The sequence below is a fragment of the Macaca fascicularis genome, chromosome 15, assembly GCF_037993035.2.
Source record: "Macaca fascicularis isolate 582-1 chromosome 15, T2T-MFA8v1.1".
Lineage (NCBI taxonomy): Eukaryota > Metazoa > Chordata > Mammalia > Primates > Cercopithecidae > Macaca > Macaca fascicularis.
The window spans coordinates 124,204,567-124,492,924 of NC_088389.1; the positions used below are offsets into that span (position 1 = coordinate 124,204,567).

At 43.3% G+C, this 288,358-nt stretch overlaps 3 protein-coding genes, 2 long non-coding RNA genes and 2 pseudogenes across 47 annotated transcripts; 5 read left to right on the top strand and 2 right to left on the bottom strand.

Moving 5' to 3' along the window:
* Positions 1-50,455: 50,455 nt before the first annotated feature.
* PTPDC1 (protein tyrosine phosphatase domain containing 1) lies at positions 50,456-187,029 on the top strand. 43 transcript variants are annotated; one of them, XR_012424928.1, is made up of 12 exons: positions 50,456-50,770; positions 95,754-95,841; positions 116,060-116,231; positions 118,583-118,663; positions 118,896-119,014; positions 119,980-120,117; positions 122,002-123,260; positions 126,247-126,432; positions 128,926-129,036; positions 170,472-170,608; positions 175,249-175,415; positions 185,477-187,029. XR_012424928.1 is itself a non-coding variant. In XM_065530829.2 (11 exons), exons 2-11 carry the CDS (start codon positions 95,760-95,762, stop codon positions 185,757-185,759), a joined length of 2,598 nt encoding a protein of 865 aa, XP_065386901.1. In that variant the 5' UTR covers positions 50,456-50,770; positions 95,754-95,759; the 3' UTR covers positions 185,760-186,235. The 43 variants fall into 43 exon arrangements, 39 of the variants coding, with proteins under 39 accessions (XP_065386901.1, XP_073874001.1, XP_073874008.1 ...); XR_012424926.1 differs by lacking the exons at positions 50,456-50,770; positions 95,754-95,841 and adding exons at positions 115,268-115,579; positions 166,838-166,951 and having other exon boundaries at positions 185,477-186,235; XR_012424925.1 differs by lacking the exons at positions 50,456-50,770; positions 95,754-95,841; positions 185,477-187,029 and adding exons at positions 115,268-115,579; positions 166,838-166,951; positions 179,217-180,333.
* On the top strand, positions 181,509-182,650 carry LOC102135232 (lysine--tRNA ligase pseudogene; annotated as a pseudogene).
* An 8,375-nt stretch (positions 187,030-195,404) lies between the features above and the next one.
* Positions 195,405-208,939, top strand: LOC135967493 (uncharacterized). Its single transcript, XM_065530837.2, has one exon. The coding sequence runs from the start codon at positions 195,535-195,537 to the stop codon at positions 196,057-196,059; it is 525 nt and encodes a 174-aa protein (XP_065386909.1). The 5' UTR covers positions 195,405-195,534; the 3' UTR covers positions 196,060-208,939.
* On the top strand, positions 195,405-208,939 carry LOC135967494 (uncharacterized). The gene is made up of 2 exons (XR_010581651.1): positions 195,405-195,528; positions 202,813-208,939. It is a non-coding gene; the product is annotated as an uncharacterized lncRNA (long non-coding RNA).
* A 41,805-nt stretch (positions 208,940-250,744) lies between these two features.
* Positions 250,745-261,250, bottom strand: NUTM2F (NUT family member 2F). Its single transcript, XM_045374262.2, has 8 exons — positions 261,186-261,250; positions 259,381-259,538; positions 257,204-257,900; positions 254,451-254,579; positions 253,361-253,500; positions 252,478-252,863; positions 251,883-251,999; positions 250,745-251,530 (listed from the first exon to the last, which is right to left on the bottom strand). Exons 1-8 carry the CDS (start codon positions 261,248-261,250, stop codon positions 250,745-250,747), a joined length of 2,478 nt encoding a protein of 825 aa, XP_045230197.2.
* Positions 261,251-264,845: 3,595 nt separating this feature from the next.
* Positions 264,846-271,317, top strand: LOC135967495 (uncharacterized). Its single transcript, XR_010581652.2, has 3 exons — positions 264,846-265,322; positions 267,139-267,274; positions 271,196-271,317. It is a non-coding gene; the product is annotated as an uncharacterized lncRNA (long non-coding RNA).
* On the bottom strand, positions 270,688-271,119 carry LOC135967579 (proline-rich nuclear receptor coactivator 2-like; annotated as a pseudogene).
* Positions 271,318-288,358: the final 17,041 nt, after the last annotated feature.

Below are 288,358 nucleotides of genomic sequence, written 5' to 3' on the forward strand. Positions count from 1 at the left end.
GGCTACCACTGCCACCAGCTCGCCCTCCCTCCACCAAGTACTAGGGGCCCTGCCAGAGGTGGCCTGACAGTCGTTCCTTCAGGGGATTATGTGACCAGTGTTGGCCGGGGCTGCCCCAGCACCGACCGAGACCCACAGCCTCAGCTTCCTTGACGCTTGCTTTTCTTGTCCCTCCAATGGAGGACTCAGCTTCTATAGGAAGAAGTGATTGGCACTGACAAGGCTTTCCTCAGTCAGTGGAGTGAGAACGAATGAAGTGAATGAATGAAGCACTCAGGAAAGCTCTGATGCTGCCATGCATGCTACCTTGATGCCCTCGATCTGAGCTAGGACGTGTCTGCTACATGTCCTGCAAGCCACAGAGAGAGCCCTGGGCCTCCAGCAGAGGTCCACATAATCCATCCTGTCTGAAAATGACCCCTGGGCAGAGGCCTCACCAAGAGATGGGGACAGCAGCTGCGGGGGCCACATGCCAAGGACGCCATCCACAGTTGGAGCACATTCAGCGTCCACTTGCTTCCCTGACCAGCAGCAAAGTGAACCAGAGTCTCTTTGGCGGGAACCAGATGGCCATGGCCACCGGGTGCGGCCTAACGTCTGAGGTGGGGGTGGGTGCGAGATGGGGGCTCCCGAGGCCTGCACCTCCCAGAGCGTCCATGCAGCCCGGTGAGGGGTGAAGTGTGGCTGGGGCTGGGGGAGGAGGCTGGTTGTTGTTTGTGTCAGTGTGCAATGCCTGGAGTGCTGCGAGCCCTCTCCTTGTCTGGAGATGACAGCCTAATCCCCTTTCCAAGTGGGGCCACCGCCCTCTCCAGTGCTGGGCCACCCATGTGAGGCCAGAGCATGCCTGGAGGTTGGGTGGGGGCTTTGTGCTGCATAAACCCTCCAGTGACATGGACATCTGGCCAGAATGTCCTTCCTGAAGGCCTTGGTCACTGGTTCCCATAAAGCTGCCATCTCGGGAAGTCGGGGCAGGATAGACTTGGTCTCCGTTTCTGTGTGGCCCTGTCGCGCACACTTGCTCATCTGCTGTACTCACCTCTCCTGCACAGGGATCCCCAGAGGCACTCGGGCTCAGACCCCTCTCCCCATGGCCCCCCCACATCTTCCCCTCCAGCCCTGCCTGTGACTGGTGAGTCCCTTCGCTCCTTCCTCTGGCTGAGGAGGCTCTGCCTGCCCCTCCCGGCCGCCCTCTGCGTCCTCAGAGCTCTAAGCTCCCTCTGGTGAAACGCCCACGGATCTGTGGGAAGAGCCTCCGGCACCGGCACTGTCCAGGACCGTTAGAGGTAGAATGCCTTCCTTGAAGGGCGGCTGAGGACACCAGGGGTCCCTGGTGTCCTGGGCACAGGGCCTGGCTATGGCAGGTGCTAAGTAAATAAAGAGGTTGATTTGCAGCCAGCTCATAGTCCATCGCCTCCAGAGCCCTCCCTAGAGGAGACTCTGTAAGGGCGCCTCTCTTCTGAGAAGCCTCTCCTTCCCCACAGGGCTCCTTTGTCCCTGGCCCCTCCTTCCATCTCCACCCCTGACTGCCCAGGCCCTGCTCATGGCTTCCAGAGCTTCCCCTTCTCATTCGCCTAAACTCCCTGGTCCTTGCCTCTGTCTAGAGCCTGCTCTCAGCACTCATCATTGGATGGGCAACAGTGGGCACAACTCTCTCACTTTCTGATGGGGAAACTGAGACCAGAGCAGGGAGGGACTCACTCCAGCCACACAAATAGTGGCAGAATTGGGACGACATGTCAGTCAAGACAGGCTGCTGTGATGAAAACCTCCAATGCCTGGAGGCTTGCAGGGCCGGGGTTTATTCTCTGTCCTGCAGCCGGCCCCTGACATCAGTGGGGAGCCAGGCTCAGCCTCTCCGTCCGCCAGCCCCTGGCCCACAGAGTGGTCCCTTCCTCTATTCAACAGGTGTTTGGTGCAGCTTACTTACTGTCAGTCAGACCTTATGACTTAGCTTGCTGTGGCACTTTGTCCAGCCAGCTCTTCTGGGGAAGAACAGAACTCTTCAGGGGAAAGAGAAGCTTGTTTATTTTTGTATTTTTAAAAAATCCCTGCCACTAGTTTCTGTTCCTTGGGAACAGAAAGGGCCACCAATCTCCACCTCCACCCAGTATTGATACATGTCTAGGAAGATGGAAAAGTTCTGATATTTTAAATGCTGAAGCGGGGGAATCCAGAACAGGGCCATCAGTGCCTGGTTAGTTTCCTGTGGTTGCTGAAAAAAAAAAAAAAAAGAAGCACCACAGCTGGGTGACTTAGAGCAGGGGACATTCACTCTCTACAGTTCTGGAGGCCAGAAGTCCAAAACCAAGGTGTTGGCAGGCGACGCTCTCTCTAAAGGCTGTAGGGGAGGAGCCTTCCTTGTGTCTTTTAGCTTCCAGTGAAGGCCAGCAATCCTTGGCTTGTGGCCACATAATTCCAGGCACTGCCTCTATCATCCCATGACCTTCCCCATGTGTCTATGTACGCAGACACATACATACATGTGTCTGTGGTCTCCTTATAAGACCACCAGTCATTGTGTTAGGGTCTGTCCTTATTCAGCCGGACCTCACCTTAACTACCTACATCTGCAAAGATCGTATTTCCAAAAACAGCTACATTCTTAGGTTCCAGGAGGTTAGGACTTCAACGTATCTTTTTGGAGGATATGATTCATCCCACAACACTGCCTATATGGCATCTTTGTACAAATCAGATAAAGACTTCCCCTCCTACAGATAGGCACAGCTGCAGCCAGCAGAGCACAGCTGGGTTGGAACCCCCAACTAGCACCCTTGTGCAGTGAACAACCCACACAACTGCAAGCAGCCACCCTATCCAGGAACCTGTCCATTTATAAGCTTAACATTCATCCCAGGTAGAGTCCAGGCCAGAATTTCAGCTTGAACCTGGGCCGGCACATGTCACAGAGCCCAGGGAAATGGCACCTCAGCAGCGCCTCAAAAGTAAGGCTGAGGCAAGGGGGCCTTAGTGCACCAAAGGGAGGATGGGATAGAGGTCCACACAGACTGTCAGATCTGCCAGCTGCTACTCTGGGTGCAATCGTCCATATTAGCCAGAATGATCTTCCCTGGCACCAGGGTCTGACCCTGGCTCTGCCCAGTGCCCCGCCCCCACGCCTCTGGACCTGAGTGGTAAAAATGCAGAGGCCCACACGGTCCTGAGTCATGAGGAAAATCTCGCTCTGCATTTGGTTCTTGGAAGGAAACACATGTTGGAAAGCTTTATTGTCAAAACTCAATAGTCCTCATGCCGACAGGGGTAACCTTAGATGATTTGGGACCCATAACCCATGGATGCCTGGGGAGAAGCCACCTGGGCCAGAAACCATCAGGCCTGGGCCATTGGGAGCCCCAGGAGCAGCCCTGGGTGCAATAGCTGGTGCCCGGCACACAGTGTTCCCTTGGTGGGCTCAGGCTCCTTGTGTGTGAATGGTGCCCAGCGATGCCTACCTCCACTGCCATGACGAGCTCAGTCCCCATGGCCCTGTGTTGTCATTGCCACAGGCTTTGTGGCATTAGCAAAGTTGCTTCACAGCAGAACCTCGGTTGCCCTGTCTGTGACAGGAAGGCTGGATTCAAGAGTTCTTAAGGCCCCTGCCAGCCCTGGCATTTTTGGGTGAGTCACCAGTAGCACCAGCCACATTCTCTGTAAGCTCAGGGTGCTCTGACAGCCCTGGGAAGGCACCAGTAGAGATCCCCTGGGTTCCTTTTAACTGGAAATCTTATCATCCTAGGATTAATGTCCTCTAGCAAAGACCTGACTCCAGGCCCAGAATCACCACTTTGTTCCTCAGCCTGTTACCATATTTCCTGGGCAGTGTCTTTCCCCTCTTGTGTCTGATCCTACATGCCCTGCTTAGTCAGCAGTTTATGTGCTTTAACAAACCCGATAGCAGTTTATGTTTCATTTATGTGCTCGTCTGATGTGGATGCTGCTGATCTGTGCAGGGTTTTCACCATGCAGTGACTCAGGGATCCAGGCTGGTTCTATCTTGCAGTGAGTACCTCCATCCTCTGGGGCCTCAGAGTCCTCTGTGTCTGGGTGGTAGGAGGCTGTGATGAGCTGAATATTTGAAGTGTCATCTTCTCTTATTCTATGCAACAACAATGAACCATTTCTCCATCAGATTGTGATGTATGACGAAAAGTGAATTTTATACAACCAACAATGATCAACTCAGTGATTGGACCCAGAAGAAGCTGCAAAGCACTTCCCGAAGCCAAACTTGCACCAAAAAACAGTCATGGTCACTGGTGGTCTGCTGCTGGTCTGATCTACTACAGCTTTCTGAATCTCTGCAAAACCACTAAATCTGAGAAGTGTGCTCAGCAAATCAGTAAAATGCACCAAAAACTGCAATGCCTAAAGCTGGCATTGGTCAACAGAAAGGCCCGAATTCTTCACGACAATGCCTGACCACACGTTATACAACCAATGCTTCAAAAGTTGAATGAATTGGGCTAGGACGTTTTGCCTCATCCGCCATACTCACCTGACCTCTCACCAACCGACTACCAGTTCTTCAAACATCTCAACAACTTTTTTCAGAGAAAATGCTTCCACAACTAGCAGGATGCAGAAAATACTTTCCAAGAGTTTGTTGAATCCTGAAGCACGGATTTTTACACTACAAGAATAAACAAACTTACTTCTCTTTGGCAAAAAAATGTGTTGATTCTAATGGTTCCTATTTTGATTAATAAAGATATGTTTGAGACTAGTTTTAATGATTTAATATTCATAGTCTAAAGCCGCAAATTGTGCACCAACCTAATATTTATTTTTAAGTGCCTCCCAGGGGCAGAAAGGAGATTGCTGGACTTAGGGGACAGGGCATAGATTTTGACTCAATTCAAGGAAGAGCTTTTGACAAGCAAACCTAAGAGAACAGGGGCATTAGGAGGCAGTGAGCCCCTGGCACTGGAGGCTTGCAGGTTGAGCTCACAGCTCCTATTGCTGTGGGAGGAGGGAGCAGTGCGGATCAGTGATGCAAATGTGAGTGTGCACACGAGGCACGAGGGGAGGGGATTGCAACACAGGTGGCTGAGTGTCAAGGGTGGGACTGAGAATCTGCATTTTTCATTGCATTGGCCATGCATGCAGATGCATTCTCAGTGCATCTGCATTGGCCCAGGGACCAAACTTTGAGAATCCCTGGTGTAAATAATCTTGAGATAAACATATTCCTCAGTGACCATGTACCGCTCAGGAAATTCAGTCTGAAACTGGGCTGCTTAATCTTTCAGCATTCCATATTTTCTATGGTGACACCAACTCTACGGTGGTATTTTCTTCTATGGTGCAACTCTGCTTAGTGAAAATGAATAGGCTAGTCTGGATTACTTGCATCCTTCACTGGTATCTAGACAGACGTGAGCAGGTCACATCCGTGTACCTAATACTACTGCAGATCTGACCCAGCTCTGCAGGCTTCGATGTGTCAGGCGGATGGCACCATCTCCTCCAGCCAAGTGTGCTCCTGGCAGGTTTTTGCTCACTTTCACATTGAGAAAAATGTTCACAGATGTGATCATCCACAGGCATGAAAACAGCTTTCTGAGGCATTTCTGAGGCAGGAGGAGTTATCTGGCCGTCATGCACTAGCACATATTTTGAACACTGGACATGTTGGCTATTGATTGAATTCAGCAGACACTGCATCGACCTTTCTAAAGACATCCAGTGCAGGGCTAACTACAGAAGAATGGGCAACTGCTCCGTTAGCCCACAGGGAAGGAGGATGCCAAGTCCTGTTCTGGCTGTGCACTTGCACACTCGTTTCCTAGTGCTGGTAACAGTTAAGTCACTTAGTGATTTAACACAAATGTATTATCTTACAGTTCTGAAGGTCAGCAGTACAAAATCAGTCTCTCTGGGCTACAGTCAAGGTGTCAGCAGGGCTGGTTCCTTCTGGAGGCTGCAGGGAGAATCCATTCCCAGCCTTTTCCAGCTTCTGGAAGAGGCCACTTGCATTCCTCTGCTCATAGCCCTGCACTGCACCAATTTTTGCTCCATAATCACATCTGCCTCCAAATTATAGGGAACCTTGTGATTACAAAGGGCCCACATGGATAATTCAGGATAATCTCCTGTCTTAAAATTCTAACTCAACCACATCTGCAAAGTACCTTTTGCCATATAAAGTAGCCTATTCACAGGTTCTAAAAATGTGAACGTAGATACCTTAGGGGGCCATTATTCTGCATACCAGGCCCTGGAAGAATGCTGACTTGGCCAGGCTGCAGGCCACAGAGCAGGTGACACCAAAGATGAGTGCTGAAAGCCAGGTGAGGATGCTGGATGAAACGGCACCATAGGTCCCAGGAACCCAGCTGGCCCTAGGACCAGCATCGAGAAGGGGCTTCAGCATCAGGAGCTGGGCTGGGGTCTCATGCCTCTTCCCGTTTTTATCCTTCAAGCAACTCTGTGAGTATCTCTTTTCAGAAGAGAAACATGCAGACCCAAGATGGTAAGTCACCTAGAACTGAATCCAGACCCACACAATTCAAAACTTGTGTTATTTTTACAATGCTACAGTGAGAAACGGCACTGTGGTAAGAATTTGGGGAGCAAGTAGGCTTAGGCTTAGGAATGGGTTATACACATATGAGAAGAAAGAGGGAAAGAAAAGGAAGCTGATGGTGTTGAGGGCCACCCTTAGCCTAGTGCTACACAGGGTGTCTTCAGTCCTCATGAAAATCTGATCAGTAAGTATCATCACAGCTGTTGGTAGAGATGAGAAGGCAGAAGCTCAGAGACATTGAGAGACTAGCTCACTCCTGGAAAGCAATGAATAGGGCCCAGGTTTGGGTCCACTCAGCTGGCTGAAGCCAGGCTTTAAAAAGTTCTTGTTCCATGTCAAGGATTTGGGACTTCATCCTGTGGCACAGTGACGAAGAGCCATTCCTGCCCTGATGCTCAGGGTGCACAGCACTCACATAAGAAGGGAATTCTGGTGGTGGTGGAGCCAGTCTGTGTGTGGGATAGGAAGGCTGGAGGGCCCCATGGGAGGCTGCAGAAACCGTTTGCACAGGAGTTGACATGCAGCTTCCAAGGAGTAATAATGGGACAGAAGAAGCGTCTGCCACCAAGTGGAACAGGCGAGGTGGGCATCAGGCACCAAGGAGGGCTCCAGGGCTCTCGCCTTAATGGCCGTGAGAGGGAACATGCAAGAGACAGCTTTGTTGCATATTAAGAGCGATGCCTGCTCCTGGTTTTAATTTTTTTTCAAGAGGGCAGAGGAGAAAAAGGTAAAAAGTAGAAACTGCTCATTCTTCTCCAATTCCAGTTAAACTCACCAGATGCAGCCCTAATTAACATAGTTTCATTTGTGTTCTTTCAGAAATTTCTCTGAAACATAGAGATTTGGAAGGAAGACAGTAAGGTTAACTGGAATCCATTGAATCCGAGGTCCCATCAAACATCAAGGCATGGAGAGGTGAGGGTGCAGAAGCGTGGCAGACAACTCAGAAGAGGGCTTTAAAGTTTAGTAGAGGGATCTGGGCTGAAGACGTTCATGACGCATCCTCAGAAAATCCAACTTCTGGGGTCTGAATATACCAGGAACTGTCATTACAATGATTTGTACCAGATATTATATTCTAACCACTGTTCCTAAGTGTGGTATCAGAGGTGAACAAGGCCTTTTCCAATAAGGTATTTGCATGTATCATGGTAGGAAATTTCTTCTGCCTGAAATCTTCTTAGTTCAGGGATTCTGAACTAAGGATTCAGATTTTCATCTGCTTTATTGAAGGGTGTGTATACTATAGTTATTTAGGCACAGGTCTCTTCCTTGTTTAAGATCTTGATGTTCAAAAATTTAAAGTTAGCCTTGAATACAGGGAAGATTTTGGTTGCATGTATTTCATTATGGGGTATACCTTTGCCCTCTCCGGTGCAAAAAAAATTACTAAAAGAAAATTGATAAATTCCTGGCAACATACAACCTCCCAAGATTAAATCAGGAAGAAACTGAAACCCTGAACATGAAACTCTGAACAGACCAATAATGAGTTCCAAGATGGAACCAGCAATAAAAGACCTTCCAACAAAAAGAGCCCTGCACCAGGTGAATTCACAGCCAAATTCTACTACATGTACAAAGAAGTACTAGTACACATCTGACCAAAATTATTCCAAAAAATCAAGAAGGAGGGTAATATGGTTTGGACCTATATCCCTACCCAAATTTCATGTTTCAATGTAATTCCCAGTGCTGGTGGTAGAGCCCGGTGGGAAGTGATTGGATCATGGGGGCAGTTTCTCATGGTTTAACATCATCCCCCCTTGGTGCTGTGGTCACAAGAGTGAGTGAGTTCTCATGATATGTGGTTGTTTAAAAGTGTGTGGCACCTCCCCTTTCTCTCTCTTCCTCCTGCTCTGGCCATGTGAAGTGCTTCATTCCCTCTTTGCCTTCTGCCATGATTGGAAGCTTTTCGAGGCCTCTCCAGAAGCAGAAGCCACTATACTTCCTGTACAAACTGTGAACCATGATCCAATTAAACCTCTTTTCTTTATAAATTACCCAGTCTCAGGTATTTCTTTACAGCAATGTGAGAACACATGAATACAGAGGGATTCCTCCCTAACTCATTCTATGAAACTGGCATCATCTTGATATTAAAACTTGGCAAAGACACAATAAAAAAAGCAACAGTCCAATATCCCTGATGAACATAGGCACAAAAATCCTCAACAAAATACTAGAAAACTGAATCCAGTAGCATAATAAAAAGTTAATTCACCATGACCAAGTAGGCTTTATTCCTGGGATGCAAGGTTAGTTCAACATACACAAATCAATAAATGTGATTCACCACATAAATAGAATTAAAAACAAAAACCACATGATCATCTCAATAGATGAAGAAAAAGCTTTCAATAAATCCCAGTATCCGCTCGTGATAAAACCCTCAATAAACCAGGCATTGAAGGAACATACCTCAAGATAATAAGAGCCATCTATGACAAACCCACAGCCAACATCATACTAAATGGGCTAAAGCTGGAAGCATTCCCCTTAAGAACTGGAACAAGACAAGAACTCCCAATCTCACCACCCCTATTCAATATAGCACTAGAAGTCCTAGCTAGAGAAATCAAGCAAAAGAAAGAAATAAGCGGCACCCAAATAGGAAAAGAAGTCAAATTATGTCTCTTCGCTGGTGAAATAATACTATGCCTAGAAAACTCTAAAGACTCCATCAGAATGCTCCAAGACCTAATAAATAACTTTAGTAAAGTTTCAGGATATAAAATCAATGTACAAAAATCAGCAGCATTTCAGTACACCAATACGTTCAAGCTGAGAGTCAAATCAAGAATGCAATTGCATTTACACTAGCCACAAAAAATACAATATCTAGTGATATGGTTTGGCTGTGTGCCCACCCAAATCTCAACTTGAACTGTATCTCCCAGAATTCCCACGTGTTGTGGGAGGAACCCAGGGGGAGGTAATTTAATCATGGGGGCTGGTCTTTCCCGTGTTATTCTCATGACAGTGAATAAGTCTCATGAGATCTAATGGGTTTATCAGGGATTTCCACTTTTGCTTCTGGCTCATTTTTATCTTGCCACTGCCATGTAAGAAGTGCCTTTCACCTCCCACCATGATTCTGAGGCCTCCCCAGCCATGTGGAACTCTAAATCCAATTAAACCTCTTTTTGTTCCCAGTTTCGGGGGTGTCTTTATCAGCAGCATGAAAATGAACTAATATATCTAGGAATATATCTCACCAAGGAGGTGAAAGACCTATACACGTAGAACTACAAAATGCTGCTAAAAGAAATCATAGGTGACACAAACAAATGAAAGAACACTCCATGCTCATGGATTGGGAGAATCAATATCACTAAAATGTCCATACAGCCAAAGCAATCTACAGATTCAGTGTTATTCCTATCAAACTACCAATGTCATTTTTTCCATTTTTTCACAGAATTATAAAAAAACTACTCTAAAATTCATATGGTACTAAAACAGAGCCTGAATAGCCAAAGCAATCCTAAGTCAAAAGAATGAAGTGAGAGGCATCATATTACCCAACTTCGAAGTATACTACAAGGCTACAGTAACCAAAACAGTATGGTACTGGTACAAAAAATCAGATACATAAACCAGCAGAACAGAATAGGAAACCAAGAAATGAAGTTGAACCCTTATAACCAACTGATCTTTGACAAAGTTGACAAAAATAAGCAATGAAGAAAGGACTCCCTATTCAATAAGTGTTGCTGGAATAACTGACTAACCATATGCAGAAGAATAAAAATAGACCCCCTATGTGCCACCATACACAAAAATTAATTCAAGATGGATAAAATGCCTAAATGTAATACATAAAAATATTAAAATCCTATAAGAAAACCTAGGAAATACGCTTCTAGACATTGACCTTGGGAAATAATTTATGACTAAGTTCTCAAAAGCATTTGCAACAGAAACAAAAATAGATAAATGGGACCTAATTAAATGAAAGAACCTCTACATGGCAAAAGAAACTATCAATTTAGTAAACTGACAACCTATAGCATGAGAGAAAATATTCACAAACTATGCATCTGATAACAGTCTCATATCAAGAATCTATAAGGAATATATACAAACAAGCAAAAAACAATAGCCCCATTAAAAAGTAAGCAAGGGACACAGATATTTCTCAAAAGAAGACATACAAGCAGCCAACAAACATAAGAAAAGAAAATGCTCAACATCACTAATCATCAGATAAATGCAAATCAAAACCATAGTGAGATATTATCTCACACCAGTCAGAATGGCTATTATTAAAAAGTCCAAAGATATTATGTTGACGAGGCTATGGAGAAAAGGGAATGCATATACATTGTTGAGGAAAATGTAAATTAGTTCAGCTACTGTGGAAAGCAGTTTGAAGATTACTCAAAAAAACTAAAAATAAAACTCTTATCTGACTTAGCAGTCCCATTACTGGGTATATACCCAAAGTAAAATAAATCATTCTACCAAAAAGACATATGTACTCATATGTTCATTGTAGCACTATTTATAATAATAACAAGGGCATGGAATTAACCTAGGTTGCCCATCAATGGCAGATTGGATAAAGAAAATGTGATACATATAATACTACACAGCCATAAGAAGGAATGAAATCATGCAGCAACATGGATGCAGCTGAAGGCCACTATCCTAAGCAAATTAATGCAGAAACAGAAAACCAAATACTGCATGTTCTCACTTATAAGTAGGAGCTAAATATTGGGTACACATGGACATAAAGATGAGAACAATAGACACAGGATTATAAGAAAGGGGAAGGTGGGAAGGGAGCAAGGATTGAAAAACTAGCTATTGGGTTCTATGTTCACTAACTGGGTGATGAATTCAATCATACCCCAAACCTCAGCCTCACACAATATACCCTGTAACAAATTTGCACATGTGCCCCCTGAATCTGAAATAAAAGTTGAAATTTTGAAAATATATATGACTAAAAAGATAGTAAGACTGAGCTTTATTTCCTGCAATGGTGGACTAGCTTGTTTCAAATTAACACCAAGAACAACTAGAAAAGCTGGACAAAATATAAATAAATATCTTTTTGACAGCATTGCAGAGAGACAGTAAGCCCAGAGAGGGGAGCTTGATAACTGATATATTTTCTCCTCAAGACATTTGCCAGTAACAAATGCTGTTGCAGCTGAGAGACCTAGAAGCTGAGCAAGATTGTAGGTGGTGGCATTGGCCTAGGGGACAATAATTGTCATGCAAAGTCAGCCAAAGAGAAAAGGCCCTGTCAAACACCTCAGGCTCTCAGGTAAGCAAACAGGAAGAATATTAGCTCTTACAAGGACCAAAGCCAGCTTTAAATCAGCTCGGCCTTTTGTTTGATTAAGGTGATCTGCCTCTCATTAACTTCTTGCCAGAAGCAAAGACAAATCCTCTCTGTATGAGACAGAATCCAACATCTCAAATTCCCTCAATGATTTTTAAACCACAGTCTGACACTCAATCAAAGGTAGGCTAGCATACAAAAAGACAAGAGCTGACCAAAATTGAGAGAAAAAAATAAGACCAAAGACAGACGCATAGAAGGGCCAGATATTGGAATTATCAGACATGTACTTTAAAATAATTATGTTTCATATATCATATCATCAATACATCAAATAAGAAACTGGTTAATTTTTTTAGAGAACTGGTAACTATTAAAAATAATCAAATGAAAATTCTAGAATTGAAAACTATAATAACTCAAATTAAGAACTCAATGGATTTCTCCATTTCTGTCCATAACGGAGTAAATGCTATGGGAATTGCTGTCAGGCTGTTAAAGAAAAGAAAAAAACAGAAAACCAGATAAAATATCCAAAACAAAAGTTTTCAGAAACTGCCAACACAAGTGCCAGCATACACTACCCTGAGGCACAAACAGTGTCAGTGTAAAGACACAAGAAATGTGAAAAAGCAAGGAAATATGACACCCCCCAAAAACCACAATAATTCTCCAGCAATAGATCTTAAACAAAAAGAAATTCTTGAAATCCCAGATAAAGAATTCAAAATATTGATTTTAAAGAAGCTCAATTAGATGCAAGAGAAAATTGAAAAACCAATACAAAGAATCCAGAACATCAATTTATTATATGAACAAGATATCTATTTACCAAGGAGATGGATTTTTTTAAAAACACCAGATATTCTGGAATTGGAGAATTCATTGCAGGAAATACAAAATACATTTGAAAGCTTCAACAATAGATTAGGTTAAATAGAAGAAATAATTTCAAAACTTAAAGAAAGTCTCTTGAAATAATCCATTCAGAGAAAAATAAAGAAAAAAGAATAAAAGAGAAAAACAAAGTCTTCAAAATATTTTGTACAATATAAAGCAATAGAATTTATGAATTACTGGTATCTCCAAAGGCAAATGTTAGATATAGTGAACTCCAAGTTTCTCTTCAAAGAATCAGTATATCAGTATGTTCGACTGTCTTATTCTTTGATTCTCCATTTTAAAGTTTAACTTCTTGGTTCTCTTTGCTCCCTGCCTCCAATTTCAGTAAACAACTTTCCCACCAGTTCTAATCAGTTCACATCTGTTCCCCTGGTCACATGCTTTGACCTGAGTCACCCCAGTCACCTGCTCCATCCTGAGTCACCCCTGGTCACCTCCTCTGACCTGAATCATCCTGAGTCACCTGTTCTGTAACCACCCTTCCTGCCAAATTACCCACCCCGCCACTCTGGCTTCTACCCCTGCTCTCTTTAAAATAGCCAATTGGAATTAGCTTAGACTGTGCGTTCCAACCCTAGCCAATAGGGGAATGACACAGCAGTAGGGGCTACCTGTGTCAGGAATAAGAACCCCTTCTCCTCCCTTGTCCAGGTGTGCTCTTGCCATTACTCCATCCGTGAGTTGCACCCTTCTATAGAAGTAAAAATTGCCTTGCTGAGAAAATTAAATTTATGTTCAAGTGCTATTTCTTTGCAGCACTGAGGAACAAGCATTTTGTTTCTAACACAAAGAGAAATCAAAAGGTTTAGAAAACATATTTAACAAAATAGTAGATTAAAACTTCCCAAATATGGCAAGAGATTTAGATATTCAGATATGTGAGGCTCAGTGACCCCCAAATAAATGCAACACGAAAATGTCTTCACCAGGGCACATTATAATCAGACAGTCTAAAACAAAGTGAAAGAGTGAATTCTAAAAACAGCAAGAGAAAAGCATCTAGTCATTATAAAGGAAAGCCCATCAAACTAACAGCAGACTTCTCAGCAGAAACCTTACAGGCCAGAAGAAAATGAGATAATATATTCTAAGTCCTAAAGAAAAAAAAAATCAGTTAAGAATACTATATCCAGCAAGATTAACCTTCATAAATGAAGAAGAAATAAAGTCTTTCCCAGACAAGCAAATGCTGAGCAAATTCATCACCAATAGACTGGACCTTCAAGAAATGCTCAAGGGAGCCCTAAACATGGAAGTGAAAAGATAATACTTACCATGATTAAAACACATGAAAGTATAAAACTGACTGGTAAAGCAATCACACAAAGGAGGAAGAGAAAATAATCAAATGGCACCATTACAGAATTCCCCCAAACCACAATGACAAACAGTAAGAGAAAAAGAAAAAAACAAAAATTTGGAAAACAATTAGCAACATGACAGAAACAAAACCTCACATAGCAACAATAACCTTGAATGTAAATGAATTAAAGTCTCCACATAAAAGACAGACTGGATGAATGAATTTTAAAAAGTGGCTCAACTATATGGTGCTTACAAGAAACTAAAAACTCACCTTATCTGTAAAGACACATATAGGTTGAAAGTAAAGGAGAAAAGATATTCCATGCAAACAGAAACCAAAAATGAGCAGCAGTAGCTATACTTACAACAGATGAAACAGCCCTTAAGTCAAAGGCAGCCAAAAAAAAAAAAAGACAACATTCTATAATGATAAAGAAATCAATTCAGCTAGGCACAGTGGCTCACACCTGTAATCCCAGCATTTTGCAAGGCTGAGGTGGGTGGATCACCTGAGGTCAGGAGTTTAAGACTAGCTTGGCCAACATGGTGAAACCCCATCTCTACTAAATACAAAAATTAGCCAGGTGTGGTGATGTACACCTGTAATCCTCAGGAGGCTGAGGCACAAGAATCACTTGAACCTGAGAAGCAGAGGCTGAAGTGAGCTGAGATCATGCCACTACACTCCAGCCTGGGTGACAAGAGCAAGACTCCGTCTCAAAAAAAAAAAAAAAAAATCAATTCAGCAAGAGGATATAACAATTCTAAATCTATATGTACCCAACACGGGAACACTAGATTAATAAAACAAATATTACTAGACTTAAAGAGAGAGAGATAGACCATACTACAGAAATAGTAGTGGACTTCAACACCCCAGCAGACAGATTACCTATGCAAGGAATCAACAAAAAACCATTGGACTAAACCTGAACTTTAGACTAAATGAACCTAACATATTTACGGAACATTCTAAGCCAACAACTGCAGAGTATACATTCTTTTCATCAGCACATGGAACATTCTCCAAGACAGACCATAGGTTAGGCCACAAAAAAACTCTCAATAAATTTTTAAAAATCAAAATCATATCAAGTATCTTCTCAGACCACAGTAGAATAAAACTAGAAATCAATACCAAGAGGAACTTTGGAAACTACAAATACATAAAAATTATATATAAAAAACATGCTTCTGAATGACCACGAGGTTAATGAAGAAATTAAGATTAAAATTAAAACATTTCTTGAAACAAATGAAAATGGAAACACAATATACCAAAACCTTTGAGATACAGCAAAACAGTGCTAGGAGGGAAATTTATAGCATTAAGTGCCTACATCAAAAAAGTAGAAAGATTACAAATTAACAATCTAATGATGCACCTCAAAGAACTAAAAAAGGAAGAACAAACAAAACCCTAAATTAGCAGAAGGAAAGAAAGAACAAAGCATAACTAAATGAAATAGAGACTAAAGAAAATACAAAGGATCAATGAAGCAAAAAGTCGGTTCTTTGAAAAGATAAACATAATTGATAAACCACTAGCTAAACTAGCCAAGAGAGAAGACCCAAACAAACAAGATCAGAAATGACAAAAAGAGATATTATAACTGGTAACACAAAAATATAAAAAAGATCATCAGATGACAACACTAACACCTTTATCATGCAAGCCTTGGAACCCCAGCCTGGCCTGCATGAGTATGCTCAGACAGTTGCAAAACAGTTCCACTCCTCTCAGCTTTGGGTCAACACCTATCCCTACTATACCCCTGGTCAGCAGGAAGAAGTTAGAGCAGATTTTGTCCTTTTTCCAACTTCTTTATCCAACACCTTAAGACTAAGGTGTTATAAAACCCAAATGGAGGGATTGAAACCTCCATTGCAAAATTGTAACTGAGGCAGTGAAAGAGATCTGACCTAACCAACTCCATCTTGCTTCTAACCTCCAAGTCATCCTTGTTTATTCCTGGGCATAGGCTGAACTAACTTTAGGAGGAATTGAGTTTATAGTTTAAAACAAAGATGATAACAGGCCTTTCCCAAGGCAAATCCCCTTTTTGCCTGGGGATTAGACTGCCTTTGCAGGACTAACAAATTAGCCACAAAATTAGAAATTATGGTTTAGGAGTCATGCAGCTGGAGGTTACAAGATTCTGACCTTCCCTAGACTGCTCCTAAGATCAGTGCTTAAAATATTTTGCAGACTCTGCAGTTAATGGATCAACTGGCACCACCCAGATCAATAAACTGGCTCATCTGATCTTGTGGCCCCCACCCAGGAACTGACTCTGCACAAGAAGAGTCAACTGTCTATGATTTCATCTCTGACCTGACCAATCAGGACTTCCAGCTCATTGACCTTCCCCACCCACTAAATTGTCCTTAAAAACTGATCCCCAAATAAATGCTCAGGGAGACTGATTTGAGATTTGAGTAATAATAAGACTCTGGTCTCCTGGAAAAAAAAAAGTCATCAGAGACTATTACAAACAACTATATGCTTACAAACTAGAGGAAATAAATAAATTCCTGGAAACATATAACCTCTCAAGATTGAACCAGAAAGAGATAGAAAACCTAGAAAACCTGAAAAGACCAATAACAAGTAGTGAGATTAAATCAGTAATAAAAAGTCTTTCAATAAAGAAAAGTACAGGACCAGATGGATTCACAGCCAAGTTCTACCAAATGTACAAAGAAGAACTAATATCAATCTCTTGAAATTATTTCAAAAGAATCCAGGAGGAGGGAATTCTCCATAACTCATTTGATGAGGGCAGTATCACCTTGATACTAAAACCAAACAAGGACACAACAAAAAAGAACGCTACAGAACTACAGACCAATATCCTTGATAAACACAGATGCAAAAGTCCTCAACAAAATATTAGCAAACTGAATTCAACACCACATCAAAAAGATAATACACCCTGATCAAGTGGGTTGTATACCAGGGATGCAAGGATGGTTTGACATATGCAAAACCAATAATTGTGATACATTGCATAAACAGAATAAAGACAAAAACCATATGATCATTTCAATAGGTGCAGGAAAAAAAATTGGTAAAATTCAACATCCCTTCATGATAAAAATCTTTAACAAGCTAGACTTAGAAGAAACATACCTCAAAATAATAAAGGACATATATAAACCCCAAGCTAACAACATACTGAGTGGGGAAAAGTTGAAAGCATTTCTTCTAAGAACTAGAACAAGACAAAGATGTCCACTTTCACCACTCCTATTCAACACAGTACTAGAAGTCCTAGCTAGAGCAATCAGGCAAGAAAAAGAAATAAAAAGCATCCAAGTTGGTAAAGAGGAAGTCAAATTATTCTTGTTTGCTGATGATATGATTTTATATCTAGAACCCAAGAAGTGGCAATGAAAGCACAGAATGTTAACTTAGGTCACAAGGCAGAGTGGCTTTTATTGCTAATCTTGCAGGGATTCTAAAGCAGGCAGTTTGAGTGTAGGATTTTTAACTTTGTTTTAAGTCAGATTTTTGTTCTTTAATTTAGTAAAGAGAATTTTTAAGGTTAGCCATGACACTATTACATGTCTTTTTAAAAAATTGATCTTCCCATCAATTGTTTACAATAAGAAATTTCTAAAATATATATTTTTAAAATTTAGGAGTCTAATTTAAAAGATCCATCTTCTGGTCACTAACAATTAGAATTTCCAATGGCATACTTATTCCCATAGCAGCTAAATCCAATAGCCTCTTCAGAGAAGGAACAATCTCAAAGATCTGCCTCCCTGGCGCCCCGCCACTCAAGGGAAGAGGCTAAGATAGACAAATTCTCCCAAGAGCTTGGCACATTTGGAACAAAAAGTCTCAGGTTTCCAGGTATTTTTATACTGGCTGCCTGACATGACCCAAAAATCATGCCCCCTCCCCCACTGGGTGGCAGAGACCGAGAGAGTGCTCCACTTGATCACAATTGAAACTCTTGAGGAAATAAGACAAGATGAGAGGGAAACCCCTCTGGTACCTCTCTTTAAGATACAACAACAAAGAAAGACAAAGACAAAGGGAAAAAGATGATTTGGAGGCATAAAGGGATCAAACAATATGACCCAAAGTACCAAAAAGTACACCAGAGTCAATACACCAAGATTAGTCACACACAAATCCTTTTATTCCATTAACGAAAAGTTTTGCAGAGGAAGCTGATTTTTACTATCCATTTGACCAGATTGTACAGAGAGAGAGGTCAGAGTCTGGCTGGTAAGAAAATCTTACTCTTCTGCCAGCTGCTCAGGTCCTGGATTCCCCTAACTGTGGCTTCCAGAAGAGCAGAGCTTTGATCATTCTGCTCACAGCATTAGACTTTCAGAGTCAAGAGAAAAGTTCCCTTTTTCCTTCCGAAGTTTCTCTGAAAAATTAATTCACAAAAGGCAGGTTAATTAGAGAAAAGGCATACACATTTATTTAGTGTGCATACACACGAATCTTTAGAATGAAGGCCCAAAGATGCAGGGGAAATTGTCCATTTTTGTGTTTAGGTTTAACAAAGTAGGGACAGTCATGTAAAATAGAATCGGACTAAAAGGGTATGATCTACTGCTAATAGACTGAGTGGGAAAACCCAGCGAGGCCTATCTGTCTAAATTCCTCTTGGCTTCTCTCAGTATGTATTTTTTTCTTTGGGGTGTGGGGCACGAACCTCTCTGGAATGGGGGTCTTATGACCTACAGTCAAACAAGGTCAGATTATTTCTTTATGGCCAATTTTTACACAGAAAGGCAGAAGGAATGTTAGAGCAATATTTTTATGTTTCATGGCTGGCTTTGGGGAAAAGGCATTCTGGTTTTCATGACCTGCCTTGGGGAAGAGAGATTCTAGTTTCTATAGTTAGCCTTGGGGGAGAATGGGAATGGGACTGAGAAATAGGAGGTCAGGACAGAGTTAGAGAAAACTTTTGCTTTTGAGGCTATTTTGAGGGCTTCATTTGGGGTAGTGTTTTCTGAGTTCCAATGCCAGCATTATTTTGATACCAAAATTAAACAGAGGCATTATAAGAAAGATATTACAAATACATGTTTATTGCCAAAAATTCCCTAATAAAATTTTAGCAGTTTGAATCCATCCATAGAGAAAAACTAAAACATATCATGACCATGTGAGGTTTATCCCATGAATGCAAGATTGTTTTAATATTTGAAAATCAGTGTAATTCACCATATTAATAAGTGAAAGGGGGAGGTGATTAAGTTATAAGGGCAGAGCCTCATGGGTGGAATTAGAAACCTCATCAAAGGACTTCAGAGAGTAGTTTGTTCTCTTCTGTCTTTCCATCGTGTGAAGACACAGGGGTTTGCCCTCCTGTCCCTTCCCCTCCAGAGGACACAGCATTCAATACTATATTGGAAGCAGGGACAGCAACCCTCACCAGACACCAAGCATGCTGGCACCTTGATCTGGACATTCAGCCTCCAGATCTGTGAGAAATAAATTTCTGGTTTTTTTTTTTAATTACCCAGTCGCAGGTTTTTTTTAATAGACATATTAATGGACTAAGACAAGAGTCAACACTGTCAAGTTGTCAATTTGTGCCAAATTGATCTATAGACTTCATATGTCCTCAGTAAAAGTCCAAACAGGCTTAATGTGGAAATTGCCAAGCTGATTCTAAAACATAATGAAAGGCAACAGACCTAGAATAACAAAAACCCTTTTGAAAAAAAAGAATATTATCTAAAATGAAGAGTCAGCATAAAGTTACAATAATAAAGACAGTGTGTTACTGGCACAGGGATAGACATACAGACCAATAGAACTGAAATGAGAATCCAGATGTATATATCAAGTCAATGGGGGAAAGGTATAGAATAAAAAGGTATTCATATAGGAAAAAGCAAATCTGAAATTTTACTTCACATCATATACAAAAAAATGACCGTAAATGGAGGGTAGTTCTAAATGTAAGAGCTAAAGCTATAGTACTTCTAGAACAGGGGTTACAATTTTTTTCTTTAAGGAAACAAATAGTAAATATTGTATGCTTTGCAGGCTGAAAGATTTCTATTGCAGCTACTCAACTCTGCCATTGTAGCACCAAACAGTCATAGATAATACACAAACAAATGGGTGCGGCTATGTTCCAGTAAAACTTTCTTTACAAAAATAGGTGGTGTTCCAGTAAAACTTTGTTTACCAAACTGAGGGCTGTAGTTGCAGGTCTTTGTTCTAGGAGAAAGCAAAAAATAAAATATTTTTGACCTTAGGTCAGGCAAATATTTTTTAGATTTAATACAAACGCATAAACCATGAAAGAAAATAAATTAACCTTCATCAAATTAACCTTCATCAAAATGAAAACTTCAACTTTTCAAAAGAAAATGAAAAGATAAGTCATAGACAGGGAGAAACTTTTGTGTGTGTGTATATATATATATATATATATTATATAATATATAAATTATATATATAATATAATATATAAATTATATATATATATAATTTTTGAGACCATGAAATTTGTGGAGGACGAAAAAGGAGAGCTTTACATCCTATAAAAGGTTATAACCTGCAGATTGAGAAACAAGCTCCTAGCCCAAACCAGAAGCATATGTTTCAAAGATGAAGGGAAGAGGCTGGGATTTATGCCTGTTGGGGTTAGTGATATTTCGCGGGTTATAGGAGAATCTATGAATATTTATGAGAGAAACTAAATGCATACTCAGTGAGTAAACATGTATGTTAAATACATTCCACTTTGGGGTAGAGATTTAACAATAAAATGAAGTAAAATTTGGCTGTTTATGTCAAGAGGTGAAAGACAGGACACAAAGTCATCTCATGCACAGCCTCTGTGGACTGGCCAGAACCAGGCTCTGGCTGGTGGTTGTCTACCAGGAAGGAATGCTTTGTAAGGCTGGTCAGTTGTCATGGCAAGACCATAATAAGAGAGGGGAGGTCAGCTACGATGTCAAGCGGTCTGTCAAGGTTGGTGGGGAAATCTTCCCAACATTGTTTCTCAGGAACTGGTTTCTGTTTAATTATGGGAAAGAAAATCTTGTGCCAGTTGGCAAGGTAGGGGAGTGTTGAGGGGTCACTGACCTCCTGCCTGGCCAAAGCTGTAGAATCTGGTTTTAACATGTTCTGGGTCTCTTTTTGCCACAGGGAGTCCATTTCAAGGGCCTGACCCAATATACAAAGAACTCTTACAAGTCATTATTAAGTTTAACAACGCAATTAAAAATATTGAAACAGATATTTGACAGAAGAGAATGTATACATATATAATATGTACATTAAAAGACACTCAATATCAGGGAAATTCAACTTGAAACTACAATGAAATGCCATTATATACCAAAATGGCTAAAACTGAAAATACTGGCAATGTGAAGTGTTGGAGAGGATGCAGAGTAACAAGAGTGCTCATACACTGCTAGTAGGAATGCAAAATAGGAGAGCCACTCTGGAAAACAATTTGGCTGCTTCTTAGAAAGATAAACACACATTAACATATGACCCATCCAATTCCACTTCTAGATAATTACCGAAGAGAAATGAAAACATATGTCCACACAAAGACTTTTACATGAATGTTCATAGCAGTGTTCTTCATAGTAGCCCTGTATCAGTTACGTGCAATCAAGAGACAGAAACCACACGGTAATTTTTATACAGAAGTTTACCATAAAGAATTACTAAAACATGATAAGAGAGTAACTTATCATATAGTTATTTGATCCTAGAGCTGAAGGAGAATACTCGAATAAGGATTAAACTTGGAAGCGGGGATTCTTCCCAAGTCTGGGATTTGGACCTTTGTTAGAGAAGGGGTGATCACAGCCTGCTGGAGGGGGAGGAATTTTGATTGGTTGCCTTGGCCAGAGCTGATCCATAGTTCCTGGGCAGCTGACAACAACCTTCTGGAGCACAGGCAAGCTGATGCTGGTGGGCAGATGTGCAGAGGGATCAGGGCACCACTGTGGGCACAACGCCTAGAACATGCTAGTGTCCATGTCAGGAAGGGCAAGCAGAGGTTTTCACTTGGCCTAGCCAGGGCTGTGAGGTTGCTAAGGGACTGAATACTCTGAGTCGATGGCTGAGACAAGCACCAGTGGATCCCCCCGCCCAAACACACACACATGCTGAGACCATATATCAAGAGCAAGAAAGAGCAAAACATAGCACACCAGCATCAGAAAGAGAAGCCCCCTTCCTCCTGCAATATCCTTCCAGCATCCTCTGCTCACGAAGTTTAATTAATGTCATGTTCACCGTAAAAAAGAAATGCTTATAGAATCTAGGCCATTATTGCACAGCAGATATCAGAGGGTGAATTTGAGCTGAGAAGTAATAAATTAGTCATTGCCACCATCCACATCTATGGCTACTTATTTTTCATATGTACTCTCCATATACATGTGAACTCCTGTACAACAACAAAAGAACTTCACACTTCTTAACAAAATACAGCCATCCTTCTTACAAGTGAAGTTCTCATCCTTACCCCAAATGAGAAGACTCATTCTCAAAAGTCATTGTATCCACTGCCAGTTATATTAATTACTCCTCAATTTCATTTAGTTTCCACTGGATATTCTACTACCTAAAGACTAAAATGCAAAGTTAACTTCCTGCAACTTGAATATTTAAAAAATAGAAGGAGAATGAAAAAATGATTAGTATGTATAAATAAACACATGCATTTAATAAGCAGAGAGAAAATACCCAAAGCTACCACAATTTCCATTTCTATAATTGGTCTTGAGGTGGTAGCTGATATCTATGGCTTCCTTCTTCAACTTCCCATTGCATATTTTCCTTTTCCTCAGCAGGAAGTGCAGCTTCTCTGCAATATTTACCTTGTGCAGTGACCCAGGCCTTTATTCCCAAAGGGCCTGAGTCCTCAATTGTCCTGCCCTCTCTTTTAGTTGCTGTTGTTTTCCATGAACTTCATGACTGGGCATGGATGTATGGAGAGACGCCCCCAGAAAATCTCCTGGGTTCCAGACCTAGTTCTCCTTGTCTTTATTGTGCAGGAGTAACCCCTTTTCCCCTTCATAACCACCGCTTTGTAAAATGATCAGAATCAATCATTCTTGTGAGTAGATTCACCCCTTTCTGCCTATTGATTCAGTGGCATAAAGAGATCAAAATGGCACAGTGGCGGTCTCATCTTCCAATTTAATGGAATCATTATTGTGGCCCCTAATGGAAGCATTCCCTTCTTGTGAACTAAGAGCTCCAACATAGCAACGTTGAAAATTAGACAGTAAGCAGACAATCTGTGAATGATTGTTTTATTTGGCCTGACAGTGGACAGAGTCACTCCCATTTCCACCTCTTGATACCCAGATCCATGTGTTCTGGCTATGGAGGGGACAGGACCATATAACAGTGTCTGATTTACTGCATCCTGCAAAACAGTACCCCTTCCTTTTGGGGTGCCGTTTTCAAACTGGCATCATAAGTGAGTCTTCAACAAGCCATCCCACATTTCAATTAGAAGAACTGCTTCTGGGTGATGGAGTATTGGCAAGACCAGTTAATTTCATGGGTATGTGCTCACTGCCACATTTTCTTTGCTGTGAAATTAGTTCGCTGATCAGATACAATGTTGTAAGGGAGGTCTTGATAGGGAATAAAGTATTCTGTGAGTTTATGGATGCTAGTGCTGACATTATGGATGAGGAAAGAAAATCTATTCCAGAATATGTGTATATTTCAGTGAGACCAAGCTCTGCCCCTTCATATTAGAGAGGCTCAATGTAATTAACCTAACACCAGGTGGCTATGGAGACTTACCAGGGCTCAATGTTGTTCCGTCCGTTGGCAAGTTAAACACTCATCAGTAGTAGTATCAGCCAGATCACCCTTGGCAGGGAGAGTTTGTGTTGTTGAGTCCATACATAATCTCCACCTGGCCACCATGACGACTTGTTTATGGGCCATTGGGCAAGCGCTGAAGTGGTTTGGGAAAGAGGCTGACTGACATCTACAGAACAAGTCATTTTTTTTCACTTGGTTAGAAGCCTCCTCTTCAGTGAATGTCCCTTTGGTGGTCATTCACATGGCACACAAATATATCTTCACATTCTGGGCCTGATCAAAGAAGTCTGTCCACATACCTTTTCCCTCGATTTCTTTATTGCCAATCCTCCAATCCTGTTCCTTGCAAGTGCCTGACCACTCAAGCAAACCATTACTTATCATGAATCAGTTTAGATTTGTACTTCCAGCCATCTCTTTCCCCCTCTCATAACCAAAATAACTGCTCAAAGTTCTGCCTACGGGGACAATTTCCTTTCACAATGTTGTGTTAGTCTGCTCTTCAATCACTATAAAGGACTACTTGAGGCTGGGTCATTTATAGATTAAAGAAATTTAACCAGCTCACAATTCTGTAGGCTGCTCAGGAAGCATGGTGCTGGCATCTGCTCTGGTGAGGGCCTCAGGAAGCTCATAATCATGGTGGAAGATGATGGGAAGCCAGAAAATCATATGGTGAGAGTGGAAGCAAGAGAGAGAAGGGAGAGGTCCTAGACTCTTTTAAACAACCAGATTTAGTGTGAACTAACTGAGCAAGAACTCACTTATCACCAAGGGAATGGTGCTAAACTATTCATGAGGTATCCCCCCCAATAATCTAATTACCACCCATCTCCAACACTGGGATTCACATTTTGACATGAGATTTGGAGGGACAAACTTTCAAAGCATATCAGCTGTCCTCCATGATCACCTTTTAGTGTGGTGCAAAAATTAATCTGTGGGCAGTAACCCAGGCTCGAATTCTTCTTTCTTGGTTAACTGGTTGTAAGAAACATTATGGGAAGCCAAAGACATGTGTTAAGGGACAGAAGACAATGCAACAGAAGAAAATGCATTTTGAGTCCCTAGCAGTTGAGATAGAAGGAGTCTGAGCCATCTGTTCATGTCACTTACTTGTACTTTCCAGAACTACCTGAGTTTGGTTTCTTATATGCCATTTCCATTCAATAATAGAATGCTGCTCTGTACACTAAGTCTTATGACTAGGTAGATCAGACAACATCAATTCATGATGGAAAGGTCAGGTTACATGGTTACCTTATGTTCCATGGTTAAGTATTCAGTCTCTATGGAGGCCCAGTAGCAAATCAGAAGCACTTTCTCAAAAACAGAATAATAGATTTACTCCAGAATTCTAGAGGTCTTCACTGACTCCAGAATCCTAGAAGTCTTCACCGTCTACTGTACTGTTCTACTGGTGCTTGTCAGAGGCTCCACAAAGCAATTCTATTTGGCACTGACACTTCAACTATCACAGTCTCTGCTGGATCACAGGACCAAGTGGTAGAGCAGCTTGCCCTGAACTTGCTGCAGAGCTTTCTCTTGTTCTGGGCCCCACTTGAAACTGAAAGATTTTCATGTGATTGCGTAGACAGGTCAAAATAGCACACTTAAATGTGATATCTATCACCTCCCAAAGTCCCCAAAGACCTAACAAATGCAGTGCCTATATTAGTCAAGGTTCTCCAGAGAAATAGAACCAATAAGATAGATATGGTAGAAATACAGATAGAGAGACAGATTTATTATAAGGAATTGGCTCACACTATTATAGAAGCTGAGAGGTCACAAGATTTTCCCTCTACAAGCTGGAGACCCAGGAGAGCTAGTGGTAGAGTTCCAGTTGAAGTCTGAACGCCTGAGAACCAGAAGAGTTGATGGTGTATGTTCTAGTTCAAGTCTGTCTGAAGGCAGGAGACCAATGTTCCAACTTAGACAGCCAGAGAGAACAAATTATTTTCTTGCCCAAGTTTTTGTTCTATTCAGGCCTTAAATGGATTGGATGTGGCCCACTCACGTTGGAAGGGCTATTTGCTTTACTTAATCTAACAATTCAAAGGGGAATCTCATCCAGAAACACTGTCACAGACACACTCAGAATAATGTTTAACCAAATATCTGGGTACCCCAATCAAGTTGACATAAAACTATCATGGTGCCTCATATTTGTGTGTGTCTAATAGCTTCAAGGTGCAGCAATTTGTCACATACCAGAGACAGGATATCCCAACATGCTTCAGACTATTGAATCCCCAGAAATTTATCTGAGGTGACAGGCCCTTCTCACCACCTGAATTTCTGTGGGGTGTATCTACTACCCTCTGGTTTACATACATCTTACTAAGACATCTAAAGAACTTGCCACTTCTTATTCGTTAGATCCATCAGCATAATGTCATCAGTAGATTGAGCCAGTGTGATATTTCGTGGAATGTCAAGACAATCAAGATCACTTAGACTATATTACGGCAGAGAGCAGCAGAACTAATGTAGCCTATGGCAACACCGTAAAGGCACACTATTGGCTCTGTTGGGTAACAGCAAACCACTTCTGGTGGTCCTCACAAACTGATGTGGAGAAAAATGCATTAGCCAGGTCAATAGTTGCATACCAACTGTCAGAGGCTGTGTTGACTTGCCCCAATAAAGACGTTACATCTGAGACAGCAGCTGAAATTGGAATTCCCATGGGTTACATTTATGACAGTCTGTGTCATCTGGCTTCTGCACAGGCTAAACTGGTAAGTTAAATGGGAGATATTATAGCTATCACCACCTCTGCTTGTTTCAAGGCTTTGATGGTGGCATTTACTTCTGCAGCTCTCCTAGGAATGCAGCACTTCTTCTGGTTTACTATCCTGATAGGGAAGTTCCAGGTGCTTCCACTTAGCCTTTCCTACCATAGTGATCTTCACTGCATGGGTCAGAGAACCAATGTGGGAATGTGCCAGTTGCCATGTGTGTCTGTTCCATGTATGTCTGTTCTGTAGTGTATGCCTATTTCCATAGATTGTGCTGAGATCTGTCCTGACTTACAGATCTCTCTACATTTGGGAGCTGGGAAACAACTGCAGGGTGGGTCTGTGGACTAATCTGGCCCACTGTTAGTGAAACGTCAGACTCCATTTATCATCTTACCATCATAAGCCTCTACTTTGACTTGCTGACCATAGTGGCATTTTGAATCCCTAGGAATTAGCCCTAATTCAGAGCCAGTTTCCAGCTTTCCCTAAAAGGTCTGGGCATTTCTTGTTCTCCAATGCACAGTCACTTTAGTAAATGGCCCACAGGTCTCTTTAGGGAAGGCTTGGAGGTAAAGGTATGGTACAAACCTGGAGCAACAGTGAAGGGCTGTCTTTTCTCAAGGGAATCAAGTCTCCCCTTCAATCAAGGACCTCAAGGTCTGTGAACTGACTTAGGAAACTAAGTTTGGAAACAAGTTTGGAAACTAGGTAAGAGGCCAGGACTCTCCACTGTGGCCCCTCAAGTCAGGTTTTTGGCTAAAGATCTAGAGTTTTTCCTTTCCTATAGATCAGGCCACACTGTAGTAGGTGACCCATCTATTTTATTCCTAGGCACACCAAGATCAATGAGCCACCACTAATGGGTTCTGCAAGCCAAAGCATTCTGATTATTAGTACATTTCTGCCGCCTTTTTTGATAAATATACCCATCTTGTTTTTGATGGCTAAGTGCTGTTACATGTCCTCCTCTACTCCGGAATCTCATAATTCCAGTTGAAATCAAGGAGCCCATCTCAATAAGAATTTGCTACAGTCATACCTGGCCCACCACAGTGCACTTTTCCCAACTCAGGTACTCCTCACTCTCATGTATTTCCCAATGTCTTAGTGAAGGGAATGTCTTCTGGGCCCTCCTGTGGAACAGTTTGGGAGCAGGTATGCAGGTCACACATGATAAGACCAGTCCAACATTTTTATCTCCCTAAGCCTTTGGATTCCCTCCTTCACATAATGCCAGGGAAGCACTAGCATCTCAACCTCACCTAATGTAAGCCAGTGTTAAGCCCACATTTCAGTCACTCAACCAGGTAAGCTGTTAGAGCCGCCTCCAGTAAGACAATAAATTCAAACTCTTTAGTAAGTGCACCCTTGTCAATGAATTCAGTTTATCTGGTGTTATATGCTATCTTCCTTAGTCTAACACCCTTAGAAACAATTTCCACACATGTTCTCCAAGTTTCTACTGATATGTATCAGTGAAGCCTAGAAAGTCTTTCAGTGTTTGAGCTCTGTCCTCCTGGGTCATAGTGTGTACCTATTCCCATAGATCATGCTGAGATCTGACCTGATTTATAGATCTAGTGGCAACAGGGAATGGCTGTGGTGAGTATGAGAAGGATGAGTATCCCTTTTTGAGGCAACTGTCCCAGGTGAAGTTGCCACCTTTAAGCAGAAGAAGCTGTCTCCTTGGACAGCAGAGGGCAAACCATTTTGAGGGAGGCTCAAAATGATTTGTGGGTTCAATATTGTCAGTTTCATCTGGGTCCAATCAGATTTCTCTAATCCACCTTTCAAGATCCCATTCTTTCCTGATCAATACCCTAACTTTCAAGTGACAAACATGGCAAGACTGTGAATTTACTGTCATTGTAATTCAGAAACGTGCATAACTAAATTTTGTGTTTGGTTTTCAGCAGTGTTGTGGCTATAAGAAATAGAGACTTTTGGGGGCTGTCATGGAAGCTCTCTGGTTATCAGAGATGACTTGAATTGAAAGTTAACAGGCCTGAGCTTCTCCTTTTCTCTCTGCAAGAGCTCAGTGTACCCAGAAGAATTCATCTTACACCACAGCCCTTACAGTTATCATTACTGTCATAATGGTCAAACACAGCAGCCACTTGGCTCACAATCAACCATGCGGATGCTGCTGAGTTACTAGCCTCCCATTTCCCAGTAGCAAGGAGCTCAGCACTGCATATGAGCACGAGGGCAGGACCCAACCCATCCTCAGACTCCATGTTCACAGGTCTCTTTCCTGAGATCAGTCTCAGAACCAATTCTGTATCAGTTTGGACCAAGCAAACTAACAGGCAAACCAGCAGTTGGCCGTGATTCAGGAGAGGAGTCACTGTACAGTAAGCAAGGGAAGTAGAGTATAAAGAATTATTAAACTGTGATTCAGCGAGTACTGTAAAGATGTAAAGAAAGCTCTAACCAGTATCTTAGGGCTGGATAAACAAACTGTGGTACAGGGAAAAAAAAAACGTGATATATATGATCTTGCATATGGTATGTACAGAAAGAACAGGGCCCCCTTTCCCCAAGAATGGGATTTAGACACTGTTGTTGAAGTGTGGTTGCAGCTTATTTACTTGATGGCACAGGATTTTGCTGGGCTGCATGGCCAGCACTGGTTGACTGTCCCAGGGCAGCACAAAATAGCCTTCTGAGCTTGCCTGCTCACTGACAGGACAGTACACAGCTTCTGGTGCACGGTGTTCATGTGGGGAGGCCCAAGGCAAAGTGGTCTCTAGGCTTGACCCAAGGCAGCAAGGTTGCCAAGGGACGACACACTCTGGGTGCATGGCTGGGTGCAGTGCCACTGGGTATCTGCAGTGCTAGAGGATGTGCAAAAACAAGAAAAGGCAGAACATAGCACACAGGAGTACCAAGAAGAGCCCCCTTTCTCTTGCAATGTTTCTCTAGCGCCCTCTGCTGACAATGTTTAACATTTTGCTCACTGTAAAAGGGAAATCCAGGCCATTAACAGGGAAAAGGCACTCTTAGGGCAAATCCACAGCCATGAGGCAATAAATTGATAACCGGTACATGCCCCAAAGTAGAAACCATACAAATGCCCAACAGCAGGTGGTACATCTTTACAATGGTATATTACTCAAAATAAAAAGGAATGAACTACTATATGCGTAACAACACAGATGCATCTCAAAAACATTTTGCTGAGTATAAGAAGCCAGGACCCAAATAGTACATCCTGTGTCATTCTATTTATATGAAAAACTTTAACAAGCAAACCAGCATTTGACTGTTACTCAGATGAGGCATCACTGCAAAAGGGCATGAGAGACTTTCTGGAGTGATGGAAGTGTTCTATATTTGATTTTACAGTGGTGGTTACTTGAGTTATGTTCATTTTTCAAATCTTATAGAGCTCTACACTAAATGAGTGCATATTATTTATATAAGTTATGCTTTAATAAAGTTAATGTTTGAATGTTAATGGAAAACTATGGCCTTTCAATAAAAGCAGGATCATTGAGAATTCAAACCCTTCAACATTGCAGGTTTGGGTTACCACTGTGTTAAGTAGAATCTCAACCAGCTGAAGTACTAGCCAATAGCAAAGAGAATGTAGGAGAGGGTAGTGAAGGAAGAAAATCAAAACTATTGACCATAGCTTCAAGACTAGTTGCATAAATGAAAACTGTAAAATAAAGCATCATTTTATGGTGTGTGCAAAGCAAGCATTTTCCTTCCTTTTTTCTTATTATTTATTAAGTAGTTTTGGTAATAATCTTCATTACTTTTGGGGCCATAGAATGTTCAGGTGGGATTTTAAGTGAATCAGAAAAGGAATTAATACCCAGACATCGTTATGGTGACTAATATGACTCTGTGTTTCCCCTTTGGGGGATGAGAATGACAGCAACTCCCCCACCAAGTATGGCTGCATCATACTGGAAGAAGTATGATGTTCTGTTATTTTTGTTGTATACAATTTTGCATATAGGTAGTAAGGTGTGTAGCAATGCTGAGCTGCTAAAGGAGTAGACTACATGAGCTATTTTTGTTGTAACCTAGCCCATATCCATTTTTTCCCTTTTCCTCTACTACTGGAACTGGGAGTCCAAAATCTATATTTCCTAGATTGACAGCTAGAATCATCAGGTTCTAACAATAAAAGGCATGAGCAGGAGATCAGAACTGAAGAAGACATATACTTCCTGCTCGTGGCTCAAATACCAGGTAGTTGCTTAGTGGCTGTGGGAAGGGCCCTCTGAATTCCTGTGGCCCATCCCAGCATCTGCAGCATAGGAGTGGGGAGCAGCTTCTGGATTCCTGGATATCACGCCTTCCTTTTGGCTCTTCCAGCACTTTCAACTCATTTATAACCAATTCCCCACATAAATTCCTCTCTGTTTAAATACCTAATATGGTCTCTGTAATAATAAAAAGCTACAGTATCAAAAATTGTGGTTTGGTAAAGAGGGCAGGTGGAAAACTATGTTCAACTTCCTTATCTCCCAGAATCCAACTAAAATAAAGGTGTAAATATTTACAAAACTTATCAACCCAAATAGCAAAAGGAACAAGAGGCAAAAATATCAACAGATGAGAGTTCAATCCATTTACTGCAAATTAAATGTGGATAGATATCTGCCAGTGTTTGAAACGAGAGAGAGCCACAGTCCAGACACAATGGTTATAAGTAGGTGCTTGTCTTAGTCGGCTCAGGCTGGCATAATACAATACCATAGACTGGGTAGCTCCAACAACAGAAGTTAATTCCTCACAGTTCAGGAGGCTGGAAGTCTAAGATCAAGGTGCCAGCCCATTTGCTTTCTGGAGAGGACTCTCTTCCTGGTTTATAGACAGTTGCCTTCTTGCTGTGTCCTCACAAGGTAGACAGACAGTAATTTTTCCAGCATTTCCTTTTATAAGGACACTAATCATATTGGATCAGGGTCCCACCCTTATGATATCACTTACTTCCTTACTCCAAATACAGTCACATTTGGAGTTAGGGCTTCAGCATATGAATGTGGAGTTGGAGGAGACACTATTCAACTATTCAGTCCATAGCAGTGGATCACATAAAATATACCCCGTAATTCCGGCTTCTTGAACTTCTTAGATTCCTTCTAATGTAGATTCTGCCAGGGAGGTCTTCGCATCTCAATTTTATTGACTGTAGTTCACTGTTGGACCCAGGTTTTAGCTGGCCAGGCAAATAAATGTTAGAGCCACCCCCCATTGATGCAGCTAGGCATTTAATTCAGAATCTCAGGTACTGGCATAATACTGGTAGAATTTTCCCAATTTAACATTATATTCCATCCTAATTGAACTATCATATTTAGAATCCTTTCTCACATGTATCATTCTGTTGTTGCTGATATTAATTGGCCAAGCTGTTCTGTTCTTTTTATGGATAAGCTATGTCTATCTGGGTCAGACTGATCACTTATCCACACTGGGTTCTGACTCTAGTTATGAATCCAGAAGCAAAGAGGGTGGTGGGGCGGGTGTTGAGGATAAGAAGCATCACCCTCAGGTGGGGTTAGTACGAGGCCTTCAGGCAAAGGAAGGATAATCTTCTCTGGCCAGGTTAGGTCAAGTAAGTGTAAAGTACTTAGCAAAATGCCAGACAAATAGTAAACATTACATAAGTCTTTATACTCTGTTTACAGTTGTTACTATCAGCTGAGTCAGTCCTGGTGAGCAAGGACTTGGAAATTTCCCAGTCTGTCCTCCCATCCAGCCTAGCATGGGCACAGATGAAGGAGGAGCTGTGAGGTCCTCAAGGCCGAGGAAGGAGCCCTGAGGAGTTGGATGCAGCAACGAAGTCCAAGCCTGCTATGCATCAGAATCACCTTAGGAGATTAAAGTAGATTCGGACTTCTACCTCAGCCCTCTATATCAGAATCAACAGGTGAGGTCACAATGTGGGCGTTTTTAGAAACTCCCCACCTGAGTCTGATAGAGTAGGTACCTAGACGAAGGAAGAAGACCCTTAGCCTGAGGCCTGGATGCAGGTCACTTGTCCTCACAGAGAGCATTTGGCATGGCTGTGGGACCAGGAGCCGGCATGACACGGCAGCGTGCTGAGATGCAAGAGGTAGAAGGTGGAGACACTGACTGTGTTTGCCAAATGATTCAGCAGACAGGCAGAAGGCGGTGGCACTCGGGCTTACAGGAAGGAAGGGTCAGAGAACAATGTTTTGGGGATGGTAGGGTCCTCATCATTTTTGTAGCATAAGGGGAAAAATCAAGAGGAAGAGATTAAAGACATGAGAGGGGTAAAAGGTTTGAAAGTGAGGTCCTAGAGGGGGAATGAGATTTGGAGCAAGTAGAGACATTTTGGGAGAGAAAGACTGGCACCTCTTTCTCTAGTAGTGAAGCAAAGAGAGGTGCAAGTAAACTGGAAAGGAAGCTGAGGAAAACCCAAGCATGACAGCTTACTTTGCTCAGTGAAGTGCAAAGATGGTGGCTTTCAGAGAGTGGAAAAGATGGTGGTAAGGAAGTTTATCTTTTGGCTTTATTATGTACTGCAAAGGACCCACTCTCCTCCCTTTACCTTAACCTCAGTTTTCGTTTATGTTAAATGAGTATAATAATCCCTGCCTCAAAAGGTTGCTGTAAGGATTTAACAATATCAAACCTATAATGAGCTCGCTTCTAACCACTTCAGAAGTGCTACTGCAACTGTCCACTCCATGAAGACTTTGTCAGGGTGATGGGAATGTATCTTCTAAGATCTTCTTCAAAAGTTGACAAAAAGGACTTCTGGTTCTGGACAAGATACAATAGACTCACTTCTTCCTATTCCTCCACCAAGTAAAACTAAAATCCCTGGAGATATATAACAAAACAATAATCTGAAAGGTGGAGAAAAGGGGAGACTGGCTAGGGACCTTGAGACCTGAGGAACAACACAGGGATGGGCTCCCTGGGTTTTTTTATTTTTATATTTTTTTATTTTTGTTTTGTTTTTGCCTCCTATATCCCAGACTTGGAGCTGAACAGGCGGGCAGCCCACAAACACTAATGGGCATAGACAAAAAGAGGTCCCCTAAAAGCCTCTTCTCTCTAGCCAAAGGAACAGGAAAGGGGCAGCCTAGAAAGACAGAAAATATTTAGACTCTAACTTTTAAAGAAGAACCAAGTAGAAATTTTAGAACTAAAATACAAATTAAAACACCAATCAAACCCCACAGAAAACACTGCAGCTCCACCTCCACTGGCCGAGAGCTAGTGCAAAGCCTAGACTTCCAATTTTAGCAATGTGGCTGTAACAAGGTGACCCCTCTCACCCACTGGGATGGTGTCAGAGAAGGCGATGCAGGGAGCATGAACTTCCACACCTGTTCTGAAGTAACGAGGAACTGCCTCCCTGGGGTGTCAACAGAAGCCAAGGGGGAAGCTGGACTTCCATCCCCACTTGGCAGTACCAAGACAGCGTCCTCCTTCTCCCACTAGTGCAGTGCCAGAGAGGGCCTGCTGAAACAAAGGATTTCAAAAAGAATCTGGGTCTCACAACACAATACTCAATATGTTTAGAACACACTAGAAAATCACTAAACAATGAATCAGGAAAATCTCAACTTGAATAAGAAAAGACCATCAACAGAAGCCAACACTGAGAGGACACAAATGTTGGAATTATCTGGTGAGGATTTTAAAGCAGCTATCATAAAAATGTTTCAGTGAGCAAACATGGATGCATGTAAAACAAAACAAAAGTATAGAAAATCTCAGCAAAGTAATATAAGACGTAAAGAAGAATCAAGTGAACATTTTAGAACTAAAAGATACAAATGAAAAACTCAATGGATGAGCTCAATGGAAAATGGGAAGAACAGAGTAAAGAATCAGTGAAGTTGAAGTTAGGATAATAAAAATAACCCAATCTGAGAAATTACCCAATCTCTGGGAAATGGAGAAAAAACAGACTGGATAAAAATAACTGCAGCCTCAGAGTCCTATGTAACTATAACCCAAAAAATCTAATACTATGCCATTGGAGTTGCAGAAAGAGAAAAGACACAAGGTAAGGCTTAAAAAAGTATTCAACAAAATAATGGCCAAAAACTTCCCAAATTCAGCAAAAGACATAAAAATAGATTCAAGAAGCTAACTCTGAACAGTATAAACCTAATGGAAATATGCCAAGACATATCAGTCAAACTCCTGAAAACTAAAGACAAAGAAAAAAAATCTCAAAAATAATGAGAAACACCACTTTATCCACAGGAGAAAAAAAAAAAATGGCAGCAGATTGCCCCTCAGACACCGGGATGGTCAGAAGGGAGTAGCACAGCATTGTTTCAAGGAACTGCAAGGAACTGCACGGAACTGTAAACCCAGAATTCTACATCCAGTGAAAATATCCTTTAGAAATTAAGGGGAAATCAAGACATTATCATATGAAAGAAAACTAAGAGAATTTGTCAATAGTAAATCTACCCTTAAAGATGCTCTTGAGATAGAAAGGAAATGATAAAAAGAAGAATTTTGGAACATCAGGGAGGAAAAGTAAAAAATTGAAAGAGCAAAAGTATGGGTAAATGAAATAGACTTTCCCTTTTTTTTTTTTTTTTTTTGAGACAGAGCTTGGAGTGCAGTGGCGCGATTTAACCTCACTGCAACCTCCACCACCCGGGTTCAAGTGATTCTCCTGCCTCAGCCTCCCAAGTAGCTGGGACTACAGGCGTGTGCCACCATGCCCGGCTAATTTTTGTATTTTTAGTAGAGACAGGGTTTCACCATGTTGGCCAGGCTGGTCTCGAACTCCTGACCTCAAGCAATACACCCGCCTTGGCTTCCCATTACAGGTGTGAGCCACTGCACCTGGCCTCCTTCTCTTGAGTTTTCTAAATAATGTTTGGCAGTCAAAGCAAATGAATGTTACCTTGAGTCTACTATGTAACATGGAGCATCAGTGTTAGGCATGCCCTGTAATTGAGGTTTCAAGCTAAATGGAATAGTTTATATGTGTAAAATGTTTAGAACAAGCTAGGCGCAGTGGCTCATGCCTGTAATCCCAGAACTTTGGGAGGCCGAGGCAGGCAGATCACTTGAGACCAGGAGTGCCTGTAATCCCAGTTACTTGGGAGGCTGAGGCAGGAGAATCGCTTGAACCAGGGAGACCCAGGTTGCAGTGAGTCGAGATCACACCACTGCACTCCAGCCTGGGCAACAGAACAAGACTCAGTCTCAAAAAAAAAAAAAAAAAAATTAGAAACCTGACACATTAAGGAATAAATAATTAGTTATCTAAATGCAATAAATGTAAAAAGACAGAAGTCAAGAGAAGGACACCCACTAGCAAATAAGGCACTGAAACCTTCTGTCTTCTCCCCTAAATGTGGGCACAAAGCAAGGGTGGGCAGAAATCCATCTAGCTTTTCCATTTGAGTCCTATACTGAACTATCTGTTCTTAGTGTACCAGGGTTGAGGTGGTCATAGCAACTATTTTAGTGGGCTTGGGCTACCATAACAAAGTACCGTGCAGTAGGTGGCTTAAACAACAGAAATTTATTGTTTTCACAGCTCTGGAGTCTGGAAGTTGAAGATCAAGGCCCAGCTGCTTGGGTTCCTGGTAAGAGCTCTCTTCCTGGCTTGCAGAGGACACCTCACCGTGTGCTGACCTGGTCTTTCCTTGGTGCATGGGAGAGGCAGTGAGCAATCTCTCTCTTCCTCTTCTTTTTTTTTTTTTTTTTTTTGAGACAGAGTCTCACCCTGCCCCCAGGCTGGAGTGCAGTGGCACAATCTTGGCTCACTGTAACCTCTGCCTCCTGGGTTCAAGCAATTCTCCTGCCTCAGCCTTCTGAGTAGCTGGGATTACAGGCACCCGCCACCACACCCAGCTGATTTTTGTATTTTTAGTAGAGACGGGGTTTTGCCATTTTTGCCAGGCTGGTCTCGATCTCCTGACCTCAGGTGATCCAACCACCTTGGCCTCCCAAAGTTCTGGGATTACAGGCGTGAGCCACCACGCCCGGCCACCGGGATACGGGAGTGAGCAATCTCTCTCTTCCTCTTCTTATAAAGCCATCAATCCTGTCATATTAGGACTCCACCCTTATGACCTCATTTAATTACCTCCTAAAAGCCCCAACTCTAATACAGTCCCATAGGGGGTTAGGTCTTCAACATATGGATTGGGTAGGGAGAGGGCACAATTTAGTCCACAGGGCAAATCTTGGAAGCAGATGTGAGTTCTTCTTAGTCTTTATCCGCCCACAGGCTTTCATGTTGCCAACTCAATCAGACCACTAAAATCTGTTCTCAGAGAAAAGTCTCCCCCTTCATTTTCTGTCCTGAATATACACTTTTCCCCAGGCCCCAAGCCACAGAGCCTGGAACATCAAGAAACCATTCTGTTCTTACTGCTCTTATCCAACCTCTTTCATCTATTTCAAAATGTCCTCACAGCCCTAATTAGGTAATGAATTAATCAACAAAGTTGCTGGTTAATTGGCTTTCATTTTTGGAAGTACTTCCAGAAATGTCAGGAGAAATGACATTTTTCAGAGTTTAAAAATGCATTGCTCAGCCTGAAATGCTGTGCTACATGAAAAGGTTTCCTGCTAGGCTAGATCAGAGTGAACAGGGGGAGGTGGAAGGGGGCAGGATGATTTCTCTGTTTCCGTGGCGGCCTGCTGCACTCTGGAGTGTGCGTCCTCTACTTTCTCCTCTGACTCTGTTTCAGTGGGCTAGACAGAAAAGGGCACTGCATTCGAAGTCAGAAGACCAACGCCACAGTCTCGGACCATAACCCAGCTCTGTCACTAACCAGCCACCTGGCCTTGGATGTCAGTGCCCCGAGCCTTGCCTATAAAGTGGATGTTAACCTGCCCCATCTAGCCTTCAGAAAAGAATTAAATGATTATGTGTGTCATCTATAAAAGGGATATAAGTCTACTCAATCTAGCCTTTTGCAATAATTAAATAATTATATATGTAAAAGAACTTTGTAAACTGCAAAATACGATTACACAGTCCTTTTCAAAGTATGGGCACCTAACTCAGGCTAGGGTAGAGAAGCTGGGGGAAGGCTTCTTGGAAGAACTAATAACTGAGTTCAATCATGAAGGTGAGGAAAGGAAAGCAGGGACATTCTGGGCCAAGAGAGCAGCATGGCAACAGTGAGAGAGGACCTGGCACATCTGACAAAGTGCCTGAAGTTTGCATAGCTAGGTTTAAAAATTAAGGGAAATGGAGTGGGAGGAAGGATGCTAGAGAGAGAGGGTGAAGCATTTTGCACACCATCCTAAGGAGTGTGGACTTTTCACGAACTTGGGAAACAATGAAAGCATTTAAAGAGGGAGTGCCATGATCAGAATTGTATTTGGAAAGCTCACTTGGTGGAGAGCAATACAGAAGACGGATTGGAAGCAGTCTACACTAGACAGAGCAGTCACTCAGGAAGCAGGTGCAGTAACCCTGTTGAGGATCTAGGGTGGGCAACTGTAACAGAAGTGGACGAGAAGAGTTAATTAATTAGTTAATTAATTCAAGTGGTTCTGAGGAGGTAGAATCCATAAGATAGATGGCCGGTAAGCATGGAGATAAAGGAAAAGATCAAAATTGACTCCCCAGTTTCTAGTTTGGGCTAACAGATAAATGGTGGTGGTTACATTCACTCGGCTAGAAGGAGCAGTTAGAAGGAAAAAGACTAAATCAAGTTTTAGAATGTAAAGTCTGTGGGATAAGAAGTAGAGGTGTCTAATGACTGTTAAATACAGGGTTCTGGAGCACAAGAGAGAGATCTGAAAAGGACAAATATAAGATAAATATAAGACAAAATTATGTTTTAGAATCACACCACTGACTTATAGCTCGTATGGAAGATACTCTACATCCAGCTGTTTTCAAACTCTGTACCCATTTTCCCCAGAATTTTTTAAAAAGGAAATCAAACTGGAACTCCAATATCTAAAATATGTTTTAAAAGTTCTTTAGATGGTTTAAATCTTCATCTTGCATGGACCATGGTTTTAAAGCCCTCAGATTCATAACGATCCGAGAATATTGCTGCCTAGATACGCTTTTCCGGGATAGAAAAGCCTCAGTAACATGGCCAGTATCACATAACATTTAGTTAAGAATTGCCCTCCATATCCAATGTAAATTTCTTTTGTCTACTTAAGCCCATTGTTTTAGATTCTGGTCTTCACTGGAAACAGATTAATTTCTTGTTGTCAGCTTGCACAATAAGAGTTTACAACTTTAAACCTGTGATTTGACTATTACAAACATATGGATGAAAAATTTTAAATGCAGTTGTTAGATGTTTCCAAATTTTAACTGATAACATTGACATTATTTATGCTCATGCCCATAGAACACGGACTAAAAAAATAGTTAAAATTGCCCAGAGGGCGCTGTGTGGTCTGAGCCTGGCCTACCTGTTCAACCTAATTGCACGGCCTTCTCCCTCTTGCTCACTCTTCTGCCACAGTGGGCTTCTTTTTATTTCTGGGAGGCACTGGCCTTTATTTTCACTGTTTTTTTGTTTGTTTGTTTGTTTTTGTTTTTAATAATGACTGCAAATAAGCTGATACACAAATTAAGCCCTTATTTTCACTGTTTTTTTCTTTATATAATGACTGTAAGTAAGCTGATATACAAATTAAGATGAAGGGCAGAAATGAGGTCACTTCCTTCCTCTTAGCTGTTAGTTTCTTCATGTGTAAAATAAGAAGGTTGAAGTAGATTAGGGTTAAACTCGGGGGTGGGGAGCTCAGCGATATGAATGGGGGTTAGTAAGCTTACTAAAACCAAACTTTTGCCCATGAGAAGGCTAGAAAAGGAATAAACATTTACTAAGTACCCTCTTAACAGCTCATTTTTCCTCAGAGTTACTTAAAAGTAGGTGCTGTTATATCTACTTTATCATTTCCATTTTCAGATGAGGAAATGGTCCCACAGAGAGGCAAGACAGCTTTATTAAGGCAGAGCTAGAGTTTTCAAGGCCAAATAAAACACAAAAACAAATTTATTTGCTTTTATATAGAATTATATCAACTTAATAATGTAACCAAGATAATCCAGTTAGAGGAAAAAAAAAAAAAAGGAAAAGGAAGTGTATCGGACATGGCCCGGTGGTTCATGCCTGTAATCCCAGCACTTTGGCAGACAGAGGTGGGAGGCCTGCTGGAGCTCAGGAGTTCAAGACCAGCTGGGCAATATAGCAAGACTCCATCTCTACAAAAGATTTTTTAAAAATTAGCCAGGCACGGTGACATGCGCTGCAGTCCCAGCTACTCAGGAGGCTGAAGTGAGAGGATCATCTGAGCTTGGAAAGTTGAGGCTGCAGCGAGCCATGATCATGCCACTGCACTCCAGCCTGGTGACAGAGTGAGACCATCTCTCAAAAAACAAACAAACAACAACAAAAAAAAACAGTGTATTTTTGTTTGACAGAACCCTTTCAAAATACGGGCACATGTGGGAAGCAGATAATCAATGGTGTGCCTCTGAACAAAACTTGGAAACCAATGTAATAGTCCTTTTCTAAAGCAAAGACCTCCAGTTCAAAAAGTAGTACCAGGAATCTAAGGAAACCTGTTGACAAAGTATGTTCATTGACAGCTAACTGCCACAAGAGGGCAAAATTCGCAGGAAAAGGAATGAGGTTGATCAAGTCTGAAATCTCACTTTTGCCTTCTCCACTTAGAATATCCTTTTTCTTTTAGATATTGTCTTGATTTTTCAATTTAGTAAGAGCTAACTTATAAGAATTGGTTATTTCTTTGGCCTGAAATCTCTCCCACACTTTCCTCTCTCCCTCCCTCTGTTAACTCACATTAATATTCAGTTGTCACCTAACTTATTATTTCCTTAGAGAACCTAAGGAACCTTAGAGAACCTGCCTGGACTAGGTTTGTTCCCTGCACATACACTCACTCCAAGAGCATCTTGCCCTTAGCCATCAAAATACTTTACATTTTTGAAGTTTCAAACTTCTAAATTTTAAGCTTCATATAAGGGCAAGGGACAAGGTTGATCTTTTTTGCAGTTCAAACCTAGAGGCCAGCCCAGCATTTGAGTCATAGTGGGTATAAACATTTAGCCAATGAATAAATTAATGGTAGATTTTAGGGGGAAAAAATCTTCCCACCAAAAATAAGCAGATAAACCTGCAGCTACCAACTGTCTATCTTATCTGGTCTTTTACTCTGTATAATGGTGGGAGATTAGCAATGCATATGAACTATTTAATAATTCTTTAGTGTTACACTATTTTCCATAATTGTTAATGTAATTTGACCATCAACTCATGGAGCAGTCAACTACAGTAATAATAACTGAGTCTCTGGTGGCTCATAGAACAGCTTGGACATAGTGTGAAGAGGGGATCTCCTCCTGGCAGCTGAATGGCTTCTCTCCAGTATCAGGGGTGTGAACTGTGGAATTCTCCTGAAGTGTGCTGCAGCTGCTCCATGCTTTCCAGCCACTCAGGTTTGTTGTGTGCAAAAAGCCTGAGCACAATCCATCAGGAAGCTCTGAATAGGATCCCTGCTCCTTTTTGATTTGTGTGCTGATTTCAATTTATCTCAAATTAAATTTAATTAGACGCTGAGCTCCTGCTGTGTGTAGGAAACTGTGCTGACTGCTTTAGGTGATACTGAGCAGTGAAAAGAAGTTTGCAGTCCAGTAATTCTTATTTCAGTCCTGTGATTCTGTCATTCACATTAAAGTTATATTTTGGACAAGTAAGTCTTCAAGAGAGCCTAATAGGATCCTGTGTTAGGTGGCAGGTAGGAGCAGGGTTAAGTTGTGAAGTCAATGGGAAGAATATATTCAGTATGTTCTTATTGATTTTATCATTCTAACTACAGAAAGTAAAGCTCAACAAAACTATCTTTTAGAGGGGATAAGCACTAGATTAAAGGATTAGTAAATATTGATTACATGGATTTAAAATTAGTGGGGGCCAGGTGCAGTAGCTCATGCCTGTAATCCCAGCACTTTGGGAGGCCGAGGTGGGCAGATCGCTTGAGGTCAGGAGTTAGAGACCAACCTGGCCAATATGGTAAAATCCCGTCTCTACTAAAAATACAAAAAATAGCTGGCCGTGGTGGTGGGCACCTGTAGTCCCAGCTACTTGGGAGGCTAATGCAGGAGAATCGCTTGAACCCAGGAGGCGGAAGTGGCAGTGAGCTGAGATGGCGCCACTACACTCCAGCCTGGGTGACAGCCTAGGTGACAGCCTGGGTGAGACTCAGTCCCCCCAAAAAACTACATAAATACATAAAATAAAATAAGCAAGGTTATATCACAGTGATGCTCAACGTGTTCAGCATAGAGGTATCCTGTTTACAAAATCCTCTCTCCAGCTTCTCCACTCCAAATACTCCAGCAATAATCTATTTGCTACCAGTTTCCATTTACTCAATGCCTGCCCCGGGCTTTAGAATCGGCAGGTATAAACTGCACGGTCAGTCTCACTCACTCCCATGCCTTCCTTTATGCCGCTACCTCTATTCAGGCTGCTCCAGCACCAAAAGCCTGGCAAACCACTTAGCTTTAAAATCCAGTCCAAGCTTTACATCCTCCAACTAAGACTCCCTCTTTCCTCTGGGACTCTACTTTGTAGTCACTGCTTATTCATATGGACACCAACGCTCGGCCCCCCTACCCAGGGTGTAAGGGCAGGCACCTTGTCTTACTCCTGTGGTACTTCCGAGCTAGCAAAGGGCCTCAGGACATTGAAGAGCCTCATTCCCTCCATGTGTTCCCTAAGTTTTCCACAGATGAACTGATGGCCTTCGAATCAGGAGCCACAAACTCTATCTTCCCAACATATCCATAGCCATGGCCCTAAAATACAGGGTACTTTTCATAAGAAACTGTTTTAAGAATCTTAGAGTCATTTGAGCTGGAAAGAATCTCAAAGATCACATCTAATCCTCTTTCAAGTGAAAATTAAGACCAGAAAAGTTCAAAGATCTTGTCTCAAGTCCCAAGTTCTCGCAAGAAAAGCAGGGTGCGGTAGTTTTCTATTGCTTCATAACACATCACTACAAACTTAGAGGTGAACAACTATATTCATTCATTAGCTCACAGTTCTGTAGCTTCCGAGTCCAGCATGGCCTAGTTGGGTTTTCTGTTCAGGCTCTCTTCAAAGCTGAAGCAAGGTGTCAGCCAGGCTGAGTTCCAGTCTGGAGGCTCTGGGAAAGACCTGCCTAAGCCCATTCTTGTGGGCAGGTTCAGTTCCTTCCAGTTGCAGGACAAAGGTCCCATTTCCTTGCTGGCCATTGGCTGTGAACTGCTCTCAGCTCCTCATGGTCTCCTCCATCAAAGTAAAAACATTGCAGCAAGCCCTGTCCACTCTTCGAATCTCTCTGACTTCTGCCACTGCTACTGGCCATAATGAACTCTCTGCTTTTAAAAGTCTCATGTGATTAGACCAGGCCCCCTTGTATACTCTCTTAACATCAGCTGTGCTATATAATATTTACTGCCATGTAATCATGGCAGTAAAAGCAATCAAATTAACAGTCCTAAAGATTATATAGAATGTGTACATGGGGATGGCAAGGAGAAAAATCTTAGAAGACATAGAATCCTGCCTACCATGTAAGGATTTGGGAATCACATAGACATGGATTTGATAGCAACATTGCCACTTAACATCTCTGCAACTGGGCAAATCATTAAATTTCACTGAGCCTATGTCTTTTCCTCTGCAAGATGAGAATAATAAATACCCCACATGCCTATACATGCCTTTTGTAAGGGTTAAAGAGAAAATGGATACGAAAGTGACTTTTTTGTGTGTGATATGCAGCCTCGCTCTGTCACCCAGGTTGGAGTGCAGTAGCACAATCTTGCCTCACTGTAACCTCTGCCTCCTGGGTTCAAGTGATTCTCCTGCCTCAGTCTCCTGAGTAGCTAGGATTACAGGCGCACACCACCATGCTCAGCTAATTTTTGTATTTTTAGTAGAGACGGGGTTTTACCATGTTGGCCAGGCTAGTCTTGAACTCCTGACCTCAGGTGATCTGCCTGCCTCGGCCTCCCGAAGTGCTGGGATTACAGGCATGAGCCACCACACCCAGTCTGAAAGTACTTTTAAGGTATAAGTCACTACCTGGCAGGGGCTAATTGAAGTATTATGAGCAAGTATATGGCACCCCCTAGATAAAAAGATCCTTAAGGTTAGAGGCTTAACGACGTGACAAAATCAGGGGCTGAGTGAGCCTTACTATCTTTTAGTGACAATAAGATGGAAGTTTACAGCACCAAGAAACAGAAGGTAGATAAAGAGTTTCACATGGCCATTTATTACCTATCTAAGGCAATGCCAAGCCCCATTCAGATATATCTGGACTGCTTCTGGCCCTCCACTGAAGGTGGGATTCTTCTTCAATCTGTGGGACAGTCCTGGACCTCCATGCTGGCATGGTTCATCTAGTACAGTTGGGACCTAACTCAGATCACTGTCCTACAGATGAAAGCAAGGCACTGCAGAGGTGAACAGGCAAGTGTTTCGGCAAGGAACACAGCCTGTCTACCCCTCCCTGCTTCTGAACATTAGGGCAGAAATTGTGAGTTATGATAACTCTAAATTTAGAACACTGAAGGGCAAGATTCTCTGTTGTCTGAAAAAAACCACTGAAAGCAAGCCAACATAAGCATCTGTAGGAGCTCCATTTTTCTCTTCCTTCAGTGTGGCTTAGTTTCTGAGAGAGGAGCACACAGACCTTGGTGCAACTTGCTTAAGAATGATGATTATAGTACATGAACTGTTTCCTTCTTAAGTAGAACAAATAATTATGTGATAGTCTCCTTCAATCCTTCCTTGCTAAATACACAAAAAGCATCTGCAGAATGAATAATGAAATAAACCAACCAACCAGTGAGCTGGAACCCAGTTCTCTTCACTTCCCATCCAACACTTTCTAGTACACAATTCTGTTTCCCACTATGCTGGCCTGGTGTCTGCCTTCTGAACAGAATAAGCAAGTAGTGAGGCTCTAGCTAAACTTAAATGTGCTAGCTCCAACAGCCCCTAGAAATTCCAAGCCAGGCTGTCAAATTGAAACTGTCTCTAGACAATAGCCGTGCAGCTGAGGAAGTGAGCAGCACGCTGACCATCTGCTCCCTTTCTTCTCTGGGGAGCTGAGCTGAAGGAATTCACGGAGGTTAATGAGCCCTCTCTGGCTCGTATAGTCTTGCACAATCTGTGGGTCTGGGTCTCGTCCATTTAGAAGATAAACACACACTTGAAATGCCTTGGGTGTGCACATGCCTATACAGTGATTAGAGCTCTCTTGCCAAAGTGATATGCGAACTTTTTAGAGGCTATAAAGGAATACTGGAAAACTACTCGGCCTTTGTAGTCAGAAAGCCTTTGTAGTTCAGGGTTACAACCCTTGATTTCTCCACTTATTAACTGGGTAACTTTGGTTCCTTTTACCTCTCTGAGCTCTGTTTCTTCATATATAAAATGGGAATAATGCAAAGAGTTATGCCTTGCAGGGCTATCATGAAAATTAAATTAATTAAGTGTGCAAAGTGCTTGGTACAGAACATTCAACACATGGGCTACTATGGTTACTGGTATGTAACTAAACTCCTTCTCAAATACATTTCTATACATTTACTTCTTCAAACCACCCATGGTATTGAAACCAAATGTTTGAAACTATTCCATAAAGATTCACTAAGTGACTAATACACACCAGTACCTGCACTGGGTGATAAATATTGAGACAAATAAGAGAATGGCATAAGAGAAAGGGGAAAGAAAATAATATTTATTGAGAACCCATACTGAGCTAGGCACTGCACTAAGTGCTGGGAATCCCAGGCAAGTAAGTCACAGCACTGGAATTTAATGAATTTAATGCTTGATTTTTCATTTCACACATTCATTCCTTAAGAGAAATCAAGCTCATGAAAGTTCCTATGGCTTTCTGGTTACCAGAATCTCTACTCTGAATTTCACTAGAGCAGAAGAATGTACCTCAGAGACTTGCTTCACACTTCAGCCAGGCCTGAGCTCCTTCTTTCTCAGCTTGCCACTCTTCTCTATCTTCAGTTGCCCATTTGCAGTGATGAATGACTAGTTTCTCAACCAATGCCTTGGTGCCCTTGGCCTCAATATTATTGTTTTTGAAAGTAATTGTGGTGTGGCAGGATCATGCTGCCCTCTTAATTAGGGGCATTTGTGGTTTGGTCTTTGTCCCATGTCCTCCTGGTCAATTATGCTTATTTATTCCCTGTTGTCAATTTGTCACTAATAAGTCCTCTCATATAATGTTATTACAGCACAAGTGATACACTTCTATATAATTTCACGAAAAAGTAGACATTACTGGAACAAAAAGTGCTTAGAGAACATGATGAAGAAAACATTTCACAGTGTTGGTTTGTTCTCTATTTCCCACAAATCTACAGTAACAAGTTACAGATTTCAAAAATAACTCTAGAGTTACCCCTCTCAATTGAATAACTCAATTTTTTAAAAAACTCATCACAGGACAATAGCAATCAATCTATTTTGCGACACAATAATTCTAAAACTATTAAAATGTAAATGTTAAAAGAAACCATAAACATTCTAGAACAAAAATAAGTGAAAGGTTTTATGCCCTTAGGTGGGAAAGACATTTCTAAGCATGCCATCAAAGGCAGAAAGCATTAGGAAAATCAATAGAATTGATTTCAAAAAACATTAAAAACTTTTCTATGGCCAAAAATTCCCCATGAACAAAATTATCTCCTAGAAACAAAATAACTAAAATATTAACAAACATAAATAAATAAGGAAACATATTTGCAATCCACAAACAAAGAGCACAACATACGAAGTGCTTTCACAATTGCAAAATGGGCAAAAGTCATGAAAAGACAATTCAAAAAACACAATGTCCAGTAAACATATAAAAAATATGTTTGAGTTCACTAATTTAACAAATACAAATTAAAACAATAAGAAATATTTTTTTCAGTCATTAGATTGGCAACTAATAAACTTATGAGTAATGCTAGTGTCGGCAAGTTATGCATACAAACCAGCATTCTCATACATTCTTAGAAATACAAATGGGCTTAGTTTTCTGGATAGCTATGTTACAATACGCAAACAAAAAAAGATTTAAAAAGTATACCATCTGACTCAGCAATTCACTCTGGGTATTATCCTAAGGAAATAATCAGAGAAGTCACAAAGGTATGTGCATGAGAACATTTGCTGTAACACTGTTTATAATGAAAAATTCAAAACATCCTAGTATCCATAGAGGACAGTTAAATAAATTATGTTACAGTCCTATAGTAGAATACTATGTTACTATTAAAAATTATAATGATTCTCTCTCCCTTGTTGGCTTTGAAAAAGCAAGCTGCCATTTCTGAGGTCTATGTAGAGGACCACACCACAAAGAACTGAGGGTGGCCTTTAGAAACCGACAGCAGTCCATTGCTGATGGTCAGCAAGAAAATGGTGACCTGTCTATAGCTGCAAGGAGATGAATTCTGTCAGTAACCTGAGGGCACATGGAAGTGGATCTTTTCGCAGTTGAGCCTCTGATAAGATTGTAGTCCTGGCCAATACCTGGATTGCAATCTGTTGACAGAAACTGTGACAGGACTAATGATGCACAGAAACAGATAATAAATGTGTGGTGTTTTAAGTCGTTAAGTCTGTGGTACTTTGCTCAGCAAAGCTAACATGTTATGTAAAAAATAGTTATGAAACAGTATGTATGACATGATCTTAAAGTATACTTATATTTGAATAAATGTTCATAGAAAAATGTCTTGGACAATGTAAACCACCACGTGTATTCCTCATACTTTTCTGCCTTTCTTGAAACTTTTCAATGAACATGTATATTATCAAGATAGATGTATTCTCATTTTTAAAGAAAAAACTATATTCAAAACTTTAGGAAGAGAGTTTATCTGTGATGGTGTAAATTTTGTGTCACAATTATTCTACAGTTTTAAGCCCTTAGAAATTTAGAAAACTAAAGAATTTATGTAAAACTAAATAATTTATGTATAAATAATACAGTGATCTTTTTTTCCACTGGGGAATCCTGTTGTTATTGAGTTGGAACTCCAAGAAGGTTGTTAGGTAAACATAGAATGAAAGTAAAACCCACATATTACTCAAATTTGTGGAATAACCATCCAAGTTACAGTAGAGAAATGATATCTACATAGTCCAGATTTCCCATACAGTGCTTATTTAAAATACTAAACTTATTTTTGTTTATAAAATATAATCCTAATAACTATAGAATATACCTTTCGAATGGCTGGAATACAGTATTTATATCCACTTGTAAGATGTGAAAATCAGCTAGAGACTCTGCGCTATAGAGTTTGCTGAAGCAAACATCACACACGTGACCTCTGTCCATGATTGTGCTCTCTATCCAATTTAATAATCTTTTCATGATCCAAAGGAAATCTCATCCCCTCCCTAGGGGGGCGTGTTTAAACACTCTCAACTTCCTATCCCACTACTTTCCTTCTCACAATTGGCAGACAATCTGGTTGGCCTAACTAGGGTTATCCATCTATCCACTAGTTGGGGGAACACAGGGCATCTTAATAATGCCACCAAGACTACACACAAGGTGGAGAAATAATTTCCCCAAAGCAAGGGAAGGAGTGGATGCTATGGCCAAAGGATGCAAACTCCCTGGCATGGTACACATGATCCATCACGACAGGACACTAACTCCTCAATAGGTTCTTCTACCCCCTCTTTCTTCATAGCCAGTGTCACATACGCTGGCTTCTCTCACATCAACATACTTTTACACTACCTGATCCCTCTGCTTGCACTGCCATTCCACTTACTTGGCTTGATCTGCTCAAGCTTGATTTTCAAGACTCAGGTCAATCATCATTTCTTTAGAAAGTCTTCTCTAACGAAAATCCCTCTTTTTCCCTCTCTCCAGCCAGGTTGGATACTCTTCTCATGTGCTCCCATACCGCCCAAATACCGTTATCATGATGTGTTCCAATTGTTTGTATACTTGTCTGTGTCCCCATAGACTGTGGGCAGGGCAACGTCTAATTCACCTTAGAATTGTTAATGCTTAGTTCAGCACAAGTATATACAAGACATTGTTTTTTAAATGTATGAAACCAATCTTTTTTTTTTTTTTTTTTTTTTTTTTTTTGAGATGGAGTCTCACTCTGTGGCCTAGGCTGGAGTGCAGTGGTGCGATCTTCCCTGCAACCTCCACCCCCTAGGTTCAAGCAATTCTCCTGCCTCAACCTCCCTAGTAGCTGGGATTACAGGTGTGCACTACCACGCCTGGCTAATTTTTGTATTTTTAGTAGAGACAAGGTTTCTCCATGTTGGCCAGGCTGGCCTCAAATTCCTGACTTCAGGTGATTCGCCACCTCGGCCTCCCAAAGTGCTGGAATTACAGGTGTGAGCCACTGTGCCTGGCCTCCATTACTTACTATTAAGTCCAAGTATGTGCACAGTTCTCTGTAGGCCAGTGCTGAGAAATACCAAGTCAACGTTTTCAAATCTCTTTTCATCTGTTGCTTACTAAAACAAATTTTTTACATCATTACCATACTGGTGTTTAGATGTCACACTATTTTTGCATTGGTGTATTATGTGGGGCCTGCTTCCTGAGCCACAGGGCAGTATCGTATCTCCATCTTCTTTGTTGATTCCTGTCAGCTTTAGGCAGAGTGGCCTTTGTAGACTTGGTACAGAAAATAACATTCTCAGGTCCATGTGCTTGCACTCTGCAGCCAACTGGTATCAGACCATCTGGTCAATCTAACAGCCTCTCTGCATTCAGTTTGTCACCATTTCTATCTTCTAGTGTCATCTGCAACATGCGGCTAGTAATGCCTACCTAGAATTAAATGTGAAAATAGACATAAAGTATCCAGTATAGGGTCTGCCACAGAGTATGTATTTGCCTAGAGAGTTGTTCTGCACATGCAGGGGAAGGACTTATTTCTACTGAGCCGTGAGACACAGGAACACTTACGAGGGTGAAAAAACAAGATGCAGCAGATTGCAGTTGCTTAATTAAATTCATTCCTCCCTTCATTTTGGAAAGAAGATTTTTAAGGGCATCAATGTGCCAAGTTAAGATTATAGTTCCCAGCTCTGCGAGGTCATGATGCTACATTCGAGTCTGTAAGATGTAGTTAGAAGGTTCTGTGTGGGGCTTCCAGAAAGGCTCTTTCTAAAATAAGGATGTGATGGCTGGAGCTCCAACTACTATTTTGGCCCATAAGGCAGATTTGTGGACGGAAGCGAGGCTGTGCGGATGACAGAGCCGAACGAGTTTGGCTACCTTCCTCCCACTTTCTTCTATGACAGAGGGGAAAAGTCCCTCGTGGGTTTAGGATACTGGAATCTGGGGGTTTCTGTTACACGCAGGCAAACCCCGTCAGCCACTCTGTAAACTGCTGGGCCTTGCCCTCACCCAGATTCTGCTCCTCGGATTTCTCTGAATCACCTGGGGCCGCGATGCCGTAAGAGTTGGGCCGCCAGAACCAGGAGAAGCAGGGGGAACAACACAGGAAGCAGGCCGGGAGAGAGGCGGCCAGACGTCTGGTTCAGTCCGCGCTGCTCCAGGGCTCTCCTGGCTCTTCCTCCTTCACTGGTCTCGACCCAGCGGCCGGGGAGCGCGAGGAGCCAGCTCCGCCGCCGTCCTTCTTGGCCCGCGCCGTCCCCTAGCCGTCCTCGCGCCGTTCGCTTCCCCAGGGTCCCCTTTCCGCACCCGCACCATCCCCTCAGCCTCCCTCACGGTTCCCTCACCGCCCGCGCTTGTTCGAAAAAGCCCAGAGCCGCCGCTCTCGTCACGGTCCGCTTCAGGCCGCCATTGGCCGGCACACGTCACGTGCGGCGTCTGGCGGCTGACATTGGCTGGCGAGCGGGCGCGCTGAGGGCAGCGCAGGGGACGCGGCCTCAGCAGGGGCGCCCCGTCGCGGGGAGCAGCCTAGGCGCTCGCCGGAGGACGCTGTCCGGCGGGCGGGGCCGGGATCCCTCTGCCTCCTGGGCGCGTCGGGAGCAGCGGGGATCGGTGCCGCGCCGTGAGGGTGCGCAGAGGCTGCCCTAGAGCCCGCTACCCACAGACCCTCCGCGGGGCAGCGTCTCCGGGCCGGCCGCGCCCTGGTCTGCCGGCCGCAGACGACGTGCGACACGGACGGCGCGTCCTGCTGACCCCAGCCGGCGCCGAGGGCTTGGAATCCCGAGCGGGAAAAGGTTCGGAATTTGCAGCTAGTTTAGCCGCACACTCAGTATGGCTGTTTCAGATTTGTTTTTTTAAACGTCTAGTTATTAAGTGATACGTGGTTGGAGGCAAATCATTGAGGGTCGTGAGCTTGAAACTAAAGTGTAAAGGTCTTGGATTTGAGGATCTCACATTCAGATGTCTGCAGGGACCAGGCTGGGAGATGCTGGGAGAACCCCCACGTTCTGGGATGGCGAGCGCCTCTCAACTGCCGCTCAGAGCGATCTCAGATTTTTCATGAGAAAGTTGAATGTCGGGTTTTTTATGTGAAATCTCTTAATTTGTAAATGTTGGCAATCAATTAAAAAAAGAAAGAGAGAAACACTGGAAGCCAAACAAAAGACATTTATAAGCTGGTTCTAGTCTGCCAGTTTGTGCCCTCTAATTTAAATCTAATTCTGCCACTAAATTAGTCACGTGACCTTGACCAAGTCACTTATCTCTCGGACATGCATTCTCAATATGGCTGATATTGCTTATGTTCTTAGGGGGGCAAAAAGATCGTAGATATTACCGTTCTTTGTGGCCTTCCAAAGAGCCTCAAAACAAGCAGATATACATTATACCTATGGCATTGAAATTGTATGGGGTTGGCAGATTCGGAAATAAAATGTCTAAAACGTCTCCTGGGAGGAGAGGGGGGAAATCAAGAAAAGGTTGAGAAACACTGCTTTAGGGAGGTGGATAAGCAGATGATCCTGCGATAGTTGTGTATGTGGAAGGATTAAAATATACTGGCATTCATAGACTGAGAGCTGGAAAACTCCGAGAGGTCATCTTATAAAAGTTCCTTGCCAGGCACTGTTAACACACACACATACAGGTACATACATGTATACACACATACATATGCCCACACAGTTTTATTTGATCTCCACAACAAAGTGTCATTTCATTTACTGTATGGGAAAACAAGCTCAGAGCGTTTGGGTGACTTGCCACAGTCAGAACTATTAATATTAAATGGAAGAACTGGGATTTAAATCCAAGTCTATATGGCTCCAAAACCACCCACTCATCCTGTTGGTTCCCAGCTTGTCCAGTTGTGTCTAAACCTCTTAGTGCACAAGAATTCCACCTTGTGGCTTTTTAAAAATGCAAAAATCTCCGCTCCCACTCCAGAAATGAGGATTCAGTATCAGGGACAGGACTGGAGGATCTGCATTTTCACACCCTTCTAGGATGATTCCCATATTGGTGACCCAGGGACCATTTTAAGAATGATTGTTCTAGTCTAATTTCCCACCCAACCCCAAAGGCTTCGTGGGGTTGTACCCAAGGGGCTCAAATTTCTCTTCCCAAACAGAGATTCCGTCTCCTTTTGCAGACAAGTGACCATTCAAGCTTTGGAAGGAAATCTTTTGTTGGAGAAAACCAAGGTTCAGGAGACAGCACCCTATGCTGTGGAACAGCTTTCATTTTGAGACAGTCTTGACAGTTTTGCTGTGCTTTTGTAAATAGGAGCTTCCTTCTGTGCTATTCTGATCCTCCTTGAAAACTAGGTTCAAGGCATTTATTTGAAAGTTACTATTAAACTTTTATTATTTATTTATTTTGAGACAGGGTCTCACTCTGTCACCCAGTCTGGTCTCATACTCCTGGGCTTAAATTAATCCTTGACCTCCTGTAGTGCTGGGATTACAGGTACAAACCACCACACCCGACCTCACAATGCTCTTAAAAGCACATCCTTTTTCTATTTTTTTTTTTTTAATTATACTTTAAGTTCTAGGGTACATGTGCACAACGTGAAGGTTTGTTACATATGTATACATGTGCCATATCGGTGTGCCGTACCCATTGACTCGTCATTTACATTAGGTATATCTCCTAATGCTATCCCTCCCCGTCCCCCCACGCCACGACAGGCCCCCGTGTGTGATGTTCCCCTTCCCGAGAAGCACATCCTTTTTCTTTCTCTCTCTCTCTCTTTTTATTTATTTATTTGTTTATTTTAAGTTTGAAACAGGGTCTCGCTCTGGTGCCCAGGCTGGAGTGCAGTGGTGCAATCTCAGCTCACTGCATCCTCAACCTGCCAGGCTCAAGCAATCCTCCCACCTCGGCTTCTCAAGTAGGTGGGATTACTGCTGTGTGCCACCACGCCCAGCTGCTCTTTTGTGTTTTTTATAGACATGGGGTTTCGCCATGTTCCCCAAGCTGGTCTTGAACTCCTGGGCTCAAGTAATCTCCCGCCTCGGACTCCTGAAGTGCTGGGATTACAACTGTGAGCCACCGTCCCCAGCCTGGACATCCTTTTTCAAAACCAACAACTGCCTCAAAGTCCAGACATTTTCTTTGTTCTAAATTAAGCAGTATAGAGGATGTGAAAATGTATACATTGAAATGTTTCTTCAGAATCATGTTTTATGTAATTTACTTATATATTTCTTTTTCTAAAAATGATGTAAGTTGAGTAATCAAAATATTTCTTTGCAGTTACTATCTGGATCGTTTCGTGTACCTAATGTGGTGTTACTGAAAAAGTTGTATTTCATTTTTCTGGTTTCTGTGGTGGCAACGTGGGATACAGGAAATAAAGTGGGTTTAAGGAAGAACTGGTGTTCTAATCCCAATTCTAGTACTTTCTAGTTATATGACTTTGGGCCGGTGACATCCTCTCCGATTCTCAGTTCTTCCTCTCTGATTCTCACTTTACTAATCTTTAAAATGGGGACCGTGCCTCCAGGGTTGTGACATTTATATGAGACAGCATGTGTAAAGCCCTAGTAGAGTGCTAAGCACAGCTATATTCTGTTAATATTAGTTTTTTTCCTCTCTCACTCTCTTCAGAGCAAACTTATGAGTTCCTATCCTGCTGTAATATTTAAGATCATTTTCATTTCCAAAAAGATGCATTTTCTGGAGCACTTAACTATATGTGAGACATTTAAAATTTCATAAAAATATAGCGGGCCATCTTTTTAAAAAACTTTGCTGAGAAAACTAAGGGCAAATTGACTATCTAGTTTCTTACCAGGTTTTGCTCTCTATGACCAAAATCATCCATTTGTTAATTCAGCAGATATTTATTAACACTTATTATGTGCCAGGCAGTATGGTACATGTAGACAATATAACTGTAAAGAAGACAGACAAGGTCCCTAACCTAAAAGAAATTATATAAGAAAAAGATAGTAAGCAAATAAAGTAATTACAGATTTTAATAAATGCTTAAACAGTAAAACTGAATAATGGCAATGAATTTAACATGGTGAAAAAATACGTTCCTCACTGAGTTTAAATTTGTGAAAAAATATTAGGAGATTATTTTAAATTCTTAAGTCTCAATTAAGATTTTGAAATGTGTCTTCAGTGAAAGGTATTAGTAAAAACTAATTTTTAAAGTTTATTTTAGTCATTTGAGTAGTAACAATAACAAAATAATAATAATAGAATAAATAACATAAAGGAAAAAAGTCAGCCATATTCCCTTCATTAGTATTTTGGTCAATCTGCTTCAGTTTGTGTATATTTATTTTTACATACTTGTACACAGTTTTGTATTTTACTTCCTTTAAACTGTAAAAATTTTTACCATTTTTACCATTAAAAAGTTGATTTTTAATACATTGCCAAGATAATGTTCTGCAGCTAATCCCAACACATATCTTTTCTAACTCCTTTTACCTGAAGACTCCTAGGTGCTGACCATCCTGACTTGGGTAATTTATAATATTCACTGTCATCATTACTATTATTTCTTGAACACTTCTTATGTTTCTGATACTTTATATCAGTGGTCTACCTGAACAAGGTCTCCTTCACCATGTCCATTGAACATTGTTATTGGATGGCTATCTCTTTCTTTCTACCTCATAGTTGAGTTAGTATTTTCAGCCCCCGTGCTGACTGATCTCTACATCTTCCTTCATTCTATATGCCTATTTTGTAAAAGTTCTGTCATGCCTCCAGCATAATCAGCCTTATCATGTACGAATCAACTGACTCTAGTTCAGTGTTTTCTTTCCTTTGAGCAAAAGCTCTTTGGAAACAGAGATAATAAGCAAGGACCACAGGGGAGGTTTTCTTCTCTCTGTGATTAGTTGCATTTGTTGCCTGGTGCACATGGGGAAAGTATTGTCATTAGATCATTTTCTTCTGTTCCATGTGATGCTGCTGTTTAGATAGTTCAAAACAGGGAAAACAGAGCCCTGCTAATTGCTTGTGGATTTTTAAAGTGTGAATGCCCTTAATAGCTTAAATTCTTTTTTTTTTTTTTTTTTGAGATGGAGTCTCGCTGTGTCACCCAGGCTGGAGTGCAGTGGTGCGATCTCGGCTCACTGCAAGCTCCGCCTTCTGTGCTCATGCCATTCTCCTGCCCCAGCCTCCCGAGTAACTGGGATTACAGGCGCCTGCCACCACGCCCGGCTGATTTTTTGTATTTTTAGTAGAGATGAGATTTCAACATGTTAGCCAGGATAGTGTTAATCTCCTGACCTCGTGATCCACCCGCCTCGGCCTCCCAAAGTGCTGGGATTACAGGCATGAGCCGCCGTACCCGGCCTAATAGCTTAAATTCTTATAAAGAGATTGTAGAATAATTGTACTTTTAGCCTACACCTTCTAAATTCTGTTTTCTAAGTGATTATTACTTGGATCCGTGGTAGACCTCCTATGTAGACAAACCAACTTAAAAATCCCTCAAATTTGTAAAGATGTAGATAAAACTGAACTGTCTTTATTAAATTCTAGGTCTTCTGTTGCCAGCCAGTTTTAACTTAATACTACATTGTTTATTTTGTTACTCAAATTGTTTCTACTTTTGCCATTGGGAGCTCTTTCAGTTGCTTCTGCATCTTTTTGACATTCTCATCCATCCCTGTGTTTTGAGTACTTCCCTACTTTTCTGGCACTACGTGATGCTCCAGACTCATCTTGTATATTCCCTGCTCTAGCCCTAAAATTAATCATTTCAACCAAGGATCCCTGGTTCCTTTTATTGGAAAATAGTATTAGAAACCAGATTTGCTCTGATATGCTCATCACTCTTGGAGTGCCATTGCTTTTAGGCCGTTGTCAGTGACCATAGGTAGGAACTATATGTATGTATATTAACTTGTGTATGCATATACATTTTTATTTCTATTTTTACTTATCAGTGTCTATATTAAGCCAAAGAGAATTTCACCCTGATGTCTTAGAATCTAACTGAGAACTACACAGTTTATTCTAACCTTTCCTCCTTATTTATCCATAACCTCCCAGTCCATAGTGAGAAATCTGGCTCCTACCATTCACCATGCTTTTACTTATTTTTTCAGTTCCAGTATACAGGTACAGCAGTATCAGAACTGTTAACCCATACTTCCATAAAAACCAATTATAGAATGGTGCTTATGTACAAGGCTTTTTGTTGTTGTTGATTTCTCTTACAGTTTCCATTCATTTCCAAAGTTTCTTACACTCCATCCTCCCCATCCCCTTCAGTGAGATTATGTCATGTCATGCATTTATTATACAAGCATGCCTCAGAAATACTGCTGGTTGGTTCCAGACCACCACAATAAAGTGAATATCACAATGAGGCAAGTCACACAAATTTTCTGGCTCCCCAGTGCCTATAATAGTTATGTTTTCACTAGACTGTAATTTATTAAATGTGCAGTAGCATTAGGTGTAAAAAATGTATATATGTTAATTTTAAAATATTGCCAAAAAATACTAAGGATCAACTGAGCCTCCAGTGAGTCGTAATCTTTTTTGGTTTAGGGTCTTGCCTCAGTGGTGATGGCTGCTGACTGATCAGGATAGACTTCTGCTGAAAGCTGGGTTGGCTGTGACCGTTTCTTAAAATAACAATGACGTTTACTGCATCAGTTGACTCTTCTTTCATGAAAGATTTTTCGGTAGCATGTGATGCTCTTTGATAGCACTTTGCCCACAGTGGAACTTCTTTCAAAACTGGAGTCAGTCCTCTTAAACCCTGCCACTGCTTTATCAACCAAGTTCAAGGAATATTCTAAATCCTTTGTTTTCAGTTCATCAGAGTGCAGCATCTTCACTAGATGTAGATTCTCTATCAAGAAATCACTTTCTTTACTCATCCGTAAAAAGCAGTCCCCCGGGGCCGGGCGCGGTGGCTCAAGCCTGTAATCCCAGCACTTTGGGAGGCCGAGACGGGCGGATCACGAGGTCAGGAGATCGAGACCATCCTGGCTAACACGGTGAAACCCCGTCTCTACTAAAAAATACAAAAAAACTAGCCGGGCGAGGTGGCGGGCGCCTGTAGTCCCAGCTACTTGGGAGGCTGAGGCAGGAGAATGGCGTGAACCCGGGAGGCGGAGCTTGCAGTGAGCTGAGATCCGGCCATTGCGCCCCTGCCTGCGCGACAGAGCGAGACACTGCCTCAAAAAAAAAAAAAAAAAAAAAAAGCAGTCCCTCATTCATTTAAGTTTTATCATGAAATTGCAGCAATTTAGTCATATTTTCAGCTCGACTTCTAATTCTACTTCTCTTGCTGTTTACACTACATGTACAGATACTTCCTCCACTGAAGTCTTGAACCTCTCCAAATCATCCATGAGTGCTGGAATCAGCTTCTTCCTAACTCCTGTTAATGTTGGTATTTTGACCTCCTCCCATGAACTGCAAATGTCCTTCATTTGTGATTCATAAAGGAAAGTTCCTGTTACTATCCATCCTTGCCAGTACTTTGATATTGCTAGTTAGATGTGTAATGGTACATACTATGGTTTTAGTTTGCACATCCCCTATACTGAGCATCTTTTCACATACTTATTTGCCATCTATATGTTTTCAGCAAGGTATCTGTTCAGATCCTGTGCCCATGTTTTTTAGTAGAAAATTTAAAATATAGTATCAAAGTTTTATTTATAATCTTAAAATAATTATACATTTCGAACAATACAGAGATGTATAAAGGGAATAAAATAGGGTATACTCTTCCTCTTTGCTCCACACCTAAATCTCTGAAAATGACTCCCCCCATCTCTACAAAAAATACAATAAATTAGCTGGATGTAGTGGTGTGCGCCTGTAGTCCCAGCTGCTCAGGAGGCTGGGGTGGGAAAAACACCTGAGCCCACGAGGTCAAGGCTGCAGTGAGCCGTGATCGCACCACTGCACAGCAGCTTGAGTGACAGAGTGAGACCCTGTCTCAAAAAAATAAAAACTCATCAGCAAACCAAAGATCATGTAGCTTTTCTCCTATTTTTTTTCTAGAAATTTAATAGTTTCTGCATTTACATTTAGGTCCAAGATACATTTTGAGTTAATTTTTATGTAAGGTGTGAGTGAGGTTGAAATCACTTCATATAAACATCCAGATGTCTTACATCATTTGTTGAAAAAACTTTTCTTTCTCCATTGGATTGTCTTTGCACCTTTTTCAAAAATTAGTCGACTATATTTTTCTGCGTCTATTTCCAATCTCTCTATTCTGTTCCATTAATTGAGGTGTCTAATGTTTTGCCCCTCTATATTTATTGTTGTAGCTTTATATTAAGTCTTGAAATCAAGTCATGTAAATCCTGCAACTTTGTTCTTCTTTTCCTGAATGGAATTGGCTATTCTAGCACCTTTCCCTTTTTATATAAATTTTAGAACAAGCTTGTTTATGTCTACAAAATACCTGGCTGGGATTTCAATATGAATTTTATTACACCTATAGATCAACTTGGAGAGAATTCGCATCTTTACTATGTTATCTTTCAATCAAGAACACAAAGTATTTCTTCATTTATTTAGATTTACTTTAAGTTCCAGGGTTATGTGCAGGATGTGCAAGTTTTTTACATAGGTAAATGTGTGCTATGGTAGTTTGCTGCACAGATCAACCCATCACCCAGGTATTAAGCCCAGCATTAGCTGTTCTTCCTGATGCTCTTCCTCCCCCGACCCCCGACAGGTCCCAGTATATGTTGTTCCCCTCTATGTGTCCATGTTTTCTCATCGTTCAGTTCCCACTTACAAGTGAGAACACGTGGCCTGAGTCAGTTTACTGAGGATGACTTTGTATCTTGCAACCTTGTGAAACTTACCTATGCAGGAGTTATTCAGTAGAGTCTTTGGGGTTTTCTGCATCCATAGACAACCATGAAAGACAATTATGTTGTCTATCAATAAAGAGAGCTTTTTTCTTTCCAATCTGTATACCTTTCTCTTTTTTTCTTATTACACTTAGCTAGGACTTTTAATATGAAGTTGAATATAAGTGGTGAGAGAGCACATCTTGCCTTGTTCCTGATTTAAGGGAGAAACATCAAGTCTCTCACTGTTAAAGTATGATATTAACTGTGACTTTTTAAATATAGTCTCTATTAGGTTGAGGAAATTCTTTACCTAGTTTTGGTATTAGGTTAATGCTAGCCTTACAGAATGAATTGGGAGGTGATCCCTACTCTTCTACTTTCTGGGAGAGATGATAGAATTGGTATTATTTCTTCCTTAAATGTTTGGTAGAATTCACCAGGGAAACCATCTGAGTCTGTTATTTTCCTTTTTGGGGAAGTTTCTTTTCTAATTTCACTACTAATTTTATGACTTTTTCAGATGTAGGACTATTCATTATCTATATCCCCTTGAGGGAGTTTTTGTAGTTTGTGCACTTGAAGGAATTGGTCCATTTTATATAAATAATCACATTTATTGGCACAGATTTACTAATAGTATTCCTTTATTATCTTTTTGCTGTGCATGGGATTAATAGTGCTAACCTCTCTTTTATTCTTGATACTGGCAATTTGTGTCTTCACCCTTTTTTTTTTTTTTTTTTTTTCTTGGTTAGTGGTCTGTCATTTTCTTCCTTCTTGCTTTAGGTTTAAATTAGTTTTCTTTAGTTTCCCAAGGAGGAAGCATAGGTTATTGATTTTAGGTCTTTCTTCTTTTCTAAAATACGCTTTTACTGCTATAAGTGTCTCTCTAAACATTACTTTAGCAGCATCCCATAAATTTTGATGTTGTGTTTTTAAAAATTACTTTTATTGTAAAATACACATAACAAAATTTATTATCTTAACCATTTTAAGTGTACATTTCAGTGCTATTAAGTACATTCACACTGTTGTGCAATATATATATGTATACACTTTAACTTTTACTTAGTTCAAAATATTTTTAAATTTCTCTTGAGACTTCTTAACCTATGTGTTATTTAGAATTAGAAGTGTGTTGGGTATTTTTCAAATATTTCCAATTACCCAACTGTCTTTCAGCTATTGATTTCAGTTTAATTCTGGTGTGGTCTAAAAATATACTTTGTATTATTTCTCTTCTTTTACATTTGTTCAGGTGTGTTTTATGTCCCAGATTGTGTTCTATCTTGGTGACTGTTCCATGTGCTCTTCTGTTGTTGGATGGAATGTTCTATATATATAAATTAGATCAACTTAGTTGATAGTGCTGTTCAAGTCATCTCTATCCTTACTGATTTTTCTGCCTGCTTAATCAGTTACTGAGAGAAGGATGTTGAAGCCTCAACTATAAATACAAATATATAGTGGGTTTGTCTATTTCTCCTTTAGTTTTTGCCTTGAATTAATGAAGTTAATATTTTCAGTTCTTGCAATTGGATGTATGATCAATTTTGAGTTAATTTTTATATGTGATAATAAGAGATTAAGGCTCATGTTTTTGCCATATGGATTTTCAGTTGTTCCAGCACCCTTTGTTGGAAAGACTATACTTTGTCTACCTCATTATCTTTACATTTTTGTCAAAAATTATTTGTCCAGTAGATGTAGGTATATTGTTTTTCATTCTGTTGTTCCTTTACTCTGTTTTTAAGCTGCTACCTCACTCGTTTTATTATTGTAGCTTGAAATCAGGTGGTGGTGTTCTGACAACTTTTTCTTCTTTTTCAAAGTTCTTTTGGCTAATGTGCTCCTTTGCACTTCCATATAAGTTTTATTTTATTTTTTATTTTTCATAGAGACATGGTCTCACTCTGTTGCCCAGGCTGGAGTGCAGTGGCAGAATCATAACTCATTGCATCTTCGAACTCCTGGACACAAACGTCAGCCTCCTGGCTTAACCTCCCAAGTACCTGGACCACAGGTGCACACCACCACAATCTGCTAATTTTTATTTGTATTTTTTCGTAGAGGTGGAGTCTTGCTGTGTTGCACAGGCAGAGTGCAGTGGTGCAGTCATAACTCACTTCAGCTTCAAACTCCTGGGCTCAAGAAGTCTTCCCGCCTCAGCCTCCCAAGTAGCTGGGAGTACAGGCACACACCACCACACCCTACTAATTTTTATTTGTATTTTTTGTAACGATGGGGCTCTCACTATGTTGGCCAAGCTTGTCTTGGACTCCTGGCCTCAAGAAATCCTTCTACCTTGGCCTCCCAAAGCTCTTGGATTACAGGTGTGAGCCACCACTCCTGGCCCATATAAGTTTTAGAATTGGCTTGTCCGTTTCTACAAAAAGCCTTATGGGATTTTTGGTGGGATTGTGATCTACAAATTATGATGGAGAGAACTGATGTCTTAACATGTAGTCTTCTGAACTGTGAACACAGTAGATCTTGCTATTTATTTAGGTCCTCTTCAATTTTTCTTAGTAGTATTTTATAGTTTTCAGTGTACAAGCCTTTCATATCTTTTGTCAGATGTATGCCTAAATATTTCATACTTTTTGATGTTGTTGCAAATGTGTTTTAAATTTCAATTGCATTATTCATCTCTATTACATAAAGTGATTAATTTTTATATATTGATCATATTTACCACAACCTTGCTAAATTAGCTTACTATTTTTGTAGATTTTTTGCAGATTTCACTGGATGTTCTGCATAGTTGAGCATGACATCTCTGGGTAAACATAAGTTTACATCTTTGTTTTCAATATGGAAGCCTTAGATTTATTTTTCTTGCATTATTGCTCTGGCTAGAACTTAATACTATGTTGAACACAAGTAGTAAGAGTGGGCCAGGCGCGGTGGCTCAAGCCTGTAATCCCAGCACTTTGGGAGGCCGAGACGGGTGGATCACGAGGTCAGGAGATCGAGACCATCCTGGCTAACACGGTGAAACCCCATCTCTACTAAAAAATACAAAAAACTAGCTGGGCAAGGCGGCGGGCGCCTGTTGTCCCGGCTACTCGGGAGGCTGAGGGAGGAGAATGGTGTAAACCCAGGAGGCGGAGCTTGCAGTAAGCTGAGATCCGGCCATTGCACTCCAGCCGGGGCAACAGAGCGAGACTCCGTCTCAAAAAAAAAAAAAAAAAAAAGTAGTAAGAGTGGACATATGTGTCTGCAGAGGGAAAAACAATACTTTGAATGAAAACCCAACCTATCAAAATTTGTGAGCCACACCTTGAGCCTTGTTGAGAGGGAATGCAAAACTGGTCCAGTATTTGAAGTTTAGGCAGTATAATCACATCATAAGCTAAAGAAAAACATTACAGGATTTTATCAATTGGTGCTGAAAAAAAAATTGGCATACCTTGACACCCATTCATTATTTTTTAAAAACTCTCAGAAAATGAAAGAATAAAATAGAACTGCCTCAACTTGAAAAAGACATCTTTTTCTTACAGAACTTACAGAAATACAGTCAAAATTTAGTTTAAATTCATAGAAGTATTATTGTTTTTATATATCAATCTTGTATTCTGTCACCTTCCTGAACTTACTAGTTCTAATAGTTTTTTAAGTAGATTCCTTAGAATTTTCTATATACAGATTCACATCATTTGCAAAAATAGTTTTACTTCTTCCTTTTCAATATGGAAACATTTTATTTCATTTTCTTACATTATTACACTGGCTGGAACCTCCATTACAGTGTTGAATAATGCTAATGAGAGTATATATTCTTATTTCTGATCTTAGGCAGGAAGCCCTAAGTTTTTCACCATCAGGTGTGATGTTAATTGTGGGTTTTTCAAAGATGCTCTTTATCAGGCTGAGGAAATTTGTTTATAAACTTAGTTTACTGAGTATTTTTATCCTGAGAAGACAGATTTTCGCAGATGCTTTTTCTCTATTGAGATGGTCATGTGGTTTTTGACATTTATTCTGTTAATATGAGGTATTACATTAATTGATTTTTGAATGTTAAACCAACCTTGCATTCCTGAAATAAATACAAGTTGGTCATGGTGAATATTCTTTTTTTATGTTGTTGGATTCAGTTTGCTAATTTTTTTTTAGGATATTTGCATCTATATTCATATATATATTGGTCTTTGGTTTTCTTGTGATGTCTTTTTCTCATTTTGGTATCAGTGTAATACTGTGCTCACTGATTGCATTCTAACATGTTTGCTCCTCCTCTTTTTTTGAAAGAGTTTGAGAAGGATCGGTGTTAATTCTTTTCTAAATGTTTGATGGAACTCATCAGTGAAGCCTGGCTTTTCTTTGTGGAAAGGTTTTGAAATAGTAGCTCAATTTCTTTACTTGTTAGGGGTTTATTCAGATTTTCTATTTCTTCTTGAGGCATTTTTTGATATTTTGTACCTTTACGGGAATTTATTTTACCTTCATTACCTGTTTATCTGCATACTTTTTGTCACAGTATTTTCTTATAATTCTTTTCATTACTGTATTTGGTTATAACATTCCCTTTTTCATTTCTGATTTAGTAATTTGAGTCTTCTCTCTTCATTGGTCAGTCTAACTAAAAAGTTGTCCATTTTGTTTCTCTTTTCAAAGAAACAACTTTTGGTTTCATTGCTGTTCTCTATTGTTTTACATTTTACTATTTTATTTATTGCCACCTTAATCTTTTTTATTTCCCACTTTCTTAGTCTGTGTTGTGTTGCAATAACAATACCATGCACTGGGAAATTTCTAACGAAAAGTCTTATGTTTTACATTTCTGGAGGCTGAGAAGTTCAAGGTTAAGAGGCCCATATGTGATGAGGGCCTTCTTGCTGCATCACCAATGGCAGAAGGCAGAAGGGCATAAAAGCATGTGTATTAGAAAAGAAAGGGGTCGAACTCATCCTTTTATTAGGAACTCACTCTTCTGATAACAGCACTAATCCATTTACGAGGGCAGAGCCTCGTAAAGGTCCTCTTAGAGACCTATTAAAGGTCCCGTCTCTCAATACTGTTGCATTAGAGATTAAGTTTCCAACACAGGAACTTTGGGGTATACATTCAAGCATACCTCCTACCTTTTGCTTGTTTGAGGGTTTATTTTGCTCTTCTTTTTCCAGTTACTTAAGGTGGAAGGTTGGGTTATTGACTGAGATCTCTCTTCTTTTCTAGTATGCACTTGTAGCTATAAGTTTCCCTCTGTGTACTGCCATAACTTCATTCCCTAAGTTTTGGTATTGTGTATGTTTGTTTTCAGGCAACTCAAAATATTTTAGATTTTTCCACTGTATGTTTTTCTTTGACCTTCACCCGTTAGTTATTTAAAGATGTGTTTAAATATTGTTTAACTGGTATATATTTATGACTTTTCCACATTTTCTCTATGTTGTTGAATTTTAAGTTAATTTCATTATGATCAGAGAGCATATGTTGTGATTTCATTCTTTTTTAATGTATTGAGGCTTGTTTTATGGCCTGGCATATGGGCATATGGTCTACCTTGGAGAGTGTTCCATGTGCACTGAGTGTATATTCTGCTGTTGTTGGGTCTGGAATTTTCTTTAGATGTCTGTTCTGCAAAAGGAGTAATTACGCAAAATGATCCCCAAATGCTGAAAGAGCTGAGAAACCAGAGAAGGAGGCAGACAGATCTGGTTTGTTGGTATTGGTGGATTTATTGAGGGCACTTACAGAAGTGTGGTCTTTGGTGGCCACAAGACAGGTGGATATCTGTACTGTTGCTCTCCAGACCCAAGGCTTATATACCATAGGGAAAGGGTATGCATACTCTAGCAAAACAAAAGCAACCCTCCAGAATAGTCAAGAATGCTAAATGCATTATAGCCTATAATTTATGTGATAACATCAAGGTCGCTTTGATCTAAAAGCAGGAGTAGATGTTCTTACACTAGGGATAGTAAATAAAGTGGGAATTAGGAGACATTTACAGGACTGGGGAGAGTCAGAAGTCAATATGGTGGACTAGCATCCAAGATGGAATTACTTTTGTCTCCATAGCATCACTTAGGATTATATAATTCATTGTGTTCTTCTGTTTTCTTGTTGATCTTCTGTTTTGTTTTTCCATCCATTATTGAAAATAAGGTATTGAAGTCTCCAACTATTGTTGAATTGTCTATTTCTCCCATCAATTTTGTACGTTTTTATTTTATGTCTTTTGGAACTCTGTTCTTAGGTGCACAATGTTTGTAATTATTATATCTTCCTTATTAATTGACTGTCAGCATGATAAAGTGTCCTGTTGTCTCAAAACAATTTTTGTCTTAAACAGTATTTTGTGTGATATTAATATTGCAATATCAGCACAATTTTGATTACTTCTTGCATGGTATATCTATCTCCATCTTTTTACTTTGAGTCTATTCCTGTCTTTAAATATAAAATGTGTCTCTTGTCAATAACATATAGTTGGATCATTTTTTTAATCCATTCTGCCGGGCTCTGCTTTTTGATTGGGATGTGTAATCCATTTTCATTTAATGTAATTACTGATAAATTAGGATTTATTTGCCTACCTTTTTTTTATAGCTTATGTCTTTTGTGTTCCTTTATTTCTCAATTCCTGCCTTCTTTTATCTTAGGTATTTTTTATTATGCCTTTTCAAATCCCTTGTTTCTTTTCTGTATTTTTTGAGTTACATTTTTAGTGTTTCCTCTGGGGATTACAATTGGCATCTTAATTTAAAACAGTCTATTTCAGATTGATACTTAATTTCAATAGTATGCAAAAACTTTTCCTTTAGTGTGTTTTCATTCACTTCTACCTCTTTTGTACCATTGTCATAAAATACAAATTACATCTTTATATATTATAAGCTCATTGACTCATTTTTATAATTATTGCTCTATGCAGGTATTTTTTAAAACAGGTCAAGAAAAAAGCTACATATATGTATTTTTATAATATCTATTTAGTTATCTTTATTGATGTTCTTTATCTCTTTGGATCTGAGAATCACAATGTACTGTTTTTTTTTTCATTTCAGCCTGAGGGATTCCCTTTACTATTTCTTCTAGGACAGGTCTGCTAGCAACAAATTCTCTCAGGTTTTGTTTTGTTTTGATCTTGAGATGTTTTAATTTCTCCTTTTTGGGGAAAGGGGCAGATTTTCTCTCTTGTCGCCCAGGCTGGAGTGCAATGGCACGATCTCAACTCACTGCAACCTCCACCTCCCAGGTTCAAGCAATTCTCCTGCCTCAGCCTCCCAAGTAGCTGGGACTACAGGCATGTGCCGCCACACCTGGCTAATTTTTTTGGATTTTTAGTAGAGACGGGGTTTCACCATGTCGGTCATGCTGGTCTCGAACTCCTGACCTCAGGTGATCCACCTGTCTCACCCTCCCAAAGTGCTGGGATTACAGGTATAAGCCACTGCACCCGGCTCTCCTTCATTTTTGAAGGAGAGTTTAACTGGTTATAGAATTATTGACTGACCATTGCTTTCTTTCAAAATTGAAGAAATAGTCATCTCACTCTCTCTGGCTTCCATCTTTTCTGATGAGATGCAATCATCTATACTAGGGCCATAACTTCCCCCCTTGGTTTTAGTTGCCCCTTCACTTTCATGTGCTTTCTGTCTTCCAAAAGCTTACTGAGAGCGCAGGTTCTTGGATAACCAACTCCTGTTGTTCCTTGCTCTATGGGCTTATTCTTTATAAAATTTCTCTAACAGTCTTTTCTCCAGAGTCTCAGGAGGAAGGGAAGGCTAATCTATGAGTTAAATCACTGCCTAAATGAGATGTCCTATATATCTTGCTATGGATGATCTGATCTAAGCCTGTGAATTCCCAAGAGCTACACACCTGCCTGTGTTTTTAGACACCCAGGCTTGCCTCCCAGATACACGAAATAGGTTTTACAGAATAACTGTTAGAAAAATAGAGAAATAGTTCACGAATTGAAGAGGTAGAAAATCTTGTTATTCTTCCTAGTCTGTATATAAATAGGGATGAAGTGAATAACAAACTCTGCTATACTCAGTATTTTGAGATTTTTCTATTGAACTAGCTGAAATTATTATTATTCTTTTTTAAGACAGGGTCTCACTCTGTAGCCCAGGCTGGAGTGCAGTAGTGTGATCATGGCTGACTGCAACCTCTACTTCCCAGACTCAAGCGATCCTCCTGCCTCAGCCTCGCGAGTAGTAGCTTTCACTACTACTATAGGGACTATAGGTGCTCACCATCACACCTGGCTAATTTTTTATATTTTTTGTAGAGATGGGGGTCTCACTATGTTGCTCAGGCAGGTGTCAAATTCCTGGGCTCAAGCGATCCTCCCATGTCAGCCTCCCAAATATTGGGATTACAGGCATGAGCCACTGCAACTAGCCTGAAATTATCAATTGAAAAAAATTTCAAGCAGTGTCACAAAAGATGTATTTAAAGGTAAACATAATTATGTATCTACAATATTTATATATTTGTTAATAGGGATATTCAGATAATGAACATGTATTGATCATAAAGTCACATTATGGTGTCCAAATTGTGGTATCTGGTACTTCACTAAAAAGTGTCTGATATTTGGAGAGTCTTTGATCTTGTTGATACCACCTGTATAGCAATGCTCAGATTTCAAGTGATGTGTTTGTCTTAAAACAGAATTTTGGTAGCCAGGTCTCATCCAGGAATATGAGCTTGTTTCTACATCTGCTTGATGATGTAGGTCTTCCTGCTGTATTTCATGATTTTGTGAAGGTTGGCTCAGGAACTATAAAAAGAAAGTTTATAATGTTTGACAACTAAATAGAACCCAGGAAACAGACCTTCACAGGAACCTATATGAATATGAATACTTGCTGTTAGGTAAATGCAAACTGCTTACCTAGTGCAGTGGTTCTAAAAGCATCAGCATCACATGGAAACGAGTTAGAAATGCAGACTTCTCAGTTCCACTCTAAAACTACTGAGTGCAAACTCTAGAGGGGAGTGCCCAGCAGTTTGGGATTTTAAGAAAGTCATCCAGGTGATCTGATGGGTTTAATTAGGAATTGTTGGCCTTTCGATGAGCTTAGAAGCATCTTTGGAGTATCTTTGATTTGAGGTTGATTGAACCTATGGGAATAAGTTTCAATCAAATAAGCCACCTGTGGCTGCTTGTGGGAAAAAGGATGGGAAATATAGAAACCTTGGTTGTAAAAACCAGCTTCATCTATAGTTAACATCTTACCCATTCTTTATTATAATGTGTTTTCTGAAGAATCCAAATCAAATAGCCTATTTCTTTAAACGATGAAATAGCAGGGTTCCTGCTGAAGTGTTGTTTTCCCCCAATCTGTGATTGGTCTCCTGAGAGCCTTGGAGATTTCTCTAGGGTGTATCTGAGGTGTGAAATCACAAAGCCCGTGAAGGTAATAGTGTAGTAAACTCTGCCAGAGACAACACGTTTCTAGGTGGCTCTCACTCCTTTCCCCAGGACTAACCGTATCAGAAATGTTGAGGGGTCTGAAAAAAGAAAAGGGTTTTTTTTTTAAAATGTTGCCTAGCTTCCTCTGGGGTGATTTGAAAAGAAAAGGAATTTTATATAGTCATGTCATTTTTTTAGGTTATAAATTCAGAGGTGAGGACATTTCAGTTTAAAAGAAATCTATTTTTGTTTAATTTTACTACATAAGGAATCATAAGCAGTGCTTTAATTCCTCAAGAAGAAAATACTACAGTGGTATTAGGAGGCTGTTTTTATAGCATTTGAGCCACATAAACCTACATACAATAAATCTTTACTCACCCCTACATGATGAGGGATGTGGGTAAAATATGTAATTGATACTAGGGAAGGCATCCTAAAGGAGAGAAAATGTGGGCTGAGGGTAGAAGTTACTGCTATCGTGCATCTGTATCAAGCCTCTGTACCTTCTGCTGAGAAGAAAACAAATCCAACCCTCAGGGAACTGGAACACAAATCTGTCACATAGAAAATGGGCAGGAAGTTAGAGATATAAATGTGATCAGGAAGACTAAATAAGAATAACGCTATTCCTTGTGTTTGCGTAGTGCTGCCACATAATTATATATGTTCTTTTTTTTTTTTTTTTTTTTTTTTGAGACGGAGTCTCGCTCTGTCACCCAGGCTGGAGTGCTGTGGCCGGATCTCAGCTCACTGCAAGCTCCGCCTCCCGGGTTCCCGCCATTCTCCTGCCTCAGCCTCCCGAGTAGCCGGGACTACGGGCGCCCGCCACCTCGCCCGGCTAGTTTTTTTTTGTATTTTTTAGTAGAGACGGGGTTTCACCGTGTTAGCCAGGATGGTCTCGATCTCCTGACCTCGTGATCCGCCCGTCTCGGCCTCCCAAAGTGCTGGGATTACAGGCTTGAGCCACCGCGCCCGGCAATTATATATGTTCTTAGCAATAACCCTGAGATGGGTAAGGCAAGATTACTGTTCCTACCTTACAGATGAAAAAGCTGACATTCAGAGAGATTAAGTGATAAAAGTGTTGGTGGTGGTGGTGGCAGCTGCCTTTTATTGAATGTTTATTCATGTATATATCCAACAAATCTATTCCTTCATGGAGCTTACATTCCAGTAGGAGAAGGCAGACAATAGACAGGACAAATAAATAAAGTATATAATGTGTTAGATGTCATAAGTCTTGTGGAGAAAAATGAAATGGGGGAGTGATTTAAATTTTAATTAGGGTGATGTGGAGGGTTTTGAAGAGAGGGGTGACATGACTGACTGAAGTTCACAGGATTACTGTAGCTGCTGTATTGAGAATAGATTGACTTACATGTTGGGGACGGAATTAGGTCTGCATATACATTCTCGGGTCATCTTTACAGTGATCCAGTAGGGTAGGTAGTAAGTCTCAGAGATATTAACAAATGTGCCTAAGATCACCAAGCTAATACGTGCCAACTCCTCTATTGAAATGTGTTTGGATTTTATAATCTTACATTTAGACTAGCATTCCTGTTTCTGTTAGGAGATAGGAGGCTAAAATGTATAAAGGGGCCATGTTCCTGATATTTGTCTTTGAGATAACAGTGAATGAAAATTTTGATTAAAAAATCAGTAAATTATTAATATCTACACAAAGGAAAACAGATTGAGTAAATAAAATTTATGTGAGCCCATTGATTTGGACCGAGTTTCTACACTAGACCCTAATAGACCAAATCAAAATGGAGTCAGTCGTGCTACGTGCCACATAATTAAACTAAAACTTAAAACACAAACCAACAGGAAATCCACAAATGGGCCAGTTTTCTAGGAAAAAGCAAAACAAAACAGGAGATTTGCAGCATCCGGTCGGAAGGGGCCCAGTCAACCTGGCCAGCATAAGGAAGTCACTGCTTAAACTCATACAAGGAGAGTAACCAGAGGATAACCAGTCTGCTCTTTGTACTGGGCTGTTTCCCTGTTCCTGCTGCAGCTGCCTTATAAAAAGCCAATTGTCCTGCCATACCCAGTGGAGCTCCTTTCTATTTTGTAGAGTGAATATTATGTTGCCTAGTTCATGAATCATGAATAAAAGCCAATTAAATATTTAAAACTCTATGTGTTTAAATTTTATTATTTAATAGGTCTTTATTGTTCAGAAACTATACGTGTAGTCCTTAAGAGCACAAACTCTGGAGCTGAACTGTGGGAATTCAAATTCCAGTTCTCATGCTTAGTAACTGTGTAACTTTAGGCAAATTATTTGACTTCTCTTTGTCTTAGTTTCCTCATCTATAAACAGAAATAATATACAGAACTGAATACATGCTTACTATACAATCAGCAGTTGTGCTACTTGGTATTTACTCAGATGAACAGAAAACTTAGGTCTACACAGAAATCTGCGCATGAATGTGTATTCATCCTTGCTTAAACTTGGAAGCAACCAAGATGTGCTTCAATAGGTGAATGGATAAACTGTGATATATCCAAACTATGGAATATTATTCAGTGCTATAAAGAAACAAGCTATTAAGCCATGAAAAGATATGGAGGGACCTTAAATGAACATTATCCAATGAAAGAAGCCAGTCTGAAAAGGCTACCTACTCTGTGATTTCAACCTTGTGACATTCTGGAAAAGACAAAACCATGGAGACAGTAAAAAGATCAGTGGTTCCAACATAGCACATGTATACCTATGTATCAAACCTGCAGGTTGTGCACGTGAACCCTAGAACTTAAAGTATAAAAACAAAAAAAAGCAGTGGTTCCCAGGGTTTCAAGGAGAGGGACAGATTAATAGTTGGAGCACAGAGGATTTTTAGAGCAGTGAAACCACTCTGCGTGATACTATAGTGTCATTATACCTTTTCTAAACCTACAGAATGCACAACACAGAGTGAGCCCTAATGTTAACTATGGACTTTGGGTGATAATTGTGTGTCAATGTAAGCTGATTGTAACAAACTTACCACTCTATGGGGGAGTCTGTTGGGGGATGGGTATATGGGAAGCTTTTGTACCTTCTGCCCAGTTTTGCTGTGATTCCAAAACTGCTCTAACAAACAAAGTCTATTTTAAAAACAAATGGGAATGTAGCAGGACGAGCCACAGACAAAACTCCTCAGACACCGAGTTAAAAAAGGAAGGGGTTTATTTGGCCAGGGGGCATCGGCAAGACTTCTGTTTAAAGAGCCGAGCTCCTCAAGTGAGCAATTCCTGTCTCTTTTAAGGGCTCACAACTCTAAGGGGGTGCATGTGAGAGGGTTGTGATTGATTAAGCAAGCAGGGGGTATGTGACTGGGGGCTGCATGCCCCGGTAATTAGATCAGAACAAAACAAGATAGAGATTTTCACAGTGCATTTCTATACAACGTCTGTAATCTACAGGTAACAGAACCAATTAGGTCAGGGGTCGATCTTTAACTACCAGGCCCAGGGTGCTGTGCTGGGCTGTCTGCCTGTGGATTTCATTTCTGCCTTTTAGTTTTTACTTTTTCTTTCTTTGGAGACAGAAATTGGGCATAAGATGATATGAGAGGTGGTCTCCTCCCTTATTCCCCCCTTTTGAGACTCTCACTCATTTTATTAGTGGGAGTTCTCACTTTCATTTTCACTACCCATGTCTTCTTGCAAGACAGATCAATAGTGATTCATATAGTACACTTGTGCTGAAGCATTTTGGTGAACTAAGGTAGCGATGAAGCTTTTTATCATTCGAAGAAGTGCAGGTAGCAAACAAGGGAGCAGTAAGTAGGTTCCTATTAGTATTATAACTCTTATTATAAGAGTTTTAAATCCTCCTAGCACTGGGAGCCATTTTCTAAACATGGCCCTAGGATCAGATCTATGCCACACTTGCATGGGCACATGTGCTAGTTTTGTCATATCTCTAACCGTGTCTTCAACTACTTGCCCTTGATTATCTATGTGTAGGCAGCAATTAGTAAGGTTAAATTTCCTACTGATCTCTCCTTCAGCTGCTAGCAAGTAGTCAAGAGCTAATCTATTTTGATAGATAGCATTTCTCATCTGAGTTTCTTGCCGGGCCAGAATAGTCAAGGCTCTGCTGGTTTTATTAGTGATTATTTTGAAGACAGCTTGTAACTATATGATTCGGTTGATCAGGTAAATGGGGGTCCAGTATCCCCATGAGCCGTCTTGTGCCTAAGTAGCAGGCCTATAATATTGTATGATTCTCTCGGGGCCATTTATCATTTTTTCAATTTCTTATAGCTATGCTTCTCTTTTCGTGGGAAGCATAGACAGGGAAGCCCAGGAGTTCGCCTGTTTTTATGGGCAGTAGGAAGAAAGATGGTTTAATAGTGCCAATAACACAACTGCCTGCCCACTGATCAGGTAATTTGGCATAAGCTCTATGCCCACATATCCAGTATAATCCAGTGGGGACTGTCCAGTCCCGGTGGGACTCCAGGTGGGTTCACACAGTTTGCAACTTTGGGAATTTATTAAATGGATTCCTCTCTGTGTGATTTGAACTCCACCAAGTGACTGTTTCTGTGGTACCATTATACGGTTTCTGTCTCAGACAACTAAGTCATCCTACGGAGTGAGTGAATTCTTTTTCTTCTCTAGCTATGCAATATTGTCCTACAATTGAGGCTTTTAGGACCCAGAAATTATCAGGGTGATTCTTTTGAGCCGGGAATTCATCAGGAACTGGGTCTGTAGGTACTAATTCCCAGGCTTCCTATGGCCACTGATCTCTTATTACAGTTCCTCCACATACATAACATGAAGTGACATTGAGAGACTGTGCTACATGCTTGGCTAATTGCAAAAACAAATTTCTTGTTTTTCCTGGAATTTCTGATACTGGCACATTTAGTTCATCATAGAGAGTTTGGAACACTGGCTTAGGAGAGTGTTTGTAAACTTCTCCTCAAACCAAGATATTTACTCAAGGATCCAGTCTGGCCCCATCGATTCCTAAGGTCACACACTCCTCTTTTTTCCAGCGAAGATCAAAAGGATTGGTTATTACCAGCTCTAAGGGGTTACATTGACCCTTAGTACAGGAAGGGCCATTTTTTCCTTTCCAAAGGCGGACTGGATCCTTCTCATCATTTGTTTTTTCCAAGTGGCCTAAATGACACAAGACCAGTATTTACATTTATTTCCACACAGTCCTAATTTATGACAGATGTACTTATTTTCTGCCATATAGCCTCTTTTCTAGTTAAGAGAACTACACCTTATTCCTAACTTATTACTATTAATGACAGCACAGACATCAAATTTTAAGGTGACTTGTTTGGGCACCCTTTTTTTTTTTTCTATTTTAGCTAACACTTTACTCGTATCATTTATGAGCCCCTATCAGTCTTCAGTTCTTAATCTTGTTTTAAAAAACTGTGGTCATGGGAGACTCAGATGTGTCATAACACACATCAGGTTGGTCATTTCCTGGGCTACATACCTTGTATAGAATAACATTATACAAACATTCTTTTTAGAGTTCCAGTACACTTACAATAACTGTAAAATAATAGGACCTTAGCAACCTTTGGTCCTACCTCAGTGACTTGATGTATACACTGGGAACAATCCTCAGTCTGAGGAAGGTCAGTTGAAGTCCTTACTGTACAAGTCCAAATTGTCTGAGGAAGGTCAGTTGAAGTCCTTACTGTACAAGTCCAAATTTTAAGGAAAATGAGTCCCGCGATGAGTTTCCTCATGCTTTGGCCATGTGTGAACCAGTCAGCTTCCGGGTGTGACTGGAGCAGGGCTTGTTGTCTTCTTCAGAGTCACTTTGCAGGGGCTGGCGAAGCTGCTCCCGTCCACGTACCACTCAGTCTACTGATGTTTAAGGATGATCTCGGAGGTCGGGCCTGCTAGAATAAACTGAATCCAACACCTCTACACAGTTACGTTCAACTGGGTTCTCTGATACTGGGAGCAAGTGGTGAGGTTTAGGGTGTTGCAAACTTCAATGGTTATATGGGAATTTTCACATAGCAAGGTTTGGTACTTGGTTAATCTAGCATTTGTTAACCAATGATGTCCTTTGGTATTTATTAAAGTTACCACAGCATGGGGGGCGCTTTATATTCAGGTTTTGCCTAAGGGTTAGTTTATCTGCTTCTTGCGCTAACAGGGCCTTTGCTGCTAGGGCCCTTAGACCTGGGGGCCAGCCTTTGGAAATCTTGTCTAGTTGTTTTGAGAGATAGGCCACTGGCATTGGCCAGGACCCCACAGTCTAGGTTAAAACTCCAACTGCCATTTTTTCTCTTTCTGACACACAGAGTGTAAAGAGTTTTGCCAGGTCAGGTAGCCTCAGGGCTGGGGCTGACGTGAGTTTTTCTTTTAACTCATGAAAAGCTCGTTGCTGTTGGTTGTAATAGATGTAGTTTATCTAATCTACATTTTTATTAACTGTCACCTACTAAAATATTGACTCCAATCCTGCAGCTATTTGATTTGACGCTTTAAATTGATCTGGTATTCCTCGTGGGACTCCAATTGCAGCTAAATAGACATGAGAGTCGAAAGACCCATAAGGGGCTTCTCTCACTTTATGATGTCTTATTATTATTTTTTCCTTCTGGTTGATGAAATGCCAGGGTGAAAGGGATAGCCAATTGGACATAAAGCACAAGTGCCACTCCAGTTATTCGGCAGAGTGCCCAGTAAAGGTCCACCACAATACCACCACACATCCGCTCGGGGTTGAACAAGGGCTGACTAATTGATAAGCTCTTGAAAATTCCTAAGCTCACTGCATCCTTTCAGGTCTCCAAGGAATGCTAAGTTTCCTCTCTGTCGTGAGAGACACGAAGTGAACTTAGTGTTGGGAGACAGAATCTGGATGGCCCTCGGGCTGAACCACAGGGTGCCGGACTTTGGGGTATAGCAGAGAGAGAGTTTGGCATGACTTATTACTCCAGGCTGTAGAATCCTGGAAAAGAGCTACCATGCAGCCTATGCCTGGTCGACTGGAGGACCACCTTAGTAGAAGGGGGAAAATCTGGGCCTCTGGCCTGCCGTGTGCACAAGCATAACAATTGCTTTTGTTTAATGTGCAGATGGAATATTTGATCCATTTTAACCAGGCATTTGCATCCTGGTATCCTGTCTTAATTGCTAAAGTTTTTTTTAAGTCATTAACTTCTATGATCCTCTAGTAAAATGAATGTATGGTTTTAGGGAAATTACAAACACTGGCTGGGGCAGCCCATCGTTGCTCTTTAGTAGTCCACGGAATGTTGGACCAGTGAAAGCTCTATATCGGTGGGGGGGGGCAACACTCCTGGTTGGCACTGGGATCTTTATCAAAATCTTGCTGGATTAAATGGTCCTAGTTTACTAATGCCTCGTCTGAGGAGAGTCAGGAGGGACAGAAGTACTTTTCTGAAGTAGAAAGCTGTCTTTGACTTGGCAAGTCCTCACAGGGTATAACAAGGCAAGCATTAAATGCAATAGTTTGAGGTGAAATTGACTTGGTTATATTAATAACTAGATGGTCAGCAATAGAATGAGGAAAGAAGAAAGAGTAATAGAATAGATTAAAAGAGTTAAATTTTTCCTAGCTTTAGTTTGGTAGGGTTTTCCCCTGGGACTATGGCCCACGACTCTGGAGGGAGTGGCACTTTCTTGACTCGGGTGTGATGAGTCCATTCTTTTTTGCCGTACGAACAGCAGTCTTGGTGGTTAGCAGCACAAGGTAGGATCCTTCCCAGGCTGGCTCGAGTTTTTCTTCTTTCCACCTTTCGATGAGAACGTGATCTTCAGACTGGTGCTGGTTTACTGGAAATTCTAGGGGTGGTACTTAGACTTTCAGTTTTTTTGTTTGTTTGTTTTTTGTTGTTGTTGTTTTTGCGAGAAAGGAAAGTGGAAGATAAACCAAGTATATAATTTTTAAGAAATTGACCTTTTGTTTTAAATGTGGGAACCTTGGCAGTGGACTTTATAGTCCTTAAGTGCCTTTTTACTGAGAAATTTCCTTTAGCACCTATTTTTATTAGTTTTTAAACCAAAGAAAGCCAAATACCATTTTACATTTAACAATGCTTCTCGTAAGATTTTTATACCAGATAAGCTAAATGTTATCTTTATATTAGTGTGTTATTAATATTAAACCTTATTTTAATAAAACCTTGTAGACATATTTATTTAATTTTTAATGTTTGACCATAAGGTACGATTTTATAGACTCTTTTTAACCTTCTATAATTTTTGCTAAAGAGCAGGTTGGTGCTTTAAGAAAAACCTGTTATGCTTTTACTTTAATATCCAGTTCACAGAAAAACTGGATGATACTTCTTTAACTTTAGCTGATATGTTGACACACAGAATGTTCTTTACAATTAACATTTTAAAACTTGCTTAAACCTTCAAAACAATAATTTTTTTAACTTTTTAATGTAGGTAAAAATGTACATTCTTATGCCTTCTTATAATCCTTTTACCAAAGGTATATGTTGCTTTTCTTATACACCTTGCACATAAACTGATTTTTTTTTTTCAGTAGTTTTACATTCAGGAGGCCAGTTACATTTAAATTATACAACATTTTTTGCATAAATTCTTTTTTTAACACACTTTTTTTATAACCTTTTTTTTTCTTTCACGACTTTTACAGGCAATTTTTCGACATGCCTTAACTTTCTGACTTATTACAAACATTTGCTTTCTTTAAACAACCAGTTAATTTATTTCAGGACAAGAATTTACCATATAACACTCTTTTTGTATAAATTCAGCCCCCCCCCCTTTTTTTTGCCTTTTTCTTTCAAAGATGATAACCATTCTTTTCCAAAGTGAACTTTTTTTTATGTCTGTGAACTAGACTAAGGCCACAAGAATAGAAGTTACTATAATACACGTTACACTGTTAACTTTTAGCAAACTTTAGTTTTGTTGAAAACCTTGTAAGTATGGGATTTTAATTATCCTTTGCTATTAATAAGACCTTGTTTTGTCCAAATTAGAATTGGTATGATGGCTTTTAAAGGAATAGGGTACACTTTTTTTTTCTTAACTACTTGTATATTTCTCTTTCTTTCTTTCTCTCTTTGACGTTGTCTCTCTCTCTTAGACTTTCCTTTTGCCTCTGTCTCTTCCTGTCTCTCTCTGCCTCTGTCTTTCCTTGCTTCTGCCAGCCGCTTATGCTGCTGTTCTTTCAACCACTGTGTGTTGGGGGTGGGGGGTATAGAACCAGCTGTAACCAAGTGTCTATGTACAGGAACTGGTCTGGGTTCCCTGGCTCACATGTTACCTTGTGCTATACCTTTCAAACAAGGGACCCGTTTGGAGTGGGCAAGTTCCAAAGACTAGTCTTACCAAGTTTTAGATGTCCAGACTCCAAGTGCCCGTTCCTTCCCAGTGTTCAGCCACTGCGTTGATCCTCCATGGGGGCCTACCACACACTGCTTTGGCAAGGCATCCCACTGGGACAAATGCCTACCTGGGAGCGCTCTCAGAATCCGCGTCCCTGGGGCTGGTCGGAGTCCCCGCAGGGATATTCCACAGGGCAGGCTTCCTTCTAATGGCCAACCTACCTCTAATGCTGGCCAGTCTATCTTACACAAAGTTTTAAGTTTTCCTGGTGTCATAGTACTCCATAGTCTCCCTTAAATCCTTTTTTTGAAATTTTTCAACATAGTTCCTAGTGGGGTGGGCTTGCTTTTGTGCCTCACCCATGTTTCCTCTAGACAAAACACCACACTAACACCACACGCACACCACAAAACAAAGAACGGGTAAAAAGGGGACACACACACTTTTGTAGTTTACACCAAACCAAAATCAAAACCAAAATCAGAGTATCCAGAAATCCAAGCTAAGTCAAAACCAACCACAAAACAAAGAACAGGTAAAAAGGGGACACACACACTTTTATAGTTTACACCAAACCAAAATCAAAACCAAAATCAGAGTATCCAGAAATCCAAGCTAAGTCAAAACCAACCACAAAACAAAGAACAGGTAAAAAGGGGACACACACACTTTTATAGTTTACACCAAACCAAAATCAAAACCAAAATCAGAGTATCCAGAAATCCAAGCTAAGTCAAAACCAAAACCAAAGTATCAAGCAATCCAAGTCAAGTCAAAAACAAAAACCAAAGTGCCGGTACAGGCACACCATGGGTGATCAGGCCATGCTTCCACTCAAATGGAGTGGGCAAGTTCCCAAGACTAGTCTTACCAAGTTTTAGATGTCCAGACTCCAAGTGCGCGTTCCTTCCCAGTGTTCAGCCACTGCGTTGATCCTCCATGGGGGCCTGCCACACACTGCTTTGGCAAGGCGTCCCACTGGGACAAATGCCTACCCGGGAGCGCTCTCAGAATCCGCGTCGCTGGGGCTGGTCGGAGTCCCCGCAGGGATATTCCACAGGGCAGGCTTGAGCCGCCTTGACCATCCACCATTCACCTCGCTTCCCGGTCAGGGAACCAAGAAATGTAGCAGGACAAGCCACAGACAAAACTCCTCAGAAACCGAGTTAAAGAAGGAAGGGGTTTATTCGACCGGGGGCATCAGCAAGACTTCTGTCTCAAGAGCCGAGCTCCTCAAGTGAGCAATTCCTGTCCCATTTAAGGGCTCACAGCTCTAAGGGGGTGCATGTGAGAGGGTAGTGATTGATTGAGCAAGCAGTGGGTACGTGACTGGAAGCTGCATGCACGGGTAATTAGATCGGAACAAAACAAGATAGGGATTTTCACAGTGCATTTCTATACAATGCCTGTAATCTATAGATAACAGAACCAGTTAGGTCAGGGGTCGATCTTTACCAGGCCCAGGGTGTGGCACTGGGCTATCTGCCTGTGGATTTCATTTCTGCCTTTTAGTTTTTACTTCTTTCTTTGGAGGCAGAAATTGGGCATAAGACGATATGAGGGGTGGTCTCCTACCTTAAGAGTACTAGTGGTAGTCAGTAATGTGTAGTGAGGATTAGATGAGCTAAGATTATATAAAGCACTTGGAACAGTACCTGGCATGGCGTAAGCTTATGTGATTTAGTTATTATATTATTAATGAGCATAAAAATATTTATATGGCTTTTATACGTTCCCTCATGTAGTTGGGCTTCCACTCCTATTTTTTGCCACGTAAGCTTAAGTTTTTCAACCTCAAATTCTTCTGCTACGATTGCTGTCTAGAATCTAATCACATTGACAGTATTTATTTAAGTGTGGGCAGAAGGCCTCCTACATCAGAATGACCTGGGGTGTGAATTGATAATACAGATTATTACACTCCTCCAGATCTGCATTTCCACAAGCACCCTGTGTAATCCTGGTGCATTCCAGAGTTACAGAGCTAGTGCTGTGAAAGTCTGGGAAGGATTATACCACTTCTGACTTCCCAGGCACTGCTTAATGTATTTCCCCACAAATTTGTCCAAAAAATACACATGTAGATTTTGGCAGAGCACCATGTGTCTGAGAAATAGAAAGGAAAGTAGTGACCTAAGAATTCTTCAGTCCATCTCAGAACCTAGTCTCTTGTGAAATGACTTCTATGAAGTAGAACATTCTTTGTGTTCTACTTTTCTTAACAGTGTGAGTAATAGTCCGTTCCTGCACTTACGTTTTAAGTATTCGGTACTAATTAGTGAGTGTGTGGCTAATTCTAAACAGGTGAGTCATTTGGGTGCTTTTAGGAATAAAACGAAACTGTAGGACTGAGAAGAATATCTGTCATTGACAACAGGAAATAGAAATAAATAATATGTGATTTTGCAGTGAAATGACAGGGTTATTATTCAAACCCTTCTCTCCTGAGTCTACAGCCAGGCATATAATATAAGTTCAGTTGTGAGTGAAAATAATGTTTTTTAAGTCACAGGAGCTTGGCCATTACTGACATTTTGTTTCTTTTTTGTTTTTGAGGCTAGAGTGCAGAGACGCGATCACAGCTCACCGAGGTTGCAACCTCAACTTCCTGGGTTCAGGTGATCCTCCCACCTCAGCCTCCCAAGTAGCCAGGACTACAGACATGTGCTACCATGCCTGGCTAATTTTTTTTTTTTTTTTTTTAATTTTTTTGTAGAGACAGGGTTTTGCGGTCTTCCCCAGGCTAGTTTTAAACTCCTGGGCTCAACTGATCTGCCCATCTCAGCTTCCCAAAGTGCTGGGATTACAGGTATGAACCACTGCACGCAGCCCATTACTATTAACAGGACTGTTGGACAGGTGTTAATAGAATGCTTTACACATTCTTGTAAAGATAGGAGAGAAATGAAGTGAGTACAGACTAAGAAGGGAAAAAGCAAAAAGATATTGCGGATACTGGTTTGCAAATTAAGATAACAAATATTTATTGAATACTTAAAAACCAGGTGTTGTGGTAGGAACACACACACACACCTCTTTCTTCATCCTCACAACAACCAAGAAGAGTAAATATTATAGTCCTCATTTTATAGAAGAAATTGAAGCTCAGAATGGTTCATATAACTGACAGTGAACAGAGTCAAGACTTAAACACAGAACTTCTGATTCTAAAATATAGTTTAACATACTTGACATATAATTTTTGATCAGCAATTATATACAGTTGGACTATAAATGAATGTTTTTGTGCATAGGTAATGCATATTGGACACTATTTCACAGTTCCCCTGAATTTGTTATTTGAAAATGGCCAGAGGGGATTTTCACTTCCAACCAAGATGAAACAAGAGAAATTAGATATTTATTAATACCCTTCTGCCTAAAACAATGAGAAAACTGGACAGCATATATAAAAAATGTCTTTTGGATTTTGGAAAGAAAGCACCTGAAGACCTGGATCTCTGAGAGAAGAGAAAGAAGCACAGTGAGTTTACGATTGCACCAACTGTCTCCCTGGGGACAGTTTCCAAGGCTTCAGTGCAGACTAAGACAGAGCTTTCCCAGAGGTGTGCAGAGAGCAGAGTTCAGTGTGGCCAAGGTGGCTAGAATTTACAGAGTCAGGTCCTGGAGACGTGAGAGCAGCACAGGAAGGTGCAGAGGGCCCTCAAGGCTTTGCTGACCCAAGGTGTTTGGTTGAGTACCGATCTGCACAAACTCCTCTTTGGAGCAGGAATCCAAAGATCTTGGAAGAACAATATCTTCAAAAAGCAAGTAGGTAGTATGATTATGATAGTATGATTAAGAAAGAAGCTGAAAGATTGTAGGGCTGTGGTGAAGATATATATTACTTTAGTCAGTAAGAAAAAAACTATTGGGCCAGACGTGGTAGCTCATGCCTGTAATCTCAACACTTTGGGAGGCTGAGGCGGGCGGATGACTTAAAGTCAGGAGTTTGCGACCAGTCTGGCCAACATGGTGAAATCCCATCTTTACTGAAAAAAAAAAAAATACAAAAATTAGCTGGGTGTAGTGTCAGGCACCTGTAATCCCAGCTACTCGGAGGGCTGAGGTAGGAGAATTGCTTGAACCTGGAGGCGGAAGTTGCAGTGAGCCAAGATTGTGCCACTGTACTCCACCCTGGGGGACAGAGCAAGACTCCATCTCAAAAAACAAACAAGCTATTAAAAACCCGGGACATTTTGGGAGGCCAAGGCTGATGAATCACCTGAGGTCAGGAGTTCGAGACCAGCCTGGCCAACATGGCAAAGCCCCATCTCTACAAAAATCCAAAAAAAAAAAAATTAGCTGGTCATGTTATCACATGCCTGTAGTCCCAGCTACTCAGGAGGCTGAGGTAGGAGAATCACTTGAACCCAGGAGGTAGAAGTTGCAGTGAGCCAAGACTGTGCTATTGCACTCCAGCCTGGTCAATAGAATGAGACTCTGTCTCATAAACAAACAAAAACCCCAGGGAAATCTATATAAGAAACATACCGTCCAAATTTACAACAAAACCGAATATGCTTTTATTTTAAGCAACTGATGGAGTGAAAGAAAAGATAATCCATTTGACATTTATGCTTGCAATGTCTTTCTTTAAGCATCATATAATTTGGTGATACAAGATGGTTAAAAAAACAAAAGTATGTGTGCAGAGATTATATGTGTATATGTATTATATATGATAGCGTGTCCGGAATTGGTGGGCTGTTGGTCTCGCTGAGCTCAAGAATGAAGACGCGGACCCTCGCAGTGAGTGTTACAGTTCTTAAAGATGGTGTGTCCAGAGTTTGTTGCTTCTGATGTTCAAATGTGTCCGGAGTTTCTTCCTTCTGGTGGGTTTGTGGTCTCGCTGGCTTCAGGAGTGAAGCTGCAGACCTTCACAGTGAGTGTTACAGCTCTTAAAGGCGGTGCGTCTGGAGTTGTTTGTTCCTCCCATCTGGAGTTGTTCATCCCTCCTGGTGGGTTCATGGTCTTGCTGGCTTCAGGAGTGAAGCTGCAGACCTTCGCGGTGAGTGTTACAGCTTATAAAGGCAGCGCGGACCCAAAGACTGAGCAGCAGCAGCAAGATTTATTTCAAAGAGTGAAAGAACAAAGCTTCCACAGCGTGGAAGGGGACCCGAGCAGGTTGCCACTGCTAGCTGGAGCAGCCTGCTTTTATTTCGTTATGTGACCCCACCCACATCCTGCTGATTGATCCTTTTTACGGAGAGCTGATTGGTCCATTTTGCAGAGAGCTGATTGGTCCGTTTTGACAGAGTGCTGATTGGTGCGTTTACAGTCCCTGAGCTAGACACAAGAGTGCTGATTGGTGTATTTACAATCTTTTAGCTAGACACAAAAGTTCTCCAAGTCCCAACTAGATTAACTAGACACAGAGCACTGATTGGTGCATTTACGAACCTTGAGCTAGGCACAGGGTGCTGATTGGTGCATTCACAATCCTTGAGCTAGACACAAAGTGCTGATTGGTGCATTTACAATTCTCCAGCTAGACATAAAAGTTCTCTAAGTCCCCACCAGATTAGCTAGGTACAGAGTGCTGATTGGTGCATCCACAAACCCCAAGCTAGACACAGAGTGCTGATTGGTGCATATACAATCCTCCAGGTAGACATAAAAGTTCTCCAAGTCCCCACCCAACTCAGGAGCCCAGCTGGCTTCCCCTAGTGGATGCCACACGGGGACTGCGGGTGGAGCTGCCCGTCAGTCCCGCACCACGTGCCACCACTCCTCAGCCCTTGGGCAGTGGATGAGACCAGGTGCTGGGGAGCAGGGGGCAGTGCCCATCAGGGAGGCTCGGCATGGGAGCCCACCGCAGGGGAGCTCGGGCATAACAGGCTGCAGGTCCTGAGCCCTGCCCCACAGGTAGGTGGCTGAGGCCTAGCAAGAATTCGAGCATGGCGTGGGTGGGCTGGCAGTGCTGGGGGACCCGGCAGACACCCTCCAGAGCTGCTGGCCCAGGTGCTAAGCCCCTCACCGCCCAGGGCCGGCAGTGCTGGCGGGCTGCTCCAAGTGCAGGACCTGCCGAGCCTGCGCCCACCCGGAACTCACGCTGGTCCACGAGCTCAGCATGCAGCCCCAGTTCCCACCCGTGCCTCTCCCTCCACACCTCCCTGCAAGCAGAGGGAGCCAGCTTTGGCCTCGGCCAGCCCAGAGAGGGGCTCCCACAGTGTAGTGGTGGACTGAAGGGCTCCTCAAGCATGGTCAGAGCAGACGCTGAGACCGAGGTGGCACTGAGAGCGAGCGAGGGCCACGAACACATTGTCACCTCTCAATCCTCCCTCTAAACAGGACACCCCAACTGCTGTTGGGAATTTGGCCAATGACCGCTCTAGCTACTTCCTGCTGGATAGGGGAGCTGAAGGGACCCTGCAGTTATAGTGACCTCCAGAGGGGAGCTCTCTAAGCCAGTGAAAGTGCCAGCAGGTGGGTCCAGGGGTCCTCGGTAGAAGTTGTTAGTTGAACTCATTTGGGATTCTATTTGTAAGACCACCTGTAGCTTGATGGCCTCAATTCTAGAGGAAACAAATTTGACAAGAAGGTTAAAAATACAGGGCCCAAAGGCGAGTAACAGCAAGATGGCTGCCATGGGACCTAGAAAGGGGAGAAGCCATGTTGCCCAACTCCAGAGGTTGGTATAAGAGTTTGAAAGGTGTTGTCTGATTTCAGAAGCCTTTTCCTGTAAATGCCAGGCAGCATCTTGTACTATCCCTGACTGGTTAGTGTAAAAACAACACTCTTCCACTAAGAAGGTACAGAGTCCTCCTTTCTCAGCAGTGAGGAGGTCTAGGCCTTGGTGGTCTTGGAGAGTCACTGCTGCCAAAGAGTATATTTGGGATTGTAGAGCAAGGATAGATTCTGTTATTTCTTGCAAACTGTCTGAGAAATCCTTTGAGAGCGTGTGGTAGTAGGACAGTGAAGTAGATAAACTGGCTATTCTGGTTCCTGTGGCAGTAGCAATTCCTAACCCTATAAGTAGGGATATTAGTTGTATGGCTCTGTGCTGATGGACCTGAGCTTTGAGGGGTACTGATAAGGTCTGATTTCCTGGGGCAATGTTAATGTTGGGACTTAGAAAGACTAAGGTGCAGGTGCCTGTCCATTTAGTGGGGAGGCAGATGTAGGTCGACATTCCACATAAAAAGAATATACCTTAGCTGGGTAGACAGAAATTTACCCTGGCTTTTAAAGGAATAGGGTACACTGTTTTTTCTTTACTACTTCCATCTCTCTTTCTTTCTCTTCAACTTCTCCTTTGTTTGTCTCTTTCTCTCTGACTCCCTCTTTGTCTCTTCCTCTCTTTCTTTATTTGACTTTCTCTCTGTCTCTTCCTCTTTCTCTCTTTTCCTTTCTGCTGATCTTTCCCTGCCTCTGCTAGCAGCTTATGCTCTTGTTCTCCCCTCTCCTTCCTATTTTGTTGGTTTTAGCAGTGTAAGACTGCCACCTTCTTGTGTGCTATAACTCCATAATTTCCCTGTGGTATTCATTGGGGTTTCCCCCAGAGATTAGGAACTCCCCTTTTTCCATATTGCAGCATGGCCATGTAGGATCAGACAAGCATACCTGCTATCTGTTTACACATTTACTCTTCTTCCCTTTTCCCAGTTCTAAGGCTTGGGTAAGTGCCACTAGTTCTGCTAACTGGGCACTGGTCCCTGGGGAAAGAGGCTTACTTTCAAGTAGTTACATCACTAACTATAGCATAACCTGCCCTTCATATCCCATTCTCCACAAATGAACTTCCATCAGTATATAGGTTAAGGTCAGGATTAGCTAAGGGGACTTCTAAGAGATCTTCTTGGGTGGCATAAGTCTGGAGTATAATTTGTTGGCAGTCATGCTCGATTGGTTCCCCATCCTCTGGGAGAAAAGTGGCAGGGTTGAGGGCCACGCATGTGCGTATTTGAAGCACCGGTCCCTCAAGGAGTAGTGCCTGGTATTTAAGTAGGTGGTTGTCTGATAACCATAAACTTCCTTTGGCACCTGGTGTGCCATTTACATCATGAATAGTCCAGACAGTGAGGTCCTTTCCTTGTGTTATCTTGACAGCTTCTGACACTAAGATGGCCATCGCCTCAACTACCTGTAAACAGTGAGGCCAGCCTTTTGCTACTACATCAGTTTCATTACTTAGGTATGCCATTGGTTGTGGGGTTGTCCCATGAGTCTGAGTAAGGACTCCAAGAGCTATCCCTGCTCTCTGTGATGTATAAAGAGAAGTTTTGTCCTGTTGGAAGGATTAAAGTTGGAGTTTGTACTAGGACCTGCTTTAAGGTTTTGAAGGCTATTTCTGCCTCTGGTTTCCATTTTACTAGATGAGTATAGAGTGGCCTGGCTAGCTTGCTGTATCCGGGGATCCACAGTCAGCAAAAGGAACACCCACAACTGTTTTAATGTCTTAGGGTGAGGATAAGCCAGTATAGGCTGTATTCGTTCCTTGCTGAGGGCGCTGGTCCCTCTGGCTAAGATTAGGCCTAGATATTTAACCTGCTATAGGCAAAGCTGGGCCTTCAACTTAGACACCTTGTACCCTTGATTAGCTAGAAAGTTCAAGAGATCTAGAGTAGCCTGCTGGCACAAGGCTTCTGAACTGGTAGCCAAAAGTAAATCATCCACATACTGAAGTACCAGAGTGCCTGGACTTGAGAAGTGGCCTAGATCTTGGGTCAGTGCCTGAACAAACAGATGAGGGCTGTCCCTAAACCCTTGGGGCAAGACTGTCTATGTAAGTTGGGATGTGTGGTCTGTGGGATCCTCAAAGGCAAAGAGAAACTGGGAGTCAGAGTGCAGGGGAATACAGAAGGCACCCTTGAGGTCCAGAACCATGAACCATTCTGCTTCCTCTGGTATATGAGAGAGCAGGGCATAGGGGTTGGGTACAACCAGATATAGAGGAATTACTGCCTCACCGATGAGTCCAAGATCCTGCACTAGTCTCCACTGACTGTTCAGTTCCCACACTCCTAGAATTGGAGTTTTGCAGGGACTGTTTCATTTCCTTACTAAGCCTTGAGCTTTTAAATGTTCAACAATATCCTGAAATCCCCCATGAGCTTCAGGCCTCAAGGGACATTGCCTTCGATAAGGAAAAGGGGTGGGATCCCCTAACCTGATTTGGATCGGGCGAGCATCCCTTGCCCCTCCAAACTGTCCCTCCAATGCCCAGACTCCAGGGTTGATTCCTCTCTCAAGGAGGGGACAACAAATGGGTAACTTGTTCCCCATATTCATGTAGATAGTAGCTCCAGCCTTGGCTAATATATCCCTCCCTAGTAAGGGTGTGGAGATCCATACTGGGGACGGCTTGCTGACCAGTAGGGAATTTGTCCCTTTCTTCGGCTGTCATTCTATCATTTACTTGACTAAGATACCAAGTATCTCCAAACTCTCGGGCTGCAGCTAAAGCCACATTATTTTCATTAAAGGCCAGGGTTTGATCTAACAGTAGCATGACATCTCTCCAAGCAAGGTCGAAGGTTTGCCCTAGACCCTGTAGGACATCCATGTACCTATCAGGGTTGTCTGAAAACTTCCCCAGGTCTGCCTTAATCTGCTTTAAGTCAGAGAGGGAGAAGGGAACATATACCCAGGTTGGGCCAAATTCCCCTCCCCCTACAGTTTGAAGGGGACATAACCGATAGCTTGGGGGTTTTTGTGGTCGTTTTGAGATTTATTTGCTTATTTCCTTCTGGGCAAGGGAGATTAGAGAAGGATTATCATTAATAGGAAGGGGAGCTATAGGGAGGCTAGAATATGGGGTAAGCTGAGAGGTCCTCTTGTGAAATATAAATTGTAAGCTTTGCATAGTTGTGTATTTTCCCTCAATGAAAAGAAAGCTTGGTCATAAGGTATTTCACTCCATTTGCCTTCCCTCTTACAGAAAAGGTCAAGCTGCAGGATAGTATTGTAATTTGTACTTCCCTCAGGTGGCCATTTTTCCCCATCAGAGAGATAATATTGGGGCCAAGCCATAGTGCAGGAAAAAATGAGCCACCTCTTTTTTCAGGGTTTGTGGGTCAAATTCGTCCCAATGGCTTAGGATGCATTTCACAGGTGAGCCTGTTGATGCCTGAGTGTTTCCCATCTGAAAGACAAAACCGCCCACAGTTTTGGTTTGTGTTGTTTCTCCACCTGCCCAAGAACCCACAACGGTCCCTGGACCCTGCTGTTAGGAATAGTTGCGCTCACTGATGCAGCAGCAGAAACACTAGTTCTCCTCCCAGACCACAAGGAGGATCGAGGAAGGTCAGATTTAGTGGCCCTTACTGACGCATTCTCGAAAACCCACACACTTGCCTGTCCTCCTAGACCACAAGGAGAACCGAGAAAAATCTGATTCAGTGGCCCTTACCAACACATTCTCGAAAACCTGTTAGAGTCCTAAGCAGTCTCCTGTTAGTATTGGGACTTTACCCCCATCCTATAAAGATGTTATGCCCCAAAAATGAAGTGGAGGACCATGCCCTGAGGGAGGGAAGGGATCTCCAGAGTTGGAAGAGTGATGCCTTTTGTCCCCACTTATATGAATAGGAAGGATACAATTTCTGAGGCTCCCCAGATCCTAGCTTCAGGAATAGCTTTTGTTAGGCCTGTTTGTCTGAGGAGGTATCCTAAAATTCCAGGTAATCCCCCCTACAACAGGGCTTTGGGCAAAAATTATGTCTTTCTGATTGGTGAGCCCGGGTGCCTAAAGAAGGTAACAGAGTCTTCGAGTTTATACTAGAAGTCATTTTTATTGGCGAAACTAGAAAAGCACCAGAGACAGGGAGTGATTTTTAAAAGCGGGACTAGCCTCAGAGAAGAGAGGTGAGAGGAACTTTGTCTGGCAGACATTAGGACCCAGGTGGCAAGAGTCAGGATAGATAGGATAGATGGGCGAGTCTCGCTTGGATGACATGCCTTTGAGACCTCTGCTCATGGCCGCAGGGTCAACTAACTTGTTGTCGGGACCCCGGAGCTCAATGGCTTTCCTCTCTGTCAACCTTCGGCTCAGCCCAGAGGTATAGGAAAAGTGGAAGCTGGTTCCAGGCAAACCAACGCTCCCAACTCCAAAGACTCGGGGGTTGTTAGAGAGCCCTTTCCCAGAAAGCTTAACATCTGTGTCTTTAGTCCAGCGGCCACACTAGTCACTTTTAACTGGCCGACAGGTGCGTGGTATTTAGTCCCTGAATTCTAAGGAAAAATAGGACAGAATAGCAAGCGAAAGGGGTCCGATGGTACTCACTGCTTGGTGATAGGTGATAGTCTCACCGCTTGGCGATAGGCAATGGTCCCTTCGTGGTTGCCAAAATGTATCTGGAATTGATGGGCTCTTAGTCTCTCTGACTTCAAGAATGAAGCCGCGGCCACTTGCGGTGAATGTTACAGTTCTTAAAGATGGTGTGTCCAGAGTTTATTCCTTCTGATGTTCAGATGTGTCCGGAGTTTCTTCCTTCTGGTGGGTTCGTGGTCTCGCTGGCTTCAGGAGTAAAGCTGCAGACCTTCACGGTGAATGTTACAGCTCATAAAGACAGCGCGGACTCAAAGAGTGAGCAGCAGCAAGATTTATTGTGAAGAGCAAAAGAACAAAGCTTCCATAGCGTGGAAGGGGACCTGAGCGGGTTGCCACTGCTGGCTCAGGCAGCCTGCTTTTATTCCTTTATCTGACCCCACCCACATCCTGCTGATTGGTCCATTTTACAGGTAGCTGATTGGTCTATTTTACAGAGAACTGATTGGTCCATTTTACAGAGAGCTGATTGGTTCATTTTGACAGTGCTGATTGGTGCATTTACATCCCTGAGCTAGACACAGAGTGCTGATTGGTGTATTTACAATCGTTTAGCTAGACACAGACGTTCTCCAAGTCCCAACTAGATTAGCTAGACACAGAGCACTGATTGGTGCATTTACGAACCTTGTGCTAGGCACAGGGTGCAGCTTGGTGCATTCACAATCCTTGAGCTAGACACAAGGTGCTGATTGGTACATTTACAATTCTCCAGCTAGACATAAAAGTTCCCCAACTCCCCACCAGATTAGCTAGATACAGAGTGCTGATTGGTGCATCCACAAACCCCGAGCTAGACAGAGTGCTGGTTGGTGCATATACAATCCTCCAGCTAGACATAAAAGTTCTCCAAGTCCCCACCCAACTCAGGAGCCCAGCTGGCTTCCCCTAGTTGATGCCACGCTGGGACCACGGGCAGAGCTGCCTGTCAGTCCCGCACCACCCACCGGCACTGCTCAGCCCTTGGGCAGTGGATGGGACTGGGCGCTGGGGAGCAGGGGGCAGCACCCGTCCAGGAGGCTCGGACAGCGCGGGAGCCCACGGGGAGGGGGGTGGGGGCGGTGCTCGGGCATGGCGGGCTGCAGGTCCTGAGCCCTGCCCCACAGGGAGGTGACTGAGGCCCAGTGAGAATTCGAGCAGGGCCCAGCCAGCAGTGCTGGGGGATCTGGTGCACCCTCTGCAGCTGCTGGCCTGGGTGCTAAGCCCCTCACTGCCCGTGCAGGTGGCGCCAGTGGGCCACTCTGAGTACAGGTCCTGTGGAGCCCGCATCCACCTGGAACTCACGCTGGCCCGCGAGCGTGGTGCATAGCCCTGGTTCCTTCCCACGCCTCTCCCTCTACACCTCCCTGCAAGCAGAGGGAGCCAACTGTGGCCTTGGCAAGCCCAGAGAGGGGCTCCCACAGTGCAGCAGCGGGCTGAAGGGCTCCTCAAGTATGGCCATAGCAGATGCTGAGGCCGAGGAGATGCTGAGAGCCAGTGAGGGCCGCCAGCATGTTGTCACCTCTCAATAGTGATAACAATTGTATTTTGTCTCACATTTAGAATAAGTCTACAGACAAAGCTTGAGAAAATTATAGATTAACTGAAATTTAAAAGTTAAAAATCTTCATATAAAAATGGTATGGTTGGCAGAACTTGAAAGTGGAGGGGAAAAGCAAGTGGACAGTAGTGTAAGTTAACTAATTTACATCGAAAGAATCAAGATACTGTTTAAAAATGATAGAATAAGAGACGGTTAAAGGATATTCACCTTTAAAATTTACAAAGATAATCAGAATTTTAAATTACAGAAATAATCAGAAGACAAATATTTTGATGTATTATATAGGAGAAGGTCTGGCATGATAGAAGGTAGGGTAAATGAGCCAGTTTCTTCATCTTTAAATCAGGAATTCAGTAGTATGGTTTAAAGATGGTAGCATAAGAACCAGAGGTCTAAGTATAGTGATTATTACCCCCAGCCCCAGAATAACTAAAGTGAGAGTTTAAATGGTTTACCTCTGTGGGATAAAACTTGGCTTGGGGGGATAGAAGGTAGAGACTTTCATTTTTCATTCTGTTACCATTTATTCACTTTAAACTTTCATATATGTTTAATTATCCCTAGTGAATATCTTTTTTAGCCTCAAAATATATGGACCAGCTTTATTCTTTGACTGTTGTTGTATCCTGATGTGTCTTGAGATTGCTGAAAATGCTAAAGTGATAACAAGCCACATAAACTTTTCAGATAAGGAAGGTGACTGGTTTTGTTCTTATTTTTGATGATCATTTCACATCTGGGAACTAGGCTTCAGTTCTGGGCACTAGAATATTGATGACTATAGAGTGTGTATATAGAAAAGAGCATCCAAGCTGGTGAGGAGGTCTAGAAACATTACTTATGACAAAAGGTAAAGGGAACTGCTAATGTATCATCTGGGAAGCTATACATCAGAAGTGAGGGGAGCATGATCACTAGCTTTAGATATATGGAAGAAGGGGTGTATTGTTCTGTGTGAGCAGAAATAGGACCAGTGGGTAGAAATTACAGAGTGGTAATATTATAAAAAGCTTTCTAGCTACCAGAGCTGTGTAATGATGTCACTGTTACTGTTTAGACAAAGATATTGTGGAGAGTATGCTCACATTTGGTTAGGATTCTCCTAAAGGAACTTCTGAAGTTCCTTACAACTTAGAGTTTCTGAAGGATTAGTTAGAAATAAGTCTTTAAAGTAGTCCATAATTGTAACCCATAAGAGTACAATTAACTCAACATACACTTTTTTAATAAACATTGTGTTAGTCCATTCTCCTGTTGCTATAAAGAAATACCAGAGACTGAGTAATTTATAAAGAGGTTTAATTGGCTCACGGTTCTGCAGGTGTACAGGAAGCATGGCAGCATTGGCTTCTGGGGAGGCCTCAGGGAACTTTTACTCATGGCAGAAGGCAAAGCAAGAGCAGGCATCTTACATGACAGAAGCAGGAGGAAGGCAGAGGGAAGTGCTGCACCCTTTTAAACAACTGAATCCAATGAGAACTCACTATACAGTACCAAAGGGGGACCATGCTAAACCATTCATGAGAACTCTGCCCCCACCCATGATCCAGTCACCTCCCAGCAGGCCCCACCTTCACCTTCAACATGGGGATTACAGTTCCACATGAGAGTTCAGTGGGGACACAGATCCAAACCATACAGTTTCACCTCTGGCCCCTCCAAATCTCGTGTCCTTCTCACATTGTAAAATACACTTATGCCTTTCCAACAGTACTCCAAAGTCTTTACTCATTCCAGCACTACCTCAAAAGTCCAAAGTCTCATCAGAGACAAGGCTAGTACCTTCCACCTATGAGCCTGTAAAATCAAAAACAGATTAGTTACTTCTAAGATAAAATGGGGATATAGGCATTGGGTAAATACTCCCGTTCCAAAAAAGAGAAATCAGCCAAAAGAAAGGGGCTACAAGCTCCATGCAAGTCTGAGACCTAGCAGGGCAGTCATTCATCCTTAAAGCTCCAAAATACTCCATGGGCACACTGATGCACAGGGTGGGTTCCCAAGTCCTTGGGCAGCTCAGCTCCTGTAGCTTTGCAGGGTTCATCTCCTAAGGCTGCTGTCATGGGCTGGCATTGAGTGCCTATGGCTTTTCCAGACACAAGGTGCAAGCTGCTGGTGACACTGTCATTCCAGGATCTGGAGGAGAGTGGCCCTCTTCTCGCAGCTGCACTAGGCAGTGCCCCAATGGGGGCTCTGTGTTGGGGATCCGACCCCACATTTCCCCTCTGTGCTGCCCTGGTAAAGGTTCTCTGCTCCTGTAGCAGGCTTCTGCCTGGACATTCAGGTTTTTCCATATATCCTCTGAAATCCAGGTGGAAGTTCCCAAGCTTCAACTCTTGCATTCTGTGCACCTGCACGCTAAACACCACATAGGAGACACCAAGGCTTATGGCCTGCACCCTCTTAAGCAGTATCCTGAACTGTACTTGGGCCAATTTTAGCTACAGCTGGAGCTGCTAGGGTGCAGGGAGCAGTGTCCTGGGGCTGCACAGGGCAGCAGGGCCCTGGGCATAGCCCACAAAACCACCCTTTCCTCCTAGGCCTCTGAGCCTGTATTGGGAGGGGCTACCTGGAAGGTCTCTGAAATGCCTTCAAGGCATTTTTCCCATTGTCTTGAATATCAGCACTTGCCTTCCTTTTCGGTGTGCAAATTTCTCCAGCCTGCTTGAATTGCTCTCTTGTAAATGGACTTTTCTTTTCTACCACATGGCCAGGCTGCAAATTTTCCAAACTTCTATGCTCTGCTTCCCTTTTAAATATAAGTTCTACTTTCAGGTCATGTCTTTGCTCATGCATATGAGATAGGCTTTTAGAAGCAGCCAGGTGACTTCTTAAACATTTTACTTCCACTAGATACCCTAAATTCTCTGTCAAGTTCAGAGTTCCACAGATACCTAGGGCAGGGGCACAATCCAGCCAAGCTCTTTGCCAAGGTTTAACAAAAGTGACTTTTGCTCCAGTTCCTGGTAAGTTCCTCATTTCTATCTGAGACCTCCTCAGCCTGGCCTTCACTCTCCATATCACTATGAGCATTTTAGTTACAACCATTCAACAAGTCTCTAGGAAGTTCCAAATTTTCCCTCATCTTCTAGTCTTCTGAGCCCTTCCCACTCTTCCAACCTCTGCCCATTAGCCAGTTCCAAAGCTGCCTCCATATTTTCAAGTATCCTTCTTATTCCATTCTCGTATTACTATAAAGAAATACATGAAACTTGGTAATTTCTAAAGAAAAGAGGTCTGATTGTCTCATGGTTCTGCAGGCTGTACAGGAAGCATGGCAACATCTGCTTTGGGGGAGGCCTCATGGTGGAAGGCAAAGGGAGTGGGAGCAGGAGGAAGGGCGGGGGGGGGGGTGTTGCTACACACTTTTAAACAACCAGATCTCATGAGAACTCTACCACAAGACAACATCAAGGAGATGATGCTAAATCATTCATGAAGGATCCACCCCCATGACCCAGTCATCTCCCACAGACTCTACCTCCAACATTGGTGAACACAATTTGACATGAGATTTGGGTGGGGACAGATCCAAACCATATTAGACATGTTTTCAATAGGCTTTAGAATACAAAGATAAATAAGATATGAATAGACTCAACTCAGTCAAGTATGGTCCATTTCAGTTTTTCTGGCTTTTCCATTCTCTAGATACATAAAGGTAAACCAGTCATACCTCCTCCTCGTGACCCCATGGTCTACAGGGGATACTGTCAGGTATACATGTTTCATTACATTACAGCTGAAGAGCAAAGAGTGAGGACAGGGAAAGCTTCACAAAAAAAGTGATGACTGGTCCAAGTTTGTCACCAACATGCTCTGTGACTTTCCATGCTGGATCATGTGGGACAAGGCAGGACCTTCTCTGGGACATGGTTCATAACATCTTATATACAAAATAGCCAGGGCTAGAGTCCCAGCTGCTCCAAAATTCCATGATTCTAATATGGTGATACTTGTTTTTCCCATCAAAATGTTTTAAGAAAATAGTCCAAATTTTAAAATATGGTAAAAAAAAAAAAAAAAAGTTTTATCTAAGTCTAATCTTAATGGCTATCCTTTCAAATTAAGTTTTTGCTAATGAATTTCATGGAACAACTTGTTCCATTAGTCTGTTTACTTAATGTCTTTATGTAATGTTTATTTGAAATATTATGCACATTATAAACTTTTGCATTAATTAGTATGATACCCAGTGTATGACATTATTATTATTTCAGAAAGCATTCTTTTTAATTTCACTTTAGATCACCCCTGTGATTTTAATTCCTGTATTTCTTTTGAAGGGAAATAGCTTTATCAAATAGGATTTTAGATTTTTAATTTTGTACTTCTTGCGCATATAAAGATTGCTTTTAGAAGTAAAATTTTAGTGAACTTGAAATTCTCAAAGAATCACTGAGATTTGAGAAGTGACTTTTTCTTAGAGGAATGATCCAGTGCACCAGAGAAAAATATTAATTAGGGCTGGATTTAATTACCACTGTAGATTTATTGGTGCAAGAATTTTGACAAGTTTTTATTGACTTTAAATAAAATTCATAGCCATTTAATAAGCTAAAAAAAGTATAATATTTGACCCCCCAATAATAGATGTTCAAACCATAAACATGGTTTTGCAAAGAAAATTATTAAAATCATTATTTAGAAAAAACTTTAGAATTGTGTTATTTTCTCTTGTATCATAGTCAACTCCATAAACTTTTCTGGGTTATGTGCTTGCATTTTATGGAAATAGTTTTATCATTTGTAAAATTTCACAACTGAGTTTTGTTTTCATCAATATTTACATTGAGGTACTGTTAGGAGCTACAAAGTGGAATTACACTGTTGTTTATCTGGAAGCTCAAAAATGTTGAGATCATCTTTATTAGAATTTCTTTCATCTGCAGCTGTGTACTAGTTGAAAAAAACTGATGGAAGCTGAAAGATGGGATTAACTACCACCCTACTACTTAGTGTGTGTTAATCCTACTGACACGACTTCTACCCCTTTAAAATAGGGGATGAGAGCTACTTCGTAGAGCTCTTGTTAGAAAAAAGTGATTTAATATTGGTGTCTGGCATATAGAAAGAACTTAATAAAGATGATAGTTTTTGTTTTTTTGACATCTAAGATTTAATTAACTTTCCTAAGTGGAAACTGTATCATTTTAGCAATACAATAATGTCTTAGCCATGAAATTTAGCATGTGTAATTAATGTAAAAATTATTGAGGTATTTTACATTGTATTTTTTGTGTTAAATTTTCAGCATCTTGTGTGTATTTTACACTTACAGCACATCTCAACCTGACTAGCCATATTTCAACTATCCGCCACTTGACCAATGACTGCAGCATTGGATAACAAAGTTCTAGCCATATTTTGGGTAATTAATAAATGACTATCCCAAGGCAAACTTTCAAAAAATAATTTTTCTTTCCAACAGACTACCATGGCTGCAGGAGTCTTGCCTCAGAATGAACAGCCATACTCTACCTTCATGAATAACAGCAAGTGTGTTGCAAACATGAAAGGTAATACCTCTTTAATACACTTTTTGTCTCTCTGTGCAAGCTAGCATTTAATAAAAGTAGCTATATGAATGGACACAAAAGAAAAGGCTCTCTTCTTCATCTTGGCCAAGATGATAAAGCAGTAAGTAATACATGTAACTTGGGATTCTAATATGAAGAAGAGAGCCCTACTTCTCCCAGTGTTTTTTCTCTGATGCTGTTTTGCTTTTTAATGATACCCCAGGCAAGGACAAGTGTCATGACTTGAACTCTTACTACCACATTTGCCCTTTACTCTTCCTGACCATCACAAGCTCTGAGCTGGGAGCCTTCCTGCTTCTACTTTCATGTTGCTGGTCTTGCTGCCCACCACCGGCAGTTAACCAAGAGAGATGTTAAGTAATTTCTCTTGGCAGTACCACTTGCAGTATTTTCTAACTGCCCCCTTGGGGCTTTGCCGACATTCACTTTAGTCCTACTGTATAGAGAACTTTGAAGGATTTCTCCCCCAAGTATAGATTTGATGATAGGAAGAAGAGTAAAGGAGTAAGGGTCTAACTAAAGGTATTGAGTTCAACACTTGCTAGAACAAGTCAGTTCTGTTGTGTTCTTGTTGGAATCTGACCACTCCACCAGGAGGCGTTCTCTCTCATCAAGAAAATCATTGTTTCCCACTTCTCATCTTGTCCAAACTCCATATCCTTGTAGATCCTCCTTCATCCGTCTTTGCTGTGTTTCGCCCTAGAGGCACTAATACTACTGGTAACTACCATTTGTGGACAGCTTCTAGGTGCCAGACTTAATGTGTTAGTTTCCCTGGTCTTAGAAAGAAGTATTGTCTAAAACAAACGCAAGAATGATGTCTACTGGCTGCTTCCCTTCTAGAATAATGTTTCCTTCCCCCTGAGTAACTCTTCATCCAACAAGTCTGAGTCAGATGAACCTTTTTCCCTTTTCTTTCTTCTGTTGTAAATGTTACCTCTTAGTTGGTGTTTCTCAATGGCAATTCTGTTGTCTTTGGGGGTGGACAACTCTTTGCTGTACTGGAGAACTCTGAGCAAGCATCTCTGCCCCCTCCCACTAAATCCAGTAGCATCCCCAGGTTCCAGTGACAATGAAAAAACCCGGCATGTTTCCAAACACCCCCAGGAAGGTCGCACCACCTCTATTGCGATCCACTAGGTATGCTGACTTTTACTTTTCCAAAAAACATCTTTTTAATTAAAATTTTCCTCTTAGTATAAATGCAGCTAATTTTTAGTTAGGAAAAAATCTAGACAAATAACATTTGCTTTATAGCTAATTTTAGTAAAGCATATCTCATCTATAAAGATAGTTATACTTTATTATGTTTGTGGATGGGAAGTATTTTTTTAAATGTTATATAGTGAATCATGGGAAAATGTAATTGGGGGATACATAAATAAAGTATTTATTTTTAAAGGAAAATAGAAAACTTACCAAGAAGTAGCTGTGGAGTGAGACAGACCTAGAGTTAAATCTTGATTCTACTAGTTAAAAAAAAAATTTTTTTTTTTTTTTTTTGTCTTTTTGAGATGGAGTCTCACTCTGTTGCCTAGGCTGGAGGGCAGTGACACGATCTTGGCTCACTGCAGCCTCTGCCTCTCAGGTTCAAGAGATTCTCCTGTCAGCCTCCCGAGTAGCTGGGACCACAGGTGTGTGCCACCACACCCAGCTGGTTTTTGTATTTTTAGTAGCGATGGGGTTTCACATGTTGGCCAGGCTGGTCTCAAACTCCTGACCTCAAATGACCTGCCTGCCTCAGCCTCCCAAAGAGATTACAGGAGTGAGCCACTATGCCTGGCCATTAAAAAAACAAAACAAAAAACTTTTATTATGGAAAATTTCAAACACAAAAGTATACAGAATAAAATAAAGATACCCATATTTGTATCATCCCCCATGTATGCATCATCCCTCAAATATGTACCATAACCCAGTTTTAACAATCTCAGCCACTCACTTCTCTCACAGTTCCCTGCACTTTGAAGCAAACTGAGGCATCGCATCATTTTATTTGTTAAATAACCACATCATTGGCCCGGCCCGGTAGCTCACACCTGTAATCTCAGCACTTTGGGAGGCTGAATTGGGTGGATCATAAGGTCAGGAGTTCGAGACCAGCCTGGCCAATATGGTGAAACCTCATCTCTACTAAAAATACAAAAAAATTAGCTGAGTGTGTGTGGTGGCGTGTGCCTGTAATCTCAGCTACTCGAGAGGCTGAGGCGGGAGAATTGCTTGAACCCAGGAGGTGGAGGTTGCAGGGAGCCAAGATCATGTAGTACCCCTGCACTCTAGCCTTGGTGACAGAGTGAGACTCCATCTCAAAAATAATAATAATAACAATAAGCCACATCAATACTACCATACCTCAAATAATCAACAGTATTTGCTTGATATCATCAAATATCTAAACAGTGTTCAATTTCTAATTGTCTTATAGATATACCATAGATATATTTATATATATATCGTGTGTGTATAATTTGTTTGAATTGGGATTCAAAAAAAGTCAATACATTGTAATTGGTTGCTATTTAGCTTCAATCTCTTTGCTTTTTTCTCTCCCAGGCTGGAGTGCAGTGGCATGATCTTGGCTCCCTGTAACCTCTGCCTCCCAAGTTCAAGCAATTCTCATGTTTCAGCCTCCCGAGTAGCTGGGATTACAGGCACGCGCCACCATACCTGGCTAATTTTTGTTTTCTTAGTAGAGACAGGGTTTAGCCATGTTGGCCAGGCTGGTCTCAAACTCCTGGCCTCAAGTGGTCCACCCACCATAGCCTCTGAAAGTGTTAGGATTACAGGCATGACCTACCTTGCCCAGCTTTCAATCTCTTTTAAACTTGGGCTTCCCTCTGTCTCTTTTTCCTTACAGTTTATTTGTTGAAGAAAACAGGTTTTTTTGCCTTGTGCAGTTTGCCACAGTCTGTATTTTGCTGATTATATCGACATGGTATTTTCTATAAATTGGTAGATGGATGTAGAGTCTAGTCAGATTTTTTTTTAGTTGGCAAGACTGTTTCATGGGCAGTGCTATATTCCTGCCTCAGGATGCCCAGGCTGTATGATTGTCTTGCTTTTTGTGATGTTAATTTTTTTATTTTGAAATAATTTCAAACTTACAGTAATCGTACAAGAAAAGCACACAAAAGAACTCCTACATTCTATTCACCCAGAGACCCCCATTCAAATTTTGTCAGCAGTCCCAATAATATCCTTTAATAGGAAAATGATTCTGGTAATGTTTTTTAAATCCCTTTCAAAGGCCTTAGTCACTCCTTTCTTGACCTTTATGACCTTAACATTTTTTAAGATTACAGACTTTTTTTTTGGTAACATGTTCCTCAGTTTGGGTTTGTCTCCTGTTTCCTCATGATAAGACTGAGATTATGCATTTTTGGTAGAAGGATCACAGATAGCACAAGATGTCGTTTTGCCCCATCACTGTTTAGTTTGATCACATCAGTAAAGCGGTGTCTGCCAAAGTTTATCCATTATAAATTATTCTTTCTCCCCTCATAATTAATATTTTAAGGAGAGATGCTTTCAGACTACGTAAATATCCTGTTCCACATCCAACTTTTACCTAACAGCTTTAGCATCTATTACTGTTTCTTGCCTGAATTAATTATTACTGTGATAGATAACTGGAGATTTTCTTCCCCTGCCCAACGCTCCAATAACTGGAGATTTTCTAATTTCATTATTCCTTCTGTCTTTATTAGTTGGCATTCTAGTGTAAGGAAGAATTTCCTGTTCTTATTTGTTCAATTGTTTATTTATTTAGCATGGATTCCTGTTTTGCTCAGTGGATTGTGATCCTTTACTATGATTTATTTGGATGTTCCAGTTTCCCCATATTTGGACAGTAAGAACCCCTTCAAGCTGTTTACAATGTCCATTTTACGTGTCCCCGCCATTCCTGTATTCCTCACTCTCTGGCACAGCAAGATCTTCCAGCTCATCTTATTCTTTTCTTGCCCTGGCCCAGAAATCAGCCATTTATTCAAGGAACCTTGGTTCTTTTTAGTAGGAAATGGTACTTAGAAACCAAGATCTGGTATGCTCACTACTACTGGAATATCATGATTCCCAACCCCTTTTAGGGGACAGAGCTAGGAAATACGTGTTCATACATATACATAAGTATCTGTCCATTTTTACGGGTACAGTCATCCCTCCTTGTACACAGGGGATTGGTTCCAGGACCCTCCCACCCCCGGTATACCAAATCCATGCATACTCAAGTCTCACAGTCTCCTCTGTGCTACCCACCCGTGCTAAAGGGTTTTGCATCTTGCATATACTGTATTTTCAGTCCCTTTTGGTTGATAAAAATCTGCATATAAGTGGACTAGCTCAGTTAAAACTTGTATTCAAGAGTCAACTGTATATTTATTTCTGTTTCTGTCTATATATATTGAAAACCACAAGTTCACTTTGGTACTTCCAATTCTTTTTTTTTTTTTTTTTTTAAGATGGAGTCTCCCTGTTGCCCAGGCTGGAGTCAGTGGCTCAATCTCTACTCACTGCAACCTCCGCCTCCTGTGTTTAAGCAATTCTCCTGCCTCAGCCTCCCAAGTAGCAGGGATTACAGGCACCCACCACTGTGCCCTACTAATTTTTTTAGTAGAGACAGGGTTTCACCATGTTGGCCAGGCTGGTCTTGAACTCCTGACCTCAAGTGATCTGCCTACTTCGACCTCCCAAAGTGCTGGGATTATCGGCCTGAGCCACCATGCCCGGCCAGTACTTTCAATTCTAATCCAATATTACACCATCTTTATAGCTGTTCCCATTTATAATTATGTAAGAATGAGAAACCTGGCTCTTATTATCCCCAGTATGTTTGCTTGTTTACTCAGTCCTCCTCTTCCTAACCAGTCTCTCAACCCTGCCAGGCCATCACGCAACTCAGCTGTATTTTCCATACAGGGCCCGTACCCTGCCAGGCCCCACAGCATATGCCATGCACCTTACTAGTTGCCTTCCTTGTGTTGCCCTGACCTCTGCTAGATGACCCTTGCTTAGGCTTTATGTACAATCTTTCTCTTTGATTATATATACATGTTTAATTAAAATATTGAGATAATTGTACATTTACATGCAAATATAAGAAATAATACAGAGGGATCGTATTTACCCTTTATATAATTTCCACCAATAGTAGCAGCTTGAAAAACTATTGTGTAATAATAGTATCACAGCCAGGATATTGACATTGTTATGGTGAAAATACAGAACAGTTCCATCAACACAGGATGCTTCCTATTTCCTTTATAGTCAAACCCATCTACATTCATAACTCTGGCCTGTGGCAACCACTATCTGTTCTCCAGTTCTATAATTTTGTCTTTGCAAGAACGTTATGTGTATAAAATCACACAGTATGTAACCTTTTAGGAGTGATGTTTTTCAGTCAGCCGAATTCCTTGGAGTTTCATCCAGGTTGTTGTGTGTACCAATAGTTGATTCCTTTTTATTGTTGAGTAGTATTCCGTGGTATGGATGTACCACAGTGTGTTTATCAGTTCATTCACTGAAGGGTATCTGGATTCTTTCTAGTTTGGGGCTATTATTAATAAAGCTGCTGTAAACATTCGTGTACAGATTTTTGTGTGTAGATGGATTTTTATTACTTTGGGATAAATACCCAAGAATTTCCTTTCTAGGTCATATGATAGTTGCATGTTTGACTTTATATGAAACTGCCAAACTGTTTTCCAGAGTAGTTGTACCATTTTACATTCCTACCAGCAATGTATGAGTGATCAAGCTTCTCTACATCCTCACCAGCATTAGGTTTTATCAGTATTTATTTTAGCCATTAGAGCTATATAGTGGTGTCTTTTGTGGTTTTAATTTGCATTTCCTTAATGGCTAATAATGATAACCTCTTTTCATGTGCTTATCTGCCATCTGTATATTCTCTTTTTACATATCAGTGCGTGTCTTTTATCCACTAATTTTTTTTTTTAACTCTTGAGTTTTAAGAGTTCTTTATATACTCTAGATATTAGATCTTGCTCTGATATGTGGTTTGCAGATACATTCTCCCACTCTATAACTTACCTTTCTATCTCTTCATATGATCCTTCTCTGAGAAAAAGTTTTTAATTTTCATGAGGTCCAATTATTCTTTTATGGATTACACTTTTGCTGTCAAGTCTTCAGAACTTTTCCTCTATCCTAGTGCCCTGAAGCTATGTGAATGTGTTTGTAGATTCATTGTTGGGTTTCACTGATCTAATATATCTGTCCATCCACCAATACTACCCTGTCATGAATACTGTAGTTATATAATAGGCCTTAGTATTGGATAGAGTGATTCTTCCCACTTATTCTCTTTTTCAAGATCATTTTAGATAGGACCTGTGACTTTAAATATGCTTATTTATGTCAACAAAAAATATTACTGGGATTTTGATAAGAATTAAATTTGTAAATCAATTTGAGGAGATTGCCATCTTTGTTGCATCTTCTAATTTATAATCACAATATGTTTCTCTGTTTTTTATATCTTTGATTTCTTTCAGCAGAATTTTATAATTTTCAGCATATAGATTTATATATTTTTTTAATTATTTATTTATTTATTTATTTTGAGACGGAGTCTTGCTCTGTTACCCAGGCTGGAGTGCAGTGGCACGATCTCGGCTCACTGCAAGCTCTGCCTCTCGGGTTCATGCCATTCTCCTGCCTCAGCCTCCCAAGTAGCTGGGACTACAGGCACCCACCACCACACCTGGCTAATTTTTTGTATTATTTAGTAGAGATGGGGTTTCACCATGTTAGCCAGGATGGTCTCGATCTCCTGACAGCATGATCCACCCGCCTCGGCCTCCCAAACTGCTGGCATTACAGCCGTGAGCCACTGCGCCTGGCCAGATTCATACATGTTTTAAGTTTATACTTAAGTATTTCATTTTCTTTGGGGCGATTTTAACTGGTATTGTGGTTTGTTTGTTTGTTTGTTTGTTTGTTTTGAGATGGAGTCTCACTCTGTTGCCTAGGATGGGAGTGCAGTGGCATGAACTCAGCTCACTGTAACCTCTGCCTCCCAGGTTCAAGCAATTCTCCTGCCTCAGCCTCCTGAGTAGCTGAGATTACAGGCACTTGCCACCATGCCCAGCTAATTTTTGTATTTTTAGCAGAGACACAGTTTTGCCATGTTGCCCAGGCTGGTCTCAAACTCCTGACTTTAGGTGATCCGCCTGCCTTGGCCTCCCAAAGTGCTGGGATTACAGTCATGAGCCACCACACGTGGCCTAGGTATTGTGTTTTTAAATGCAGTTTCCACATGTTTTTTGTTTGTGTATAGAAATGCAATTGATTTTGGTGTGTTGATTTTATGCCTTACTACTTTGCTGAGCTCACTTTCCATTCTGGGAAGTTTTTGGTGATTCCTTGGGATTTTCTTACATAAACAATCATGTCTGCAAATAAGGACAGTTCTGTTTGCTCTTTTCCAATTCATATGCTGTTATTTTTTTTCTTGCCTTATCATAGTAGCCTAAAGCTTCTACCAAGCAGAAGTCACAAGAGCAGAATCTTTGCCTTCTTCCTGATCGTGGGGCGAAGGCATTCAGTCTTTTCCTTTTCAGTATGATGTTAGCAGTAAGTTTTCCATAACAAGTTGAATTAGTTCTCCTCCATTCTTAACTTGCTGAGAGTTTTTATCATGAGTCAGTGTTGAATTTTTTTTTGTCTAATGCTTTTTCTGTGTTAATTGATATGATCATATGATTTTTCTTCTTTAGCCTGTTGGTGTGGTGGATTATATTGATTGATTTTTTTAATGTTAAACCAGCCTGTACCTGTAATAAATTTCATTTGGTAGTAGTGTATAATTATTTTTATGCATTGCTGGATTTTATTTGCTCATATTTTGTTGAGGATTTTTTTCCTAAGTTCAGGATTGATGTTGGACTATAGTTTTCTCTTTTTGTACTCTATCTTCTTTTGGTATCAGGGTAATGTTAGCCTCATAAAAGGAAGTGGGAAATGTTCCTTCCTCTTCTATTTTCTGGAAGGCATTGTGGAAAATTGGTGCCCATTCTTCTCTAAATGTTTGGTAGCATTCTCCAGTGAGGTCGTTTAATCCAGGAGATTTCTTTTGGGGAACTTTTTGTTTATTAATTCAATTTCTTTAATTTTTATAGAACTGTTCAGGTTGTCTCATTCATCTTGGTTGAGTCTTGGTAGTTGGCAGTGTTCAAGGAGTTGATCCATTTCTTCTCAGTTGTCAAGTTTATATCAATGATTTCTGATTTGTGTTAGTTCCTTGTTATTCTTTAAATGGATGCCAGATCTGCAGTGATAGCTCCTGTTTCATTCCTGAAATGGGTGATTTGTGTCTTTGTTTTATTTTTGTCAGTCTTGCCAGATCTGTAGTGATAGCTGTGTTTCATTCCTGATATGGGTGATTTGTGTCTTTTTAAAATTTTTGTCAGTCTTGCTAGAGGTTTATCAATTTTATTTCTTTTTTCACAGAGCCAGCTTCTTATATCACTGATTTTCACTGTTGTTTTCCTGTTTTTAATCTTACTGATTTATGTTCTTATTTTTGTCTGTCCAATGCTTGTTTTGTGTGTGTTTTGCTCTCATTTTTCTAGTTTACTTTAGGTTGAAATCTGGATTGCTGATTTGAGACCTTTCCTCTCCTCTAACATAAGCATTAAGTGATAGAAATTTCTTACAAATCTCTGCTTTACCAGCGTCTTACATATATTTTGATATATTTTCATTTCGATTCAGTTCTGTGTGTTTTGTTAATTTCCTTCGAGACTTCCCATTTGACTTATGATTTATTTGTAAGTTTGACGTTTAATTTCCAAGTCTTTGGAGTTTTTCCTGTTGTCTTTCTGTTATCGATTTCTAGTTTGATTTCATTGTGGGTAGAGAACATTCTCTGTATGATTCCAGTTATTCTAGGAATCAGTGCCAAGACACATTATAATTAAAGTCCTTATTGGAAATTTTCAGCATATCATTTATCTCCATTTTAATGTCTGTTGATTGTTTCTTCTGATTCAAGTTGTGATTTTCCTAATTATTGGTATGACAAGTGATTTTCAGCTGTATTCTGTACATTTTGGGTCCTTTTTTTTCTTGCTTGTCAGGCAGTCTTCCTGTTGAAGCATTGCCCAGGAGCCAGGTGAGTGTGTATGCCCAGCTCCCTGTTCAGCCTTACTGACACCACCCCAACAAAAGTTGGGTGATTAGAAACACTGCCTCAGTCCAGATGACGAGGTGGAATTTCACGTCTCTCACCAGTTCTCTTTGACATCTTTTTAGTGAAAGTGGGGCATTGCCTTGCACTGTCATTTAGCCTTTGAGTCGGGGGGATAAGATCAGCAACATGTGAAAAAAAAAAATCTGGACCCCACTGCCACCTAGGAAGAAGTGGAAGCAACTCACACTGCTTTGTTTCTGCGAGGTGTGACTGAAGCTCATTCCTGGCTGGGCCCTGTGGTCCTCAGGGGAGGACAAGGTGGGAAGTGTAATGCCAACCCTCCCACCTCCCACCACCTCTTTCCTCCTCATACCAGGTGGAGTTGGGGGTTCACCTCCCCACTGGACCCCATTGACACCAGGGGATTGGGAAATGGGAGTGTTGACTATCCTGCTTCACACCCCATCATTCTGCTTCATTGATGGCAAATGAGTGAGGAGGCTCCACTCCTCTTGAAGCTCCCCTGTTGCTTGGGGAAGCGGCAGCAGATACATGAATACAAACTAGCCTTTGCTCCCACTGCGCTGTTCAGTCTTGTTGACACCAATTGAATGTGGAGGTTTGTCTCCCTACTGGGCCTCGCTAAGATTGAAGTTTGGGGGAAAGTAGAGTGTTTACAGGCCCCCACTTGCACAGCTTTGTTCAGTGTCCTTGATGATGGATGAGAACGAAGGTTCAAGTCCCCACTGGGTCCCACTGGCGTAGAGGCAGGTGGTGAGCCTGGTGTTGACTAATCCCACTTCAAACCACCCTGTTAAGACTGGTTGTTGCTGGGTGAGGCGCAGCTCACAGATAGACCCCAGTGACACCAGCCTGGCGGGGGAACTGAAGCACTGCCCATTTCTACTTGATGGGGGGAAATCATCTTTCTGCTCAGGTCACCACCGCCACCCAGCAGGGGAATCAGAGTGCCACCTGCTTTTTCCAGTTGGGATATGGAAAATTAGCTCCCTGATCAGCCCCAAAACCACCCACTGGGGGAATCAGGGCACCACATGGTCCTTCTAGACACAGTAGAAGATGAGATCCATGTTTATCCCTCTGACACCACCTGATGGGAGAAGTAGATTGATCCCACTTCTGCAGAGCAGGAGTGTTTGATAGATGATCAGCTCCCTCTCCATCCTCTCTGAAACTGGGGGTTGGAAGACGATATGGCATTTTTAACTGGAGTAGTATGGGTATTGCCAAAAATATATTCAGTTGTTAGGTCACATTTTCCACAGACCTTTGGCAAAGGGGGACAGGCTTTTCTTATAGCTTGTTCTGAGTTGAAGGCTTCTGCAGCGCCCTGTTGGGGATATACGGGAGGCAATAAAGAATCCCAGGTAGCTCACAGCCATATTGTTCCTCAAGTCCTGAGGTCCTTAGACAGTCTCTCCCTCTCAGAATCTTCCTATGCTTATCTGTTCTATTGTGTCCAGAGTTTCTAAGTCGTAAGGATGAGGAATGGGTCAACTCTACCTGGACAGAACCAGAAGTCTGCCTAGTAGCTTTTTGTTTTATTGAGGAAAGGAGAGCAGGAAGGAGGGAGAAAGGGAGAATTTCCTTTAACTTCTTTGAGGTGTAATTATCAATAATTCACCCGTTTAAAGTACCAATCCAGTGTTTTTAGAACATTCAAAGAGCTATGTAACCAGCACCACAGTCAGTTTTGGAATATCATCTTTGGATGTCATCCCAAAAAGAAACCATGTGCTTTTTTGTTTTGTTTTGTTTTGTGGGTTTTTTTTTGTTTTTGTTTTTTTGTTTTGTTTTGTTTTGTTTTGTTTTGGGACGGAATTTCGCTCTTGTTGCCCAGGCTGCAGTGCAGTGGCACGATCTCGGCTCCTGCAACCTCCGCCTCCCAGGTTCAAGCAGTTCTTCTGCCTCAGCCTCTCAAGTAGCTGGGATTACAGACTCATGCTACCGCACCCAGCTAATTTTGTATTTTTAGTAGAGACAGGGTTTCACCATGTTGGTCAGGTTGGCTGGTCTCGAACTTCCGATCTCAGGTGATCCACCTGCCTCAGCCTCCCAAAGTGCTAGGATTATAGGCGTGAGCCACTACACCCGGCCTCTTTGTACTCTTTAGCAAGCCCCGGCTGCCATTCTTTCCCTCCTCCCTAGCCCCAGGAGCCATCAGACTACTTTCTGTCTCTATAGATTTCATTTTTTCTGGGCATTTCCTATAAATGGAACCATATAAATATGTGGTCTTTTGTGATTGGCTTTTTTCACTTAGCATAATGTTTTCAAGGTTCATCCATGTTGTAGCATGTGTCAGTGCTGCTTCCTTTTTATGGCTGAATAATTGTTCATTGTGTAGATATACCACATTCTATTTATCCATTCTCCTGATGGGCATTTGGACTCTTCACTTTTTGGCTATTATGAGTAATAATAAAACCTGAGTTTTTATGTGGACATATTTCATTTTTCTTGGGTATTTACCTAGGAGGAAAGAACTGGGTCATTTGGTAGCTCTGTTTAATCATTTGAGGAACTGCCAGATCATTTTCCAAAGTGTTTGCTTCATTTTATATACCCACCAGCAGTAGATAAGGGCTCTCATTTTTTTTTTTTACATCCTCATTGATGCTTGCTATTATCAGACATTTGATTCTAGCCATCCTAGTAGGTATGAAGTGGTATTTCATTGTAATTTTAATATGCATTTCCCTGATGACTAGTGATGTTGAGCATCTTTTCAAGTATTTATTGAAACTTTTTACATCTTTTTTGGAGAAATGCCCACTCAAATTATTTGCCCTTTTTAAATTATTGAGATATAAGTCACATACCATAAAATTGACCCTTTTAAAGTGGTCATTGGTTTTTAGTACATACTTAAGGCTGTGCAGTCATCAACACTATTTAAATCCAGAATATTTTCATCAGACCAAAAAGAAATGTTCTACCAATTAGCACTTCTGAATACAGAGGAATAAGCAAACTCAGTTTCTCCTGCTACACTCTCATAACACGTTTCTGACACCAGATGTGTGGGATTTTTTTCCACACACCAAACAAGCAATAAATTATGCAGGGGACTCCAGATGAGTGTCCTCCAATTTAATTCTGACATTATCTTCCTAGAGATAGCGTCAGATCCCACAGGTTGAGGGCTCAGTCTTATAAGATTGCCTCCTACTTCTGATGCCTGTCACAAGCCCCAGTTTGTTTAACCTGTGCTTCTGACTGGCTGGCTATAAACTGGGGTTCCCACACTCCTCTCTTTGGATTTCATTAATTTGCTATAGTGGCTCACAGTACTCTAGGAAACACATTTACCAATTTATTATAAAGGCTGTTACCAAGGATGGAGATGAAGAGATACATAAGGGTGAGGTATGGTGGAAGAGGCACAGAGCATCCATGCTGACCCCAAGTGTGCCACCCTCTGGCAACCTCCATGTTTTCAGCTCTTTGAACCCTGTCCTTCTGAGCTTTTATTAAGGCTTCATCACATGGCATGATTGACTAAACCACTGGCCATTGTTGATCAAGTTAACCTTCAACCCTCTCCCCTCCCCAGAAGCTGGATTTGGTGCTGAAAGTCCCAACACTGTAATCCTACCTTGGTCTTTCCAATGGCCAGCCGCCATCCTGAAGCTGCATAGGGACTGACAGCTACTAGTCAACTCATTAACATATAAAAAGATATCACCTTGGAGATTCCAGGGATTTCAGGAATTGTATGCCAAGAAAGAGGGACCAAGACCAAACGTGTATTTCACAATATCCCAACAGTCAGTTCCCATTCCACTTTCACCCTAGTCCCCCTGGGAAACACTGTATCTACTTTCTGTCCCTGTCAATTTGCCTCCTTGGGACATTTCATATAAATACATACTGTCTGTTGTAATTTGCCGGTGTCCTTTCTTTCACATTGATTCACATTAGTCTTGGATAACTTGCTTTTAATCTGAAGAACCTCCTTTATATTTCTTACAAGCTGAGTCTGCTAGCAACAAATTCTCTGCTTTTTGTTTACCTGGGAATTCCTTTATTTCCCCTTCATTTTTGACAGATAATCTTGCTGCGTGTAAGATTCTTGATTGGCAGTTTAATATTTAGCACTTTGAATATGTCATTCATCTACTTTCTGGTCTCCATGGTTTCTGATGAGAAGTAAACTATTAATCTTTTTGAGGTTTCTTTGTACACAAGGAATCATTTTTCTATTTGAGCATTTTTACTGTGATGTGTTTTAACGTGGATCTATTTGTGTATATCCTACTTAGAGTTTGTTGAACTTCTTGGATGTGTGGATTAATGTTTTTCATCAGATTTGGGAAGCTTTGAGCCATTATTTCTAAAAGTTTTTTCTACTCCTCTCTAAACTCTCTTTCTGTTCACTTATGAGGTATATGTTGGTTCACTTCATGGTATTCCACATTTCTGTGAGGCTCTGTTGATTTTTTCATTTTTTATTTTCTGTGTTTTTCAGAGTGCATAATCTCTATCAGTCTATCTTCAGGTTCTCTAATTCTTCCTTCTGCCACTTCAAATCTTCTGTTGAGCTCCTCAAGTGAATTTTTCATTGTTTTTGTACTTTTTAACTTCTGAATTTCCATTTGCTTCCTTTTTATAATTCCCATCTCTTTATTGGTGTTCTCTGTCTGATGAAACAGTGTCATCATAGCTTCTCTTACTTCTTTAAACATGGGTTCCTTTAGGACTTTGAGCATATTTGTAATGGCTGCTTTGAAGGCTTTGGTATATCAGATGCCTAGCCTCTCTACCAGAGAGTGTCTATTGACTGTGTTTTTCTCTGTGTATGGGTCATACTTTTTTCTTTCTTTCCATGTCTCATACTTTTTGTTGAAAACTGGACATTTCAGATAATATTTTTTAGCACCTCTAGATACTCTTCCCTCCCCGGGCTTGTTTTTGTTGTTATTTGCTTGTCTGTTTGGTCAGAGACTTGACTAGACTATCTTAGTGATGGACTAGTCTTTTTTTCTTCATAGTTTGAAGCCTCTGATGTGACTCCTAAGAGGGCATGGCCTTGGCCGAGCAAACCCAGTCACCCTGAGAAGACAATGTTTTTTTTCAGCAGGGCACCCTTTCTCTCTTCCACGCATCTCTCTGTTATGCTGTCTCCCTCAGTTGTTAGCACACCAGCTGTTGGGTTCCACTAATTACCTGCTGATCACTCTGTTGTTTTTGACAAAGCCCTGGGTCATCTGTTGCCCTACCATCTGATTTAATTAAGTTTGGGTGGTGGCCATTTTTGAGGTCAGTCTTGAGGTTTGCTTATACTCCATGAGAGGGCTTAGTCTCTTTCCTTGGTTCTCTCTGGCAAGCTTGTGTGACTACAGTTCAGCTTATTGCTCTCATGAAGCTATGAGGCTACTCATTAATAACTGCTTAACCAAAGCCTCCATTGTTTTTGAAAGCATCCTAGGCTTGAGCTTCCCCATGCTGTGTTTCAGGTAAAGATAGTTTTGTAGGGGGAAAGCTTCAGAATTCTCTGTTTTTAAGGCCTGCTTCTCCTTCTGGATGAAGTCTACTAGCCATGTCTCTGGAGCTTGAGGCAGGGACAACAGCCCAGTTCTCTGAGTGATCCCCCTGCTTTGCAAGGTGAGCAGGAATAATAGCTTCTGGTCTTCTTGGCTTGCCTAAGTGTGGAATCTTTGACCTACAGATGGGGTGGAGCAGGGGCACTTGGGAGAAGCCAGCCAGGGTGAGGAGGAAATCCATATGGGAGGGCAGACCAGCAGTGATGAAGCCTGAGCCAGATAACACCTGTGTGGGAGAGTGACCTGGCCCGGGGTGTTAGAACATTCCCAGGCATCAGAACATGGGTCAGGTTGGGAGGGCTCCGTGTGGGGCAGGGTGACCCTACATGGAATATTGGAACATAGGCAGGGTGAGGAGAGCATCTACCCAGGTGGCTGGCAGCAGCAGCTTGGCATATGTGTTAAAGTCCAGATGGGACGAGAGAGGCATCCACATGGAGGAGGGAGCAGAGGCAGTGATGGGAGACTGGTTACATGTAGGGGGCTTGGTCACTTAGGTAAATATATTAAAGATTATGGTACCCAGGCTTCTCACAGAGTTATAATTATAGGTACAGTTGTGGAAAGGGTGGAAATTAGAGGAACTCTGTGGTGTTGGCTTGGAATTGGTAGTGTCAGGGTAAACTCTTGGTTTTTCCATATGTATATATGCCTACATACGGAAGTAAATAGAGATGTAAAGTGTGGTAATGTGTGTGCTTGTGCATAATATCCATATGCTTTAGCTCTGTCCACTGAGAGGGCCTGGCAGCAGTAACACTAATGGCAATGAGCATACCTGACACACAGCCATCGGTTTCTAGATATCATTCTTTACTAATAAATGCGAGGGCTTCTGAGTCTAATCCCGAAGAAACAGCTTGCCCAAATTGAGAGAGACTGCTACAAAGTAACTGGCCTATACTCTTCGAAAGTGTCAAGGTCATCAAAGTCGAGGAAAGACTGAGGAACTTGTTCTAGTGTGAAATAGGTGAAAAACAGGACAACTACATACAACATGTCCTTTTACTGTAAGGAACATTTTTGGAGTAATCAGTGAAGCTGAGGTCTGAGGAACAGAGGGCAAGTAGTAATATCTCAACCATAATTTTCTGATTTGGGGTAATTTTCAAGAATATCTTTGTGGGAAATACACACTAAATTATTTGGCGTAATGGGGCAGTATTTCTGCAAGTTATTCTAAAAAATTCAAGGAAAAATATTCTTTCTTTTTTTTTTTGAGACAGTCTCACTCTGTTGCCCAGACTAGAATGCAGTGGTGCAATCTCAGCTCACTGCAGCCTCTGCCTTCCGGGTGCAAGCAATTCTCCTGCCTCAGCCTCCCGAGTAGCTGGGACTACAGGCACACACCACCACACCTAGCTCATTTTTGTATTTGTAGTAGAGGCTGGGTTTCACCATGTTGACCAGGTGGGTCTCTAACTCCTGACCTCAGGTGATCTGCCCTCCTCGGCCTCCCAAAGTGCTGGGATTACAGGCATGAGCCACCATGCCCAGCCAAGGAAAAATATTATTTGTGCTCTTTTGTACCTTTTCTGTAAGTTTGGCATTGATTCAAAGTAAAAAAATAAAATACTCTAAAAAATATATGGGCCAGGCATGGTGGCAGGCACCTGTCTTACTGACTACCAAAGAGGCTGAGGCAGGAGGATTGTTTGAGCCCAGGAATTCAAGGCTGCAGTGAGCTATGATCATGTAACTGCTCACTAGCCTGTGTGACAGAGCAAGGTGCTGTCTTAAAAAATTTTTTTTATTAAAACTAAAGTGTTCAATTGTGTTGTATGCTGCTGCACAGTCAAATAGAGGCTCTAAAGAATCCACCTTAAGATAGAACATCAGAGACCATAGCAAGAGCAGTTTGATTTGAGAGTGGAGGCAGAGACCAGAGCTGAGTAGGCTGAGGATGAAACTTGTGACACGTGGAGATGGCAGGTGTAGTCACCTTGGTTTGGAGGTTTAGCTATGAAGGGGAGAGAAGAAGGGCCCGCAGAAGAAGGGAAATTATAGTGAAAGATCTGGAAACAATTACATATACCTGGGAATGTTTGAAAAACAGAAATAGGGAAAGTCTTGGATAAGTTCTGTCTTCGGATATTTGAAAAGTTCTGTCTTTGAATATTTGAAAATCTTTCAAGACAAAGAGATGCTTTATTCTTTATTTTTAGTGGGAAGAACCAGAACCAATGTTTATAGAATGGATTTTAACTCAACACTAAAGAACATTTGAAGCCCAGTGTGGTGGCAGGCATCTGTAGTCCCAGCTACTCAAGAGGCTGAGGCAGGAGGAGCCCCTGGGCCCAGAAGTTTAAGTCCAGCCTAGACAACAAAGTGAGACCCCCATCTCTAAAGACGGAAAGAAAGAAAATATTTGAGCTGTCTAACAGTGGAATCGTCAGTTCCCTTGTGAAAAGTGAGCCTCTTGTCACAAAAAAGTGGAGAACACAAGGCTGGAAATTCAGCTGTACAGCAAATTCCTGGAAGTGACTCCTCCGTGGACTTAAGAATGCGGATAGGTGGGCCTCCCGCACCCACCAGGCACCCACTGCATTCTCAGCCTATTGTTCTATGACTTTAGGAAGTAATGAGCCCTTTCGAGTATAGAAGGAAATTACCAGTTCTTGGTGTTCTAGATCTCACTTTTCAGTGTTTTGCCTGCCCACTTGTAGAAATTAAGGAAGAAAAGACTCAGTACTCACTGGTACATTTTAGTAGGTTTCTTTGTTGTGTTTATTGTGACTGATTTCATATTTGTCATGATCAGTATCTCATTTAGTTCCTTAAATACTGTTCTAAGTTTGGTTCTCGTGTCCGGAGGTGGGTACATTTCTCTTCGTCTACCACATCAATGCAAGGTATATTCACAACACCTCATTATTGGGAACACTGAGCAAGCATGCAGAAAGGGCTGCTTTCACCTTGCAGAATCCTGTTTGCATTAGGCTTGACTTCCTTAGACATTGACACAGGGTCACTGACTGTACAGTAACTGGGGTCAGCTCAGTCATTTTGCGTTTACTTGAGGTCAACCCAGGTCTCAAGATTTCACCACAGAGATTATTCTTGAGGTGATCTATAAACCATCCCTTCCTTAGCTTGGTCTAAATAAGTCCTACCCCTACCCCTTATCTAATGAAATTAGTGTTCATTTTTAGTGTAGTTGAAAGCAATTATTTTAACTCTTCTCTGTAGATGTCCTCAGATACTGGTTCTCCAGGCCATGGACTTATCTCTGCAAAGCTCACCACTCTTGTCTCTCAAGAGCTAAGTTAACATTCTGGAGTGCCACATACTCAGAAGCACAGACTTGCCCAGAAATATTCATAGACTCCCTCTTACTCAGATAACAAATACACAACTCCTTAGTTTGAGCATTTAGGGCCTCCTGCCAATAAGTTCATGTTCCTGTCTTGCAGAGCTCTGTGCAACTGCTGTTTCTGTGTTGCCCTTAGGGTCCTGAGGGCCTTGCCTAGAATAATCCTCATGTAATTCCTCTGACAGGAAAGCTGTGCTTTCTTCCATGGCTGTATTCTAAATAACAAAGGCATGATACTACACATAGAGTAGGAATTTGAACACCAAACTGGAATTCTGTGTCCCTGTCTTATTTGACAAAAGTGCACATTATTGGGGAGATGGGGGCGGCATTTTAAAAGGAGCTTGGTATAGCATTAGTAATCGTTAAAAGAAAAGAAAATAGCCTCATCTGTGGCAGTACAGTAGTTTGTTTCTGTGCACACACATCTGAAATACCATTTGTGTAGAGAGAGAGCGAGCAAGCGAGGGCGCAGCCTGACATTAACAAGGGAGGAGGCGGACAATGAGTACATTAGCGGTTGTTGCACTTTCTGTTTTCTTTATATCCTTTATCTTCAAGTTGCAACCTCCCCCTCATCTAGTTCCTTTAAAAATGTGATACTTAGTGAGTTTTCTTTATATGCCTCTGCCAAGACATTATTGAAGCTTCTTTTTTCCCTCACTGCAACAAAAGGCAGAGAATGATGTTTTGAGTTTTTGAGAGGCACGGCTACTATAACTGTCCAGCAGAGGCATAACTAAGAATTGGGTTTTCATATTCTGAAAATGAACACTTGAAGTTAAACGTCTTCTGATAATATATCATCTCTAAAAATATATTTTTTAAATCCAAGTATTTCTTTAATAGTTTTACCAAGAAAAAATAGAAGTGGTTTTGGTTATGAAAAACTGAATGATATTTTGATGATGTTGTAAAACATCCAGTATATCCCACTTTATTACAATTAACTTTTTTCTACACTATTCAAATGAGGAGTAGAAAGGTAATTTTTTTCAAAATATCCAGAGACAGGTTGTGAAAGGAATAACAGAATTTAAGCCTTTTAACATGTATGTAAAAGACAGTTTTTGCATCATGAAGACAGTTTTCTAAATTCACTACAATATTTTGGGGAGTAATTCTTTGAGTGGTTAGATATTTTAAGTGCATTTGAGAAACAAAATTTAGTAATCAATATATTTAAAATTTATATTATTCTTCCCTATATTTGAATAATTTGCCCAAAATGCAATCTATTCATATTGGATTTTGCCTGTTCAGATCTAAGTGGGAATCAGTAGTTTCTTTGTTCGTCGCCATGGAAACCAGTCAGCCAATCTGAATGGCTCTTAGATCATACAGAACGATGCAATGCTCCCTGCTCTCAGTGAAAGTTCCTCACTGAGTAAGTGGGGCTGACTCTTCCCTGCCTCTGGCTCTTGCCTCCCAGTGCCATGCAGGTGCAGGATGCAACTAGGCGGCCCTCAGCCGTGCACTTCCTCAGCTCCTTTCTCCAGGGCCGCCGGCACTCCACCTCAGACCCAATACTGCGGCTGCAGCAGGCCCGGCGGGGCTCTGGCTTGGGCTCCGGCTCTGCCACGAAGCTTCTGTCCTCGTCCTCTCTCCAGGTGATGGTAGCTGTTTCCTCAGTCAACCATGCAGAGGGAAACCCAACTTTCCCCGAAAGAAAAAGTAAAGGTCTCTTTCTTCTTATAGATTGCCATACCTTTGTATGTAAGTTTGAGGAATGGGAATCGGCTGTGTTGTGCTTATACCTTTTTAAATATTGGCAGTTTATTCTATACTATACTTTTTGCTGTCTGTTATGCTAAGTATTTTAGTGAATATATAAGAGGATATAAAATGATCAAATGTTTTGTGTTTTTTAATTTAAAATATAGGTTTGAACAAAACTCATTCTCTTGTAAAACATCTGCTTTTACAGTTTCTTCCTCCTAATTGCCAGTATGTATGGAGATTATTACATGTGAAAGCTGTTTTACGTTAAGAGATACACGTCACTTTGATGGGGAAACAGTTTTGTTTTCTTGACAAGATGAAGGCGATTTTGCACTGGCTTGTCATCTGCCATCCTGAGATAAAACGGAGGCTGTTTCCCATGTTACAATTTCATTTGGAGAGTGCAATTTTGAATTTTCCTTTCCTTACATGTTCTAGGAAATTTAGAACGTCCAACACCAAAGTACACAAAAGTAGGAGAGCGTTTACGGCATGTCATTCCTGGACACATGGCGTGTTCCATGGCGTGTGGTGGTAGAGCTTGCAAGTATGAGAATCCAGCCCGCTGGAGTGAGCAGGAACAAGCCATTAAAGGGGTTTACTCATCCTGGTGAGTGATCCTGTTGGTCTTTCATAGCTCTGTTGGATACAGGAAAGACGCTCTGTGTGAGCCAGGAGCCCTGAAGTGTGGGAGGAGCAGTGTGGGACTTTGAAGTCAGGACTTCACTTTGCCAGTCAAGTCTGGCTTTGCCCTAGCTGTGTGTTCTTGGCCTATTGACCCTTGGTTTCTTTATCTGTAAGGTGGAAATAATAAAACCAAAACCATAGGGATTTTCTTAAGTAGGTGAAATGATATATATAAAGTGTATTAAGAAATGGATAATCAGATAGCGCTTAAATTTCAGAAATGTTTAGAAATAATAAAACTGTTCAGCTATAAATTTGAGAAAATTATGAGATACATGTGGAATTTTTCAGTTTCATGCAAGTAAGCTTTAGCTTTTATGTTATTCCTATATTCTATATGAAAAGTCACATTTTCATACAAATACCCTTCAGTCTACCCTAATAAAAGTGGTACAAGTTGTCAGCTCGGTAGAAAACAGAAGATATTTGCTTTTTTTATGGTGTGTAAGTGCAATTAATATTGTTCTTTAATCATACTGCTTTTTAATAAACAGTAAACTAGTCAAATACACCTTTTTGATGTAACATCTGAAAAATTCTGATAAATCACATTTGAAGCATACTTAGAAGAATTCACTGTTAATTCTAATAGTGAATTATTTTATTTATCAAGAACCCATTTTTAAATTAGATATTTGTCAAGTGGCTTATCCAGCTTACAACCTGTACTTTTTCATATTGGATTTGCTCAGTACATCTGTAGTGATATAGTCTGGGGTCCACTGTCATTATTGTTCACTACAGGTCATATTCTGGTCCATCACTATCATACTAATAGTATGAAGAAGGAAACATTCATAGTCCGACAAGAAAATTTCTAATAATGTAGCTTAGGTCATTTGTGTATTTTTGCTTTATTGCTGCCTAAATCCTGTGAGTCTTTTTCATCTGGGTCCCATGTTAAACCACATGTCTTCTTTCAGAGGGAAAGGTGTCATTTTGGATCCTGTCCTGCCAGTCTGTGTTATTCCCCTGAGATTCATATGACCCACAACTTCCAACGCACTTACCTTATATATCTCATTAGGCCACTGATGAGAAATTTGAACAGAACAGAGTGAAGCCAGAGCCCAGAGGCCTGACAAGAGTAATAGTCATTTATTGAGCGTCTGCCCATTCATTCATTCAGTAAATATCCATTTGGCTGTAGGCCAGTCAGTGTGCTAGATGCTTTCATACTAATATCTTTTATCGTCGTAAAACTCTTGTGAGCTGTTAATGCCATTTTATCGATGAAAGAATTGAGTTCCAGAGAGACCAAGTAATTTGCCACCAAGCTAGAAAGTAGAAAAGCCAGCATTTGAAACCAAGCCCGACTGACTCTGGAACCCATAATTGTCACCAAATTACAGTAACTCAGTATTTATTCATAACTGCATGTCAGGATTTGTGCCAAAGGCTTTACATCCACATCATACTGAATTCTCACACCAACCCTGTGAGACAGGCATTATTATCCCCATTTAACACCTTAGGTAACTAAGATTCAAATAGTTGAATAACTAAAAATATCTCCCAGTTGTCCCTTCTCATATAAGTCACTACCCATTGAGTGACAATCCAGACTGTTACCTTCGCCACCAGCTGGGTTTTCTCCATCGTGTCCACTAGAATCTCTTGAGAGTCCTTGAAAATACTTTGCTGGAATCCACAAATAATTTATGTCCTGGAATTTTTTCCAGGGATTTAAGAAGCTAGAGTTTCTTAGAGCTCTAATCAGCCAAAATTGAAGCCGGATTTGTATAAGAATATTCTTACATGGGTACACCAAAATCTCAGAATTCACCACTAAAGAACTCATCTATGTAACTTGAAATCATCTGTACCCCAAAAACTATCAAAATTTTAAAAATTAACCTAAAGAGAAAAAAAGCAAAGTATCTAACAGTGCCTTTACTACACTACCTTTTGTACAAAAAAAAAGCAGAGAAATAAGAATAAATGCTCATATTTGCTTGTATTTGCAAAAAGAAACACTAAGATGATAAACATGAAGTTAATACAAATGACTACATATGGGGAACAAACTGAATGGAGTGGATGAAAACAGGTAAGAGCAAACATTTTAGTGCATATTTTTGTGTATTGTTTTGATTTTATTGAACCATGAAACTGTATTACCTGTTCAAATAAAATTTATACACAAAAAAAAGAATATTCTAACAGAGTTGTTGAAATCATAGAAAAAAATCATCGCTCAGGGCTGGAACATCTCTTTGGGCTGGAACCTCCTAGGTTGCAGCACATCTCACCAGTCCCTCCACCCATTTGCAGGGTCACTGATAATATACTGGCCATGGCCCGCCCATCCTCTGAGCTCCTGGAGAAGTACCACATCATTGATCAGTTCCTCAGGTAAATGCTGTATTGTTCACACACGAGTGAGGAAACTCATGTGTTTGTTCTTTCATTGCCTTTGTTTTCAAGTGAAAAAGTGCTTTCATTTTAACCATAGGCAGTGAAGGGTGTATTTCAAATGAGAAATTAAGATTTTGAGGGTAATTAATAATGTTGATTAATGCCAAAAAAGGTTATTTTTTTTTAAATGCTGGTTCCCAACATGACTGACTGCCCTTTTTCCTTTAAGCCATGGCATAAAAACAATAATCAACCTCCAGCGCCCTGGTGAGCATGCTAGCTGTGGGAACCCTCTGGAACAAGAAAGTGGCTTCACATACCTTCCTGAGGCTTTCATGGAGGCTGGCAGTAAGTTCCTCCCACCCTCCTCTCATGAATTATCAAGGGCAGCACTCAGAGGCTTTTCTCTGCTGGGGTCTTAAATTGAAAAGGTGATGGAAATAAATACCTCCTGCATAGTAGTAAGGATCAGAAAAAAATGAGCTACCATTCTCTTTGGTATTGCTGTTGGAAGTATAGGATTTCTTTGTTCCTGTAAGAGGGATGTTGGGAGGAGACCCCATAGTAATAATGATTAACATTTAATTAATGCCAGCCACTGTTATCTCATTTAACCCCTAAAGCAGTTGTGTAACAAAGTTGTTGTTATTTCTATTTTACACATGAAGCCACATGGGGCTTAGAGAATTACCTACTTGCCTAAGATCACACAGCTTAGAAATGGTAGTCAGGTTTGGAACCTGGACATGCTCCAGGTTTACTGCTGTCCAGCCCTGCTCCCAAAATGACGCCCAGGAATTCTACTTCTAACAATTTCAAAGCCACCTCAATCACAGGAGCTTTGGGATGAAATACATTCAACATGTGTCCTTCAAACCAGGCTGGAAAGGATAAACAATCTTGGAACTTGTTTTAAAGACGCTTATTTACACTGGATAGAAAACCTATATATACTGTCTTAAGCTATTTATCAGTCATTAAGACACATTTCCCTGCTTAAACAAGAGTGTATGCTTTCCCTCCATAGCTGAGTAACTAGAGCATGAATCACTGACTTTATTAATTTGTAATTCTAATTCACCATAATTCTTTCTGGCTGAGTTTCTGCAGGAAATGTCTTCAGTAATATAAAATATGCTTTGTGAGTAAATGTGAACAGTAAAGTTACTGGGAATGTAAAATCCCTCTTATTTTATGCAGTGTATGCACTGAGATCTACATGCCTCAGTGTAGATCTGTGTACTTTTCATTAGTGTATGTAATTTCGTTAATTTCCTGTATGTTGATTTTCTTTTCCTTTTCTTTTTTCTTAGTTTATTTCTACAATTTCGGGTGGAAGGATTATGGTGTAGCATCTCTTACTACTATCCTAGATATGGTGAAGGTGATGACATTTGCCTTACAGGAAGGAAAAGTAGCTATCCATTGTCATGCAGGGCTTGGTCGAACAGGTAAGTCCTAAGAGGTGGTTTATTGCCTTGTAGGCGTATTTAAACATAAAAGGAATAAGATTTCCTAATTTGAGGAAAAATGTTTCTCAGAATCTTGTCAAAGCTTTGGAGTCAGGTGGAAGAAGGGAATAAGTTCTGGTGTTCTGTACCACTGTAGGGTGTCTATAGTTAAAAATCATATATAGTTTCAAATAGCTAGAAGGAGGATATTGAATGTTCCCAGCACAAATACATGATAAATGTTGGGGATTATGCATATACTAAATACACTGATCTGGTCGCTATACATCATATGTATTAAAACATCACTATATACCCCATAGATATGTATAATTATTATGTCAACTTTAAAAACTAAATCAAAAATAATTTTAAGGTATTTGAAATACCATAAACAGATAGTTACAATGACCATATGTATGTCATTTTAAAGTCTTTAGCAACAATGTGAGTTGGAGAAACTGCAATTTGAGAGAAGTAATTGGCTACATTTAGTAAGTGCCAGGGCCAAGCTTTAAATCCGTGGTTGTCTGACTCCAGAGTTCATGTGCTTTCCATTTTTGGAGGTATAAGGGTTTTGTTTGTGAAGAAGAGTCTATCTGTGCCTAGAATTCTATTAAAAAGTCAGTGATTTGACTTAAAACATTCAGCTCAATTTCATTACAGTGCTGATATTAGGGCAAAAATAAAGGCTGTAGGGCTGAAATTTTCATCGTCATCTGATCCAACCACATGCAGCTCAACTCTGTCCACAGTATACCCAGTGTACCTGTGCTCCTGCCAGGGGTCTGCCGCATACCTGGAAGCGTGCTCAGGGGAGGAGACTCAGCTCTGCTTGAGATTGGTAGCTCTTAGGATCAAGCCAAAATCTCACTGTTTGTAGACATTGACATGATAGCTCTGCAGACATTTTACATTTATACTAAGATCTTCTGTGTCCTAGTGAGAAAGATATGTTATTCCCGACTGTGAACTGGAGAGCATGCAGTTTTCAGAGGTTCTGATTTTCATATGTAACAAGATGTTCACAAACTTGGGGATCACACAGGTGTATTTGATTTGCCTTTTACTTTAATATTGACTGTTACATTTGAATTAATTTATTATTACCTTTTCACTAGTAATTATTACCTTTTAACTAGTAATAATCTTACTAGTTATTCCTTTTAATTAGATGTTAATGAGAGTACATAATGTTTATACCATTAAGGCTGGCTTCCTTAAGATTGCTTAATTTTCCATAATTGCTTATGGAAAAATAGACTTATATCATGGTCTGAAGAAAAACACATATTAATATAGGCACAAATCTGGAAAAAGAATTGCCAGGAGGAAAAGTAGGCTGTGAATATGAATAATCCCCAAAGAAGAAACTGCCATGGTAGGGAGAGTGCCAAGCTGGGATGTGCCAGCAGTTGATGGCAAAGATGGCAGGGTGAGAGGTTCCAAGCACAAAGTGTATGGATTGACTGGATGGAAATTCTCAAGAGCTGTTCAGAGTGGAAAATAGAAACAGGATTTGCTTTCTTCTGTTGGAGTTGAGTAGAACAAGAATAGATGGGCCAGATGATCAGTTTCCCTTCCCTCCTGCACACTTACTCACCTGCATTGTGCTTGTGCTGGCACAGCTCTGGGCTACTGAGATGACTCAGTCATGGGGAGGGGGTGCCACGTAGACATTTAATAAAGTTCTGCGCAGTAAGGAACATGCAATAATAACACCTCTACAAAAAGTCACAAAGTTATCATCATAATTGTCCTTAAAATGTGTCTCTATGTATTTGATTTCTTAATGCATATTCAAATTGTAAATCATCAAAGAGCGATAAATAAAATAAAAATGTAAATTTTTCTCATATCAGTCTTCTCTTCTTCACTATTTAGGTGTCTTAATAGCCTGTTACTTAGTTTTTGCAACAAGAATGACTGCTGACCAAGCAATTATATTTGTGCGGGCAAAGCGACCCAATTCCATACAAACCAGAGGGCAGCTCCTCTGTGTAAGGGAATTTACTCAGTTTCTAACTCCTCTCCGCAATATATTCTCTTGCTGTGATCCCAAAGCACATGCTGTCACCTTAGCTCAATATCTAATTCGCCAGCGTCATCTGCTTCATGGTTATGAGGCACGACTTCTGAAACATGTGCCAAAAATTATCCACCTAGTTTGCAAATTGCTTCTGGACTTAGCGGAAAACAGGCCAGTGATGATGAAGGACGAGTCCGAAGGACCTGGTCTCTCTGCTGAAATAGAAAAGACCATGTCTGAGATGGTCACCATGCAGCTGGATAAAGAATTACTGAGGAATGACAGTGATGTGTCCAACCCGCCTAACCCCACTGCAGTGGCAGCAGATTTTGACAATCGAGGCATGATTTTCTCCAATGAGCAAGAGTTTGACCCTCTTTGGAAAAGGCGGAATGTTGAGTGCCTTCAACCCCTTTCTCATCTGAAAAGGCGGCTCAGCTACAGTGACTCAGATTTAAAGAGGGCCGAGAACCTCCTGGAGGAAGGGGAGCCTCCACAGACAGTGCCTGTCCAGGTCTTGGTTGGCCACAACCCCAGGCAGCAGAAGCGCATAAGCCATTGTTACATCCCACAGTCTCCAGAACCAGACTTACATAAGGAAGCCTTGGTTCGCAGCACACTTTCTTTCTGGAGTCAGTCTAAGTTTGGAGGGCTGGAAGGGCTCAAAGATAATGGCTCACCAATTTTCCATGGACGGATCATTCCAAAGGAAGCACAGCAGAGTAGAGCTTTCTCTGCAGATGTTTCAGGCCCACACAGCCCTGGGGAACCAGTTTCACCCAACTTTGCAAATGTCCGTAAGGATCCAAACCCTACTCACCAGCAAGTGTCTCACTGTCAGTGTAAAACTCATGGTGTTGGGAGCCCTGGGTCTGTCAGGCAGAACAGCAGGACACCCCAAAGACCTCTGGACTGTGGCTGCAGTCTGAAAGCACAGTTCTTGGTTGAACATGAAACCCAGGACAGTAAAGATCTGGCTGAAGCAGCTTCACACTCTACATTACAGTCTGAATTGAGTGCTGAGGCAAGAAGAATACTGGCGGCCAAAGCTCTAGCAAATTTAAATGAATCTGTAGAAAAGGAGGAACTAAAAAGGAAGGTAGAAATGTGGCAGGTATTATTAGTACTTTATTTAATTATAGATATGTTGGAAATATGTCAGGGCAAAAGTGTAATACATTTTCCCAAACTTATTTATTATAGAAATGTGAAGATACGTTTGCATAATACTTAACTTTCAAACTTCAGGTTTCTCATCTCTGATGCAAACCTGATGTTTTAGAAAAAACACAGGATGTTTGTGTGGTTTCATTTAAATCTGCATATGCAAGAAAGCACTTGGTACGATGCTTGACCCACACAAGGCATTGATATTAGTAGCTTCTTTCTTTCTTCCTGGGTCTATGGGGGCAACTGGCCCACAGCAGACAGCATTCGAAACTGACTTGAAGCATCTTTAACCTGAGATCTGGCAGAGGGAACCATACTTTGAGAACCACTGACCTACAGACATAAATAAAATAGTTATTTTCCAAAGCTCATCAATACTAGTGCTGAGCAAGGTCAGAAAAGTGAGGCTGTCTCCTTGGCATCCCCTCCTTCAGACTTGCCAATCCCGCTCCAATAGGGCAACTATGGGAAATCAGGAGAGCAAGTGGGTGGAACCACAGATTCCTACGTGCCATTCACTTTGGCTGAGATGAGGTCTTTGGGGTCCATTTCTTAGCTTTTACTTCAATTAGAATGTAAATTTTTAACCCTTTTTTGTGTTGTGCTTTTACTAGGATACAGTCATAAGTCAGCCATACTTTCTTTGCCCTGAATGAGCGAGCACCTGTTCTCGAGAAAAGATAGGCCTTATAAACCTAGCTATCAGAAACAGCTAAACTAACCCAAAAGGAGGCTGACTTGGACTGTCGTGAATCACCAAAATCTTGACTTTTGAGACCATAACCTACTGTGAATTATTTTAATAGCTCGCTTTCATAGTCTGCCATTGATTAAACAAGGCATATACAATTTCTGAGTGCCAGTATCTCTTCAGGTGCAGAGGCATGAAAAATAAGTTTGGAGCTTCACACTAACTTACAACTATATAATGGGAGGAGAGAACTTTTGGTAAAAATTTTATTCTTCAGAATTGTGTTTTGCCTATCCAATAGTTAAATGTATTGCTTTCTTCCAAAATGACTTGTTTTCTTTATTTTCTGCTCCAAACTGAAAAAGTCTTTCATTCAGTCAGCAAATGTTTCCTGGGCATTACTGTGTGTTAAGAGTTAGCAAGCAAGAGAGTCTTCTATTTTAGATGAAAATCTCGCACCCTCACTCCTGGGTCAGCCCCAGTGGCTGTGCGAGCTCTGCCTGTGGTGATGAAGTGTTCAGGACTTGGTTTGGGCCAGACTGTACGTAGAGTATATGAAAGCATTTTCTGGAGGTGAACACAGACCTTTAATGAGGATAGTTTTGTGTTTTTTTTTCCTTTCTAGATTTTATTTTAGGACTTTTAGTCATCAAAAAATCAGCTGAATTCTGGAAAAGAATAAAATGAACATTATTTGAATAGTATAATGCCATCCATGCCTGTACTAGACCATTTCACATATATTATTTCATGTGATTTTTCACAGTTATCATAGAACATATCTGTGAGGCAGATGATACTATTTCTACAGTCTTTGTTAATCTTATGAATTCAGTGTCACAGATGAGGATGCTAAAGGTCACGAAGGTTAGAGGGTAAGTGACTTGCTCAGGGTCACATGGCGTGCATGTGGCAGAGTCAGGGTACAGCTCATGTATTTAATACTTTCCATTATCCCAGGATTCTTGGCTAACCTCACTGGAAAGCCTCAGGAAACATCATGATAAGATAGTCACTTTACTAAGAGGGTTTTTGAGTAGTGTCAGTTCTGCCCAGATTGTCTGCTTCATAAGATTGAATCAAGAGCTACTTTGTTTTATACATGATCTATGGAATAGGAAGGACTGTCAATAACAATGTATTGGCGTATTCATAAGCTAATAAAAACAAACCCAGTACCAGAGGGCCCTTGTGGTGTAACAGAAACAGCACAGACTCTGGAGTAAGACAGAACTGGGTATGAACACCCCCTTTGCCATTTTCTAGCTTTTGGCTCGTAGGTGAGTTATTTCATCTTTCTTGAGCCCCAATGCATTTACCGGTGAGGAAGCTCCCTGCTGGGTGCCATTTGAGAGTTAGAGATAAGACAGGCATTACAGTTTCAGTCCCACTGTGTGCATGTAGTAAATATTGGATAGGTGAATGAACGAGTGAATGGTAGCAATTATTACACTTACTTCTATTGTAAAAATGTATTTGACTCACTGAAACATAAATCTGAACCCTATCAGAAATTCATTAAAATCCTTATCTCACTTTTCCTTTGCTCTCTGTGAGGTAAAGTTTTAAAATCTCATGCTTAAATTTTCTCTAAGCAATTGGAGTATCAGAAAAACTTTCCAGTTATTTTCCCTATGTCAGATTTCAGGCTTATTGTTAAATCCTACATAGGATTCTAAAAAGATATTTCAAAGAAGTACATATGCCCCATTTACCAACTTTCAAGCACCTTCATTTTATTTTTGCAGACTTCGAAGCTCAGTCAAAGCCTTTCCTTAGACCCCAGGTTAATGTATAAATGTTCCCTTATTTCTACTTTTTTGTCTACCATCTACTTTATTGCAAAAAATAGTTCTGTTTTGTTCACCAGAAGCCTGAAAAGGAAGGCTCTTCTGAACTGTTTCTGTGGTTTCTGAATAAAGTAGAGAACTTGGATTAACTAAGCCCTTTCTCTGTGCTATAAGCTTTAACCGACCTTATCTCAGTCAGTCAGCCCAACAACTTGTGAGGCAAGGGATGAGTTTCATAGAGAGAAACTGAGGCTCACAGAATTCAATGTCTTAGTCCAGTGTCCATCCTGGAAGTAGAGAGGCTGGGAGGGGTCCCCGTTCTGCACCCGAGAGCCTGAGTCTTTCACTCTCGTGGGCAGTGCGAGAATCATGCAGTGTCAACTGGTGTACCTCTCTCTCCTCTCCCTGTCTCTATCTCTGTTTGTCTGTCTCTTTCTCTTCCTTTTTAGAAAGAGCTTAATTCCCGAGATGGAGCTTGGGAAAGAATATGTGGCGAGAGGGACCCTTTCATCCTATGCAGCTTGATGTGGTCTTGGGTGGAGCAACTGAAGGAGCCTGTAATCACCAAAGAGGATGTGGACATGTTGGTTGACAGGCGAGCAGATGCCGCAGAAGCACTGTTTTTATTAGAGAAGGTAAAGTGGCTGTAGGACCAGTTAATGACTGTAACTGAAGCCCTTAGTTTTTCACGCAGAAAAAAAAATCCATTATAAAAAAGGGAATTCATACAGAACCCCAAATCTAAGTCTAATTTAATAGTTTTTCTAAGAGAAGAGAAGAAACTGATACCCAGTGTAAACGCTTAGAAAATACAAAAATAAAAAATAAAAAGGAGAACTATCCATAGTCCTGGGAGAGGCACTGCAAACATTTTCAAATCTTTTAAACTTATCAATATGTATATTAACTTGTTAAAAATCATTTTAACATGTAAGTTTGTTTCATTTTTGCTTAAAGTTATAGCTGTTTTCCCACAAATAACACAAGCTTTTCATAAATATTGACTGTAACAGATATGATGCTATAACACGAGACTGTGCCATAATTAACCACTTTTTCATTGTTGGGTGTTTGTTTCTACTTATTTGCTGTGAGCATGCATATGAGAAAAATTATGAAGTAGGTTGGGATATGCACTCATTCGTATTTTTAAAAAGGGGTAGGTGTCACACATACATGTATATGTAATTTGTATGTGTAAAATACAGATGTTTTCTATATTTTATGTATAAAATATATATGTTTAAAATGGAGAAAATATGTATATATGTATAAAATATAGAAGGAGAAATAAGAAACTGGTAATAGTGATTACCTTTAGGAAAAGATATTAGAAGACAATGGATCTAGGAAACAGGAGAAATTGTATGAATCTTTTTATACAATTTATCATTTTTATCCATACAGTGATACTAAATTTTCAGTTTAAAATAGGCTTTGTTTTTGTTTTGGTTTGGTTTTTTTTGAGACAGTTTCGCTCTTGTTGCCCAGGCTGGAGTGCAATGGCACGATCTCAGCTCACCGCAACCTCTGCCCCCTCGGTTCAAGCGATTCTCCCGCCTAGCCTCCCAAGTAGCTGGGATTACAGGCATGTGCCACCATGCCCGGCTAATTTTGTAATTTTAGTAGACAGGATTTCTCCATGTTGGTCAGACTGGTCTCAAACTCCCAACCTCATGTGATCCGCCCACCTCGGCCTCCCAAAGTGCTGAGATTACAGGCGTGAGCCACCGTACCAGGCCTGTTTTTGTTTTAAGAAACAATGTTATCGAATAACCAACCTTGAGTTACCTACTATGCTGCATGTAAACATCTCCTCAGTTTCTAAATTTCACTAAAAATCTTCTGCTGTTACTACACAGACACACACACACACGGACACATATGGATGGATGCACACACAGACATACAGATACATGCGCTCACACACATGTACACAGATACAATACACAATACACAGACATGTGCGTGCCTGCACACACAGACACTCACACACCACAGTTACCCAATACACATCTTTTAAGAAATAATTTTTCCTGTATCTGAAGTCCTTTTCTTAGGATATTTTCTCAGCAATTAAATCACAAACATAAAACAGGAGATGATGAGAAGGGAGATTAATGTTTGGTAGGTGACTGGGCCAAGCCCTTCAGGACATAATTTGCATTTTCTCTTCTGTTTATCTCAATACCCCTTAGAGGTAGAGGCCCATATCACAGACAAAGAAAGCTGAGGTTGCATGCCCAAGGTTGGCACCACATGTCAGAGCAGAATTCAAGCTCAGACCACTCTGGCACAAAGCCCATGTGCTTTCTATTACATAAGGCTGCCTGTTTTATACTATTTCACCCTCACCCCATGTATAGGGCATTTATATTGCTTCACGTTTTTTACTTTCATAGGCATCATTGTAATGATAATTTGTGCTTGCAGGTGTTTCTTTATTATAGATTATGCTCTTGTAGGTTTTCAGAATTGAAATTAGTGGGTCTCTGTACATTACATCTTGGATATGTATTGCTGAAGGTGATGGAATTTCTCCTTTGCTAAGGTGAACAGCCCCCAGGAGTGAAGTCAGTGGGCGCATTTTTAAGTATCTTACCCCCTTAGGTTGGAGGCTAAGCACTTAAGCACTGCATTGCTCCTGGGGGACTGGGGTTGCCCTTGTCCTTTTCTTTGTCTACCCCCTCCCTCCATATCATCTGCAGTGGCTGGGTACCCAGATCCTGACCACTCAGTGCCCAGTTAGTTAGTCCATGTATCTCTATGACATGTCGCCATCTACTAGACAACTGACATGATTATATCCAGAAACAACAAGAATGGGAAAATCTGTTCAATTCACGGCAAGAGAAACACTTGGTTTAAAATTGCACTGATCTTCAAATTTAGTTTTACTTTGTGAAATAGCTAGCCAGCTTTGATATTATCTCCTGAAAACTTTTCAAATTATATTAACACATAATAATAAACATTTGTTGATGTTTAGATATTTTGTTAGATATTTTGGCATTTGACATTACGAGTACTTGGTCACAAACCAATTCTTGACTCTAAGATAGTTTTGAATCGATTTATTGAGGCGTTTTTTGAACACATTTTTAAAATTTTGATTTCTACAAAAACAGGGACAGCACCAGACTATTCTCTGCGTGTTGCACTGCATAGTGAACCTGCAGACAATTCCCGTGGATGTGGAGGAAGCTTTCCTTGCCCATGCCATTAAGGCGTTCACTAAGGTGGGTCACACTCTTCTTTCCCCTCTCTGAACCACAGATCAGCATCATTTTTGTAAATCAGAATCCAGAGGTCACCATCCTCCTCTAAAATAAAACATGTATGTGTACGTTTTCCCTTCATGGAAATCTGTTTGACATTTCTTCTAAGTAGTTGCAGAGTTTTAACCAAAAAAAAAAAAGTTTCCAAACAATGATCTTAGGAAAAACTGAACTGTGGGTTTTTTGAAGGAGAATGTTGGAACAAAGAGCTTTTATATAAAAGAAAGAGAGAAATAACTGAGTATTGAATACATATTTTTAGATCATGTGCCTAATCAGAGTCAGAGAATCTTTGCTTGTCGAGCCAGTTCTACCTTGGGTTTAAGTAAGAAACCATTTATTGAAAAGTAAACATCCTGGCCGGGCGCGGTGGCTCAAGCCTGTAATCCCAGCACTTTGGGAGGCCGAGACGGACGGATCATGAGGTCAGGAGATCGAGACCATCCTGGCTAACACGGTGAAACCCCGTCTCTACTAAGAAATACAAAAAAACTAGCCGGGCGAGGTGGCGGGCGCCTGTGGTCCCAGCTACTCGGGAGGCTGAGGCAGGAGAATGGCGAGAACCCGGGAGGCGGAGCTTGCAGTGAGCTGAGGTCCGGCCACTGCACTCCAGCCTGGGTGACAGAGCGAGACTCCGTCTCAAAAAAAAAAAAAAAAAAAAAAAAGAAAAGTAAACATCCCACATTGCTGATTCAGTACTGAGTCCTGGTTGGCAAATCCTAAGGAAAGAGTTAAAAAAAAAACAAACAGGTTTTATTTCTAAAAGCCCATCCTTTTGGATGCAGCAGTTTTTCCTGGCTGAAGAAAGAAGAAGCCAGGTTCTTACCGAGAGAAAAGTTTCCCCTTACCCCATCAACTATAATTTGTTTATTACTTCTCATTGATATGAAAGTATCTATAATTTGTTTGTTACGTCTCATTGATATGAAAGTGTCGTTAAAGAACCCAGCTTTTGAATGACAACATCTGTGGTAACATTAATAAGTTATTAATTATACTCATTCACAAGTTGTGAAGATTCTTCCTTTTTAATATTTGTCCAGTCTGCTTCCCCTCCACTCTTTCCAGAGTGATGTTCTTACTTCAGGCCTTCCTTTTTCCTCATCTGGATTCTATGGCACTAACCACTGACATCTTTTCAATCTGTTCTCAACTGTTTCCAGAGTCAGTAGTCTCAAATCCAAACCACGTGGTCCTTTACATCTGTATTTACATTTTCATAGACTGAAAGGCTACCCTCCATGTGAAGAAGGTTGTAGTTTGGTGTTTAAGAAAGTAAACAGAGCCGGGAATGGTGGCTCATGCCTGTAATCCCAGAACTTTGGGAGGCTGAGGTGAGCAGATTATGAGATCAGGAGATCGAGACCATCCTGGCCAACATGGTGAAACCCCATCTCTACTAAAATACAACAATTTAGCTGGGCGTGGTGGAGGGCGCCTGTAGAATGTTCAAGAATGGCTTGAACCCGAGAGGCGGAGGTTGCAGTGAGCCAAAATCGCGCCACTGCACTCCAGCCTGGCAACAGAGTGAGACTCCATCTCAAAAAAAAAAAAAGGTAAACAATTCAGACCATTGTTAATATTAATAAGGAGTTTTTTTGCAAATAGGATATACAGTGTAGTTATAGATAAAATTAAATTCTGAGCTTGACTGAAAAAAAATCTTAAGATTGGTCTCTCTGAAAGCAGTAGGAATTCTTTACAACTTCTGTTGGCCTTTTAAGGGGATATGAAGGAAAAGTTAGAGATAGCAATTGTTCAAAATCCGTCTATAGAAAATGTTAGGAGACAGTTTTCCTTGGGTCTCTCAGGTCTCCTCATAGTCTGATGAGCAGATGCCCTGACCACTGTCTTTGGGGATCAACTCTTCACTAGTGTCTGGAGAGCTCTGCCTGGAGAACAGAAGGCACGTGTTCTGACTTCCCGGATAATAAAAATGTTTCCCTTCGGGGCAAAGGTTGGCAGAATTTTTTGCAGCCCCCTTGTGAAACATTAGAGTTTCCTAAGCTTGGGGCTCCTCAGCTATGAGGCAAACCCCGTGCTTGTGCAGCCTTCACCTAGGCCCCTCTGCATTGCCCCCATGAGACTTGGGAGACAAAGAGAACCCATGTGAACATGAAGCACGTGCAGCTGTGAGAAATAAAAGTTGTCTGTCTCTGACCCAGAAATCTCGTATCTTCTACCAGTGTCCGTAACACTGGCAAGCTAACAGGTCAAAGTCAGATCCTTTACAGTTGTTGACAGAGGGAACAACCTTCCATTTTCAAAATTTATCAGAGGAGAAATTCCAGAAGGAGAGAAGCAGTGATTGTGTGACCCTGATTCTTTCCCAGGGAGTCACACACTATTCTGGGAAGGGGGCTGAGGGTGGGTACTTGCTCTGGTTCTCAGTTCTGCCATCACTCCTAACCCAGAGTATGGTAAACTTGGGTGAAAAAATGCAAATATGTGTAAATAGTGCTCTCCCATCAAGGGGAAAGGAAATTTACCTTTATCAAGGTGGGGTTTGTTTGTTTGTTTGTTTTTTGAGACAGGGTCTCACTCTGTCGCCCAGTCTGGAGTGCAATGGCACAATCTCAGCTCCCTGCATCCTCTGCCTCCTGGGCTCATGCATTTCTCCCACCTCAGCCTCCCAAGTAGCTGGACAACAGGCACGTGCCACCATGCCTGGCTAATTTTTTTTAATTTTTTGTAGAGATGAGGTTTTGCTCTATTGCCCAGGCTGGTCTCGAACTCCTGGGCTCAAGCGACCCTCCCACCTCCGCCTCCCAAAGTGCTGGGATTACAGGCATGAGCCACCACGCCTGACCAGTTGAGGTTTGTATATATGTGCCAAACATATGTTAGACTCACAGATACGCTATCCTACGAAGGTGGGTATTATTATCTCTGTTTTACAAAGGAGGAGATCGAGGTCCAGAGAGGTTGGGTATGAGATGAGGGCACATAGCTAGCAGGTGGGGAGCTGGGCTTCTATTCACGTCACTCTGATTCTGTCCAGAGTGGCCACAGGGCCTCTTAGCAGGACGTATACAGCTGATGTGCTGTTTTAATACAGGAAACTTTTCCCTTATACCATCAATAATAGTCTCAAAAAATTCACTTCACACCCACTGTTGACTTGCTTCATGTCTGGGTGTGTATAATTAGACTAAATATCCAGGCACTAGATTTAATTTTGGGGTTTTCATTCATAAGTTTGGTATTGACATGGTTGGCAGTTCTAATATAGTCTTTCAACTAAAATGTGTGAAACTTATTATGTGTATTTTATATAGAGTTTTGTTCGTAAGTCTGTTTTTTTCTCCACCCCCTCCTTCTCTCAAAATAGGAACTAGTTAAAATTCTTGTTACAGTGTCCTGAATATAAATTTCTTTATCACCAGGTTAATTTTGATTCTGAAAATGGACCAATAGTTTACAACACCCTGAAGAAAATATTTAAGCACACGCTGGAAGAAAAAAGAAAAATGACAAAAGATGGCCCTAAGCCTGGCCTCTAGCTTTCCCTCGTGGTGAATATTTCAGACCTAAAGATCCAGATAGTATCTCTGTTCATATGTGAATAAGTCGAAGTTTGTGGGGCTACTTTTTCTCATAGCACTTTATTTTGAATGTCGTTGATTTGTGCTGAGAATGGTTGTCCCTATTTGAACCAATTATTTATTTTTAAATATCCTTGAGCTACATTTTTGTTTTGAAAAATTGCCATAAATTTGGTGCCACTTTCTTTATTTGACTGAGTTAATATTATTGCATTAACATTTTAAGTATATAGTGTTTACATTCTTATTCCTTTTGACGTTTTGGAAATAATCATAACTTGTCTTTCCAAAATAACCATTTTCTTGATGGAACTCTTCCTAGAGTTTTTACCAAATAGCTAACTTCAGTAGTAAAACCTCATTGTGTGTCCATTCCCCCACAAATGAACTAAGAAAGTCACCAAGTGTCTTAAGCTGTTTTATATTTGTTACGAAGAAGGCTATTGCTATAATATTTTTAAAGGGTCTTTTTTAACTTTGAAATTTTTTGTTTTTCCTTTTCTTTTTATAAATGTAACAGAGGGTTTCAAAGCATATTATTTTTCAGAGAGATTTAGTTTTACTTTAATGGCGTGACCGTGAAGTGGTTGGGATTTTTTACTTGTAGAAAGTAGACTTGCTGTTTGTCAGATTTCCAAACAACCTTGCCAGCCTTGGCTGTCAAAAGGAGGCAGGAGCAGTTCTCAACACACCAAGCCTTATTCCCACTCCCTTGGGTTGCTGCTAAGCCAAATAGCATCTTTACAGAGAGGAAGTGGGATCAGAGGCAGGAAGTGTGGGAAGTTGCTAAGAAGCAGGGCTTGCCTCTGTCCTCCCAGGGACTCCACAGGGACATTAGTGCAGGGCAGGGGCTCTGTGCCAGCCCTACTCTGTGAGGTGCCACAGCCACTCTGCAGAGGTGACTCTTGGAGCTGGAGGAAGTCAAGACTGGGCCACTGTTTGTGCTGATGGTGAATTAGCATGAGCAGTGTGGCCCTGGCCCCACACTCCCAAATCTGCCACTCTATAAACCCACTTGCCTCAAGGTTCGATACTTGGCTGCTTTCTTACAATGAGAATTAAGATTTTTAAACTGAAGTTGACCATACAGGTTGCATTAGCCCTAACTGGCTTCATGTAAGAAGGGTGGCTGCCTACACTAGTTCCTTGTAAGCTGAACCATCAATTAGCAGTTGAAGCCATACTTTTATTTAAATTAATATGTGGAGATACCAGAGGCCAAGCCACAGAGAGGATAATAGTTTTTCCCAGCAAAGGTGATATTAATCAGACTAATTTCAAACTAAAGAAGTTACTACCTAAAGACAGAATTCAGGGGAAGCAAGACTCATTTAGAACAAATGAAATTTCTCCAGTCCTACATTTCTGAATTAACCTCTAGCACATCAAAAATATTTCAGTCATTATCAGTCTCACTAACTCTAATGCCAAATGCTAAATGCAGTGTTCTTTCACACTGTTTTAATTTTCTTGGGAAATCAAGTCCAATGGATGTTAATTAAGTGGGTTGCCCATCCTCTTTATGACGGCATTAAGAGAGCACTGTGCTGTCAAGTGCCTGGCCTGGGAAAGAAGGGGAAGAAACAATTGCATTTTATCCAAAGGTACACTATAAAAATACAGTTTTTACCAAAAAAAAAAAGATGTTTGTTCTCATCTCAGTTGGCCTCATTCAGGTCTTTTGGCGAGTTCGCTATTTGCCTGTTGAAATCCTTGTTTCAACTTAGAGAACAGTTATGATGTGACCTTAGCATTGCACGACTAAAATTCTAAGCCTGAAACCTGAAAAAAGAGATATGACAAGGGAAATTAATCAGGCTATATATAAGTATTGTATTTATTTGAATAAAAGCAAAAAGAACAACCCATAATCCTAGTCTTGTACTTCTTTACCTTGATGCTCTAGGACATCTGATGATAAAGACAAGGTTTTGCTCTTAGATTTTCCTGACAGACAGATTGAGTTGTCGGCTGAGTCACTGAGCCAAGCTCTAGTTAGTTCAGACTCCTTCTGTCAGTTCAGCATGACCAAACACTGGGGGGTTGGGATAGGTGAGTTCTAAGAGGAATAGCTGAGGAAAATCTCCAAGCTGACAAGATTCCTACCTTCCCATATTTGGATGAGGAGTTCTTTGTAGCCCAGAGGACAGAAATCTCACCTATTGGGAGAAGTGATAAGGTTGAAAAATTCAGTTCAACAGAAATAGGAAGGTTAAGGGCACACACATATTAAGAACTTACCATGGGCCAGCCATATCCGTTACCTCGCTGAATTATCTTGACAGAGAGAAGTCTTTTTTATTTCATTTATTTATATATATATATATATTTTTTTTCGAGATGGAGGTCTCACTCTGTAGCCCAAGCTGGAATGCAGTGGCATGATCTTAGCTCACTGCAACCTCCGCTCCCAGCCTCAAGCCATCCTCCCACCTCAGCTTCCTGAGTAGCTGGGACTACAGGCACACGCCATCACATCCGGCTATTTTTTTTTGTAGAGATAGGGTTTTGCCATGTTACCCAGGCTTGTCTTGAACTCCTGAGCTCAAGTGATCCTCCCACCTCGGCCTCCCAGAGTCCTGGGATTACAGGTGTGAGCCACTGCACCTGGCCTGAGAAGTCTTAATCATAACTGTATGACGTGAGATGTGGAGTCTGATGGACCCTGTGCTATGCCCTCCTCTCTGCTCATGTTAACTGCCTCTGGGACTCTTAACCTGGCAAAGCTGCCCAGTCAAAGTGCCTTCTCACGGACCTTGAGGTCTCTTTAGCACTAAATGTTATGATGGCATTAAGAGAGCACTGTGCTGTCCATAACTTAGTAAAAATATTACACATCTGTCCTCTGGAAAAGGCTGAACCAGCTCTATTACTATCATATGATGCTCTCTAGTATATCACACTTAGAGGAAGTACATGATTTCTTGCCACTATTGCCTTTTCTTACTTCAGAGAGCTTAATAATGCCCTTTGAGACAAATTGCTGCTGGTAGTAGAGCTCGCTTCATTTATTTATGTAACTCAGAAAATCTGTGCTGAGTTACTTAGTCATATCTTCAACCAGCTTCCCAGCGTCATCACTCTGGATTCCATGAAAACCACCATATATCATAATTCAATAGAGATAAAGTTTCTCTATTTTCTCTTAAATGGAGAATGCTTGCTGATATGATTGGGTGCTATTTCAGGCCAGTCTCCAGATGTCTGAAAAAATATCCAGGGACAATATAATGTAGATTGAGTGCAAGCCACAAGTTCTTGACATCTAACAGCTCCCATGTAATTGGGAGGTCCATTTAAAAATGACAGCTTACTCATAGGATCTTTATTATTGTTCCAAATTAACAAGCATTAGTATATTTTCAGTGCAGGTAAATCAAGAACAACATTCTCTTTGATGCTTTTTATGAATGGCACAAGATTAGCATGTTACCTAAGAGAGCTTTTCTCAATGCTAGATGGCTGCAAATTGTTTATAGATAAAGTAGCAGGAGAAAAATTCAACAAAATCCTGTTTCTCAGTGATGCATTATTTTTTTAGTTATGCTTTTAGGCATGAGCTAATCTCTGATTACCTCAACACTGACAATAAAACTGATTTATAAGTAATCACAATGGAACCATTCAGTGTTGGAGCTTGACAAGCCTTTGTTCAAAGCTTGTCACTAAAAATAATGTCCCAATAAGACTTAAATGTCATAAAACCTTTTGCAATGAAAATAAAAGTTTCATACATCCACTGAAACTTATACAGTAAGAGAAGCCTGCTAAGCCCTTGCCTCTCGGCTTTCTTCATTAAAATGAAAAGATATTTTACTCTTGAGATTGCCTATTTTAGAGAAAAATTATATTTTGAAGATGGGTTCCTACTTACCTGATCTTTAGAAAGCAGTCTGACATTAGCCTCTGGTTTTGATTTAATGAGTTGCTTTATCATTTTTTTTTTCTCGTCTTAAAAATTAAAACAGACCAGGCATGGTGGCTATAATCTTAGCACTTTGGGAGCCGAGCCAGGCAGATCACAAGGTCAGGAGTTTGAGACCAGCCTGGCTAATAGGGTGAAACCCTGTCTGTACTAAAAATACCAATTTAGCCAGGCGTGGTGGTGGGCGCCTGTAGTCCCAGCTACTTGGGAGGCTGAGGCAGGAGAATCGCTTGAACCTGGGAGGCGGAGGTTGCAGTGAGCCGAGATCACGCCACTGCACCCCAGCCTGGGCAACAAAGCGAGACTCTGTCTCCAAAAAAAAAAAAAGAAAAGAAAACAAACTACTGAGACTTTTGATTTAGGCTGAACCACAGGGAGTGGCCAATTTTTGGTAAAAAATGATCAAGTACTGGCCATTTCATGTGGTTCAACCTAATATCAAACTCAGTATTTCCAGGACTAATAGGTGACATTTCCTGAATTAATTTTGGTAGGTTTAGATTAGGTGGTCAATTATTTTCTCAGACTCTCCTGTGTGCCCACAGCAGAGTTCCAGCACAACTGTAAGCAACAAATACGACACATATTCTTTCAGCAACATGTCTGTGCCTCTTCTGCTTGGCCCTCTGCTAGTTCTGGGGACACACAGGAATTATGTATTCAGTCATTCATCCCTCTAGGAGTCATGTTGCCTATCCCTCAAAATTCATGTGTTGGAAACTTAATTCCCAATGCAACAGAGTAGGAAGGTGCAGCCTTTTAGGAGGTGTGTAGGTCATGAGCGCTCCACCCTCATGAATGAGCTAATATTCTTAGTAAAAGACCTGATGGAGGGAATTCTTTTTTTGCTCTTCCACTTTGTCATGTGAGGACACAGCATGCTCCCCTTCAGATGGCGCAGCATGTAAGGCACCATGTTGGAAGCAGAGAGCAGCCCTCACCAGATGGCAGTGCCCTGATCTTGGCCTATCCAGCCTCCAGAACTGTGAGAATAAATGTCTGTTTAAGTTGCCCAGCCTGTGGACTAAGACCACGATTGGTACCAGGGGAGTGGGGTGTTGCTAAAACAAATACCTAAAAATGTGGAAGCGGCTTTGGAACTGGGTAATGGGTTGAGGCTAGAAGGGTTGTGAAATGAAAGCAGGAAAAAGCTTGTATTGCCATGAGTGGAGCATTAAGGGTGATTCTGGTGAGGGCTCAGAAGAAGAGGAGAGCTGTGGGGAAATTCTCACTCATTCTCCTGAGAAACTGCGTAAGTGGTTTTGAACCGAATGCTGATAAAAATATGGACTGTAAAGACCATTCTGATTAGGTCATAGACAGAAATGAAGAATATCACTGGAAACTGGGGAAAAGGAAACTTGTTACAAAGTGGCAAAGAACGTGACTGAATTATGTCCATGTCTGTGTTCTAGGACCTTGTAAGGGGCAGAACTTAGGAGCAATGAACTAGAATATTTGGCAGAAGAAATTTCTAAGCAGGGAAGTGTGCAGGATGCTGTGTGGTTTCTCTTAACTGCTTATGTTAAAATGTTAAAATGGGAGAAGAGAAATTATTTAAAGACAGAATTTATAATTCAAAGGGAAGCAGAACACCAAGATTTGGACAATTCTTAGTCCAGCCATGTAAAGAAAAAGATTTAGACAATTCTCAGCCCAGCCACATAAAGAATAAAAAAGTATGTGTGATGGCTCATGCCTGTAATCCCAGCATTTTGGGAGGTTGAAGCAAGTGGATCACTTGAGGTCAGGAGTTCTAGACCAGACTGGCCAACATGGTGAAACACCGTCTCTACTAAAAATACAAGTTAGCTGGGCGTGGTGGCAGGCGCCTGTAATCCCAGCTATTTGGGAGCCTGAGGTAGGAGAATCACTTGAACCCGGGAGGCAGAGGTTGCAGTGAGCTGGGTTGGCACCACTGCACTCCAGCCTGAGTGACAGAGTGAGACTCCGTCTCAAAAAAAAAAAGAAAAAAAAAGGAGTTTTAGGCCGGGCATGGTAGCTCATGCCTGTAATTTCAGCACTTTGGAAGGCCGAGGTGGGTAAATCACTTGAGATCAGGAGTTCGAGACCAACCTGGCCAACATGGTGAAACCCCATCTCTACTAAAACTATAAAAAAAAAAAAAATTAGCCAGACATTGTGGCAAGCACCTGTAATCCTAGCTACTCGGGAAGCTGAGGCAGGAGAATCACTTGAACCCAGGAGGTGGCGTCTGCAGTGAGCCAAGATCGCATCACTGCACTCCAGCCTGGACAACAGAACGAGACTTTGTCTCGAAAAAAAAAAGTGTGTTTAGAAGATAGCACACAGGGTGTGGCCAGGCCACCATTTGATGAGATTAGTATGGATACAAGAAAGCCATGTGCCATTTGTCAAGACAATGGGAGAATGACCCCAAAGGTATTATGGACATCTCGGGACAAGGGGAGGGGGCAACCATGCCCATCAAAAGCCCAGAGTGCTAGGGTCTTGGGGACAGATGGATTTTGAGGAGGGGCCCAGGGTGCCCATGGGACCTGTGTGCTCATTGCTGAGGGCCACCTTGGATCTCTGCACCCTGCACTCTGGCACAGTGCTCCTTGGCCACCCCACCTCTGATTCAAGCAGGCCCAGGTCCAGGTAGGACCACTGCTTTGGAGGGTGCAAGCAGTGAGCCTTGGTACATCCACGTGGTGCTTAATTCCGCAGGTGTGCAGAGTGCAAGAGCTGTGGAGGCATGGCTTCCTTCACCTAGATTTCCAGGAATGCCTCAGTGGGCCCAGGCAAAGAACTGCTGCAAAGACCAAGTCTCTGCGGAGAGCCCCCACTAGGGCAGTGCCTAGTGGAGTCATAAGAGTGGGGCTGCCCCAGAAACCCCAGAAGTGTAGAAGCACCAGCATAGAGTGCCAGTCTGGGAAAGCTGCGGGCAGGTTATTTCAGTGCATGGGAGCTGCAGCATGGGCTATACCCAGCAAAGCCATGTGGGTGGGCCTGCCTGAGGCCATGGGGACCTAACTTCCACCCCAGTGTACCTGGAAGGTGGGATATGGAGTCAAAGATTATTCTCATGCTTCAAGATTTAATGTTGGGCTGGGCACAGTGGCTTGTGCCTGTAATCCCAACCCACTGGGAAGCCCAGGAGGGAGGATTGCTTGAGGCAGAAGTTTGAAACCAGCCTGGGCAATGTAGTGAGACCCCATCGCTACAAAAATAAAAAAAAATTAGCTCAGCAGAATGGCACAGACATGTAGTCCTAGCTACGGGAGAGGCTAAGGCAGGAAGATTGTTTGAGCCCAGAAGTTCATGGTTGCAGCAAGCTATGATCGTACACGGTCTGCTCTCCGGCCTGGGTGACAGAGCAAGACACTGTCTCAAAAAAAATTGAAATTAAAAAAAAAAAGATTTAATGTTTGTCTTGTTAGGTTTTGGACTTACGTGGGACCTCTTACTCCCTTCTTTTCTATTGCTCCCTTTTGGAATGCGAATGTCTGTCCTGTGACTGTTCCACCATTGTATTTTAGAAGTATATAACTTGTTTGATTTCACAGGCTCACAGCGGGAGAGCAATTTGCCTCAGAATGACTCTTACTTTGAGTCTCATCCATATCTGATTTAGATGGGACCCTGTACTTTAGCTTTGAATTGTTACTGGAACAAATTAAGACTTTAGGCAATGGGATGGAATGAATGTATTTTACATACAAGAAAGACACAAATTTGGGAGGTCAGAGGTGGAATGTTACAATCTGAATATGTACCCCAAAATTTGTAGTGTTAAGGAGGTGTGGCCTTTCGGGAAGTGTTTAGTTCATGGGGCCTGTAGCCTCATATATTGATTAATGCTATTATAAAAGGGCTTGACGGAGAAAGTGTGGTCTTTTTTCGTCCTTCCATTTTCTGTCATGTAAGGACACAGCATTCCTCCCCTCTGGAGGATGCCGCATTCAAGGCACCATTTTGGAAGCAGCTAGCAAACTTCATTAAATGCTGGCATCTTGGATCTTGGCCTTCACACCCTCTAGAACTGTGAGAAATGAATTTCTGTTGTTTATAAGCTACCCAGTCTAAGATATTCTGTTATAGCAGCACAGGCAGACTAAGACACAAGTATGGTGCACATCCATACCTACAGCAGCGCTTGTCCATGACATTTTCTGTATCTCTGTTGTCACCCTAATTAGTTTGGCATTACCTACCATCTAGATACCTCCTTCAGTCCACACTTTCATTCTTTATATACAATGCTGGATGATTAATACTCAACATGTCCTTCAAAACTCAGCTCTTTTTCCTTGGAACAAAATATATGCTAATTAACTTTTTGTTAAATGTAATTAAATTTATCTACCTGACTACCACACAGCCCAAAGAGATGGGGAGGTGTTATAGACTGAATGTGTCCCCCATAAAATTCATGTGTAGAAGTCCTAACCCCAGTAACTCAGAATGTGATTGTCTTTGGAGGTAGGGTCTTTAAAGACGTAATTAAAGTGAAATGAAGTCATTGAGGTGGCCCCAATTCTAATCTGACTGATGTTCTTATAAGACGAGGAGACTGAGTCCAGACCCAGTGGCTCATGCCTGTAATCCCACTACGTTGGGAAACCAAAGCATGCAGATAACTGGAGGCCAGGAGTTCAAAACCAGCCTGGGCAACATGGTGAAACTCTGTCTCTACCAAAAAAAAAAAAAAAAAAAAAAAATTTCCGGACATGGTGGCTCATGCCTGTGGTCCTAGCTCCTTGGGAGGCTAAAGTGGGAAGATCACTTGAGCCTGGGAGGTGGAGGTTGCAGTAAGCAGAGATTGCGCAACTGTACTGCAGCCTGGGTGACAGAGGGCAACCCTATCTCGAAAAAAAAAGTAAAAAAAAAAAAGAGAGGAGACTGAGACACAAACATGGACAAAGGGAAGACTATGTGGAGACACAGAGAGAAAATTGTCATCTACAAGCCAAGGAGTGAGGCCTCAGAAAGAACCAACCCTGGTGACACATTGATCTCAGACTTCTGGCCTCCAGAGCCATGAGACAATACATTTCTGTTGTTTAAGCCACCTAGTCTGTGGTACTTTGTTATGGAGCCCATAGTAAACTAATACAGAAGACAAAATTCCCTGCTGTTCCTTAATTCTTCCACTATAACTTGTGTGTATTTCTTTATATCTTATTTCTTGTATATCTTATTTCTTGATTTTGCCTGTTTATAAACTTTACATAAATTGAATAATGCTGTGTGTATTCTCCTGTGACTTGCCTTTTCTGTTCAACATGCTATTCACATTTCTCCATATTAATGTGTAAGCTGTAGCTTATTTGTATTCACTGCTATATGGCATTCCATTGTGTGGATATTCCACAAATTACCTCTTTTAAAACTTGTGATGGACATTTGGGTTGTTTGTATTTTCACATGTCTCTGGGTATACATGTGCAAGAGTTTCTGTAGGCTATGTAGCTAAGAGTAAAATTTGTGAACTTTAGGGTATATACAATTTCAATTTCCTAGGTAATGACAAATTATTTCTCAAAATGATTGTACCAGTTCATATTCCCAATAGCAGTAAATGAGAGTTCCCACTGCACTGCTCTGCATCCTTGTCAACACTTAGTATTGACTGACTTTTTGATTTTTGCCAGATTCAGTTGGTATGAGATAGTACCTCAAATGTGTTACCTTGTTACATGTTTTGAGCCATTTGTGTTTCTTTTCTCTAGTGCTTGTTCATGTATTTTTCAATTTTTTTACTGTAGTAAAATATATATAATGAAATTTATCATTTTACTCATGTTTAAATATATAGTCCAGTGTTATTAAATACATTCATAAATGTTGTACAGCCATTACCACTATTCATCTATTTAACTCATCATTTTGTAAAACTGAAATGTTATACCTATTAAGAACTCCCCCATCCTCCAACATGCCAGCCCCTGGTGACACCATTCTTTTTGTGTCTCTCATTTTAACTACTCTAAATAGTGGAATAACACAGTATTTGTCTTTTGTGACTGGTTTATTTCACTTAGCAAAATATCTTCAAGGTGCATCCATGTTGTCGTATAATGCAAAGTTTCCTTCCCCTTTAAAGTGGAATAACATTCCATTGTATGTATATACCACATTTTGCTTATCCATTCATCTGTCAGTAGACACTTGGGTTGCTTATGTTTGAGCTATTGTGAATTATGCTGCTGTGAACATAGGTATACAAGTATCTCTTCAAGACTCTACTTTTAATTCCTTTGGGTACACAGCCGTAAGTGGAATTGCTGGATCATATGGTAATCCTGTGTTTAAATTTTTGAGGAACCACCACACTGTCTTCCACAGTGATTGTACCATTGTATATTCCCACCAACAGTGCCCTAGGGTTTCAGTTTCTCCACATCCTTATTTTCTGGGTATTTTTGATAATAGCCTTCTTCATGGATATGAAGTGGTATCTCACTGTAGTTTTGATTTGCATTCCTTTAATAACTAGTGATATTGAGCATCTTTTCATGTGCCTATTGCCTTTTCATGTGCCTATTGCCTTTTCATGTATCTTCTTTGGAGAAATGTCTATTCAAGTCCTTTGCTCATTTTTCAGTTGGTTTGTATTTTGTTGTTGAGTTTTAGTTCTCTATATATTCTGGATATTAAGTCCTTATTAAAGATATGATTTGCAAATATTTTCTCCCATGCTATGGGTTGCTTTTTTACTCTATTGACTGTGTCTTTTGAGGCACAAAATTTTTTAATTTTCATGAAGTCTAATTTTCTATTTCTGTTTTGTTGCCATTTCCAAGAAATCACTGCCAAATCCAATGTTGTGAAATTTTTGCTGTTTTTTTTCCCTAATAGTTTTATTGCTTTAGGTTTTACATTTAGGTCTTTCATCCATTTTGAGTTCATATTTTTTACATGACATTAGATAAGGGTCCAATCACATTATTCTGCATGTGGATATCCAGTTTTCCCAGCACTACTTGTTGTTGAAAAGGACTGTAAGGTCTTGGCACCCTTATCAAAAGCTATTTGAAACTAGATGTGGTGGTATGGGCATGTAATCCCAGCTACTAGGGAAGCTGAGGCAGGAAGATTGCTAGAGCCCAGGAGTTCAAAACCAACCTGGACAACATAAGGAGACCGTCTCTCAAAAAAAAAAAAAAAATGGTGACTGGGCACAGTGGCTCATGCCCGTGTGATCCCAGCACTTTGGGAGGCTGAGGCAGGTGGATCACTTGAGGCCAGGAGTTCAAGACCAGCCTGGCCAACATAGCCAAATCCCATCTCTACTAAAAATACAAAAATTAGCTGGGTGTGGTGGCATGCACCTGTATTCCCAGCTACTTGGGAGACTGAGGCACGAGAATTACTTGAACCTGGGAGGCAGAGGTTGCAGTGAGCCAAGATCGGGCCACTGTACTCCAGCCTGGGCAACAGAGCGAGACTCCATCTCAAAAAAAAAAAAAAAGAAAAAAAGAAAAAGAAAGTAATTAGACCATATATGCAAGAGCTATTTCTGGGCTCTCTATTTCATCTCATTGGTTTATATGTCTGTCTTTTTGCCAGTGCCATACTGTTTGGATTAGTATAGCTTTGTAGTAAGTTTTGAAATCAGGAAGTGTGAGTTATCCAGCTTTGTTCCTTTTCAATGTTGTTTTGGCTATTATTAAAGGTCCCTTGAGATTCCACATGAATTTTAGAGTGAACTTTTTTATTTCTACAAAAAAAAAAATCATTGGGTTTTTGATAGAGATTTCACTGAATCTGTAGATCACATTGGGTAGTTTTGACATTTTAACAGTAATCTTCAGTCCAGGCACTGTGGCTCACACCTGTAATCCCAGCACTTTGAGAGGCCAAGGCAGGTGGATCACCTGAGGTCAGGAGTTTGAGACCAGCCTGACCAACATGGCAAAGCTCCATCTCTCCTAAAATTACCAAATTAGGCCGGGTGCAGTGGCTCACGCCTGTAATCCCGGCACTTTGGGAGGCCGAGGCAAGCAGATCATGTCAGGAGATCGAGACTATCCTGGCTAACACAGTGAAACCCCATCTCTACTAAAAATTTAAAAATTAGCTGGGCCTGGTGGCAGGAGCCTATAGTCCCAGCTACTTGGGAGGCTGAGGCAGGAGAATGGCGTGAACCCAAGAGGCGGAGCTTGCAGTGAGCTGAGATCATGCCACTGCACTCCAGCCTGGGCAACAGAGCGAGACTTTGTCTCAAAAAAAAAAAAAAAAAAATGAAATTAGCCACGCATGGTGGCACATGCCTGCCTGTAATCTCATCTACTCAGTAGGCTGAGGCAGGTGAATTGCTTGAACCTGGGAGGCTGAGGTTGTCATGAGCCGAGATCGTGCCACTGCACTCCAGCTTGGGCAACAAGAATGAAACTCGGTCTCAAAAAAACAAAACAAAACCAAAAAAAAGCAACACTAAACAATATTCTTCCAATCCGTGAACACGGGATATGTTTCTATTTATGTTCTTTTTTAATTTATTTCAGCAATGTGTTTTTAGTTTTTATTGTAGGAGTTTTTCACTTCTTTGGTTAATTGTATTTTACTCTTTTTGATGTTGCTTTAAATGGAATTGTTTTTGTAATTTCTTTTAGATTGTTCATTGTTAGTGTATACAAATGCAACTGATTTTTATGTGTTTATTTTGTAGCCTGCTATTTTGCTGAACTTACTAGTTTTAGTAGGTTTTTGGTGAAATCTTTAGGATTTTCTTTATAAGATTATTGCATTTACAAACAGATAATTTTACTTCTTCCTTTCCAATTTGGATGCCTTTTATTTATTTATTTTGCATAGTTACTGCAGCTAAAACTTCTAGTACTATTTTGAATAGAAGTGGCAAAAGCAGGCATTCCTGTCTTGTTCCTGATCTTACAGGAAGAGCTTTCAGTCTTTCACCATGATGTTTATGATGTTTGCCGTAGGTTTTTGATATATGGCCTTTATTTTGTTGAGATAGTTTCTTTCTGTTCCTAGTTTGTTTCGTGTTTTTATCATGAAAGAGTGTTGAATTTTGTCAAATGCTTTTTCTGCATCAATTGAGATGATCGTGTGGGTTTTTTTCTTCTTTCTGTAATGTGGTGTATTACATTGATTGATTTTCATATGTGGTACCATCTTTGCATTCCTGGAATAAATTATATTTGGTCATGGTATACAATCCTTTTAAAATGCTGCTGAATTTGTAGAACTTTGTGGAGAATTTTTGCATAAATGTTCATAAGGGACTACCTGATCAGAAAATGGGTAAAGGGAGTTCTATAAACAAAAGCAAATAATAATAGAAGATGGCTTGGAACTTCAGAAAGGAAAAAGAACATTGGAATGAGTAAATATAATGGAGTAGCCTCATGATTCTATTAAATTACATTTAATGGTTGAAGTAAAAATTATACCCTTTGATGTTGTGTTTAATGTATATGGAATAAATACCTAAGGCAATTATATTTAAGAACTAGGGAGGGTATGAGGACATTATGGAAGTAAAATTTCTCTACTTCAATTAAAGTAATAAAGCATCAATAGATGTTAGACTGTGCTAAGTTACATTTGGATATATGTACTACCTAGAGTAATCACTAAAGAAACTGTACAAAAGTGATTTTTAGAAAATGTTCAAATAGGCCCGGCGCTGTGGCTCGTGCCTGGAATCTCAGCACTTTGGAAGGCCGAGGCAGGCAGATTGCCTGAGGTCAGGAGTTCGAGACCAGCCTGACCAACATGGTGAAACCCCATCTCTACTAAAAATACAAAAATTAGCTGGGCATGGGGGCGGGCACCTGTAATCCCAGCTACCTGGAAGGCTGAGGTAGGAGAATTTCTAGAACCAAGGAGGCGGAGGTTGCAGTGAGCTGAGACAGGGCCATTGCACTTCAGCCTGGGCAACAAGAGTGAAACTCTGTCTAAAAAAAAAAAAAAAAAAAAAAAAAAATTCAAGTAACCCACAGGAAAGTAAGAAAAGAAACAGAGGAGAAGCACAGAAAGCAAGCAGAACACAAATAATAAAAAGGCTGATTTAAGCTCTGACATATCAGTAAATAATTTAAATTCAAACGGTCTCAATATACCAATTAAATAATTGACAGAGTTGATTTAAAAACCATGATTAATAATATGCTGTCTATAAGAAACTCACTAATGTCACAAGTTGTTAAAAGTTAAAGGATAGAAAAAGATATATCATGCAAACATTACTTTTTAAAAAACATATTAGATACAGAGTTTAGAGCAAAGCAAATTACTACTATTATACATAAGTATAATAGGAGTATCTAAACAAGAAAAACAAAGTAATGGAAAAAAGTAAGTGTTAAAAAGCTATAATGCAACAAAAGCGTTGTTCAATAAAAGAAGACTTAAAACTATATACTGAAAAGTTACTCCATTTACATGGGAAAATCAACCCAGCTGGCCAACAATGAGAAATGTTCTGGTAAAATTGTTGAATTTTAAAGGGAAGAAGAAGAAAAACAAACAAACAAAAAACCTTTGGACAATCAGAGAGAAAAAGACCAAGTCATTTATAAGGGAAATGATACCAGATTGACATCAGACTTTTCAAAAGCAACACTATGCCAGAGGACAATGAGTTCAGATGCTCAAGTGTTAATATAGTTTGAATGTTCTCCCTGCCCAAATCTCATGTTGAGATGTAATCCCTAGTGTTGGAGGTAGAGCCTGATGGGAGGTGATTGGATCATGGTGGGCAGAGTTCTCATCAATGGTTTAGCACCATCCCCTCTTGGTACCATATAGTGAGTGAGTTCTCACAAGATCTGGTTGTTTATAAGCACTGCCTCCCTCTCTCTCTCCCTCGTGCTCTGGCCATGTGAAGATACCTGCTGTAGCTTTGCCTTCCACCATGAATAAAAGCTCCCTGAGGCCTCTCCAGAAGCAGATGTTGCCATGCTTTCTATATAGCCTGTGGAACTGTAAACCAATTAAACCTCTTTTCTCATAAATTACCCAGTCTCATGTATTTCGTTATAGCAATGCAAGAACAGGCTGATACAGAAAATTAGTATTGAAAAGTGTGGCATTGGCCAGGCGCGGTGGCTCAAGCCTGTAATCCCAGCACTTTGGGAGGCCAAGACGGGCAGATCACGAGGTCAGGAGATCGAGACCATCCTGGCTAACACGGTGAAACCCCGTCTCTACTAAAAAATACAAAAGGCCGGGCGCGGTGGCTCACGCCTGTAATCCCAGCACTTTGGGAGGCCGAGGCGGGCGGATCACAAGGTCAGGAGATCGAGACCACGGTGAAACCCCGTCTCTACTAAAAATACAAAAAATTAGCCGGGCGCGGTTGTGGGCGCCTGTAGTCCCAGCTACTCGGGAGGCTGAGGCAGGAGAATGGCGTGAACCCCAGAGGCGGAGCTTGCAGTGAGCCGAGATCGCGCCACTGCACTCCAGCCTGGGCGACAGAGCGAGACTCCGTCTCAAAAAAAAAAAAAAAAATACAAAAAACTAGCCGGACGACGTGGCGGGCGCCTGTAGTCCCAGCTACTAGGGAGGCTGAGGCAGGAGAATGGCGTGAACCCAGGAGGCGGAGCTTGCAGTGAGCTGAGATCCGGCCACTGCACTCCAGCCTGGGTGACAGAGCGAGACTCCGTCTCAAAAAAAAAAAAGAAAAGAAAAGCGTGGCATTGGTATAAAGGTACCTGAAAACATGGAAGCAGCTTAGGAATTGGGTAACAGGCAGAGGTTGGAGGAATGTGGAAGGCCCAGAAGAAGACAGGAAGATGAGGGAAAATTTGTAACATCCTAGAGACTTGTGAAATTGTTGCAACCACAATGCTGATAGTGATATGGAAAATGAATTCCAGGCAGAGGAGGTCTCATACAGGAATAAGAAAGTTATTGGGAACTGGAGTAAAGGTCACTTTTCCTGTGCTTTAGCAAAGAACTTGGCTGTACTGTGCTCCTGCTCTAGGGATCTGTGGAACTTTAAACTTGAGAGTGATGATTTCGGTTATCTGGTGGAAGAAATTTCTTTTTTGTTTGTTTGTTTTTTTTGAGACAGAGTCTCAGTCTGTCACCCAGGCTGGAGTAGATCTCGGCTCACTGCAGCCTCCGCCTCCCAGGTTCAAGCAATTCTTATGCCTCAGCCTCCCAAGTAGCTGGGATTACAGGCATGCACCACCATACCCAGCTAATTTTTGTATTTTTAGTAGAGACAGGGTTTCACCATGTTAGCCAGGCTGGTCTCGAATTGACCTCAAGTGATCCACCTGCCTTGGCCTCCCAAAGTGCTGGGATTACAGACATGAGCCACAATGCCCAGCCTTGGAAGAAATTTCTAAGCAGCAAAGCATTCAAGATGTTACCTGGGTGCTTCCAAGAACCTGTGTTCATATGTGTGAGCAAGGAAATGACCTGAAACTGGAACTCGTATTTAAAAGGGAAGCAAAGCAAAATTTGCGGCCTGGCCATGTGGTAGAAAAGAAAGGCTCATTTTCAGGGGAGGAATTCAAGCAGGCTACAGAAATTTGCATAAAAAGGAGCCAAATGCTAATAACAGAGATAATGGGGAAGAGCCCTTGAAGGTACTTCAGAGAACTTTGTGGCAGCCCCACCCATCCCAGGCTAGGAGGACTAAATGGTTTTGTGGGCCAGTCCCAGGGTCCCACTGTCCTGCACAGCCTCAGGACACTGCTCCCTGCATCCCAGCCACTCCACCTCCAACCATGGCTCAAAGGAGCCCAGGTCCAGCTCTGGCTGCTGCTTCAGGGGGTGAAAACCATAAGCCATGGTGGCTTCTACTTGATGTTAAGCATGTGGGTTCACAGAGTGCAAGAGTTGAGTCTTGGGAGTCTCCACCTAGATTTCAGAGGATGTATGGAAAAGCCTGGATGGTCAGGCAGAAGCCTGCTGCAGGGGCATAGCACTCATGGAGAACCTCTACTAGGGAAGTGCAGAGGAGAAATGTGGAGTTGGGGCCCCCACACAGAATCCTTACTGGGGCACTGCCTAGTGGAGCTGTAGGAAGAGGGCCACTATCCCCCAAACCCAGAATGGTAGAGCCACTGATAGCTTGCACCATACGCCTGGAAAAGCTGCAAGCACTCAACACCAGCCTGTGAGAGTAGCCATGGGGGCTGACCCCCACAAAGGCACAGAGGCGGAGCTTCCCAAGGCATTGGGAGCCCACCCTTATACCAGTCTGCCCTGGATTTGAGACATGGAGTCAAAATACCTGGCCAATTTCTCCCTTTTGGAACATGAGTATTTACCCAATTTCTTTTGGCCAATTTCTCCCTTTTGGAACATGAGTATTTACCCAATGCCTGTACCCCCATTGTATCTTGGAAGAAACTCATTTGGTCTTTATTTTACAGGCTTATAGGTGGAAGGGACTAGCCTTGTCTCAGATGAGATTTTGGACTTTGACTTTTGAGTTAATGCTGGAATAAGTTTAGACTCTCGGGGACTGTTGGTAGGGCATGATTGTATTTTCCAATGTGAGTAGGACATGAGATTTGGAGGGGCCAGGGGTGAAATGATATAGTTTGGATGTTGTCCTCACCCAAATCTCATCTGGAATTGTAATCCCCAATGTTGGAAGTGGGGCGTAGTGGGAGGTGATTGGATCATGAGGGGCAGAGTTCTCATGAATGGTTTAGCACCATCCCAGCCTCAGTACTCTATAGTGAGTGAGTTCTCACAAGATCTGGTTGTTTAAAAGTGTATAGTACCTCCCTCTTCTCTCTCTTCCTCCTGCTCCAGCTTTGTCTTCTGCCATAAGTAAAAGCTCCCCAAGGCCTCCTCAGAAGCAAATGCTGACATGATTTCTGTACAACCTGTGGAACTGGGAGCCACTTAAACTTCTTTTATTATAAATTATCGAGTCTCAGGTATTTATTTATTTATAGCAATGGGAGAACGGACTGATACAAATATCTTGTTAAGATGTAAATATTATCCAAAGTAATCTACAGAATAAATAAAGTTTCTGTAAAAATTCCAACATTCTTTTTTTTTTTTTTTTTTTTTTTTGAGACAGAGCCTTGCTCTGTCACCCAGGCTGGAGTGCAATGGCACCTCACTGCAAACTCCACCTCCTGGGTTCATGCCATTCTCTTGCCTCAGCCTCCCGAGTAGCTGGGACTACAGGTGCCCGCCACCAGGCCTGGCTAATTTTTTTTTTTTTTTTTTTTGTATTTTTAATAGAGACAAGGTTTCACCGTGTTAGCCAGGATGGTCTCGATCTCCTGACCTCATGATCCACCCGCCTCGGCCCCAATAGCCTTTCTTTACAGAAATGGAAAAGAGATTTTCTAATCAGCCAATGCAACCTTTGTATATGTAAAGACCACAAACTTACATGAACATAGATGATATAGTTTGGCTCTGTGTCTGCACACAAATCTCATGTCAAATTGTAATCCCTATGTGTTGGAGGAGGGGCCTGATGGGAGGTGACTGAATCATGGGGGCGGATGTTCCACTTGCTATGTTCATTATAGTGAGTTCTCACGAGATTTGGTTGTTTGGAACTGTGTAGCACCTCCCCCTTGGCTCTCTCTCTCTCCTGCTCTGACACGTAAAGACATGCTCTCTTCCCCTTTGCCTTTGGCCATGACTGTAAGTTTCCTGAGGCCTCCCAAGCATGCTTCCTATAGAGCCTGCAGAACTATGAGTCAATTAAACCTCTTTTTTTCATAAATTACCTAGTCTCAGGTAGTTCTTTATAGCAGTGTGAGAATGGACTCATACAGTATAATAACTTATTTGAATATTGTTCAAATGAGTCCTTCCTGAGGAGTCTTCTAGACTAGGGATCAGAAAACAATGGTCTGCAGGCCAGTCTGGCTCACTACTTGTTTTTGTGTGGTGCATGAGCCATACAAAAAGTGTAACGTAAATATCGATGGGTCCATATAGATATAAATAAATGTTTCAACTTGAAATAAGTGGGGGAGATTAGATAAATTGCCTGTACAGAATAATTCCAGATTAATTTATGTAGCTAATTCCCTCTCCCCGCCACCAAAATGGGGGATGCACTTAGTAACTTGCTTCCAAAAAGTAGAGTATTGAAGTGAGGTTGTGGGGGCAGAGAATAAGTTTACAGTGAAAAAAACCTGACAAACCCTACCTCAGCCATGTGATCAAGGTTAACTTCCTCAGTAATGTTGGAAGCATGTTGATAGCATGTATCCATGATATATTGTGATGAGAATGCCACTTTACTTCTGCAGCCTCCCTCTCCATAGTTAGTCCCTAATCCCAGACTAACTATGAGAAAAACATCAGGCAACCCCAAATTGAAGGACATTCTGCAAAAAGTCTGGGAAGTTCTTCTCAAAACTACCAAGGTGATCAAAGACAAGGGAAGTCTGAGAAACTGTCATAGACCAGAGAACGCTAAGGAGACAGAATGAATAAATGTAATGTGGCATCTTGAATTGGATCCTGGAACAGAAAAAAGACATTGAGGAAAAATTAATGAAATCCAAACAAAGCATCACGTGTAGTTAATAACGATGTGCCAATGTTGGTTTCTTAGTTGTGATACAGGTACCATGGGAAACTGGGTCAGGAGTATATAGCGATTCTCTGTACAATCTTTGCAACTTTTCTTAACCTGCAAATATTATTTTTTTAAAGTTTATTTTTAAGAAAGTTTTAAGGTATATATTAGACTGAATATTTGTGTCTCCACAAAATATATATGTGTTGAAGTCCCAAACTCCATGTGACTATATTTGGAGATGGGGCCTGTGAAGAAGTGATTATGGTTAAATGAGCTCATAGTGGCGGTGTGCTCGTAATCTGATAGGGCTGGTGCCTTTATAAGAAGAGAAAGATACCAGAGGTCTTTCTCCACCATGTGAGGACACAAGAAAGTGGACATTTACAAGACAAGAAGACGGCCCTCCCCAGGAATTCACCCTGCCAGATAGTGCTCTGGGACTTTTATCCTCTAGAACTGTGAGAATAAAATTTCTGTTGTTTAAGCCACTCAGTCTGTGGTATTTTGCTGTGGCAGCCTGAGCTGACAAATATGAGGTGCATGACTGTACTATGGCGGGGGTGTGCACAGGATGCTACTAGAACACTACGAAAGAAATACAATAATACATTATAAACTTCTGATGGTACTATACACGACAGCCTCTGAAATATTCACCCAAAACTGGAACCTGAATCACATCTAACTATAAGTTTAACAGAGGACCGAGAATCACTTTGAAGACAACATGGAGATGCAACCAGAATAATCATTCTCTAAGAAGCTATACAGGACAAATAACCTGCATTCTTCAATAAATAAATTACAAGGGAGAGACTAGGAAGGAATCAATACACTGAAAAGGACCTATCTGCCAAATACAATGTGTAGACCTAGTTAGGATCCTGATATGAATAAACTATTGTAAAACAGCAATGACAACAGCCAGATATTTTATTATATTAAAGAATGATAATCATTTGCTGTTTGTTTTGAGATGAAATCTCACTCTGTGCTGGAATACAGTGGCGTGATCTTGGTCCTTACTGGGGCACTACTTGGCTCACTGCAACCTCCGCTTCCCAAGTTCAAGCAATTCTCTTGCCTCAGCCTCCTGAGTAGCTGGGATTACAGGTGCACACCACCATGCCCAGCTAATTTTTGTATTTTTAGTTGAGATGGTGTTTCACCATGTTGGCCAGGCTGGTTTCAAACTCTTGACCTCAAGTGATCCATCCGCCTCGGCCTCCCAAAGTGCTGGGATTACAAGCATGAGCCATCGCACCCAGCCTATCATTTGTTTTTAAAATTCATAAATTTTAAAGACACAAACAGAGTTATTGGCAAATAAAATAATGCAGTGTGGGCAATTTGTTTCAAAATTGGTAGAGGGAAGTGTCCTCATAAGATCAGGACATAGGCAGAGAAGTGAACTGAGTTATAGATGAAACAAAGTTGGCCATTGATTTATCCTTGTAAAAGCTGTGTGGTGAATTCGTTATTCTATTTTCTCTATGTTTTAATACCTTTGAAATTTTCCATGATACAAAGCTAGAAAACAGCAATATTTTTTCATCATTTTGAAAAAACTTATATAAACTATATATGACCTCCCCTTCCAGCCAAGATGGAGTAACAGAAACTGGACTTACCTCCCTTCTGAAACAAGCAAGCACACACAGTGACAAAAACAATAGTATATAAGACACTGGACCTCAGGCAATGAAAGACAGTGATCCCTGAGAGATGAGAAAAAACACTGTGAACTGCACAATCGCCACAGCCTACCACCCTGAGAAAGCTTCCAGACTGTGGCAAAGAGAGAACAGAGGCAGAGCCTGGAAGATTCCTGGACTTGAGAAGATGGAGCTGAGGGCCTGGGAGACCAAGGCAGCTTGAGTTGATGGAGCAGAGTCCAGAGAGGAGAGAGACACACTAGCAAAAACTCCCAAGGATCTGCAGTGAGTGAGACACCCTGGCGTGTTCAGATGAGTACTGATCACTTCATTCATGAGGAAATTACCATGTTAACAAACTGAGAAAAGAAAAATGTGATAATCTTAAGACATAGAAAAAGCATTTGATGAAATCCAACAAGATTCTTGATAAAAATTCTTGGCAAGTTGGTAATACGAACTTTCTCAACCTGGTAAAGGACAGCTACAGAAAACCTACAGGCACCATCGTACCTAGTAATGATGAAAGACTGGAGGCTGATCCAATAGGATCAGGAGCAATTCCAAAATGCATGCTCTTGCCACTCCTATCCAGCATTGCACTGGAGGTTCTCACCAGTGCAATTGTTACAGTGGGTAGCCAGTCAGACATGAGCAGGGCAGGGGAGGCACCCCCACCAGGAATGTCAGGCCACCATCAGGTGATGGCCAGGCAGTTATTAAACTGTCTCTCTGAAATAATTATTGGTTGCAGGCAGTGCCAGGGAAAGGCAGTTTCCCAACAGATAGAAACACCTAAAACTGGTGATCAGCAGCTTCCCAATAAGGTCTCAAGAGTTGGATGAGTGGGCTCAAGCATGTGCACTAAGAGGCAAAATGGTGGAGTTTAACTGGCATATGACCTTCCTCTAGGAATGCTAGACTGGTAGAGGAAAAACACCTGAAGTGAGCATGCATATGACTCCAGTAAACACACTGCACATGTGGCCTCTCCCAAGCGCTAGCAGGCCACTGCACATGCAGTCAGCCTACCCCAAGGGAAGAATCAGGGGAGAAGTAGTGCATGACCCCGGAAGTATGCCAGTGTATAAAACCCTAAGTCAAAGGTCAAACTGTGCACTTGAATCTCTCAAGTCGCCCGCCTGGCCCTCTTCCAAGTGTACTTCTTTTCATTCCTGCTCTAAAGCTTTTTAATAAACATTCTCTCCTGCTCTAAAACTTGCCTCTGTCTCTCATTCTGCTTTATGCCCCTCACTCAAATTCTTTTGAGGAGGCAAGAATTGAGGTTGCTGCAGACCTGTACACATTTGCCGCTGTTAACACAATCAGGCAAGAAAAGAAATAAAAGACATGGAGAATAGAAAGTAAAACCAGCCGGGCACGGTGGCTCAAGCCTGTAATCCCAGCGCTTTGGGAGGCCGAGACGGGCGGATCACGAGGTCAGGAGATCGAGACCATCCTGGCTAACACGGTGAAACCCCGTCTCTACTAAAAAAATACAATAAAACTAGCCAGGCGTGGTGGCGGGCGCCTTGTAGTCCCAGCTACTCAGGAGGCTGAGGCAGGAGAATGGCGTAAACCCGGGAGGTGGAGCTTGCAGTGAGCTGAGATCCGGCCACTGTACTCCAGCCTGGGCGACAGAGCGAGACTCCGTCTCAAAAAAAAAAAAAAAAAAAAAAGAAAGTAAAACCATTTTTATTCCCAAACATGATTGTCTATATAGAAAAGCTGATGGGATCTAGAAAAATAAAGCTACCAAATCAAATGAGTGAGCTTAGCAAAGCAGAGGGATACAAGGTCAACATACAAAAAAATCAACTGTGTTTCTATAAAGTGGCAAGGAATAATCCAAAATTGAAATTGAAAAAACAATGTCCTTTACCATAGCATCAAGAAGATAAAATACTAGGGATAAATCTGCCAGAAAATGTGAAAGACCTGTTGTATTCATTTCCTAGGGCAGTCATAACAAATTACCACCAACTTGGTGGCTTAAAACAGCAGTGTATTTTCTCACAGTGCTGGAGTCCAGAAGTCTGTCTGACATCAAGGTGCTGGTAGGGCTGCAGTACTTGCAAAAGCTCCGAGGAACAGTCTGTTCTTTGCCTCTTTCTGCTTCTGTTGGCTTCAGATGTTCCTTGGTATTTCTTGGCTTGTAGCCCCATCATTCCAATCTCTGCCTCCATCTTCACGTCACCTTCTCCTCCCTCTCTCTTTCTCCTCTGTATCTCTCTTACAAAAACATGTCTTTGGATTTAGAGCCCATCTGGAGAATTCCGGGTGATCTCTGCATCTTGAGACATTAAATTGTATCTGCAGAGTTCTTTTTCCAAATAAAATCACATTCTCAGACCCTGGGTATTAAGACATGGGCATATGTTGGGGGCAGGGGCTATGATTCAACTCACTACACCCATACACTGAAAACTACAAAATACTGCCGAGAGAAATTAAACTGACCTAAAATAATGGAGACGTGCACCTTGTCCATGAGTCAGAGGATTCAAGATTGTTAGAATGTCAACTTCCCCCCATCATTGACCTATATATTCATTGCTAATCAAAATTCAAGCTGGCTTTTCTTGTAGAAATTGACAAGCTGATTCTCAAGTTCATGTGGAAAGGCAAAGGATCTAGAACGACCAAGACAACTTTGAAAAAGAACAAAATTGGGGGGCTAACACTAACTGATTTCAAGAACTACTATAAAACTACAGTAATCAATACTGAGTGGTTTTGGTATATAGATAGATTACTGGAACAGAATAATAATTCTAGAAAAAGACCCATGCATATATGGACATATGATTTTTGACAAAGGTACAAAGGCAATGGAGCAGAGAAAGGATAATCTTTTTTGTTTTGTTTTCTTTGTTTTGTTGTTTTTTTGTAGAGATGAGGGTCTTACTGTGTTGACTGGACTGGGCTTGAACTCCTGCCCTCAACCATCCTCCCACATTGGCCTCCCAAAGTGCTGGTATTACAGACGTGAGTCACCTCACCTGTCTGAGAAAAGATAGTCTTTCAACAAATGGTGCCGGGACAATTGGACATTTATATACATACATAAAAGAACTTGGATGTATATCGTTCACCGTATTAAAACATCAACTCAAAAAGGATTGTAAACCTAAATGTAAAATCTAAAATTATAAAATTTTTAGAAGAAAACATGAGAGAAACATGTGTGGCCTTGGGTTAGCTCAAGATTTGTGAGATACAACACCAAAAGTACAATCCATAAGAACAGGTCGGTAAAGTGAACTACATCAAAATTTAAAATGTGTTCCTCAAAAGACTCTGAGAGAGAATGAAAACAAAAACAAAAAGAAAATCTTAACTGCTCCATGAGAAGAATGAGAAGACAATCCACAGACTAGGAAAGAGTCTTTGCAAAGCATATATCTGTTAAAGGACTTGCATCCGGACTATATGAAACCTCTCAAAATTTGACAATAAGAAAAAAAGAGCAGCCCAAACTTTTAAATGTGCAAAAGATTTGAATAGAACAACAAAGATAAACGGTTGATAAATAAACACATGAAAATATGCACTATTAGTCATTAGAGAAATGCAAATTAAAACATCATTAGCTTTAGAGAAATACACACTTTAGAATGGTTAAAATTTAAAAGACCGACCATACCAAGTGTTGATGAGGATATAATGAAATGGAAACTCTTATCCACTTCCAGTGTGAATATAAAATGGCCCAACCCATTTGGAAAATGGTTTGGCAATACCGTATATGATCCAGCCATTCTGTCAAGGCATTTGAACCACAGCCAACTCCATCTTGAATAGGAGCTGGGTAAAATGAGGCTGAGACCTACTGGGCTGCATTCCCAGGAGGTTAGGCATTCTAAGTCACAGGATGAGATAGGAGGTTGGCGCAAAATACAGGTCATAAAGACCTTGCTGATAAAACAGCCTGCAGTAAAGAATCCGGCTAAAACACCAAATCAAGATGGCAACAAGAGTGACCTCTGGTCATCCTCACTGCTACACTCCCACCAACGCCGTGACAGTTTACAAATGCCATGGCAACGTCAGAAAGTTACCCTATATGGTCTAAAAAGGGGAGGCATGAATAATCCACCCCTTGTTTAGCATATCATCAAGAAATAATCATAAAAATGGGCAACCAGCAGCCCTCGGGGCCGCTCTGCCTATAACATAGTCATTCTTTTATTCCTTTACTTTCTTAATAAACTTGCTTTCACTTTACTCTATGGACTTGCCTCAAATTCTTTCTTGCTCGAGATCTAAGGACCCTCTCTTGGGGTCTGGATCAGGACCGCTTTTCTTTTTTTTTTTTTTTTTTTTTTTTTTTTTTGAGACAGAGTCTTGCTCTGTCGCCCAGGCTGGGGTGCAGTGGCCAGATCTCAGCTCACTGCAAGCTCCGCCTCCCAGGTTTAGACCATTCTCCTGCCTCAGCCTCCCGAGTAGCTGGGACTACAGGCGCCCGCCACCTCGCCCGGCTAGTTTTTTGTATTTTTTAGTAGAGACGGGGTTTCACCGTGTTAGCCAGGATGGTCTCGATCTCCTGACCTCGTGATCCGCCCGTCTCGGCCTCCCAAAGTGCTGGGATTACAGGCTTGAGCCACCGCGCCCGGCCAGGACCGCTTTTCTATAACAATTCCACTCCTAGGCATTTAGCCAAAAGAAAAAAAAATACATATGTCCCTACAAAGACTTATACATGAGTGTTCACAGCAGCTTTATGTGGAATAGCCAAAAACTGTAAATAACACAAACATCCATGAACAGGTGAACAGATAAACTAATTGTGGTTATAAAAATAGGTGAAATACTAGTTATCTATTTTAAAAGAATGAACTATTGATACATACAACAGGAATGAATTTCAACCTAATTATGCTGAGTGAAAGACTCTAGACAAAAAAAGAATTCTATACTGTGTGATTTCATGTATATGAAACGCTGGAAAATACAAAGTAATCTGTAGTGACAGATAGCTGATCTGTGGTTTCCTGGAGGTGGGGAAGGGAGAGGAAGGAGGCATGGCCATAACTTAAAAAGCAGGTTAGTTGCTTGCCACACACGGTGTCCAGTTAACAAAGTGAGATCTGGTACAAAAAAGGTCAGTTTATTCCGGAGCTGGCTTATGGAAAGAGGCACAAAGCGCCATGACTTTAAATGTACTGCTTCACTTTTGGAGCAGAAAAGTTTTATAAGGTAGGAGGTGGGCCCCGCGCGGTGGCTAACGCCTGTAATCCCAACACTTTGGGAGGCCAAGGTGGGCGGATCACAAAGTCGGGAATTCAAGACCAGCCTGGCCAACATGGTGAAACCCCATCTCTACTAAAAATACAAAAATTAGCTGGGCATGGTGGTGTGTTCCTGTAGTCCCAGCGGAGGCTAAGGCAGGAGAATTGCTTGAACCGGGACCCAGGAGGCGAAGGCTGCAGTGAGCTGAGATCGCACCACTGCACTCCAGCCTGGGTGACAGAGCGAGACTCTGTCTCAAAACAAAAAGGCAGGGGGTGAAGTGTGCATGGGCAGGGGGACCCACTGCTAGTTTGGTGCCTTATCTATCCAACAGTTGAGCTGGCGCCTTCCTGGACAGAAATAAGTTGTAAAGGTGGCCACACCAGTATGCTTTTGACATGCCCTCCACATGGGTACAAGTTCCAAGGCAACCCCTGGAGGTGAGAGTTCCATGGGGTATGTTGCAGTCTGCAAATCAACTGTCAACTGTCAAGGAGAGATCCTCTTGGAGCATTGCCCTGTAGGGAGTGTCTGGTGAGGGGAGGTGAAGATTATATTTGCATTTCTGAAGGCCAAAGTAGGAAGTGGGAAGCAGAGAGGGAAAGAAAAAGAAAGAAATAAGAGAAAAAAAATTTTTTTAATTTAAACTATCTCTTGACTGGGCAAGGTGGCTTATGCCTGTAATCCCAGCACTTTGGGAGGCCAAGGCAGGCAGATCACTTGAGACCAGGAGTTCAAGACTACCCTGGCCAACATGGTGAAACCCCTATTCTCAACTAAAAATACAAAAATTAGCCAGGCGAAGTGGCATATGCCTGTAGTCTCAGCTACTCGGGAAGCTGAGGCAGGAGAATCACTTGAGCCCAGGAGGCGGAGGTTGCGGTGAGCCAAGATCACGCCACTGCACTCCAGCCTTGGCAACAGGGTGAAACTCTGTCTCAAATAAATAAATAAATAAATAACCTCCTGACCATCACCTGATGGTTGCCTGACATTCCCTCCCACCCCTGTAGGCCCTCTCCTGCCCTGCTCATGTCTGCCTACCTGCTGTAACATAATGGTGGTGGTTTTCTCTGGGGAGGGCCCTGGGAAGGGTTGTTATAAACAAGGGGAACTTGAGCTTTAACTATCATTTGAGTTTTTGTGGCACAAATGTGCCGATGTATTAACTGTGTTATTTTTTAAAGTTAGAAAAACATTTTCCAGCTCACAACTGAGCTCTGATGTTTGTTGATTCTGAATCTTCAGCAAACCTCTATGAGTTGTAATATTTTTACAGTAGGAGCTTTGTTTTTACAATCTAAAATATCTTTAAATGAACTGAAATTTATTTTTATTTAAAATGTTTTTCCTAAGAATTTCTAAAGGACTGTGTTTGGAAAAATCTGCTTTTTAACAGATGTCTTACATTCCCTCCTCAGTCCTGCCTCTAAATATTACTTGGTAAAAGTAACACACTATTTTTCTAGACTCTGACTAATGTTTTTTTGGGTGTTTTTTTTTTTTTTTTTTGGCCACCGCCCATTCAGAACTCAACCTCCATTACCAGATGTTTGTCTTCCTGCTTTCTATATTTAAAAGTCACAGATGAGATTTAGCTGGTATAGCCACATAATTATTTTTTGTCAACAATTTAAGGTTTTGATAATCGGCATGGGCAAACTAATTTGAAGACCAAAACAAAACCAAAAAATCTTGATTTAATTAAAGAGCTTAGGAAAGATTTCAGCCTGTCTGACTTCCGCAGGGCAGGCCAGGAGGTCAGAATGGCGCTCAGAAGTCCTCCTCCGCAGGAATTCTAACCGGGAGCGCCTGCTGGCCGCTGCCCAGACACTGAGTCATGAAGAAACCCCGCGTGTAAAATAATCCTTCAGGCAAATGGGAAACAGTACCTTAGAATGGACTGTATCAGAGCCATGGACTCGAGATTTGAATGAAATATGGAGCCAGCTAAGTTCCTTCCCACTGGCTCCATTCATTCAGCACTTCACTAAGGAGCATATTCGGAGTCCTTCCTGGGCTTAGGGACACAAATGGACCGTGGACGGCGTCCGCTCCTCAGCAGTCCAACTAGGGAGGGAGGCAAGCTGTGGGAACAGACTGCAGCCCCAGTGGCTTCTTACCGGGAACACACCGGGTCATGTGAGGCCAGGAGCCCTCTGGGAAGAAGGAGAAGGCTCCACAGAGGAGGGGACATGCCTTGTGGATTTGTGTGCAGGGAATTCTGGACAAGGAAACTATAGATCCTAGCACTCCCGGCCTTTCATTCTGAAAAGCCAAATCATTCTTTGTCCGTGGACTGTAGGGAGAGATTGGGGTAGAAATAAAGTCAGTGGGTCATTCTGGTGTCAAATGTCAAAGAGCCCCAACCCCCACTTTTTAAAACAGTCCACAAACAAGTGAGCAAGAAGTAGCACATTTCTTCTCTTTCTTTAAACCAACTCGGTGTAGACTTCAAGCCCCCATCTCTCCCCAGGCAGGTGAAAGACCTGATCTCAGTCATGCCAGGCCTCCGAGAATGTGCCACGGTCCCGAGACCATCCACAGCCCTACAGGTTGGGCCAGGTCCTCTGCTCCCCATCCCAGGGCCTGGGCTGTTGAGATGTGGAGCCTCTGGGTAGGGACCACCAGCAAAGCTGGAACACGTGTGTATTCTCTCTTTAAAGGATAGAAATGTACCTAGAGGCCAGCCTTTCCAAGCATGCAGAGGACCCCTCTCCAGCTGGGCTGGGGAGTGAGAGCAACCCTGGCATTAAGCCTGTTCCCATTCCACCATCTGCAGTGGATGGCTCTGTCCAAGGTTTTCAACCACAGACATCCTGGTAATCAGTTTCTGGGAATTCAGAGACCTAGCTTCTAATGTGGCATCCTCTCTTGACCCCAAGAAAATCACTTTTGTCTTTCTCTTTGTATGAAATCGGCTGGCCACACCCCCAGTCATTCAATTTGTCTACAGATTCTTGGGCAAATGTCGGGGTTTCAGCTCCAGCTCCCTGTCTCCACCCCCGGGTCAGTCTCTGGGTCTCTTTCCGCTTCCCCCCACACCCCTCATGGCCTGTCTGAAGACGCATCCTCCACATTCTTTCCCTACTTCCAAGTCTCGTGGTTTCCCTGGCTTTGTCTGACAGGTACCAAAATGGGTCCCAGCTGGAGTGCAGCTTGTCCCACACAGTGGGGGCCGGTGTCACATCATCCCACGCAGCACAGCCCCCTCTCCTCTGAGACCCCACTCCTGCTGTGTTTCCACCCTTCCCCCAGGGACATCTGTCCTCCTGGCCCACTTCAGAGGACCTTCTCCATGCACTTCCCCGCACCTCAGGCCAGTGACCTTCTCTTAGTCTTTGGAGAACTTGGCAAATTCTTCTCCTCAGAGAGCACTCACTTCCTGCAGTGAGTGTGCTGCCCCAGCCGATTTCGGGCTCCTGGGAGGCAAGGGTGGCTCAGGACAAAGATTTCCTCAAACCCACAGAGCCCGCTGGTGTCCAAGCGGAGCAGAGGAGGAGGAGAATCTGCTACAGGGAGCAAGAGTGTGGAGAAAATTGCAACGAGACAAAACCACATCAGCATCATGAACTACAGGCGGGAATGGGACAGGTTCCACAGAGTCAGGAAAGGGTCCACCTCCATTTAAGTCGGGTGGCCTCTGGACAGGGGCGCGGGGGTGTGGGGCAGACCTCCCCTTCTCTGTCCCCCCATTTGTCCCCCCGCCAGCCTGTGTGTCCCCTCCCTGGGTTGCACTCCCACCGCCTTTGCCCTCATCCCTGAGTCCCCAGGCATCTGGCCTCTCTGGAACCAGTCACTGGTCATGTCTGAGGTTCCAAATCCTCTGCCCCGTCTGTCCTCAGAAGCAGTGTAGACTTACTGCCCACTCTCCTGCCTTGGCCCCTCTGACTGTCCGAGCCCTTTTCTGGGCCCTACTCCTCCTCCTGGCCCAAGAGTCAGTGCTGCCCACACCCCTCACTGCCTCCTGGGGAGGGGTCACCCCACTCACTGCGCCCATCCTTCCCAGCCGCTGTGGCCTGGGAGCTGGCATTTGCCACCCAGAGCCAAGCACAGGGCCCTGGAGCTTGTCCTGCCCCACGGCCACCAGGATGAGGGCTGGCTGTCCTGCCGCCTCCTGTACCCTCTCTGTTTCATTTCCATCTGTAAAAGGCAGTGCCAAGAATGGTGGTTGTCAGAAGCTAAGGGGAGGGGAATGGGGAGTTGTTTTTCAGTGGGGACAGAGTTTCAGTCTGGACTGAGCCAAGAAAAACATTCTGGAGATGAATGGTGGTGTTGGTTGCACAATCATGTGAACGCATTTAATGCCACTGATCTGGACACTTAAAAATGGTTAGGATGGTAAATTTTATGTTATGCATATTTTGCTAAAAGTTTTTGTTTTTTTCGAGACGGAGTCTTACTCTGTCGCCCAGGCTGGAATGCAGTGGCACCATCTTGGCTCACTGCAACCTCCTCCTCCCAAATTTAAGCAGTTCTCCTGCCTCAGCCTCTGCAGTAGCTGGGATTACAGGTGCTCACCACCACCCCTGGCTAACTTTTGTATTTTTAGTAGAGACGAGGTTTCACCCTGTTGGCCAGGCTGGTCTCAAACTCCTGACCTCATGATCCACCCGCCTTGGCCTCCCAAAGTGCTGGGATTACAGGCATGAGCCACTGCACCCGGCCTACTACAGTATTTTTAAATGAGAAGAAAAGGCATTGCCCAATTGTTTTGCACTGTTGCTTACTGATTAAATGGGATGATGTTTGCAGAATACTAAATGCAATGCCCGCATCCAATAACAGTTCCATAAATGACCTCTAAATTATCTCTAGATCTTCAGTCACAGTCTCCAGTTGCCTGCTAGACACTCCCACGTACCCTTCATACCTCACCTTGGGGCAAATGAAGTGCCCACTGGGGCTGACGCACCCAAGAGCAGAGCCCAGACTGAATCCCACTCTCAGCCTGTTCTCCACTCTCAGCCTGTTACTCTCAGCTCCACTCAGCCTGTTCTCCACTCTCAGCCTGTTCTCCACTCTCAGCCTGTTACCCCTCAGCCTGTTCTCCACGCACAGGCACCTGACGGAGGGAACCAGAGCCCAGACTGAATCCCACTCTCAGCCTGTTCTCCACTCTCAGCCTGTTCTCCACTCTCAGCCTGTTCTCCACTCTCAGCCTGTTACCCCTCAGCCTGTTCTCCACTCTCAGCCTGTTCTCCACTCTCAGCCTGTTACTCTCAGCTCCACTCAGCCTGTTACCCCTCAGCCTGTTCTCCACTCTCAGCCTGTTACCCCTCAGCCTGTTCTCCACGCACAGGCGCCTGACGGAGGGAACCAGAGCCCAGACTGAATCCCACTCTCGTTACCCCTCAGCCTGTTCTCCACACACAGACGCCTGACGGAGGGAATGGGTGGAACGAGACAGGCCTGGCCAGTGCAGCTCCCAGAGTGGTCCCCACTTGGAAAGTGGGGTGCAGAATATGAGAGTCAGGATTTAGAAACTCTATGCCAATCTGTCAGTGTCTGATGAATAGAATAAATAAAGTTGGGTTTGTATTCTGGATGTCTTTCAAAAACATTTTTCCAGTAGTTTATCTTTACTTTATGACAGTGTTGATCGGTGTTACATTAGAAATTTTTAAAACGAGACCAGGCACCATGGTTCACGCCTGTGATCCCAGCACTTTGAGAGGCCAAGGTGGATGGATCACTTGAGGCCAGAAGTTCAAGACCAGCCTGGCCAACACGGTGAAACCCCGTCTCTACTAAAAATACAAAAATCAGCCGGGTGTGGTAGCAGGTGCCTGTAATCCCAGCTACTAGGGAAGCTGAGGCAGGAGAATCGCTTGAACCCAGTGGGTAGAGGTTGTAGTAAGCCAAGATTGCGCCATTGCACTCCGGCCTGGGTGACAAGAGCAAAACTGTCTCAAGAAAAAAAAAAAAAAGAAGAAGAAGAAGAAGAAAGAAAGGAAAAGAAATTTTAAAAAAGAACTAGCCCTTTACCATAGATAGTTTGAGAAGCCCCAAGCTAGGCTGTGCCAGGATAACAGATCGATTCCTAAATCTCAGTGGCTTAACCAACAATAGCCTGCTTCTTGTTTGAATTCGCACGGGGCGGGCGAGGTGGCTCTCCCCAGATCCAGAACCCAAGGCCCGGGGTTGCTGTGCAGGGGACAGTGGACAGAGGAGGCTGGAGCTTAACTGCCCGCCTGCTGCTGTGTGTCCTAGGACCAGAAGGACTGTACAGCCTGGGGGAGGCTGAGAAACACAGCATAGCCAGTGGATAGTGGGTGACACGAGGGTCTGCCACCATGCCATGTAGATCTGAACCTGGGCCCTGCTCCTGGGATCTAGGTTTCTGTAAAGGGGCTGGTCTTCGCTGTCATTAAGTGCCTGAGTCTTAAAGGCAAAGGGCCATCTTTGGCCCCTGTCTGTCTGTGTTTGCAGGACCTGCCCTCAGGCAGCCCCCAGCCCAGCCCCATAGCTTCCCATCTCCTGCAAACTATCAAACACATACTGCATTTCTTCAGTGCTCAATAAACTGTGAACACTCTTGTTAAACCAGACTACTCACTATCTTCACATTTTTCAGCTCCTCGCCTTGGCTCTAAACAGTTCCTTTCCTGGAATCCACCTCTCCTCAGTCCTCTCCTTCATACTTGCATGTCCAAGCACGACCCATCCTTCAAGCCTCAGCTCAAATGCCAAGTCTTCCAGGAAGGCTTGTGCACAAGCCAAGAATGAGCATTAGAACACCCAACTGATAGTGGCTTAAGTAACAAAGACATTTATCTTACCAGAAGTCCCCAGCAAGGTGGTTCCAGGTTCTTTCAGCAGCTCACTGATGTCAAGGTCAATGGTCTGGATCAGCATCTGTGCCGACCTTCAGGGCTTTACTTCTTGGTCACAAGACAGCTGCTGTAGTGCCATGATCACATCGTTGCACAACTGCAGTCAAGGCAGAAAGGAGGAGAGACAGCAGGAAAAAAAAAAAAAAAAAGTAGTCAGTTTTCCTTTTTTATTATAGAGGGAAGCATTTCCTAGTAAACCTTCTAGCAAAATTCCCCTGACATCTCATTGGTGAGTACTAGTCCATGTAGCCAAACCTGCCCTAAATGTTGGGGTGACTGGGATAGTATCTGGCCTGGGGGATGACCTTTACGTAATAGTCTCGTCCATCATGGACCTGTCTCAGGAGTTAAGAGCAGCCAGGGTTCTCCTAGAAAGACAAAAGGCAGCCGGGTGCAGTGGCTTATGCCTGTAATCCCAGCACTTGGGGAGGCTGAGGTGGGCAGATCACTTGAGGTCAGGAGTTCGAGACTAGCCTGGCCAACATGGTGAAACCCCATCTCTACTAAAAATACAAAAATTAGCCGGGCGTGGTGGCGGGCACCTGTAATCCCAGCTACTCAGGAGGCTGAGGCAAAAGAATTATTTGAACCCAGAGGCGGAGCTTGCAGTGAGCCAAGATTGCACCACTGTACTCCAGTCTGGGCGACAGAGCAAGACTCAGTATCAAAAAAAAAAAAAAAAAGAAGGCAATGGCTCTAGTAGAGTCAGCAACAGACAGAGGCTGCCACGCCTTCCCCATCCTTTGTTTCCATTTGCAAGTAGTCTTGTATTCTCCAAATGTTTACAGCTACTTATCTCTCATGGCTCATAATATTTCCTACCTTATCGTTATCAGTTAGGATTGCAAACCTGGCTTTTAGTGGCTTTGTTGTTCTCACATAACAATAGGTTGGAGAGAAGTGAGCATTAACATAGGTCCAGCAGTTCACTGATGTCAGCATCTGTATTGTGATTCTCTTGGTGGTTTCCCTCATGGTTACAAAACGGCTGCTGCAACTCCAGCTTTTGAGTCTTCACACGAGGTGGAAAGATATGGGGAGGTGTGGTGAAATTTGCATGTTTCTTTTTTCAGGAGTGCAAAAAATTTGCATGTTTGTTTTTTCAGGCATGTGGACTTCAACACGTTTCACTAGACAAAAGCATATCACATGACCACCCCTCGACGTTAGGCTGATGAGGGGAGTGGTCAGTGTTTCTGGCCTTGATGGAAGATGGTCAGGTATGCCATGACTGGTGGGCCAGCTGGGATGCCTGCAACTCTCCTTCTGTATCTGTCTTCTCCATTGGACTGAGAGCTCTGTGAGAGCAGGGATAATTGCCATATTTCTTTTTTTTAATTATTATTTTATTTTGTGTAGAGACAGGGTCTTGCTATGTTGCCCAGGCTAGTCTTGAACTTCTGGGCCCAAGCAATCCTCCTGCCTTAGCCTCCCAAAGTGCTGGGAGTGCAGGCATGAGCTACTGTGCCCAGCCGATTTCTTATTTATGACTTGGACCTGATTATACAGGAGTGTTGTGGTAAGTAACTGGGACAGCACATGCTGAGAACTCATATGTGCTGAGCCCTCCAAGAGTGGCTGTCACCACCATGAACAAGGAACAGTCACAGCACCTTCAGCCCCCCAGGGCCCATCTTGTGTCTTGAACACATTTGATGCTGGGTGCCTGCGTGCTGAATAGGGGCTGATTGTTGGGTGTAGGTTTTTACTCCTTCCTCCCTGCTCCCCATGGTCTCATGAGCATGTCTAGCAGTGTAACACACCCATCCTTTTTTGTGTGTTTGATATGGAGTCTCACTCTTTCACCCAGGCTGGAGTGCAGTGGCGTGATCTCGGCCCACTGCAACCCCAATCTCCCAGGTTCAAGCGATTCTCCTGCCTCAGCCTCCTGAGTAGCTGGGATTACAGATGCGTGCCACCATGCCTGGCTAATTTTTGTATTTTTAGTAGAGACAGGGTTTTACCATGTTGGCCAGGCTGGTCCCAAACTCCTGACCTCAGGTGATCCACCCGCCTCGGCCCCCCAAAGTGCTGGGATTACAGGCATGAGCCACTGTACCTGGCCACACCCATACATTTTACCATGAACCTTCACATCTGTAGGACAACCTCATCTATGAGGCAACATGGCCTGCCAGGAAAAGAGAAAGAGTCATATGGAATGTGACACATTGCAGCCTTGGAAAGGTTATCCTACCTCTCTGTGCCTCAGTTTTTCTGACTTAATGAAAGCTAATTTCTTGAGCCTCTTGGGGCTGTGGAGATAAGAGATAACACATGACAATGCCGGCCCAACAGAGGTGCTCAACTGGTGCTCCTTGTTCAGACTGGCTGATCCTCCAGGAGCCCCCAGACAGGCAGGTGAGACAGGCACTGGGACTGGGAAAGGGCAAGTCACAATCCAGAGACTGGAGATGCCCAGGGTCAGAGAACTGGAAGGGCTGAGAGATGGCCTCGTTCAACACGCATGAATGAATGAACAGGAGAGGCCAGGAGCTACCTGCCTCAGATGGTCCAGCTATGGTGAGGGGTGGCCCTATCCCCCAACTTCTCCCTGTTAACCGGAGGCTGGGATGCTGTGCCTAGGGGTAGCTGGATTTTAGTAGGTTCATCTTCTCAATTACACAGGACCACAGACTCTTTCAGTAAAGAGCCAAAAAGTAAATACTTAAGACTTTGCAGGTCATGCATGGACTCTGTTGCATATCTTTGTTTTTGTTGTTTTGTTTTTTGCTTTTTGTTTTATACAATGTCTAAAAAATGGCCAGGCGTGGTGGCTTACGCCTGTAATCCCAGCACTTTGAGTGGCCAAGGTGGGTGGATCACCTGAGGTCAGGAGTTTGAGACCAGCCTGACCAACATGGTGAAGCCTCATCTCTCCTAAAAATACAAAATTAGCCAGGCATGGTGGCACATGCCTGTAATCCCAGCTACTCAGGAGGCTGAGGCAGGAGAATCGCTTGAACCCAGGAGGCAGAGGTTGCAGTGAGCCGAGATCACGCCATTGCACTCCAGCCTGGACAACAAGAGTGAAACTCCGTCTCAAAAAAAAAAAAAAAAAAAAAGTCTGAAAAATCTGAAAACCATCTTGGCACACGAGCTGCACAGAAAGGAGCCGCAGCTGGATTTGGCCTCCTGGCTCCCTGACATGTCCTGGCACCCCTGAAGCACTCAAGGAGCTTCCTTTCTTCATCCCCTGGAGGAAAGCCAGGCCTGGCCATGGCGCTATTGTGACGTGGCTCCCAGAGCAGTTCCGGGCCTGTTCTAGCATCTGGCCAGGGCAGCAGCCTGAAAGCCGTGGACTTGCTGGGTGCAGCAGTGTCCTGCCCGTGCGCATGGAGCTGCTTTCGTCGCCCGCACTGCTGCTCTCCTGCTCCCACACAACTTCTGCAAACAGTGGCTGGAGCTGATCTTGCTTTGCCAGAATTGCACCCAGGTCCAGGGACGGTTCTGCTGTCCAGTGTGTAGGAAAATAAGAGGAAGATCAGGGCCCTTGCACTCCACGAGGAAGCAGACTTCTTTCTGGGCTGCACTCTTCGGACCCCGGCCCACGGGAAAACTGGGGATGCTGGGCCCCAAAATGAAGACTAGACAGGCAGACCCACATCTCTGAAGGGCTGCGGGCGGGCGTCGGGGGAGGGGAGGACAGGCTTTTCCTTTAGGCTTAGAAGACCCACCGGGACCCGCAGGGAGGAGCTACAGCAGGATGTACATTGTGGCCTGAGGTTGGAGAGAACGTTCCCACAGAGCAGCTTGTTCAGTATGTGCTGGGGTAGGTAGAGCCATTTATTAGCACTTGCTAGGTGCCTTGTCACTGTGGTGGAAGACCAGAGAAGCAGAGCTGATGAGGGTTCAGACTTCGTCCTTCAAGGAGAGATGGACCACGCATATAATGGGAGACCCCACAGTGCAGGTCTGCAATGCACCGCAGGGGACAGGAAGGCCACAGGGGAGGCGCTGCTGAGTAGAATCTACAGTGGGACTGACGCTGATGGAGAGGGCAATCCAGGAAGAGAGAGTGGCAGATACCAAGGCCCGAGAAAGAGGACCTAAGAAAGGAGGTGTTCAAGGGTCTGGCCCGGAGATCAGGGAGGCTTGAGTATAAGGTGCTGTGGGAGACACCTGGGGCTTTGGGGTACCCGCCCGAAGGGTAGGTAGGACATATTCCAGGAGGCCCTACACATCATGCAAATGGCTTTGCATTTGATCCTGTAAGCAGAGGGGAGCTAGTGACACATTTTAACCTGGAAAGGGTCATCATAACGTTGACATCTGAAAGCACAACGTCACACGGTCTCATGGAAACGCTTTGTGTAACAGTTCCCCAGCTGGACTGTAGGAACCATGATTGGTGTTGCTCCGGGCCCTTTGGATATTCGTGGAAGGAAGGAAGAAAGTCTAGAAGGAATAGGTTGCAGGCAGAGGAATCCTGAGGGGCTGGAGGGCAGGTAGAGAGACAGGCACTGATCTCCCAGGCAGTCATCACCTGGCTCTTGGGGGAGGGGTGCCGTTAGGTGACTGCAGAGACAGGGGCAGCAGCTCAGAAGCACCACACATTTGGATGGGTCATTTTATTTCTCAACCTGGAATTTTCACTTATTTGTATATTTATTTTTAAATCATGTCAAAGAAATAGTGTAGAAAAGAGTTTATAATGAAAAGCAATGCTGCCATCCCACCCCTAGTCCCACTTTCCACAGGCAATCTCTCCTCACTTTTTCTACATCATTCTTCCTGCAGTCGCCACCACAGCTCTGAGTGTGTGCTCATCTCGCCATTCTTCGTCCACTGGTTTTAGACGCTACTGGCATTTGCTGCCTCTCCGACGACCGAGCTTCTTGTGCACAGCTCCTTCCTCATCTTCCGTCCCTGAGCAGGTCCGTGGCAGCCTTAATTTCTCTATTGTGATTTTAAGTTATGCACCAAGCAACTAGAGGTAATGGCACCCTCTGAAGCTCCCCTTTGTAAGGGAGGCGGTCCTTGTCCCCTGCCCTGCTCTCTGGCTTCCCTCCTCCCAGGTGACAGACACACAGGCTCCTCAGACTCCGGGAGCCCTTAAGGAACCCGCAAAGGGCACAGGAAGTATGCTGGAGGTCTTCGCAGAAATTTTGTTGAGACTGGATTTGGGGTTTGGGCAGGTCATGCAGGTGCCATCCCAAGAAGGTTGAGCACGTGTAGCCAGGCGTCCTCACCCTGACGGGACACAGAGGATCGAGCGGAGGGACAGTGCTGACTGGGATACCAGCTGTACCTGCAGCCTAGAGAGGGTGGGAAAGAGCTTGGGATTGATTGAGTGGAGGCAGAGATTTGAGAGAGGAGGGCGGGAGAGGACTGGTGTGCCCAGCTCTGAAGGCAGGACCTCTGGGACATTTTCAATGCTCTTCAGTTTTCTTTGAAAAGAAAAAAGGCCCAGATCCCAGGTGCTGGCCCATTCATCTTCCCTGAAGTATTCATTCTGCTGAATTCTGGAAAAGATTTATACACCAGTGGCATTCTGTAGTGAGTGCTAGGCTGGAATTCAAACCCAGGTCCACCTCTTTTCAAGACAAGTTCTTTTCTCATTTCTGAGGGGCCAGGGAAATTCTGAGTGGGGTAGAAAAGAAATCACTTCCCTGCACTGGTTCTGTGGGGGCCAAAAGATCAGGAGATGATTGCCATTGAAAAGGTAGCTTGTTACTCACAGTTCCCAAGAGGAGGGAGCCCCCCACCATGCAGGGCCGCATGGGGAAGCCCCAGGGTTGATCAGGAGGCAGAGGGAATGGCAGGGAACTGTGGTCTAGGGCCTTTGCTGTGGTTTCCACGGGAAGAAATGGCGAAGGGAAGCAGGCTAAAGACTGGCTAGTGTGAATCATTTCAGTGGGCTCTGAGGCATAGGAGCTGCACCTTGGGTCTGGTAATTAGGGCAGGTGGACAGTGGCCTGCGGGTGAGAAGGCTGGATGGTTGGGGGTATGGAATCTGGGTTGGTTGGTTTGCATCTGAAACGCACAGTCCCAGGTGAGATCCTTTACTCTGTCTAAGAGTTGGCTAACCCTGGGAGGGCAGGCCCCAGGTGTCAAAGCATCACAATACAGACAATAAAAGACACAGTGAGACCTGGTCCTTCATTCTCTGCACTCCACTGGCATATCCAACTGTACAGTCATTGACTGTGAGCATTTGTCTTACCACTGGGCTGAGTTTCTGTGGAAGACAGAGTAGGTCCTAACCAAAACTCAATGGACTGAAGGAACGCAGGCTCCAGTTTCACCTGATGGAGCTTGTAGTGACTTGCATGACAGATGCTGGTAACAGGTCCACAGCAGGGCCAGCCTGGAAGTGCTATCTTGCAGGGTTCTCACAGTCACTTCCTTCTCTAGGTCTTGTCAGCCTTCCCCAGGGTGTAATGTGAGTTCTTTCCTCCTCCCAGATGGTGTTTTGGTGACCAGGAAGGGACGTATTTCAACCTTCCCCAGAGATGAGGTGGCCTTTGGCCTCAGGCATTTGCCACAAACTCATGTCATCTCTGTGTCTTAGGACATTTATTTGAGGGGCAGGGGAACAAATGGATTGCAGAGAAACATCCTGGCTGAAAATATCCTGGCAAAGCTTAAGGAAGTGCTTGAGACACTTCACACCGAGGAGCACAACCAGCTCGCTCAGCTGTGTGAAAAGCGTGGAGAAGTCATTAATCTGGTATTAAATTATACTTTTTAAAATTTTCTTTTTGCCTAGCTGCCCATGCTGTCAAATTACTCAGCAACCCTACGTAGTTGAAACCAGATGTTTACTCAGGAGTATAGGAGAGGATTACTTTCCAAATCCACAACGCAATGCTAACTTTATTCTTGATTCGTAACGTGAAGCCCAGGGACGAATATGTGTGTGTGTGCGCGCGTGTGGGTGTGTGGGTGCACGTGTGGGTGCATATGTGTGTGTGTGGATGTGTGTGTCCGTGTGTGTGTGTGTGGGCAGGTGTGTATGTGTGTGCGTTTATGTGGGTGCATGTGTGCATGTGTGTGTATGCATGTGGGGGGGTGCGTGTGTGTGCGTGCACGTGTGTGCATGTGTGTGCATGTGTGGGTGCGTGTGTGGGTGCGTGTGTGTGTGTGTGTGTGCATGTGTGTGTGTGCACGGGTGCGTTTGTGCATGTGTGTGAGTGCGTGTGTGCGTTGCGTGTGTGTGCGTGCGTGTGTGGGTGCATGTGTGCATGTGCATGTGTGTGGGTGCCTGTGTCTGTGCGTGTGTGGGTGCCCTGCAGCCCACAGTGGGGTTGAAGGGGTCACATGTAGAAGGGGCTCAAACAGCTACAGTGATTTAGGAGATTTATGAGACTCCAGCCACCCTCAGTCATCTCAGAGAGGGGGTGGGATAGGATGAGACTGGCGAACTATTCCTTCTGCTGCCTCCTGAATGGCTGGTGAGGAGTGACTCCTTTGGAGAGCCGAGTGAAATTCTGGCGTTTGGATGCTCAGCACATGTTTTCCGCACAGTGTGTCATATGAACACTTGGTTGTTTCTGTGCAATGCTCTGTACATTGTACATTTCTACACACATATCTACAGTGTGCCTTGTTACAAAACTATATGTGTCCTACAAGACACTCCACATTCCCTTGCTAAGGGATCTTCAAAGGGAATTTTGAGGTAATTTTCCCCTTTGGCACTGAGTTTAGGATGGATCCTTGTGTCAGATGGGATACCCCTTAAAAAGTCTTTAATTCTTTGCTGTTGACAAAGCACATTTACAACCTTTAGCCTACTTGACTCCCCAAGCAATCCCAGAGGGGTAGGAGAAGGCAGAGTTTCCATGTTACATAGATTAGGTAGCATCAGCCACCGGCCTTAGGGGCCTCATCTAGGTTGCTTGTCTTTGCTAATTATCAAGTGTAAAATAAGTTGACAATTTTTTTTTTTTTAAGATGGAGTCTCACTCTGTCGCCCAGGCTGGAGTGCAGTGGTGTGATCTCGGCTCACTGCAAACTCCGCCTCCCAGGTTCATGCCATTCTCCTGCCTCAGCCTCCCGAGTAGCTGGGACTACAGGCGCCCGCCACCACACCTGGCTAATTTTTTTGTAATTTTAGTAGGGACGGGTTTCACCGTGTTAGCCAGGATGGTCTCCATCTCCTGACCTCGTGATCCACCCGCCTCGGCCTCCCAAAGTGCTGGGATTACAGGCGTGAGGCACCACATCCAGTGTCCTAAGTTGACAATTTATTTGGAAGAAGTCAAAAGTATTCATGAGACTTCATAATTCTGCTGTTAACTTGAAACTCTGAAGCCAACTCCCAAAGCAGAGATGTGGCTCTGAAAGAGGCTCTGGAAGAGGGTCTCCTAGCTCTGAATCAGGTCCCCCACGGTGGGGCAGGGTCACTCTGAGATCCTCTACCCTCAGCCAGCCGCCTGGGCCACTCTTCTCTTCCTTGCAGCTTGCACTTCTGCTGAGATCAATGACATTGCTTGGGACAGGCTAGGTCAAGCCCCTGAAGTGCAATTACGTATTCCTCTTTAGACTATGCCTTTAAGAATTGGTTTAGTTTTTCACAAATTTGCTACGGTTCTGCCTCATCTTCAGCAGTCACCTCCAGGGTATTCATTTAGAGCCTGCCCCTGAGCTGAGTAAGGAAGGGGAGGAAGCAGAAGCAGCAGGCAGGGGGCATGGCACCTCTTTGATCCCCTCCGTCTAGAAATGTTCTCAGCTCTGAGTCCCGTAGTGGGGCTTACTTTGTTTGTGGAGGTCCTTGTAATATTATCAATAGCTACCAGTGGTTTAATGTCATCCAGGTGTCAGGCACTACTCCAGGCATCTTATGTGCATCACCCTATTTAATTCTCACGGCAGTCCTATGAGGCAGGCGGTGTGGCAACATGGGAAAAGCTCTGACCTTAGACTCAGAAGGACCTTGTCTTCTAATCACAGTGCTGTTCCTTCCTGGCAAGTTACTTATCGCCTTCTGAGCTTCCTTACCCATAAAACCGCACTATGTAGGCTGGGTGTGGTAGCTCACACCTGTAATCCCAGCACTTTGGGAGGCTGAGGCGGGCAAATCACTTGAGGCCAGGAGTTAGAGACCAGCCTGGCCAGTATGGCGAAACCTGTCTCTACTAAAAATACAAAAAATTAGCCAGGCATGGTGGCATGTGCCTGTAGTCCCAGCTGCTTGGGAGGCTGAGGCAGGAGAATCACTTGAACCCGGGAGGCAGAGGTTGCAGTGAGCTGAGATTGTACCACTGCACTCCAGCCTGGGTGACAAAGCAAGACCCTGTCTGGAAAAAAAAAAAAATACTATCTAAGGCAAAGGGTGGTGGTTGTGTGAGGATTCCATGAAATAACAACATGCATTTACTAAATCACGACCAGACCATCCTAGTACTACCATCACTTCTGTTTTACACACACCAAGGTGTCTGTGCAACTGACTTTTAATACTTGCTTCACACATTCACAATGTCATCAGCCTGGGTAGGGCAGGTCTCTAGTGCATAGGGCTAGAAAAGGAAGGAAAGAAAGTTTCACTGACTTTTCTTTTCTCAATCAGATGTGCCTAAGTGATGAAGAGCCAATGTGCAGGATATTCAAGCTCTTTGGGGACCACAGTTCTCGCCAGGTAGCCAAGATTGCTGATGCGTACACAGAGAGAAAAGCTTTGCTGAGGACATTCAGCAGGTGCTGCAGAGATCTGAGAGCACAGCCCAGGAAACTGAGGTATGGCTTGAATGGTTCCTCTCTTGTCCCTGCATTAACAGGAAGACAATGTTTGGTTCTGGATTCAACAGTTTTCTCTTCAGAGCACTAGGCCAACAAAGGTCGTGTATAAATGCAAGGGAGAAATCATACATTGCATTCTCTAGAGACAGGTTCCCCTTGAGTCTGTCCTGAAACATGCCAAGTTTTGAAATGTGCACCTTAAGAACTGGGTCAGTCCTGATTACTTTCAGGACTTCAAAAAGTAAACAGTTAATAGCCAATTAATTTGCCTTCCCTGAGTTCAGGAGATGGAGCTAAGAGTCGAGGGAGACCACAGCAGTTAGAGTACATAGGACAGAGTTCAGAGAGGAGATGGTTACACAAAGAGAGATCCTGCAGACCTGTTGAGGGTCTTCCTTGACTACTTAGCAGTGAACTGATCAGCATATGTCTGTGAAGACACTACCCAAGGTTAGACAAGGAAACAAAAATACTGAGGGAAGAGCACCTGATGCTTGCACAGGACAAGGAACAATGCCTATTTCCACAAGACCGGAAAAACTCATACATCGTGGAACAATGGGAAGAGTACTCAGAAGGTCTTGCCTCCGAGTAGTCGGGAATAATTAGCCCTAGATGAACCACTGCTGTGGATCCACCTAAAAAACAATGAAAGCAAGACCTGAAAGGATCAAACTCTTTCCGAGTAGCTCCACTGCATCCCATAACAAAATTGACCATTTATAGGAATACAAAAATATCCAGCTCCCAACCAAGTAAAATTCACAATGTCTGGCATCCAATCAAAGATTACCAGGCAGGCAAAGAAGCAGGAAAACATCGTCTATAATGAGGACAATAATCACACAATCAAAATCAAATCAGAACTGAGACAGATGTTAGAATTAATAGATGAAGACACTAAAAGTTATAATAATTATATTCCATATTTCAGAACGTTACAGACAGAAAATATAAAAATAGGCTGGAGTGCAGTGGCAGGATCTCGGCTCACTGCAAGCTCAGCCTCCTGGGTTCACACCATTCTCCTGCCTCAGCCTCCTGAGTAGCTGGGACTACAGGCCCCCACCACCACACCCGGCTAATTTTTTGTATTTTTAGTAGAGATGGGGTTTCACCGTGTTAGCCAGGATGGTCTCTATCTCCTGACCTCACGATCCACGCACCTCTGCCTCCCAAAGTGCTGGGATTATAGGCGTGAGCCACTGGCCTGGTCAAAAATTTTTTTAATTTAAAAAGAATTTCCTTATGGGAAAATTATGAGGGAGGAGGTGTGTAGCTGTTTTATCTTTGTAGCTATCTTATTTATGAATAAAATGGGAGGCAGGTTGCCTGACACAGCTCACTGCTTGACTTTTCCCTTTGGCTTAGTGATTTTGTGCCCCAAGATTTATCTTCCTTTCACAAGAGGTATACATTGTTCATGTGCAGGAAGACTCAACATTGTTGAGCTGTCGGTGCTCCCCAAATTGTTCTATAGCTTTAATCCAATTATTAATCCAATTGTTATTAATCTCAGCAAACTTTTTTTTTAGTTAACAAGGCGATTCCAAAGCTTAGATGGAAAGGCAAGGATTCTAGAGTAGCCAAAACAATTTTGAAAAAGAACAAAGTTGAAGCGCTAACACTACCTGATTTGAAGAACTATTATAGCTGGGTATGGTGGCTCTCGCCTATAATCCCAGCACTTTGGGAGGCTGAGACTAGAGGATCGCTTAAAGCCAGGAGTTCAAGACCAGCCTGGGCAACAAAGCAAGACCCTGTCTCTACAAAAAATTAAAATAAAATTAGCCAGGTGAGGTGGCATGTACCTGTAGTCCCAGCCATCCATTTGGGAGGCTAAGGCAGGAGGGCTGCTTGACCCTAGGAGTATGAGGCTGCAGCAAGCTATGATTGTACCACTGCTCTCCAGCCTGAGCCACAGAGTGAGACCTCTCTGAAAAAAAGATTTTTAATAAAAAACAAAAATCAGAAAGTATTATTATAAAGCTATAACCATCAAAACAAAATAATATTGGCATAAGGATACACAAATGGAACAGTGGAAAATAATAAAGAGTTGGGAAATAAACCCACAAATCTGAGCTCTTACAAGGCTACAGAAGCAATGCAGTGGAGGAAGGATGGCCTTTTCAGTGAATATCCATATACCAAAACATTTTTTTAAAAAAAAAAAAAAAAGGAAAGAAAGGTAGAAAGGAAGGAAGAAAACAAAGAAAAAAGGAACCGGCATTGATCCTTAACACTATATGTAATAGATCTCTTAATAGATCATAAACTTACATACAACATCTAAAACTATAAAACTTACAGAAAAAAAAGGAGAAAAATATTTGCAAAGCACATACCTGATAAAAGGTAAAGAATATAAAGAACTCTCAAAACTCGACAATAAGAAAACAAACAACTGAAAAAAATTGAGCAAAGTATTTGCATACTTCACCAAAGAAGCTACACAGATGAAAAAAATAAACATATGCAAAGGTTGTCTTAAGGAAATGCAAATAAAACCAGGAGATAGCACTACACCCCTCTTACAAAGGATAAAGCATACCAAGTGTTGATGAGGATGCGGAGGAACTGGAACTCATACACTGCTGTCAGAAATGGTATAGACACTTTGAGACAGTCTGGCAAATTTTTAAAAAGTTAAATATGTGATCCAGTCATTCCATTCCTAGGTTTCAAAGCATGTGAGAATAGGAAATGGACATGCATACAGAGACTTGTGCACAAATGTTCAAAGTAACTTTTTAAACTAATAGGCCTGAACTGGAGACAACCCAGATGTACAGATGAATGGAGAAACAAATTGATATACACAAGAACCCATGAATGGAACTGAAAATTGCTGAGTGAAAGAAGCCAGACAAAAAAGAGCAAGATTCTGTTCATATAAAATTTTAGAAAATGCAAACTCATATACAATTAGAGAAAGAAGGTCAGTGATTGCTTGGAGAGGCAAGGTCAGGAGTGGGTAGAAGGAAGGCGTGAGGAAACTTTTGGGAGTGATAGATATGTTCGTGATCTTGCTTGTGATGATGGTTTCCAAATACCAAAGAAGTTTCAAAACTTATCAAATTATACACTTCTTGGTACATAAATTACACTCAATAAAGCTATTTTATTTTATTTATTTATTTATGTATATATTTGTTTGTTTATTTTTCCCCGAGATGGAGACTTGCTCTGTCGCCCAGGCTGGAGTACAGTGGCGCAATCTCGGCTCACTGCAACCTCTGCCTCCTGGGTTCGAACGATTCTCCTGCCTCGGCCTCTGACTGGCTGGGATTACAGGCATGTGCCACCATGCCAGGCTAACTTTTGTATTCTTAGTAGAGATGGGATTTCCCCATGTTGGCCAGGTTGGTCTCGAACTCTTGACCTCGTGATCCACCTGCCTCTGCCTCCCAAAGTGCTGAGATTACAGGCATGAGCCACCGTACCCGACAATAAAGCTATTTTAAAGATTTAAAGGATATTGAAAAACTGAGCTTACTGAACTCTAGTATGCATATGGCATTATCAGAAAACAAAATGCATACTTTCCTCATTCATTTATTTATTTGTCTGCATCTCTTGGATGTCTGTCAGGTGCTAGGCCCTGTGATGGTGACTGGGTGTACAAGAGAAAGCAAGACAAAGTTCCAGCTCAGTGAATTTTATTTCCCCAGTTGTTTACAAATGCTTTGATTTGACCTTTAGATAAATTTGTCAACCATTAGTATCTTGGTTCTACTGAAGGAGTAAGAACACTTTAAACTGAAATTCTTTTTTCTTTCTTTTTTTTTTTTTTAGTTGAGATGGAGTCTCGCTCTGTCACCCAGGCTGGAGTGCTGTGGCACGATGTTGGCTCACTGCAACCTCCGCCTCCTGGGTTCAAGCAGTCCTCTCGCCTCGACCTGCCAAGGAGCTGGGATTACAGTCGCACATCACCACATCCAGCTAATTTTTGTATTTTTAGTAGAGACGGGGTTTCACTGTGTTGGTCAGGCTGGTCTTGAACTCCTGACCTCAAGTGATCTGCCCACCTCAGCCTCCCAAAGTACTGGCATTACAGGCGTGAGCCACCCCACCTGGCCCCATTTTAAGCTGAAATTCAGTGGCGGTGAAGAGCTAAATTAATACTTTTGAGAAATGCCCCTGCAATGGTACACTCTGAATTGGAGGGCTCTGTTCTGGACCCTAACGATCCAGCTTAATGGTACACTCTGAATTGGAGGGCTCTGTTCTGGACCCTAACGATCCAGCTTAATGGTACACTCTGAATTGGAGGGCTCTGTTCTGGACCCTAACGATCCAGCTTAATGGTACACTCTGAATTGGAGGGCTCTGTTCTGGACTCTAACGATGCAGCTTAATGGTACACTCTGAATTGGAGGGCTCTGTTCTGGACCCTAACGATCCAGCTTAATGGCTCACTGGGGGGTACTGAGGAAAACCATAACTCTATGTGCTGGGAATCCAAGTGTATTTTAAATGAGAAGCAGGGCTGGGGGAGATAAACAAGCTTATTCTTGTGTGAACTTCTCCATGGGAGTTGTCCTATTTGAAAACAAGTGTACTGTACCATTTATTCCTTATCATAAAAACCGAAATTTGAATGACTCATTCAAGCTAACAAATAAGGTGGAATCTATGTTAAATCTTTTTCATATTTGTGGCTCTGTTCTCAATAGAAAGCCCTAAAATATTTATCAGAAAATAGATCATTTCACTTATCAGAAAATAGACCCTTTTACAAGTATAAAATAATCCACAACTTGTAGCATTTTAATATTCCTATATAGAACAGAACTGTAAGTTTTCTTGGAAGCTGAAGTACAACCAAACTAGTGTTAAAAATTCAAAAGAAATGTTTTAAATCTTAAAGGACCCAGTGAAGGATACAAATAAATCAAGAGTCTTCTCTTTATTAACTTCTTTCCTTTCTTGACCCCATGTGCCAACATCTCAGGAAACACTCACTTCCAGTTACTCTGCATAGAGTAGTCTGTGTTTAGTAACTATTTTCTGGACTCGAGGGAAATAAAATGGCCACAACCTCCGGGAGATCTACCCTTCCTGTCTTTCCCAACTTCTACAGCTCACTTGGCCACTTCTTAATGTTCATCTTCCTCTATCACATCTACAAATCTTGGTGTGCCCCACTGCTCAGCCCTCAGGCCTGTGTCTACATTCTCTCCAAAAATAATCTCATCTCAAGTCCCTTCCTTTAAAAATCCTCTGTGCTGATGACTCCCACAGCTAGATCTCCAACTCAGATCCCTGTCTTGATCCCAGTCCCACAAAACTGCCTCCTTGGAGTCCCCATAGGGGCCAGGCATGGTAGCTCATGCCTGTAATCTCAGCCCTTTGGCAGGTAGATGCAGGCGGATCGCTTGGGCCTAAGAGTTCCAGACCAGCCTGGGCAACATGGCAAAACCCCATCACTACAAAAAACACAAAAATTATCCAGTCTTAGTGGTGTGAGCCTGTAGTCCCAGCTACTCGGGATGCTGAGGTGGGAGGATCATTTGATCTAGAAAGGTCGAGGCTGCAGTAAGCTGTGATGGCACCTGCACTCTAGCCTGGGTGACAAAGTGAGACAGAGAAAAGAAAGGAAAGGAAAAGAAAGGAAAGAGAAGGAAAGGAGAGGAGAGGAGAGGAAAGGAAAGGAAGAGAAGAAAAGAAAGGAGAGAGAGAGAGAGAGAGAGAAATCTTGACGGGATGCCCTCAAGCATCTCAACCATAACATGCACAAAAGAGAATTCTCAATTCCTTGCTACCCACCCCAAAATTCCTCCTCCTAACCTGCTGGACTCCAGGTACCATGGCTCCCCAGGGATGGGAATGACTGGGGCTATCACCGCAGCACCCCTCCTTATGAATTGCATCTGTTACCGGCAGCAAATCCGAGTGGGTCTGCAGCAACCTGAATTCTTGCCTCCTCAGCAAACAGAATTTGACGGAGGGGAATAAGGTAGAGGGAGAGACTGAGGCAAGTTTTAGAGCAGGAGTGACAGTTTATTAAAAAGCTTTAGAGCAGGACTGAAAGAAATAAAGTATATTTGGACCTGGAAATTAACGTACTATCCTCATCACTTCTGGGTCGGGCCCTCTGGGAAGATGGCAGCAGTGCAGGGAGCCGAGGTGAAAGTGGATGGTAGCGAGCCAAAACTGAGCAACAAAGTCTCTGTTGCCCCAGCTGGAGTGCAGTGGTGGTGGTAACCATTAGTTCCAGGGTGTTCTGCCATGTTGACACAAGCTGCTGTAAGGCTTGTTAGGGGGTCCCTGCGCAAAACCTCCTGGGTAGAGTTGGGTCGCAGGGAACTGCGACTGGGTCAACTTGCTCCTTTCACAGCGCCTCACAAGGATAAGCCATTTTCTGATCAAAGAAGTGAGCTGAAGAGACGCCTGAAAGCCAATAAGAAAGTAGCAGAGAAGGAAGCCAAGCGGAAAGAGCTCAGTGAGAAACAGCTAAGCCAAGCCACCACTGCTGCCACCAAGCACACCACTGACAATGGTGTGGGTCCTGAGGAAGAGAGCCTGGACCCAAATCAATACAACAAAATTCACCGTCAAGCAATTCATCAACTGAAGGTCAATGGGGAAGATCCATCCCCACACAAGTTCCATGTAGACATCTCACTGACTTCATCCCAGAATATAGTCACCTACAGCCTGGGGATCACCTGACTGACATCACCTTAAAGGTGGCAGGTAGGATCCATACCAAAAGAGCTTCTGGAGGAAAGCTCATCTTCTATGAGAGGGGGTGAAACTGCACGTCATGGCCAATTCCAGAAATTATAAATCAGAAGAAGAATTTATTCATAATAACAAACTGTGTCAGGGAGACATAACTGGAGTTCAAGGAGTCCTGCGAAAACCAAGAAAGGTGAGCTGAGCATCATTCCGCATGAGATCACACTGCTGTTTCCCTGTTTGCAGATGTTACCACATCTTCACTTTGGCCTCAAAGATAAGGAAACAAGGTATCACCAGAGATATGTGGACTTGATCCTGAATATTTTGTGAGGCAGAAATTTATCATCTACTCTAAGAGCATCATATATATAAGAAGTTTCTTGGCCGGGCGCAGTGGCTCAAGCCTGTAATCCCAGCACTTTGGGAGGCCGAGACGGGCGGATCACGAGGTCAGGAGATCGAGACCATCCTGGCTAACATGGTGAAACCCCGTCTCTACTAAAATACAAAAAAAATTAGCCGGGTGAGGTGGCGGGCGTGTGTACTCCCAGCTACTCAGGAGGCTGAGGCAGGAGTATGGTGTGAACCCGGGAGGCGGGGCTTGCAGTGAGCTGAGATCCGGCCACTGCACTCCAGCCTGGGCAACAGAGCCAGACTCCGTCTCAAAAAAAAAAAAGAAGTTTCTTGAATGAGCTGGGATTCCTAGAGATTGAAACTCCCATGATGAACATCATCCCAGAGGGAGTTGTGGCCCAGCCTTTCATCACTTATCACAACAAACTGGACATGAATTTATATATGAGAATTGCTCCAGAACTCTACCATGCTTTTGGTTGGTGGCATCGACCAGGTTTATGAAATTGGACGCCAGTTCCGGAATGAGGGGATTGATTGATTTGACACACAATCCTGAGTTCACCACCTGTGAGTTCTACATGGCCCATGCAGACTATCACCATCTCATGGAAGTCATGGAGAAGATGGTTTCAGGGATGGTGAAGCATATTACAGGCAGTTACAAGGTCACCTACCCCCAGGTGGCCCAGAGGGCCAAGTCTATGATATTGACTTCACCCCATCCTTCCAGAGAATCAACATGTTCATAGATGAAAACTTCTGTACTGCCCTGGAATACGGGCTGCCCCCCACAGCTGGCTGGGACATGGGCATTGACCAAGTCGCCATGTTTCTCATGGACTCCAACAACATCAAGGAAGTACTTCTGTTTCCTGCCATGAAACCCGAAGACAAGAAGGAGAATGTAGCAACCACTGATATGCTGGAAAGCACAACAGTTGGCACTTCTGTCTAGAAAATAATAATTGCAAGTTGTATAACTCAGGCGTCTTTGCATTTCTGCAAAAGATCAAGGTCTGCAAGGGAATTCTTGTGTGTCGCTTTCCATTTGACTACCGCGGTTCAGTTCAGTCATCAGAAGAGAGACAAAGAATTAAACATTTCTTTTTAATCCTTGTTACCAAATAAACCATTTGTCTCTTCTCAAAAAAAAAAAAAAAGAAAGAAAGTACATTTGGAAGAGGGCCAGCGGGAAACTTCAGAGTGCATTGTTTGACCTTTGACTGGGGGTTTTCTACATTGGCATGCTTCCGGGCAGTTGCGTCCCTTCTCCCCTGATTCTTCCAGTGGGGTGGGCTGTCCCCATGTGCAGTGGCCCGCCAGCACTTAAGAGGAGCTGCATGCACAGTGCGTTTACTGGAGTTGTATGCATACTCACTTGAGGCGTTCTCCCTGTCCTGGTCAAGTGTTCCTAGACAGTCATATAACAGTTACACTCCACCATTTTACCCCTTAGTGCGCATGCTTGAGCCCACTCCCCCAACTCCTGAGTTTTTGTTTGTTTGTTTGTTTTTTTCTCTTTTTTTTGACACGGAGTCTCACCCTGTCACCCAGGCTGGAATGCAATGACACCATCTTGGCTCACTGCAACCTCCGCCTTTCAGGTTCAAACAATTCTCCTGCCTCAGCCTCCCCAGTAGCTGGGATTATAGGTGCCTGCCACCACACCCAGCTAATTTTTGTATTTTCAGTAGAGACAGGGTTTCACCATGTTGGCCAGGCTGGTCTCAAACTCCTGACCTCAGGTGATCCGCCTGCCTCAGCCTCCCAAAGTGCTGGGATTACAGGCATAAGCCACTGTGCCTGGCCAGGATCCCTTTCTTAGAAGGCAGAAAACTGAGATCCAAGTCTACCCAGCTAGCAAGAACCAAGGTTCTCCTGGGTCTGTGTGGCTCCACTGGTGTGCTTTCCTCTACTTTTTGCTGCCCCATCTGGAAAGACCTGATCACCGGGTGATACTGGTACTGCGTTTTATTTTACTTATTTTTGAGAGAGGGTCCTGCTGTGTCACCCAGGCTGAAGTGCAGTGGCACAATCACGGCTTACTGCAGCCTTGACCTCCTGGGCTCAAGGGATCCTCCCATCTCAGCCTCCAGAATAGCTGGGACTACAGGCATGTACCACCATGCCCAGCTAATTTTTGCATATTTTGCAGAGATGGGGTTGTGCCATGTTGCCCAGGCTGGCCTCAAACCCCTGACCTCAAGCAATCCACCTGCCTTGGGTCTCAAAGTATTGGGATTACAGGTGTGAGCCGCTGTGCCCAGCTTGGTGCTGGGCTTCAGGGGTGAACTGAAGACCACCAGTTCTAGAGTATGAGATCTTGACTTTTTCTAGAAATGTTAGAATGGTTGTATTTTAGATTTCATTTATTCCCCTCTAAATTATTCAGGTGATTTCTTCCATGTGGCTATTCTTTCAACAATGGTCTGCATTTGGCTGTAGCAGAAGTCCATGAGCAGTGGCTTTAAATAATTAGGGGTTCTATTTTTTTACTTTAATGAAATGTCTCAAGGTAGGAAGTCAAGGCTGGCTGGCTTGGGAGCCATGATGCTCCAGCCCTTTTCTCTCAGCTATTTGGTATGTGCTCTTGTCAGCCAGTAGTCACAGGATGACTGTTGCATATAGGCATCCTGTCCGTGATCCCGGCAAGGAGAAAGGGAAGGATCAAGACTGGTCCCAGGGGCACCTACCCACTTTTAAGCAGCTTCCCAGAAGCCCACCTGACTGGATTCTACTTCTACTTCCATTGCACACCTGGTTACTCCCAATGTCAAGGGAAGCAGGAAATGAATGTCGTATTTTTAGCTGCCCACATTGGTTTCTCCAAAAAATCAGAGTTCTTTGGGTAGGAAAGAGGTGAAAAACGGGTAGTGGTCTGGCAACCAGCAGTGTCTGCCAGGTCTGGGGCCTCCCTGACTCAGGGTGGAAGCCCGGGCAGAGCAGAGCCTGTGGGCTGGAGGGCCTCCCTGCAGGGCTTGCCTAAGTGTGTGTTAGTGCTCCCTTGGCAGGACACACAGAGGCTCATCAGACCTGCCCACCAGTGCCACCAGCAGAAGGACCATGATCGAAACCATCGGAAACTGCCTGATCAGCGGCATCCACAGCTGCAGCTGCATGGTTACCTTGAAGCAGGAGCTGGAGCTGGAGCATGGCTCCGAGTTGGAGAGGATGCAATGGGTGGCCCGGGACCTCACAGCCCCCCACCAGCTCTGCCATCAGATGCTGAGGCTCCTGCAGCAGCACCCGAATGCGGTACAGTTTCTGCAAGCAAGCACAAAAAGCTCAGGATAGAGATGAAGAGGCTCATGCATGACGGCATGGTCCCCCAGGTCCCTGAAAAGGACAACGTGTCTATCGGGCACTATTTTCAAGAGCTCATTAAAGGAATAGATACTGCTGGCTTGGTCCTGCCTGAGTTGGCCCAGGCGTTGGCCACCGCGACCAGGCTGCCCCAGGCCTGCAGGATGGGCGGGGCCGTGCAGAGCGAACTGTTGGAACAAACGCTCCAGGAGATTTTATGCAAGTCAGAGTTGGGCTTGCTGCCAAAACCGAACAAAGAGGCAAAGCTTCGTGGGGACCCATGTTATTCCTCCTCCACTTCCTCCACTGGTGTGTTCTCCACACAAGGAAGTGGGTTTAGGTCTAGGGAATCAACAGTGTAAAGTCGTATTTTGGCCTCAAAATGTCAAAAACTTTCATCATTTTGTCTGTAATTTGAAAGTTGCTAGACTTCACTTCTTAAAAAGAAAAAAAAAACTTTCCACATTGTGATCTCTCTCTTGATTTGGGTTATTCTGCTGCTAATTAATCATCCAGAGTTTTTTTTTTGTTTTGTTTTGTTTTTGTTTTTTTCATTTTTAATGGAAACCTGCTTTAAAAGCTTGTTGCTGAAAGCTAACATAGGAGGACTTTAACTAGTGGGAGATGCTGGGCTTAGCTGGGCTGGAGGTGGTGCAGGAGGTAAGTTCTTGGCACAACTGAACAGAACAGCATTGTGCTCTGATGACTTACTATGCAATTCCAGCTCAATTGAGCTTCAAATACTAGACATTACAATGGCAATGACTCCACAGAAATGAAGCCTTTGGTTAGCCCTTGTCCATGGATTTTGTTCTTTTTCCATCACAACAGTCCTAACTGCAGTTTATTCAATGCTTACCATAGACTACTATGCACCCTTCGTATTAACGCGTTAATTTAATTCTCAAAATAACTAAAAGAGCTGAGAATTATTATCTCCACCTTATAGGTAGACACTCAGGGTCAAAAAATGTAAATAACTGATTTAGGATCACACATTTACTTAAACAGTGAGCCGTAAAACAAATCCAAGTCCATCTGGGTGACGCCTAGTTTCTTGTGGGATATTCCCAAGTTTCTGAAAGCAGTACTGATTTGGAAATATCACCTTAAAGAACACTGCTGGCCTGGGGCGGTGGCTCACACCTGTATAATCTCAGCACTTTGGGAGGCCAACGCAGGAGGATCACTTGAGGCCAGGAGTTTGAGATCAGTCTGGGCAACATAGGGAGACCTTGTCTCTACCAAAAAAAAAAAAAAATTCTTTTTTTAAATGGTCAAACGTGGTGTCCCCCACCTGTAGTTCCAGCTACTTGGGATGTTGAGGTGAGAGGATCGCTTTAGCCTAGGAGTTCGAAGCTGCAGTGAGCTATGATCGTGCCACTGCACTCCAGCCTGAGTGATAGAGTGACATCCTATCTTTAAAAAGAAACCACTATTACAATTCTCCAGGACTTCACTCACTCCTCTTTCCAGTCCACTAGTTTTTATTAAACATTTATCTTAAAATTCAGTGTTGATGAAATACTTTCTGCATACCTATTTATGCACAAGCACCGAGTTGAATGCTTTATGTACGTTACATTATGAGAACTCCATTCCACCTGCGGAGGCAAGCATTTGCCTCGTGCCCCGTGCCCACCGAACAGACAGATGAACTGAGGTGAAAGAAGATCAGCAGTTTGTCCAAAATCGCAAATAGCATGGTAGAAATGCGGATTGCAGATGTCACTCTCAAGCCAGTCCTCCTCCTAACCACTTCATTAGTAGCATCTCTGGTTGCAAGTGACAGAAATTCCTTCCAGCTCCGGGGAGAAAAGAGGGAAATGTACAGCTTCTGATGCTCAGTGGGGAAGCGGGGGAGTGGCCTTGAGGATGCCTGGATGTGGGGACTCAGCTGCTATCATGACCTCTTTCTCTGCTTTTTGTCTCTTTTCCTTTCTGAGACAGAGTCTTGCTCTGTCACCCAGGCTGGAGTGCAGTGGCGTGATCTCAACTCACTGCAACCTCCGCCTCCCGGGTTCAAGTGATTCATTCTCCTGCCTCAGCCTGCCGAGTAGCTGGGACTACAGGCGTGTGTCACCACAATCAGCTAATTTTTGTATTTTTAGTAGAGATGGAGTTTCGCCATATTGGCCAGGCTGGTCTCGAACTCCTGACCTTGTGATCTGCCCGCCTCGGCCTCTAAAATGCTGGAATTACAGGCGTGAGCCACCATGCCCGGCCTTGTCTCTGTTTCTTTACTCTTGCTTTGCTTTTTCTGCTGTGGGCTGACTTCTTCTCACATGTCATTACAGCTTGAGATCTGAGGCTAAGAGGACTTCCTTCTCCTAGTTCATGTTTACTACATTTCCAGGAGGGGACACTGGCCTTACTGAGGTACTGTCCCCTTATAGGACTTACCAGTGTGTGTTACCCACTCACCTCCGTTTTTAAGGTACTGTGATTAACAGCTAAGACCAAAACCCCACTAACTAAAGTGGGGCAGGAGCTGTATTTCAAAAGAAGAGGCCGTGCTTCCAGGCCAGAGGACACAAATTTAGATGACTTCAGAGGCCAGGCTCGTAGTAAGAATGAAGCAGGCTCAATGGGGACTGTGACAAACAGCAGAGCCCATGCTGCACATAAAGAAAATATTGTCATGTTGGAATGTAGGCTGAGTGTAGCCAGAGATGCCAATTTTTTTTAGAAAAGCAAGAAATCTAGATTTTTTTTTCCTGTTAAATGTCTTCTTTTGCATGCTGTCAGCTAGTTAAAAATAGCTTTAAAACATTGCGTGGGTGTAAGAAAGAACTTCTGTGAACCAGATGTGACCCCCAGGCCATCACCAGTTTGCAAACCCCTGGTTGTAAGTAGAAAATATAATGAATGTCCACTCCACCCGGGAATGCTCCCTGGGGAGACTCACTGTGCCTGGGCCCCCAGCTGTGGGTTTTCTCTCTTTCTGCTGTAATTCTTCAAGAGGCAGCTTTTCTGAGCACAGAGAAAATGGGAGGCTCCTAGGTGAGGTTTTGGAAGGCACTATCCAGACATCACCCTTGTGGTCAAAAAATCCATGATGCTCTGTGCTAAGACAGACCTGGGCTGACTGTTGCAGAAGACCCAGTGTATTAGGCAGGGTTCACCAGAGAAACAGCCAAGAGGAGCTATATCCAGATATAAAGAGATTTATTATGAGGAATTGGCTTGTGTGATTTATGGAAGTTGAGAAATCCCACAATCTGCCATCCACAAGCTGGTGACCCAGGAGAGCTAGCTGGTGGTACAGTTCAAAGACCTGAGGGCTTGAGAGGTGATGGTGTAGATTCCAGTCTGAGTCTGAAGGCCTGAGAGCCAGGAGCACTGAGAGCAGGAGAAGATCAATATTCCAGCTCAAACAGGCAGAGCAAATTCAACCCTCCTCCACCTTTTTGTTCCATTTGGGCTTTCAATGGATTGAATGCCGCCCACCCACACTGGGGAGGGCCACTTGCCTTCCTCAGTCTGCCAATTCAAATGCTGCTGTCTTCCAGACACCCTCAAAGACACACCTGGAAATAATGCTTGGCCACATATCTGGGCACCCTGAGGCTCAGTCAAGAGGACACATAAAACTGTCACACTCAGGAATAAGAGCAGGAAGTCTAACCTGTGAACAGTCGGGAGACCAAGAGGCAAACTCATCTTTGCAACACCATGTGATGAGTGTCGGGCCGGAAGGGAGCAGCTACATGAAGGCAGAGCACTACATCTCTCCCAGGGGAAGGGCTTAGGGAGGGTGAAGGTCACAATTTCCAGGAGGATGTGTTTGCTTTCCCTTAGTTGTTTCGGTTACAAGGAAAACAGACTTGTTTGTCCATTTTAAGAAAGGTAGAGGGAGGGTTCTGTCCTAAGGCTGGATGGAGACAGATAGACAGGTAGAGTTGTAACCATGAGATGGCAAGGCCTCTGGGACACAGGCCTTAGGGACAAGGGGTCTCTGGCTGTGGTTTGGGGTTTGGCTACTCTAGGAACCTCAGCTGCAGGACTTTGCTGGTCTACTCACTACTCAGCATCTCTGCCCAGTTATCCTCCTGGGCCCAGCCAGTTGCTTCTCTCTCAACTTATTCATACTTTCTGTGAGTCCTGACTCTCATGAGCGAGACTCCCCTTGTGGCCACTCCTTTTATTTGTATCCTTCAAGCTCCGCTTCCACTTTTTTTTTTTTGAGGTTTTTCATTTTGTTTTGTTTTTGAGGTGGGGTCTCCCTCTGTCGCCCAGGCTAGAGTGCAGTGGTGTGATCTCAGCTCACCAGGTTCACTGGAACTCTCCGCCTCCTGTGCTCAAGTGATTCTTGTGCCTCAGCCTCCCGAGTAGCTGGGACTACAGGCATGTGCCACCATGGCTGGCTAATTTTTTTTTTTTTTAGTAAAGACGAGGTTTTACCACGTTGCACCATGTTGCCCAGGCTGGTCTCAAACTCCTGAGCTCAGGCAATCTGCCTGCCTCGGCCTCCCAAAGTGCTAGGATTGCAAGCATGAGCCACCGCGCCTGGCCATCTCTTCACTAATTGTACACTTCAAGAGAGATTTATTGGGTACCTACTGTGTTTGCCAGGCCCTGTTCTAGAATGTAAGATACAGTAGTGAAAACATGCCAGACAAGTTCCTTGCCCTAATGGGGGTAGAACATCAATAAAACAAGCAAGATGGAGCCAGAGAGTGCCAAAATGTTATGTTACAAAAACGGAGTGGTGAAATCTGATTTAAGGTGGAGATTTACACTGGGTGGCCAGCAAAGTCCTCTCTAAATAGGGGAGGTTCAAGTGCCATCTGGGTGACAAGGAGCAGCCAGACGAAGATGGGACAAGCATGCCAGGTGACCTGAGCAGTGGCAGGAGTGGCGAATGGAGAGGTAGGCCCAGGCTGGACACAGGAGCATGCTCGGACTGGAACCCAAGGAACACCATGGGCTGCTTTGCACTGCAAGCAGGTTGTTCTGTTTGATCCCAAACTGCAAAATGCATGCTCTTCCTATCCGTTGCCAAATAATGATCATTAATGACAACCAGGCTCTGTTTATCACTCAGCAGTCCCAAATCACTTTCCTAGGTATGATCTAGCTGAAATATGAAGTCTCTATCCAAAGGTGTTCCTAGGAAACAGAGTTGCTGGACATTCACTCATGTTTGTTCTATTCCAAAGGCTGCATGTTCTCTCCACAAAATGCCCACATGCATGTCTGCCACATTGGGCCAGCTTCCAGCAAAAGTATACCCAAATTTCAGGGGCTTATATGAGATAGAAGTCATGTCTTCCTCACTTAAAGTCTAAGCTTGTGTGGAAAGTGCCCTGTGATGCTACCAGGGGACTCAGGTTAGCTCTTCACTGCTGCGTGCAACTGGTGGGGACAGCGGCTCTCCACCACACCCCAATTACACCCAGGTAGCTAGAAATCAGAAAGCGGGAGAGAGAGGAAATCCAGAACCCCCTTCCATCCTGCTCACAGCTCACCAGCCAGAACTTAGTCACACAGGCACGCTCAGGGGGTCATTTAAATCTACTCTCACCAAAAAACTGGGTTTCTGTTTACTATAGAAAAAGGAGACATTGGATATTGGGGAACAACTATCAGTTACTGGCATGGCTTTTATTTTTATATTTTTTCCTAATTATGAAAGCAATACATACTGCCAGGAATCCATATATATATAGGCCACGAGTAATTCCAGAGTTAACTGCTGTTTAAGGCAAACGAATTTTTTGTAACCTTAGTTCTCACTTAATAATATATCCTGGCTGGGCACAGTGGCTCATGCCTGTAATCCCAGCACTTTGGGAGGCTGAGGTGGGTAGATCATGAGGTCAGGAGTTCAAGACCAGCATAGCCAAGATGGTGAAACCCTGTCTCTACTAAAAATACAAAAATTAGCTGGGCATGGTGGCAGGAGCCTGTAATCCCAGCTACTCAGGAGGCTGAGGCAGGGAATTGCTTGAACCCAGGAGGCAAATGTTGCAGTGAGCCAAGAGCGCGCCACTACACTCCAGCCTGGGCGACAGAGCGAGACTCTGTCTCAAAAAAAACAAGAAGGCCGGGCACGGTGGCTCATGCCTGTAATCCCAGCACTCTGGGAGGCCGAGACAGACGGATTACGAGGTCAGGAAATCGAGACCATCCTGGCTAACACGGTGAAACCCCATCTCTACTAAAAATACAAAAAAAAAAAAAATTAGCCGGGTGTGGTGGCGGGTACCTGTAGTCCCAGCTGCTCAGGAGGCTAAGGCGGGAGAATGGCCTGAACCCAGGAGGCGGAGTTTGCAGTGAGCAGAGACCACACCACTGCACTCCAGTCTGGGAGATGGAGTGAGACTCCATCTCAAAAAAAAAAAAAAAAAGAAAAAAAATAGCATATCCTGATAATCTTCCCATATCAATAAATATAGATCTACATTACAATCAGAACTTTTTTATTTTTTTAATTTTTTTTCCCTTGAGACAGAGTCTCGTTCTGTCGCCCAGGCTGGAATGCAGTGGCACAATCTCAGCTCACTGCAACCTCTGCCTCACAGGTTCAAGTAATTCTCCTGCCTCAGCCTTATATGTCTGTATCTCTTGGATGCCTGTCGGGTGCTAGGCCCTGTGGTGGTGACTGGATGCACAAGAGAGAGCAAGACAAAGTTCCCGCTCAATGAATTTTGTTTCCCCTGTTGTTTACAAATGCTTTGATTTGACTTGTAGATATTTGTCAACCATCAGTATCTTGGTTCTGTTGAAGAACTAAGAACATTTTAAGCTGAAATTCTTTTTAATTGAGATGGAGTCTCACTCTGTCACCCAGGCTGGCCTGCCATGGCATGATCTCGGCTCACTGCAGCTTCTGCCTCCTGGGTTCAAGTGATCCTCTCACCTCAGCCTCCTGAGTAGCTGAATTATAGGCACATGCCACCACGCCCGGCTAATTTTTGTATTCTTAGTAGAGATGGGATTTCACCATGTTGGCTAGGCTGGTCTCAAACTCCTGACCTCAAGTGATCCCCCCTCCTCGGCCTCCCAAAGTGCTGGGATTACAGGCGTGAGCCACTATGCCTGGCCATGATCATACCTTCTCATGGCATGTTTGGACCATAATTTATGCACTCCCTATGGTGTACTGGTAGATGGTTGTGATTTGAGGCTACTATAAACAAGATGATGCCTGTGGAGGATCTTTGTATGTATGTCCTGTTATTTTCTAGGCATAAATTCCTAGCAGGGCTAAATGCTGGATTAAAGAACACTTTTAAAGATTCCGATTCTTGCTGCCAAATTGGCCCGTAGAATTGTAGAAATTTATACTAATGCCTCCAGTGTTTCCTTCTACAATGCCACTGATCAACTAAGAGATGAGAACGCTTTGTTTTTTAAAGATTTGTCTTTATTTGACTACTAGTGAGGATGAGCATCTTTTCACATGTATTTGCCATTTTCTTTTGTTGTCAGTTCACATCCTTTTAAACAGACCATATTTTAATAGGAGTGTTCACTTTATCTTACTGATTTGAAAAAAAAAATCCACTTTATTAAGGATAACATATTAGCAAATGCTTATGTAGTACTTATGTGTACCAAGCACTGTTCTTAGCTCTTAAGATGTTTATATTCATCTTTTCAACAGCCTGTAAGTACTGTTATCCTTCTTTTATAGATGAAGAAACTGAGGCACAGAAAAGATAAACAATTTGCCCAGTGTATAGTTGTACAGCTAGGAAGAGGCAGAACTAGGATTCACACTCAGCAGTCTGGTTCCAGATGCTTGCTTTTAACCACTGGACATTCAGATTAATGTTTTGTCTCTTAGAGATGTTTTTAGACTTTTACAATGTTGCCAATTTTTATTTGTCTTTTAACTTCAAAGTTTTTTAAAATTCAGTTGTCATGTATATTGGCAAATCCATTAACATTTTCCAAATGGATTCCACTTTAGGGTCATTTAGTTGGCCTTTAAGGGTAAAAAATGAAGCACAGATAGGAAGGTAAAGGGTAATGTATGTCATATGCACCTTTGCAAACTCACCAAGAAGTTTCCGATGAACATATGAAGAAAATGTCAGAAGGGCTCATAGTGCTATACGGCTTCTTGTTATAAATTTCTTCTAAAACACACTGGCCCACCAGCCTCTACTACCAACCTCTAATTGAAGCTCACAGCACCTTTTAACTCTGATATTCAACAACATCCTGATTTATTTGCTCATACTTTCTTCCCACTTCTGCCTACTTCATCATTATTAGATTTCATTTAATACCGCCCTACTGATGTGCTAGGTACTTGGCATAGACAGGAACGAAACAGTTTCTGCCCTTGAAGAGTTCCACATCCCCTGCAGCATAAGCACACAGTTTCCCTGAACTGTACTCTATCCAGCTCTGGGGCCTGCTCTCTCCTTTCTCAATACATCTTCCAACCTCAAGAAGTCCTCCCTAAATCCCACCCATGGCTCAAGCTCAAGTTTTCCCCCCTCTAGTTTCTTGTCCACTTTAGCTCACAAAATAAAGTCCCCATCAAAAACAACAAAACGAAACAAACTCCTTTGGCACTTACTGCATGCACTAACATGAGTGCTAAAAGGGGAGCTGGTATCACCACCTGAGATCATAAATGTAAACGTACAGCATGTCAAGTACTATTTCCCATAGTTCTATTACAGATAAGGACCCAAATTTTTAAAGTGTTGCTCAAAGTCACAAAGAATTACTAAAAGCAGAGCAAGAGCCCAGGTCTTGGGGTTCTCAGTCATAAAATCTTAGAACTGGCAGAGACCTCAAACGGTACCTTAACTAGTGATTTCAGAGTCCTAGCATGTGAAAGTTGTAATGGGGATGAACTCTGCTTTGGATTAACTTTAAAACAAGAAAATCAAGGATTGCTTTGAAAAACGTTTTAAGACAAAAATCTTCAAAACATGGGATGGAAAAGATAACAAAAGAAAGCTCAGGGAGGCTGAGGTGGGAGGATCTCTAGAGCGCGGGTGTCAGGGCTACAGTGAGCCGTGACCCGCGCCACTGCACCAGCCCTGGAGACAGAACGAGAGACCCTGTCTCGAAAACACAAGTAACAAAAAAACTCTCAGACCCCAAAACTTAAAGGAATAAAAGTAAAAGGTTGGGCGGACACAACTCCTCCATTTGACAGATGAGCCAACTGAGGCACAGAGAGCTGGCCTGGCCAAGGCCTCCTGAAGGGCACAGGGTCAGCTGACAGAGAAGGGCCCGAGGCTGCACCCTGGACAGCGTTTGGACCTTCCGGGTCGCGCACGTGTAAACTGCCCCAGAAGCCTGAGGAAGCAAAGCAGCCGCCCCGCCCCGCGGGAAGTGCGTTCAGCGGCCACGTGACACAGCCGCCCATCACGCGCAAAGGGCGGGGCCCGGAGGACACCACTCCCGCCACTCTCCCAGCCCTCCAATAGGAAAGAAGGAGATGGTATTGGTAGGCGGGCCAGACCCGCCTTCCCCGCGGTGGACGCCCCGCGCGAGGCGGGCCCAGCCGCCGCCCTCCAGTCGGGGGGACGGACGAGCTCAGCTAGGCCAAGGCGAAAGAGCGACGCGCACTTCAATCAGACGGCTTCACCAATGGGCTTGAGCGCTTTCCGTGGCGCCCGCCCCTGCATCGGCCTCCCGGCGCCCGCGCTGGTTTCCCTCAGGCCGCCGCGGCGGCGCACGCCCGCGCCTTCATCCGGGTCCTGGCGCGCTGCTCTCCCGGCGGCGGCGGGCCCGAGAGCCGGGACATTCCCGCGGCGGCGACGGCCCTCTCCGCGAGCGCGAGGTGGGTATGGCGGCCGCGGCGGCGAGCGCGGGTCCGTCGCCATTTTTTCTCCCTGAGACTCGCGGCAGCGGGTGGGCAGAATGGGAGAGCCGTGGGCCGGCCCGCGCCCGTCCGGCTAGCGCGGGCTGGGACTCGTGGGACGGCCTGCCGCCTCCAGCGGGTGAGTGGTCCCGGGAGGCCGGCGGGTCGCGAGCGGAGGTTGCGGGCGCTCGGGGCACGGGGGAGGGGTGCCGCGTGGCCGCCGCGGGGCCGGCCCCAACCCCCTCCGCTTCCCGCCCAGCTCCTCACCGACAGGGCGGGGGAGGGGGGTCATTCTTCACATTCCTTACCCCGCCCTTCCCCCCGCTTCAATCAAACTTGGGGCGGGCGGAAGGCCCGCCCTCCGGCCGGCGCCTGTTGGCCGGCGCCGCCTCATACTGTGGCGTGACTGGATGTAGGCGCCGCCAGGTGCCTTTGACGTCACTTCCGCTATCATGTTTGTGGGCCGGGGAGACCTTGGCCTTGGGGGTTGGGATGAAGGAGGGAAGGTAGGAAGTGCGAGGGGCGGGGGGACGGGGCGGGAAGGCGCGGGCGGGGAGGGCGGGAGAGTCGTGGCTGGCTGTATGCCCCTGCTCCCCGCGGCCAAGTGCAGCCTCCCTTCCTGAAGCAGCTGCTGCGGCTGGAGGTCCGCTGCGGCAGCCGTCCTTGGCGAGGGGGAGGGGAACGCGGGAGCGGGAGGAAATCGTATCCCGGGGGACGGGGCTTGGAGATTTGGGACTCGGTGTCACCGGAAACAGCGCTGGCCTTTTGACTCGACACTACAAACTCTTGGAACGGAGTGCCTGGAGAAGGCTTGCTAATAAACTTCCCCGGCGGGCTCCAGTGTGAGGAATGTGGTAACCTGTATGTCCTTGGCCAGTAATGCCCTTCGGTCTTTCAACTTTTTACAGTAGATTCTGTGTCAGAGGTGATGGTATGTATTTTTCAACTTTCCGGTTTTTAAAAAATTGACTAATGAGAGGGTGGGCAGACAAGAAAAAAGGCAGAGAAGACAGGGAATGTTAAAATGTTGAGGTAAATCAGGAAACTGGTTGAGTTTTGCTTTTTAACCTCATTGATAAATACTGCTTTCTTGGCATCCAGTTCCTAAAGTTAAAACATCATGTGGCATTCCTTTGCATTTATTTCTGTTGGCCTGAAGTGTAAGAACATTGAATGTCAAATTCCAAATTTATGTGTAGTTTAGGAAATAATAGTTTATATCCAGAATTCTTTTGGTGTTTGGCAGGGCCTGGTTTTATTTACTGTATATTCAGGAAGTACGTGTACTTAGGGAAGTGAAAACTTGGAAGTTACTTTGGGTTTTGTGAGAATGTTTGATTTATTATACATATTTGTTAAAAGTTTAGTTTGAAACCTCAGCTTTGAGAATAGACAAATTTCATGACGTCTTGTGAATTCAGTGGTATTAAATAGCATTTTAAAATGTATCACTTAGGTACAATTACAGTGTGAGGGAAAAAGTTAACTTTTTTGGATAGTTACATTGCAGTGACAATTAGAGAGTATTTTTATGTGTAGATGGGCTGTGGGTTCCCCTCACTTAAATTGAAGCTCTGTTGAACTTGAGACCCTTAAGAATCTTGCAAGTGTGAAAAGTGGAGTGAAACAAAAGCATTTCTAAAACGAAAATGTGTAAGTAACTGCGTTCAGTTTTACAGAGTGAAGAAGTAAGTATTAAAAAGTTAGTCTCAAATGTTTATACCTTAAGGTCATTTTGTTCCTTTAACTAGACATTTCTTGGGTTAGAGAGCAGTACACTAGACATTGTGTATTTTTTATTTTAATAGCTAAGATAGTATAACTTCTACTCATATGGGAATTACTGAGTGTTAAGAGCGCCAAACTAGTGTTTGAAACTGTAGGTCCTGAGTCATTGTGTCATGAAGTCACTTTAGTGGGTGGTGATCCGAGTTTTTATAAAAGTAGAAAATATTCAATTGAATACAAAATAGCGTGGTGATGCAGCTCGACACGTGTATTCCTGCAAAATAATCCTGTGAAGCTGAGCGTCAAAAGTTGAAAAACTTATTCTGTAGGGTGTTTTTCTCGTTAATAGCATTGTATAAGGTATTATAGTTTAATATTTTTTAAGGAGTATTAAATGGGCTGTTTATATTTCGAGGAACATGAGCCGCTCACTTTAGTTTTCACAAGTTGGGAAATAAATTTGCCATCCATGACTAGTATGCGTTTTAATCATAGTATTTTTTAATAGCCTGCGAAGCTTTTCTTTAGACCATAAGAGATCTTTTCCATCCCAGAGTATTAATTGCCAATTATCTGTCCGTGTCTAGATGAGACTAGAAGAATCCGAATCCCCAGTAGTGAGTTGTCAGCATTGCCTAATGTGACCTCAGGACTGATCGGTATATGCTTTTTGCCTGTGTGGGTGTTCTGAGCATTGTATAATCACTTAAGAATGGACTTCATTAAATAAACAGACAAAATATGAGAGCCATTACTCTATTTTTGGTACTAAGTCTTTGAAATCCAGACTGTGTTTTACACTTGTGGCACATACACTTGGGGCTAATCACATTTCAGGTGCTCAGTAGTGACATGTGACTAACAGCTAACAAATGAACAGTGCAGTTTTAGTGCACTGTTTTTAAAAAAAATTAGATTTTTTAAAATTAGATTTCTCTTGCTGAATAGTTGTAGTTTCAGATAAATAGTCAAAAATGTTGTCTCTCCACAGTTTCATCTCAATTGTAAAGAAATTGCATTAGGTGATTTTTTTTTTTCTTCTTTCTTTTTTTAATGATAGAAACAAAGTCTCACTAGGTTGCCCAGGCTGGTCTCCAACTCCTGAGCTCAAGTGATCCTCCTTCCTCAGCCTCCCAAAGTGCTAAGATTACAGGTGTGAGGCACTGGGTTCCTGGCTGAATCAGGTGATTTTCTTAGGCCCTTTCTAGATACAAGATTGAAGTATTTTGAGGCAGCTGACAGCTATACTTTTAAGTTTCTTTTGCTTCTCTAAGAATAAGACATTTTGGGTGATTGTTCTACAATAACATAATGTATACAAGTTGGGAGTATTTTGCTTTTCTGTTAAGCACAGTTGGCCTTTCTGTCCAAGGATTTTGCATCCTTGAATTCAACCTCGGATGGAAAATATTTGGAGAAAAAAAGTATATACAACAAAAATAATACAAACAAAAACAATATAGTATAGTGACTACGTAATTTTACATCGTATTAGGTATTTTAAGTTATATAGGAGGATGTGTGCAGGTTACATGCAAATATGACACATTTTATAAGGGACTTGTTTCCTCCGGGAGAAGGAAGTATCCTGGAAGCAATCCCCTGAGGATATTTTTCTGCTTTGTGTGAATTTTTTATTAACAGGAAGTTACAGTACTTTTTTGGTCACCTGAGAAACCCACCCCACATTTTTATTGGCCACTTACATAATTCTCGAATGCTTAGAAGAGAACTTTTTTCTTAATGAATTCACTCTTGCGCAGTATAGACTATGAATTGCCTACTAAGGATCCAGTTAATTATAGTAAACTGTGGAATCTAGATTAAATAATTAGACCCTACTTTTTTTCTTGGCTGGAGGGATGTGTACATTACATAGTGGTTTTTTCAACCCAGGAACATAACAGTGTAATGGAGGATAGGAAGGCAGAAGATTTTTAAAGGGTTGAGAAATAATGGTTTATGTATAATGGTCAGCAAGACAAGCCAGCCAAGTTGGATATTCTTTAAGACTATCTTAAGTGTCTGCTATGTGTCTAAAAGTGAAAGGAAATAAGGAATAGTCCTAGTACTTAGCCATTCAAACCTGACCTAGTACTTAGCCATTTCAAACTTAATCTCAGGGTTAGTGTAATGTTTGATAGAATAAGAAATAAAAATCTTAAATTAGAATTACGTTAAATTTCTTTAGAGAAACGTAGTTATAAATGTGAATAATTCATTATCTCATGTGTTGCACATGCTCTATCGATGGAAGCAAAATACTATCGGAGAGTTTGCTTATTAATGTAATACTCAGCCTAAATCATTGTCAGATAATTGTTGATAACCAACTATTTGATTTTGAAAGAAATCTATTATAGTAGCCAGTGTTGTAACTTTGATTTGTATTTGATTATAGAATATGAAACAAAGATGAGACTGGAGGAAATAGTTTATTTTACTTGTGAACTTTTTGAGCTACTTTGTTATAGGAGTATTTAAATTAATGTAAAAGTGTAAAGTGTAGGGAAATGTCTTAGCTCAGAAAATTTAAACTCTTACTAGATATTAAGTGCTTAAAAGGTAGAGTGTGCTTGCATTTGGACTAAAGTTTAGTGTATTTTAAGAAATTAGAAGCTATTTTAAAAAATATTTTAAAGTTAGGAATGTGTTCCTCAGTGTTTTCACCATAAGTCTGTGGGGATAGTACATACGTTAATTAACTTGATTTAGCCATAATATAAACCTGTTTTACGTACACCATAAAAATACCATTTTTATGTTAATTTAAAACAAACTCATTACAAAAATGAAATTAGGAATGTGAATGTTAATGACTTAGTTATGAAAACTTGATGTAAATGTAGATATAGACAAATCTATAAGTAATAGATTTGCCTGCTTGTAGTATGCTTTAAATTGATAGTATTTTTAACCATCACAAGTATATCTGGAAAGGTAAAATTACTGTTAGGATAGTTTGTCAAATTAATTTATTAAGTACAGTTGCCATTTATTGAGTTAACTTCTCAGTCGTTAAATTTCTTGGCGTGTATCACAGTCCTGACAGCAGCCCCATGAGGTGTGGATGTTATAGTTCCCCCAAGTGGCGATGAGAGAACACAGCCACTGAGTAGCTGCTTGGCTGCTTGACCCAGAAACCATTGCCGTTAACCATTTTCCTGTACTGGTATGCTCAGCTGAAAAAAATAAGTTGAAGATACATTTCATCTAAGTTGAATTTTGACTTTTAGTTGCTGTAAATTTATTTATTATTATTATTATTATTATTTGAAATAGAGTTTTGCTCGTTGCCCAGGCTGGAGTGTAATGGCGCAATCTTGGTCCACTGCAACCTCTGCCTCCTGGGTTCAAGCGATTCTCCTACCTCAGCCTCCCTAGTAGCTGGGAATACAGGCGCACGCCACCATGCCTGGCTAATTTTTGTATTTTTAGTAGAGATAGGTTTTCACCATGTTGGCCAGGCTGGTCTGAAACTCCTGACCTCATGTGATCCACCCACCTGGGCCTCCCAAAGTGCTGGGATTACAGGCGTGAGCCACTGCGCCTGGCCAGTTGCCATATTTTTTTTTTTTTTTTTTTTTTTTTGAGACGGCATCTTGCTCTGTTGCCCAGGCTGGAGTGCAGTGGTGTGATCTTGGCTGCCTGCAACCTCCACCTCCCGGGTTCAAGCAGTTCTTCTGCCTCAGCCTCCCGAGTAGCTGGGACTACAGGCGCATGCCACCACACCCAGTGAATTTTTGTATTTTTAGTAGAGGGGAGTTCACCATATTGGCCAGACTGGTTTCGAACTCCTGACCTCATGATTTGCCCGCCTTGGCCTCCCAAAGTGCTGCGGTTACAGCCATGAGCCACTACACATGGCCAGTTGCCATAACTTTTAATGGGAGGGTAGTTCCACCTATAGATTGAGGTAGTATGTGAATAACGATAGAAAGTGGATAATAAAAGTATTTTTGTTACTTTTTAAGACATAAGTATCAGAAGGCCCAAATTTTGATAATTTAGCTAGTAGTATCATGCCTAAGAAGTAAACAAAGGCCCAGAAATTAGATGATATGTCCAAGGACATAGTAAATGGAGAGCCAGCATTAACTGTAGACAGAAAAATTTCAAGTACTAAATGTATACTGGCTATCAACCCACTCTTTCCCAGGAGGCAAGCATTATATAGTTGTGATTAGTTAGTTAAGATTTTTAATTAACTTCCAAATGAATATTTCCATGGGTTCTTGTAATCCATAAATTCATGGATTATGTTCAGTATTTATGAGAGCTCACCCTGACTGAACATTGCTTTTCCTCACCTTTTTGGTCTAATCAGTGTTTTCTGAACTGCAGGCTGGGAACCATTAGATTATAAAATCAGTTTATGTATATAATAAAATAACACATTAGAGTAAGAGTATTGATTTGTAAGCAATATTATTTATTGGATTATTTATATACATATACTTTTCAAAAAATTGAGGGTCATGTGATAGCACTTGGTATGTAAATTACCAGAGTGCTTTCTAGCAATAATGTATTTATATAGCTGGATTGAGAAAGAACAATACGAAGTAAGCATGTGACACCAAGGTTGGAAAAAAAATTTATTTGAGAAAATTGGTAAGCGGTTGAGGATTGTAGTAGAGGTACCAGATGCTTTTTCTTTCAGCCATTTTTGTTTTTTTGTGTTTTGTGTTTTTTTGTTGTTGTTGTTGTTTTTGTTTTGGCTGTTACTGTTTTAAAAGTAAGGACTAGGCTGGGTGCAGTAGCTCACGCCTGTAATCCCAGCACGTCGGGAGGCCAAGGCGGGCAGGCAGATCACCTGAGGTCAGGAGTTCGAGAACAGCCTGGCCAACATGGTGAAACCCCATCTTTACTAAAAATACAAAAATTAGCTGGGCGTGATGGTGCACGCCTATAATCCGAGCTACTCAGGAGGCTGAGGCAGGAAAACTGCTTGAACCCAGGAGGCGGAGGTTTCAGGAGCCGAGATCACACAATTGCACTCCAGCCTGGGCGACAGAGTGAGACCTCGTCTCAAAAAAATAAAAAAGTGAAAAATAAAAGTAAGGACAGTGCTGATTCATGGGAAATATTTTGGCTTATAAAGAGCCTGAGTTTAGGGACGAGTGTGTCTGCAAGTTCGTACTTTGCATAACCTGGCCTTGTAGAATTGAAATGAATTGAAATGGTCTAAAATGTAGTATAGTTTGGTGATGCAGTGCTGTCTCCTCTAATTTGGGGCAAGTTGTTAAGTTTCTTAGCACCAGTTTTCATCTAGAGATGATGAAGTAGTGGGGCCTTACATATTTTGGATATACGGTATTAATCCCTTTTTCTTACAGACACATTGATACTGCAGCTAGGAAAGCTGAGGGACTTTGGCTAAATTTCTTTTGCAAGGTTTCAGTGACAATGAATTAGTAGTAGGGCCAGGATTTGAATCCTGGTTTTTATTGACTCTAAATGAGTAATGCTGTGAACATTTGAGTACATGGTTTTTCAATTCTCTTGCTCTTTTTTTTTTTTTTTTTTTTGCAGGGAGGGCCAGGGTCTCACTCTCTTGCTCTGACTGGAGTTCAGTGGTGTGATTACAGCCCCCTGCAACTTTAACTCCCAGGCGCGATCTATCCTCCTGCTTCAGCCTCCTGAGTAACTCAGCTGGGACCATAAGCCTGCACCACCACACCCAGCTACGTTCAGTTCTCTAGGATATATACCTAGAAATGGAATTGCTGGGTCATACGGTGAACTGTTTTTTACTCATCACCAACCAGTTCCAGCATCAACAATCAATTCTTCAACTCGACACCAACAGAGTGTCCTGCAATTCAATTTAATTCTGAAACTACCTGGAGTTAGTACAAACCTCACAGGTTGAGGGCTCTAACATGCAAGACTGCACCCGCTGCAGATGCCAGTTTCAAGTCCCAGGTTTCCGCCTGAATTTTTAACCAACCAGCTATAAATTAGGGGGTTTCACAACTTCTTCCACTGGGTCTACAATTTGCTGGGATGGCTCACAGAACACAGGAAGACACTTAACTGTCACTGGTTTATTATAGCCAGATGAAGAGGTCCTTAAGCTGAAGTCCGGGAGGGTTCCTAGCAGAGGAGCTTCTGTATCTATGGAGTTAGGGTTACACCACCCTCCTGGCAAGAAGATGTGTTTTTCAACTCAGAGCTCTCCAAACCCTGACACTTAAGGGGTTTTTGTGGAGGTTTCATACTTAGGCATGATTGATTACATTATTGGCCTTTGATGATTGGCCTACTCTCCATCCTCTCTGCCTTACCTGGAGGTTGAGGGGGTGAGTCTGAAAGTTCCACCCCACTAATCACGCCTTGGTCTTTCTGGTGACCATCAGCCTCCTGGGGGGATGATAGGAGGCACCAATCAACTCAGTAACATTAAACAGACATTCATCACGTGGGAAATTCTGAGGGTTTTAGGAGCCGTATGCCAGCCAGGATCTTCAGATGGAGACAAACACCAAATACGTATTTCTGATTCCTCTTACAACAACTGTTTGACTTGTCTACACTGTTCTCCAAAGCAGCTGCACCATTTCACATTCCTACCAACAATCTAAGGGTTCCAGTTTTCTCCGCAGCCTTGTCAACACTTTCATTAATTTTATTAGCCATCCTAATGAGTAATGTAGTATCTTTTCGTGTGCCTGTTGGCCATTTGTGCTTATGAGTTATATCTTTGAAATATCTATTAAAATAATTTTGCTTACCATTAAATTAGATTGTTTTAAGCTACTTTTTTATGTGGTATGTTTTGCACACCAGTATACAAAGAAGAATGCAGATCCATTCTTTTGCATGTGGATATACAGCTGTCTCTATGTTATTTGTTGAAAAAATGATTCCCGGCCAGGCGCGGTGGCTCACATCTGTAATCCCAGCACTTTGGGAGGCCGAGGTGGGCTGGTCACAAGGTCAGGAAATCGAGACCATCCTGGCTAACACAGTGAAACCCCGTCTCTACTAAAAATACAAAAAAAATTAGCTGGGCATGGTGGTGGGCACCTGTAGTTCCAGCTACTCGGGAGGCTGAGGCAGGAGAATGGCGTGAATCCGGGAGGCGGAACTTGCAGTGAGCCGAGATCGTGCCGCTGCACTCCAGCCTGGGCAACAGAGACTCCATCTCAAAAAAAACCAACAAAAAAACGATTCCCAGTTGAATTGTCTTGGCATGGTTGAAAATCAGTCGACCCATGTATGGGTTTATTTCTAGACTTTAAATTCTACTATACTGAGCCGTATGTTTTTTATTACATTTTGCAATTTTAAAAATTAGTGCTTTTGATTACTAAATCACTACAAAATAAATGTAGTCCCTATCTTAAAAAATGATCTTTGTAGTAGCTACCTCCTAAATATGAAGTCTGTAAATTAAAGAGTAATAATACACTTTAGATTACTTGGGGTTATTAAAGATTTTGGACTCTACCTTCAGCGCACGTATTACCTTTCTGTCTAAAGAATCCTGACCCTGAATCAGATCCAGGTGATTATCTTTGATTTAGTTCTATTAAGACCACTTCGTGTTTGCTGGCATGGGATAAATGAGTAGGTTCGTTTAAAAATTAGTTTCTCTCTGTGTGTATTTTTTATATCATCTGTACATTGGTGCATTTGGATTATGCATGATGTACAGCACTTTTGGGTTTTGAAGTCATTGGATTTTTAATTAGAGGCTGTTGTGTTTTTCTGTAATGATTTTTTGTTTCTTGAAGGATAAGTTATTTCATAAATTTTCATTTATAGGAACTATAAGAACAACAGTTCAGTAAAAGGTGGTGGTAAGAAGGTGATTTCTGAATCTTGTAAATACATGGTTTTAGGAGTGGATTCAGATAACCAAGCATTTAAAATACTATCAATGAAATACAGGAAATGAAAAGAAAGCACAGCATAGATTATGCATGTAGCCAAAATGTTGAGTTAAATTTCATTTTCAACATAAGTGAATGGTCTAATACTGTTTTTTTTCTTGTCACTCACACAGGAAACCAAGATTACCGAGGAGGAAAAAAAAAAGCCTTCCTGTGGTGGTCAGCTATGATTCCTTTTCATCATTCACCCTGGATGTTCTCTTCACTGTGGGATGAGGTAGTAGGTTGTATAGTTTTAGGGTCACACCCACCACTGGGAGATAACTATACAATCTACTGTCTTTCCTAACGTGATAGAAAAGTCTGCATCCAGGCGGTCTCATAGAAAGTCAGTTAACTAATTGTACAATATTTAAGATTAACTTGTCTTAAAAAGATGTAGTGCAGCATTTGTTTATGGCCTGTAAGTTTATTACTTTAGAGGTAAAGTCTGTGGCAAGTACACTGGATGGGGGTGGGGATACCTTTTGCTTCTTGTCTTATTTCTCTGTGTCAGAATAAATGTATTTTTTTATTTTGATTGATGCTGATAATTTTATGTTGACATTTTCTTTTGAAAGAGATTGTAATTTCCATTCCAGAAGAAAAGATTGCTCTATCAGAGTGAGGTAGTAGATTGTATAGTTGTGGGGTAGTGATTTTACCCTGTTCAGGAGATAACTATACAATCTATTGCCTTCCCTGAGGAGTAGACTTGCTGCATTATTTTGTTTTTATTTAGATGATATTAAAACTCAGAAGAATTAATTTTGACTTTCTGTATTTACCGTTTATCAGTTAATTTTCTCTGTTCAAGTATAGTACAGTAGCACAGAGATTAACATTTAAATTTTTCACATATGGTATATTTCAGAAATTTGAAGTTAAGCAAAAATCTTAATGAGTAGAGAAAGTAAGTAAGTAGCCTTCAGGAAATCTTAATTAGAGGACCAGGCCCTTTTGGAATTGTGAATAGGTTTATAGCCTTACATCCTGGTACACATGTCCAAGGTGAGGTCCTGGGTGGTAAAGGTAAATACATATTGGAAGGGCACTGTGTGAGCCAAATGAGTCGGATTAATCATGATTATTTCCAGTTTGGGTTTTGGGTGGTCTTGGAGAATGTTGTAAACACTGCTTCATTGATATGTTGATTGAGCCAGACTTTACTCAGCAGCTGGAAAAGGAGAGATGGGAGATGGGCTCTGGGTTCTACCTTTGCTCACTGGTAAGTGCTAAGATCTCAGCTTTGTCCTCAAACCCTGAAGTAGTCCTTCATTCACACAGTGGAATCACTTGAAAATGTCAGATGGGGAAGTCCGTAGGTTGCTGCTTTAAAGAAAATAGAAAAAATGCTGGAAAAGTTTTCTTGAATTTTAACATCCATGAAGGCCCATGTTTTAGCTTTCCTCCGATGGGCAAGCCATACTCTTAACTTGGGTCTTGTAATCAACAAGCAAGGCTAAAAGCTCTCTAAGTGCATGTTGTTTAAACTATTTTGTGTTGGAAAAGAGGCAGTGTGGAGGTGAGGGAGAAGTTCCTCCCTCTCCAGTCATTTCTAATAAATGGAAATTTAAGGAGAAATTTTTGTTTATCTTTAATATCTAAGATAATCACTGTGCAGTGCCATTGGTACTTTTCATGGGAGTAGCAACATCAGACTTATTTGGATGGGCCCAACCCAGGTGACTTACTCGGGACCAAATTTATGCCTTTTGTTTTATCCACTGTGGACAGCTGCATAGATAATTGGTCTTTGCTCTAAACTGCACATAAAAACATGGGAGAAAATGACATTTGTTGCCTTTTGATGTGCCAAAGAAGAGTGAGAATGTTCTAAGAATTCTCTTTGGCTTAATCTTTGTGAATTGAAAATACGTATAACTCTTTTGGTGAAAGTGTAGCAAGTACAGTCATGAAATTTTGTGGTTTTTCTGACACATGTTCTTCCAGCATAATGTTGCCACCTTCAGTTGGAAACGTATCTTTAATAATTAAACTAAGCCCTGCAGAAAAATTAATTTATATATTAATTACGTATGGACATTATTAGCTAAGCAGAGTAAGTAAATTGAAATAAAACTTTAAAAGTGCCTTTATGGATAGAGTGACTAAAAGCTTGTTTTTAATGATGATGAAATTCATCAGAATTTGTTTCTGTTTACTTTAATTCAGGGGTCAAAAACAAATACCATCAGAGGCCCAGGAGGGGCTAGCTGTAACTGGGAAATACAGTAAATTAATTTGCTGTGGTTGATAGCAAGTAGGGTTTACATTGTCACCTACTTTTCCAGTTACCAGGAGAGACTGGAGATTTTATGAAATTTGATATTTAAATGTTGGTAATTGGGTTGGGCACCATGGCTCACACCCGTAATCTCAGCACTTTGGGAGGCTGAGGTGGGCGGAGCACCTGAGGTCAGGAGTTCAAGACCATCCTGACCAGCTGGTGGTTTGTCTTTAATAAAAATACAAAAATTAGGCCGGGCGTGGTGGCTCATGCCTGTAATCCGAGCACTTTGGGAAGCCGAGGCGGGTGGATCATCTGAGGTCAGGAGTTCGAGACCAGCTTGTCTAACATGGTGAAAACCTGTTTCTACTAAAAATACAAAAAATTAGCTGGGTGTGGTGGTGGGCGCCTGTAATCCCATCTACTTGGGGGACTGAGGCAGGAGAATCACTTGAACCCGGGAGGTGGAGGTTGCAGTGAGCCAAGATCACACCACTGTACTCCAGCCTGAGTGACAGAACGAGACACTGTAAAAAAAAAATAAATAAAAATAATTAAATGTTTAAAAGTCCAGGACTCCAGTAATATGTGGTGGGCTGAGTGTTAGACTACTGGCTTACATCCTGTGATGTAATTAGATTACTTTCTTATTCCTTTGTGACTTGAGGTTGCATTTTAAGCAAATATATTTGCGACTTTTTACCAAGGTCATATATGGCCAGATAACTTTTCAAAAGCATGAGTGAAAGAATTCTGATTAGTTTGAATTTGAACCAAAACTCAAAAGAACATGACCTAATTTAACAGGTTAATTTGAAGTGCATCTGCCAAGTAGAAGACCAGCAAGAAAAAAAAAATGGGTTCCTAGGAAGAGGTAGTAGGTTGCATAGTTTTAGGGCAGGGATTTTGCCCACAAGGAGGTAACTATACGACCTGCTGCCTTTCTTAGGGCCTTATTATTCAACGGTAACCTGTTTCCTTGCTACTTTGCTTTGGTGTAAGCAGAGTTCTTTCTGTAGGTTTTCTCAAATGAAAACATTACAAGAATACCAAAGAGCAGTGTTTGCATTAGGGATTTATAAACTGCAGCATGGTGCTGACATTGATAACTGAAAGTCAACTAATGAGAATTTGAGACTTCTGAAGTATACTTAGTTGCTGGTGTCTCTCCCTTTTGGGGTCACTGGAAAGTTTAGAAAGCATGGTTTTGTTTTTGCTCAGGTTTCTCTTGTCTCGATGTCTACATTATGTCTGAAGGAAAGAATTTAACAAAACTTGAAATACTGCTGTTTTTCTACACTGTAAATATTTATCTTGCCATGTTTCTAGGTTTGTCTTCTGGATTTAAAATTTGGGGCTGTTGGGATGGAATTGCATGGTGTGGGAATGGGTAATTGAGCTGCTGCTCATTATGGTATGTAACAGTGATTTGTCTGTTTAATATGTATAAGAACTGGAAGGTCAATAAAATGAAAATGATTTCCTTGATGGGGTAATGGTGTTACATGTTTTGTTACACATCTTTTCAATAAAAACATTACATACTTCAAAACTTGTGGTTTTTAAGTCATACTTATCCCCATCCTTGCAGTATTAGATGTATTTTTCATTTGTAATTACTATGATTTGTTCTTAGTTTCATTTCTCATTAGCAATAATGTGGTCATTGGACGATCATTTACAGATGTGTTAATAAAGCTAATGCGAGCCATTTCCAGCTCTTCCATTTTTGTAAACACTTGTGTGACTTTTTACAGACAATTAACTGCTCAGGATCGCCCTCCTTTTTGTTTTTGTTTTTGTTTTTGAGATGGTCTCATTCTGTCACCCATGCTGGAATGTAGTGAAATGATCACAGCTTGCTGCAAGCCTTGACCTCCCAGACTCGAGCTTCCTAGTAACTGGGACTAGAGGTGCACACAGCCATGCCTGGCTAATTTTATTCTTGTAGAGAGAGTTTTACCATGTTGCCCAGACTGATCTTGAACTCCTGATTATCTTCTGACCTTTACTTCCCAAAGTGCTGGCCAGGACAGCCTCCTTTCTTTACTTGAGTAATTACTGTTTGAGTCTGCTCAGGCAGACACTACCTTGTAAAAACTCTTATCTCTCGTTTCACTAGTTTGAGCATTTGTTCTAAGAATGAGACTGGAATTTGTGCATTAGCATGCCATCTTTTTCCAACTATTTTGAACAGTAGTATATTTAATTTTTTTTTTTTTTTTTAGACAGAGTCTCACCCTGTTTCCCAGGCTAGAGTGCAGTGGTGTGATCTCTCAGCTCACTGCTGCAACCTCCACCTCCTGGGTGGAGTAGATGGGATTTAGGTAATTTTTAAAATTTTTATTAGAGATGAGGTTCCACTATGTTGGCCAGGCTGGTCTTGAACTCCTGGCCTCAAGTGATCCACCCACTGTGGCCTTCCAAAGTGCTGGGATTACAGGCGTGAATCACGCTTGCCTGATCATGAGCAGTTAATACATTTAAAAGGCTCCAGGGGTGAGAAGGCTGAAAGGAAATTCAGTGGAATTTCCCATCCTGCCCCTCTGCTGCCCAGCCCCTTGTTCTAGTGGAAAGAAGGAAGCAGGTTCTAGGGATGTTCTCATACTTGGGGCTTCAAATTTCCTTTATGAATTGAGATAGTTGGGTATGTTTTCTAAGGTACCTTACATGGTACAGTTCTTTAAAGATTTTAAGTTGTGGCAAAACTGCATCAATTTCATGTGCACTGATTTAGGTGAAGATGTGTAGGAAAAGAGCAAGGAAATGAAGTGTGATAGGATTAGGGGTGATTTCAAAATGAGTATTTCTGCCTGGCGTAGTGGTTCACGCCTGTAATCACAACACTTTGGGAAGCCAAGGCAAGGCCGATCACCTGAGGTCAGGGGTTCAAGACCAGCCTGACCAACATGATGAAACCCCATCTTACTAAAAATAAAAAATAGCTGGGCATAGTGGTGGGCACGTGTAATCCCAGCTACTTGTGAGGCTGAGGTAAGAGAACCGCTTGAACCAGGGAGGTGGAGGTTGCAGTGACTGGAGATTGCGCTATTGCACTCCAGCCTGGACGACAGAGAAAGACTCTTAAAGTATTTCTAGTTTCACTTATTCTAAATTTATCTCTAATCATTTTTACTGAAATTCTTGAGTCACATCCGCTAGCCTTTTTTCTACTCTGTTGAACTAATAATTTTCCAGGTTCCTTGCTCTCCCCTCATTTTGTTTCCTACTTTGCTTTCTGTTGTTGGGGTCCTGTGAGGACTGGGAAAGGAGTTGAGCCCTCTTAGGACTGGTCATCAATCTTTACCCTGAGCAATGTTTTGTTTGCTGGTTGAATGGTTGACCTGAAGGGAAGCATCAGACCCTTTGGGATTCTGAAATCCTACTTCTTGATAGAAACCCATAACTTATTTTAGTTTGACTTAAAAACTATCCATAAATAAGCATGTGGTGTTGGTGTAACTGCATTGAACTGGTAACATCAGAAGAACGGGTAAAAATGAGGTACCCCAGCGATATGGAAGCTTCATGACTGATGTCCTAGATTGTTTCTAGCTTTTCTTCCATCCCTAACACGTGGTTTCCATTCTCAAGGTTACCTCTGTAACAACTGACTGCTATAACTGGCCACATCATTTTTCCAACCATGAAGATGGAAAAGGCAGAAGAGACGTTTTTATGGTTGAACTCATGTAGTTTTCTCAAGAAATGCCACCTAGTGACTCCTTTATGTGTAATCCCTTGGAACTGTCACAGACTACTTTAGACCAAGGAACCCTGGAAAGTGTGGTCCTGGCAGGACTGATTGCCAGGCCGAATAGAATCAGGGTTCCACTAGTAGGGAAGGAGAGGAGAAAGGAAATGACAGTTATCTGAAGTAATCAGCATTAGGAAAAAAAACTTGGCAAGGACTGACAAGCTCTGTTCCACTCTTGCCATTTAAAGAAAAACACCAAGTGGCCTCCGATGAGCAGCACTCCTGACCCTGGACTGGAGAAATTTTCATTGGGAGTCTGATGAGGCTCAGAGTTGTGTGGGACTGTTTTCAATTTCAAGCAGAGGAGCAGAGAAAGCTGGTTAGATGAGGGAGGCTTCCCACATTACTTGGACCCTACAATATATATGATCTCTGTCACAGGGCCTGGTACAGAACCGGAACAATAAAGCATTTTTTAAAGTAATAAACCTTAATTTTTAGAGCAGTTTTAGGTTCGTAGCAAAATTGAGCAGAAATATAGAGTTCACATATAGTTCCCTGTTTCCTATGCACACATTGCCTTCCGCACTATTGAAGTTCTGACCATAATGGTACATTTTAATAAAGCACTTTGTTTTTCCCTTTTCTTTGAAGTTGTTCCATCATGAGAATTAGGCTAAAAGTCTTAGTTTACTGCCCCATGGAAGGAAGGACAAATAACTCGGCAATGACCAAGTAACATGTTCTTAGCTTTGAGGCCAAAATTGGCTGAAAACGTCAGAAGGAGGTACACAGAAAATGATTTTTTGGAGTTCTGCATAAATTTGAAGAGGTAAACCTGGAGAGCTGAAAACAATGAGTTATTGTTGGGAACAAGCCCTCCAAAATCTGGCCATAAACTGGCCCCAAAACTGGCCATAAACAAAATCTGCAGCACTGTGACCTGTTCATGATGGCCATAACACCCACACTGGAAGGTTGTGGGTTTACCAATGAGGGCAAGGAACACCCCGCCCAGGGCGGAAAACCGCTTAAAGGCATTCTTAGGCCACAAACAATAGCATGAGTGATCTGTGCCTTAAGGACATGCTCCTGCTGCAGTTAACTAGCCCAACCTATTCCTTTAATTCGGCCCATCCCTTCGTTTCCCATAAGGGATACTTGTAGTTAATCGAATATCTATAGAAACAATACTAATGACTGGCTTGCTGTTAATAAATATATGGGGAAATCTCTGGGGCTCTCATGTCTGAAGGCTGTGAGACGCCTGATTTTCCACTTCACACCTCTGTATTTCTCTGTATGTGTCTTTAATGCCTCTAGCACCACTGGGTTAGGGTCTCCCCAACCAGCTGGTCTCATCAAGTTATATGCAATGGACTAGAGAAAGATGCATATTGAACCATGCCTTTTTTTCCACCCAAGAAGAGTTACTAGCAAGCAGTAAGATGTGAGAAAACCAGTCAGACTGCTGAGTGCTGGAGAAGACGTCCATGTGCACACTCTTGTCATGGGCATGGTTGGGACTACCTGTGTGGATTAAGGGGAATCCAGGATCAGGGGATGGTTGATTTGCATTTTTTCCCCAGGGCATAACCTGAGACCACAAAGCTAGGGAAGGGTTGTGTACATCGTGGCCCCACAGCAGTGAAAGACTTGAAGAATGCTCTGGCTAAAGACAGGTAGGCACTGTTACTTGCCTACCCAAATATCCCCTTGCTAGGAGAACCTTGATTTTGTTGAGGTATGGATCTCAGGAAAGTTACCCTAGGTTTTTGTCTGGGGGTAGGCATGTGACCAGATTTGATTAATGAGATGTAAGGAGCAGCAGTAGGAAGGTTTATTTTCTTCCCCACCCCAGAGTCTCGCTTTGTCACATAGGCTGGAGTGCAGGGGCGTGGTTACGGCTCACTGCTGCCTTGACCTCCCCTACTCAAGTGATCCTCCTACCTCAGCTTCCCAGATAGCTTGGACTTTAGGCACACACCACCATGTCCGGCTAATTTTTTTCTGTTTTAGAGGTGGAGTCTTGCTATGTTGTCCAGGCTGGTCTTGAACTCCTGGGCTCAGGCATCCTTCTACCTTGGGCTCCCAGAGTGCTGGGATCACTGGTGTGAGCCACTGCACCTGCCTACATCATGCTTAGGTTTGAATGTGGTTGTGTGATGATCAGAGCTACTGCAGCCATCTATGACCACTAAGGGTCAATAATACCAACCTAGAGTTCTGACATTATTGAGCTGTTGAGTCAGTGCCAGCATCTGGTCTCCTCTACACTTTGTATTATGTGAGAAAAATGAACTACCTTATAGTGAACAGGGGTTATGAAACTTGCAGAGAAAAGCTCCCCTCACAGGATCCCGCATAGGGAAGTCCAGGGAAAGCCCCTAAGTGTGAGGGAAGAGCAAAGGTGCTAAGAGGCCATAGTTAGGAAGAAGCCTGTGGCTTAGATAAGGATGGTAGACAATGGATCTCTGACATCTGTAGCAGGACCATGAACGTGAGCATGAACATGAAGTGGTGAGAGGCTGACGGCAAGACCACATTTCTGAAACTGGGATCTTAGAAGCAGCAGACAGTATGGACCAGACAGTAAGGACACCCCTCCTTAGTGCTGACATGAGTTAAGCCCTTTGGAAATTTAGATCCTCTTGAATTTGATAAACTAACTCTCCTAAAACTGCTTTAAGTCAAGACAATTCCCTTAAATGGATGAAATGTCAATGTTCTGCCATTAGTAGACATGGGGGCTCAAGATACTCAGCAACAAAAATTTTTGCTCTCTTGAATGGCAACTGCAAACTTTGAACCTCTGCAGTTACCCTAATGCAGAACTTATTATTTATAGACTTTTCATGACTTACAATGAAATACTGATATAGAAACAGATGTTTAAAAGAAAATTATATAGCTTATCTCAGGTAACGTAGCCTGTTTCTTAAACCCAAGGTCTCATTTTAGACACCTAGGTATATTGTCCAGAGTACTGAACATGAGCACATTTCACATGACAGGCTCTCAAATGCAAGTAGGTGTGGGTGGGTGGGTGGGTGGGTGGGTGGGTGTGTGTGTGTGTGTGTATAGTCCTTGTTTTGCCTGGCATCTTGTTACAGTAATTCGTGCACTTAAAAACCATGTCCTGCTGGGCGCGGTGGCTCACGCCTGTAATCCCAGCACTTTGGGAGGCTGAGATGGGTGGATCACGAGGTCAGGAGATCGAGACCATCCTGGCTAACACGGTGAAACCCCAACTCTACTAAAAATACAAAAAATTAGCCAGGCCTGGTGGCAGGCACCTGTAGTCGCAGCTACTCGGGAGGCTAAGGCAGGAGAATGGCGTGAATCCGGGAGGCGGAGCTTGCAGTGAGCCGAGATCACACTACTGCACTCCATCCAGCCTGAGCAACAGAGCGAGACTCCGTCTCAAAAATAATAATAATAATATCTGCTTGATACATCCTTCTTTCGTGATTGGGGAAAATGGTGACTTAATTCCTAAAAGAATCATGCAATATGTAGACCTTTGAATATGACTTTTTTCATTTAGCATGTTTTTAAGGTTCATTCTTGGTGTGATTTTTAATATATATATATATATATATATATATATATATATTTTTTTTTTTTTTTTTTGAAATAGGTTCTCACTCTGTTTCCCAGGCTGGAGTGCAGCATTGTGATCTTGGCTCACTGCGGCATCGACCTCCTGAGCTCAATTGTTTCTTTATATTGCTGAGTAGTATTCTCTTGTATAGATATCAAATTTTCTTTATCTTAATTTTTTTTGAGACAGAGTCTTGCTGTGTCTCCCAGGCTGGAGTGCAGTGGCATGATTTTGGCTCACTGCAGCCTCCGCCTCCCAGGTTCAAGCCTTCTCCTGCCTCAGCCTCTGGAATAGTTGGGATTACAGGTGCTTGCCACCACGCCTGGCTATTTTTGTGTTTTTAGTAGAAACGGGGTTTCAGCATGTTGGCCAGACTGGGCTCAAACTCCTGACCTCAGGTGATCCATCTGCCTTGGCCTTTCAAAGTGCTGGGATTACAGGCGTGAGCCACCACACCAGCCTTGTTTATCCTTTCACCAGTTGGTGGGTATTTGGATTTTTTTTTTCTAGCTTTGGTTCTTATGATTAATGCTGCTACATAGCATTAATGTCCACAATTCTTTCTGTAGACATCTGTTTTCAATTCTCTAGGAGAAATACCTAGGAGAGGAATTGCTGAGTTGCATGTTAAATTTAACCTTCTAGGAAAATGTCAGACTGTCAAACTATTCAATTGTTTCAGCACCATTTGTTGAGAAGACTGTCCTTTTTTAGTTGAATTGGCCTGGCACCTTAACTGAAAATTAATTCACTATATATAGGAGGCCTTATTGCTTGACCTCTATTCTGTTTCATTAATCTATATATCTTTATGCTAGTACCATACTGTTTTGATTACTGTGGCTTTATAAAGTTTTGAAATTGAGTAGTATAAGTCCTCCAGTGTTGTTCTTTTTCGAAATTGTTTTTGCTACTCTAAGTTACATGCATTTCTATGTAAACTTTACAATCAGCCTGTAAGTTTCTTAAAAAATCTTGGATTTTGACAGGGATAGCAAATTGATAACAATGCTGAGTTTTCCTGTCCACAAACCTGGAATGATCTCTCAATTTCTTTAGATTTATAATTTGAGCAGTCTTTTGAAGTTTTCAGCATGTAAGTCTTACACTTCTTTTATTAAATTTATTCCTGTTATATTCTTTTTTTTTTTTTTTGAGACGGGGTCTTGTTCTTTTGCCCAGGCTGGAGTACAGTGGCTATTCACAGGTGTGATCATAGTGTACTATAACCTTGACTCCTGTGCTCAAGTGATCCTCCTGCCCCATCCTCCACATAGCAGGGACTACAAGTGTTTGCCACTGTGTGCAGCTCTTTATTGTTTTTGATAATATTGTGAACATATTGTTTTCTTAATTTGATATTCAGATTGTTCATTGCTAAATACAGTTGACATTCATATACTGATCTGTGTCTTGTAGCCTTATTAAACTCATTTATTAGTTCTGGTAGTATCTGGGGGGATTCCTTAGAGTTTACTACAATTTGGATCATGTCATCTGTGAATAAAGACAGTTTTACTATTTCTTACCAATCTGGGTGCAATTTATCTTCCTTCTGCTTCTTAAAAAATTGCCTTCTTGCATTAGTTAAAACCTTCATTACATTACTGAATAGAAGTGGTAAGAAGAGGTATCTTAGTTTGTTTTATGCTTCTATAATAAAATACCACAGACTAGCTAATTTATAAAGGACAGAAATTAGTTTCTCACAGTATTGAAGCCTGGGAAGTCCAAGAACAAAGCACCAACATCTTGTGTGGGCCTTCTTGCTGCATCCTCACAAAGTGGAAGGTGGAAGGAGAAGAGAGAGCAAATCCACTCCCACAAACCCTTTCTATAGGGTCATTAATTCATTCATGATGGTGGAGCCCTTATGACCTAAACACGTACTCTAGATTTCTATTTGAATTTCTTTTTGTATTTTCTATGTATTGATATTCTCTGTTTGTTCATATATTCTTGGTTCTCTCTAGTTCTTTGTTCTTGATTTCCTTCAGCTCTTTGAGCATATTCAGGTCAGGTGATTTAAAACCTTTTATATTTAGTCTGGGCTTCCTCAAGGATGGTTTCTATTAATTTCTTTACTCCTATTGGCTAGCCATACTTTCCTGTTTCTCTGTATGCCATACAATTTTTTTTATTAAAAATGGGATATTTGGGCTGGGTATGGTGGCTCACACCTGTAATCCCAGCACATTGGGAGGCCAAGGCATGCGGATCACTTGAGGTCAGGAGTTTGAGACCAGTCAGGCCAACATGGTGAAACCCGCCTCTACTAAAAATACAAAAATTAGCCAGGTGTGGTCGGGTGTGCCTGTAATCCCAGCTATATGGGAGGCTGAGGCAAAGAGAAAGTAGGCTTGAACCCGGGAGGCAGAGGTTGCAGTGAGCCAAGATCACACCATTGGACTCCATCCTGGGCGACAGAGCGAGACTACATCTCCAAAAATAAATAAATAAATACATAAAATAAAGGGGGGATATTTGGAATATTATAATGTGAAAAGCTGATTCTCCCTCCTCCCCAGTGTTTGCTGTTGTTGATTGTAGATGTTTGCCATCATCCAATTGTTTAGTGACTTTTCCAAATTATATTTGCAAACACTATATTCCTTGTCTTGTGTGGTCACTGAAGTCTCTTCTTTTATTTTAGCAGTTATTTCACAGAGATGTGCCTTAACAGCTGGGTCCAAAAAGAAACCAAAACCAAAAAACTCTCTTAGTCTTTGCAGATTGGATCTGAGCTGAGGAATTCCTTCAATGCTTAGCCAGGCTGTCTATGACTCTGACTTAGTCTTTACCTCCTGCTTGCACAGAGTCCAAAAATCAGCCAAAGGTGCAAGCCTAGAGTTCTATCATTCTTTTTTTATGAGCATGTTTCCAGCCTTGTGCATGCATATTGCACTCTGGGTTCTCCGGTATACGCAGTAGCCCTTCAAAACCATTAATTCCCAAGAAACTTCTGCCTCAACTTCCTTCTTTCCAGATGTTTGATTCTGTACCCACCAGCCCCTGCACCATTCACCATACCTTGATCCAGCCAGCTGTGTGTAGTATATGTCTTTGAATGCTTTTGACAGATGTCATCTGGAAAACCACTCTGGCCTGAAGGCGTTGTAAAAAAGCTTTTCCTATGCACCAGTCCCTCAGGGAATTGTCAGGTCAAAACCCAGAGCCAGGCTGGGCGTGGTGGCTCAAGACTGTATTCCCAACACTTTGGGAGGCCGAGGTGGGCGGATCACGAGGTTAGGAGATGGAGACTATCCTGGCTAACACGGTGAAACCCTGTTTCCACTAAAAATACAAAAAAATTAGCCAGGCGTGGTGGCAGGCACCTCTAGTCCCAGCTACTCGGGAGGCTGAGGCAGGAGAATGGCATGAACCCAGGAGGCGGAGGTTGCAGTGAGCCGAAATGGCGCCACTGCACTCCAGCCTGGGCGACAGAGCAATACACAGTCTCAAAAAAATAAATAAAACAAAAACTCAGAGCCATAATTTTTGGGCAACATGGTTATTGGTATCAGAAAGCCACACTAGGAATGCAGGTCCCTGATCCCATTGCTATTGGTGACCTGGGAAGTGGAATTGATAAGAAAGGAAGCAAAAACAAAAATTTCTTTTTTCATTAAGCACTTCCCTGGTTGCTCCCAGTTTTGTATTAGAATCCAGAGTTTGAAAAAGTTGATTCTGTCAGATTTTGCCAGCTTAATGGATGCTTCAGTGGAGGGACTGGACTGATTATTGGAACTCCCTACTCCATCATTTATGTGGCATCACCTAACTGCTTTTGCTTGCCTTAGAACTTCCAGCACAGAGATGAAAAAGAATGGTGAGAGAAGGCATCCTTGCCTTGTTCTTGGTCTCACCTGGAAGACATTGAGTCTTTCACTGTTAAGTATGATGTTAGCTGTAGCTGTTTTTAAGAAAATCTGTATCAAGTTTAGGAAATTTCTCACTATTGCTAGTTTTTTGAGAGTTCCTATGAATGCTATGAATTTTGTCAAATGATTTTCTGTGTTTATTAGGATAGTCATGATCATATGGATTTTTAAAATACATATTTTGAAATTTTTGTTCTTTTTTATCTTTTTTTTTTTCTTTTTTTTAGAGACGGACTCTCGCTTTGTCGTCTAGGCTGGATCTTGGCTCACTGCAAGCTCCGCTTCCCGGGTTCACGCCATTCTCCTGCCTCAGCCTCCGGAGTAGCTGGGACTACAGGCGCCTGCCACCATGCCCGGCTAATTTTTTGTATTTTTAGTAGAGATGGGGTTTCACCGTGTTAGCCAGGATGGTCTCAATCTCCTGACCTCGTGAGCCACCCGTCTCAGCCTCCCAAAGTGCTGGGATTACAGGCTCGAGCCACCGCACCCGGCCGTATTTATACATTTTCAGTGTATAAAGAGCAGCATTGCTGCTAGCACATCCCACCTCCAGCCCTAAGGCGGTTTTCTCCTATCTCAGTAAATAGAACATACAATCGGTTTTACTTCAAGGGGAGACGTTCCATTGCCCAGGGATGGGCAGAAGACTGATGCCTTTCTCTATCTCAACTGCCAAGAGGCCTTCTTTCCTCTTTTACTAATCCTCCTCAGCACAGACCCTTTACAGTGTCGGGCTAGGGGATGATCAGGTCTTTCCCTTCCCACGAGGCCATATTTCAGACTGTCACATGGGGAGAGACCTTGGACAATACCTAGCTTTCCTACGCAGAGGTCCCTGCAGCTTTCCGCAGTGTATGTGTCCCTGGGTACTTGAGATTAAGAGAATGGTGATGACTTTTCACAAGCATACTGCCTTCAGGCACTTGTTTAACAAAGCACATCCTGCACAGCGCCAAATTCATTAAACCTTGAGTCACCACAGCACATGTCTCTGCAAGGACAGGGTTGGGGGTAGGGTTACAGATTAACAGCATCTCAAGGCAGAAGAATTTTTCTTAGTACAGAACAAAATGGAGTCTCTTATGTCTATTTCTTTCTACATAGACAGTTCTATGTAGAACTGTACTTTCTACAGTAACAGTCTGATCTCTCTCGCTTTTCCCCACAGTTGGGAGCCACCTCAGCTCCCCTGCAAGGCCAGCAGGGAAGCAGTCCACCTCCCAGACACACTACTGACCCAGTGTTCCAGCCATTCAGATCAGACAGGCACCTCATTTTGTCTGCAGGAAGGTTAATGTTTGAAGTAGAAAGGAATTGTGAGTCTACATCTCATCCAAGTCTGAACATAGAAGGTGCTCTCTACTGTGGGGATGCAGTTACCCCAAAGTGTTCCAGCAAGACTCTTTATGGTGTACCCACACATGCTCCCACTGGAAAAGCCCCAGTTGTTTCAGCAGTGGTGGACAAGGGGGAAAAAAGTCCCCTTCTCCAAGACCCTTCATGAGCATCAGGGTCACCTGTGTGTTGGGGTAGAGCTTCAGACTTTCCCTGCTGAGCTCAGAACTGTAACTGTGCCTCTGCTGAAAGGGACTTTGCATCAGCAGAAAGGTCTAGGACTCAAGGCCTGCATCTGGATTTTTTTCTTCCATGGGGTATTCCCTTGATGTGGTGCACACCCACTTCCCCTAGGAAGTTTCCCCTAGGAGTAGGATTCCCTAAGAAACAGACTACTGTGAATGCTGCTGCTCCTCTGCGTCTAGCCGCCCAGTGGAGCTGCCACACTCCAGGCTGGTGCTGGGGAACGTCTGCAAGAGATCCAGTGATGTGACCTGTCCTTAATCCTCCCAGCAGCAAGTACCAACACCCCTTCTGATGCAGGTCGCAGGGGAGCGACGTAGACTGTGAGATTCCTTGATTCTAAATAACCTTAATGTGTTGGCTTTCTCAAATGCTGCTTGTAGTAGCAATGAACCTGTCATGTGGACAGATCAGGACCTCCTGGTTAGCCAGGGTGGTGCAGGCAATGGTGATAGCTGAGGTCATGCACAAGTTTTCTCTTTCCTGGGCACAGTGCTATTCTACCCAACGATGCTATAATGTATCAGTTGGCCTCCAGCCAGGAGGTGGCACTTGCAAAAGAGCACCAGCTGCAGTAGAAGTGGTGGGATTAACTGCTTTGCTTTATGTTAATTGCCTTATGTTACCTCAGAGAGGTACTCTGGATTCTCAGGCAATGGCCATAGGGCTCCCAAAAGTTGCTGTCCCTTGTAGTAAACTACCAGGGCTGGTGTAGGGGCAAAGCCAGGTAGGGGCTGGGTCAGGGCATGGGTCAGCCATGCTTTGGCTCTCCATGTGCAGGGCAAGCAGAGAAGCTCCTGTGGGGTTTAGGGGCCATTTCTCTGGCCACTGGGGTAATGTTTCAGGAAGGAACATAGCTGCCTCTGCCACACAAAAGAGTTCACAAGCCTCACCCAGCTCTCACGCACTTGGCAAGGCAGGTCTCTCACCTGCAGTGTTCACTAGCAGCTGCTAGCTAAATTCCAGGCTGTGTAAGCTCAGAACTCAAAACTGCCCTAGGCCATAAGCCTTCCCTGTGGAGACAGGAACCAGCGTTCAGGCCATGCCCCTTCCCAATCTACCTGCAAAGCAAGAGTGCCCAGTTCCTGTGCCTGTGGCTGCAGCACACTTCTTACTCACCCACTGGTTCTGGTCAAGGGAGTTCATCCCCACTCAAGATTATATGAATTTCAGTTGGGAGCTTCTTTCAACCTGCAAGCTCTGCCTGAGCTAGTTAGTCAACTTCCGTGAGGTCCTCTGTGACACAGAATCAGGAGTGGCTTTCCTTGGTCTGTGCTGGAGACTAGGAATGCATGCAAGGCTCTTCTTGCTGCTGCTCTTACTTTTATATTCCCCCACCACTCCCTATATTAGTTCCAGTGCTGGGTAGGGTTAAGGCCTTCCCCTGTGGGCTGGACTGCCAGGTTACCTGGTGGGGATGTATATCCTGGAGGCCGTCTCTCCCCTGTCACACTCTGAGGACTTAACAGTTTTTCACCTGGCTCACAGCGGGTGTAGGCTGCAGCCTGCTGCTTCTTTCAAAGGGTCTATGGTTTCTGTTTTTCTGTTCAGTTCCTGTATTGCTTCTTGGAAAAAAAGTTCACAGTATGAATTTCTACTCACCATTTTGTCTCTCCAAGTGGGAGAGTCATGCTGACACTGTCTCCAATCCACCATCTTGGAAAGAAAAATAAAACAAAATGTGATTTTTCTTTTTTTTTTTTTTTTTTTTTGAGACGGAGTCTGGCTCTGTCTGACCTCGTGATCCGCCCATCTCAGCCTCCCAAAGTGCTGGGATTACAGGCTTGAGCCACCGCGCCCGGCCAAAATGTGATTTTTCTTAGTTAGCCTATCCACATGGTAGATTAGATTGATTGATTCTCAAATATTGAAACAGCCATGCATGCCTTTAATAAACCCTACTTGTAATCATTTATTAGTTGATTTAAATGTGATCTCTTTTCTTTGAAATACATTTAAAATGGTTTTTAAAAGTCTCTGCTAAATCTATTGTTTGGGATTACTAAAAGATGATTTCTGTTGACTTGTTTCCTAAGTATAGAACACACTGCTGGCTGGGCATGGTGGCTCATGCCTGTAATCCTGGCACTTTGGGAGGTTGAAGCGGGCAGATCATGAGGTTAAGAGATAGAGACCATCCTGGCCAACATGGTGAAACCCCATCTCTACTAAAAATACAAAAATTAGCCGGGCATGCTGGTGCACACCTGTACTCCCAGCTACTTAGGAGCCTGAGGCAGGAGAATTGCTTGAATCTGGGAGGCGGAGGTTGCAGTGAGCTGAGATTGCACCACTGCTCTCCAGCCTGGCAACAGAGCGAGACTCTGTCTCAAAAAAAAAAAAAAGAAAAGAAAAGAAAAAGAAAAAATTGACATTGTACACATTATGTTATAGGAATGCTACATTGTGATTTGCCCCAAAGGGGGTTGCTGTCTGTTTGTATGACACACTTGTCTGGACTAATTCTGTGGAATCTGTCTCCACTACAATGTGAGGCTGCTAATGTCTGCACTCACATTTCTTTAAAGAGACAGGCTTTCTAGAATTACTCTTGTTTCAGCATATTTTGTCAGCCAAAGATTAGTCAGAGGTTCCGTTCAAACATCTTAAGCCAGTTAGGTCCCCACTCTTTGCTGATAGATCTGTGTATGGTTTGGAGAATGTATTTGCTGTGGTTTGAATATTTGTCTCCTTCAAAACTTGGGTTAAAATACAATCCTCAATGTGGCATTATTAAGAGGTGGGGCCTTTAAGAGGTGATTGGATCATGAGGGTTTTGTCCTCATGAATGGATTAATCCATTCATAGATTAATGGATTAGTGGGTAAATGGATTAATGGGTTATTATGGGAGGGGAACTGGTGGCTGTATAAGAAGAGGAAAAAAGACATGTGCAAGCATGTTAGCATGTTCATTCACCTCCCCACATGATACCCCATGCTACCTTGGAACTCTACAGAAAGTCCCTGTCTTAGTCTATTTTGGGGTTGCTATGAAGGAATACTTGAAGGTGGGTAATTTATAAAGAAAAAATATTTATTTGGTTCATGGTTCTGCAGGATGTACATGAAGCACAGCACCAACAGCTGCTCCTGTGAGGCCTCAGGAAGCTTACAGTCATGGCAGAAGCCAAAGGGGGAGCCAGCATGTGGCATGGCAAGGGAGGGAGCAAGAGAGAGAGGGAGGAGCTGCCAGGCTCTTTTGAACAACCAGATCTCACGTGAACTCACAGATTGAAATTCACTCATTACTGTGAGGACACACCAAGCCATTTATGAGGGATGCACCCCTATGACCCAAACACCACCTACTAGGCCCACCTCCAACATCAGAGGTCACATGAAACATGAGATTTATAGGGGACAAAACAGTCAAACCGTATCAGTCCCCACCAGCAAGAAGGCTCTCACTAGATGTGGCCTCTTGATCTTGGACTTCTCAGCCTCTGTAACTAAAAACTAAATTTTGTTTCTTATAAAGTACCTGGTTTTGGGTATGTTGTTATAAGTAAAAGAAAACGGACTAAGAAAGTAATCAAAGTTTAGGCTTTCAAATCTTCCCTAGCTCTTATTTCTTTTGAGCCCTTTCAGGCCTTTTCTACATGTGTGCACAGTCTTGCAGTCATCCAGGAATGTGTGAATAGCTCTAGCCCTCTCCGGCCTCTTCTACACGTGTGTGCAGCTTTCCAGTAAGTTTGGGACGTATGGAGAGCCTATCAAGGTTCTCTATGTCTAGCTCATTTTTAACATCTCCTTGTTAAATTTCTGGTTAGTCTGCTGGTGCCTTGCTTTCCCCCAACCAGGACTGCAACCTCAGGGTAGCTGAGTCATTGTCCTTTCCTATTTGTTTGATACCTAGATTGCTGCTGTTTTTGACAGAGTTGCTGGATATAGGGCTTTTTGCACTCTGCTTCAAGTAAAGTGAGTTCAGTTCCCCCTGGCAGAAGACTGTAGAAATAATTGTCCCAGAGAAAGACATTCAAATACTGACCTTTAAGAGAACCCTAACTAAAAAGCTGGCACATTGCCTGATTACTGGACAATCAACAGTTCTGAAAATGTGGTCCATGGACCTCCTGGGGATCCTTAAGATTATTTTGGGGATCCAAAATATCAAAAAAAAATTTTTTTTTTTTTTTTTTTTTTTTTTTGAGACGGAGTCTCGCTCTGTCGCCCAGGCTGGAGTGCAGTGGCCGGATCTCAGCTCACTACAAGCTCCGCCTCCCGGGTTTACGCCATTCTCCTGCCTCAGCCTCCCGAGTAGCTAGGACTACAGGCGCCCGCCACCTCGCCCGGCTGGTTTTTTTTTGTACTTTTTAGTAGAGACGGGGTTTCACCGTGTTAGCCAGGATGGTCTCGATCTCCTGACCTCGTGATCCGCCCGTCTCAGCCTCCCAAAGTGCTGGGATTACAGGCTTGAGCCACCGCGCCCGGCCCAAAAATTATTTTTATAATATTTTATATCCTATTTACTTTTTTCAGTGTGTTAATTTTTGCACAGATAGTCCAAAAGCAATGATAGGTAACACTGCTGGTCCCTTTAGCATGAATCAAAGCAGTAGTACCAAACTATACTAGTAGTCACTTTTTTCTTCACTGCCATACAAAGAGTCATTCAAAAGCCACTTGGGGCCAGGTGCAGTGGCTCATGCCTGTAATCACAGCACTTTGGGAGGCCAAGGCAGGCAGGTCACTTGAGGCCAGGAGTTTGAGACCAGCCTAGCCAACATGGTGAAACCCCATCTCTCTTAAAAACATAAAAATAGCCAGGTGAGGTGGCTGATATGGCACCATTGCACTATAGCCTTGGTGACAGAGCGAGACTCTGTCTAAAAAAATAAAAATAAAAAGCCACTTTGGCCAGACACAGTGACTCATACCTGTAATCCCAGTACTTTAGGAATCCTTGGCAGGTGGATCACTTGAGGCCAGGAGTTCGAGACCAGCCTGGGCAACATGGTGAAAACCCATCTCTACTAAAAATACAAAAAATTATCTAGGTATGGTAGTGCATGCCTGTAGTCTCAGCTACTTGGGAGGCTGAGGTATGAGAATCACATGAACCCCAGTGGTGGAGGTTGCAGCAAGCTGAGATCGCACCACTGCACTCCAGCCTGGGTGACAGAGTGAGACTCTGTCTCAAAAAACAAAACAAAACAAAACAAAAAACTTCCGGGCACAGTGACTCACACCTGTAATCCTAGCACTTTGGGAAGCCAAGGTGGGCAGATCACTTGAGGCCAGGAGTTTGAGACTAGCCTGGCCAACGTGAAACCCCATCTCTACTGAAAATACAAAAATTAGCCAGATGTGGTGGCGGGCACCTGTAATCTCAGCTACTCAGAAGGCTGAGGCAGGAGAATAGCTTGAACCCAGGTGGTAGAGATTGCCGTGAGCCGAAATCATGCCACTGCACAGTGAAACTCCATCTCAAAATACAAAAACAAAATGCCACTTTTACTGAAGAATCTCCTTGCTGAAGTAGTAAATTTATTAATTTAAAAAATTCTCCACCCTTATATACATGAGTTTTTAGTATTTTGTATGATGAAATGGGAAGCGTGCATAAAGCATTTGAGCAATTATTTGAGTTTGTGAGCTTCGGTAACTGATTTTTTTTTTTAATGTCTTCCCCCATCATCCAGGCTAGAGTGCAGTGGCATGATGACGGCTCAATACAACCTTGACCTCCTGGGCTCAAGTGATCCTCCCACCTCAGCCTTCCAAGTAACTGGAACTATAGGAATGTGCCACCATGACTGGCTTATTTTTTTTTTTTTTTGGTAGAGACAGTGTCTCACTATGTTGCCCAGAACTCCTGGGCTTAAGCAATCCTCTTGCCTTGGCCTCCCAAAATGCTGAGATTACAGCAATGAGACATGGTGCCCAGTCTGATTTTTTTTTTTATATATGTAGGAAAACCATTTTTATTTGAATTACTGATAGACAAAAAATGAATATTCAGACTTGGATATCTGGCAGGCATTTTCTTAAAAATTAATAAAATAAGCCTGTCATTCTGAGAGCGTTTGTTGCCAATGATAAAATTTGAGCTTTCAAGCAAAGTTTAGTATTTTGGAAATTTGTATCTGCTTCTCAATATTTAAAGATGCTGCCAATAAGATCAATGATAATGATATTTTTGATATTATATAAAGAATTGTGCTGCAATCCCAGCTACTTGGGAGGCTGAGGCAGGAGAATCACTTGAACCTGGGAGGTGGAGGTTGTGGTGAGCCAAGATCGCACAACTGCACTTCAGTCTGGGCAATAGCATGAGACTCTGTCTCAACCAAAAAAAAAAAATTGTGTTAATATTGGAAAGCCCTGCATATCTCAGTGAACCAGTAGTTTCCAAAAGACCACTTCATGGTGTAACAAAATCATATATGGGCCCATCTGATAGGGGTTTAACATTTAAAATGTATAAAGTACTCAACTCAATACCAAGAAAGCAACCCAATTAAAAAATAGGCAACGGACCTTAAAGGACATTTCTCAAAAGAAGATATACAAATGGCCAACAGGTACATGAAAAAATGTTCAACATCATTAATCACTGGGGGGGAAATGCAAATTAAAACCACAATGAGATATGATGTCACACCTGTTAGAATGGGTATTATCAAAAAGATGAAAGATAAGTGCTGAAGAGGATGTGGAAAAAAGGGAACTCTTATACATTGTTGGCAGGAATGCAAATTAGCACAGCCATTATGGAAAACAGCAAACATAGAGGTTCCTCAACAAACTAAATAAGAACTCCCATAAAACCTAGTAATCCAACTTCTGGGTATATATCCAAAGAAACAAATCAATATGTCAAAGGGATATCTTCACTCCCATGTTCATTATAACATTATTCATAAGAGCCAAGCTATGGAAACAACCCACAAGTGTTCATCAACAGATGAATGGATAAAGAAAATGTGATTATATATATATATACACACACACACATACACACACACACACACACACACATATATTCCCCAATGGAATACTATTCAGCCTTAGAAAGGCTGTCATTTGTGACACGTGGATGAATCTGGAGGACACTATGCTGAGTGAAATAAGGCAGACACAGACAAATACCATGTGATCTAACTTATCTGTGGAATCTAATGAAATTGAATTCATAGAAAGCAGGCCGGGCGCGGTGGCTCAAGCCTGTAATCCCAGCACTTTGGGAGGCCGAGACGGGCGAATCACGAGTTCAGGAGATCGAGACCATCCTGGCTAACACGGTGAAACCCCGTCTCTACTAAAATACAAAAAAAAATTAGCCGGGCGAGGTGGCGGGCGCCTGTAGTCCCAGCTACTCGGGAGGCTGAGGCAGGAGAATGGCGTAAACCCGGGGGGCGGAGCTTGCAGTGAGCTGAGATCCGGCCACTGCACTCCAGCCTGGGCAACAGAACCAGACTCCGTCTCAAAAAAAAAAAAAAAAAAAGTAGAATGAAGGTTACCAGGGTGATGGGGATGGGAGGGAGAGAATGAGGTGTCATTGATCAAAGGGTAGAAAGTTACATAAAAGGAGGAATAACTTTTGCGATCTATTGCACAACAGGGTGCCTATAGTCAATAACATGTTAAATATTTCAAAATAACAGAGTTGGCTGGGTGCAGTGGCTCATATCTGTAATCCCAGTGAGAGGCAAGCCAGCTGGACTTCCTAGGTCCAGTGGGAGACTTGGAGAACTTTTCTGTCTTACAAGAGGATTGTAAAACCCACCAATCAGTGCTCTGTAGTTAGCAAGGGGATTATAAAATGCACCAATTAGCACTCTGTAATAAAGCACCAATCAGCACTCTGTAGTTAGCAAGAGGATTATAAAATCCACCAATCAGCACTTGGTAAAATGCACCAATCAGCAGGATCCTAAAAAGTAGCCAATTGCTGGAGGAATTGAAAAAAGGGCACTCTGATAGGACAAAATGGAACATGGAACGGGACAAATAAGGGAATAAAAGCTGGCCACCCCCTCCTACAGCCAGCAGCGGCAACCCCCTGGTGTTCCCTTCTGTGCTGTGGAAACTTTGTTCTTTCACTCTTCACAATAAACCTTACTACAGCTCACTCTTTGGGTCCCTGCCATCTTTAAGAGCTGTAACACTCACTGCCAAAGTCCGTGGCCTCATTCTTGAAGTCAGTGAGATCACAAACCCAGCAGAAGGAACCAACTCCAGACACACTAGCACTTTGAGAGACCGTGGTAGGCGGATCACCTGATGTCAGGAGTTGGAGACCAACTTGGCCAACATGGCGAAATTGTATCTCTACTAAAAACATAAAAATTAACTGGGCATGGTGGCACGCATCTGTATTCCCAGCTACTACTTGGGAGGTTGAGGCACGAGAATCGCTTGAACAAGGGAGGTGGAGGCTGCAGTGAGCCAAAACTGCACCACTGCACTCCAGCCTGGGTGACACAGCAACACTCTGTCTCAAAAAAATAAATGAATAAAAAATAACAGAGTAAATTTCAGATGTCTCTACACAAAAAAAGATAAAGTGATGGATATGTTAACTTGTTTGATTTAATCATTCCATGTTTTATACATATATTAAAACATCACACTGTACCCCATAGATGTATACAATTATGATTTGACAATTTAAAATATTAATGAATTTTAAAAAGAGCAGCTTTCTGGCCGGGAGCAATGGCTCATGCCTGTAATGCCAGCACTTTGGGAGGCTGAATCTGGTGGATCACGAGGTCAGGAACAAGACCATCCTGGCCAACATGGTGAAACCCAGTCTCTACTAAAAATATAAAAAATACAAAAATTAGCTGGGTGTGGTGGCACGTATTCCCAGCTACTCGGGAGGCTGAGGCAGGAGAATGGCTTGAACCCAGGAGGCAGAGGTTGCAGTGAGCCAAGATCGTGCCACTGCATTCCAGCTGAGCTACAGAGCAAAACTCCGTCACAAAAAAAAAGCAGCTTTTTATAAAAATGATTTGCCTATTACCTTTTGAGTAGTCTGATAGTATCATCTGTAAACCAAAACAAAAAAACAGAAAACAAAATTAAGTGTGGGTAAAGATATATACTCAATGTGAAAAATAAGTTAATGGATTTAAATGTAACAATGAGAAAAATTTATTGACAAGTATTCAGATTCCATAGTGCAACTAACCTTTAAGAAACCAGTATTTATTAAATTTTGGTGTGGTGTCAAAGATGAATATCCATAATTACCTAAAAGGGTTGTTTTTTAAAATGCCCCATTTTCCAACTAGAAATTTGGATGAAGCTGTCTTGTCATCACATACTTCAACCAAAAATAAATGTATATCAACACAGAATGAAGGCAGAAGCAGATATGAAAATCTACTTCTATTAGGCCAGACATTAAAGAGATTTGCAAATACATAAAACAATGCCACTCTTCTCCCCTTTTTTGTTTTGTATACTATATTTTTTTAATAAAATGTTACCTTAACAAGCAATAGCTTTATTTTAGCTATTTTATTTTACTCTTTTTTTTTTTTTTTTTTTTTTTTTTTTTTGAGACAGGCCCTCCCTCTGTTGCCAAGGCTGGAGTGCTGTGGTGTAATCATAGCTCACTGCAGCCTCTAAATCCTGGGCTCAAGCCATCATCCCACCTCAGCCTTCCAAGTAGCTGGGACCACAGGTATGCGCCACCACACCTCGCTAATTTTTTAAATTTCGTAGAAGTGAGGACTCACTGTGTTGGCTAGACTGGTGTCGAACTCCTGGGCTCAAGTGATCCTCCTGCCTCAACCTTCCAAAGTTCTGGGGTTGCAGGTGTGAACCACCATGCCCAGCTGTTTTCATTAAAGTATTTAATTTTTTTAAATTTCTAATATGGTAAGTATTTGTAGATTTAGTCCACTTAAACAGAAGCTCTTTGTGTCCTGAATAATTTTTAAGTATCTAATGGAGTCCTGAAACCAAAATGTTTAAGGACCACTGCTTTGGAGGTCACAATATACATCCTTAACTTATCATCATCTTTGGTTTTATTTTATTTTATTTTATTTATTTTATTTTATTTTAGATAGAGTCTTGCTCTGTCTCCCAGGCTGGAGTGCAGTGGCTCGATCTCGGCTCACTGCAAGCTCCGCCTCCCGGGTTCCCGCCATTCTCCTGCCTCAGCCTCCCAAGTAGCCAGGACTACAGGCGCCCGCCACCATGCCCGGCTAATTTTTTGTACTTTTAGTAGAGACGGGGTTTCACCGTGTTAGCCAGGATGGTCTCAATCTGCTGACCTCCTGATCCGCCTGCCTCGGCCTCCCAAAGTGCTGGGATTACAGGCGTGAGCCACCGCGCCCAGCCATCATTGTCTATTTTTAAGATACTACTTTGTGGGCATATAAGAATTTTACAACAGTGTACTTCCAATTGCTACCCTCCCAAACTTTATGCTCTTGTTGTCATATATTTTACTTCACTATGCCAGAATCCCCACATTATATTGTTATTTTTACTTTAAACAGTTGAGGCACCCAGGAACATGTACTGTTCACCACTCCACTTAAAAAAAACTTTGCTGTTCACCTGTGACAAGTGCAGTTGCCTGAGCGCCTCCTGCTGCAGGGCTTTCAGGATCCGCCTTGGCTTTAGAACTGAGGACATGATTTCTGTGCCAATGACTGAGCATGGCGGCTTACTAGGGCTTGACCATTTCGGCACAATGCAAGACTCCTCCAAAGGTCTTGCTTTGCTATGAAGCTCCTTACTGGGTTGCCTAGGATTTTGTCAGCCCTCCCTGCCAAATTCTGCCTCCTCTTTCACTCTTTTTACAGGTGTTCAGTTTACATCGCGGTTTGAAGCCTTCCCCTGCCAAATTCTGACCCTCTTTTTAAACTTTCATGAACATTATCCTCAATAAACCTCTTGCACTCCTAACTCTATCTCAACATTTGCTTCCTAGGGGACCCAACTGACTAACAGTCTTCGTTTTTCAAAAAGACTTTATTTGGTGTTTTACAAATTTCTTCCTGCAGAATTGAGTTTCTACCTGGTATCATTTCAGCCCTTCAGCCTAATGGATTTCTTTTATCATTCTGTGTAGTTTCAGTCTGCTAGAGGCAAAATGTTCGTCTCTAGCAGCTTTTGTCAGTCTGACATTACTTCGTCTTCATTTCTGAAGACTGTTTTCGCTGGATACAGAATTGTAAGCTGACAATCTTCGTCTTTCATCATTTCGAAACTGTCGTTCCATTGTCTTCTGGCCTCTACTGCTTCTGGTGAAATGTCCAACATTTTTCTTGTACTGTGCCTCTCTGTGCATTATGTCTTTTTTTTTTTTTTTTTTTTTTTCTGGCTGCTTTCAAGATTTTATCATTGTCTTTGGTTTTTAGCAGTTGATGATAATAAGCCTATATGTGGATTTCTTTGCATTTATCCTGCTTGGGGTTCACAGAGCATCTTGGACTTGTGGGTAGATATAGTTCACTGATTTTGGTAAATCTTGGCCATCAAATCTTCCAATATTTATCTGTTCCATGCTTCCTTCTTGTGCCGCAATCACATATGAGTTAAACTATTCAATTCTGTCTCATGTATCTCAGAGAGATACATGTAACAGACACTCTGTCACATTTTTTGAAATCAGCTTTATTAAGGAATAATTGACATACAATAAATCACGCATATTTAAAATGTACACATCCATGGAACCATCACTGGTCAAGATAGTAAACATATCTATTACCTCCAAAAGTTTCCCCATACTCCTTTGTACACTTTCTCTCCTGGTCCACTGTAGACAATGCTTTCTCTGTTTTCTTCTCTTTCTTTTCTTTTCTTTTTTTTTTTTAAACAGAGTTTCACTCTTCTCACCCAGGCTGGAGTGCTATGGCACAATCTTGGCTCACTGCAACCTCCAACTCCCAGGTTCAAGTGATTCTCCTGTCTCAGTCTCCTGAGTAGCTGGGATTACAGGCATCTGCCACCATGCGCAGTTAACTTTTGTATTTTTAGTAGAGATGGGGTTGAGATGGGGTTTCACCATGTTGGTCAGGCTGGTCTCAAACTCCTGATGTCAGATGATCCACCCACCTCGGCCTCCCAAAGTGTTGAGATTACAGGTGTGAGCCACCACGTCTGGCCCCCTTCTCTGTTTTATATAACTGTTGATTAGTTGACATTATCTAGTGTTTTGTATGAATGGAATAATATATACTAGGAAGTTGGGCTTCTTTTACCTATTGGAGTGGCTCAGATTAAAGACTAACCATATTTTGTATGTCAAGGATGTAGAAGATGTTTCCCAACCTGTGTTGAGATGTTTCTATGTTACTGCATGTATCAATAGTCTGTTATTGTTTTTACTTAGTAGTATTCCGTTATATAGGTAGAGCACAGTCTATCCATTCACCATTACATGGACATTTGGATTGTTTTCAGTTTGCTGTTACAAATAAAGCTATGAGGAACATTTGTGTACAGGTATTACATAGAGATAGATTTCATTTGGGGTAAATACCTAAGAGGAGAATGGCTGGATCATATGGTAATTATATGTTTAACTTATAAAGAAACTGCCTCAGTTTCCCAAAGTGGTTATACCATTTTCAATTCTCACCAATTGTGTATCAGAGTTCTAGTTCCTCTACATCCTTGACAACACAAAATATGGTTAGTTTTTAATTTTAACTATTCCAATAGTTGTTTACTGGTATCCCATTGTGGTTTTTATTTGCATTTCCCTAATAACTAATTGTATTGAGCTTTTATACAGTGCTTATTTGCCATCCATATATCTTATTTGTTAAAATTTTGTTTATATCTTTTGCTTATTTTTAAAATGAGTTGTTAGTATTCTTGTTACTGTTAAACTATATAAAGAGTTCTTTCTATATTTTGGATACAAGTTATTTGTCAGATATCTGCTTTGCAAATATTTCTTTACAGCCAATGGTTAGCCATTTTCATTGTCTGCACAGTGTCTTTTGAAAATCAGAAGTTTTAATTTTGATGAAGACTAATTTATCAATTAGTTCTTTTATGGATCATGCTTTTGGTGTCATATCTAAGAAACCTTTGCCTGGCCAGGCCAGGCGTGGTAGCTCACGCCTGTAATCCCAGCATTTTGAGAGGCTGAGACTGATGGATCACCTGAGGTCAGAAGTTCCAGACCAGCCTGGCCAACATGGTGAAACCATGTCTCTACTAAAAAAACAAAAAATTAGCCGGGCATGGTGGCGGCCGCCTGTAGTCCCAGCTACTCAGGAGGCTGAGGCAGGAGAATGGTGTGAACCCGGGGAGGTGGAGCTTGCAGTGAGACGAGATCACGCCACTGCATTCCAGCCTGGGTGACAGAGCGAGACTCCGTCTCAAAAAAAAAAAAAAAAAGAAAAGAAAAGAAAAACAAAAAATCCTTGCCTAACCTAAGGTCATAAAGATTTTCTCCTGTGTTTTATAAGTTTTGTGTTGTTGTTTCTTAAACTTTTTATTTTAACATAACTAGATTAACATACAGCTGTGAAATAATACAGACAGATCACATATACCCTTTATCCGTTTTTTCAGTAGTAACATCTTGCATAACTGTAAGTATAGTATCACAACTAGGAAACTGACATTGATACAATCCTCCACTATTATTTAGATTTCAAGAGCTTTTTGGGGCCGGGCGCGGTGGCTCAAGCCTGTAATCCCAGCACTTTGGGAGGCCGAGACGGGCGGATCACGAGGTCAGGAGATCGAGACCATCCTGGGTAACACAGTGAAACCCCGTCTCTACTAAAAATACAAAAACTTAGCCGGGCGAGGTGGCAGGCGCCTGTAGTCCCAGCTACTTGGGAGGCTGAGGCAGGAGAATGGCGTGAACCCGGGAGGCGGAGCTTGCAGTGAGCTGAGATCCGGCCACTGCACTCCAGCCTGGGTGACAGAGCGAGACTCCGCCTCAAAAAAAAAAAAAAAAAAAAAAAAAAAAGAGCTTAGATCCTGACAAATGCCTACATCAAGACTGGCCCTGGCCCTGTTCCTTCAGCACCAAGTGTTTACTGCATGGTGAGTCTCCCCAGTGCTTGGAGCCACTGCTGGCTCAGAGGGGTTTTTCACCAGAATGAAAAGAAAGATTTTAGTTTGGGAAAATTCGCCTTGGGAGGATAGATGAAAGAAGAATGACAGATGGGGGTCACTGACCCAGCATCTCAGCTGGAGATGGTCTTTGGGTTAGCTTTGGTGGGGATGCCTTGAGACCACTGGGGACAGCCCTTATCAATACATTTTCACTGAAGCCATTTTGCCTCAGTGAGTTATCCAGTGGCCAGAGCTGAAGTCACAAGGGAAGCAGGGTGTGCGTGTGTGTGTGTGTGTGTGTATGCACGTGTATGTGTGGTGTGGCGTCATTTCATGCCAGAAGTTTAAAAATTTCTACTGAGAATATAAATAGAAAGAATAACCATTCCAGCATGTATATTGACCTTTTACTTGAAAGTGTTTTTCCATAATGGAAGTTTCTATGGCCATTCACCCAAAATGGACCTGATAACTGATAATATAAATAAAAAACAGGCCCGGCGCAGTGGCGCACTCCTGTAATCCCCACACTTTGGGAGGCCAAGGTGAGTGGATCCCTTGAGGTCAGGAGTTCGTGACCAGCCTGACAAACATGACAAAACCCCATCTCTACTAAAAATACAAAAATTAGCCGAGCGTGGTGGTGGGTACCTGTAATCCCAACTACTCGGGAGGCTGAGGCAGGAGAATCACTTGAACCCGGGAGGCGGAGGTTGCAGTGAGCCAAGATCGTGCCATTGCACTCCAGCCTGGGTGACAAGAGCAAGACACTGTCTTAAAAAAAAAAAGTGTGTGTGTATATATATATTTATATGTCTTACATATATATATACATGGAACTTTTTTTTAAATATCTCTGCTAGATACATCTGAAACCTCTCTTTTAGATAAAAATGGTGATGAAAGAAGGGGAAAGAATGATTTGATTAGGTTAATAGAAAACCACTCCTGAAATGAATATCAGTGTTTTATAGAAATAAGAAATCTATGCCTGGATGGGCGCGGTGGCTCACGCCTGTAATCCCAGCACTTTGGGAGGCCGAGGTGGGCAGATCACGAGGTCAGGATATTGAGACCATCCTGGCTAACACAGTGAAACCCCATCTCTACTAAAAAATACAGAAAATTAGCCGGGTGTGGGTGGCGGGTGCCTGTACTCGGGAGGCTGAGGCAGGAGAATGGTGTGAACCCGGGAGGCGGAGCTTGCAGTAAGCAGAGATCGTGCCCCTGCACTCCAGCCTGGGTGACAGAGCAATACTCCGTGTCAAAAAAAAAATTAAAAATAAAAATAGATTCAGCTATAGTCCTTTTGAAAAGAAAAAACATACCACAAAAACATCTTCTTTAGGGTTACTCCGTTTGAACTCTTGAATATAATAGAGCTGGCTGTTAATACCTAAAAGCAGCACAAAATGAAATGTAAAATTAGTGACTCCAGGCCGGGTGCGATGGTTCACGCCTCTAATCCCAGCACTTTGGGAGGCCAAAGCAGGCGGATCACCTGAGGTTGGGAGTTCAAGACCACCCTGACCAACATGGAGAAACCCCGTCTCTACTAAAAATACATGGTGGTGGGCACCTGTAATCCCAGCTACTCGGGAGGCTGAGGCAGGAGAATCACTTGAACCCAGGAGGTGGAGGTTGCTGTGAGCCGAGATTGCACCATAGCACTATAGCCTGGGCAACAAGAGTGAGACTCTGTCTCCAAAAAAAAAAAAAAAAAAAAGTGACTCCAATTTTGGTGACATTGGATTAAGATAAAATGTTTAGGAATAAGTTTAATAAAGGATGTTCGAAACCAACAAGTAGAAAACTGTAAAGCACCACTGAAACCAGAAATAGACTTCAATAAATAGAAAGGCATCCTCTTTTCTTGGTGAGAACATCTCAATATAATAAAGATGTCAATCTCACCTTATAGTTTACAAAATTTTGCAATCTCATTAAAAATTCTCACCGGGTGCAGTGGCTCACGCCTGTAATCCCAGCACTTTGGGAGGCCGAGTCGGATGGATCACCTGAGATCGGGAGTTCAAGACCAACCTGACCCACATGGAGAAACCCCCATCTCTACTAAAAATACAAAATTAGCCTGGCGTGGTGGCACATGCCTGTAATCCCAGCTACTCGGGAGGCTGAGGCAGGAGAATCGCTTGAACCTGGGAGGCGGAGGTTGCGGTGAGCCGAGATCACGCCATTGCACTCCAGCCTGGGCAACAAGAGCGAAACTCCGTCTAAAAAAAAAAAAAAAAAAAAAAAAATTTTAATGAGTTTTTTCATTGACATGGACTGTAAGTTAATGCTAAAATCCACATGGAAAATTAAAGAATTCCAACAAAATTGCTGCACAGGAAGTGCTTTAGAGGGACTAGCCCTTCCAGATTTGAAAACTTTACAAAGCCTGTATAATTTAAGCAACATCATAGCACTGGCACATGAATAGGTCAAAGTAACAAGAGCAGAATGCATTAAAAAATGCCTATCGAAAGGTGGAATATCACATGACTGTGGCAAATACTCTTTTAATAAATGGGACGTTGACTAGCCATTTGGAAAATAATCAAATTCCATTCCTCCCGTCATACACGAGAATTTATAATGGGTCAGAGATTTTAATGTGAAAAAATATATATTTTTTCACATTGCCAGAAGAAACATGGATACTAGAAACATGCTATAAGAAAACATGGATGAAATAATCTTTAACCTGGTATACGGCGAGGCTTTCTAATTCTAAATCCAGAGCCAATAAAGGATTAATAAATAATGTCTACAAATACCAAATAGCATTTGCATGGACAAAGTGTACCATAACATCAAAAGACAAATGACTACAAAAAATCCTTATCAACATGTAAATCACCATACTTCACCGATAAAGGGTTAATCCTGAGGCCGGACGCGGTGGCTCACACCTGTAATCCCAGCACTTTGGGAGGCTGAGGAGGGCGGACCACCTGAGGTCAAGAGTTCGAGACTTGCCTGACAAACATGGTGAAACCCTGTCTCTACTAAAAATACAAAAATTAGCCAGGCGTGATTGTCCCCGTCTATAATCCCAGCTACTTGGGAGTCTGAGACAGGAGAATTGCTTGAACCGGGGAGGCAGAGGTTGCAGTGAGCTCAGGTCGCGCCATTGCACTCCAGCCTGGGCAACAAGAGTGAAACTCCGTCTCCAAAAGAAAAAGAAAAAAAAAAGGAGGGGTTAATCCTTACTTTGTAGATGTTTTAAAAATTGAGGGGGAAAAGATTAGAAATCCTATAGAAAACTGGGCAAAAGACATGCACAGACTCTTTACCAAAAGACGTATAAATATATGAAAAGACATTGAACTTCACTCATGGTAAGAGAAACGTAAATTACAACTACACTGAGATACCATTTCTCACCCATCAGATTGTCAAAAATTTAAAAACTTAACAGTACTCTCTATGGCTGAGACTGGAGAAACAGGTATTTTCATACATTGTTGGTGGGAATGCAAAATGTTTTAAGTTCTATAGACTTAAATTTGGCAGTATTTAATTATATATACACATACCTGTTGACACAGCAAGCAAGTGCACTTCTAAGAATTTATCCCTTGAGAGTCACCTCCAGGCTGCATGTGGTGGCCCACGTCTGTAATCCTAGCACTTTGGCAGGCCTGGATGGGCAGTTTGCCTGAGCTCAGGAGTTCGAGACCAGCCTGGGCAACATAGTGAAACCCTGTCTCTACTAAAATACAAAAAATCAGCCAGATGTGGTGGTGGTCGCCTGTAATCCCAGCTACTCAAGAGGCTGAGGCATGAGAATTGCTTGAACCTGGGAGGCGGAGGTTGCAGTGAGCTGAGATCATGCCACTGCATTACAGCCTGGGCAACAAAGGGAAATTCTGTCTCAAAAGAAAAAAAAAAGAGTCCAGGCGTGGTGGCTCACGCCTGTAATCCCAACACGTTGGGAGGCCAAGGTGAGGTCGGCAGTTCGAGACCAGCCTGACCAATATGGAGAAACCCCATCCCTACTAAAAATACAAAATTAATCAGGCATGGTGTCACATACCTGTAATCCCAGCTACTAAGGATGCTGAGGTCCTGAACCTAGGAGGCGGAGGTTGCGGTGAGCCAAGATCACACCATTGCACTCCAGCCTGGGCAACAAGAGCGAAACTCCATCTCAAGAAGGAAAAAAAAGTCACCTTCAGTGATATGAATGTACAGGTGCACACGATTACTTAGCATTATTTATAGTTGCAAAATATTGGAAGTTGCGTGGACATTCAAGCATAGGAAAGGATTGAATAATACGTGATGGAGTCAAATGTAATTGTGAAAAGAATGAAGAAGATACCAGCAAACTGTTACGGAGTGATTTTTAGAAATGTTAACTGAAAAGAGCAAAGTGGAAAAAGCATATAGAGTTTGTTACCTCTTGTATAAGAAAGAAGGGAAAATAATGCACACAGTGTTTGACTAGACCCCCTCAGTCTTGGTTGGGCAGGGTTTGTTATATGTGAATTAGAATTACAAACAAATCCAAACTCTAGTAGGTTTGTGTTTTGTAGTAGTATGGGCAAAGCAATCCTGAAACTATTTTGTATGCATTATAAGATTGAGCAAATGAGTACATGTGTCTATGTTATTGAGAGCCAGGGTTCTCGCTGTGGAAGAAAAGTCCTACAAATGAGTAATGGGGACAACAAAAAAGAATCCTGTGAGGATGGACTGGAATTGGAAGTATTGGTGTGAACATTTGATTCCAAAGATGTGTGTATGTGTATCCATGCATGTATATGTGCACATGCATCTTTGTATGCATGTGTATGTGTGCATATATCTGTATGTTTGTGTATACACACGTATGCATTTTCTAGGTCTGTCCACTGAAAAGACTTAAGAAGCACAGACACACCAGTAGCAGTGAGCACAGGTGGTATCCAGATCTTAATCTCTAACACCATTTTTCAGTAATGAAAATCAGGATGACCTGAAGAAGTGGCTGCTTTCAGGACTAGGATTTGATGATCCTGAAATACTTTGTCAGGCCAAAAAGGAAATGCATTTAAAAAAAAAAAAAAAAAAAAAAAAAAAGATGGAATATGCCTCTAGGACAGAAGAATCAGTTTGAAAGAACTCCTACTCATTGGCCAAATCTGAGTTGGGACAATTTGAGTATCAATCTAATTGAGTATACTAATGATTTATAAAGCATTGGGGGGAAAAAAAACTTAGGAGTGTGTGTCAATGGTAAATATATAAATAAGTGAAGTCTATTCTTACAGTAGGGTGCCATGGGCCAGCTGGTCAGTTCACGTTTCTCTCCTAATGTTAACATCTTACAGAACCGTGGTACATGGCCGGGCGCGGTGGCTCAAGCCTGTAATCCCAGCACTTTGGGAGGCCGAGACGGGTGGATCACGAGGTCAGGAGATCGAGACCATCCTGGCTAACACAGTGAAACCCCGTCTCTACTAAAAAATACAAAAAAACTAGCCGGGCGAGGTGGCGGGCGCCTGTAGTCCCAGCTACTCGGGAGGCTGAGGCAGGAGAATGGCCTGAACCCGGGAGGCGGAGCTTGCAGTGAGCTGAGATCCGGCCACTGCACTCCAGCAAGGGGGACAGAGTGAGACTCCGTCTCAAAAAAAAAAAAAAAAAAAAAAGAACCATGGTACATTTGCCAGAGTTAGGAGACTAAATTGGGACGACACTATTAACTGAACTACACACTTTATTTGGACTTTCCACTAGGTTTTCGCTATTCCATGTCTTCTGATCTAGATTCCATCAGGATCCCATGTGGCATTTAGTGATCACATCGCTTTAGTCTCCTCCAGTCTGTAAGTCTGTCAGTCTTTGTTTTTCATGACCTTCACTTAAAGAGAACTGCCCGGGAACTTTATAGAATGTCTCAATTTGGACGTGTCTGATGTTTTCTTATTAGATTGGCATTACTGATTTTTTGGAAGAATATCACAGAGGTGAAGTGTCCTCATTGTATTTTTTCAAGGGGTACATGATACCAGCATGACTTTTCTGGTGATGTTAACCTTGATCACATGGTGAGGGTGAAGCCTGACAGGTTTCGCCACCATAAAGTTATCATTTTTCTCTTCCCATACTCTTATTTTTAGTAGTCACCACTTCTAGCCCATATGCCAAGGGAGGGAAATTAAGCTGTATCTCCTGGGGAAGGGATTATCAAAGAATTTGTGAACACAATATTAAAACCACATTAGCAATTAACAAGTATTTGACTGGGTGCGGTGACTCATGCCTGTAATCCCAACACTTTGGTAACAAGTATTTGACTGGGTGCGGTGGCTCATGCCTGTAATCCCAACACTTTGGTAACAAGTATTTGACTGGGTGCAGTGGCTCGTGCCTGTAATCCCAACACTTTGGGAAGCTGAGGCAGGTGGATCACTTGAGGTCAGGAGTTCAAGACTAGCCTGGCCAACATGGTGAAACCCCATCTCTACTAAAAATACAAAAATTAACCAGGCATAGTGGCACACGCCTGTAATCCCAGCTACTCAGGAGGCTGAGGCAGGAGAATTGCTTGACTTCAGGAGGTGGAGATTGCGGTGAGCTGAGATCACAGCACTGCACTCCAGCCTGGATGACAGAGAGAGTGTCTGTTTCAAAAAAAAAAAAAAAAGAACAAATATTTTAGGAAGATAATTTAAAAATATGTAATTTTTTTTTTTTTTTTTTTTTTTTTTTTTGATGGGATAGGGTCTTGCTCTGTTACCAAGGCTGGAGTGCAGTGGAACAATCATGGCTCACTGCAGCCTCTACCTCCCCAGCTGGAGCAATTTTCCCACCTCAGCCTCCCAGGTAGCTAGGACTATAGTCGTAATCTGGCTGGAGTGCAATGGCACAATCTTAGCTCACTGCAACCTCCACCTTCTGGGTTCAAGCGATTCTCCTGCCTCAGCCCCCCGAGTAGCTGGGATTACAGGCATGCACCACCATGCCCAGCTAATGTTGTATTTTTAGTAGAGACAGTGTTTCACCATGTTGGTCAGGCTGGTCTCAAACTCCTCACCTCAAGTGATTCACTCACCTCAGCCTCCCAAAGTGCTGGGATTACAGGCGTGAGCCGCTGCGCCCGGCCGGCCCATGTTAGTTTTTAATATGAGTGTGCATGTAGTTGTTAGTATGTTATTTTATTATCCCTTAAATGACTACAGGATCTGTAGTTTTATCTCTTCTTTCATTGCTGGCATTCTTTTTTTTTTTTTGAGACAGAGTGTCACTCTGTCGCCTAGGCTGGAGTGCAGTGGCGTGATCTCCGCTCACTGCAAACTCAGCCTCCCGGGTTCATGCCATTCTCCTGCCTCAGCCTCTCGAGTAGCTGGGACTACAGGCACCTGCTACCATGCCCAGCTAATTTTTTGTATTTTTGGTAGAGATGGGGTTTTACCATGTTAGCCAGGATAGTCTCGATCTCCTGACCTTGTGATCTGCCCCTCTCGGCCTCCCAAAGTGCTGGTATTACAGACGTGAGCCACCGCACATTGCTGGCATTCTTAATTTGAATCTCCTCTATTATTTTAGCATGAGAAGATTATGAATTTTACTGATCGTATTAAAAAACAATTTTAAGCCAGGTGCGCAGTAGCTCACACCTGTAATCCCAGCAATTTGGGAGGCCAAAGGGGGTAGTTTGCTTGAGGTCAGGAGTTCAAGACCAGCCTGACCAACATGGTGAAACCTCATCTCTTCTAAAAATCCAAAAATTAGCCCAGCATGGTGGTGGGCACCTGTAGTCCCAGCTACTCAAGAGGCTGAGGCAGGAGAATGGCTTGAACCCAGGAAGCGGAGGTTGCAGTGAGTCGAGATCACACCATTGCACTCCAGCCTAGGCATGGCGAGACTCCTTCCCCCCCAAAAAAAATAATTGTTTAAATTGTATTGATTTTCTCTTTTCAATTTTATTGATTTCTTCTTTTATCTGTTATTTCCTGTCCTCTGCATGCTCTGATTTTATTTTGCTCTTTTTCTGGTTTCTTTATGTAAAAGCTTAAATTATTGATGTAAGAGTTTTCTTCTTTTCTAATATATGCATCTAACACTGATTACTTCCCTCTTCACAATGCTTTATCTGTATCTTACCACATTTTATATGTTTTATTTTTATTTAGGTCTATATTACTTTTAATTTTCCCCGAGATTACCCTTTAACTCATGAGCTATTTAGAGGAATGCATTTCGGTTTCCAAATGTTTGAGGGCTTTCCTTTCCTTCTCATTTTTGTATAATTAAAGCTTATACTATAGACACGTTAGATTAAAATTCAATTATACTTGTTTAGTTACATTGTATAGGTTGTTCAAGTATCATTGGAGCAAACTTTTCAATATTAACTTTATGTAGTGGTTGTCAGTCTTTTGCACCTGTAGAGTGGCAAATAAAAAATACCCTGAAAATATGATCCTCAGGCCGTTGGAGAAGCTCACAGAGACAGAAATGGTGGGAATTTTCTGAGTCCTCAGTGCTCTTTGCTTTCTAGGCTAGCACACAGGGATCCAACAAAGCCAGAGTTAGTGTTCAGAAAGGGCAGTGGGATAGAAGGATGGGGAATGCCCTGGTATTACCTAGCTGGTTCTAATGACCCATGCCAGGTCCCATGGTACAAGCTGGCTTGTAACACTACTCTTTCGAGACTCCTTCTGCGCATTAATGAGCGAATCTGTATTTGGACATGTTCACATGAACAGATTGGAAGAGACGATAAATTTACCATGACCATTCCCTTTAGGATTGGTTTGAGGAACTTACTGATCCTGTATTCATCTTGGGCATTTGTCTGTTGTATTTGCTATCACAGAATGTCTTTTAATCCCAAATACACTTCTACAGATCCATCCAATACAAGTCCCTAATCATGATCTTTGGAATGAACTAATGCATTTCAAAGAACATCAGAAGGAAGGACTGTGGCAGGAGAGATGGAATTGGTCCTTCAGAGGACTGGGATGAAGATGAGAAATGAACCAGCATTAGGACAACCTTAGTCTCAATATATTTGCCTAACATAAGCTCAAAGGGTGCAGTTGTGTGCACAAAACATCCTTGATGACATCATAACTCAGAATTCAGTAAAACAGCTGAAGTCGCTCACAGGGGATGCGCTAGGGTGGTAGCCACTCTTGAGAGTCTGTGCCCAGTGATGAAAAATAGTATGACGGTTGTTTAAAAATGAAAATAGAGTTACCATACTATTCAACAATCCTACTTCTCAGTATATAACCTAATGAATTAAAGGTAAGATCTCAAAAAGATATTTGCACACCCATGTTTATGGCAGCATTATTCACAATAGCCAAGAGATAAAAGCAATCCAAATGAGTTTGGTGGATGAAAGGATAAAATATGGTGTATATGGTGTATATATGTGTATGGGGGTGTGTGTGTGTGTGTGTGTGTATATATATATAATGGAAGACTAAGCAGCCTTCAGAAAGAAGGAAACCATGTCACATGCTAGAACATGGGTGAACCTCAAGAACATTATGCCAAGTGAAATAAGCCAATCACAAAAAGACAATTTTTTTTTCATATGAAGTATTTAAAATAGTCAAAATCACAGTAGTGGTTGCCAAGGACTGGGAGTGGGAGTGGTGGTGGTGGGATTAGTGTTTAATATGTATAGAATTTTAGTTTTGAAAGATGAAAAATGTCTGAAGATCTAAATTTCTAAAGATTAAGAAGTAAGAATATACTTAATGTGTATTCACAATGATGAAAATATACTTAACATTACTGAACCCGTACACTTTAAAATGTTTTAAATGATTGTTTAAAAAGCAGCAGCATAGGAATAAATCTTCATGACCTAGCACTAGTTCATGATTTCTTAAATGTGACACCAAAAGCACAAGTAACAAAAGAACACATAGATAAATTGGACTTCATCCAAAGTAAAAAACTTTTGTGCTTCAAAGAGTACTGTCAAGAAAGTAAATGATGGCTGGGCGCACTGGCTCAGGCCTGTAATCCCAGAACTTTGGGAGGCCGAGACAGATGGATCAAGATTTCAGGAGTTCGAGACCAGCCTGGCCAACATGGCGAAACCCCGTCTGTACTAAAAATACAAAAATTAGCTGGGTAGCTGGGTGTGATGACACATGCCTGTAATCCCAGCTACTGGGGAGGCTGAGGCAGGAGAATCCCTGAAACCGAAGGCAGAGGTTGCAGTAAGCTGAGATTGCGCCACTGCACTCCAGCCTGGGCAAAGGAGCAAAACTCTGTCTCAAAAAAAAAAAAAAAAAAAAAGAGGCCAGGCACAGTGGCTCATGCCTGTAATCCCAGCACTGTGGGAGGCCGAGATGGGTGGATCACAAGGTCAGGAGATCAAGACCATCCTGGCTAACACGGTGAAACCCCGTCTCTACTAAAAATATGAAAAAAAAATTAGCCGGGTGTGGTGGTAGGTGCCTGTAGTACCAAGTACTCAGGAGGCTGAGGCAGGAGAACGGCGTGAACCTGGGAGGTGGAGCTTGCAGTGAGGTGAGATCGCACCACTGCACTCCAGTCTGGGTGACAGAGCCAGACTCTGTCTCCAAAAAACAAAAAATAAAAAAAAGAAAGGACAACCCATGGAATGGGAGACTATTTCTGCAAATTATATCCGGTAAAGAATTTTTTTTTTTTTTTGGAGACAGTCTCACTCTGTCACCCAGCCTAGAGTGTAGTGGTACGATCTGGGCTTACTTCAACCTCCACCTCCTAGGTTCAAGCGATTCTCCTGCCTCAGCCTCCTGAGAAGCTGGGATTACAGGCGCGTGCGACCACACCCAGCTAACTTTTGTATTTTTAGTGGAGGCGGGATTTCACCATGTTGGCCAGGCTGATCTTGAACTCCTGACCTCAGGTGATCCACCCGCCTCGGCCTCCCAAAGTGCTGGGATTACAGGTGTGAGCCACCTCGTCTGGCCCCCCTTAAATGATTTTTGTCTGGAAAATATAAAGAGTTCTTATAACTCAGTGACAAAACACAAATTAGTTAAAAGTGAGTAATGTCGAGTACACATGGCTCCAAAGAAGATATACAAATGGCCAATAAGTACGTGAAAGAGGTTCAACATCAGGGAAGCACAAATGAAAACTATGATGAGATGTAACTTCAGAACCACTGGGAAGACTTTATCAAAAGGAGAGATGATAATGTTGGCTGGAATGTGGAGAAAAACTGAGACCCTCACATAGCTAGTGGGTATATAAAATGGTATATCTGCACTGGAAACAGTCTGGCACCTTCTGAAATGGTTAAACATGGAGTTTCCATATGACCCATCAGTTTCACTCTTAGTTCACTCTTACCTATGAGAAATGAAAGCATACATCCCCACAAAACCTTGTACACAAATTTCTTAGAAGTATTATTCATTGGGAGGCCAAGGTGGGTGGATCACCTGAGGTTGGGAGTTTGAGACCAGCCTGACCAACATGGAGAAACTCCGTCTCTACTAAAAATACAAAATTAGCTGGGTGTGGTGGCACATGCCTGTAATCCCAGCTACTCAGGAGGCTGAGGCAGGAGAATGCTTGAACGTGGGAGGTGGAGGTTTCGGTGAGCCGAGATGGTGCCATTGCACTCCAGCGTGGACAACAACAGCGAAACTCTGTCTCAAAAAAAGAAAAAGAAAAAATACATATATGTTTTTCTTTTATATGTATTATATATTTTTTTCTTTATTTTATGTATATTTTATATATATATATATATAAAATTCACAATAGCCAAAAAGTGAAAACAACCCAAATGTTCATCACCTGATGAATGAATAAGTTTCAGGATATCCACCAATGGAATGTTATTCAGCAATAAAAAGGTTTGATATAATGATAGATTCTAAAAACATGGATGAACCTTGGAAATATTCAAAGTAGAATAAGACAGGTGTGAAAGACATATATTGTATGATTCCATTCATATGGAAGTCCAGAGCATGTAAAGCTATATAGAAAGTAAATTCATGGTTACATAGGCCTAGGGTGTAGATGGGGGGCAGGGGGTGATAGCTAAAGGACAAGGTTTTTTTTTTTTTTTCTTTTTCGTTTTCTGAGATGGAGTCTTGCTCTGTCACCTAGGCTGGAGTACAGTGGCACAATCTTGGCTCACTGCAACTTCCACCTCTTGGGTTCAAGTGATTCTCCTGCCTCAGCCTCTCATGTAGCTGGGATCGTGTGCCACCACGCCCAGCTAATTTTTGTGTTTTTAGTAGAGACGAGGTTTCACCATGTTGGCCAGGCTGGTCTCGAACTCCTCACCTCAAGTGATTCACTCACTTTGGCCTCCCAAAGTGTTGAGATTACAGGCATGAGCCACTGCACCCAGCCTAGGGGTTTTCTTTTTGGTGATAAAAATGTTCTAAAGTTTATAGTGATGATGCTTGCAAATTCTATAAGTAGACTTAATGCAGTGATGGTTGCAAATTCTATAAATATATTTAATGTGGTGATGGTTGCAAATTCTATGAAAAACCCAAATTGTACAATTTCAACGAGCATGCTTTGTGAATGTCTTAATAAAGCTTTTATTTAAAAAATGAGCAAACGGTAGAATGTTAACATGGCCCACATCTATGTGGTGTCTGTATTGGTTTCTATTATACGTTTTCTATGTGGTTGAAACATTCCTAATAAAATGTGCACAGTTTTTTAAAAAAGAAAAAAACATCAGTGGACCTGAATGCAGGATGTCTTATGAATCTCACACAGAAGCTCCCATTCCTGAGGAATGCAGAGAAAAGCAGGAGATGGGGTAGGAGTTGGCATGGCCCAGCTAGCTCAGATGACACACGATGGTCCCAGTGGCATGACTTGGTTTGTGCGATTTGTGCTTTGGGGTTTTATTTTGGCACCTTATAAAGGAGTAAAGCCTGTACACAGTCAGTTTCTGTCTAGCTAATAAAGGGCAGGGGGATGAAGCAGTTTACCTTGACTAACCTTGACTAACCATCCACTTGCATTGATTAGGAATCTTGTGATCCTATCTTCACCTGTGAGATTTCTATGTTGTTTGTGTTAAATGTCAGAGAATATCTATTAATCGCTCATACAGTTTAAGCAAATACTGTATACGTGATAAACATCCCTACAACATGATCTCTGGAATGAACTAAGACAAAGGAAATTCTGAGGAAGGACCGTGGCGTGAGAGGTGGAATTCATCCTTCCGAGGACTGAGATGAGGATGGAAAGTGAACCATCGGTAAATACAACCTTAGTCCGGACACATTTGCCTAAAATGAGCTCAAAGGGCACAGGTGTGCAGACAAAGCATGCTTGATGACGTCATAACTCACAATTCAGTAACCCAGTGTATCAGCTCCCTCACAAGGGATGTGCCAGGGTGAGGGCCACTGTTGAGAGTCTGTACCCAGTGATGGTCAGGGACTCAGTGACAGTGACTCTGGCAGCCCTGGCCAGATATCAGCGGATCCCCCAAGCCAGGTGACTCTCACTAATGCCGCCCAGGGCACCAAGACCTGACAGACATCTTGGGATGCTGAAGTTAGAATCAAAGTGCAGCTACAAAAGGGCAGCCACTGGATCAAGTCCATCCTGGTAGCTGTCAGAAAGCACAGCATGTTCACTAACGGCCTTGCTCACATTGTCAGATGGAGTTTCTCAGGAGGCCATGGCTTCTTCAGGGATCTGTCATCCATTGGTGAAGGGAGGAGGCGAACCCGCCCGGGGCCGCCCCAGCCACACGGGCTCCCAGAGAGTGACCTGGGTACATGAGCAGGGAGGCCAAACCCGTCTAGAGCCTCAGCACACCCCCAGCACCTGCTGTGAGCAAGCTGCGTGGCTTCCCCCAACGTGGATGTGATGATGTCACGGGTATTTACAGATTCCCTTGCACTGTGTCCCACAGTGCTCCTGGTTCATGTGTGATACTCTGCACTTGGGATGGAGGTGTGCTGACAGTCGTAAAGAGTCGAGCCTTTCTTCATTCTTTCCCGTGGCTCTGATGCGCAGTTTCCAGACACCAGTCAGGAAGGAAGTTCCTGAGATGATGGACCTTGTCCCAGTCACATCAGACTGCTAGGACAAAGTGTCATAGACTTGGTGGGTAGGGGAGGGGCGCATATTAAGAAACGAAATGCATTTGTCAGTCTGGAGGCTGGAAGTCTGAGGTTAGGGTCCCAGCAAGGTGAGGTTCTGGCGAGGGCTCTCTTCCTGGCTTGCAGACAGCTGCCTTCTCACTGTGTCCTCATGTCAGGGAGAGAGCGAGCTCCGGGATGTCTGCTTCTTACCAGGGCCCTAATCCCATCATTAGGGCCCCACCTTCATGGTCTCGTCTAACCCTGAATAACTCCCAAAGGCCGCATCTCCAAATACCATCACATGAGGAGTTAGGGCTTCAACACAGGAACTGGGGGGGACACACATTCAGTCTATCAGAGCCCCCCCATCAGCCCCACTGTGCCCGTGTAGGGGCAGATTGTAGGGCTCAGGCGGGACACAGAGGTGGAGGAAGCACAGGTTCTGCCTCTTGAAAATGGCTCAGCGAAAACAAGGACAGGGACAGTGGGGCAGAAAACAGCTAGTGAGGTAACCAGCAGAAGCCCCGAGGTGTCACTAAGCCAAGGTATCATTTTCACCCTTAAGTGAGGAAGTTGGCTGAGCACCCACACACACCAGAGTACCGACCACGTTCCCTTCAAACACGGCTCACTTAACATTCCTAAACCCTGCAAAGGGGAGGTGTTACCTCGTCTCCTGAGGATGGCCCTGAATGTAGAGGAGTCACGGGAGCTGCCTGCATCACCCACCAGTGACTCTTCACTCCCCACGTTTTCCCCGAGGGCCTGATGTGCACTGAGCTGGGGAAGCCCTGCCAAGATAAACTCTCCTTCCCAAAGGCCACAGAGGACGGAAGGCCTCCGACACTGCCCACATCGAGCAGAAGGGACCGGGCAGAGAGGCATCTGTCCGGCTGACTGCTGTGCTCCGTGGGCAGATGGGGCCGCCCAAACACGGCTCCCCTTGTCACTTGGCAGAGGGGCCAGGCCACCATATACCAGACAGCTTTGCCCCACCAGCTTCTGCTGCTGGGCCAGCGCCCGGCACCATGAGCACAGCTGTGCATGCAGGCAGTGCTGGGACCTGTGCTCTGGCAGTCACAGCGGTCCTGAGCCAACAAGGGCCCTGGGGAGGAATTGGAACTCAGACCGTGGACAAGAAGGTATTGGCCAGGAGGGAACCAGGGCAGGTGCCAGGTCCTGTCCATGCTGGGATCTGAGATTCTAAGAGGTGGGTTAGGGGTAGGGGGACAGAGGTCGGCCACATGGGGTGAGGGGAGTTCATCAGAGGTGGGGAGGACAGGACAACCTGGGAAAGAGCAGAGCGTCCTCCCTAGCCTCAGTCTCTCTCCTGATGCAGTCCTCATCTCACTCGTAGACTCCGGAAGTCTCCCTTCGGTGAACACCTGGCCCCCGACTCCCAGGGCACTTCCCGAACAGCCAGTGCCACATCCCAGGCAGCCCCTGCTCTGCCCTTGGGGTCTGTGCCTGGCAGAAGGGTGGCTGACTTGGCCCCCCCGGCCTGGGCCCCAGCTCCTCCTGCCTGGGACCAGCAGACACACCCACCCTGCGCCTGGCGGGCTGGTCATGCTTGTTCCCGTTGGTGATGGTGTGTTGGGAGGGAACTGTTTTAGATACCAATGTAAATCTCTGTCTACATCAATTCCACACGAGTTCAGTCATCATATGGGAAGGGAATCATAGCTGTGGGGGGCTCCATGCAGGACCCCGAGGGCCCCTGAGGCCAGTCTCTGTGGCCACAGCAAGGAGCATCTGCTTCAGCTAGTTGGACAAGACTCTCTCCTGCCCAGAAACAGGCAGAGGGACTTCCCCTGCTCCGCGCCTCTCATATCCCACACACCCGTGTGGACGGACACCTCAACGTCTCCCCTCAGCCCAGTGCCCACGGTGTTCCTGATAAGGGTTAAGCAGGAGCGGCCCCCTCTTCCCATGTCCATGTTGTAGGCAGCTGCCTTCTCAGCTCCCACCTAGTAGAACAAGAGCCAGCCAGCTCTCTCCAATCCCAGGATTTTCCAGGGACACTGATAACGATGGGAGGCCCCGGGAAGCCTCCCTAAAGCAGGCGGGGTCTTGTGAGTGGGTGGTGGGAGGGATCAGGGCTTTCCTCAGCATCTGTCAGTCCCCGGAGCATCTGAAGGGGCCCCCTATACCAGGAGGAAAAAGTGGAGCCAGCTCCTATGGGTTCCCAGTGCCTGGCATCTCCTGGTTCCCTCTGCCCTCCTTCACAGACACCCTCCACGGAGCAGCACAGCGCCAAGGACAGAGGCAGCAGCCCCAGAGCATTTTCCAACACAACTACATTTATTCCATTTACACATGAGGCCCCCAAGGGCTTCCCACCCACTAGCCCCCTCCCCGCAGGCCCTCCCTTCCTGCCCTCCCTGTTCAGCCACCCTCTCCCTCCCCTCCCTCCTCCACCCTCCAAAGCTAAGGCCCAGCAAGATCAGCACTGGGGGAGAAGCAGCCTTTGCTTTGGGGCACCTGCTGCCATGAGGGTCCGAGAGTTCAGAGCCCCACCCTTGGGGACTGGCACCAGAGAGCCTGCCCCGCAGCGGCCCCTACTGGCTACAATGCCGCTTTTTCTTCCTCCTGGAGACCAAGGGGCCACCCCTTCTCTTTTGAGACTGTGAGGGGCCACCCAGCCCTGGAGCCAGGGATTGCTCCCCAGAGACCCTGAGCCCAGGCCCTGGGTCGGGCATCTTTTCAGCAGGGGATGGGCTTCCGAAGAGAAGTCGCTTCTTGGACTTGGTAACAGGAGAGGGTGCTGGGCTGAGGCCTCTTCTCTGAGCAGATGGCGACTGAAGAGCTCCCTGGGGTCCCCGCCCTCCTGGGCTGAGAAGGCTTGAGGAAGGGACAGGGCTCTGGGATAGCCTCCAGGGCCGCAGCCTGTGGTGGGAACCCACGACACACACCATGCCAGGGAGTTCCCTCTCCTCACTTGACCCCTTAGCCAGCCTGTGTGACTCCTTAACAGGAGAGACTCCAGGGAGATCCAAGGTGTCCTTGGTTCCCAGGCTGGGGCAGGTGGGTCTGTGGTCCTCGAGAGGAGAGGTTGGCTGGGCAGCCCTCAGCCCGGGGCAATCCTGACATCCCAAAAGCACAGCAGGGTCTTTGGACCTGGCCATGCCGGTGCACACTCTAGCCTGTCCCTGAGGGACCTGGGCAGCCGTCTGGGGTGGGCAGGTTTCCATGCCGATCCCTTGTTGGGGGTCAGGGGCGTCTCTCTCTGCTCCTTGGCGAGCTGCAAACTTAGAAGGACTTGAGTCCAAACAGGCCGTGCCATGACTAGGGGCTGCCCTCACACGCCGTTTCTCCTTCAAGGATAGGAGGCGCTTCTCCACTAGCTGCGGGAGGAAAGAGGCACTTAATGGTGCTGCCCCAGGTGTGAGCAGGGCCCAGGGTGGTGGAGACCAGGGCAGTTGGGCGGGAGACAGGGAAGTCTGAGGCATCTGGGCTTCGTGTCAAAGGGAGAGGGTGTGGCTCTGCCAGGCATCCCGTTGGGCCTCATTGCAGCTTGCATCCTGACTCCCCTCCCTGGCTCCTCTCCGTCCCACTCCCTCTGAACCTGCATCTTCCCTCCCCAGAGTGACTCCCCAAGAAGCTGAGCATCCCCAGCAGGATGGGGTTAGACAATCAGGTGGGCCTTGTGTGCCGGGTCCCTCCTGCCTCTGGGTTCCCCTCCCTCCGCTGGTCTACCTGGGCAAGTGTGAGTTCTTCCTCCTTCTCCAGCTCCTGGCTTAGGGCCAGTAAATCCATCTGTGGATCTGGGGAAAGCAGTTCTTCCAGGAATGGGGAGTGAATGACGGCCTCCACCTGGAAACAGAAGGAAGAAGACATGAGCTTCCTGGGCAGGGAGTAACCTGGAGCCAAGGACACCCAGAGGAGATGCAGAAAGCAGGGAGGGCCCTGTCCCCACCCTCCTGGGGCTGTCTCATATGGCGACCACCAGCTACACACACAGACCACAGACCTGGTGGCATACACACATATACAGACAGAGACACACAAACCACACATAGACACACAAACAGATCCATATATGACACAGGAAAAGACACAGACACAAGTAACACACATGCCACATTCACACCCACACAGACACACAGTAACAAATCACAGACACAAACACACAGCAACACATAGACACACGCAATCACATACACAGACAAATCCACAGGAACACACCCACCCACCCCCCTGCTGAGTAGCTAAGGAACAGAGCTTCATTCCAAGGGCCTGGGAGTGCCACCCCCTGGAATCCTGCAGATCCCAGCACTCCAGGCCAGCCCACCTTGGTGACAAAGTCTTCCTGGGAACACAGCTTGTCAATGTAGCTCAGGAGGCCCGGGTCTGGAGTCATCCCATCCGCTTCCTGTGGCTGCTCCACTTCGCCATCTTCACATTGTCCCTCGGGCTCCCCTGTGGCCCCAAGGTGAGACCCCAGCAGCTCCTCCATGATGTCCACATACTCCTGCACCACTTCAGGGGGGATCTCCTCAGGGACCTTGGTCTCTGCTGGCTGCTGGGGCCTGGGTGGTGGCAGGCGGGCCTTGGTCTCTGCTGGTCGCTGGGGCCTGGGTGGTGACAGGTGGGCCTTGGTCTCCGCTGGCCACTGGGGCCTGAGTGGTGGCAGGCAGGCAGGCGGGGCCTTGGGGCCAGCCTTGCTGGGAAGGTACACTGAGGCAGAGAGGGAGGAGGCCGGGCGTGGTGAGGGCCGCTCCTCCTGTCTGCACCACACAGGGGAGGGCAGGGCTTGGGGATGTGAAGTGGGTCCCAGCTGGGTCAGGACCACCTGAACCACAGCGCCCTTGGAGGAGACACGCAGGAGGGGCACATCTGAGACAGCATCGCTTGGGAGGAAGTTTGGAGCCAACAATATGCCATGTACTCTCCCCGCTCATCCCTGCTTCCTGGGTAGAGCATATGTGGAGTTTTGGACGGGCGAGGGGAGAGAGTAAGTAGGAAACCTGACCAAGTCAATACCCCGCTTCGTGATCACAGGCCGCCCATGAAGTAGGTATTGACCAGGTCAGTACCCAACATACACTCCCAGAAGCTGTCCTGTTGGGGAGCAAACCCCCCTCTTGAAGGGAAGCAGGGGGTGTGGGGACAGTGGCCTCCCTTGGCCCCTTTAGCCTTTGCCATGGCTCCTATGGGAATGTGGGAAGCTGTACCTGGCTGCTTGTCCACCTCAGGGGCCGGGGATCCTTGAGGTTCAAGCCTCGGCGGGGCTGGAGGAGGCAGGCTCTGGGTCCCCTTCATCCACTGTGCTTTCTGCATCTGCATCTCCTCCTCAGCCTCGAACTCCAGGAACCTGGGGGTGAAGGAGGCCCAGGCTGTGCGGAGAGGGTCCAGGCCCCCTGTCCCCAGGACCAGGCAGTGGCCGAGGGCAGGGATGCGAGGGACTGCCTTGGGTGGGCTGTCCAGGCCCTCACTGGGTCTCATCCCCCAGTCCCAGGAGGGAGCTGCTCCCAGAGTTCTGGGCTCACCCTCCCTCACCCGGCCCCTGCAGAGCCCATGGCATCAACAGGGCTTCCTGACTCAAGTCAGGGCCACGAGGCCCAGGAGGGTCCCAGGGGACCCCTCCTCCAGGTTTCAGCTGCCCAGGGGTGGGGTTGATGGCAGACGGCGTCAGGGATGATGCCCAGATGCAGGAGTCCTGAGGCTGGGACTGCGGGTCCCTGAAAGATAACCCAGGGGCACGAGGCCCGGGAGACCCCTGGTCGGGAGGAAGCAAAAGCTGAGCCCGGAGGACAGGGCCCCTTTCCCCTGAGGCTGCTGTCTGTCTGTCTGTCTTCACGGAGGGCACTGCCCAGGAGCAAAGGCGGTCAGGCCAGAGATGGGTCTCTGGTGTCCCGGGCGCAGGTCTCCTCTGACCCAACTCCCTGGCCAGGCTGGGATGGCAGAAAACCGACTTCTGGCCACTGTTGTGAGGAGCCTGCACCCCACTCTGTCTATAGTCACTAGCGCCCCTTCTCCCCATCCCCACAGCTGGAGGTGACCCCCTCTGGGCTGTGACGCTGGCTGCTCCTGCCATGACCTCCAGTGTCAAGGCAGGGGTTGGCCCCAGGCCAGGCAGGACAGAGACCCCAGAGCACTCTAGGTGGCAGGAGCAGCTTCCTGAAGGAGCCAGGGGCCCAGGGCGTCTTGTGTTTGTCCACACCCTCCTCATGCTCCACACTGAGAAGCCACCACGGCCACCAGGCCTCCGTCATTCAGTCTCACTCTGCCCCGTGGGCCCTGCCCCCAGGACCCCAGACTCACTTTTCCGCCATCTCGTAGAAGATCATCCGGTCAAAGTTGCTCGTGTGCTGCCATTCGTGCACAGCCCGCCACAGTCCCTCCTCCAGCGTCATGGTGGGCTTCCGCCGGGCCAGGGATCGGAGAACTGGGCTGTAAACCAGTGCAGTCAGCCCCAGTCTATAAGCCCACCCTTCATCCCGAGCCCACCTGGTCCCAACACCTGGCCCCTGTCCTCCCCATACCTGTCCTGCCATCTGTCCATGTCCTGTTCTCCCCCACGTGGGCTCCTCAGGCCCCAGGACACACCCCCAAGATCAAACATCAACACAAGCTACAGAGTGGCCTCTCCGACTGCCCCTCAAGTCCTCGGTGTTTGTCCACACCCTCCTCATGCTCCACACTGATGTTGAGAAGTGAGCTCAGTACTATGGGTGGAACATATGTGTCCCCAACATTCCCGTGCTGAAGCCCTGAGCGCCGGCGTGTCGGTATTTGGAGGCAATCATGGTTATAGCAGGTCATGAGCGTGGGTCCCAGTCATGGAATCCGAGCCCTGATAAGGGCAGGAGGAGATGCCAGGCCTTTTCCTCTCAGCCACAAGAGGACACAGCCGAGGCAGCTTTCTCCAGCCAGGAAAAGGGCCCTGACCAGACACCCAATCTGCTGTCACCTTGATCTGGGATTTCTGGCCTCTGGAACTGGGAAACGTGAATGTGTCTTGATAAAGCACCCAGTCTATGGGATTTGTTACAGCTGAGCCTGAGCTGACTGAGACAGCATGAGCCTGAGCTGACTGAGACAACGTGCACACAGAATGACCTGGGAGTGAGGGTTAAAGTGCAGGTTCCTGGGCCCCAGGACTGAGCATTTCACCAGCTTCCTGGGGACTCTGGAGTAAGGCAGCCCCTGGGGGTGTAGCCTCAGGGTCCTGGAGCATGAGAAGCAGGAGCACATGTCCAGAACCAAAGCAGAGCGGTGTCAAGCCCACTGCAAGCAGCCAGGTACAGCTTCCCACATTCCCACAGGAGCCATGGCAAAGGCCTGTGAGCCTGGGGCAGCTCCACTCCAAGAATCAGGGTCCCCAGTGCACCGGGACTCTGCTCCAAAGGGGAATGTGAGCAGTACCAGGGTGCGGGGCCAGCGAGATTGTTGGGGAGGAAGATGGGGCTGTGTTCTACCTACACCCCAGGCAGGGGACTTCCCAAGGGGAGCGGCCAGTGTGTTGCACGGTGGATGTGCTGCAAGCTCCCGTTTGCTCATCAGTGGGAAACACAGGGTCACAGAGGCGCCACAGGGTGGAGAGAGGCAGGGACTGGGAATGAAACCACAAACTCTCCCGGATGCTGACGTTGCTGCCTCACAGTCACCATAGTCCACAGCCCTGGGCTGCTGGGCTCGTGGTGTATTCAGAGCTATCACTGGAGCCTGTGGCTTTGGGGAGCACTCTCCTAGATGGCCTAGTCCTAATAATGATAGTAGTAGGGACAGTAATCATAATTGCTGTCATGTAATGTGTCATAGCATGTGCCAGGCACTATGCTATGCATGTCATATGTGAGCTCAAGTCATCTGTTCGCCATTCTCTGAACGAAGCATCATTGTCCTTTTTTCTAGGGAGGATTGAGGGTGAAGATGCAAATACCTGCCCAGCATCGACCCTAGTGCGGGGCCCAAGACCATCCCCGTGTGCAGACTCCACCACCGCGGTGTTCACTGGACCTCACTGGCAGAACTGCGGGCGTATGCCAGGTTCCCGCCGGGCCCTGCAACTCCTCCCCCCAGCCCCATGTGACGTGCCCCTGGCCATCGACACTCAATTTGAGGGAAGGCACTGGGGTGTACACTCAAAGACCTAACCCCAGGACGGGTGTGGTGGCTCACACTTGCAATCCCAGCACTTTGAGAGGCTGAGGCGGGTGGATCACGAGGTCAGGAGCTCAACACCAGCCTGGCCAACATAGTGAAACCCTGTCTCTACTAAAAAATACGAAAAATTAGCTGCGCATGGTGGAAGGCACTTGTAATCCCAGGTACTTGGGGGGCTGAAGGAGGAGAATCACTTGAACCCAGGAGGTGGAGGTTGTGGTGAGCCAAGATTGCACCATCGCACTCCAGCCCAGGTGACAGTGCGAGACTCCATCTCAAACAAACAAAAAGACCTAAACTCAAACCGTGGCGCACGTCGCACCAAGAACCCTCTCTGACCTGGGTCTTCCGTAAACATTGCTGTGAAAATTATTGAAAGTAAAAGCCGGGCGTGGTGGCTCATGCCTGTAATCCCAGCACTTTGGGAGGCCGAGGCGGGTGGATCACCAGGTTAGGAGATTGAGAGCATCCTGGCTAACACGGTGAAACCCCGTTTCTAGTAAAAATACGCAAAAATGAGCTGGCCGTGGTGGCACATGCCTGTAATCCCAACTATTCAGGAAGCTGAGGCAGCAGAATTGCTTGAACCCGGGAGGCGGAGGTTGTGGTTAGCCGAGGTCACGCCATTGCACTCCAGCCTGGGCTACAAGAGCGAAAGTCTGGCTCAAAAAAAAGTAAGGATTGGCTGGACTCACGGGATAGTGACGGGCAGTTGACATGAGGCCCTTGACAGTCTGTCCTGAGCCACAGCCAGATTAATGTTGCTGAAAATGTACCTTCCCATAGCACAACTGATCACCCTCACAATCGCCCTGCAAGCTCCCCTGAACAGCGTGACCTCCTGTCCATTCGGCAGCCTCTTTACGTGTGAGCTGCAGGACAAGCTCCAGTGCCCCGAGGACACTCACATGAGGAAGCAGGAAAGCGCTTCGGTGTCAGGACTCTGGGGAAGGTGCCTCCGGGCCAGGGGCTTGTAGCGCTGCCAGAGTCGGAAGTTCTCATAGACACTCTTGAGGTTACAGGAGTCATCCGGTGGGGCCTTGGCCTGGGAGGGAGGCAGGCTGCCCTCTCCATGAGCCCCTTCTGGCCATGGCCCAGTGTTCCCTGGGGGCACAATGGGAGGCATCTGGGCAGCCGGTGGTGGTGGTGGAATAGGAAGGCCCTGGGACCAGCCTCCCTCACAGGCCTGGGCGCTCCCAACCACTTGGGCAGATGTAATGGGCACCCCAGGAGCAGCTGCCAGGAGTAGGGGAGGTGGACACACGACACCTCCGCAGAGGGCGCCTGGAGCCTGCCAGACGAGGGGGTCCTGAGTTAGGACCAAGGTCTGTGCCTGAGGGGGCTTCACAGGCCCCACTTCTGTCCTCATCTGGACAAAGACATTGGAAGCCCCGGCCCCACTAGGGCCGCGGCCATCCTGTCCTGCCACCAGAAGTGTGCTGGGGAAGGCAGACAGCACCAGAGGGCCGCCTGGAGGAACCGCTGCCGTCACGAGGGGTGGCCCATGTGCTGGGCCAGGAGCGGGTGTGGCGAAGGGCAGAGCTGTGAACACAGACAGGGAGGCACCAGGGTTCACGGTCACGCCCGGTCCCAGCACTGGGTATGCTGTGGAGACAAAGGAAAGAGATGAATGAGCTGGGGTCTCCTGGTCCTCACTAGTCACTGGGGAATCAGAGGGGAGCCCCAACAGCTGAGGGCGTGTGACAGGGAAACTCTGCCGCTTGCAAGTGTCCCTGAGTGTGCATGAGATGCTCTGTTCCTCCACGAAAGGGTTGCTCCACTAGAGAGCCGGGCCCCGGTCACCAAGACTCCCTGACCCCTGTCTCCCAAGAAGGAACAGCCAAGCCTTCGCTGCCCGAGGGTCTCCCTCAGTGTCCCTGGCAGACCCCATCAGCATCACAGGCATCTCCCAAGCCATGGGTCAGGGATGAGTCTCTCAGCGGCTTGGTGGTCCTCAGCGTGCTCAGCAATAGGAGACAGGCCTACCCCAGGGCAGTGCTCGGCACTGAGAAGGCCGGCAGGAAGCCCGAAGCTTCCGAATATTATGGCCCTATCTCCTCTTCAGTCTTCCTTTTCCTGAAGCTCCTGTAAACTCCTTTCCTAGCTCAACACCACAAAAGAAAACCACTGGATAGGCCGGGCATGCTGGTTCATGCCTGCAATCCCAGCACTATGGGAAGTCGAGGTGGGCGGATCACCTGAGGTCAGGAGTTCAAGACCAGCCTGGCCAACATGGTGAAACCCCGTCTCTACTAAAATACAAAAATTAGCTGATGGCGCATGCCTGTAATCCCAGCTACTCAGGAGGCTGAAGCAGGAGAATTGCTTGAACCCAGGAGGCAGAGGCTGCAGTGAGCCAAGATCACGCTACTTCATTCCAGTCTGGGTGACAAAGCGAGACTCTGTCTCAAAAAAAAAAAAAAGAAAAAAGAAAACCACCGGATGGAAATCTCACCCAAGCCAGTGCCCTAGGAACCCCAAAGATAAACCATAACACATCATGCCCAGCATGCAAATGATTGTCCTGGCACCACCCACACAAGTGCCAAATGGGGGTCAGATTCCGGCCACCCGTTCCTCAGTGCTCAGTGGTCCCAGCTGCCACTCAAGAAGCTCTGTTCCCAGGGAGCATGTCTGAGAGGCAGTGGTGGAGTCCCCTGAGATACTGTCACCGCACAGCCAGCAACAGCTGCACACGATTAGAACTCAGCCAGCAACTGGTGAGCAGCAGGGCTATCAGGGGAGGTGCCCAGGGATTTTCACAGCTGCTGGTTATGTTACAATAGGTAGTGGGACAAGGAAGCATCTCTGATCCTTCTCCTTTGAGCTCCCAATAACTGAACATAGTGACCAACCAAGAACCAGGGGTTCCTGGCCCACGGGCCAGGTGAGGCAAAGTTGTCTGAAACTCATCCCTGCCCACTAGGACCCCATGCAGTCTCTAGTCAGGGGGAATAAGGGATACAGCACATGCACCTCATCATTCAGGACACATATCCTAACTTGAATAATAATAAGAGAACCATCTTCCTATTTGTGCGCTACTTTCCTTTCTCTACTGAAAAGGAAACCAGCCTTTCCAGACCCTTCCACTGAGAACCAGCAAGAATCCACACCTGCCCCCTGTTCATGAGGTAGTATACGTGGAATGGGGCAAATTCTTCATCTCCACAGTAACACAAAGTGCAGGGGACGGGCCATGAGCTAGCAGACAAGAGGAAGTGGGTCTGAAGACCTGAGCTTCTACAAAAGGGCAAACAATGCAGAACAACTCAGGAAGCCCAGGCCATGTGTTACCTGAACTTCCCCATCTGCCCCCACCCCTGTTGCATCAAAGCCAACAGCTACCTGAACTGATGGAGCAGCCAGCTCTGGGGAGGAGCTGAGAGGCTCTGGGCTGTGGCAGTTATAGTAGCCCCCAGCCTCGCCCACCCAGAGGCTGTCACTGCATACTCTGTCACAGCCAACCCACCCAACAGTTTTCTGGCTGAGATCATTTCTCCCCACTCCTCCCTCAGAGCTAGAAAACTCCAGTCCAAATCCCTCTGAACACTATGGAAGGGCACCTTCCAGGTGCCTGAAGACACAACACAGGGCTCAGGCTTGCCTGTCATCCTCCCGTGGCCACCAGTACAACATGATCCCACTACTCCCTACAAACACACAATGACGTGACCTTTCCCCCTCCAGAAAGGATCAATCCATCCACTCCATCCTTTCCCCTACACAGTGTATTCCCGCAGGCATCTTGGTCCACCTCTAAGGAGCCGTCCTCCCTAACCACAGACTCAGGGTGCCATGGCCATCCCCAGCTGTGATGTCTTTGGGGACATCCAGTGCTCCCTCCCTCTTCAACATCAGCCCTATCAGCTGTCCCCAGGGGAAGTTCAAATTTGAATTCCCAAGGAGTTGAGGCATGGCAGACTCGGATAATGCCCCCATCCCTACAGGCTCACCTCCATTTGAAGCCATCCCCTCAGGCTGGGCACTGACCACTGCTGTCTGGCAGTTTCCGCAATGAGAAAAGTCAAGGGCAGGACCCAGAGAGTGACCTGGCTCAGCAGATGCTCCTGAGTCCAAGTGGAGCAGGGAAAATTTGAATGTAAATAGCTTTGGAACATAGGACCCCAGACATTCTGCAGAGGGGGAGGGGCGGTGGGCAGCTGGGCTTGGCAAGGGTGGAGGACATTCTGTGAAGAGCTCTGGCCAGTAGGCAAGAACCTGAGTTTCCCTTCCAACTGGATGGCAGCAACACAGACGGTGTGGGCCCCTTTAGGCAACTTTTAAATTGTCCTTCTGACTCACAGTACCTGATGTCCCCTTTACTTCATTGTACCTGATGTCCCCTTTACTTCATTCTTTATCAACAGACCTACTTTTGTGCCATTCAACCCATGCTCCTTCCCACTTTGGCTCTTTCCCACTCTTGATGAATTTCAACAGGGGCTGCACTTCCCAGACAAAATTCAGAACACATTTTCAGTCTGAGAAACACAGGGGTTCTTAGGAAGGCAAGGGGACTGGGTGTTTGAAATCAGGATGGTCTCAGCCGATCCAGGCTATTAGGTGGCTGTGCGCTCATCATTGTTTACGAGGCAGTCCTTGTGCCCCCGGGTCATGTATGTTGCTGGAATCTCTGTCCACAGCAGCGGGCAGGCCTTACTTCCCATCCCCTTTCCTGGGAAGCCTCAGTCCAGGAAAGAGTGGCTATGCGACCTACAGCACCGAGACCAGAAATCCTTTCATTTTGTTTCCCAGCGTATTGTGCTGGTGTTAAATGTTTATTTTTTTATCTTTTACATGATTTTAACTCAACTAAGCAATACTTTTGCATGGTTCCAGATTCAAACTGTGTACAGTGGAATAGGCAGTGACCAGTCTTCCTCATACCTCTTTTCTCTGGCCACCACATTTTCTTTCCTGGACCAAACAGGTGTTATCTGATTCTTTTTCATCTTTCCAGAGATATATTATGCAATCAAAAGCATAATAAAGCTATTTTTGCTGTCTAAAAATATTTTGTTTTTTTGGGTAAAAATTAATATATATGTTCCAGTATTCTTGTGATACTTGCAGTGACCATGTTTGTCCCAGTAATGTGGTTCCTGTCTTTATTTCTGTAGGTAAATTGCTAGAACGAGATGTTGCTGTTTTTTAAAATTAAAAATACATGAAAGAACATAGTGGCCAGATTTAGCAAGTATGAATAAAGAATACCAAGTGGAATTTGAATTGAAGATAAACAGCGAATTCATTTTTACTATAAGTATGATCCGTATGATATTTAGAGTATACTTTTACAAAAAAAATCTGTTCTTTATCTGTGTTATTCACATTTCACTGGGATCTTGCACTTTATCTGGTAACTCTTCCCAAAAAAGTATAACATATTAGGCAATTATTGTTTTTATTTTATTTTTTATTTTATTTTTTGAGATAGAATCTCACTCTGTCGCCCAGGCTGGAGTGCAGTGGCGCAATCTTGGCTCACTGCAAGCTCTACCTCCTGGGTTCACACCATTCTCCTGCCTCAGACTCCCAAGTAGCTGGGACTACAGGCGGCCACCACCATGCCCGGCTAATTTTTTGTATTTTTAGTAGAGACGGGGTTTCACCGTGTTAGCCAGGATGAGTCTCGATCTCCTGACCCTGTGATCCGCCTGCCTCGGCCTCCCAAAGTGCTGGGATTACAGGCGTGAGCCACCACGCCCGGCCTAGGCAATTATTGTTAACTCTCCACTGTGAGAGTGAGAACTTGCAGTAAGGAGACTCAAGTGTGAATCTTGGCTGCACCGCGAAAAGATTCTGCACCACAACCATTGCAGAAAACAACAGCAGGCTGATTTGATGAGAGGAAGTCAGGAGTAGCCATTATATCCTTCTCAGCTTCCAGGTTTAGTGGCAGTATGCAGCTTTAAGGGACAGGAGGGCAGAGCACCGTCTTTTTCTTTCCGAACATAAAGCAGCTTACAATTCCTAGAACTCCGGTTTCTCCAGGAGTTAGAAATTCACTACCCATGTCCATTCTGAGACAAGCGAGGATGCTGTCCACCAATGTCCCATCCCCATTCCCATGCATCCCCTCGCACGTGTGAATCCTGGCTGGCCTCTCTCAGCTCACTGTTGGCCTCATCTTCACCACAAGTGTCATTGCATGTGGTTCTGTGTGGGAATTATTGTAGCCTGTCTTTAAAAAAAACTTCATTCTCATTTTCACACTGAGAATTGCTGCTTATCAGCGTCAAAATGACAGGAAAGAGCACTCATGTTCTGTGCTGTGAACAAGGGGAGTTTTAGGAAACTGGTCAAAGGAGATGAGGAGTACTCAGAGCACAGCAACAAAATCTGAGACACACATGTCACTCCCTGCTGGGCAGGGTAATTTTGCACTGATGGGAGGGTGTTGGGGAAGGGAAGAGGCCGTCAGCCGGACTGGTGCACACTGTGAACATTCACTGAAACACACCCTGTTGGCACTTACGAAGCATTTGCCCCTTTCGAAGACATTTGGACTTAAGAAGGCAGAGTTGCAAGAAAATGTAATGGGCCACACCACAGGGGAAGGCGGTGGATTGCAAGTCTCAAGCCCAGGGTTCTCCCCTCCTCGCTCCAGTTGTGTGAAAAAGTCATTTCCTAACTCCTGTCCAATATCCTCTGAGTTCTCGATTTTGTCCCAACTCTAAACCTGAATGGTCCAGCGAGCATTTCTATAAAATGCCTCCACGGTGGCCACTGGGAGGGGAGTGACCTCCACGCAGTGACTGCCTGTCTGGGTGTTCCCAGGCCTTCTGTCCTGTGAGACAGAGCTGCCTTCTTACATGCAGCCCTCTTCTGCTGTGCAACTCTACCTCGATCTTAGCTGAGAAGATCAACAGAGAGCAATTCAAGCAAAATCATAGTAAACTTACCAAAACAAAACAAAAACAACCACTTTGGAGACCTTTCTGAGGACTTGAGCTTTTATCATGGGGCAAACATAAATGATTTTCAATCAGTAACTTCATCTAAGAGGGCTGAACAGGGGAGGTAAGACACGTTCACGTTTCCCAGTTCCAGAGGCCAGAAATCCCAGATCAAGGTGACAGCAGATTGGGTGTCTGGTCAGGGCCCTTTTCCTGGCTGGAGAAAGCTGCCTCGGCTGTGTCCTCTTGTGGCTGAGAGGAAAAGGCCTGGCATCTCTTCCTGCCCTTATCAGGGCTCGGATTCCATGACTGGGACCCACGCTCATGACCTGCTATAACCATGATTGCCTCCAAATACTGACACGCCGGCGCTCAGGGCTTCAGCACGGGAATGTTGGGGACACATATGTTCCACCCATAGTACTGAGTTCACTTCTCAACATCGTAACACCGAGGACTTGAGGGGCAGTCGGAGAGGCCACTATATCACACTCAGGCACTGAAGAAGGGCAGAATTCTTGGTTGCTTCCTCCGGTGTCAAGTCAGTGAGCCGATGCTTTCTCAAGATTCTCACACACGACTTTGATACAAGATTTCAATGAGTCTTTTTCTGAGCCACTGATACAAAAAGCATACTGTGGAACAGTGTCTTGTCTCAATTCTGCAGTCGCTTCTGTACATGTTTGAAGTCCCAGACCCCAGGAGGAGAGACAATCAAATTAGCCAAAGGTAATTTGTGAAGACTGGCCATGGGAGGTGGTGGCTAAAAGCCCTCTGGCCCCTGCTCTCTGAGCATGCCCACACAATGTCCTGGGCCACACTGACTGCTGAGAAAGAACATCTCAGGGCTTGGATCCCCTGTTCAGAGGACACATGCTCTTCCACCCAGTCACGGAACAGTAGAGGAATGGCAGCTGCATGCTGTGTCTTGCAGAGCTCTCAGTCTCTGCACTTAAGGCTCCAGGTCGGCCTGGATGTGAAGGCTCTTCAGTGTCATCACGTGGATGACAGACAATAGGAATCCTGCAAATGAGCAGAAAAGATCTGATGATGAAAGTTTCTTCTGAAGCTATCACAAACTCAAGTCAGTGAGTTGCTTACTAGCTTTTTTTTTGGTTTTTTTTTTTTTGGTTTTGTTTTTTGTTTTTTTGAGAGGGAGTCTCGCTCCGGCCTTGAAGTGCAGTGGTGTGATCTTCTCTCACTGCAGCCTCCGCCTCCCGGGTTCACGCAATTCTTCTGCCTCAGCCTCCCGAATAGCTGGGACTACAAGTGTGCGCCACCACGCCCGGCTAATTTTTGTATTTTTGGTGGAGACGGGATTGCACCATGTTGGCCAGGCTGGTCTCGAACTCCTGACCTCAGGTGATCCACCCACCTCGGCCTCCCAAAGTGCTGGGATTACAGGTGTGAGCCACCGCGCCCGGTCAGACGCGCTCGTTTCTAGGAGGGACGGACTTGGAGGTTCCAAGGAGAAGGCGTCGCCTGGTCCCAGGAAGCGCCCAGGTGCCGCGTCCCTCCATTTCCCCATCTCCTGCGGGCCCCTCCCAGGGCGGGCTCCAGGCCTGTCCCGTGCGCCTGCGCACGAGCCTCGAGGTGGGCGGGGTTCCAGCGCGCAGCCGGCCGCCCTCAACCGCTCGCTCCAAGCATCAGTTGCCGGTGGTTCGGGGCAGGGAGAGGGCGCAGCGCGAGCAGAAAGGGCGGTTACCCAACGGCCTTCGGTCTCATGGCGTCCTCCGTGGTGTTACCTAAAAATAAAGTTATTAGTGATTAGAAGGTAATCGCCTCCTGGTCATGCTTCCACTGGTCACCAGTGTCTGCGGGGCGACCCCATCCTTGTGGCCAGGGCAGGCCTGTGGCTGCGCTCAAGGCGGGAGCGTTCCTTAGCGGGGGCTCTGCGGGACGCCCAGGCCCTGCTCCTTTCCCATGCTCGCCTGGCCTTGAAGTGAAGAGGGAAATTTAGCAATGCAGTGGGAACCCCAAAGTTTGTCTCGGCGGTGCCGCTCACATTCCAAACAATGGAAAAGCTTGAGGAAACCCTCAGCAGTTGAAACGTGTTGCAGTTCAGCAAAGACGTAGCTCCTGTCCTCGTAAAATCAGTGAAGTTCTCCCGGACGACCTCATTTGAGTGAGTTGTCAAGCTTGTTGACTTAATCAGAATGATCAGCCAGCAATGCATGTTCCAATACGCTCATTTGCCAATGATATGAGCAGCTGCAAAGTGGAAGAACAGGCCTTTAGTCATAGTCTGTTGACTTGGTAGCACAAGTTGGTTGTGGATGCAAGAGTGTGGCCAAAGTCAAGAAAAGCTTCTATGAGAATCGCTTACTTATGTGGAATTTACAATAACAAGTAGTGTATATCATTATTTGCAAATTGTAGACTACACATGTATTATATCTAAAATTTACTGCACACACGTGTGTGTCTTCTTGGGCAGTTGGGTCAGTGTGTGTACTTGAAAATGTGAGAAAGATTTGTTTTGCATTTTGGGGGTTGTGAGATTTGTGGGGGTGGCTGTGTGTATGTGAAAATGTTTATATGAATTCTTAGTTTGGAATTTGATATGCATTTAATTGGTGAGAATCTAATGTGGATTCACCTGTGTGGGTTGGTGGTGCCTGTGTGGGTTGGTGGTGTCTGTGTGGGTTGGTGGTGCCTGTGTGGGTTGGTGGTGTCTGTGTGGGTTGGTGGTGCCTGTGTGGGTTGGTGGTGTCTGTGTGGGTTGGTGGTGCCTGTGTGGGTTGGTGGTGTCTGTGTGGAGATTGCAGATTAAAGAAGGTCATAATTGGGCTGGGCACGGTGGCTCACGCCTGTAATCCCAGCACTTTGGGAGGCTGAGGTGGGCAGATCACTTGAGGTCAGGAGTTCAAGACCAGCCTGGCCAACTTGGCGAAACTCCATCTGTACTAAAAATACAAAAGTTAGCCAGGCATGGTGGTGCACACTTGTAGTTCCAGCTACTCAGGAGGCTGAGGCAGGAGAATTGCTTGAACCCGGGAGGTGCAGGCTGCAGTGAGAGGAGATCACGCCACTGCACTTCGAGGTGGGAGCGAGACTCCATCTCAAAAAAAAAAAGAAAAGAAAAGAAAAAAGAAAAGCAAAGAAAGTCATTCTTAACCATTCATAACTGCTTTTGTGAGAGTGTGTAAGAGTGAGTGTATTTGGAGGATATGAGGTGTAATATATGTATACAAGAAGAATTAGGATTAGATATTTGCGATCTGGGTTGTGAAGATGTATTTTCCATGTGTTTCCTCAGATGAATGTTGGGGATTTGTATTTGTCTAATGTTTGGCAGATTTGGAAGAATTACCTTGTTGTGCGTATGGGCAATAATAGAGAAAATGCTTGTGTCTATTTTTGTGGATGTACACTGTGGTTTACATATTTGGGGAATGTAGGAAGACCATATGTGTGCTCAGAATATGTTGCATGGTTGTGTGTGTTTCTTTTCATGATTTTCAGGGGTTGCATATGGCTATTTCAGTGTGTGAGGGCAGATCCATGACTACTGGGGGACTGGTAGAATGAATGTGTGCAGTTGTGAGGTAGAGTTTGTATGATTCTGTGTCTTGGAAAATGGAGGAGTTATTTCTGTGTGAGCATTTGGAAGTGTGATTACATATGTGCAGGTATTGTGGGACTGTATGTGTATTTGGGGATATCAGGTATATGTTTGCATGTTTGCATATTTGCGGCGTGTTAGTTAATCGCAGATATATTTAAGGCATATAGGGAACTACATGAGTATTGAGTTTGTGTGTGTGTTCAAGGGCATGGCAGTTTAGATGAATGTTTTGTGGAGCTATGTGCTTGTATTTTTCAGTAAGTGGTTATTAGGGTTATATATTCTGGGAATGTCGTATGTGTGCGTCTGATAGAGAGATGGGGTTCTGTGTTTATACAGGAGAGTGAGATAATTGAATTTATATGTATTACAGGTATGTGATATGGTTATTCGTTAGTACTTGGCGATGTGAGAGACACTCCCCTTGTTTACAAAGCGGTGCCCAGCTGGTTTGTGCAAGTGGAGAACATGGTGGACCAGCTCCTAAGGAACAATGACCTGTGCTACCGGTGAGCACTAAGATGTGTTTCTTCATAATGTCTTTTGTCATGTGGTTAGTGTGGCTAACACTTCCCCCAAGTTATAATTTTAATAGCCATCTTTTATTGTGTATTATAATACACCATGTTGGCCAGGCTGGTCTCGAGCTCCTGATCTCAAGTGATCCGCCTGCTTCAGACTCCCAAAGTGCTGGGATTACAGGTGTGAGCCACTGTGCCTGGCCTTCTTCAGGTAATTTGAAACAGTTTATAACAAAAATTTTAAAATAGACTACAACGAAGTAGAAGACAGACCACCACATAGAAAGTAGAATGAAGTTAAAATTCTGGGCTAATATAATTATGCTGGCTAAACATCACTAGAAGCAGCAAGTTATAACAGAGAATGTAGATTTTGAAGTCAAACACATTTGTTCACCCCTTCCTTACTGTATAATGTTGAACAAGTTGCTTAATTTCTGAGATGTAACATCCTCCTCCACAAAACGATGTAACAATTATGTTGTAGAGTGTTGTGAGAATTAAATAAAATGACATTGTGTGTATTCTGGATGATACTTAATAAATCTATTCTCTTTCCCTTAAGCTGTTAGTTGAGACAAAAGGGTGACAGGATTATGCAAATTTTGTTGTTGAATATAAGACTTTGTTTCTGAGATTCTCGGAAGTGTGGACTATCAGCATCAGCATCAGCATCATCTGGGAAGCAGTTAAAAATGCAAATTGTCAGCCGGGTGCAGTGACTTACGCCTGTAATCCCAGCACTTTGGGAAGCCGAGGCGGGCGTATCACGAGGTCAGGAGTTTGAGACCAACCTGGCCTACATGGTGAAACCCCATCTCTACTAAAAATATGAAAATTAGCTAGGCGTGGTGGCGGGCGCCTGTAATCCCAGCTACTCGGGAGGCTGAGGCAGGAGAATTGCTTGGACCTGGGAGGCGGAGGTTGCAGTGAGCCGAGATTGTGCCACTGCACTCCAGCCTGGGTGACAGAGCGAGACTACATCTAAAAAGAAAAAAAAATAGAGTTGGGGTTTCACTATGTTGGCAAGGCCGGTCTTGAACTCCTGACCTCAAGCGATCTTCTCCCGCTTGGCCTCCCAAAGCGTTGGGATTACAGGGGTGAGCCACTGCGCCTGGCAATAGATTTTAGTTTAAGATAAAGTTCTTTTTTGTTTGTTTGTTTGTTTTTTTGAGATGGGTCTGGCTCTGTCACCCATGCTAGAGTGCGATGGCGTGATCTCGGCTCTCTGCAACCTCTGCCTCCCGGGTTCAAGCGATTCTCCTGCCTCAGCCTCCCGAGTAGCTGGGACTATAGGCACATGCCACCATGTCTGGCTAATTTTTTGTATTTTTAGTAGAGATGGTGTTTCACCGTGTTAGCCAGGATGGTCTCGATCTCCTCACCTCATGATCTGCCCGCCTCAGCCTCCCAAAGTGCTGGGATTACATACAGGCATGAGCCACTGTACCCAGCCAGAATAAAGTGATTTTTTTTCCAAAAAAAAAAAAATTTATTTTGGACCTTTAAAATTAGGCCACGCTATTAAAAAACAAAACAAAAGTCCACATTCTTATATTCAGCAAATTCATACTAAAATATTCCATTTTTGTAGGATAAAGGCCAAGAAAACTTTACATATGCTACAAGTTTATTACATGTATTTACATGGCTCTTTCTTCCCTAGTTACTTAAAACTTTCACATTATACATCTCTCAAAAGCAAGCTTCCTTTCCCCAAGGTAAGCTTTGCAGAAATGATACGGTCACATTACTATCAGAATAGCTTAGGCAGTGCCGTAATATAAAAATGTTTTGTTTTGTTTTTGAGACGGAGTCTCGCTGTGTTGCCTGGGCTGGAGTGCAGTAGCGCGATCTTGGCTCACTGCAACCTCCACCTCCTGGGTTCAAGCGATTCTCCTCCCTCAGCCTCCTGAGTAAGCTGGGATTACAGGCATGTGCCACCATGCCTGGCTAATTTTTGTATTTTTAGTAGAGATGGGGTTTCATCATGTTGGTCAGGCTGGTCTCGAACTCCTGACCTTGGATCCGCCTGCCTTGGCCTCCCAAAGTGCTGCGATTACAGGTGTAAGCCACCATGCCCAGCCATAAAAATGTATTTTGTAAGCTATTGAGTGACCATTAAATGATATTTTTAAAAAAATGGTATTGGGCCGGGCGCAGTGGCTCACGCCGGTAATCCCAGCATTTTGGGAGGCCGAGGCAGGTGGATCACGAGGTCAGGAGATCGAGACCATCCTGGCTAACACGATGAAACCCCGTCTCTACTAAAAATACAAAAAATTAGCCGGGCATGGTGGCGGGCGCCTGTAGTCCCAGCTACCTGGGAGGCTGAGGCAGGAGAATGGCATGAACCCGGGAGGCGGAACTTGCAGTGAGCAGAGATCGTGCCACTGCACTCCAGCCTGGGCGGCAGAGCGAGACTCTGTCTCAAAAAAAAAAAACCACACACAATGGTTTTGGTGTATTTGTTGGCAGACACCTATCCACTGCATTTAGAGAAAGGGCCACTGGGGTATACTCTGCCTTGTTCTAATAAACTCCAAGTGCCCTTTCCAGTTTCACCACTGTACAATTTACTAAAATGCAACTATTAGGAAAACTTCACATTTTCTTTTGTCAGTGCATCAGGTTGTTGGCATATTACTGGTTTGAGTGCTTCTAGTATACTGAACTTTCAGAAATTTACCTACTTCTCAATCCTGTGTCTTAGCTAGATGTTAACAATCTGATTCACTTTCAGCAATCTACTATCCATGAATAATAATCTTATATTACTATTTTCCTCCAACATTCAATAGAAAAAGTTGATTCCCTTGCCAGTCCCCAAATCTAAACTTGAATGGTTTCACTTAAAAGTTAGTCATTTGAGGCTGGGTGTAGCGGCTCATGCCTGTAATCCTAGCACTCTGGGAGGCCAAGGCAGGCGGATCACTTGAGGTCAGGAGTTTGAGACCAGTCTGGCCAACATGGTGAAACCCTGTCTCTACAAAAAATATAAAAATTAGCTGGGCGTAGTGATGCACGCCTTTAATCCCAGCTACTCCGGAGGCTGAGGCAGGAGAATCGCTTGAAACCAGGAGGCAGAGGTTGCAGTGAGCCGAGATTGCACCACTGCACTTCTGCCTGGGTGACAGAGCAAGACTCTGTCTCAAAACAAAAAACAAAACAAAAAAAACTCATTTGAGAACACTTAATAGTTAATACAATTATTAATTTAGTACTTTAAGTTGCACTGATGCTATCATTACATCACAGTGCACCCAACACATAAAACAAATAAGATGAAGTCAATTATATTTTTTATATTAATTAACAGTTCTACACAAATACATTAATCCCTTGGTGAATTTGTTTTAGACTAGTTGACAACTATCCGTAAACATAGCTAAATGTAAACATTAGTACTTTATCTTATTTTGTACCTGTACTTTAAGTAAGGTTTTCAGTTACAATGTCATTATTTCCTTATTGGAAGAATTAAAGGAAATAGCTTGGTGGTTTGGGAAGAACACTTGGTGATGGAGGCTCACTACGTTTGACTCTGGCAAAGTTCTGATTAGCTTGAGATTTAAAGAGTAAGCTGGGACCTGAAAAGTTTAGAGTTCCCATTTTGATTATTTGGAAAATGTTTGTTCTTTCCCCCATCTTGCATGGCCTGCCCTACAGCTGCTGCTGAGTTATATCCCTGTCTTCTTTCTTTTTTCTTATGAAGAATATTCATCGGGGGATTCTGACTCTTGGTCTATTAAGCTGTTCTTGATTCTACTAACATTTCTAGATTGAGGGGCTGAAATGTTACACCTCTCTCTACCACCGTCTTCAGCTTCTTTGTTACCTGTCCTCTTTGGTAGTGTCAGGACAATAGGTGTTGCTTTCTGACAGATCCTTTCCTTTGTCTCAATACAGAAGTTTTCATGGGCTGAGCTGCTGAGTTCAGCCTGGGAACTGAGGCCACCTTTGGAGTCTCCTCAGCACACAAGTTGGAAAGAAGTCCTCGTGACTTAAAGCTCAGAAGCATCAGGTTGTTGGCATATTACTGGTTTGAGTGCTTCTAGTATACTGAACTTTCAGAAATTTACCTACTTCTCAATCCTGTGTCTTAGCTAGATGTTAACAATCTGATTCACTTTCAGCAATCTACTACCTCAGAGGGCTCCCTCTGGATGTGGAATCCTCCGTCCCTTTCCAGGGAGGGAACAAAGCCCACAAGCACCGGTGAGTGAACTGCTGACCACCCCCGCAATTTAAAAAATATCCTTTTTTCTCTTATCTTTGCAAAAATAACATGGCATAATATTTATTCCTAGCATCCAGCTACCTAGAGATACCACTTCCCTGTCTCTGCCCATCGTATTATGTCGCCCTGTTTTCTTTTGAAGCCAGCTAAAATCTGTTTTGTAAACTGTTTTCTCCCCACTCAATATATAGTGGGCTTTTTTTTTTTTTTTTGAGACGGAGCCTCCTTCTGTTGCCCAGGCTGGAGGACAGTGGCATGATCTCAGCTCACTGCAACCTCTGCCTCGAGAGTTCAAGCAATTCTCCCCCCTCAGCTTCCCAAGTAGCTAGGACTACAGGCACAGGCCACCTCGCCCAGCTAATTTTTGTATCTTTAGTACAGACAGGCTTTCATCACGTTGGCCAGGCTGGTGTCGAACTCCTGACCTCAAGTGATCCACCTGCCTCGGCCTCCCAAAATGCTGGGATTATAAGCGTGAGCCACCGCGCCTGGCCTATAGTGAGCATTTTCTGTCAATCATATAGATTCTCCCATAAAATGACTTTAAATATGTGCAATAAATACTACTAAAAGGCTGGGTGTGGTGGCCCATGCCTACAATCCCAGCACTTCAGGAGACCGAGGTGCAAGGATGGCTTGAGCCCAGGAGTTCATGACCAGCCTGGGCAACACAGAGAGACCCCCATCTCCACACACACACACACACACACACACACACACACACACACACACACACACACATTTAGCCAGGGGTGATTTTATGAATCTGTAATCCCAGCTACTCAGGAAGCTGAGGCTGGAGGATTGCTTGATCCCAGGAATTGGAGACTGTAGTGAGTCATGATTATGCCACTGTACTGCATTCTGGACAAAGAGTGAGACCCTGTCTAAAAAAAAAATTCTGGCCAGGTGCGGTGGCTCATGCTTGTAATGCCAGCACTTTGGGAGGCTGAGGCTGGCGGATCATGAGGTCAGGAGTTTGAGACCAGCCTGGCCAACACAGTGAAACCCTGTCTCTACTAAAAATACAAAAAATAGCTGGGCATGGTGGTGGGCGCCTGTAATCCCAGCTACTCGGGAGGCTGAGGTAGGAGAATCACTTGAAGCCAGGAGGCAGAGGTTGCAGTGAGCCGAGATTGCACCACTGCACTCCAGCCTGCGTGACAGAGCTAGACTCTGTCTCAAAAAACAAAGTTTTACCAAACGAAATTCCATGATTTAGAATCAGTCACCTATTGTTAGTTTATTTATGTAGCTTCCAGCTTCCAATTTTTCTACCACAAATAGCCTTGCTAAACATCCCTGAAAATTAATGTATGCATACATCCTGGATTGTTTTTCTTTTGAATACATTTCTAGATGTGAATTAATGAGACCAAACGTAGGTAAGAAATGGAAAGGTTTGAGTGGGCCCGGGGTGCTGACAGCAGCACCACAACAGCATGGTGACAACGCAGTGGTGGAGGCCTCAGCAGCGCCTATTCCTTTCTTGATTTACTGCATTGCTTCCTCCCCCTTCTCCCCAGTAGTTATTAGTCAGAACTTCCCAGAATAAAGCCGGGGCTCTGATTTTACCTGGACAAACAGTGCCAGAGGTTTCCCCTGAAGGAAAGACTAAACCCGGCAGAGAGACGCAGGTGAGGGTGGGAGCTCCAGAGGGGAAGGGGCACAGGTGGAGCCGGGATCCAGATTACGGATGGATGCCCCTCCCAGGTAGCACCCAGGCCCAGCCCTTCCCCTCCCATGCATGGGAGTGGCAGGAGGTTGTGACAGTGGCCCTGACAACAGGTGGCCAACCGTCCTTTATGCCATTGACCATAGAGTGCTGCAGTCTCTGTCTTCCTTGTTTCTCCTCACCCTCTCTTGCCCCACACCTTTGGCTCTCCTCCCTTCCCTCTTCACCAGGCCCAGTTGAGTGGGATGAGCCCAGCCTCTGCAAAGCAAAGGCCTCGGGCTGCAGAGCTGCTGCACACCACAGGCACCTAGCTATAGGATGCCCAGGTTGCAGCTTGGGACCAGCCCTTGGAGGAAAAGGTCTAACTCAGTGCTCTTTACCTGCACACTGTAATGGGGTGACTGGTTTCTTTTCGTGGTGTTTTTCTTTCTGATGGAAGAGGTCCTGGATATCAGAAAGAACTTCTTTTTTTTTTCCAGAGACAGGGTCTTGCTCTGTCACCCAGGCTGGAGTGCAGTGGCGCGATCTCAGCTCACTGCAAATCCACCTTCCAGATTCAAGCGATTCTTATGCCTTAGCCTCCCAAGTAGCTGGGACTAGAGGTGTGTGCCATCACGCCTGGCTAATTTTTGTATTTTTTGTGGCGACAGGGTTTCACCATGTTGGCCAGGCTGGTCTCAAACTCCTGGCCTCAAGTGATCCACCCGCCTTAGCCTCCAAAGTGCTGGGATTACAGGCATGAGCCATTGCTCCAGGCCAGAAAGAAGTTCTTGGTGGCATAAGACATCAAAATCAGCTGGCAGCCAGTTCCCCTGTCCTTGCCTTCTGTTTCACTGGTTGTTCAGGGAGTGAAGAGATGAAGCTTTAAGTGCAAGTATGATGCAGGTCACTCACTCACCTGGCATTTTGTGATGTTTTTTCCTTATTCATATTCCCTAAGTCTGATTCTCCTGTTTATATCCTTCACTGCTGTATAAACTTCTCCAGTGCAAGGGACCAGCTCTTACATTTCTTAATGTTGTTTCCTAGATAGATAGATGGATACCTATAGATATATATAATACAAATAATATATGATACATATTTGTATATATTGAATATGTATTTTTTAATATATGACATGCCCACTTGTATACTATTGCTTGAGCAAGAGAAATAGCTAGGAGTAAAACAACAGTGGTCCTGCGTGGCAGTCAGCTGCCTCTCCTGCTCACTGCCACGTGAATCATCACTAATGGGAATGTCCCCTGAGCACTACTGAGAACCAGGGGGATATATAGGTCGATACTTTACCTGGATTACTGCACTTCACGTGGCTGAATGCCATCTCCTTAAGTCTCAGCTGAACTTTTACTTCCTCTGGCAAAGTAGTTCTGATTTTCCCCCACAAAACTAGAAAACATAAATCCACAGGAATCCCACTGTTGAATGAACTAGGGAAAGTGCGTAAGTTTTAGTAGAGATGGGGTTTCATCATGTTGGCCAGGCTGGTCTCAAACTCCTGACCTCAGGCGATCTGCCCACCTCAGCCTCCCAGAATGCTGAGATTACAGGTGTGAGCCACTGCGTCCGGCCTAGGAAACTTTCTGAACTGCAAAAAGACAAAAACACAATTACAACAGCTCTACCCTGTGTACGTGCTTTAGGAAATAATGCTATTTACCTTCATTTTCACATTTTCAACAATGAACAGGCACGATTTGCTAGTGAACAGGACCCCAATTTATTGTTTCCCTTATTACTATATTTCTCCATTGTTCTTATGATTCTACTTTAAGAAGATATTAATTTAATGCTATGGAGTTGTAATTTATTATATTGGATACGTAAAAGGGGTAGAATCAGGTTGAACAAAGAATTTTCTTGGCATAATTAGTACCAATGTTTTGTTTATGAACTGCAGCAGTATTTCCTTTAGACCCAGGCAAGAGGGACCCTGCTCTAAACCCTAGCACCCCAACACATTTTATACACCCCAATACCTATGTTGCTCTGTTACAGGCAAATGGTACTTTCGTCTCTCAGGACCCCATGCCCTATTCTGGCACAGCATGACCTAAAGCCCTAAATACCCACGCTTATGTGCAACGCTGCTCACCAAGAGATATCTCTTGATCTATGCTCCCAAAACACAAGGCATCTGCATCGAAGGTCATGAGAGTTTGTGGGTTGTATGCCATTGATGTCAAAGCAGGTACTGTTCCAATTAGAGGAAGGATTCCAGAGGAGGAGGCACTTAGGGAAGAAACAAACATAATTGCCTGCCAAATCCTTACACATGGATAGCATGAAAGCAATTAGCTCTTGCCAAATTGAAATATTGGTATGCTGAGCATTCATGTTCTTGTCACATTCCAGTTCTGATTCCTGAGGTACTTAAATTACTTTGGTATTCACCACAGTTGCGTATAGGACCTGAGAAACATTTTGTAACACTGAATGATGCATGCTATTCTTACATTTGTATGTATGTAGGACTAGCCCCGTCTCTACTAAAAATACAAAAATTAGCCGGGCATGGCAGCGCATGCCTGTAATCCCAGCTACTCAGGAGGCTGAGGCAGGAGAATTGCTTGAACCCCGGAGGCAGAGGTTGCAGTGAGCCGAGATCGCACCACTGTACTCCAGCCTGGGTGATAGAGTGAGATTCCGTCTTGGAAAATAAAATAAGTGAAGGCCAAAAAAAAAAAAAAAAAAGCAATATGTATTTTATTTTTTTGCTCATCCCCAAATCACCAGCTTATCATCAGAGCATCTAGACACTTTCAACCATAATAACACTCAATTATCTTGACATTTTGCCTTTTTTTTTTTTTTCTAAGACAAGGTCTCGCTGTGTTGCCCAGGCTGGTCTCAAACTCTTGAGCCAAGTAATCCTTCTGCCTCAGCCTCCTGGGTAGCTGAGTTTATAGGTGCACACCATTGCACTAGCTCCATTTTTAACTTTAGGAGAAATAGAGCTTTAAACCAATTTTAAAAGTTTAATGTTCTGTAATCCCAGCACTTTGGGAAGCTGGGGTGGGCAGATCACCTGAGGTTATGAGTTTGAGACCAGCCTGGTCAACATGGTGAAACCCTGTCTCTACTAAAAAATTACAAAAATTAGCCAGGTGTGGTGGCCCACGCCTGTAATCCTGCTACTTGGGAGGATGAGGCAGGAGAATTGCTTGCACTCGAGAGGTGGAGGTTGCAGCAAGCCAAGATCATGCCACTGCACTCCAGGCTGGGCATCAGAGCGAGTCTCTGTCCCCTCCACACCCCCTGCCAAAAAAAACGTTTAATATTTTAGAAAGGTGCATTTGTCAAGCTAGGAAGATAGAGCATGTTTTCTCTGACAGTTTAATTCGATTTGCAACTTAAATACCTGGATGTAGCATATTTGGGCCTTCTTTTGCATTCTTAGTCTGGGCCCTGCAAGTGTTAGGGGAAGTCTGAACTACTCTAATGGTTTGATTTTATTTAAAAAATTTTTTGAAATGGAGTCTTACTCTGTCACCCAGCGTATAGTGCAGTGGTGTGATCTCAGCTCACTGCAACCTCTGCCTCCCAGGTTCAAGTGGTTCCCCTGCCTCAGCCTCCCGAGTAGCTGGGATTACAGGTGTGCACCACTACCCCTGGCTAATTTTTGTATTTTTAGTTTCACCATGTTGGCCAGGCTGGTCTTGAACTTCTGGCATGAAGTGATCCTCCCTCCTCAGCCTCCCAAAGTGCTGGGATTACAGGCGTGAGCCACCGTGCCTACCCATAGTTTGATTTTAAACACCAATAACCTTGATATTTTTGAAAGCCTACTTGTTTATTACTTTTCTCTCTGGGACATTGCAGCTATTTTTTTTTTTTTAAGAACAACTCAGCAAAATGAAATTCCTGTTTATTGTCGGACAACATTGTTTCACACATACAGCAAACAGGCCTCCCCCCCCAAAAAATAGCAACTTCATAGACAAAAAAAGGAAAAAAAAAGGTCAGGCGCAGTGGCTCACGCCTGTAACCCCAGCACATTGGGAGGCCGAGGCGGGCAGATCATGAGGGCAGGAGTTCGAGACCAGCCTGGCCAACATGGTGAAACCCCGTCTCTACTAAAAATACAAAAATTAGCTGGGCGTGATGGCATGCGCCTGTAATCCCAGCTACTCGGGAGGCTGAGGCAGGAGAATCACTTGAACCTGGGAGGTGGAGGTTACAGTGAGCCAAGATGGTGCCACTGCACTCCAGCCTGGGTGACACAGCAAGACTCCATCTTAAAAAAATAAAAATAAAAGGAAAGAAAAGAAACCTTTTATCTTTGGCCTTTTTGTTTTTGAGATGGAATCTCACTCTGTTGCCCAGGCTGGAGTGCAGTGGCACGATCTCAGCTCACTGCAACCTCTACCTCCTGAGTAGCTGGGATTACAGGCACCCACCACTACACCCAGTTAATTTTTTGTATTTTTAGTAAAGACCGGGTTTCGCCATGTTGGCCAGGATGGTCTCAAACTCCTGACCTCGTGACCTGCCTGCCTCGGCGACCCCCAAAGAAAGGCCTGGGATTACAGGTGTGAGCCACTGCACCTGGCCTGTTTTTTTTTTTTTTTTTTTTTTTTCAAAACGGAGTTTCATTCTTGTTGCCCAGACTGCAGTGCAATGGCAGATCTTGGCTCACCACAACCTCTGCCTCCCGGGTTCAAGTTATTCTCCTGCCTCAGCCTCTCAAGTAGCTGGGATTACAGGCATGAGCCACCATGCCCGGCTAATTTTTTGTATTTTTAGTAGAGACGGGGTTTCTCCATGTTGGCCAGGCTGGTCTTTAACTCCCAACCTCAGGTGATCTGCCCGCCTTGGCCTCCCAAAGTGCTGGGATTACAGGCGTGAGCCGCCACACCAGCCGGCCTTTTTAACCATCTCATACAAACTACTTATAGTACAGCTAAGTACATACACAAAAAAGTTACTGGAATGGTGGGAATCAGATTGCTTTTCTGTTGTCGTTTTTGCTTTCTTTTACAAGTTTTTTTTTTTTTCTCCTTTGAGATTATAATGAACGTGGTCACAGTCACACCACAAGTAAAGTCAGAAGTAGGACAGGGAACGGTCCGAAGGCTGCTTTGGTCATCCGAGATCATTAAAAGTGGCTGACCCTAACAATATGTACAAAAATATAAAATGTAAATAAAAAACACAAATTTCTTTTCTTAAAGTACTTTTAAGAAAAAAATCAGGGCCTTGGAAATTTTGGTTCTTTTTCCTCCCTTGTTGCAAATTCTTACGGTTTGGGTTGGGTGGTGGAGAGTGTGTGTCATCCGTGGGTGGCACTGCCCATGGCGGGCGGGCCTCAATACTGCAAGGTGACCACCTTTAGATTCTGAGACAGGAAATGGAGGGTGAATAGGTCACGGTGGCCTTTTTTTTTTTCAGTTTAACTTTTCTTTTTTTGCTGTCTAGTCATCCTCGTCGGTCTTCTGCTTGTTGGTATGGACATCATCATCCTCATCATCTTCAGCTGCCGGCTTGCCTGTAGCAGACTCAGCTTCCTCGTCTTCATCTCCATCCTCTTCCTCACCATCACCTTCTTTTTCCTCCTCTTCTTCCTCCCCACCTTCTTCCTCTTCCTCATCTACCTCATTGTCAGCCTCCTGCTCTCTATTTTCCTCATTAGCATTCCCGTTAGCAGGGCGTCTCTTCCATTTTCCGCCTCTTCCACAACTTCCTTCTTCTTTAAGTCCTTGGTGATGATTTCAGAGCTGGTGTCTAGGGCTGCATCTGACACGGTGGGGCACGTTGGTGATCTGATGCAGGGGATTAAAAAGAAAGCGAGAGCTGGGCACCGTGGCTCACGCCTGTAATCCCAGCACTTGGGGAGGCCGAGGCAGGTGGATCACGAGGTCAGCAAATCGAGACCATCCTGGCTAACACGATGAAACCCCGTCTCTACTAAAAATAGAAAAAAAAAAAAAAAAAAAAATAGCCGGGTGGTACAAAAAAATTAGGCAAGCGTCTGTAGTCCCAGCTACTCGGGAGGCTGAGGCAGGAGAATGGCGGGAACCCGGGAGGCGGAGCTTGCAGTGAGCTGAGATCGAGCCACTGCACTCCAGCCTGGGCGACAGAGTGAGACTCCTTCTCAAAAAAAAAAAACAAACACACACACACACACAAAAACAAAACAAAACAAAGAACAAAAAGGAAGGAAGGAAGGAACGCAAGCACGCACAGTTCAGGGACTCTGGCGATAAAGCTGCCGGAATCCGTGGCGAGCAAGGAGCCCGAGGAGGAACAATGCAAAGATGGCTTTTGAGAACAGCTGGTCGGGATCTTGAAACTATTAAAGCCTAAAATCATTAGCACTGTTTTCTCCCTCTAAGACATATGTGGCTTTTCACTTTATTTTCAACTGAATGCTTTCACTGTTCTGGGTTTAGCAAGCTTTTGGTCTTAAAAATATCCAACAATGCAGGTAAGAGGCCAAATGACTTTATGCATGAAATATTGTTAAGATGAGGCATTTTCCCATAGAAAGGTGACCAGATTTGGGGAAATTATTTAGTCAGTATCAACATTTCTCTGGATTTATATACAGTACAGATTTTACTTTCAGGCTTTCCTAGTAAAGTTTCTAACAGACCTGGAAATGAGAAGGAAGAGTAACATCTGTTGCAAAACCCCAGTTACATGTAGGACAAATAAGAATCTGGGAGAGAGGTGACTTACTCAAATGACATACTGATTTGGGATATATTGGGGAGAACCATTAATTCTTGTCCATAAGGCTTGATTTAGAATTGTTTTTTATTTTAATGGAAGTTCTGTAGAAAGAAAGGAATACTTGGAAAAACTGAGCCACTTGTAAATACTTGGAAGATGAGAAAAGAGAGTGGTTTAAAATCTTCTTACCGTATTCCTATTCTCCTCCTCTTCCTCCTTCCATCATCATCAGAATCACAATCAGTCAGTCAAAGTTGGCACTTTATTAGTGTTGAACAAGGTCAGTATGAAAACACAAAGTATAGGGAAGTTGTGACACCCAATGTGTACAATTTCTAAGTCACACCTCTCTGTTTCACATTTATATAGTTACTTCTCAGTTTCACTTGAATATGGTTATAGAACCATCAGGTTTGATTGCCTGTTGCATGGTAACAAACCAATGCACCAAAACAGTGGGGATTGCAGCAGAGAAAGAGTTGAATAATTGTAGGGCAGCTGAACAAGAAGACAAGATGAGAGGACTCTTCAAATCTGCCTCCCTGAGAGGTTTGGGGATGGGGATTTTAAGGGGTCTGGACAGATGATGGTCTAAAGTATGGGGATTGCTGATTGGTTGAGAAGTTTGGGGGTGAGGTCACGGGACCAGGAGATGCTGAATCGGTTTCTTGGTAGGGGTCTTCAGACTGGTTGGCATCAGCCATTCAGCTGGAATTCAGGATCTGAAAAACACCTTAAGCAATTCTTAGGTAAAAAGGTCTCGTGTCAGATTCTATCTATGGGAGCAGTGGGGGAGCAGGTGGTCAGTGTGCTGCGTGACCCTCGATTGGTTAGCAGCTGCAGGGAGATGAGTCAGAGCACACCAGTGCCTGGTTGATGCCTGACCACAATTCAGCCTAAAGCCTGGCTTGTAATTCTCATTAACCCTGCGAGGGTGGTTTTTACCTTGGGCTTTTGCCCCATTCTAAGCAACACTTCTATGGATATTTTTGACTACATGTTTTTTTTTTTTTTTTTTTTTTTTTTTTTTTTTTTTTTGAGACGGAGTCTCGCTCTGTCACCCAGGCTGGAGTGCAGTGGCCGGATTTCAGCTCATTGCAAGCTCCGCCTCCCGGGTTCACGCCATTCTCCTGCCTCAGCCTCCGGAGCAGCTGGGACTACAGGCGCCCGCCACCTCGCCCGGCTAGTTTTTTGTATTTTTTAGTAGAGACGGGGTTTCACCGGGTTAGCCAGGATGGTCTCGATCTCCTGACCTTGTGATCCGCCCGTCTCGGCCTCCCAAAGTGCTGGGATTACAGGCTTGAGCCACCGTTGACTACATGTTTTTTGTAGTGCACGCTGGAAAATATTCTGTGTGCTCAGATTATTTTTTTCCAAGACTGTTTCTCATTTATTGAGTGCTTACTCCATGGTAGTTAGGCACTGGCCTGGGCACTGGAAAACAAAGGAATATAACATGGCCCCATCTTTCTCAACATAAAACTTATCAGACTGTGTCCATTGTGTTTATTTAAGAATATATTTACAATACTAGTGGTTCTGTTTATAGCTATCCATCTTACCTCACCCCCTTCCCCCAAATAAAAAATAAGCAATGTTCAATTTTAAGACACTATCAAGGCCAGGCACAGTGGCTTCCACCTGTAATTCCAGCACTTTGGGAGGCCAAGGTGGGCGGATCACCGGAGGTCAGGAGTTCGAGACAAGCTTGGCCAACATGGTGAAACCCCATCTCTACTAAAAATACAAAAATTAGCCGGACGTGGTGGCAGGCTCCTGTAATCCCAGCTAGTCAGGAGACTGAGACAGGAGAATCACTTGAACCCAGGAGATAGAGGTTGCAGGGAGCTGAGATCACGCCATTGCACTCCAGCCTGGGCGACAGAGCGAGACTCCATCTCAAAAAACAAAACAAAACAAAAGGCCAGGCGTGGTGGCTCATGCTTGTAATCCCAGCACTTTGGGAGGCCCAGGCGGGTGGATCACAAAGTCAGGAGATCGAGACCATCCTGGCTAACACAGTGAAACCCCGTCTCCACTAAAAATACAAAAAAATTAGCCAGGCGTGGTAGCGGGCGCCTGTAGTTCCAGCTACTCAGGAGGCTGAGGCAGGAGAATGGTGTGAACCGGGGAGGTGGAGCTTGCAGTGAGCCGAGATGGCGCCACTGCACTCCAGTCTGGGCGACAGAGCAAGACTCCATCTCAAAAAAAAAAAAAAGACACTATCAAGCTACAGAAATCAAGGCAGTGTGATATTGGAGAAGACTTAGACATATAGAATGGAACCCACACATAGATCCTCACAAATATGGCCAATTGATTGTTTTAAATTGTGGTAAAATACATGTAACATAAATTTACCATCATAACCATTTTTAAGTATACAGTTCAGTATGGTTTAATACATTCATATTGTTGTACAACTACTTTCCAGAACTTTTTTGTCCTGCAAAACAAACTCTATTTCCGTTAAACAACAACTGCCCTTTTCTCCTTTCCCCAACTCCTGGCAACCCCCATTCTACTTTCTCTTTCTATAAGCTTGACTATTTTAGGTGCCTCATATAAGTAATCATATAGTATTTGTGACTGGCTTATTTTACTTAATGTAATGTCCTCAAGGTTCATCCATATTGTAGCATTTGTCAGAATTTCTTTCCTTTTTAACACTGAATAATATTCTCTCGTATATGTGTACTACATCTTGTATATCCATTCATTCATGGATGGACACTTGGATTCCTTCTACCTTTTGGCTATTGTGAATAATGCTGCTATGAACATGGGTATACAAATATCTGTTCAATTCCCTGTTTTCAATTCTTTTTTTTTTTTTTTTTTTTTTTTTTTGAGACGGAGTCTCGCTGTGTCTCCCAGGCTGGAGTGCAGTGGCGTGATCTCGGCTCACTCAAGCTCCGCCTCCCGGGTTCACGCCATTCTCCCGCCTCAGCCTCCCAAGTAGCTGAGACTACAGGCGCCCACCACCACGCCCGGCTAGTTTTTTGTATTTTTAGAAGAGACGGGGTTTCACCATGTTAGCCAGGATAGTCTCGATCTCCTGACCTCGTGATCCACCCGCCTCGGCCTCCCAAAGTGCTGGGATTACAGGCTTGAGCCACCGCGCCCGGCCTCAATTCTTTTGGGTATTGTTATACTGTGAAATATATATTTGGTCTTTGTTCCAATTTCCTGGCATACAACTCCTAAGATCCTTGGAATCTCCAAAGTGATGTCTTTTTGTATGCTAATGAGTTGACAGATGGCTGATAGCTTCAAGATGGGGGCTGGTCACCAGAAATGATTAGAAGGTTGGGACTTTTGGCCCTAGCCCCATCCTTTAGACAGGAAAAAGGGGCTCAAGGTTAAGTTGATCACCAGTGGCCAATGGTTTAATCAATTATGCCTACCCAACAAAGCTTCTATAAAAAACTGCAAATGACAGGGTGTGGGAAGTTTCTGAATAGTTGAACTTGTGAAAGTTCCTGGAGGGTGGCCTGCCTGGGAGGCTATAAAAGCTCCACATCCGTTTTCATCTTTTACCCTAGGCATCTTTTCATCAGCATCCTTTGTAATAGTCTTTATAAGAAACTGGGAAATGTAAGTTAAGAGTTAAGTGTCTTCCTGAGTTCTGTGAGCCACTCTAGCAAATTAATCGGACCAGAGGTGGGGATCCCCCATTTCTAGCCAGTCAGTCAGAAGTGCAGGTAAAGCAACCTGGGGCTTGAACTTGGCATAGGAAGTGAGGGGCAGTCTTGTGGAGAACCCCACACACTTCTGGTGTCTGAAGTACTCTGTGTTGGGAGAGTACAGTAGGATAAATCAAGTTTGGTTATTATTAGTAGTATATATTATTTAGTATATATTATTATTAATATATACCCAGAAGTAGAATTGCTGGATCATAGTGTAATTCTCTCTTTAATTTTTTGAGGAGCCACCATACTCTTTACCTTAGTGGCTACACCATGTTACATTCTCATGACAACAGTGCTCAAGAGTTTCAGTTTCTCCATATTCTTGCCAGTGTTACCAAAAAGGGGTCCTGACCCAGACCCCAAGAGAGGGTTCTTGGACACAAGTCCATAGAGTAAAGTGAAAGCAGGTTTATTAAGAAAGTAAAGGAAAAGGCCAGGCGCGGTGGCTCATGCCTGTCATCCCAGCACTTTGGGAGGCTGAGGCGGGTGGATCACAAGGTCAGGAGTTGGAGACCAGCCTGGCCAATATGGTGAAACCCCATCTCTAATAAAAATACAAAAATTAGCTGAGCATAGTGGTGTGTGCCTGTAGTCCCAGCTGCTCGGGAGGCTGAGGCAGGAGAGTTGCTTGAACCCAGGAGGCAGAGGTTGTAGTGAGCCAAGATCACACCACTGCACTCCAGCACTCCAGCCTGGGTGACAGAACAGGACTCAGTCTCAAAAAAAAAAAAAAAAAAAAGTAAGGGAATAAAGAATAAACAGTGGCTACTCCATAGGCAGAGCAGTGGCATGGGCTGCTTGACTTAGAGTTATTTCTTGATGATATGCTAAACAAGGGGTGGATTATTCCTGAGTTTTCTGGGAAAGGGGTGGGCAATCCCCAGAACTGAGGGTTCCTCCCCTTTTTAGACCATATAGGGCAACTTCCTGACATTGCCATGGCGTTTGTAAAAGGTCATGGTGCTAGTGGGAGTATCTCTTAGCATGCTAATGCATTATAATTAGTGTATAATGAGCAGCGAGGACCACCAGAGGTCATTGTCATCACCATCTTGGTTTTGGTGGGTTTTGTCTGGCTTCTTTACTGCAACCTGTTTTATCAGCAAGGTCTTTGTGACCTGTATCTTGTACAGACCTCCTATTTCATCCTGTGACTTAGAATGCCTAGCCTCCTGGGAATGCAGCCCAGCAGGTCTCAGCCTTATTTTACCCAGCTCCTATTCAAGATGGAGTTGCTCTGGTGCAAACGCTCATTATTTTCTGTTTTTCGTTTTGTTTTACAGTAGTCATTCTGATGGGTAAGAGGTGATGGCCAATTGATTTTTGGCAAAGGTGCAAAAGTAATTCAAAGGAGAAAGGACAGTCTTTCCAAAACCAGTGTTGGAATAATTAGTCATCCGGCAAAAAACTGAACCTTGACCTAAATTTCACCTTATACACAGACTAACTAAAAATTGATTATACATGTAAATGTGAAAATTCAAAGCATATCTAAAAAAGAAAACAGAAGAAAATATTCATGAACTGAAGTTAGACAAAAAGTTCTTAGATATGATGTCAAAAGTCTAATCCACTAAAAACATGACAAATTGGATTTCATAAAAGTTAAAACCCCTGCTCTGCAAAATACACTGTGAAGAGAATAAAAATACACACCACAGAGTTGGAGAAAATGTTGAGAAATCACTTATCTGACAGACTGGTATTCAGAGAATATAAAGACCTCTCAAAACTCAACAGAAGGAAAATAGAGTTTAAGTAAAAAATGGGTAAAAGACTTGAGCAGATACTTCATCAAAGAAGTTATATCAATGGAAAATAAGCACAAGAAAATATTTTCAACATCATTAGCCATCAGGAAGTGCAAATTAAAACCATAGTGAGGCTGGGGGCAGTGGCTCATGCGTGTAATGCCAGCATTTTGGGAAGCCAAGGAGGATTGTTTGAGCTCAGGAGTTCCAGACCAGCCTGGTCAACATAGTGAGACCCTGTCTCTACTAAAAATAAAAAATAGCTGGGAATGGTGGCACACCCCTGTAGTCCCAGCTACTTGGGAGGCTGAAGTGAGAGGATTACTTGAGCCCTGGAGATTGAAGTTACAGTGGGCTATGATAGCGCCACTGCACCCCTGCCTGGGCGACAGAATGAGACCTTGCCTCCATAAAAACAAAACAAAAAAACCATAGTGATACACCACACCATTAGCTAAAATAAAAAAACTGACCTGACCAAGTGATGTCAAGAATGTGGAGTAACTGGAACTTGCACACATTGCTGGTGGGAATGCAGAATGATGCAGTCACTCTGGAAGAACGCTTGTCAGCCTTTTATAAAGTTAAACATATGCTTACTATATGACCCACCAGTCCCACTCCTAGTTATTTACCTTAGCAAATGAAAAGTTATGGCCGGGTGCGGTGGCTGACACCTGTAATCCCAGCACTTTGGGAGGCTGAGGCGGGCAGATCACAAGGTCAGCAGATTGAGACCATCCTGGCTAACATGGTGAAACCCTGTCTCTACTAAAAATACAAAAAAATTAGCCGGGCGTGGTGGTGGGTACCTGTAGTCCCAGCTACTCGGAAGACTGAGGCTGGAGAATGGCGTGAACCCGGGAGGCGGAGCTTGCAGTGAGGAGAGATCGCGCCACTGCACTCCAGCCTGGGCAATAGAGCTAGACTCTGTCTCAAAAATGAACAAACAAACAAGCAAGCAAGCAAACAAAGTTATGGTCACATGAAAACTTGTATAGCAGTGTTTCATAAAGCTTTGTTTGTAATACCCCCAAACTGGAAACAACTGAAAACTTCTCCCGCTGGTAAATAGGTTAGTAATCTTTGGTACATCCATACGGTGAATGGAACACTACCGCGCAAAAAAATGGACCCAGCAAGTTGGTTGGATCTCAAAGGTAACATTCTGAGTGAAAGAAGCCCGTCTCAAAGGTTTACATATTGTATTATTTCATTTATATGACAACCTCAAAAAGATGCAACTATAAATATTAGAGAACAAATTGGTGGTTGCTAGGAGTTAGTGGGAGAATGTGGCCTTAAGGGAGCGGCACGAGGGAGTTTCTTAGGGTGATAGAGCTCTTTTGTATCTGCATTGAAGCAGTGGCTATATGAATCTGTATTTTTTAAAACTTCTGGAAATGGCCAGTCAGGGTGGCTTATGCCTGTAATTCCAGGACTTTGGGAGGCCAAGGCTCGGGGATCATTTGAGCCAAGGTGTTTAAGACCAGCCTGGGCAACATGGCAAAACCCCATCTCTACAAAAAATACAAAAATTAGCCCAGTGTGATGGTGCATGCCTGTAGTCCCAGCTACTCGGGAGCCTGAGGTGAGAGGATCGCTGGAGCCCAGGAGGTGGAGGCTGCAGTGAGCTGTGATTGTGCCAGTGTACTTCAGCCCGGGTGACAGTGAGACCCTGTTTCAAAAAAAAAAACAAACAAACTGATAGAACTGTACATAAGAAAAGTCAATTTTACTGTAGGCTAACTTAAAAATGAAATATCTAAAATAATATTGACATGAATACAATAAAAATGTTAACATAAATAACATAGTTATGCAAAAGAGAACTTCACAAAAGAATATCCAAAAGAAAAATGTTATAGTGAGAAGAATGGCATTGTTTTACAATTTTGCAAAATTTTTTTTCTGCCTTAACAGAAGACATTGGATTCAATTGTATATATATAATACTATGTATCTTACAGACTCAGCAGAGCTCTATTGTACACTCATGAGACAATGAAAGTAAATTAGACAAGTCATTCCCAGTATTTTTTTTTTGTGAGATGGAGTTTCGCTTTTGCCCAGGCTGGAGTGCACTGGCGTGATCTTGGCTCACTGCAACCTCTGCCTCCTGGGTTCAAGCAATTCTCCTGCCTCAGCCTCCCAAGTAGCTGGGATTACAGGCAAGTGCCACCACACCCAGCTAATTTTTGTATTTTTAGTAGAGACAGGGTTTCACCATGTTGGCCAGGCTGGTCTGGAACTCCTGACGTCCAGTGATCTACCCGCCTCGGCCTCCCAAAGTGCTGGGATTACAGGCATGAGCCACCACGCTTGGCCCCAGTATTGTTTTGAGAATACTTTTGACCTCATAGACCGTTCTCCTAAAAAAAGATTTGGGGATTCTCCAGGGTTCCCTATGCCACACTTTGAGAACCACTGGCCTATGTTATAACTTTGTGCTAAAGGAAGTACTTTTCTTCTTATGATTAGTTTCAGGGAAAATATTACTTTATCCTTCACAGAAAAAAAAATCATTTAATCTATTTATTGATTGAATTATGATATACAGTCATAATTTTAAAAGTCTAATTCAGATGTTTCTTTCTTTTTTTTTGAGACAGAGTTTGCCCAGGCTGGAGTGCAATGGCACGATCTTGGTCACTGCAACCCCCACCTCCCGGGTTCAAGCCATTCTCTTGCCTCAGCCTCCCAAGTAGCTGGGATTACAGGTGCATGTGCCACCATGCACCATGCCTGGCTAATTTCTGTATTTTTAGTAAAGACAGTGTTTCACCACATTGGCCAGGCTAGATATTCAGATGATTCTTATACTTAAATGGTCATTTTGTTTATGATTTCCAGTAATAACCAGCCCTAGGAACCTTAAAAAAACCTTCCTTAAAGGGTTTTTTTCAGGCTGGGCGTGGCAGCTCATGCCTATAATCCCAGTGCTTTGGGAGGCTGAGGTGGGAGGATCACCTTAGGTCAGGAGTTTGAGACCAACCTGGCCAATATGGTGAAACCTCGTCTCTACTAAAAATA

What these genes read in the sequence shown, in the direction of transcription:
- PTPDC1 (XM_074017897.1), top strand. Translation starts at nt 115,336, where the DNA reads ATGCAGGTGCAGGATGCAACTAGGCGGCCCTCAGCCGTGCACTTCCTC. An exon ending in AAAGGGGTTTACTCATCCTG is followed by an intron (nt 116,232 to 118,582) that starts GTGAGTGATCCT and finishes ACCCATTTGCAG; the next exon opens with GGTCACTGATAATATACTGG. An exon ending in GCACAGCCCAGGAAACTGAG is followed by an intron (nt 175,416 to 185,476) that starts GTATGGCTTGAA and finishes CTCCCTTGGCAG; the next exon opens with GACACACAGAGGCTCATCAG.
- LOC135967493 (XM_065530837.2), top strand. Translation starts at nt 195,535, where the DNA reads ATGGCGGCCGCGGCGGCGAGCGCGGGTCCGTCGCCATTTTTTCTCCCT.
- NUTM2F (XM_045374262.2), bottom strand. Translation starts at nt 261,250, where the DNA reads ATGAAAAAGAATCAGATAACACCTGTTTGGTCCAGGAAAGAAAATGTG. An exon ending in TTCTACGAGATGGCGGAAAA is followed by an intron (nt 253,501 to 254,450) that starts GTGAGTCTGGGG and finishes CTTCACCCCCAG; the next exon opens with GTTCCTGGAGTTCGAGGCTG. An exon ending in AAGAACTCACACTTGCCCAG is followed by an intron (nt 251,531 to 251,882) that starts GTAGACCAGCGG and finishes TTCCTCCCGCAG; the next exon opens with CTAGTGGAGAAGCGCCTCCT.